The sequence below is a fragment of the Sander vitreus genome, chromosome 11, assembly GCF_031162955.1.
Source record: "Sander vitreus isolate 19-12246 chromosome 11, sanVit1, whole genome shotgun sequence".
Taxonomy (NCBI): domain Eukaryota; kingdom Metazoa; phylum Chordata; class Actinopteri; order Perciformes; family Percidae; genus Sander; species Sander vitreus.
In genome coordinates, this window is record NC_135865.1 from 15,722,133 (window position 1) to 15,967,055 (window position 244,923).

Here is a 244,923-nt window from a genome sequence, read left to right on the forward strand (position 1 = left end):
ATGACTGTGTGAACCTGTAGCAGAGTTTTCCACAAATGCTGCATGTGGGAGGCTGCAAGCTAAAGGTTTTATTTTATTTTAACAACAAAGTATATTTTCTCTCTTATCTACTTGATCTCTGGATTGGTGTTTGATGTTGAAAGCGGAGCCCCTTTGTTTTCACTGTGGTGCAGGGGAACAAATTAGCCCCATTGGCCTTTTCCATGTACAGATAAGTATCTACATGAATAGTACACAGTCCGAGTGAGACTCTGTTAAAGTATGTGTGTGCAGGTCGAGGTGGAGAGTAACTTCTCCCAGACCAGATGAGTAGAGCAGATCAGTCTTTTCCTCTTCCCAGATGCTTCCACCGAGGGTTGCATGCTAACGAGAACGAGGTCTTGATCAAAGGGTTTAAACAATTAGCCTACTTCCACTAAAAGGCAGGTCTGAGAATTGCAGCATCCCCCCATAGGAATCAAGTTCCAGACCTTTGAGGGAGTCCCAGGAGCATGAGTGGCCTGAAAGCTCTGACCACAGCCTGATACAGAGCCGTGTTATCCGGTGGAGGCAGGAACTATTTTGTTCTCCCACATCCACCTTGACTCCCACTCCCCTCCTGCCATTAGCAGACTTTTCTAAAGGCTCCTAAAACTCCTCAAGCCCCACACTGATAAAAGCCTCTTATTAGCGCCTAAGATGTGTGATTCAAGCTCATGTGTATGTGCAGCTATACTGAATAAAAGGGGGAGAGCCTTTCATGGAGAGGTGCAAGGCAACAATCCATTCCTCTTCTATAACTACAGTATAATTGGTGTACTTTTATCTGGGAGTTAAAGTAATGCACTTCACAAGGGAAGAAAAAACATGGGCACTCTGCTAATTCAGCGGTGGAACATTCTCCCTTTTCAGCACCTTTCTGAGAAGGAAGCAGAGAGAGAAGAGGAAAAGGCTTTGATAAAAGGCAGGAGGATGTGAGGTGTATTAGAGGAGTCAATAAGGCTACCTGTCTCTGGACCTCTGCTAGGTGGTATGGCATGGCTCCTTCCTCCAACGGGGCTATCCTCTCGATGTCTGCATGGTTCAGCCGCCTTAATACACAACAGCAGGGGAGGGAGGGAGTTAGGCCATGAAAAAGCAGAGAGTTCTGCATCTCCTTCGAGCAGCAGCCGGTGATGTAACATTTTCCATGGGCTTTTTACTGGCATATAACTTGAAGTTACTGCAACTTTAATTTAAGATTATATAAACAACAGGCAAACAAAGCTGGATGAATTGGGATTAGTGCCCGTGGCCCAACAAGTAAATGAAAGAGTTTTGTTACTAAATGTTTGAGACACAAATATTCCCCACTGGCATGATGCATCATAAAGTCTGTATCCATGTTTTATGTTTGTCTTGTAAATCAGCCAGTGGAGCCACTGTTGTTAAACCGAATGAGCAATAACTTTATCTTTACAGCCTATAAACAGACCTGCAATGTATTTATTCCATTCATGGTGGAATAAAAAAATAACACGGTTTTGTATAAATGTTTTGAATTGAATTTTGTGCCTTTTTCACTGAAAGTCAACGTATGCCTGTAAAATATAAATAATTCAAATTTAAAAAAAATTCCTTTTAAAATATTTTATGGTCTACAGACATATATGAGACACTGTGTAAAAGCCCCACATCAGCACTTTCAACTGGCTCTCTCGGCTTCTTTCTACATGATATATAAATAAAGCTATGTTACTTTAAATAAAACATGTTCAGTGTATTCACAGATAAAGGTACTTGATAAAGGGAGCAGTGGGCAGCCATTTACAGCACCTGGGGACCAACTCCAGATCTGAGCCAGTGCCTTGATGAAGGGCACTGACTGGAGAACCTAGTACATGTTTTTTGATGGTGGGGGAAACCAGAGGAAACCCACGCAAACATGGGGAGAACATACAAACTCCACACAGAAGGGCCTGGAACGACCTGGATTTGAACTCAGAACCCTCTTGCTGTGAGGCTACAGTGCTAACCATTGGGCCACCATGCTGGAGTTTGTCTGAGTAACAGACAAACTCCAGAGGGTTAAAACTTCTGGAGTGAATCAAAATCTTACCCGGAGTGAGAGTGGAGACCAACGAGCTGGTACAGGATGTCAATCTCCATCGGAGTGATTTGACCAAACTTATTTGCAACATGAACAAACTCCTCTACAATTCAATAAAGAGAAGAGAAAATTAAAGGATGCAAACAGGACTTTAGGAAGCAAAATTATATATGTGCCTGGAGTACACTAACTGAGCATGCACTCTCTCAGCAGCATCCTGTGCCACTCTTTTATATGTGCTTTATTTGTGTCTTTACTGTTGCCTGCTGAGAAGCTCCATTACCATCAGGTGGTCTTTCTCAAAGCAAACCTAATGGTAGTTGTTGAAGGAGGGAAAGAGTTAGTTATTCACTTCCCCCACAAAGACCTTCCTGTCAGGTCCAAGGATTGCAACCTTCGGTTACAAGCCTGCTTCTCTGATCTCAACTACTGCAATGATATACTTTTGTGTGACTGACAGATGACGTCATGATGTGAGTTTTTGCTTTACACTCAATCTGATGTTTGGTAATACAAATAACAACAATTATTTGCAAATACTATTTGCCTCAAATCTTTTTTAGAAGGAGGAAAACCACAGGGAGAAAGAAGAGGAACAGTCTACAGTTTACATCTCAATGGGAAACACAATTAGGAGCAGATGTGACTGACAGTACCACTATCAGTTACACAGGTCTACATGTAGGAGGTGATCTGATTACCGGGTTAAAAATGTTAATTTACCTTAGTAATTTAGTTCTACAGTAAATGTTCCCTGGGTGTTCTCTCACACCACTCTGTCAAGAAAGTTAAGACATCTTAGCACAGCTACATTTTATATCACATAGGAACATGACTCATTTCAGTGATGTAGGTCTCAGGTGTACCTTTGGTCACAAGTGTGTCTCTGTGAGTGCCGGCGAGGGTGCTGTAAATCTTGCGGACCAGCTCCATGTTGTTGAGGAGGGAGTTGAAGGCACTGAAGTAGGAGAAGCTCACCATGTGGGATGTGCTGCCTCCTGCAGCCTGGAGAAAGATCCAAAGTATATCAATGCTTCTGTATGGGAAGGCTTCGGCTGGATCGTATTATATTCGCTTTAATCCTCCTTGCTCTGCAAAATGGCTGCAGTACTTGAAAATATAAATTACTAACATCACGGATGTCCAAGCTCACTGTAGACCCACTGGATCCTAATAAAAGCCCCTTAAGGGCAAATTTGTGATTTGCCCTTAATGTTGTGTTTACAAGTTGTAAACACAACATTGTTACGGCGAACTTGTTAGCAAACAGTAACTTATTTATACATCCAGAAATAATGGGGCAACATTCTCTTTCATTCATTTGGAATTGTGTTTCAGGCCATTTGATGAATGTTAGTCCAATATTCACTCTCTTTTAGCTACCCTTTCCTGAGGGAAATATCTGGCTCTTTAGCTGCTAAATGCGCCACTAAGTTCCCCAGATAGCAGCTAACTGTGTCTGTCTGTTGCTGAGCAGATAGTGTACCGTGGGTTTTTAGAGGTTTTTTAGCTGAAAAAAGCTGCCTGATGTGGCCAAAAACAATGTTATGAGAGCGGTGAGAGTGAAACAAAACACTGAAGTTGTGGGCGGGAGAGCTAAACAATGAGCTGAAACTTGCTATAAAGTTCTGTATTAGAAAAAAATGTTGATTTGATTGAGCCACTTCAAATGTTAGGTGTGTAGAATTTTTTCTTAAACTCACTGAAACCAGGTTCTCCTCTACAAATGGAGTCAGCATGTGGTGTCTAATGGTGGCCATGATGTCGCTGAAGTCCAAGGCAGTGATGGTGCCAATTTTCTTCTTGTCTTTTTGTGCAAACGCCTGGCGGGCATGCTCCAACTGCAGCTCCTGCAGCAACACACACAAAGAGAGTAGGGCAAGCTGTTAGCTGAAAAAAGAGGCAACAAATGTGTTTCTGTGATGAGGAGCATTGCATTACAAGGGAACCGAGAAATAGAACTTTCGAGGATGAAATTGTAATAATGTCAGTGTTGGACAGATGTGAAAGTCATCAGATGTGACAGTGTTAGACACTGGGTTTTGTAATCACCACCGTCTCTCTGGAGACTAATGGAAACCATGTCCCGAGAAGTCTGATCCCGGAGCCGAGCCGGGTTGTTGGTGAGGCAGCAGGCAGGTGTGTCCGCAGGAAGATGATTTAATATGACAAGCATGCAATCAGATGGGGATGTGGGGGAAGGCTGACCTCGGGTCAATGTCTGCTGTCAAAGCTCATCACATACAACCAGAGGATCACAGAGCAACGTCACTGCAATATTCAGCTGATACTTAATTTTTACACTCTGGTTCTGATAACTTAATCAGTGGATTGTTGCTGGAGATTCATTCCCACAATGTTTGCCGATTATATTGTTGAAATTCAAGCTCATGATGATTTGTCTTACAAACATTATAGTTTTCAAGCATACAAATGCTCTACCTTGTCTGCACTCACTGAAGTTTCATGTCCAGCCAAATACTGCAACAACCACAAGGTGGCAGAGCCAAGACTGAAAATCTAAAATCTAATCTACACATCTGATCTGTACTGTTTTGTATTTTAGTAATGCTCAGTTACAAAAAATGAAATGTGTTTGGACATGACAGAAAAACAAGACAATAATAAAGATTGATGTAAATTTAATCCTGCACACACAAGAGTCCTTGGTGTAACAGTGGGAAGCCCTAGTCAAGTATGATAAACCACAAAGTGCTCTGAGGGATCCCACACTGCAAAGCAGCCTGTCTAACTCTCAGACCACCCAGCTTCTGCCTAAGACCACAGCCCTCGACTCCAAACCAGGTTCCTCCCCAAACGTACTGCTGCTGCTCATTTAACAGCACAGAGGTCTCAGTGAGATAAAGCAAAACAAGAACGTTAAGTGTTTTAATGGCACACTGGGCTACTGCAAACCACTAGAACAGCTGAGGAGATGAAACACTAAAGATGCAAAACCACAACTCTGTTTATCTTAAGAAATCATATATGGCATGTAGTTCAAGTTACGTCATTTCCATTTGTCCCTCAGCAGGATGAAAATGCCTCACCACGGGATGAAGGTGATCATTATGAGTGGTTTCACATTGCTTGTCTGTGACAATTGGCACAAGTTTGTCAAGCAGCTAAAACCGATGATTGTATAAATCAAATATATACCTGCAGAAACTGGGTGAACTCTGTGTAGCTGAGGTTCTTGTTTCTTTCATGGCCGAAGTGTAGCCTGATGAACTCACAGTCCCAGTTGAAGGGAATGTGGTGATGAACTGTGGTCTGGCTGAAGATGTCACGTACATTCTCTGGAAGAGTGAGACATGAGTGTGCAATAACATGACACAGAGGGAAAAACATGCAAGATGCAATTGTAACATCCATCTCACGTCATCATTCCATGTGTAGAGAACCTTGTTAATAGTCCATTTGGACTGCTAAGTGAATAGGCTGTTTGACAGTCCCACTCCTTGTACATTTCGAGGGTTTTGAGTCCATCCAGGGAATTTTCTTTATAAGCACTGCCCTCAATTTCAGTCTCCTTTATGGAGGCCCATTGCACAGACAGAGTATAGCAGCAGCTTCTTTGTGATACTCTGCATCTCTTGGTTTATGACATGCTGGATTTGAATCATTTCTGCTTGTCAGATGGAGCTGGTTATGATGTGATGTTCCTCACAGCTTGCTTGCTGTCCTGTTTCGAGATGAGACTTGCTGCTAGCATTTGAACCCACAACGTTCGTACATTTGAACTACAACAAAAAACTCCTTAAATATCTATTATATCTACATGAAGTACAACATCCTTAGTCAAATCATTCTAATATTATGGTGTTTAAACTACAATATTTGTATATAACATGATGCTTAGTCCCCTGTAGTTGAGCATGACATACAACCCCCACACCAGTGTGCATCTCCATGTACAATACATACCAAATGAGATGTTCCCTGTGCCAGTCTTGTCAAACAACTGAAAGGCTACTATGAACAGGGCGTCCGGGGCACATAGGACTGACTCAAAGGCCTGAAACTCCTGGAAAGAGATCAGTCTGTTTGGACAAGAAAAAAGAGTGCTATAAGAACAAAGTATCTTTGACACAATTACCAAAAACTAATTCTGAAAAAAAACATAATTGATTAAAACACTGACTGACAAAAGGACAGCAAGCAAATGCAGTAATGTGACCATTCACCTTTTTTTTCAGCTAAGCTTAAAAATTCATTATTGATCTTGGAAACAGCATTGGACATATTAATTTCACCAACACCAACAAGGTCCATTTAGCAGCTCTTCTGGAACTTTCAATCATATGATCTTCATCGGCATCACTGGATTTTAAATTGATCATCTGTAGGTGTAAAACTGATAAAGATACCTATCTACTCTAATCATTTAAATAAATAAATCTATTTGGCACCTACTACACATGTTGGTGGCACACTGTTTCAGTTAATCTGAAGAATATTTAATCAATAGAGCACAACACGTGGGCACTGGGAAGAACACTGATTATATACAGATTATAAGTACAAGTGGGTGTCAAAGTGGCCTTAAAGGTTAATTGCTGCTTGATCATGTGATATCCAGATGGCTTGTTCACTTGAAAGTACCTTAAGAACTTGGTGAAACAGGAATACATGGTTTGCTTTGTAGTAAATACCCACAAAAGCTAAATTCACCTGGTTCTAAATGGATGGAAGCCAAAGGGCGCAAATTAGTTGCAAGTTTATTGGTGCAATAAATGTACAGGAATTTATGACACAAGTACAGGAAACAACATAACCTATAATGACATAATGTACATACATTACACACAACATAATCCTCACATAACAGCAAAAAGACACTCCTGTGCACTTCCGTTAGTAAAGATTGACAAGCTTTTCGTCTTGTGTAATAATGCCCATTCATGTACTGTAGTATTGTGCTGACAGCATGTAATCTGCAAATTCCAGTTTTGCTTGGTTCTTACATTGCTCTCAAGACAACAAAATATGACGTGTAATATTTACTTTTATATACATTTAAATAGCAGCTGCTACGAAACTGTCGCCACTGCTGGTGAAATGCCAAGATCATGTTGTTTACCAAAGGAGATGAAAAAATATGATGGTCAATGTACAAAGAAATATTAAGAGGCTGTTTTTGACCAAAACAATTTATTACAGCTGACATTGGGAATTTAAGTGTGAGGAAACCTACACCCCAAAAATTCAAAACAAGGTCTACAAAACATTCTTTGAGGAAATACAGACATAAACAGGAATAATCTACATGTATTAACATACCTCTGCATCAACAGAGGAATTCCACGGCAACTTCCCTTACATCACTGTAGGCACTCACCCATCTTTAGTCGTGTCAGCCACTCCAGCTATCAGCTCCACAGTTTTGGGATTATGCTGAGGCTGTGCATGCAGACCCAGGTAACTCTGTACAAAGTCCCTGGGGGTCATGTAATGCTCTCCATCCTCCACCACTCTGGCATACTGCAGAGGAGACACAGACAGAGCTATAAACAATGTGGATGTCTTGTAACATATGTGAGTTTGGATTAGCAATCTGTAGGGTAGAACATCCATTGTGTGCATAGAGAATGATGTGGAATGATGAATGCAAAGAGAGATGAATCAACAAGTCTGTTTTTATGGCAGGTCTCTCGATTGGTATCTCTTTTCTTTGTTGCAAATAAAGTATTGTATTCAGTTTTCTATGTCATTGCATATAGGTCTCAGTTTACTGGGGCTACACAGTATTTTAAATGTATACAATGCTTTCCTGTATCCAATCATGATAGAATGTATTAAAAAGTATCAGTCTCTTTCAAATCATTGTCATCCTTTGACTTCATGTAGGGCAGAGATACATGTTTCCTTGCACTAAATACGACCATATCTATGTCATTAACAGATGAAGGAGATTCACTATTACACTTAAAAAGACAAATATCAGATACACAACTTGATATACAATATAGATAGTGCATGCTGTGCCCTGCACCTTTATAAATATATCCTGCAATATATAACATGATTAGTGTTTTGATGATAGGGGAACAGTGTATAACTGCTACTCAGAGCCAGGCTTCCTTTTCCAGGAACAACTTGTTCACACTCACACAGTTACACACATTTACACCTGGAAGCTGTCCAGTACAATCTAATGGCTCCACTGGAGCATTTTGGGGTTCAGGGTCTTGCTGGAGGGCACCTGTGGGATGAGCAAGTGTTGCTCTTTCAGTTTCTTCACTCAAATTGTATCCTGAACCGGGACCCTCCGATCACAAGACCACTTATCTAACCTTTAGGCCCCCACTACCAAACTATTTAAAATCAATATATATCATAATGCCATATGATATATATTGTGATACATTTTCAAAAAATTAGCTCATTACCCATTTGTGGATGCAGTCAGCAGATGAGAATGATTTTATTTAGCTAGTCTAGTGATTTAAATGTCTGAAAAATCAAGATGCTTCATCGCATTAATGTAAAGATTCTGTAGCTCCTGTCGTGAAAAGATACTTATGTATAAACGGTACAGAAACATTTCGGACAGTTAACAAATTTCAGTTGTCTCACAGTATATGATATCGTCATAACACCTGAACCAAATTTGAAATGATAAAGTGCATAACACACAGTAACAATAACTTAATCAATAAACATCAACTTGCAAGCTTTGTGTTGCGACTCTGTTTCACTTGACTGGAGCAAAAACATGCACAGCCAAGACAGCGCTGTACTAAACCTGAGATCTCAGTCAGGCTTTAAGACATAAGGGCATTTATAGAGCCTGGGTTGGGTTTCAAGTTGGGAACAGAGATAGCTCTGGAAACACATGGGCCACATGAACTGGCAACAGAAAGGCCACGCTCATGGGTGTGTGAACTTAGATTGAGAGAGCATGAGATAAACAGAGAAAGGGTGTGGGAGGAGACCTTCATGTGTGTCTTCAAGTGTTTCCAGGGCTACAATTCAATGCACTCTGCTGAATTAATGTTTTAAGTGAAAATATTAATTCCAAGCAATTTATTGCCACATTACTCCATCACATGATTTTGTGTATCCATTTACCCTCACAGTAGGCATCAAGTAGTTCTTAATCAGATTATACAGGCAGTCAGAATGAGCTTACAGTAATTAACTCTTCCACCTGAATATGCATTACAAATTAAGCAGTCCTCTTATAGTGGAGTCAAGAGATGTGGAGGGACCATAAGCCGACTTGTACCTAAAACAAAGTTCCTACTTTCAGGAACAAGTTTATACTCCAAACAAGAGATTCTGAAGGGTAGCGGATGAGACGTGATGAGAAATCCAATGACATGCTGAAGATCAAAACACACATGAAGTCAAAGCGAGGGCGAGATTCTCTCTTGAAGCAGATCCAAAATTAGTAAAAGCATCTGTGTGACCTTTACTGAACTGTATCCCAATGGACACCACACAGAAACTACTCACTGACTGCAACATGTTAGTAGACTTGTAACACAGAGTTTCTGTATGTTTTGTGTTATCGGTTAATGCTCCAAATGTTTCGGTTTTTGTGAGTAACAGTATTACCTTCAGAAAAATAGTCTTCAAGTCATGGGGGTCGGCTCTTTTTGTTGCTTGCACCTATAACACACAAATTAGAATTTGCTGTAAAGAAAATTCAGAGTCAGATGATGCCTACAATTAAGGATAGCTTCTATACCATATGTTCAATCTGTTAATCAATAAACTGAAGTTCAGACTGTCACTGATTAGTTGTAAGCAAACGATCGCAGACGACTGTAACAACAACAACAGCAACGACACCATGCATGTGAAAATAACCGTAAATAAAACCGCTTCAAGTCTCTCTCATTTACTAATGCAACAGAGGAAATAAATTACAGTTGTCTCTGCGAGGCCGGCAGTGATGCGCCTACGTAAACATGCAGAAATACAAGAACGGGGGACTCCGCTGCATAAGCCAAGAGCTTAAGGCTACACCCACGCGTCCGCACAGACATGCTGTCCTCCATAGCCGACGGTCACATTACTCCCTTTAAAATTAATATCTGATAAGAAATATTGACGGAGTCACCTTGACCGCCATGCTGGGTGTGACGTCAGCTGCCGCGGACTAGCGCAGGCGCTGGGCAGGAGGATGACAGCGAGCATGACAGGACGGCCGAGGTCTGAGACACCAAATATATATTTAGCCAAGTATTGTCCTTTTCTGTCAGGGCGGTGTTTCAGACGAAGAGCTGCCGAGACACAGGCTCCGGACAGAGACTTGGTCATCAGATGTGCGTTACAGCGTTTCCTGTCTGCTCGGGTCACACGAGGACACGGTTCACTGATGCGTTCACTAAATGTGTTCCGAGTGATGTAACCTTATTGGTAAAAAAAAAGAAAAAGGATTTAACTTTTAAAAAACTACGAATATTTAGCTTCAGAAAAATGAATTGTGTAGGACTGTGACTTATATTTCCATTAGGCTATCCATATCTGATTTTTTTTATGTCGATCGTTGTTTCGTCCATAAAATGTCCAAAAAATAATTTGCCATAGGCTAGTGACGTTTTCACTTGTAGCCTATTGTTTAACCAACAGTTCAACCGCCTAATAATTCGGTTTACGATAAAAGAGAGAACATTAACTACTAGCCTTATTGTTTCAACTCTAGTAGCAAATTTGTGTGATTAATACATTCAGGCAGGCTGTTCGATCGACACTATAACCAAAATATTTACGTCATGACTTAAAATACATTGATTTAATCGATTTGTTCCTTGTTATTTTGTTGTGAGCAGAAATATGTTGGACATCAGTTTTGCTGAATCAGGCCAGGAATAGGCTATTTGAAATTCAAAATATTTTAAATTGTAGTCCTACTTAAAGTCATAATTGTGTGTGTGTGTGTGTGTGTGTGTGTGTGTGTGTGTGTGTGTGTGTGTGTGTGTGTTTCTTTTCTCTTTTTTTAGATTTTCCTGAACTCAATTTTTATACTATTTATAGTGGACATTTTTTCAGCAACAAGTAACCAGTAATATGTGTCATTTTAGTGTGTCATTGCCTTCACATGTACAGGGGGTTCACGGGACCATGCAGCATGTAATGCAGCATGTAATCCAGCATTACCGTTTTTATCAGGCTATCAGCTGACTGAATCATAATTCACAGGCAAATTTTTGGAAGTAAAACAATGGCTAATCTGTTTATAACAGATATCTGATAAATATAATGGAGTATAATGCACCATATTTCTGTTTGATATAGTCTCACAATGTAAAATACAAAATGGGCAGCATGTGTTGAGTATGTTTGTTACTTTCCACCTCTGCTTACAAATTTTGGCTGTTACATTTAACCCCACTTACGGCATTCCACCACATCATATGCTCACTTGTGAAATGTGGAAGTGACAGTGTGTGTCTTTTCTTCTCTCACTACACAATATAACATTCATAACCACCAACCATATGATAAATGGCCAAACCACTCTACCACCTGAGCTACTGCAGCTGACCAGCATGTAGGGCTGGGTAACGGTACTCAATACCTTTTAAGGTACCTTTAATTTATTAAGTACCTAATAACCCAGTACCAAATAGTATTGAATCTTCTCCAGTCAAACAACCTGCATGTGATCCTTTTTGTACCCGGATCTGGAAAAAAATTACTATTTGTATGGTTTCGCCCTCAGCCTATCACCACCAGCGTTCTTCTAGTTAATGCGACATGTGATTGGCCCACTACTGCACCAGCTACAACCCATACAGTCTGTGGTGTGGTGATGTTGAGCACGGTGTAGCCTATTTGATGGAGTTGCCAGTTCAGCTTGCATAGATGCCACCAAAACGTTCGAAAGTATAGCTGGGGAGGAGTGGTGGTGGCATTGTACGCAACTGCTTACATTCACATGATGGGTATTGAACGAAGTAGAAAAATAAGGTATCAAATTAAGTACTCTATTGGTATTGGTATCGGTATCACTTTAAGGGTACAGATATTGGTACTGGTATCGGTACTGGTATTGTGATTAAAAAAAAAATGGAACGATATCCAGCCCCTACCTGCATGTAACACATCCATGCGTCTGATCAAGCCAATTCAGACAAACAGCTCAAATTTATAGAAAAGTCTACCAGAGGATTGACTGCACCAAAACGGTTTTACACTACAACATTGTTTATTTACTTCCTCTTTTGTGTAATCTTCTAATTTCCTGCATTTGCAGAGAAAAAAAATCCAAACAGCTGTAGTTTAAAGTTCAGAGATCAAGCAGCATGTATTGCCTCCATGCAGACACAATTTGTTGCCTAAGGATTGTAAAATGTATGGTATTGTTCAGGAAAGGGATAATCTAGTGCTGTCAGTGTAGTAGAGGTGAAATTACAGTGGCTTAGACATGACTGGGTAGGTCATTCACTGGTGCACCTGGAGGACCAAATAGCTGATGATAGCAAAGCATTACCCAGGCTCAAAGGGATGTTCACTATTTCACTTTCCCCCAAAGAGTCAATTTCTGTTTATTTTATTAAGATATCACTGTAGTCTAATCAAACTAGTTTCTGAATGAAGAGTTTCTTTATTCTCACTAACTTTTTCAAATGAGGTGTGATTGTATCTAAATGTGTTGTTTATTGTACATTTGTATAACAATAGAAACTATATTGTAATTTCACTTGGTTTTTTAATTGCTATAAGGAAGAAAACACAACAAATCACTGCCCTGACTCAGCAAAAACAGATTTTCGCTATAGCTGTTGTCTGCTGCATCAAACCAACACAAAAAATGTAATTCTGTATTTTAAGCACCAAACTTAACTGTATCTTAACTATACATTTTTTTAAATGACTTGTCTTTCTATGACCACAATGTCCCTAGCCTAAAGGTTTATTTGTTGCCTAAACACGATAGCAAATTAATTATGGATTTTTGAGGCTGATACAGATATTTGAGAACTTTGAAGTATCCCTTAAATTTGGTTATAAAAGAATTTTGACCAAGATATCTAGGCTACTGAGTGACATTTTATAGTAATAAATAAATAAATAAATAAACTTATCAGTGCTCTCAAAACTTGAATCATGCTTTGTCTGGTCAGAGCAAAACTGGTTGGGCTCTAGAGCATCACCATAAAATCCTTTATGTTTGTATAATTTTCTATTTTATAATTGTATTTTGGTCTATTACATAGAGTAATGTAATTAGCTTTAACTATACCAATAATTTGCCTGAGTAATGACACTAAATGTAAGCTAGGCTTACATTTGTAAGGATGTATAACACAACTATTTAACAAACAACACAATATTTTTTATTTTGTTTTAATGAATGGGGGTAATTAGTGTATAAGGGGGCTATAATTTGACGTGTTGGTGTTAGCCTACCATTCTTTCTTTGTCTGAATCATGTTAGCAAATCAATTAAAGAATTCCAAGATACCCCTGTTTAATCTATTTAAAAATGTTTACATTTCAGTGTGTATTTCAGAAAACAAAGTGGGTTGATGACTAATTGCTAACAGTGGTGATAACCTAATCGATTACTAATGTTAAGTCATATATTAAGCCAAAATACCAAAACATTCAATTTGCTACTTCTCCATGTTATGTAGCTCTAGGCCTAATAGTTTTTGGCATGTCTACTGCGGTTTATTGTAAATTATCGGCCAACATGTAGGCCTTGCAAGACAATATATTTGCAGTGAGTACATTTTGGCTTGTAGGCCTATATCGGCCTGGACGCGTTGTCAGTCTGAGGCTAGCTCTAGAAGATATCACTTTGGGCTGAATTGTTTTTCTGGTCTTAAAGACAAAACAGCTAGCTAAGCTAATTGATTAAGCTAGTCAAAAAGAACAGCTAACTTATGTTAACTCAATTTGTTTGTTGCTCTGTTTGTCAATATTTCAAAGCTTTTATTCTTATTCTTTTTCCTCACTTCTATCATCATCACACATCGAAATCTCCAGTCCACAGCGCCACACCGTAGCACACTCCTTCCACTACAAATCTTCGACGTCAATACATTTTTAAATTTGTTGACATAGATGTTAAATACACTTTTTGTGGAGCTGAGACGGAAACTGTCACTTCCCGCTTCATGTGTTTTGGAGAGACATAGAGAAATGTGTTTATAAGTAGCCTAGACTGGACACTATAACAATTATGCCTAATTAATACTTATTTGAATGAAGTACCTTTGAGTTACATGACAAATCGTATACTTGTAGTTGGTAAATTGGACATTTAAGTCCTTCACTACAGTCATCGGTCCTTCCCAAATTTGTACATCGATACATTAACCCTTATGACACAAAAAGTGAATACAACGCAAACTGTTATATTTTAAAGAATTACTTTCTGTAGCCCCTAAGTAAGTTATATTGACTTATTTATGTCTTTGTTTATTTATTATGTTTAGATATGTTCATAGATGATTTATATTTACTTTTTCATACATCATTTGATTGATATGTAGTTTTTTACACACTGGAATATTTAGACCTTTAGTAGGATAAGAATGTCCATGACCTGCTGAATGTCTGTCTGTTCACAAAGTTTAATAAATATCAAAAAAGGCTGCAGCCCTCATTTCTGTTTGTAAAATGGTAGTTTTAACGTATTTAATACTTCTTTGTTCAAAAGTACCAGTTTTGTTCACGTTTTGTGTAGCAAAGTCACAATTATAACCACTACAGTCGTTTGAGCGCGTTTGAGCCGTTAACAAAAAAAACTACATCCTGTTTCCACGGAAACACAAGGACCCGGAAGTCGCCCTGATTCCGCGCGTCTTTTGGGACAACACAGCTCCGCACAACAGTGTGTAGAAATGGCGGGTAAGTGGCTAAACGTTTTCATGCTTTAATACTGCTGTCTTCGTTTTAGCGTTGACCCCGCTTAACGCTCGCTGGAGTTGTAAACTGGCTTGTCATCAGTTCATAACATAGCTAGCTTAGCTAACGTTACATTGCAAAGCAGCAGTGGGGGCCTGCCTGCTAACGTTGCTAGCATGCTATCAGGCTGTCAAAGCATAGTGTTTGTGTGTTTATAGAACGTCAGTGTATGGATGGATAGATGCTGGCATTACGTTACTTACGTTCGCTTTGATGCCTTTTCTCACATAACTTACTCCTTAATTTTAAAAGGATCACTGGTAGTCCATCCTTGTAACGTAGAGTAGCTAAAATTGGCAGAACACAGGATCTAGCTAACGTTATACTTTTGCACGCCATTATGACCGCAACACCTTATGTTAAGTTACTCCATGCATGGAGTAACTTAACCTAGAGTGCACAGATGAAGTGTAACTACAACTTGGGGTTACTGTCTATGGGTTAAGGGGGTTAAAGAGTCCACAAGTACTGTGACTGGTCAGCATGGGCTGCTTGTGTTTTCTCCTGCATATTTCCGATGACAGAATAATGTGTTGATAACATCAGGCATGAGTATCTCAGTCTTCTCCAGCAAAGACATTTCTAATATTGTTAAAATCAGTTTGAATCTACACACTCACATAATAATAATTTCCTATACCAGAGTAGCCTATTTATGGCACACGTGTCATCAAATGTCAACTGTGTCTTCCTCACTGTGTTTTATATTAATTATATCAGAATCTAAGTACAGTTGCATTTTCTGATAACATTTGTTGCAGAATGATCTCCTGCTAACTAAATGTTTGTGATGTCTTAAGCTGCTGCTTTAATTTGCTTTTCCTTTTAAGAAACCTGCACCACTGTTATTGTGCAGCAAGAAACACATTAATTCATTAAACTCTCAAGATGTAATGGAGAAGTACAGAATGGTTCTTTCGAAACAACTAATGTTTAAAAACTGACAAAAAAAACTATAATTATAACATTTGTGTTTGTGTGTTTCCTCAGGAGTAAATACTATGGAGAAGAAACTGGCTGAATACAAGTGTGACACAAATGAAGCTATATGCTTAAAGCTGGGTATGTTTATTTTTGCTTTTTTATGTTTTGTAAATTAATATTATAATATGTAGAGTGACAATGTTTTGTGGAATTAGCTTCTAATTTTTCACTTAAATTGGTTGAACCCTGTCTCCTCTCAGTTCGCTTTCCAGAGGATGTTGAAGATGATGGTACTACATTCCACCCTGAGTACAGCCACCAAAGTTATGGGGACGAGTGAGTATTTGTTGTCAAAACGTTTTTCGATTTGTCCTTTTTTTTTAATGATCACATAGCTTTCCCTGTGCAAAGAAGGAAATGCCTCATTTTACATTCATCCAAATATTATATTCACACATGTGAGCTGCTAGGTACATCCAGTTTAATTATTGGACTTTTAGCACACACCAGGAAGCAAAGTAGCTAATGTGCTTTGCCCAAGCCCACCTTCATGGTAGTTTTTGAAACTGTTTAAATTTGGCTGAAAAGAGTCGTGTAAAATGTGATAGCGGTGTAATGTCAGTTTACAATTCAGTTAAATACGTGATACATGACTCATAGTTCAATTCACACACAATACATACTTAAAAAGTTTGAATGAAAATAAGCTTTGACAGTAGAATAATTCATTCCTTAGGCGTAAAATATGAAATGGAAACAAAAGTTTTAATTTCAACTAATAAATAAACAATAGCAGATTTATTTAAGGTGCTGCATACTGAGCTGGTGAGGACGGTAGAGATGTTCCGATACTGCCTAAAAAACGCAGGTATCTTTATCGGGAAGTACTGGATTTTATGCACCGATCCGATACCACGTAATAAAGCCCTAAAGAAAATCTACGTTAAAGTAGTTTATTTATGTTCTTTTTCTGTTATAACTGACTGTCAATCTGGATAATAAAAGAAAGTTCTGTGGCATTCATTGTTCATGTTTCACAAAGAGTTTAACCTGAGCCAGACTGATAACAAAGATAGAAATAATATCACATCCATACAGGGATAGTAGTATACAGTTGTTAAAACATGATAAAATATATGACACACTGGTATCGGATCGGTACTCGGTGTCGGTCGATACGCAAGTTCAGGTATCAGAATCGGTATCGGGAAGCAAAAAATGGTATCGGACCATCTGTAGTGGACGGTGATATTACGCAACTGCAGCCCGGACGACTGTGTGCTGAGGGTCTGAGTGCCAAGCTGTACGCCTCCCAAGATTTTGTAACAACGCGAACACCATGTTGTAATGATTGGATACAGAAGAGAAGTCTGCTCTTGGAGCAGCTCTGACTGCAATCAGTATGAACGACCAGACGGTTCGCTGCGACCATGATACGCGCCAGAAGCATGACACCCGTTTAAGTGTGACCCGAATACTTAGAGTGAGAGTCAGACGCAGTCAGTCCACATAAAACACCCCGGGGCTACATTCACTTCCAGCTAACTTCATGGTCAACAATAAGGGCAATATAAATATAATTTTTTTGGGCTTTTCCGCCTTTAATGGACAGGACAGCTAGGTGAGAAAGGGGGGATAGAGGGGAAGACATGCAGGAAATCGTCACAGGTCAAACTCGAACCCTGGACCTCTGCGTCGAGGTATAAACCTCTATGTATATGTGCGCCTGCTCTGCCAACCTGGCCACTTACCTATCTATTTCAACCGAATATTCTCAGCAAAAAACACCGGATCTTGGTGAAGCAGGGGATTTCATTCAGTAACGTTACGGCTAGAAACCAGCTTCTCTGACCTTTTTTAAGCACCTTTCTTTCTCTGTAACCTGCTGAACCCATAGAGTATGTGCCATCATGTTTGTAATCCTCAGAGCAAGCCTGCCAACACTACAGATTTACAGAACTCATGTTTCACATATGCTTCAGCCTACTCGTGATTTTTTTCAGATGTGTTTTCTCAGCCCAGTTAAACCTGCCAATATCAGTTTCATAGTTAGTTTTGTAGAGGATGCAGGGAAGTTTAGTGTCAGGTATGGTAAAAACGTGTGAACATTAACAAAGGTCTGTCTTGCATGTTATTTTTGTCCCACAAAAACTGTAAAAAGAGTTGCATTATAACCCTAATGTGATGCACAAAGAGGCTTTGGTACTTACGACATTATTGGCAGTGACACCTGTGTCTGTGTGTAGGCTTACAGTAGCGTGTCGTTATGCTCTAAATTGCATTCCCAAATTAGTCAAAACTAGGATTGGTTATTTTTGCACTTGCTGCAATCAGCTCAAAGGGAACTCAGTAATTGGGGCATTAATTATTTCAGCAAGCGTAATTGCAAGTAAAGCTCAATCACACAGTTGCATAATGATGAAATCTATTTTGCCGTAAACTGCCAGTGATGTAGTGGTGAAAGAAACAATGCAACACGGTGAAAAAAGTGGCCAGACCTTCAGTAAGCATGTAAAACATTTTATTAAATAGGAATACTCAGATGTTTGTTATTGTCGCCCTAATATGAATATATCCTAGACTGCACACTAGATAAAAAGCTGTTCTGTTTACAAGTTAGTGTCCTATTCATAAAAAGTAACCTTGCTGATTTTTAATGATTCAATTCACTTTGTCTGCAGTGAGGTCGCTTTTGGATACAAAGGTCTTCAGATACAGCTTTTCTACACTGCTGGAAACCTGAGCACCCTCTTCAAAGTGAAATATTCCTCAAAAGTCACAGAGGCGTTTGATTGTGTGGAGGTAGGACATGCATTTCTAGCACCCTTAAATGTGACTATTAGTGCTGTGGCGGGATCACTGCTTACTATACAGCCATTTTCTTATTTAATGTTATTGTAATGAAGATGGTTAACCTTGTGGTGCTAACTGTCTACCACTAGGCCAACTAGTCTGGCAACTCGGGTGTTAAAATGGGCAGTTGGCAACAACACACAGGCCAAAACAAATACAGACATTCCGTCCTGGGGCCTGTTTCACAAAACCAAGATAAGGGATTAAGCCGGGATTTCCCCGTTATCCTGGATGAATTTAGCCTTGACTCGGTTTCACGAAAGTGGAGGCACATAAATCACCATGGAGATTTATTCTGTGCAGCTAGCCTGCTCCTGACCAGGCTAACAGCCAGGATGTATTTAAACCTGGAGCCTTTTCTGATCACCCAGCAGTGGTTTTACCCTATTGTTATCAGCCTGGATTACAATACAACAGGTGCATATTGCTGTTCCTTTAAGTACTGTTATTATTTAAAGTTGTGACCATTATTTTTTTTATTTTTTATAATTATTATTCATGTGACAGTCATTGTTACTGTTATATTGCTGTATGAAGACTGCTGTTCATATTGTTGTTAGAAGTTTGATGAATATATTATGGCGGCAGTTGAGATAATTAGAAAAGGCTGATACAATTTCAAATGTGTTTTAAATGAAGTCTGTTACTTGGGGCAATACATACAATGTTGTACATTTCTATAGTTGACCAATGCACCTTTAAATTATTTTAGTTGGGTCATTTTTTTAAAATTCTTTAACAATAACGATCATGTTTGTTCCGCTTCCATGTGCATTGTATTTGGCATTCTTAGCACACAATTTGTTTTGTCCAGTAAACTGGGACTATAATTTGGGAGGACTGTACAATTTAAAGAACATATCCTAATTGTACAATCCTCTCAAATTATAGTCTTAGTTTATTGGACCAGTAACTATCTAGTGATGTAGGCTACTGTACATTCATGTAACAACAGGGGGAGGACACCCCAATGGTTTTTGACCTTATATTTTGCTGGGGGGGAAATAACTGGTGAATATACTCTGTTCCATTCATGTTTACAGTGTGCATGGGATTTATCACTTAATTATCTTTATAGTTTCTAGATTTTAGAGTCCAATTACTTCAGTGGCTTTATTTTCTATGTCCATATATACAAGGGAGCAAGGCATATAATATGTAGAGAAGGAAACTCGTCCCCATAAAAAACAAATGCGAGAAAACGCGTGGCAGATAATAGCGGACAGACTGAATGATAGTCTAAAAATATACATTTATGTATAACTGTATAACTACTGCTCTTAACTGAAACCATTCAATGAGTCACTATCATTTGCAAAAACACACAGTTGTACACTTTGCATTAAAAGCGAGCAGTGGAAGTTAATATGACTTAGGAAATGTATGTTTTAGCCCATGAGAGAGAGGGAGAAACAGAGTGAAAGAGATATTTACGCATCATACTCTAGCGTTGTAGAAAATTGATCTTCATGGTAAATTTCCTGAGTAACATTATCTTCTGCTTACTTTTAAGGCAAAGAGTACAACTGTTAATTTGTGCAAATGATTAGTAGCCTAATCCTTGAATGGTATGATTATGACGGTTTCAATTCAGAGCAGTGCTCAGTTAATGTATATATTTAGGCTACTTACGCATTCAGTCGGTCCGTGATCGTCCGCTACGCTTTCTCTCGCTTTTTCTTTTTATACAAATAATGTGTTTCACGTCATCATACTTCCACAAGAAGCTGCTGCTCACTCTGTATAAAGTATGTACAATGCGTATTCTCCATTTTGGTATCAGTAAATCTGTGATCAACCTCGCGGTCTTTTGAGGAAAGCCGTGGACACGCATCTATCTGAATTACTTCATCCTGGCTCAACCTAGTCGCTCCTCCTCAGCCTGGCTTGGCCTTCGTGAAATGCACCAAGCCAGGATGCACAGATTAGACTAGGTCAAGCCTCGCCTTATCAGTTATCCTGGATTTATATATTCTGCTTTTGTGAAACAGGCCCCTGGAATGGAAATTTCAAAGGAGAAAATACTGGCTTTAGCATTGTTGTCAGACAAGATAGTATTTCAACTTAGCATGTTTCCTTAATATCTGATGACATATTGTGGTCATTTTTTATTAAATACAGTAAATATATTACATATTGGACCTTTAAACATGCACAATAGGGTTGGATGATTGTTTCTATTTTAATATTGTCCAATCTTGGTTATTGGAGATCACTGATAGGCTATTCGACAGCCAGGGAGCGGCGGCATGACTCAGTGTCTGACTGAGCTTTGTAGTAATCAAAGCTGCAAGCAATACAGTTAAAATTACGTGAATAAACATTTATACATTTAAAATATATATATATATATATAAATAATAGCAATGTATTCTCTTTTCACACAAGCGCTCCCTTTCATAAGTCTGTGCTTGGTGCGACAATATCACAGCATCATGTTCCATTTAACATTAACTTATCTTTTAATATCATAATCCAAATCATATCCATAACGTTAACTACTCTTATGGAGCACAAAGCAAAGTTTTGGTGAGCATGCATATGAAGAACGGAGATGTGGGAGGTCAGAAACGAATGGAAAAGCGACAAATTCACTTGTCACTTGTACTGATTAACGGGGCTCTGCAGGTGGATATGCCGCTCCACCAGAAGCCATTTTCTCAAATAAACTCCAGACCATGTCCAGAGAATCGGGTCCGCACATTGTCCAGAGTTGCCCTTTCACACATGTAGTCTCGCTTAGGATTTAAAGTTCACTCGTCACGCTTGCTTTGTTAAAATGCCTTAATATCAGCGTAAAAAAACAATCGTCGATATATATGATCTGATCGCCAAGTGCTGTTAAATCATGAAGCTGGTACCAACTCAGTCTTTGTCAGGTGGTGATTGTGTGATATCACAAACTGGAAAACAAATTATTTTTTAGTTAAAGCCACATGACATGATGATGTGGTGCTGTTGAATTGTACTGCATTTAGGGCTGCACGATATTGGGAAAAAACTGACATTGATATTAATAATGCATGCATGTTGCTTCCTCTAAATTTCAGGTTGTGGTCGACTAGCAGAGCCTGCTTTGGTTGTTTGATGAATTGATCAATATTGATTGTGATTGGTGGTTGGCTGTGCATGCAGAGCCTGCATGTTACGCACTAGCAACAAACTGTGTATCCAAGAACACTTAAATTACGTTATATCAGACTGCTGTTGTAGATTAGTGTTACGTTTCCAGCGTCGCGGCTCCGAACCGTAATGTTAGTTGGGACAGAGCCATTGTTTCTTTAGGGTAACTGTATTAGCTTTAGTCTGGCTTGTAGCAGCTTTCTGCGGTGAAAAATGGCCGTGAGATGTCGTGATTACGTTGCATTAATCAGGTGATTTAGTTTGTCTTTGCAGCGAACATAAAAAAAACTGACTACTGTAGCTTCACTACCCATGGAAAAGCATGTGCATCACTTTGTCAGCTGCCGCTTACGGTACTTTTCTACTCACGGAGAGCCTCACTTCCCTTAACAAACCCCATTGGACTAACGTTATGTCACATACACATGTAGCCCACATGGCCACCTGTCTCAAAGGAGAAGGGTCGGCCGGTAAGCGATATTACGAATCCCACTATAGCCACGCCATGTCAATAGCATTTATTGGCCAGGCGTCCATGCTTACGCAAGGTAACGTAACCACATTTGTACAAGTCCTATCCCCTGACCAATCGCCTATCCTAACCTTAACCACTCGAGGTCAAATGCCTAACCCCAACCAATTGAGCTGCTTCGTAGGGCAGGTCTTGGCGTGGCCATAGTGGGATTCGTAAATTTGCGGCCAGTAACAATTGTGTAAAAGGAGAACGGTGAAAGTTTACTTTTTTATCAAGCAGCAAAGAAGTTGTAGCATCAACTTCGCAACGTCCTGCGATGTGACTATCGAATGAATGAAACAAAATATCGTGCAGTCCTAACTGCATTATAATGAATGTTTATAATATTTACATTTATTTCATTTATACATGTATTAACATTTATATCTATATGAATAGACAAAGTATTAGAATATTAATGTAAAGATTTGTTTTTACTTTGAAAAAGTAAAATCTTTTTCTGATGACCACTATGATTCAGCATTGTGAATCAGTAAAAAATGGAAACGAAATCTTTTGAGTGTAGTTGTGAAAATGCTAGTTTTAATATCCAGTGTCACATATGTGTGTTTTTGGTAAACTGACAGCGGGTGACGACCACAGTGAAAATGGAACAGGATTTTATTTTTATTTGTCAAAATGATTTGAAAAAACTCAACAGCGCATGAAAGTACAGCAATAGACGTCCTTTATAATCTGAAGTTTAGTAAATCAAACTGTAACTTTGACAGACCAATACAAACCTAACCTACCCCTATTGTGTGACCGCAGGATTGTGCGATCAATTATTCTTTACAGGGAGTAGATGAACCCATGGTAGTCTTTTTTTTTTTTCTTTTTTGTCTGCAGTTTTTGGTACCAGGATGTTGTTTCTTCACATACTAAAGTAACTTAGAGCCTCTGTGGGTGGTGACATTATTCTTGTAAGAGATCGCCTGTTTTGTTAGACTACATCTCAGCCCACTATAGCCCCCTGTGCCATTACACTAATCCTACTCCTCCCTGTCGGAGGAGAAGGGCTTTAAAAAGATTTTGTACGTGGGGTCTAACGTGAGGCATTGATTTTTAGAGGTTTGTGTGATTGAATCAGCAGGAGGAGTAATGTGACACGGTTGGATATCTTGTACATATATTTCCAGGAGCAAATTGTTGCTCAAGTCTTCAACAATTGAAATCGTTGAGGTTGAATATCTGTATACGGATCTTCAGTAGGTTTATGTGAGATTTTATATGTAATGATGAATGCATTAACTTTATTACTCTGCTAATGACTTGACAATGAGTTGTTATGTTCTTGTGAAAGTTAAACCGCTTAGTATGTAAAACATTCTGCCTTTTTTTTTTTAATTGCCGCACATAATAATTTACATATCAATAGCCGGTATTTGGACAAAATGGACAGTAAAGCGAAATGCTTTAATGTCCTGGTAGCTCCTTCTAGAAGACTTCACAAAAGGCCGCTGCCAGCTTTGAATATTTCCTGAAGCTGTCAATGCGCACCAAACACGCAAAACGAATACAAGAATTAGCCAGGGCCCCTATTGAGGTCAGATGATTCAACTCTGGGACATCTGTCCTGTCTGGAAACAGCAGGGGCTCCCCCACTGGACAATGTGGCCTTTAACTGGTGGTAGTGGGATCAACTTATAAACTCGCCTGGATTTGTTGTTTTCTGTGGATGCACTCAAATTATAAATAACCCCATGCAACAGCAATGGTTCCTTCCGACAGGCATTCAACATAACTTTCATCTCTGGTATCTCCCAAATAACTGCCATGGCAACCAATTGACTGTTTATAAACCGTAAAGAGAGCCATTAGACTTTTTGGGAACATAGTTTGAAGCTGATATTCAAACTAAAATATGATGGCTGGCTTTACTGTGTGCCACTACTTTAGTGTTCAGCGTTGACCCCTGAGTGTTCACCTTGCTAAGGGTTTGAGTGCAGCTGGTGTAGAGGTAGAGAGTGAGGGGAGCAGCAGAGTTCAGGCTGCATCTGAAGAGCGTTTGTCTCTGAGTGCATGTGGACGGTCGGAGTGCGGTGCAGCTGGTGAGAGAAGAGAGCGGGAGGCAGAGATGGAGTTTATGCAGCTGCCACGTTGATACAAGACTCTCATCATCACATCACCTTGTCCCCTTTAAATCAGCCAAAAACACTGTACCGCTGGACCTCTCACAGAAAACACTGATTTTTAGTGCCAGGCCTTTTGTGCACATGGGCTGGAAACTGCTGAATGCTCGTAGTAGTTCTATGCCATTATTTCTATTACATTCTTAATCAATGTGGATGTCTAAATATGCTTTAACTTGAAAATTACAAAATACTTTACTTTACAAATAATTCTAAACTAGACTGCATATTTTGAATGTAGTATGGTCTTTGGAGTAGATTAAAGAGATGAAATAACACCAACACTACAAATTAGATAGTTTGTACTCCCTTTGTGATTATTGTTAGAAATCAAAGACATTAACAAAATGTTCTAAAGGTACTTTGTTAAGTTATATTCATGCCAAACTAAGGCATTTATTCTGGAAAGCTCTGCAATTTAGTGTCTAGTATGTAGGAGAGTGCTCGGGACAAAGGGACTTGTTTGTCCATGGCCTTTTAAGTATGGTCCTTTTCCTTAGAAATGTGGCTGAACAATTACAATGGTTAAGAGGCATTCAGCTGCAGGTGCATTACTTCCAGTTAGATATTAGCTGATGTCTGGGGGTGGGGGGAATTAGCAGTATGTTGTATTAGCCTTTTGTAGTGCATTTTGCTCAGACCTTCTTCATTTCCCAGTTTTCAATGCTGAGCAGCAAGGGTCTCTGTGCTGAAATAATGCCCATCACACATGTAAATGGTGTGAAAGGGCTGCTTAGCAAAGTGTTCTCATGTCAATCCTTGTGGAAATGGATACAATGCAAACATTACAGCTGAACTAACCACAGGTTGCACTGAGTAAAAAGTCCAAGGGTAGGGCCCCTTTGTCTCTGAGGCTCTTTGAAAAACGCAGGGGCAAATTCATTTGATTGGGTTCATTTGGCAGGATTAGAGGAGAGGCCTCTATTATGGATGCCCCAAAGGTTTGTTAAGTTGAGATCAATTCATACGATTTTATTTCCCAGTGAGAAGCAGAAATGCGTTTTATTGTGGCAACTTCATCACATATTCATGGTTTAACATAAGTAGTAAATGTACTGATTTAAGTGGTCTTTTCACCGGGGAGGGAGGGAGGGAGAGCGCCGCTGTCGTATCTGCTCAGCTGACAGTTTTAATTGCCTAATGGTTTTCTTTTTATTGGTACAAAATGTATGCCTCCAGTTTTATTGTATAGGATGTTTTGCACTTTTTCACCTCTTGCCCAATATTATATTTTTTCCCAAAAAAACTTTTTTTATGAACATACAATCTGTATACAAAACAAAAAGCATCTTTTTACATTTAAATACAATACCTCACATACCATACGTCTTTACGTATTTATGGAAATAAGTCTTAATAAGTCAACCCGTGCTAGATTTTCCTTTTTATCATCATGATCTGTTTGTTGCACAACTAAATTCATGCACATTGTGTCATCCAGCCGGATGATATCGAAGGGAAGATCCGGGAAATCGTTCCCGCTGGGTTCACCTGCAACACTGACGACTTCATCTCACTGCTGGAGAAGGAGGCCAATTTCAAGCCCTTCGGCACCCTGCTTCACACATACACAGTCCACAGCGAGGAGGCAGGAGAACTCACCTACCAGATTCACAAGGTACAGACATCACACTTACTGTCTCACCAAAGATTTTAATATCAGTTTCTAACTTTTTATAGTTGCTGTTGCATGATTTAATGGCAGGGAAGAGGTTTAACGCTCAGCCATATCAGACGTTTGTTTTTGCCTTTTTTGCCCCAGGCTGATATTACCTGCCCAGGATTCCATGAGTACCACGAGCGCCTGCAGACCTTCCTCATGTGGTTCATAGAGACTGCCAGTTTCATAGATGCAGACGACGATCGTTGGGACTTCTTTCTTGTGTGAGTGCCCTCCTTAATTGACATCATACCCCCCTGCACCCTCCTCTACGCCCACCCCTAGCCTAAAGCCTTTATTGTGTCATTGAAAAACAAAGCCCCCCTTTGTGGCGCTTGTGACCAATTACCAGGCCAGTTTGATTATATTTCCTCCATAGGAGAATTGTTGATCAGGCAAGAGCTTCCTTTGTGCCGAAAGCCCTTTTCAAATTTTTCAGGGGCAAGAGCTGAATTGAATACTGTTGTCTTTTGAAACACTGAACAATGTCTTAACAGTAAAAAGAGCCTCTGCCAGTGTTTTCTTTACCCTGGCAACTATTAATACCGACAATGGGGAAAATGGACTGAAGTGATTTTGAGGAGCTCAGTCCCTCCTCCAACCCCTTCTCTTCCTCTAAGTTGCAGTACTCCAATTAAGTGCATAATGTATTCAGGTTGTAGCAGGTGTACCAATCGGGGCCTGGCTGCTCTAACATGCTGACGTCTGTGGGGTGAAGGGTGGGCACGAGAACAGAGGGGCTAAAATGGACACTGCATGGGAGTGTGCCTGTAATTGACCTGTTTGCCTTTGTGTTTCATCTGCAGATTTGAAAAGTACAATAAAGATGGGGAGACTCTCTATGCAACTGTTGGCTACATGACAGTTTATAATTACTACGTGTACCCAGACAAAACCCGACCACGTGTAAGGTAATTGCTGGGGCAGCACGTGCCTTCCCATTCTTTTGTATGAAAAAGGAGTGGAAAATTATACATTTCTTTATCCTCTTCCCAAAGAACCCAAATTACTGGCTTATATAGCCAACCATTCAACCAGATTTTGTTTCATTACCAAACCGGGGTGATTTGTATCTGAAAACAACTTTATAGATAAGCTTTTGATGTGATTTGATTTGTTGCATTGATGGATCAGGATAACAATCTATTATATCTTGCTTTGACTCAGAATTACCACTCAGATGCCACATAAATTTGTTTTGTGACTAATTTTGAACAAGCCTGTTTCCTCACTGGCTCTATGTTTGCATGTATGTCTGCCCTTTAACTAAACAGCCAAATGTTGATCCTGCCTCCGTTCCAAGGAGAAGGCCATGGAGCTCAGCTTCTGGAAGCAGTTCACAGATTTTACTGCAGCCTGCCCAAAGTGCAAGACATCACAGGTGAGCATCTTGGTTTTAGTTTTTTTTAAACAGCATGTATGTTCATTATACTGTGTTGAAGAAGGCGTGGGTAAACATTTAATCTGAGTGAGAACCTTAATGTCTCCCACAAACAGTTTAAATGATTTTTCTCTGCACTTGGTGGATCCAGGGGTTGAGTTAATTTAGAGGGCTGGAATGTATACCAGAATGTGCTACAGCTTTATTCAAACTAGTTGGATTGAAATAGTTTCTTTGCATGGACCCAGAGGATGAATACTAAAGAGGCATCCTTTGAGAGAGGAATCCCTTTCAAGAAAGAACTTAACATTTAGCAGTTGAATAGGCAGTACGTTCCTGCCTGTTTGTTTGGCCTCAAGTAATATTTATTCATTGTTGTTTGTAAGTAGCTTCTTGAAAATGTTTTTAAAAGATTTGAAATATTTCAGTTTTTGCCTTTTTTGTGTCGACTCAAAAATCCTTCACCTGCTCCTCCAATTTAATACGCTGACCTCAATATTAACAGTGTTGAATCAAGCTATGTTTGTCAGGTTTATTGCAAACTGTTAACTGATTTTAATTGTGTGATGGTGTTTGTTATCAGCTGAAGATCCCTCTGAGAGCTACGTGAAGCTGAGAGACTATGTGCTGGTCAAGCTTTGTCAAGGCCTGCCGTCCTTCGCTGTGGACAAGCTGCCCCTCGGCTTCTCAGCTGACATGGCCAAAGAGGCACAAGACAAGTTGAAAATTAACAAGGTGTTGTATGAGGCTGCAACCAATGATTATTTTTTTTCTGTGTTCAATAAATAGTTTTTTTTCTAAAATGTTAAAAAAAGTAGAAAAACGCCATCACAATTTTGTAAAACCCCAAGGCGACACCTTCATATTTTGTGTTTTCCCCGGACAGCAGTCCAAAAGCCCAAAATATTCATTGTACAGTGATTATAAAACAGAAAAGCAGAAAATCGTCACATTTAAGATGTTGGAAGCAGATTATGTTTGGCATGCTTGATAAATGACTCAAACAATTATGGATTATCAAAATTGTTGCCAGTCAACTAATCCATTAATTGACCATTAATCCAAATCGTGCTCTATAAAGTATGTATGCGCAGCAATAAGACCCTAGCTTTAATCTTCAGTACGGGTGATGTTTGTGTAACTCAGTTTTACCAAAAAGTCAAGATTCATTTTAAGGTCACAATTTATAAAAGAACACATATTCCTTGTTCCAACTTGTATTGTCTCTTCCACATTATTAAACCTTATCTTTAATACTGTAAACAGTGCATTTGATTCTATATTGGTTCATGTCACTGGTCATCATAGTGTGGAATCTGTGATGTAAATGCACTAACTGGTGGCTTTGCTTGAGAAGACTTTTTACTCTCCTTGGAATAGATAACTAGAGGCCTGATTTATCATAAGCCCTGAATAGCTTATGACTTCCTGTAGCCATTGTGCTGCAAAGTGTGTTAGGCTCCCGATGAGGCACACTGGTGCTTTGTACGTTTTAAGAATAATTAAATCATTTTAATTATTGACTTTTTCTACAGAAACATGCCAGGCGAGTGTATGAAATTCTGCGCCTGAGAGCAACAGACATGAGTGATGAAGACAAAGCAAGAGAGTATCGTTTGGAGGTGAAGAAGAGGCTATTTGGACCATACAGGGTGAGGTTTTAATCATCACAGCTTCAGAGTGGTTTACATGCCAGTGTGGAGAGGGTCAACAAAAGTGCGTGCAGATGATGTTCTGATGAAGTGATTTCCTGATTTATTCAGAAATCAATCTGAATGTCTACTCTGTAACTTTCAAACAAGAATCCAGTGTGCAGTCTTCTACCTTTTGTTAGCATACCATTACAGCTGGTAAGTGTAGGAAGCAAAGTGGCCCATGTGTGGCATACACTTGATTGGTTTACAGCTCCGTATTGTCGCTGTTTATTGTATCACCTTTTAAAACAGTAGAAAAATTGATCTTCAGCCCCCTTTTCTGATAAGTGATAGATTACTAGTGCCTTATTGTTACAGCCACAATAGGGCGCACCAGGCGTCTGTGGTTTTGCTGCTGCTGGAGCTTTATTCTATTCAGGCACATGCCATTAGTCAGGATTTACATTTCTTTGGGATCAATTTTTTTTTTTTTTTTTTTTTTTTTTTTATCAAAGTGAGTTTGAAGCACTTTGTCAAAAAACTGGCTCTATTCACAGTTCTGTAGCTTTACTATTGCAGCGCTTTTAGAACCTCACCAGGAAACCAGCAATTTTGTAAAATCGCTTTTGTTATTTTCTTATGTTATTCTGGGCAAGTTTTATTTGAGTTTCAGAGATTTAGTGTAACACACTTAAGCCTGGTGAAGAGAATATCCTAAGCTTCTCTGATTATGTTTCACCAGACTTGACAGTGTGAAATACTGAGTAGATCTGTGTGCACCAACATTTGACACCCTACATCCTGTTTTCTTGTGACATTTTATGTTTGAGCTGCTCACTGAGACTTTGCATACCAGCCATTATAGAGTTTGCTGTCAGCAAGGTAACCACGTTTAAAAAGCAAGGCTGAATCTGACGTGGAAATGACTTATGTGGTGAAGCGGGAAGTAGGAATTCCTTAGGAGAGTGGCAAGGAAAGATCTGGTGGCCAGATGCACAGCGTTTTTCCTTCCCTGAGGAGATTTAGCATGTAGTTAGTTGAATGGCAGAAGCGGCTGCTCTGTGAATGTGAGGGGGATTATACATTTCTGCTCTTACCCTCAGCAACCACGTCTGCATGCATGTGCGTGCAGGATTTGTCAAGCAGCTGATTGCACTCAACTAAGTGAATGTGTAATTTGTCTGTCCATGTCCAGAACACCTTTCAGCATTCTGATTTCAATACAAATGTTAACACCACTGTCTAATAATGCCCTTTTCCAAGGGTACATAAACTGTTACCAATGGATTCATTAATTGTTAATAAATAAGTTATTAATGCTTTAAAGATCAGTAATTAGCCATTAATAACATTTAGTTGGCCTGGTACATTGCCTGGTCTATATCCTTATCTTGCATAACATATTTTGTCTTGTTTAATAAGGTCTTTAATTTAATATGCAGAAATTCCTTGAATCAGTCCTTCCAGAAAAATGCGGAGTTTTTTTGTGATTGTTGCGGGCAAAAATCCTTGATTATGCGGCACGTTTTCTTAAAAAATGCGATGGAATATGCGGGATATTTATGCAATTTTATGCGATGAAATTGCGGGAACTTGCAAAAACTGCGGTTTCATCATGGCTTCATCGCGGGGTTTGCAGCTTTTCGATGATGTTCTCGTCGCGTAATTACGTCACTTCATAACGTTCCCATGGCAACAGGGGAAAATGGCTGCTCTTGTGTGAAGTAAACGCAACATTTTTCTGCTATATATGTGACTTTTTTGCAACGAAAATGCAGGGATTATGAAATCATGCAAGCCCCGCATATTTTGCACGGAAATCAGCAATTTATGCGGCGAAAGCGCGGCGTATTTGAAAAAATGCGTCCCCCGCATAAATATGTGGACTTTGGCTGATTATGCATTGAATTATGCGATCGCATAATCACGTTTTTCTGGAGGGACTGCTTAATGGAATCTTTTTTATAGAAGGATAACACTGGTGATATTTCAATTTTCCCATAACCAGCTGCTTAAATAAAACTGGGTGACATATTCCTTCATTACAGTGAACATGTGTGAACTGCAGTCAATCCCACATACGCCCAATCTGCTTCTGAAAATACACTCCAACCACATAACGGTGTCGCTTAACAATGTAAACAATGGTAATACCACATAACCAGATATTATAACATGACAGACTTGTATCCATGATAAACACAAATCAAGTAAAACAACCCATTCTGTAATGATTTGAGACTTCATATTGTCCATTTGTAACTGGTGATCTGTCCTGTTAGATAATCAAAACACCTAAACAAGGTGTTCACATGCTGGCTGTTATCTATCCAGCCAAATAAGATCCAAAAGCAGAAGTTAGAGATCAGATCAGATACAAAATCCATTGGGAATGATGATTATTCCCACCATAAGCAAGCACTATGAACATGGTACAATATACATCAATCTCAGTTCTGACATTGTTTATTGTTAAAAAGATCCCCATTAGCTGTCACCAAAGTGGGACGAGCTAATCTTCCTGGGGTCCAACAAAAAGAAGAAGAAGAAGAAGAAGAAAAAAAAAATCATTTAACAATGATAATCTAAAAACAGTAAAACATTGTAGACGTCATTATAAAAATCATCAGAAATTATTCAGAATAAGTTATTACAGTATTATGTTCATTATTACATTCATACAGTAAATATGTCCATTCCCTATTCACAATTTTAAATGGTGCATTCTCAGATGGTACTTGAAAGAGACTTTGCTATTCATTTTACGTATATTCAGTGGGCAATTATTCCAGTGATTGATAGCACGATAAATAACTGTTCTCTTTAAAGCATTTGATTTTGGGTGCGGTAACATCATCTGGCCATCATCAGCTGACCTAGTCAAATGAGAATAAACCTGATCACACCTAGCGATTTGGTTATATAAGAAAACGGGTTGAGAGAAAAAGACAGTGTTTCTGAAAAATGTAGTTGTATTGAAAACCAGCCTGTTCTCTACCGTTAACCATGAGAGTCGACGGTGCATGCTGATAGTGTTTGTTCTTAAGGGCCAATGTAATACTAACCTGGCAGCTCTGTTTTGAGCAGTTTGTAATGTCTTTAGTTGACCTTTTAGATATAGATGACCATACAGGTGCACAATAATCCAGGTGACATAAAATTAAAGATTTAGCCACATGTCCCACGATGTGTGTAGGGGCATAAGAAAGACATTTCCTCACCATAGACATCTTACCTAAATGCTATGATTTACTGAATTACTAAGCAGGTTTGTGTCTTTTTAGAGGAAGTGGGTGAACTGATTTAACACCGTGTGTGTGTGTGTGTGTGTGTGTGTGTTTTTTATTAATTTTGTGCAGAAAAATCAGAGGGAGCTGACAAAGATGAGGAAGTGCCTGCGGCCGGAGGAGCTGGTGTCCCACATGGATCAGATGGACACTCAGACGCAGCACGAGGAGCTGGAGAAGAGTTATCAGGTTGTTGTGGAAGACTACAGGAGAATTATTGAGAGGATTGCGGCACAGGCCTGATCAGACTCTGAGATGCTGCTGGCCTGGAGCCCATCCATCTCAAAAATACAGGTGGTCTGCCCTGTCTGTACAAAGCCCACACCACCACAGACTTTAGCTGCAACCAAGAACAAACAAAATCACTGTTTTAATTAAAGAGTGTTACAGATGTATTGTGGCTGAGCCAGTGGATAGATTTCAGTGGAGAAGACCTGTCTGTTTCCCAGCTGATGTTGATGTTGATACAGTAGAGGAGAATGGTGCAGCTGGAGGGTTGAGACTTCCTGTTTGTCCCATGAGTTTAATCACAATTAAACAATTGTGTGAGATTAACTGAAGTAATATTTCACAGGTGATAGGAGGTCCACTACCCTGCAGAAAAACCCTGCTTCTTCTCCATAGTAGACATTTTCTAAAGATCTTTTGTCAAAACAATTCCATGTGTGTTTTGAAGCACTTCATACTGAAAATAAAAAAAAAACGTTTTGTATATTGCTCAAATGGTGTGGTTCTTATTGTAGATAAAAGCATACAAATGAGCAATTTGTGCCTTTTTTTTCATTTATGTTTTTTATTTGAACATTTTGACACTGTACAACCTAGCATTTTATAAAGTAATGTTAAAGCATGGATTTAATTTACGGAGGTATTTTGCTGGCGGTAACATAAGTTACAATTTGAGTTGCAAGGCAGAGTGGTGATCCTGACCTGCGGGATAGCCCTCATGCTTGTTGAGGTAAATGTAGAAAAGTTCAGTCGTAAGGTTAGTAGGCTATATCCACCAGTCAGAAACACACATGTATTAATTTCCAAATAGGCATATTAATCGCCGGCAGCCCTCTGCAAAGACATGCTTGACTTGATGAGAGCCGAAGCCCCGTCCCCACAGATGCACACAAGCCGCTGTTTTTTTCTCTCAACCTTTATTGAGCGGCCGCTTAGTTTCATTCATATTTACTAATAGTCAACGCTGTCCAAACTGCTCCAGATTCCAAACGCCAAGTTCATTGGGTACCCAGCAATACACCTGCCAAGTATGAGATGGATTGGACCAAAAGTTCTCGAGATATTTAAAAGACAACACACACACACACACACACACACACACACACACACACACACACACACACACACACACACACAGGGGGTCCTTGCTTTATAGTTAGTTAGATGTATTATTTAATAATAGATGAAATCAACTTGTATTCATAGTAGTAGAAATCGCATCATGCCATAACTCTTCCTCAATCTCACTTTTATTAATTGCCTTATTAATCTCAGGCATAACCTTGTGTGAGTATTACATATTTCTTTCATAAAATACAGATGCAGAATGCAATAAACTAGGAGAGTTTCATGTAAGTTCTCCTCTTCCCTGTTAAGCCCAACGACAGACTAAACTGGGCTCCTTAGCTGTAAATATTTCCACGTCCCCTTAATCAGTTGAATTATTCTTTCCCTTCCTCAAGCGCTTCAGTATATTTGAATTACTGCTATATATTACTGCTGTATTATTTTTTTAAATATATTTTCTTTGACATTCGTGGGTATTCTTATGTCCTCCCAGATCTTAAACTGATAAATAACGTGAAATTGCAAAGAAAACGTCATCGCCTCTTAATGAGGCCTAGTATATCAAGGAGAGAATGTATAGATATTCATATAGGATTTGGAATATTGTTAGTGCATAATCCAATGCTTTACATCCTAGCTGGTCTGAGATGTATTTAAACCGTTTTAGGGATGTAATTTTGTCCTCTCACGGCTAATGCAACTTCTGATTGCCGCTGATGTTGAGTGTTACACTAATGAGTATTTTGGTTTTCAATTGAAAACCTTTGTGCCACTGTATTGCCCTCGCTTGTGCAGATCACTTTGATGAATACCCATCATACCTTATGATACTTTAGCACATTGTCACTAAATGAAGGCTGCCAGGTCAATTTTCATTTTGTTCTCCCTCTTCACATGAAACAAGACAAAACCTTGGAACCCTTCACATCTCTAATTCAGATTGATTGAATCCACTCGTGGCCACAAGGGGCCTCATCTCACTGTAGTTTTCGCTGCTTTTTCTGCTGTGAGTGCACATTTCACATTGCACTGCACAAGCTCAGCCGACTGACCTGCTAGTGGGAAGTGGCATTATTGTTTAGTAGGCACATGTGCTGTCTCATTAATTCCACATGCAGGACACAACTATTTAATAGAGCCATCGTCACGTTTTTATGCAGGATGTTGATGCACCCACTCCAGTCCTCACATATCTGGTGCAGTAGGAGAACAGACTAGTGTGGAAGTGGATTGTTTGGAGGATCTGCAGGCCTCTGTGCAGTTGTCAGAAGGTTGTGAAACCCCTTTTGCTCCTTCAGACCACACAGTTGAGTTTACAGAAGCTTAATTATTCCCCCCACCGTTCACACTAAGTCTATCCTCATGTCCCATTGCAATATTTAAAAGTATAAAGGAGATTGTTTTATTTAAAGGAAACACTTGACATTTGGGAAAATATACACACTCGCTTTCTTTGCACAGAGTTAGACCAGTGGCCCAGCAACCAACAAAGTCCCAGAGACCTTCAGAATAAACGGTAATTGCATGATTGTGATTTTACCTGAAACACTGTTACTATGCTTGCTATTTCTTACTTTATAAGCAAAGCCCCTTGTTCAGTACGGTGTATGCACTTCTGATTATAGCTTAAACGATTAGTCGATTAATCAATTGGCCAAAAATGTTTTGTAGTTTGCAGCTATTTAGATAAATGATTCATCGTTTCAGATAATTTTTCAAGCAAAAATTGTAAACAGGCTGAAGTTAGTTCCAGCTTGTCATATGTGAGTGTGTTTTTGCTGCTTTTCTTTGTCATTACATTGGGGTAAATTGAATATCTTGGGTTTTGGACTGTTGGACCAATAGTCGATTGGCAGATGAATTGATAATTAAATTAACAGTTTCTTGCAGCACTACTTCTGGTATAATGCACTTCACTAATTGTGTTTGTGAAAATTACTATTTTAGTAAACAAAAGTTTACTCTCTGTTAACTCTGTAGGCTTTTTTTGTCTTTCCTTTATTTTCAGGCCAAAGTGAATATATACAAACAAAAGCAAAAGCACAGACTTTGAAGCTGTTGCATCATCTGTCTTGATCATGAAGTACATTTCGGTGTTAAGATTGGTCTCTTCTAGTGTTTAAGATGCCATAGAATATGTAAAGGTTTTCTAAAAAAACAAAGCTACATCCAGGCTGAAAAGTGCAATATTCAACACTTCTATTTCAGCTTATTCCCCCTCTGCAGTCAATCAGACATTCAGGTGCAGTGGATTGAAATCTAAAGAAGGCAGTCCCCTTTCTTCTGGAGACGAGGCTATTACAGTGGATCCAGCAGTGGGCCCTCAGTCATTGCGCTTTTGTAAGGGGGGCACAGTCTGTCTATTATGTTGTGTCAGAGTGGAGATGTGGGAGGTTGATTTATGTCTGAAACTCATGGGTTTCAATCTACCCTCTCTCACTTTTATTATTTCACAAGAAAAAAAGGGAAGGAACATCCATTAATGCTTGCATTTCCTCACTTTTCCCTATCATGTTTAAGAGAGTTTAATCATGCAAATAATTCCATGTAACTTACATTAAAGCAGATAGAAAGGCCTGATTCCATTATTTTGTGAAATGACAACAACAGTATCAAGCTTGACTTGAATATTTGGTTTCACCTGTTGGCATTTCTGCTACTGTTACCTCATGGCGCCTCCACATCTCTCCACTGAGACAGACAGTGAGGGAGTTTTGGACCGGAGCCCAGCTGTACTGAGGGACCTGCTGAATATGATACCTGTGTGGAGGAGCTCCAGCGTCTTAGCCTCCAGGTTCCCAGGAGAGAGCCGGGCAGGAAAGTTTGAGTCACCCCCACCACCCCACCCCTTCCACCATCACTGCTTTTCTTATCATGTTCACATTTCTTTTGTGCTCCTTGGTTACCCACATACCCCGAGGCTACTGAGCCCCCTCTTCACCGTCAGTGAACCTGGCTGGTCCCTTTTCTCTGCTAAATGAGTCCTCTTTAAGATAATGTTTGATGCGCTGACAGCCAGTACCAAAACAGTGTAAAAGAAACCGAGTTTGACATCTTTTAATTGTACGTCAGAAAGCAGAGATTGTGGTTTCTTGGACTGCTTTCAGATCAAGCTGCTGATATGGTAATTTGCTCAAGTGAAGAATGTGATGAAAGTGGTGGTGTTGATAGTTTAGTAGTAGAAGTCCCTGGAGTCCAGTCTGCTGGTTCCCCTCTCCATAAACATGACATGATTCCTCTGGCAGTGCATATCTAAACAGTATTTGTTTGAACACATTTTAGTGTCAGCAGATCTAAAAATAGCAGCAACAATTGTAGGTTCATTTTTCAACAAAATGTTTTTTACATTTTTAATCTCCTGTAATAAACAGACACAGGTATTCATCATGATTAAAAAAAAATGACAGATGTGCATTAAATGATTAAGTCCCGAACATGCCAGTGTTTTGTGTGTGTGTGTGTGTGTTTATGTGTTTTGCAATATTCACAGTAATTAATTTCCATCTGTGTACGACCAGAGCTTGTGGTTGTGATTGCGTCTGTCATCGGAATGATTTGGGATCATGGTGCACTTCAAATTGAGCGTGTACTAAGCCAGATTTCTATTTAGATGGCATAAAATAGATCAGTTAGTGTACATAAAGCACTGGATTGTGTTATCATGATTGACAGTAAGCGAACAGCCGCGTGACAATTGATGCATGGTTGTAGAAACAATCCTGTCTCTCATTACAGCCCGAAAAAGATGATGTAGCTTATTGAAACCTATTTACGTTTTCCTCTTTCTTTCTGTTGTGCTTTTTTAATTGACTTGAACAAATGAAAATGGCCTCATAAGTTCTGAGTCATTATTCTACATATAACCATCAATGACTGGAACCTGCTGTGATATTTAGTTTTCATTTACTCCATGTGCAGTATTCAATTTGACATAACATCTACCAGGAAGTTTGTTGAAAAAATTAGGAATCATTTTTAATGTGTGCTTTAAAAGAAAAATGAGTTGTCAGTTATTATCAGGCTAGTTGGAAGAACGGGAAGCATTCATGTGTCTGTGTGCTGCACAGCATGGAGAATTTAATTGTGAAGCTATTTCTGTAAGAAAATATTAAGAGTGGGCTTTTTGTTTTGATCTGCACATGAATGACCTCCTTGAGTAGCTGTTTTTCTCAAAACTGACTTTTCTTGTACTGCATGTACTGCCTGCGTATTAATGTCTTAAATGAGCCATGCTGTGGATTTGGATGAACATGTGCTTTCCTAGATGTAGTTTTCTAATTAAAACTGTCCCATTAGGGTGTAATTGGTGCTATCTGAGGCTGGGACGGAGCCACATGGGAGGGGAGCGAGCAGTCAGACTGAGATGGTATCGGGGCCGAGGAGACAGGAAGCCTCTGTGTAATCTTGTCAGGTTGGAGATCGAGGCTGCGATCAAGCCAACTGAACTGAACTGTACTTGTCTGCTGCAGCTCTGTAGCTTCAGAGCGAGTGTACTGAACTGCTGTGAACTCTTATCTTTGTTGTTTCCACAGGAGCCTGCAATTCACCTGGGTGTTTACATGTTGGAATATTTTCAACTTTGTATTTAAGGAGAGTAGACCGTTATGGTTTTGATCAATGTGTACAATCTGAAGGGATATGTGGTTAGTTTATGTCAAAACCCGGGATAGAATAACACCAGTAGAAGGTAAACGTGAAAACAGGTTGTTTCTCTGCCGAGTTTGTGGGAACCAAAGTCCCATCAGATTATGTGCAGTTTTAAACTTTCCTCTTCATATGTGATATGCTCAGTTTCAAATCAGATCAAATTTAGTAGTGAAGGCCATTCAGAAGAATTAAACAACTTCACAAAGATGATTTTTTTACTAAGCTAACACAGCAGTGGATATGTTGGTGAAGGTGTATGTGACCAAATGCTCTGTAAACCTTAACCGTACACTAGAATCAGGGAATAGTGAGAAGACTGCTATTATATTACACATATGCCACTTACAATACGATAACAAAACACTCCCAGGACCCCAGTCTAAAACGCTGTGACGCTCTCACCGTTTTTTTTCTTCCAGCAAGCTTACTAAGTAAATAGGAATGCTGCACACAGACACACACTGACATTTGCCAGATGCTCGGTACTAATTAGGGCCAAGTATTCCCCCTCGTATGGAGTGTGTGAGAAACCACAAGTGCACCGCTGGCCGACCTGTAAGACCTGACTGTGGCGGAGATCTGTGTTTGTACTCTGAATGCTTGAACATAACAGACTCAAGATTGTTATTCAGAGCAGGAATTTGTTGTTTCAGTTTTAATACAAGGAATAGCACATGGGTTCCAGTTTTCTTTGATCTAAGTTACAATTTTTGACTAAGATTTATGTTAATTTGGAATCCAAATAGACAATTTACAATATATGTTGCTTATAAAAGTACTAAATCCAGCAAAGCCCAGGATCTCCCTGAAGCTCCAGTCAGATGCATGAACAGATATTGCTCTGCCTCTCGACTCTGTCATTTAAGATACTTACATTCTTGCAGTACAGTGCTGCCTGTGGGTGAGCCTACACGCTTCCAAATATAATCTACCCATATCCAAAGACCCGTCCCACCCTCCTGCATAATGACCTACTCTGCAAACCCTCCTCCACCCCCAAAATGGTGGTGGTGGGGCTCTAAGCAGGAAGTGAAAGGAAACCTGAAAGCTCCAGCCACCCACAGACCCACCCCTCACCCTCCTCTCCCAGGCTGCAGCGTGGCTCTGTGTCCTGGCTCTTGTCCAGGTTCTGGTGCTGTGATGGGGAGGGTCACGCTTTGCGTCTGACCCCTAGCCTGCATGTTGGATGTTGTTATTATTAGTGCTCCATGCCCCCCGGGCGGGCGGTCCCCAAAGCAGGAGGAACTCTGGAGAGGCTCTGAACCTGGAGAACAGCTGTGCAGGTTAGAGGCTGCTGGGGCCCCCACAGTCCACTGAGAGCACCGCTGCACCGGCTCGCCAGGAGGTACAACTGTTTTTTTATACAGACTCCCTGCACAACCTCATCATACACTGCTGAATAGCAGGACCAAGCCAGGTTACTGGATACACTGTCTGATGTACAGGGGATGTGCATGGTGACAAGCTTACAATATAACACAATACATGCAGTAAATGTCACTATAGACAATATATACTATGAGAAAAAGACATTTTACAATGGTATCGTCCCGTAATTATCTTTGGGTGTTTTAGACCATTGTCTCCCAACCGTTGCCTGTGACCCATTAAAATGAAGCAATGTGTACTTGGGTGCACTGATCTCAAGTTATTCCACAGAGTGATATTTGCTTTTCATATTGTTTTATTTGATGGACTTGTAGATGCCTGAGGAGCTGAAAGTATCCTGTATGTAAATGAAAAAAAAAAGAATTATGTAGCTGATTGTTTTTTCATCTTGTGATGCTCTGATGTATTTTAGGACTGATTGGGGCATTGGACCCCCAGGTTGGGAACTACTGTGTTAGACCATTGTGAGCAATGTTGAAAAGCATCAGGATGGTTTTATGGCAACATTGGATTGTTTTGTATGAGTGTGATAAAGTACTTTAATTTGCTCAATTGGCCAAAAATGAACATCCTATCTGTCTTCTTTTAATCTATTATATAATACATCCATAAAATACATAAAAATGTCTCTGTTGTAACAGGTGCTCCTGTCAGTGTGGGAATTTATAAATGTGTTTTTTAATCTACTTCTGTATTCCTTATATACTGCATGACACACATCGCAGACATATTCTTTTATTTGCGTAAGCCATCAGTTTCATTGTGAATGAATTGCAGCTATATAAGGGCAAAGTGTATATAAAATAGGGCTGTCAAAATAATAAAAAAAATTAACGCAGATTAATCTATCATATCAAATATAAAATCTAACTATAAAATCTGGTTCCACTGATATGTCTGCGCTTCTCTCTGATGCTCTGAAACAGACGTTACAGGAAACACAAACCCCGCTGCATGTGACGCTAGTTAACACTATACTCAACAGCAGCTAACGTTAGCCTACCGCTAGCTAGTAGCTGGATTAAACACGGTTAAAATGCTGACAGCTAATGCTAAACGGTGTAAAGTTTGACTGTGTTTTACTGTAGAGGATTCAACACCGGTATGTAACAATCTGCAGCTGCCGTCGGAGAAACAACACAGCCGGTGCGTTCAATGAAACTGGTAAACTACAGCCTCGTGGTGCATTTGAAGTTTTTGTAAATGTCCTTTTCCTATCTGGTTGTTGTTTTTGTCGTTCAACAGCAATTTACTAGTGAAATAAGTTATTGTTATTGTTATACATTATTATTAAATCATTTAATTTTGACCATATGGCCTTAGCAATAAACAAGCCGTTCTTTAATGTCACCAACTGTTGTTTAGTACCCTTTTTTTTTCTTTTCTTTTTTTACTTTCTTAAAAAGTATCGGTTCAGGCACCGTTAATTATGTATGCGATTAATTTTGATTAATTAATCACAGAGTATGTAATTAATTAGATTAAATTTTTTAATCGATTGACAGCCCTAATATAAAAGCCTACCTTACCTCTCTGCCATCTTAATTCTGCCTATTCTTGGCAGTTCTGGAGGGGGGGGGGCTTCTAACTGTGTAAATAGCTCTGGAAATTGCGTGTGGCCTTTGACTGTCTCTGTAATTGCGAGACTCTTGCAGTATTTTGCTTGGCAGTCTGAGAGGTTAACCCCTGAGGGCTGGAGGCCTGGAGCTCTCTGTCTGACTGGCAGAGGGCTCCTCAAAGCCCCACTTGTTCACCTTCTAGCCCGGGCAGCTCTAAGCCGCCGCTGATCCTCTTCTGGACGAGAGGGAGAGTGGGAGGCTGTTGCATTCAGACGTGGCTGAGGCTCTGCAGGGTGAAGCCTGGAGTGTCACAGTGCCTCACCCAGCTCCCCCTGGTTGCACCTGGGTAGTCAGTAGCGCTCGTAGCCTTGTCACCATCACTAAACTCGGGTTTTAGCTGTAATCAGATTATATGGATTCCGCTGCTGCAGTAAGTGGTTGATCAGTTTCACCCACAAACCTTTTTCCCATATTCCCATGAAACTGTAAATGTGGACTGTTCCTGTAGTTAATGATGTGCAGATGGATGCATTTACTTGGTTATATAGAATGAGTGTTTGATGCAATTGTGCACTTAAATGTCAATTCAGCTATTTATCACTGTTCATTTACAAAAATGCTCATTACAAAGCCACAAAATGCACTTGGCAGCACTGAAAATAATAAAGAGAGAGTCAGTTTAGGAAAATAAATGTTGAGTGTAACATGTCCAAAAACAATGTCATGTTAAACTGCACATTAATCCTGTATTTTGAAGGGTTTCACTTCCATGGCACTGTTGTTTTTGAATGTCTTCATCTCAGAATAATTCAGGGGTCAAGATGGGGACTTGTGCAGAAGGTGCAGTCAAATCTGTCTGCAGTGATGGATGATGTTGCCGTATGAAATGGTCTGTAAAGATGCAGCCTCTTTTGGAGTCACAGCAGAAACTGTAGAGAAAAGACAACATGTGCAGTTTCCTCCTTGGATTCCCACATTGTTCTCTCCAGCTCTGCTCCCCCTGGGCCTTGAGAACGACTCTGTACACCCCAGACAAAAGTACACAGCCAGAAAAGAAATATCAAGGCACAAAAGCTCTTTTTGTAATGCTGACAAGTTGCATTGATTTCTTTTCCCGTATATTTGACAGACAACATAAAATCGTTGCTTCATGTCATGTCAAGCTGGGCCTCGGAGATCGCATCTGCTCTGCCAGTATCACTCAATTCTTTTGGTAGTGTTTCTTGGACGAGACATTGTGGAGAGACGTTGACTGTGAGTAATTAATTTGTGTGAACTCTGAACATGTTGCTTTTCCACAGCAACACAAAAAACAAACCGTTCTAAAAAGAGTCAACCTGAGTTTTGTGACTAAACTTTGTATCCCAGACCACGAGGCAGTGTGGGGTCGGGTGAAACACTGTTTCATCAGTGTGATAGTGGATGGACTGGGGTGCTGGTTTGTCTCTGGGTTTTTGTGGAGGACCAGCAGCTGTGTAATCAGACCTGGCTCTGACCCTACCTGTCCGGATGTTCCTCCAAACCCTCCATCATGTCCATGTGTCACACACACACACACACACACACACACACACACACACACACACTGATGAACCGCTGGTCGCGTGCAGCCTCTGAGCTGGCTTGACCTCTAGTCTGATTTAGTGTGGATATGCCACAACTACTACAGTACTGTAGGAACTACTGCTACAGTACATTATTCTTTTTCCTTAACATTAATCAGGGCTTTATTCAAACTCCCAGTGATTTACTGTTGACTTGTTATCACCTGAGCTGTGCCATAAATGGACAGATAAGAGGAACATCATGAAAAAACACAATACAAATTTGAGCTACTTGTAGTTACCAGCTGCGACAGCTACGCTGGTATTGATTTCACCTTGCGAGTTGGCGAGTTTGGCTGAATCTCACTTCCCTGAAATTGCATCCACGGTTCCTCCACTTGCTTCCCTTCCTCACATCTTAGTCCGTCCCAGCGCGGAAGCATAGGAGAGACGGAGGAAATCATGCTAGAGAGGAAACAAGGAAATGTGTTTTTAGAGGAATGAGACGTCCTTTTCTCAGAAACGTCACGTGAGTTCGTCAACTGGATGGGCGGAGTTAGCAGCGGCTTTCAGCTGCACGGCTTCCGGGAAGGCTGCTCTTGTGAATCCTTGCTCATAGCTCCTCAATTTCCTCCTCGATCCTCGATCCTCGATCCTCGCTTCTCGGGGCAGGAATAACAGCTTTGAGACGGCCTTCAAAAGGAGCGTCAGAACAACTTCCGGTTCAACCGAGGAGCGAGGAGCTATCAAATAACCGAAGTGAGATTCAGCCTGTATGTGTATGTGTCCTGGAGACACCTACTGTAGCGGGAACTACCACAGAAGAGGATTTGAGTACTTTGCCAGGTGTTTATATTTCTGTCTACAGACAGATGTTGTCACTGTGATAACATCACAACAGTGCAAGATGCAGTCACAAAACTTTACAGGTGTGTAGCATGGATGTGGTGTGTAGTTCAAAATGAAGGCAGAGTTTGAAGATGGGTGTGGTCCGAGCAGGTGCACCGTAAGTAAATATTAAAGATACGGAAAAAAAGCCATTTATCAGGATAACCTTGGGCTTGTGGCATCTATTTCTTCTGCTTTTCGGTGCACAACATCTGTATTTTTATTTGAAAATGTTCACATAAACATATGTTACGTTAAATGATATAATACAACTCAAAATGTTAACACATCTCCACCACAAGCAGCTAAATTCTGCAGTTTTTCATTCTGCGTCCCCCCTGAAAAGCGTAAAATAAATCTGCAGATTCCGTTTGGGTCTGCTGATAAAGAATTCATGTTATAATTGAGGGGTTTTGTTTTTGTTTTTATATACAGCACGTGTTACCTAAAGGTGTATTTTGGATGTTTGATTTACAGCGGTGTCTTGTATTTGCATGCAGGATGGGCCAACTGTTAGTTAGGTAGTTACTTTTTAGTTCCGTATCATGTTTTTATTGCTGTATGGTATTACACGGAAACTAACTTTAGTGATATAACATTAGTAAAATTAAGACTTTAACTTGTATTTTTACATTGTAATATAGCAACTTTCACTTAGTAAGTAGGTCTTCCACCCCTGCTGTCTGATAAAGAACCACATTATCTGCTGACATTGTTGGAGTTGAATGTGACACAATAGAGGAAGCAGCCAGTGTCAGACATGTGGATGCTCTGTGGTCCCTGTGGAGAACACTAAGCTTTGTATTTGCACTCCTCTTGCTGAGGATAACAGCCTCTCCAGCCCAGGTTAGGAGTGGGGCTCCCTGCAGCTGCTGTCTCTGAGGCTGATTAGTGCGGTGATGAGCGAATGAGGGCCAGGGGAGCCGCGCACACACACTCTGAAAGGGTTAAGCAGCCGGTTAGGGAGGAGACCTGCTCTGTGTCCAGGATGTTGAGTGCTGCAGCGCGATGGTGTGCTGTTACACTGCATGAGGCCTCAACTCCACTTGGGTTCTGATTGGGCCTGTAAGATCACAGCCACCCCCCCCCCACACACACACACACACACACACACACACACACACACACACCTCAACCCCCTCCTCCCTGAGGGTTTCTCTCTCCACATCCTCCCTGCTGATTATCACCACTGCCAGAGCTGACTCTTGCACTCCAGCTGCTGTCCACACTCTGGCTCTGGGGCTAATTTAACCAGGCTGCATGGAGTGAGAAAACTTTCTCACAGCCTGAAGAAGCAGAGCTGCTGCACAGTAAAGCTCCTCCCAGGCTTTAGCTTGTTGCCCTTCATCAAGCTGCTGGTGCTCACTACAAAAAGAGCCGCTCTGCTAATACTACATGCCTCTCCGCCAGGCTTTCCCTGGTGGTGCTTTTCAACAATATCCAGAGCTACAAATAATCACAACAAGGTCACAGTCCTCATAGGAATATTTCATCAGTGAAAAATAGACAGCGGAGGTTTCACTGCAGACCAACATGTGTTGCTCTCTGCAGGTGTTTCCTCTGTGCAAAGTCAGGGCAGAGTGCTGCCTTCACTGTCCTAAAGGTGACTCTCAACAGTCATCTTCAATGTGAAACTCAACCCTTGAGCTCTTGATATAAAACATACATATAATATCTCACTAACTACTGTATATCAAAGCATTGTATGCTTCCATCACAATACAACCGTGAATAACACAGGTGAATGATGTTTGAGTTGGGAAGATTGATGCCTTCTTTTTCCAAGAAAGATGATTAAGGCTGGAAAGTGAGTTTGAGTTGTGTCCCTGAATTGCTACTTTTGCATCAGGGTATTTCAAGTTATTTGTTTAAAGAAAAGGGTGAATAATTCACACAATAAGACGGAGCTGCGAAAACATCTATTTGACTTTGTGGGGCTGTGAGGAAGAAAAACATAGTAATTGACAGAGCAGGACAAAAGAGGTGGATCTCAAAGAAGACAGAAATCATAATCAAGTGTTGCCTTAAGATTTCTGACAAAAAAATTTAATTTGAAATGTAGCTTGCAAAGATTGTTTACTCATATTGAAACTGGCTTGTCAAATCCACAATTAATATATTAATTACAGATTTTCACCCCAAAAATACAGTATTTAATGCTGCGTGGCAGTTAACAATTCAAACAATATGCACACTATAAATATTAGGTGGATCCTCTGCCCTGGCAAATATCTATAAGCCACTTGGACTTGTGCCAGCAGCTCTCAAGCAGAGTCTTACTTGCGAGTGTGTGCCAAAGCAGCATTATGTGAGTGTTGATGGGAAAAGACCTCTGTCAGCCTGTGGGGCTCCGGTGTCTTCTGCCGGGCCGTCCTGGGTCGCACAATTGGGCTCAGAGGGCAAGACGCTGCTCCCCAATCCCAGTCCCCCCCCCCGCCATGTTAAATGGAAGCATTGTGACTGCAGACCTGCTCTCATCTTCATGTACACTTTCTTTTTTTCTACTTCTCCCAGTACATAATGACCCCAGACTATGTGACGACAGGCATTGTATCTGACTGGGCCGACCACATAGAAATTAAAGATGAGGATCTGATTCAGAGGCAGCTGCAGGTCTTTTTCTGCTGTATGATATCAATGGGTCCAGCGATATTTAAGGTGTGTGGGTATACGTCTGTTTATTAAATCACTTTTTACATTCTGATGCTGTGGGTGGTCTCCCTGATGTTGCAAACATTGAGGCAGGTGGTAACAATTGATAAAATCAAATTTCTGCCCAGAGCAAGAATTCAATTACGACATTAGACCTGTAATCTGATGCATTCGTGCTTTCACGTGTAGACTGTGTAAATTGTCATTATGATGTATTTATTGTATGAATCCCTGTAATTTAACTTGTTTATGTCATTTTAGACCCGTTAGGGGGAGATGCACAGGTTTAACATGTGAGAGATCACTCAGATGTGTTCAAGGTGCATGGTTTGAATATAAATGTATATTTTCTAAACAGGTGATCACACACATCACACACACATAATGTAGACAAGTAGAAAAGAACCTACATATTTTATTAAGATTGAAATCATTCAGAAAAAAGAAAATCACACATTGTTATGTTTCCTCTCAACAGAAATGTCCCTCCATCAGACTTTACAGTGAACAATGCAGTCACACTACACCTGACAGGTATTTAATCTCTTTTTATCTGGGAATTCCCCTCTCTCGCAGTTATGAAGTGCAATTTAGAAATCAAACCCAGGACCAGTGTTCGCTGGCAGTGTTCCCCCCCCATTACGCTTTGAGAAGTCACACAGCGAACACACAATCTTTTGTGCACAAAAAAGTCCTGAAACATTTCCATGACGATATAGATGATGTTTTCTTTTCAAAAAGATAATTGTGTCATGATGAAAAACAATACAAATGACAGAGTGGCAGGTTATACATGGGTTTGTATTACAGAAATAGTATTGTATAATTTTGTCACTATTGTTAAAAGGTAGTCTTAACATGTGAATGTAGAGGTAGAGATAGATATTGTTAAACTTGTATTTATATTTTGGAAAATGGTTTACACATTTGAATGAATGAATTCAACACTGTGTACCAGCTTTGGTGGTTATTTTGCAAAGTAAAACTGACCACAGAGATAGCATCTTAGGTCTCAGAAGGCAATTAAAAAGAAATGAACTCTAATTTGGTGTTGTCAGTGAATTTTCCGTGTTTATTTTGAGGTTTCTTGGAAACTCCCACCTTTTAATTACACCAAATTCTCATTTGAGTTGTTTTTTTCACCAATTTCCACTGGTCTACAAAATGCTGTAGATGCTATCAACAATGATGTCAGTGTGGTTATTTCTGACACGCACGCACACGCGCATGCACGCGCATGCATGCACGCACACACACACACACACACGCACACACACACACACACACACACACACACACACACACACACACACACACACATCTGGTGTATAAATAATTCACATAAGGTCAAGCTTTGATCCTCTGATACAGCCTCTTGGATTGCCAGTAGTGGCAGGAAAACCAGTAGATTGAAAACGAGGAATGCATCAAGGGGTGTGCTGTTTACTTGTAGCGCGGGCAGCTGGTTAGCCACCCCTCTGTCGTTTACACCCCCCTCCCTCGCTTTTCAATTCCAGCCAGACCCCAGGCTCGGTCACTAACTGGGGGCTGGAATATTGTGCACTGGGGATCAATGCGGCCCTGAGTGAAATGTCAACTGTGGCCCTGCGATGTGTCAGGCTGTGAGGGAGTTGTAATGGCTATTGATCCACTGTGCGCTTAATGCAGAGCTGCCCCGCCACGACGCGAGCCAGCTGCAGCAGAAAGATATATGTATGAGATGAGCTAAAACTGAGAAAATAGAAAAGAAAGAGCCCACAGTTTTGTCCCCCTCCTCACATCCCTCCCTCTCTGGCTGCAGATTGATCTTCCTCTTCCTGCTGATTCTAACTGGGGTCTGTCATTATCTTACTCTGTCATTAGGGGCTCCATTGACAGCCTTGGCCTGTCTGTGTCACTCTATTGAGACAGCAACACTTTTCCCATGCAGTGTTCCCTACATTTATTAAAATCTCTGACAGCCTTGTCTTAGCTTTCTCCATAGATGGCTGAGCTTCAGGCAGCGGTGCAGCGGTGTAATTGGAAGACAAGGCTCTCTGTTCCTGGCTAGTAATATCAGTGAGGTACAGCTGTAGGTCAGACTGGTTTATATCAGACTGCTGGCGATGAACAAAATCAGACCCCCTTTGTCTGAGGGTCAGTGTCTGTGCAACAGTATAGACCCTACATTTAGGCCTATACCTGTGAATCACATGTGTGTGAGTTTTCATGCTGCCACTGTTGGAGAAAAAATAATATTTCCAAACTGTGAGGTAATGGAAAGTATAAAAATGATGGGGCAATTTTTGCTGAATGGTGGGTACTCTCAGATTTGGGGAGAATGGGAGGACCCTTTGTTTTTTTTCCTCATCCCAGACTTTTTTATTTTCCTCATCAAAATCAACTAGAAGCTAACAGGATGAATATGTCAGAAACAGAATAGGTGTGAATCTTTGTTATTAGTGATTGGGCTCTATGGTGTTTTAAGCCCCCAACGTCTCCTTCCAAGCAGCCCTGTGACCGTTGACTTCAAGGCACCTAACCCTAACCCTAACCATTGCCTAATCGACTTCAAGGCAGAAGATGTTGAGGGCTTAAAACACAGATAAACCTTCACTTTATTCTGCATCTTAGCAGAAAGCAGACCTACAGTAAAGGTGTGAAAACATGTTAAAAGTGTCATGTAAGGTGAGAGTGACAACTCTTGGGTAAAAAATAAGGAATGGCTGAAATATAAGGTCAAGGGGCAGGATCAAAAGAAAATGTTAACTATGATGGAGAAGTGAGCAACATGGTGCAGTCCCCTCTCCCCACCCTAATCATTTTTGTAGAGTTTTTTAAAGGAAAGCAGCCCCCTTTCACTTTTGGCTTGACCAACATTTTGGGTTTAACTGAAAGTTTTTAAAAAGGTTTCATCAGGCCAGAGCTCACAGAATTTTCCAAACCCATAGTTTCAAGTCCATTTTCCATCCATCCATCTTCATCTGCTTATCCGTCAAGTCAATTTTATTTATATATATATATATATATATAAATTGCATATTTTCCTCAAAGGCCTTTAAAGTTTGTACAACATATGACACACTCTATCTTTATATCTTCAACTGAAAAGCATATAAAGATGAAATAATACAGTTTTGGAAAATATAGTTAGACCACAGCAACATATTTTAGTGCTATTTTTTTTGCATTATGCACAGCAACACATGCTTCGGTGATCAGAGACTGTACAAAACATATTGGTGTGGTGAGGTGAGCTGAAGATTGCGTGTCAGATTTAGTAAAGGAGTTAAACCCTTCCTGCTGTTTTTCATATTTTCTTTGAACCACCTTCTTGCCTTGAAAAAAGATATTCTAAAAATCCTCCCTCCACTATCTTAAAATAACAGAACGTTACTGAGTTGGAAATATTTATTTTACCATTTACAATTAGTAACTAAACATGCATAGATAATTCAGGATGCTGCTGCTATTTAAACCTCAATATGCAATAACTTTCACTACCAAGTAGAATAATGGCAAACATTTTTCTTAAACTGAAAGCTTTTCAATGAACCGTTATTATCACAGTTGTTGAAAGGTTTATCAGATGATGTTGTAGCCTGATGTGTGTGAGAATAAACAAATTAAAATATTAATCTGAGATGAGAAAGCACTGGAAGACTCTCCCCTACTCTTCCAAAAACATCAGATTTCCCTGCCTACAAAACACATTAACCTCCTCTCTCCCTAATAATTTTTCATACAGTCCCTTACTGCTGTCGAGCTAAATAAACATGTTTGTAAAAATGAATCTGTGCTCAAATATCTGCTGCTGCAACTCAAAGAATTACATTTAAGGAGCCAATTTGGTTCAGTGTCAAAGTGACTAAATAGTAAAAACATTATGCCAGATTCCAATGTGAAACAAAGTGAAAACAGCAAATGAAATAGCCTGTAAAAAACAACCCAAACTGTTTTATTCTGGCAGTCTTTACATAACCTAAATTTCTGATCATATTATTATTGTTTTGTTGTATTCTCAGCAACCCAAACTATTATTGTAGAGACTTGACAACTTGAAAACATTTCTGGAGGCTGTCAGGAAGTGCACAGTGGGGTGCACTGAATTGAGATTGGTGGTTTATGTGTGTGTGTGTGTGTGTGTGTGTGTGTGTGTGTGTGTGTGTAAAAGTGATGCTTAGTATAGGCTGGTGTTGGGACCAAGCTGCTTGTCCGTGTTGCAGGAGGCACAATCAGGTAGGACCAGGGGGTCTCTGGCTGTCTTGGCCCCGTAACACACGAGGCTGCTCAATGGGACGGAAGTTATTGGAGGGTTGGGGTGAAACAGATGACATGGTGTGTGACAGAGACTCGTCATTTGAGTGTGATACAAGTATTTGAGCTGCAAGGCTGTAATGTTGCTCGGCTTGTCTGGAAAGATTTATTCCAGATTGCAGGGCCTGAGGGGTCAGTGAGTGACCGTACATGTGGGAGGTTTCTCTGGGAAGAAGGGGGAAGAAGTTGTGGACATAATGAAACAAAATGCTGGAGAAAAACAATTATCTACGTATGTATCTAACTATCATATCTATAGACCAGTGCTGAACATTTTAATAGTAGATTTCCCAGAACACAGAGACAAAGTATAGAGCTCTCTTACAAAACATGGTGGAGAGTTAGTTTAGTATTTGCTTTCATGCAGATGCACATATGTGGCATTAAATACAATGAATTTCTTTCTGCACAAAAGTTGAATTTATGGCCTCGCTCCTGTCTGATTGAAAGAAGCTTTTATAGATTTTTTTCCAGCATAAAGGGGAAATGTTTAATCCAATACCCACTGTGAAATGAAAAAGTAATGCATATCTCACTATCTTGCCTGTCTCCCGGCAAGATGAAATTGAAATTTTAATGCATTTCAGAGTTTTTCCCCCGAATGGAGAAGCTGATAGACACAGGGATGTCATATTTACAGTATGAACACATGTGGTTTAATGCACTCTACAATACTGCCATCTCCAAGTTCTCCTGAACAAAACATGCTCTTGAACATAAAGGAAAGGCACAGAAGAAAATTATTCCTCAAGCTTTCTATCAAGCTTCTGCATTCATGGCAAAGTCTAAAGGGCATGTCAGTCCTCCCGCCTCTGAGAGAGGTAATTATCCTTTTCCTGTCAGAGAACAACAAATGATAGCCAACTATGGGGGTGCATTTTCAGGAGCTGAAATTTGTCAATTGGAAGGAGAAGGAGGTTTAATTTTCTGGCAGCTGCATATCTACTTTTATAATGGTTTTTTCAGTGGTCATTTGTTGCATGTTTCTTTTCTATTCACATGAGCCCGCACAGGGTAGTGCTGTGAGCTTCTAAGGGTGTGTTTATGAGCCCTGCATTAACATACCTATTTATAGTCCTACACTTTCTTACAGTCATCTTTTTTTTCTGTTGTGACCATTTCACAGATTATATATTGTCCAAGTAATTTCCCTTTCAGCATCTGTGTTTTTTACCTTTCAGAGAAAGCAGTGAATGGAGGGGAAATTATCACAATTACTCATATAATTGAGCCGTCTTTGTAGCAAGTGCAGCTTCAGAAGCCCTTTTTTCCATCAGCCAAAATGGTTTCATTATATGGGTTTTTCATATTCCCTGACACAGGGCTCTGCTGAGGGCCTGGCGCGTGGATGAGATGCAGGATGAACAGAGCGAATCATTAAGGTCACAGTAGGAATAATTATCCCAGCTATGGAAAGAGCATCTACAGCCTTTTTTCTCCCCCGGCACAAATGCAGTGTCCACGGTTTTGTTACGAATGGAGCTTCTACTTATACAAAGAAGAGAGGGGTAGAGCAAGACTTGTATCAACATGACAATTTTCCATCATTAAGACTAATGACAGGCACAGACTGTGGGGATCAAGGAGAGCACAAAAAAGAGAGGCGCATTCAGGTGTTGGCTGAGTGCTGACCTCCTTCCTGTCTTTGTTGGAGACTTAACTCTTAACAAAAACTAAAAAGGGGTTTCAGACTAAAGGCGCAGTGGCAGCTGAACGTCAAGCAGCCCAGCTCTCCATGGGCAAATGACTTAATTGGCAAATTTGCATGTTTTCCATTTGCAGGGAAATTAATTCAATAAGACCTACATGTAAAGATGTTTAATCAATCATTGTTTTAGTGTTGCTGAAATAATTCCCCAGTTTATAGCTATGTTATATGGATTCTATTCCTGAAATCCAGCTCTTTTACATCACTACAAGACTAAGAGTTTGTTAAATTTCAATTATCCTTAAAATTGATTTTCTGATTGGTTGATGATTTGATGCCCAGATCTTCACTTAACAGGTGGGGATAGTGTAACATGTAGCAAGTATGAAGCATCAATGTGACACTAGTTTCTTTTACAGTTTAGCTGAATTAAGTAAAAGCCATATTTTCCCAAGTCCTTTCTCCCCCAGCCTTCACTCAGGTAATTGGTCATTTTGCAGCCAATTTCAGGTAGGTTGGATGCTTGCTGCCATGGCCTGACCCCTGCTGCTGCTGTAATGGGGACAGCATTTCTACCAGTTCGTTGGGGCCTTTTCCATACTGTGACCCCCAGCTTTTGGAGGAGAGAGCTGCTCTGGACACTGAATGGTGGTGTGTGTGTGTGTGTGTGTGTGTGTGTGTGTGTGTGTGGGGGGCCTTTAAGTCCAATTACACACATGTTGATTATAGAGTCATTCTTTTCGTCCTCAGAAAAAGGTTTTGCTGTTAGAGATTTCATTCACTGTCTGCAAATAAAAGAGTCACTTATGTTCAAAATTAGCTATTTATGATCTGCGTTTCATAAGGAACAAAATGTATGAAGGAGGAACAAATGTGGAGAAAAAAAAATACATATTAGTATTTAATTTAATGCCACATTCTCTGGCTCCTTATTTCTATTATCACCAGGCTTCAATAATCAACAATGGTGTAAGTCCTTACTAGAGCAATAGGTCCAGTTTGCAGCATTTGGTCAGTACGTCCCGACCTGATGTGATGCAGATTCCTCGCAGGCATCAATGCCTAAAACAAACAAAATTATTATTATTATCCTTCACACCATTTATTTTTTAAATCAACACATTCTCATGGTTTAATTATTTAATTACTGTCAATAAAGGACATTATTCTATTCTATTATTATTTATTGTTTATTAAAGGCATAATATGTGATCCAAATATAAAATAGTAGCCACCAACAGCAACATTTGAAGAAGTTGAACCTGCTATGACTCAAACTGACTGACAGATATTTTTAATTAAATGACTAACAAGTTATTAATATTTCCTGGTGTTTATAAATACTCAATTATTGTCAAATGAGAAAAATGTTTTTAATTTAGAAGTCAAAATGTCTGAATAAATAATTTTATATGGAGAATTTAAAAAACATGCCCTTTAAAAAAAAAAAAACAGTCATTCTTAGTGTCATTTAATTTCAGAACCAGAGTGTGACCTCATCACTTGCAGGTTATTTAATAAAGTATTAAAATCTGATTATCACACAAAAGTAAAGTATCCAATAATGTTTCTTAAGCCCATTAAATTAAATTATTATATAGAGACAGTAAATTAAATTGATGTGATTCATTTTTTGTTTACGTATAACTCTGTAAACAAAATCCATTCACATTTTTGATGCCACATTGAACATGAAAATAGACACTGAATCGAGTTAATTGAAGTGCATCTAGTTTGCGTTCATTGACGCTGCTGCAAATTACAGGATGGCAGCCAGCAGCAAAGCCAGACAGGAAGCAGAACAAAAGGCTATTTCACTTGTTTGATCCTCTGCCTTTCAAACGTGAAATAAACCTTCATATAGTGTGACAATTCTGCTGGAAGTCACTCACTGAATTACATTTGCAGCTGAGGTCATGTGGTAATAATGTCCATGATGGGCATTTTCAGACATGTTACTATATGTGAAAGCATGGAAGTTTTGTTATGAATTAGTATATGTAAGATGGACATGTATGACTCATGATGTTGAGTTCATGCATCTAAGAGATAGCATGTAAAAGTTGTGGGAAATTATTGAAATTGAAATTGAAATAAAAAAGGTTTCATTTGCAGACAGAAAATCATCAGAAGTAATCAAATGTCATCAGAAACCTAAAGCTGGAAAAACACATTTAAATCCATCAACAACAAAAAAACATATAGGTTACACATGCGTTCTGTCTCCTCTATAAGGAAGGGGGGGAAAAAAAGAAAAGAAAAAAAAAACTCCCTGCATCTCCAATGACAATAATGAATCCCTGTTCGCATGCAGAGTCTGCAGGGTGCACGTGGAGCTGTGCCTTCACACAGCATGGACACACAGTTTACCAATGCACCGCGGTCGGGATAATATTTGGTGGCTGTAAAAATGTGGGTTGGCATGGCAGTTGAGGAGGGCTTTCGATCACCGGACTGAAATGAAGTCTGTAACATATTGGCCCGTTTACCCCTCCATCTCCCCCTCCTCTGTCTGTCTCTCCACCTCTGCACTAACCCTCAGGTGAAGAGCAGCAGGTGTTAAAACACCCTCAGCCACAGAGCTACTCACTCCTAATGAGTCCTGCCTCTGCGGCCCATCCATGCATGGAGGACTTTATTTTTAGTGTGGCTAGTTAGAGCCCTGCTGCCATGCTGCCATGCTGCAGGACGGAGCGCTGTGGCCTGCGCTGCTCTCCTGCCAGCGAGAGTCAAAATTATAAATTAAAGTGGTAATTTTATCACATGCCTGCTCATCCTAATGACACTGAGGATGGCTTTGATAAAAGCCATAAAAAAGCCATAAAATAAATAGTTAATCATTTAGGTTCCAAGCAAATAAACACTTTGTAAATGACTGATGTTGCATATATCAATAAAATGAATATGATTTACGCAGCATATATTTCGTGAGTCCGCTCAACTCTACATTTCAATTATTATTGCTATTATTAGTAGTACTCGTGGTGTTATTTTTTGTGCAAACTCTGCCTCTATTCTGTTAATGGTTTGCTCACAGCCGCGTGTCAATTTGCAGATACTATAATCGTGGGAAAATAATGACAGTTATCAGTCGCACCCACCAAGTACCCATAAAAATCTGTCCTCTGTTCTGGAAGATGATAATTATTGGTTGTACTACCATTATCATTGTCGTTGTTGATAGCGGAAATCTTGAAGCATTTTTCGAAAGTAATTCCAGAGAAATCACTTCAAATTGGCCTATTTTAGGGGACAAGGGACCAGCTTTCGTTATAGCCTAATATTGCACAGAAATCTTTAAATCCAGGCATCCACAGCCGCCTGGCACACTGTGGCACACGTGCCGTGATGTCAGCGCCTGCATTTTGATAACACATTTTGCAACTTGCTAGTTCTGTTTTGAGTTCAATTATGCAATTAGGCTACACTGATAATCACAGTGACGGAATTTAACTGCCTTTAATTTGTTAGTCAGGTGGAGATGGAGGGACTGCGGATGGAGCAGCCAGGCTGTGTTTCTGCTCTGCAGACACCAGAACAAGAGCTGCAGCCTACAAATGAATCCTAATAAAATGAAGAGCTGCTGGATACTTTCTTCTTCTTCTTCTTTCACCAAGTGCGTCCTGCGGAGGCTCTCTGACCCCGGATGTCGCGGATTTATCTGCTTCTTTTCCATCACATGAATTTTTAAAGTAAGTTGCTGATTGAAACTAAGATCTTATTTTCAATATAGCCTGGTCAAACTCTACTTACAGCTGCAGCAGTGATCCCGTTTGAGCTTTTGAGTTGTGGAGGTCTAAATCTGCAGCTCAAGAAGAAATATCTCCTGTTAAGTCAGTCGTCAGTTCAATTAAATCAAATGTCCATGGATAATTATTCTTGTAAAGCTGTGGGAGGCTGGCCGCACCCCCCATCCTCACTTAGATCCATGCTAATCAAAGGTGCCAGCGTTTAACAAAACTGTGACCATTAATTGATTGCGATGGAAGGCGCGTAAAGTCGTTTGGAAAGCATTTCAATGTGATTAGAAAGTAGGCCTGCCGTGCATTCATGGCTGTGTTATAAAACAGGGAATAGTTCGGGGGGAATATAGCCAACAATTTCCCACGACTATAGGGATCATATAGGGATCATATTGTTATAAAAGAATGCATGATTAAAACAGCTGCCCTTATAACATTGTTTAAAATATAGGCATAGTTAGGCTACACATCGGCCTGTAAATCAGAAATTATTGTTTAACTATAATTATATGCTATTTTGTATGTGATGTCGTTACATGTTTTCAGGTGTTATAAAACATCATTAGGCATAACACCTGAACCAACAAACCTCATTTGACATTAGAGCAGAACGTGCTGCAGGTGTAACTGAGACCTCCAGCCAATGTAAGTGTTAAACTCATGACTAATTACAGACCTACTTATGAAAATTGAACACTAGTGTTATGCTAATACACCTTACTCCAGATAGAGCTTTAATCAAAAAAGCTTTAATCAAACTGGCCGGCAGAAAGAGCAGCTTTAACAGGGCTGGGAATATTATGCAACATTAGGCTAATAAATTACGCTTACTACGCTGACAACCGCCATTTTTAATACAACGTGACAAACGCTCCACCGAAATGGGCTATGACAATATTTTCTTAATTTCAAAATGTTTGGATAGTGCGAGACAAAAGTGAATCAGTTGTTATCGCCGTATAGTAGGCTATGCAATATTATCAAAAATGTGGTGCCTAAAATATATATGTTAGCCTACTTGACGAATTGTAGGCCTAAATAATAGCCTAATAATAATAATAATAATAATAAATGTTAACATGTCAAGAAGAAATCTAAGGTTTTTGTGGTTTTTCTTGACTTTATCAGGTTCTTCGGACCCAGCCCCAGCGTCGCCAATCGGCTTCCCTCTTGGAAAGAGTGGACCAATCAGCGACAGTCTTTGATGAATATTCATGAGTCCGAGATTCAAACCTTTGAGCGAGTTTGTCTTGGTCCACAGCATCATACCTAGGACTTTTCACAGGCTACAACTACATTTTCTTATGAATGGAAAGAGAAAAAATCAGTTCGCCTTAAATTGGGACCCATCCTTCACTGAGATCATAGAAGGAAAACAACAAAAGCAAGACAAGGGGAACCGCCAGAAGAGATGACAATGACTACAATTCCAGAAAGTCTTAATAGCCCTGCCTCAGGAAAAACCGTTTTCATGGAGTTTGGACCCCCGAGTCAACAAATGTCGCCTTCCTCCATGTCTCACGGACACTATCCAATGCACTGTTTACATTCTGCAGGTCATACCCAGCACGATAGCTACAGTCCAGCCTCGTCGTTCCCCAGATCTTTGGGTTATCCATACGTAAACTCCGTCGGCAGCCATTCTACCAGTCCATATCTCAGCACAGTACAGACCTACCAAAACAGCTCGGCACTCCCACAGACACGGTTAGAGGAGACAGGTAAGTGTTCAACAGCATCTTTGGATCTTAATTATGAACTTTCTGTGATGGCACGTCTTTCATATGTAGCTATACAATCCTCGCTGCAGCGAAAAGACGACCCAGATGTTGGAATTAGCCTTGGTAATTATTTATTGCGTAACGCTATGAACAATGTATCCAATTAAAGGTAATTATACCTAAAGTACAGCCTGTAAAACTTGCGCTGGAGTATTCATAGCTGCGCAGCACTGTTGGCTACAACTGCCTCCTCATTTGTTTTCTTCTCTTTGCTCTTTTCTGTCTCTCAGCGCCAGAAGCAGAGAAAAACACAGTGGTGGAAGGCGGAGAGGTTCGATTCAACGGGAAAGGGAAAAAGATTAGAAAACCAAGGACTATCTATTCCAGTTTACAACTTCAAGCCCTGAACAGGAGGTTTCAACAAACTCAATATTTGGCGTTACCGGAGAGAGCTGAGCTCGCAGCGTCGCTGGGTCTCACTCAGACACAGGCAAGTCCATGAAAGTCACTCAAATAGCTCCACTTTGCTGCAGCACCGTTACACCTTTTAAATGTATTTTCTTTTTTCACAACATGCATTACTATTATTATTATTTTCATTATTATTATTAATGGAACACCATTCATCAAAAGTAACATACTACTCAACGTTTGATAGCAAATTAAGGATTTTTTTCCTCGGAGTATTACCATTGATGTGTTGTTAGTATCAATGACATCTTAATACAGTAATAATCAAGGGCAAAATTTTAATAATAAAAATGTTTTGCTCTTGATGTTGTACTAAGAAACCTGCTGCGTGCGTAAAACGTGCCTAAAATTGACTAAACTGCCGTTTAGTCAATTGTCTAAACTGCCGTTTAGTCAATTGTCTAATAATTTCCTTTGTCTCTCCAGGTGAAGATTTGGTTTCAAAATAAACGTTCTAAATTCAAGAAATTGATGAAGCAAGGCGGTGGCACAATTGACACCAACGCTTTAGCCACCGGCCGCGTACTGTCGAGCGGCTCTCCCTCGGTGACACCTGTCTGGAGCTCGCCGACCGCCACGAAGACTTCGGTGGGGACAACCGGATCTTACATTCCCAGCTACACCTCATGGTATCCAACCACACACCAAGAGTCTATGCAACAGTCACAGCTCATGTGAACAGGGAGCTCAGCCCTCGACTCCGCCATGGCTCGTGTATCAGGATGGTGAAGTGGCCTCAGCGCGGCCCAGCACTGATAATACTCAACAACAACCCCGGAGTTTGCTGCCGCATGCCGCCAGTTGCTGACACAGTGGCCTCCTCATACCGGATGACTGCAAGCAGCGTAGAAGAAAAAGAAGAAGTGAGCTGAGAGACTCAAACGGCACGCAATGGGCCCAAGGGCAACGAGTCTGACAGTCAGCGGAAACCGTCGACAAATTGGTCCTTTTTTGGCTGCTGTTGATCACTTTTGTGTCAGTTTCCATTTCATTTTTTAAAATCACATTTGTGTGAGTTATTCTGTTTATAAGAAAACAGGTGTTTGTTTACACCAGATGTTGGGCCCAAAGTAATGATGACCTAAAACCAATCTGCATTCATTAACAGTTAAAGGTCTATTAGGCCATAGGAGTGTTTCTTTAACCAAATAATGACACTTAATTAATTCCACCATCACCATCATGCTTACAGCACAGTCTACCACAGGGCATATTGTGCAAAGCCTCAAATCGCTACTATGTTGTTTATATGTGTTTGTTATTTAAGTTAAATTATTCAAACTAGTTTTTTCTGTTTAGGTCAGTCTGTGTTCATTTTGTAAGTGTGTTTTGAAATAACAACAATGTGTTGTTAATGCTGCACTAATGCAAGCAAAGCTTTTCTATGCCGTGCCCCGATGTTATGTGAAAAATGTAAAGGGTCTGACAATTTGCTGCTTAAGAAAAAAAAAAAAATATCTTGAGGGTGAGCAGCTTATTTGTCCCTGTATTTTGTACATAATTTTCAGATTTGTTTTTTGTGCTGTACTGGATACGCTGTGAAACAGGGTTTTAGGCTTTCTGTATTCGTCGAGATGTGTTTAGTCAACATAGAAAATATTTAGTTTTGTATTGATTACTTTAATTTATTTATCTGTTTCTGAAGTTTATGTGCATAATGTGCAAAGTTTCAAAAGCAGTAAAATAATGATTTAAATTATGTCAAGAAAGGTGTTTGATTCAACCCCCCCACCACCCCCCACACACTCTCCTCTCATGTGAAAAGAAAGGCTTCAGCATGGTGCAGGTTTAATGTGAGCTGACACAAAGCAGTATTATGTTGGTTATTGTAGCAGACATCGTGTGAGTGCGTTTGTGTGAGCAAAAGGCTCGTCGTTCAGATGTTTGGTCGTGTTTAGCATTTAGCCTTACATGGGTTCCTGCTGCTGCTGCTGCTGCTCCTCACTGGTTGCAGATGTTGTCAAACCTCTGGAGTGACCACAATGAGAAGTCTGACGTTGCATCTAAAAAATGACTGCAGCTACACGAATATATCTTCACGGCTTTATTTTACATAGCATATTAAATGGAAAATACAAAAAAGAAGAAGAAAAAAAGACAGAAAGCACTGGGTATGCTGCCTATAGGATATAAGCTGCATCATTTCTATTATCGTAATTTAATCGCGGTGCGGGAGACCTGAATTCATTCAACAACACCGCTTATTTCTTTTCATCTTTTCTTAAAGATAATCTTTCTATTTGTCTTCCGACAATCCCCATTTTCTGTGATGAATAGGAGAGATCAACTGGGTGTGTTAAGTGAATAATCGCGCAAGAGGCAGGTGCTGCAAAAAGCCTGGATAAGCACGCGGGACACAGGGCGGATAAGATGGAGATCAGTGAAAGTGAAAAGTTCAAAGGCCTTCTTGTTTGGGCTTCACACTTTATTCTTTTACTCTAGATGCGCAATCTTGCAGTAAGCCTTTTAGGGATTTTTAATCAAAATTTGTTAGAATGCCACTGGATATGATATCCTACAGGCTACTTTTTTATTTTATTTTTTTAAATGTGCTTGCATTGTATTTATTATGATTTCTTAGGAAATGCCCTGCCCAGGTGGAATTACCTGTCTATTTAAACACCATACTGAATTGGCATAAATAATAATAATAATAATAATAAAAAACAAATGAAAAAGCATTTGTCTATTATAATGAGGCAAATATTTGAGAAAACAATACAATGTGTCTGAATCTGAAAGGTTATGTTTGTGCCTGAGAAGAAACAAAGAATGAAAGAAAGAAATTCATTGTAAATGACTTGTAGCCATACTCGCTCACCTCCAGCTGCATTATCTACATGGATATATACACTAGTTTTGCAATTGTAATGACACATTTGATGACATTTGTGCGGTCTGCACAGCATCCCTTTAAGAGGCCAACAGAGTCCAGACAGGTAGGCTATAGACTATATCACATCATAACCGAGCACTTCATTCTTTTCTCATTGGTTTCATTTATTCATTGTTAAAATTGTAAATCAGACCATTATAATGATTTAGCATTATGCTTATTATAATTATTAGGCTATATGAATGCTGGCGCAGTTTTGTTCTTATACAGCAACACCATCAGTTTAACTAATCAGCTTCAAGGGGACTGAAAAGAAATAAACTCTGGCCTAGTTTATATATTTGTCTGCTCCTTGTGTAACATCCCTGTAACAACCCTGTCTCTATTGTTATTTTAATACAAAGCTCAGAACATATACAGTCCTTTGTGCACAAGCCAGAAGTAGAATAGGCCTATGTATATTTCGATACCATTAAGAAAGAATATGAATTGTGCTGCTGCTGCTGTAGTGAACATAAATCTGCCTATAGCCCCAGAAAGACGCAGCTGCACATCCAAGAGGGTCAGCGTTATTTCGCGGTATTCTCCCCTTGATTATACGAGCTGAGCCCATCAAACCCAGCATAATTACAGTAATTTCGCCCTTATTTATTCTAATGCAGTTTCCCATCTCTGAGGTAGCCTAATTATGAGCATTTTTTTTCTTCGCATGGAGGATCTTTCTGCGTTGACAAAGGAGATCTGAAAGAAATGTGCTGCTGCAATAGAAAAAAAAGCGAAATAGGTGAGGTGCCGTTTCATCACTGTTCCCTTATACTTAGCTATGAGTAAGGCTGGCAAATTGCTTGCAGGTGTAGGCTACATCACGGAGTTGTCAATGCGAAGAGGCTTCAAAATTAGCAAAGCACAATGTAAGAGTAATGATAGCAGCGACTAGATTAGAGAACAACTTCTGTGTCTCCCCTTTCTTAGCTACATTTCCTCTCGGTGTGAACCGCTTTCTTTGCTAAATGACTTTTTTTTCACAAAAGCAACACATTAAATACACAAAAGACGTTTTAAAAAAAATGTTACAGAATACAATAACCCTAACATTTTACTCGAAAGGAACCAGTCTTTGAAATAGTTTCATATCATGACAGAATCGTCAAGATTCACAGATTTGACTAAGAATTAAAATAAATAAATGTTGTAGGAATGAACTAAAAATGATAGATTATGCCTGTAAAGACTATAAGCCTGTTTCCTGTTTTTGCTTATATCAAATGCAATTCAATCCTGGCGCTACTTTCAATGAGTATTTAAGAAGTAAACATTTAATACACACCTTTCAGCTTAAAAATAAAGAGCTCCCTCTGGATTTTGCAGAAATCAGCATGGAGGCAGATGAGCAGCAGCATCCTACAGCACAGACACAAGATAAGCGCTTACATCCCACACAATGTGTCCCATGTGTTGGTCTAAGCTATAGCAGCAGAGTTCAGAATATGACTGAAAATGTCTGCTTTATTTCCCCTCTTTATAGCTGATGGAAAAAAAATGTAGATTATTAGCATAAATGTTTACTCCTCATTACGCTGATGACATTGTGCACTCGAGATCTTGGTAATCTTTGGGGGAAATTATGAGTAATTTCTTAAAATTTAAAGCAGCAGTTACCATGCAATTCAGGATAATTCTACGTAGGCTCCACACTGATATAATTATCGTTGAGTCAAGATGTTAGGCTAAAAACTATGCATTGATATTCCCATTTATTATGTACATACAACTTTGACAATGTTGATGCTTGAAATAGCGGGAAATTGTCTTGTGTAAAAATAACACCCCATATTAGGACATCTAAAATTGCGAAGAATTATATAGTAATTGCAGGCTTTCAGATTTGAAAGCCAGAATGCTCAAACCAGAGCAAATGTGGATGAAATTACAGATCACGGTATAAATTAGGATAGGGGGTATGGCATTTACAAGTTTCCTGGAGAAATGCAAAAGTATAAACCACATAGCTCGAATCCCTGAAGGAAGTCATGGAGCAACAGAAAACATCCAGAAATAATAATAATAATTATTATTAGGCCTATTATTATTATTATTATTAATATTATTATTAATAATAATAATAATAATAATAATAATAATTGTAGTAGTAGTAGCCTAGTAGTATTGTTATTAGGACGAAATCGATAGCTTGTATTATTTATAGCCTACATCTGTGCGGATTACTTCACTGACGTGGCTAAGTAAAGCCAAACATTTACAACAAGGAGAAAACCAGCTAGGCTAAGTGTTATTCCAGTCCACGGTGCAGTGATCATACAGGCCTGTCATGATGCATATTATCTGTACAAGAAATAACAGTATCCTTCAAAGGTCCACACAAAGGTAGGCTATATACGGGCCTATATAGCATATAGGCTATTTAATGTGTTGGCGCACAGCACAGACCTGCTGCATGCCTGGGATCTGATCCTGTCAGCTCCAGGAAGGAGGCTCGGCTCCATCATGAAGATATAGCAACTGCTGACAAGCTACAGTCCTAATTATGTACAAGGAAACGATCCCACTTGATGGCCCGTGGTTGTTGGAAGGGAAGCGTGTGGGGTGGACAGTGATGATCATGAATGAGAACTAAGTGATGGGTATGTGTATTAATAATAAGCCCCCCTACTAGGCCTATATATATCTATCAGGGCCAATATAACAAAATAGTTAGGCCTATAAAAAAAAAGCTTTTTGGACGTGTGCCTCTGTTTACCATAGCCTACAGGCCCTACATGAGCCACGTAAATAATGTAGGTCAATGTGCTCGTCTTCAGAGATCAGAGGCTTTACTTGTGAGACGTGAGAAATGTTTCCATGATGTTGTAGCTCCAGGCTGTCTTGGACCTAGTTCCTCTCTTTTTCTCTTGTTAGGCTGAGTTCATAAAACGTCTGGAAAGCGACTCACTGACTCCACAGAGTCTGAGGAGCTTGTGCTCATTCATACCCACCCTCATCTTCCCCTCTCGCATGCCAAGGCGTGTTGTTCTGTTGTCTCCTCCACTGAGCCTGCGCCCCGGGCCCAACCTCTGCCTGCCTGAATGAGCCACCGGTTCGGTTAATCATCTGCTGAAAGAACCGGCTAAAATAACCCCAAACAGCTGAGGAATTATCTTACGCTTGTCCACGCTTGTGATAGCATCCTAACACGCTCTTCTTATTACAAACAACCTATAGCCTATTACTTAAGAAATAGTTTGAATTAATCTAACGTTAGCTTTAAAAAAATAAACGGCCGGCTAGTTTAAGCCTTAAAGTCCAACCGTACTTATATGGTCCTGACTAACTGACAGCTAACCGCTCTACTAACATGGTTACCAGGCAATACAACTAGAAGTTAGCAAGGCTATTCATTTTGTCAGCTACATGTGTTAGTTTATCGGGAAATTGTCGACGAGTTTCAGCCTATCACAACCACAATATAGCCTTTAGTTTAAATAAATCACTGACATATTTGTGGCAGCCTGCATGGTTCCATTAAGATAGGGGAGTTTTCCTTTACAAGGTTCAATGTGTAGCTCTTTTCTGAAATAAAACCAATTGACGTGTGAAAAAGCATGCAACACTCACCGAGCATTAATTGTATGCTTTTAAAATAAATCAGTCTAAATTGCTATAAAAAATAATAAAAATAAAAAACAGTCCCAGACATAGGATATATTTGTTATTATGCTCATTGCTAAACGAATGAGGCATCACAAATCTCTCAAGAAAATGTGTGTGCAGAGAAAACATTTTTGAGAAAAAAGGAGGTATGCATATATTCACAGAAAACATTTTTATTTAAATAACGTCTGGTCATATATGGAACAATGCTAAAATAAATAAGACAAAAATACAAATAAGTGTGATACAAGTAAATCAGAGGGTAGGACAATCAGTAGCTTACGGTGGTTAATGGTGGTTAATTTGCACCAATAGCCTAAAAAAAAGAGTAACATGGGCTATCAAAAAGCTGTGGTAAAATATTTACAAACGTAGATTCAGACACTTAGGCCTATATTCAAATCAACTAACCTAATGGCATAAGGAATGAATAAAGGTAGCCTACGCTGTTTTATCGCACAACAAAATGAGGTCATATTGAAAAAGGCACGATACCGTTAACTTGTGCTACATTTGTGACAGGTTGTCCTGCGATGAATGTTTTGTTTTTGCAGAAATAGCAAAAAAAGTGACGTCCGCGTAAAAGTAGGCATGCGCCCAGGCTGTGATTGCTTTGGGTAATAGTGGTTCATTCACCCCTCGACATAAACAAAATAAATAAATACAAAAATAACTGTAGAAATCTGTGACTACCATTTGCCAGCGCGAAAACTGGCAAGGCCCATGAGCCTGTCTGGCTCCATTAACTTCTATATGCTTGCAACTTCGCATGGCGCACAAACGAGGTCTTTAACATGAAGGTATTGGCATTTTTCTTTTTTTCACCAGTATTTTCCGATTTAAACCCGATGTTTTGTTGTTGTTTGTTTCAGAATATCGTCCCAGCGCTTATGGCGGAGTTGTGGTGGTGCTGGATCAGAGGCTGCAGATGCGTCGTAGAGTTCGTGGTAGAGTACCAGGAGTAGTTTCCCAAAAACGCAGTCGTGTTGGGAGGGCTGCTGCTCTGAGGTAAACTGGAGTTGACACTGTTCATTCTTTGAGTCTGTGGAAAGTCCCAGGAAATAGTTGGTGGAGACGTGCAGGGGGGAGATTCACTGGAAGCAACATGTTGCTCTGGGGGGATTTCTCCACTTTTCCACAGCTTCTTGAACTTGGAGCGGCGGTTTTGGAACCATATTTTGACCTGAGAAAGAAACGGATACAAACATAAAATTGATTTACCATATATTTCTCAACCCCCCCACCATCGTTTATTTTCCCATTAGACATATAATAGATATTTGACAGCGTATGAGTCCACGTCTTAGATGCACCCACCTGTGTTTGCGTAAGGCCCATCGAGGCTGCCAACTCGGCCCGTTCTGGTAGAGCCAAATACTGCGTCTTTTGAAACCTCCGTTGAAGTGCGGCCAGTTGAAAGCTGGAATAAATGGTTCGAGGTTTCCTGACCTTCTTTGGTTTTCCATTAACCATCCGGATTTCTGGCTCGCGCTCTTCTTTCTCTGAGGGAACATTCAAAAACAAGTCATGTTATGCATAAAGGATACTGCAGTTTTTCGGTTGCATATAACTTTTAGGCATTTTGCACGGCCTTACGTGTTAAGTAGATAATATGTTAACCTCATAATTGGTTTCATCAGATTTGTATACTATAATGCCAAGGAAAACATATCAGTTTAACAATACATTAATTAACCATTCACTATCAGTGTTCTGTGCGCATCTGTAGCCTACAAGACGAGTAGGCTGTGTGCTAATAATTTCTGACCACATAATTATCTTGTCAATTATGTTATGCATGATTCAACTTCCCCTCATACATTTCATGCCATAAGCAAGTTTTAAAGTTCGATCTCAAACAAAAAGATGAATTTTAATGTATTTTTAAAAGAATATAAGAGCATCCTTACCTGTATCGGCTGGAGTAGGAGAGGAGTTGGAGCCGTAGGAGCTGTATGCACCATAAGATGAGTTGAAACCAAGGTCGTATGACTTTGCGTTATATGGCACAGTGCTCGTGGCGTTGCCGTGGTACTGGTAAGAGCCGAGTTGGCCAAATGGAGACCCTGCGCAATGGCCAGGCTGTTGGCTGTTGTAATAGCTGCTGTCCGTCGCCGTGGACACTGGCAGAGTCGGAGACTCCTGCGATTTGTGCAAGCTGTGGTAACTGCTTGAGGTAATCTGGTTTGAATGCATATCAGTATTTAAGTTCTCAAAAACCCCAGTCATCTTTGAGTTGGAGTGGAGCACCCTCGTAACCTATGCGCAAAAAAAGCTAAAAACACGACTCAAAATCTTGGACTGATGACACCTTTTCGTGAATCGAAACGCATCCCCGTGTAAACTGTGGGCAAAATCAGCAGAGGTGTGTCCCTCTCACAGTGGCCTGTGATTATCTGCTTCGGTCGGTGGTGGGAGAGCATTTATGGGAGAGGGAGAGGGAGAGCTACTGTGTCTGAGGCAACCAATGAGTAGGCTGCCCGACTGACTACTCCCCACCGCGTCCACCCTCCATTATTTGTTCATGTCTGTCTGTGCTGGTTGCCTGCAGAGAGTTTTCATTAAAGCATCTCAACAGAACCAGAGAAAGGTACGGTGACCAAGGCCCAACACGTCTGGTCCTATGCGCAATCGGCCATATAGGCTACAGAAGATAAAATGTGACTTCAACATATGGATAACATGTAGGCTACCATCAGAAAAGCACCATTAAGTTGGTGCCGCAAATTAGTTTTCACTGGCATTGCGGTTATCCCTCTTCATTTGAATTTTACGCTTGTCAGTGTACAGATTTATGTCCGTTTTTCAGTAGCCTATACACTGTACGTTTATGGTAGAACCAGACCTTTTTATGGAGGCCTACTTCTTGTTTACATGTTGGCCTTAAAAACCCTCAGAAAACTAAGTGACAAGTACAAAACAAATTGGAACCACACAGAGAAAGGAGGGACACTGAAAGTAGGTTAAAGAGGGATCTAAATGTCTTGATACAAAATTAAGGCGAGTACAGTAAATAGCTACAGCGCCCCCAGGTGTTGGAAATCTGTCTTACAGACCTTTTTTTCTTTTGTATTTCCTTTTGTCTGCATTGAGCTACACAACAGAAACGCGAACCGCCTTTTAAACAAACTCCCTTCTGTGTGAAGAGGTTCACAGAATGGTTCACCAATACAACTTTCACACGGAGTCCAAAGTGTTGGTGATGCGTTTAGTTCTCCTGAAGTACAGAAGTTCATGTGACCGAGTTGTTGAGGCGTCTGTGTTCACCGCCACAAGATGGCAGCATAGTTCCTTTTATTAAAACAACTGGGGTACATTAAGTCAGTTTTCTGTAATGCCACTGCATACTTGATCAGACTAAGCTGCGAATTGTTAACTTGCTTTTTCAAGTTCTGTGGGCCAGAGCGTCACTAAGCACTACAGACAGAGTCATGGACATACACAGCTGACAAAATAACACTTTTACAATCTAATGCAAACCAAAACAATAGCCCAATATTATCTTTATGATGCTTTTCAGTTAGTTGAACTATAGTAACTTTGAGGTTTTGAATTTGTTGAATATTTAAAACACCACCAATTACAAAACAACACCACAGCGTCTCTACAAAAAATGTACATTATAACTCACAGAGAGAATGGCCCATATCAAAGCAGCAAAGGCAGAGATACCCTTGTCCATTTGGTCAAGCTCGAGAAATGCTGGATCCTACAATTACCATATTGCAACTCGATAGTGTCTGTGACTCTCCCTGCCTGGTAAACGCCAACACCTTTCAAACTCAATGCACCCAGTTTGTAACGCAGGCTTTCGGTTATAAATTATATTCCTGGATGAGGTATCTTTAGTAATTTTCTCCGACTTAAGAAATCTCCCCCAGAGCCACAGAAAACATTATACAACAGTCACAGTCTGACTAGCCCTCCCTATGACAGGTAAACTAATCTTCATGTGTAAAATTGGTGTCATGCCCCTTTACATTTCTTTAGTCTGTGAAAAGCCTTATGCTTGCTGTTGTATGTTTTGTAAATAACTGCTCTTTTTGATTCATTTCATTACCCATTGTTGTTATTTTCCTCTATTCTGCCCATTTGTCAGCGAGTGCATGATGATACCCCTATATCCAGTCCAGGGAGGCTTCGATCTGCCCATTGTTTTTCTGAAAGCAAGCAATCCTCTCCCACCTTCGGCCAGTGGGGCTGCATGTCACTGCCAGAATGAGCAACAATTCTAGAACAAGACATTCAAAGACCAGCCATTTAAGCAATTACCTTCTCTGTTCAGGATTATTTTCATCAAGGTTCGGCTGATGAGGTGGTTTTCTAGATTAAAAAAATATCCAAACTTTTAGATTTTAACACCGTTTCATATTTCTCTATACTGTTTGCAGAGGTGAGCTTTCTCTCTTTGGAAAAAAAAAAAAAAGGGACTCTTCCTGAAACCTACGTTTATGTAACTTATGCCACACACAGTAACTGTGTTTCTGTATGTGTAACCGCATGAGTAACTGTGTTGCTTTATATTTACATGTAAGTGTAAAATCTTGAGATATTTCACAAGGAAAAACAGCTTCAAAGTTGATTGAAACAAAAAGGAGGATCCTCTGGAGAAAGCACAAGTCTTTTTCAGACTTTTAGATAGCGGTCAGGGAGGATTTTCACAACATAGTTCCCCAATCTCAGAGTTCACAGTCAACATCAATATGTGCCAAAACATTCAGAACAACAACATAGTTCTTATCATACCTTTTCTTTCAGCCTTTCATGAAATAGAGTGTTGTTTTTGCTACTTAAGTTCTTGACGCCACTCACACCCAGTTTGTTGATTATAATTTTGATCAATCGGCTGCAGAGCAGCTGGCGTAGTGGATCTTCCCAGTGTTCAATGACATGAAAATGATGCCAAATGACAGGACACAGATGTAAGGAGCTTTTATCATGCATTTCAAATTCCCATTTAAACAGGAGCTTCTTTTGACTTGGCACCATCAGACAGCTTGTATTTTTCTTTTTTATTCCAGTTCAAAAAAAGGAAAAAACAACAACACTGAACATAATGTGTTTTTGCTCTGCTATCAAAAATGTAACCTAATTCTTATTAAAATGGCCATCCACGATTTAATATATTTTGACTACTAGAGAAAGTTGGCAAGTTGCCACACATGATCAGAGATGACCTAAAAATGATCAGTGCATGTTGTCAGTTTGGTTTTAATTACTCAGAGTTCAACATGCTTGACAAAGACAACACTTGCGGATTCTAGAACATCTATTGTGAGTATAATGAACAGAACACACCATGTATTGAATCAAAAGTTTGCAAACAAGTGGAAAAAAGATCTCATACTCATACTGGAGACATTCTTGCTATATAGGCTACTGTAGAGTATGTAGTGCAATCCATATGATTATAATGTGTGCTGTTTCAATCACCATTGGATTACAAAATTGTTATCATTTCAACCGTGTTTAAAAAGCTGTGAAGAGAAAACATGCTCATAAAAAGGCAACACTGGCTGATATTGACATTTTGTCTTGAGGAATCAAAGTGCACAGGAAGTCATTGTGAAAGATAACAACCCTAACATTCTGAGGAGTTATTGATCTTGAGCATCTGTTATCTTGTTTTTTGTGTTGCAGAAGCTCAAAAAGGCAAACAAAAGCTGAGATCTTTTCAATGACACACCATTTGCACACCAGGAGTTGAAGTTACAGAAATAGTAACAGAAGTCAGAGCTCAATAATGGAGTAGCATACAGTAAATCACCATATCACTGCATGAACACACAGTGTGTACTGTGTTTACAATAGTAATGGCAATGTCCAGTAGGGAATGATTACAGTACAATTGGCAATACATGACCCAGAAGGGTAGGAAAACTATTCCCACCTAGAACGGATGTTACAATAAATATTAACCTATTTATTTTATTAATTTAAATATAAACGTTTATTGATTTCAGGACAAAGTGGAAAATCTGAAATCCTAAATAAACCTGAAGAGATGTTTGTGTTCTGTATAATCCATCATTTGCAGAACAATGATAATAATGATAAGGCTTTAATGATCTTTATGGAAAACAACACTTCACATCTCGCAAAGATTTACTGCAACGACTGTCCTGCTACTTTTAGGTTTCGATACGTCCCGTTTGCTCTTGTTGTGTATGGTGGGAGTCTCTACCTCTGGCCAGACAGATAGTGTTCACTGTTTTTGATTAGTGTAATGCATCAGATTCTCAAAAATAAAGCCCAGGTGCTGACTAGATGGCTGGCTTTTGGTGCCCCATATATTGACTAATTTTGAAATGTTTTGCTTTGTGAGAATGAGCGAACCAGACATTAGACTAGACCCCTTAAAATCTCTGGTTTTCACAAAGCTAAAAGACAAATATTTTGATACCTAAAGTATACTAAAGCATATAAAGTGTGTTGGATGTACTTACATATTTCTTCTAATTCAATTTTAATTAGACCAAGTTGAATGTTACCCCATATTTCGAGCGAGTCTAATTTAATTAGCATCTAACCTAAGCTGTTCTAGTATACCTATTAAAAAAGTGCATTCATTTTGGTAAGTTGAAGTATGCAAAAATATAATGTTATTATTTAAGCAAAAGATTATTTTTTGGGCATTTTAGGCCTTTATTTCCGACAGAACAGCTTAGACTTGAAAGGGGGAATGACATGCAGCAAAGGGCTGCAGGTCGGAGTTGAACCTGCGGCTGCTGCGTCGAGGACTAAGCCCCTTTATATGTGCGCGCGCTCAACCAGTTTTAATAAACTAAGTATAACTCAAGTTGGTTCAATTTAGCACAGCTTAAGGCATATACTTATTTTCTTAATACAAAATAACACATTAATATAAATGTTTTTTAAACTTGGCCCATATATAGAGGTTTACTCCTCCACGCAGCGGCCCCGGGTTCGACTCCGACCTGCAGCTCTTTGCTGCATGTCATTCCCCCTCTCTCTCCCCTTTCATGGCTTCAGCTGCCCTTTAAAAAATAAAGGCATAAAATGCCCAAAAAATCATCTTAAAAAAAACAAACTTTGGTATGATAAATAGATGTAGTTTTTTTATTATTATTATACTGTCCTTAGGGTCAACAGGGGTAGTAATTGTGTTTAATGCGGGCAGGTTTCTAGTTCTGCAGAGTGATTTGGCTGTTGGTAGATTCTCTTCGCTGATCTCCTGCTGGGTCTATTGGAGCATTCATCACCTTGGCAACTCACCCTTTTAGTCAAATCACATTACTGCAAGTTTTTCAGCTTTGGCTTAAAAGTTTAAATACTTCAATTACAATGCGCCTAAACAAACCAAAGGAACAGTAGGAGGATTATCCATGGTTTCCAAAATGTTTTTAAGCATTAGCCCAAGACACAGGGTCAGCAAAGATGATGTTATTACATTCATCTGCTGCTTGCAAACATGGAAATGATTTACCATGTGCATCTTGACCTCTCCGTCTGAGAGGTTGAGCCTGTACTGCATGGCTGCGGACATGAGTGTTAAGTTGGAAACCCTCAGCATGGTGTTCATGATTGAGCATGTGCTTCCTAAGAATTAGTCATGGAGCCTTTTCCTGTGAGGAGAAGTTATTTTTAACAACAAAGGCTTTAATGATGAACACAGGCAGGGCAAAACATTTGTAAGGAAGTGTACGGTTTTGAGCCAATAACAGATGTACGGTTAATGTTTGATGCTCCACACCAAGACAATCTGTTAATGTTTGATTAAGCTACAGCCCACCAACAAAGTATATTTTACACTACAATCTTTATACTCAGAAAAAGAAAGGCAGAACATAACTGATTCATTGCTGAGGTTGAATAAAAAAAACCTAACCTAATCTTTCTGCTTTATTTTTATTTGAATGATCAAAACCACTGAAATAATATAAAAAAAACTGCTTGGTGCCTGATGTGCCTGATGTGAAAACAATCCTTGGTTCTCAGGAAAATCTGATTATTTTTGAAAGATTAGTGATGATGGTTTTCACAAAATAAGATTGTCCCAACTCAAGTTGATTCCCTGCTTGCTGTATGATTGTCATGACATAATGAAAATACACCCTATAGAGTGAATTCCATCACACAAACGCAAAAATGGGTTTGCACTTTGCATGGATAACAAAGGAATCCCCAGAATTCACTGTGTCATCGGCACGGCCCGCCTGAGAAAGAATTCAGAGAGGTCTGTAAGGTCCCACTCCCTTCATTGTTGATTCAGCGGAACACCCCCCACCCAGGACCCATAAATGGAAGCAATCCTTTGTGCAAGGGGAGTGGAGCAGATATACTGCGGATGGTCTCCCTACAATAGGACCATGGCACTGTCACAACAGGACCAGGATCAGCTGCTCCCTCTTTCACACAGTGTGATTTAACGTCGTGCTTCACACAGCCACTGATGCAGACACAACTTCTGCAGTCACTCATCCATGTACCTCAAGAGCAGAACAATTAGGGGGCTCTCTTCCCTATTTCTAGATACAGACACCACTAAGATACTTCAGTTGTACTTACTCACTACTTACTATTGCTTACATTGCATTATTCCAATCTTACTATCGTGCGGTAGGTCCAGAAGTCCAACATTTAAATCCTTATCTCTTAATTTCCCTCACTGGTCATGCCCTCATATTTTAGACCATGTCATCGCAGATTTATGTATAGAGTTAGATAAGTAATACTCTAGCCTAAGATGTAGATTAATCAACATAATAATCCATTTTACATGCCTCTGTGGTGCTAAATGTCATTATCAGCAGAGAGCAGAGAGAAGTCAGTCCTTTATTTAAAGCAACAACAGCCATCTGTTTTAACTTTGCATTGTGTTCATTAGTATGGTTTCTTGGAACACCAAGCAAAACAAATATGCCTAGCATTTTGGGCATGCTCCCTTGTCTCTCCAATAACTTTTGGGTTTGGTTTCCTCCACCCATCTCTGTTATGTTGACTTCATTACTGTGAAACAGAAGGAGCTGGCCCTTCTGTCTTACCAGGGTTTAAGTTTCAGAGCTTTTAAAACATAATCATTTCAGCATGAAGGTGGCAAATCAGTGGAATCCAACCATTAACACTGGTACCACTTTTAGCAGCTCTACCAAGGATGACGCGAGTCGTCCAGACTGCAACCAAGATGTAAAATCCTCAAAGGATTGCTAAATCAGCATGAAATATAATCAATTTTACATGCCTCCGTGTGTTGTATAAATGCCATTATCAATAAGACTGGGACTAAATGTAAGTATTACTGTTTAAAGTAAGAAAATCTGTTTGTATTGCATTGTAGTCATCACTACCCAATGCCAACTGTGCATTTTGGGCATGTTTCCTTGCCTCTCTGATAACTTTGGGGTTTGGTTTCCTCCACCAATGTCTGTTATGTTGACTTCATCACTGTGAAACCCGAGGAGCTGACCCTTCTGTCTCAGAACAGAGGGAGTTTCAGAGCTTCTAAAATCTAATCATTTTAGCATGAAGGTGGCAAATCTGTGAAATCCAACCAAATCCATCTGAACAAACCTGTGTACACATGACATTAAAAGATCAGACATTTAATTACAGTACTTTGTCCAGCAATGTTCAGAAGAACAGACTCCCCAGACTGTAGCTAGTGAGTGTAAATGCTTACAAGTATAATATTAGTTTAAAGTTGAAATCATACTGAAAATGAGGAAGCCACTTTTGTTTACCTGATTAAGACGTAGATAGGGTGAGCAATATTTAAATTTAACTGGCTAACTTCTGCCAATAATCAAACCTGTGGAATACGCATGTAGGTAGCATTACAAAAGGACTGATCCCCCCAGTGATTTGACCAGGGGGCCACACAGACTTTCTCAAGTCAGTGTTCATTTTGATCGTACAAAAGTGCAGCTAATATGTGAAGAAAGGCCTCATCAGCTGCAGGGGTCCACCTGTTCAACCTGCACCATCTCTCCGGTTTCTCTATTCCCACTGACCTGAGACAATAACACAGCTTGTGTTACACAACCACCCAGGGCAAAATTGGACATGAAAGTGCTGTTTGTGTGGTTGGGTGAAACCAGGTAAAGGCAGCTACAGATCTTTTTGCTCACAGGGACAAACACAGACCATCAGCAAGCAATTTAAGCAACAGATTGTTCTTTTGATCAATAGAAAATCATAGCGCCGGTAGGGATTTACAGTTTTGCAAGTATGCACAAATGAACTTTGTCTTTTCTCCATACTGCACCTCATCTGTTCCTATAAAAATAAAAATTATATTGCAAATTTCAGCTATATATTTCATAACATGCATGATATGTGTATCTGTCCACATAAAAGCTTTAAATTGTTTTTTATTGGCTCATTAAGATTACCGAGAACTATCAAGAATAATGATGCAATTAGTGTTAATCAGTGTCTAATTAATATTTAATTCAATTGAGGGATTTTATTTTGACAGGTCATTTTTTATTATTGCATAATCGTTAATTATACTGGGTAATATGGAGCATTACAAATGTCTCACACTGATTGTATAGTTGACTTTGAAGTGAAATGTGATGATTTAGGATAGAAAGCAACAGGTGAAAGATTCACAAAAATCATACATCATTACACAGCAGATTTAGAGACTGAAAAGGATTATAACAACTGCCCTTAAAGTTAAGTCTGTTATCTCCTACTGAGACAGGAGTTGTATGAATAAGGGGCTGTATCTATCAATGAAACAATTATTTGTAATTAATGAGAGGCCAGTAGAAGAGGTCACCGGACTGGTTACATCAGTGAAGAGGCTTGTGATGTGTCAAGATCTGATGCATCTGTTACCAAACCCACAGCAACAGAGATGCCATTCACATAGCTTAACACACACACACACACACACACACACACACACACACACACACACACACACACACACACACACACACACACACACACAACAATGCCCACATTGTGTTCTAAGGGATTGTGGCCCAGGCTGGTTCAAACTTCACACCAGCATCAAACACTGGCAGATACATTGATAAATGTGAGCGGGCCATACAATGAAGCTGTTTTATATTTCCTGCAGGTTTGGACGATAACAAAGCTGCCACTCAGAATATAAATACTGCTGCTGGTGGGTGGAAACCTCTTAAATGCCAGGTCTTCAGGAACTATGAAGGTGATCCTTGTGGAGCTGAATTTCTTAAACCTGGATGATCATAAAACACAACTACAAAGATACGCTTTTGGCATTTCCTGAGGTGACTGAAGATCTCTCACGCGTTACATGAACACAGAACCACAAAACCTTTTCTGTAGAGTTCTTACTTATTTATGAACATGGTCTTTAGCAGGTGTTATTGATGAATGTGCATTCATATTTTATGATGACCAACCCCCAAACCAGAATATATTTTCCATGTCCAAGTAGTCACACATGTAAATCAGGGTTTTCCAATAAATCCTGATAGTGACTGAAATTCCAACCCTTCCAAAGATAGTTCAGCCTTTTAGTGACCTACAGCAGCTTGTCCCCATGTCTCGCTGAATCTGGGAGGGTTATTTGTCCAGCTGACTGAAACACCTGCTGTTTATCTGCTTCCATCCAACTGAAATAGCAAAACAAACCTAATTAGGGTCATTTATTTTCTTATATTACCTGCAAGATAGCTGTATGAAATATCATAGCCCTTTCTTATGTATAGACCCACACAAGCTACTCAATGTTAAAATACACTTAGTTTGGTTCTAATGGAATTACCATTGTGTTTTTGACTCTTTAAATAAGGCATTTGGAAGGAAAAGGAGAACAACTGTCAAGTTTTTTAAATTGTCATATGTCAGGTGGATAAGATTCGATTTTGGTGATATTCATTTTGTCAAAAGCTGCTGCAGTGTTTCTCAACCATCTCTGACGAGGAAAAAACTGACTGTCCTCTACCAGGCGGCTCCCCTCAGCAGTAGGCTACTGTTCGCCCTGGTAACCGGAGGGGGAGCTGTGGAGCCGGAGCGCAGAGCCCGGCAGGGGAACACAAGCAGCGGCAGCCTTCAGTCAAACGGCACCGGGCTGAGCGGAGTGGAGCAGCGGGCTAACTTTGGACTACTGGACACATCTGGACAGCGCTGCAATGCTGCAGGGAGGACCCTCTGCCGTTTATGTATCACTTTTATTTTATTCTTATTTCCTGGAGCCAACTTTGGTTCTCGCCTTCAACCTTGACACCAGTCATGTCATCAGAAAAGACGGAGAGCCGGGGAGTCTGTTCGGGTTTTCTCTCGCCATGCACAGGCAACTCAACCCGGATGAAAGAATGTGAGTTTTGTGTTTAACTGTACATCTCTACTGCTCCGTTTCCTTTCATCTGCCTGTGATTGTTGTTTAAAAGCGCACCTGATGGGACAGGTTCAGTTTAAATAGGCTACTGACAGAAGTCAATCTTAACTTTTCTTTTATCTACAATAAGCTTATCCTGGGCAGGAAACATCTTGTTAATTTAGGGATTCTGCCTTTGCAAGACTAATAAACTGATTTGTATCACTGGTCGTGATGTCAGGCATTGCTTCAACCTATAAACGTTACTGTAGAAACTATACCAAAGCCCTTCTTGTCGTGTTTTTGTTCTAATTTTCAAGAGAAGTCTCCCTGTGGTGCTTTGAATATGAAATGGGAAGGAGCTTAAAGACAACAAGTGAATAAACAATGGTTTTAACTGTGATGCAAATGTGCCTGTAGGTCAGCTGAAGGAGCACTGAGAGGAGAGCTGTAACTGTTGGTCGATTAATCAGTTATTTTATGTAGCCTACTATTTTGATCAATTGATCTTTTAGGCAAGTTGTCAAGACAAAAAAAAAAAAAAAATTCTCTGGATAGCTTGTGAGGATTTGCTGCTTTGCTTATTTTAAATTGAACATCTTTGGACTATTGGCGAGACTTGTTAGTTTGAACCATGGGCTCACTATTTTCTGACATGTTATTGAAATGAAAATGATGGTTAGGTTTAGCCCGAGAGGGTTAAACTTGTTTTCGTAGTCAGAGCCTTTTCAAAGTATTCTGTGCAAGTGTTGCATACTGTTCCTGTTAATATCAGTAATTTCCTACTAATGGTGTTCGCACATTTCATGTCGGCATTAATATATGCACAAATGAAGCTTGTGGGAAAATAAGAGTAGGCCTAAACAACGGTTAAATTGTAAAGCAGCATTTCAAGGATTCCTGGTTATGCTATACAGTAAATAATTTCCTTTGGCCAGCCCTGAGGGGGCAGAAAAGACATCAGTGTAGTGTAGTGAGCCTGGTCTACCTGCCACCAGTGTAACGGGGGTAAAGTGAGGAGAGGCGGTGGCATGTCCAAGCCTGCAACCAGCGTGAGGCTGCATGCAAGAGAGCTACTTTGTCATACGCTGGTTAGCGGGCACAGGGCCCTGCAGCAGCACAAAGCATGGCTAAGAAGCCCTGATAACAGGAATTATATTTCCCAAAGATCACATAGATTAGGCTTAACTTGTGGAATGTTATCCAACTAGTGTTTTGACTATTGTGCAAAGGCAGCTCATTGTGTAGTGAATGTATGGTCATGCAAAACTGGAAGCGGTCTTTAAAATGTAGGTTTTTTTCCACAAGGATTCTTTTGTGCACAAAGAAGTTTGCATCTTAAAAAGAGTCACTTTTACATTCGTCAGAGTTGACAAGTGTAAAGAGACTGAAAGTCATATTTGTTAGGCAAACAGAGGCTCGAAATGTGACACTGGCCTGATAGTTGGCTTTCAGCCAGTAAAAGTAAGAGCGAAGATTCACCTTGCTTACATGCTTATTTATGGAGGAAGCTGCTCCAGTTTTAGCAAACATACTACACTAAATTCTGCCAACGCGTACAAAAGCTGCTTCTTGAGAACAGAAATGCTATTGCATCAGTTAGTTATTTTTGGTATTTGCCTGGGTTAGCTTAAGATTTAAAAGTGATTGAAGGCACCAGTACTTATTCGATTAAAAGAAATTCATCTGCAACAGACTTGCTAATAGTTTTTCAAGGAAAAGGCCAAAAAAATAGCTGGTTCTGACCTTTCACCTGTGAAGATTTACTGGTTTGTTTTGGTCATTTATCATAGTAAATGATTCTCTGTCTAACAAATAATTAATTGCTTCAGCTTTTCTGACAATTAATTGCTTAAACAGAATTAAATCTTTAGTTACAGCCTAGTTATATTCTCCACATTGTTTTTCTCTCACATCCTGATTCAAAGTCTGTTACTGTATAGAAACACTCTACGCTGCATGCTATTGCAACTGACAGCAGATCCCCCTGCTCGGCCATATTAGCTCCAAATGCTCAAGTGACCCTGAGATTATCAACCAGACGAGTCATGTGAAAGCTCAGTAGAGCACACAGAAGTAGGTAATGAACAGCCCTGTCTAACTTAAAGCTGTGAGGCACATTGAAACCAGCAATGTGTCACACACTCTGCCTCCGTCTCTTTTGTTCTTAAACAGACAACTTTCTGATGATCACTAGCAGCTGTAAAACTCAACTGGCTGTCACTGCATACATTAATGCGATTATAATAACTCATATGTGAAGAAAGAAAGAGTCCTTTTTAATCGCTGAATATGTTTGGTGAGTAACATGTGTGACTAGTTAGATTCAATTCCTCTAATGTCAAACCCCAACTGGCCTTTCAGCCTTTCAGAGCTGAAAGCCAAATCTTCCCCACTTTACTGTATTAAAAAAACAAATCTTCTGGTGATTAAAGTGATTGGTTATTCATATTGCTTACAACTCATGTTGTTCCTCTAATGGGTTCATTCATTGAAAGCATAACTTGGCTTCTCACATTGTTAATTTTGTTATGTCTTCCTTCTTACATTGGTTTGTGATGAGAGGAAGAAACAAGGAGATCCATGTTTCAACATGAGAATATGAGAATAATGTGGCTTCTTGCAAAGAGGCAACTGGGTGTCTCTTCCATGAATAATGTGTTGGGTTAATGATGTGGATACAACATCCTCTGGATGAAACCAGAGAAAAAGGCCATTTGACTGGACGTGCACGGCCATCTGTGCACATGTAACTCGATAGATTGACCACATCAGTGAATCATCAGTCGAGACATTCCAGTCAAACTTCACACTTAAGTTTGAAAGAGATTGTGCAGCTTAAAATATGGTTAACAGTTAAGATGGGACGTAGTCTTTGTTTTAAACTTTATTCTTTACTTAAAGTTGATCTGTGGTGAATATTCATAATTTCTTCTGTGATATGTACCCAGCCAATCAAAGGTCAGCACCATCAAAGTGTATGTGTGCAGGGTTCAAAATTAACTCTTTTGTTCACCAGCCAAATGGCTAGTGAATGTTCAAATTTTACGAGCCACTCAATACATTACCATTGTTTTTTAGGCTAGTGAGTGAAGCAAATCTACCAGCCAGTTTCATATTTTACTTTGTGTGTGTGTAAACTGTAAGAGTTTGAACAGCTGCAGCCGTTCTTGTGGCTTTGAGTGCCCAGCTGTAAGAGCACTGGACCACATCTGTTAACAAAGACCAGTGAGATCACTATGTAAACTCACACTGCACTGAAAGACACGCTGCATGATGGAACGTGGTTTCACACTGTATCCTGGCTGATACTGGATTCAGGCTCTGTAGCAGTTGTAGTGTAAAGAATACAGCCTGCAGCCTTAATTGTATCTTGCTCTTGGCAAGACGGTTTGATTTGTTTCGAGTATGATGTTCCTGACTAATCTATAGCTACATTCTAGGAGTCTATATAAGCATCTCTAGCAAACATTGTATTAATTTCTGTTGCAGAAAGTGAGAAGAAATACAGGAATTTAGCCTTTTCCCAAACTTAAAAAATAGTGTCAGCTAGATGGGCGTGTTGCATGTTAATGTCAATGTTATCCCTCAGTTACTTGCTAAATTCTACAACGGTCACTTTCCAGAGTAGCTCGGCTGTTATGTTGTAGGTGTTTTTTCTTCACCTGTCTCTTCATGAATGTAGTGTGTTCCTGCATAAATACCTGTGAAGTCTAAATAAGTCTGCAGTTAACAATTATTTTCATTAAAGATGGTGATTGGTCCTGTTGAAGTTCCCCACGGTCGAAGGTGATCTATTTTGACAGCTTGTTGTACATGACAAACAGTCGAAATCCAAAGATATTCTGTTAATCATCGTATATGACAAAGAAAAGCATCACATCCTGACATTTGAAAAGCTGGAACCAGCAAATGTTTGGCATTCTTGCATGTAAACCTACAATTGATAATCCAAATAGTTGCTGATTCATTGTCTGTTGATCCACTAATCAATTAATCATTGCTGCTCTAAATCTAAAGCAATCCTATGTAATGTATTTGTTCAACTCTGAGGTTGTTTCTCTGGCTGTAGTTTGCAGTGATGTGTTGGAAAATATTATAAGATTAAAAGACGTCGTCAATGTGTCTAATGTTCTGCAGTTCTCGTAGCACTAAACTAAACTACCATACCTCAGAAGCTGAAATGTCAAACTGAATTGAACTTTGTAAAGACTCCTGTTTGTATTTGCATTTCACTGGGCTTTGTTTGAGGAGAGGGTTTGCAGTTTGGTCTTCAGTCTAACATCAGACCTCCTCAGGAGAGTCCTTGTTTAACAAATGAAGAGCCACAGGGCCGTCCCACAGATCAATAGGTTACCGAGGGAACTGCAGAGTCACAGGGAAGAGAAAAAGGGTGGAGAGGATTTCCTCTCTGTCCTTTGAAAAATTTACTACACAATAAGAAGGCTGGTCAACGCGCACATGATAGTGCAGCTTACCCATTCTGACACAAATCATATTAAATTATATTTCATACAAAGATAAAAACTCTTATTTCAGTAGTTTTGGCAATCATACAAATTATATTATACTTTTGTATGACAAATCATACTGAAAACATGAAAAAGTCGTCCAGAGAGTGTTTTAAACCAACTCAGAGCTAAATTACTTAAAAGGTGCAGTAGGTAAGACTTATAAAACTAACTTTCGGTCATATTTGCTGGAACTGACCCTATGTTCGAGTTGAACTACATAAAGCAGGTAATTGACCCTTCGCTAAGCCCCGCCCTCCTTAGTTACTGTTGCTACACCTGACAAGCTTTCGTGCCTGGCACGTCTGTTACAATATGTATGCACCGGTGTCAGATATTCCCAAGGAGATAATTAGTCATTTTTGGTGAACAGGTGAAATATCTGAGAGAGCAAGACAAAAGGGACTGCAGTATGCATTCGAGGGATATATCCACGACGTGATATGCAACCGATTAGAGAATAATAAAATTGAAGCTAAAGCCTATAGGTCATGCCATAATGTGAGCCGCCTCATACGCTGACCATTCAAATGGGAAACACACAAATTGAGGAACAGCTATGTTCATGCACAGCAGTGTAAGTCGCATTTGAAAATAATCTCATAATTATAAATCAAACAGCTTATCCATAAGTCTTATGGAATAAACACAAGACGTTAGCCTGACCACTTTGCAGTGATAACATTCTCCTAACCCATATTTTTAGCGATTAACAAAATGCTGAAATATATTTTAAAGTATGTCAGTGAGTGTCCGTCTTGCCTTTAATCATCTTAAGGACAATTCCGGCACAAAACGAACCTTAGTAACAGATGTGTACCCACTTCGTCGTTCTCTGGGACATGTTTTCATGCTAATCGAAATGTGTTTGTAGCTTGAAACAAGCTAGTGCGGACTGCTGATCGGCCTCCCACACTGCTTGATACACGCCCGGCATTTCTCCCCTTGGGTTTTAGGTTTCGGGAAGGAAAAAAATTCCACCACCCCGTCCAAACTTTTAGGATACCGGGTATCGGATTTGCACAATCCATACGCACAACGCTTCGCAGTGTTTCACTCGCTCGAAAGCTTGACAGACCTCCCGCGCCTAGTTATGGTTGCTAAGCCACGATTGGCCTGTGGCGGTTTTTAGCAAAGGGTCAATTACTTATTACTGGTACCACCTACAGCCTGTAGTGCGATTTGCAAAAATCTACTGCTCTCTGTTCAGATGCTCCAATCATGGCCAGAGGGGGGTGTCTGCGTATCAATCACTGCTCATGCAAATGCATTCATTCTCCCTTGTGGGGGGAGGGGCTTAGGAGACCGTTTGGGCTTTAGCAGAAAGGGGTTGAGGGACTGAGAAGTTGTCGATGTTCAAATTCTTTGGCTAAGTCCTGGATCTTCACAGTCCTACCTACAGCACCTTTATTAGCTACAGCTAATGTAGCCGACAAAATTGGAGGCCGCCAGCTAAACATTGGAAGTATGACCACTTTTCTCTCTTCGCCTCACAATCTGTACAGCTTGCAAGTTGTTTGACAGTATGTACAAGCTTACAAATGCTGTCAACAAGTTGACACCACATTTCAGAGATGCAACGCTTATTTTGAAACTTACAAATCTGTGGGTACCAGTCTCATTAATGTCCCAGTTGTCCCCAATTATGTTCATTTGCAGTAACAAATGCATGTGGTAGACAAAGCACAACTGTGATATTTCTTTGATTTGTGTTTGTCTAGTACTGTCGATATGTAAAAGAAAAGGGTTTACCATCCCAGTAGCTGCTGTCACCCTTGAAACACATTATCGAGACTGTGGGTTTAGCAGGAAATGATGTGGTCAATGACCTATGATTGCACTAAACATGCTCCAAATTGTCTGCTTCACTGCTCCTTTGCTCTCTGCAGAATGACAGGACAATAGTCTACTGTCCTGTACTGAAGTTTTGTTTTTTACCACACAATACAACAGCTCTTTGTACACAACCAACTTTCCAAAGGCTGAACATGCTAAATCATCATTCCTATGAAATATGCAATATGTGCATTAACCAAAGACATATAGAGAAACAGCTTTATGTCATTAAGTAATAGTAGCAGAGGTGACAGAGCCTTTGCAGTCAGGCCCTGAGGCTCTGCAAGGATGCCAAAAAGCCAGAATCATTTTAAAAATCTTTTCTGAAAACATACTTTTGTCCAGGACATTATCCTGTTTAGCATACTAACACACTAAAATAAAATGGTAAATGTTATACCTAAACATGAGCCTGTTAGCATTGTCATAATGAGCCTGACGTTAGCATTTAGCTGCACAGAGCCAGTGTGACTCTTTTTATTCTAAATATTATATATGAATATTATAATTTATTCTACAAACTACATACTGTATACTTTCATACTGGTTTAGCAGATATTATTTGCAAAAATCATCTGGAAATGAACAAAAATCATCTGGAAATCATGCAATACGTGCAACATGCAGCGTCCATCAAACCTGTCTGGTTTGAGTATACCTCATTTAGTCACAATTACACCGTGAACACTACTATACTAAAAACTTAGAATTAGTATGTAGTATGGATTTGTGGCAGGTAATTCTGTTAACCAACTGTTTCAAAACGTTTTACAGTACCGAATCTGACCTCCTGTCTTTGGGCTTATCCTTTTGCTTTCAGACTCAAGCATGGTCTTTGACAGATTGGACCATGCAATTCACTTGAAATACTGGGCGGGGGTCTCCTGTTCTGTCCTAAACTGTTTTTTTGTTTGTTTTTTTTTAATCATATTTGCCCAACAGATCTTTCACTTTCTCACATAGGAACTATTTGAGACTGCAACTCCTCTCCATCCTCTATTAAGATCCATGTTTTTCCTTTTAATTTGTCACGCCTGTCATTTTGCCTTTCTTTGATAATGACAGCATATCTTCAGAAAAGGAAACCGAGACAGAGGAGTATGACATGACCTTAACCACTTAACTTGTTGATACTGACAATTATAGTTTTAGAGATATTTGCAGTACAACTACATGCAATTTAAGGAGAGAATGTTCATCTGGAACAAATGTTAGCTTATACTGTCAATGGTTTTCTAGACTTTTTTGACAGTTTTTTTTCAACTTGACAGTCAAACTGAGAAATGAAGAAAGTTGAACCAATTTCCTTTCCAATAGTAACCACAATATCAGTTTTGCAACAGCCGCCACAAGACATGTTTAATTATTTTTTTAGACAGGAAACGTCACCAATGTCACAGTCACTGTTGATCTTCTCACATACATGTACGAAATCCAACAAGCTGCTGCTCTACAGCTTAGAAATGTAGAAAATGTCTTACTGAAGGTGTAGCTGGTGAAGGCGATGACAGGTAGCTAGGTCAAAAAGTAAATTTCAGTACTTCTAAACTAAATTTAAACTACTAAATCTTGGAATGCTTCAGAAAATAATAGTTTGATTATATTTTTTTTCTTTTCTTTTTCCTTCAGGCTGTTGATCGGTGCACCCAGAGCCAGAGCTTTGGGAAAACAGACAGCTAACATTACAGGAGGCCTTTATAAGTGTGAAATCACACAGTCCAATGATTGTGAGCGCATTGAGTTTGATAGTAAAGGTGAGTTATCCGTCTGCATTTACTGTACTGTGTCCAAAAGTCAAGAATGAATATAAATGCTCACATCTTTGTCTTGTGTTGCTAAATTCTGAAAGAGGACGTACTTGTTGAGAACAAGGAGAATCAGTGGATGGGGGTGACGGTTCAGAGCCAGGGACCTGGGGGCAAGATTGTGGTGAGTCAAACTGAGCGTCTGAACCATCGTTCCCAGTAACCTCCAGTCCTAGTGTGGTCTTATCTGTTATTAAGGTATGAGCTTATACTCAGCTGTGTTGTGCAATTCCAGACTTGTGCTCATCGCTATCAGAGGCGCTTGTTTGTGAACACCCCTCAAGAGTCCCGGGACATTATTGGGCGCTGTTATGTCCTGAGTCAGGACCTGACCATTGACTTGTCCTCTGATGAGGATGGAGGTAACTGGAAATTCTGCGAGGGCAGATCCAGAGGCCACGAGATGTTTGGATCTTGCCAGCAGGGTTTGGCTGCCACCTTCACCAAGGACTACCATTACGTGGTGTTTGGAGCACCGGGAGCTTACAACTGGAAAGGTCACACACACACACACACACACACACACACACACACACACACACACACACACACACACACACACACACACACACACACACACACACACACACACACACCTCATTCTGTTGAAATAAGTAATGCAGTGTTTTATATTCTAAAATAAACATTTCTGCAGGCATTGTACGAGTGGAGCAAAAGAACAACACTTTGCTAGAGATGGGAGTGTATGATGACGGCCCATATGAAGTTAGAGACGACCATCTCTTGAACCCCGAGTTCGTGCCTATACCTGCCAACAGCTACCTGGGTGGGTGTCTACCCACAAAACACATATTTGTGGATCACTTGTATCCTGTTGGTACAGAGATGTACTGTAGTTACTTCTTCTGGAGGTCATAGCATTGCTTACAAATTTGAGCATGAGTGTTTTACTAATATATTTTCTACCTCAAGATTAGTCGGATTTGTTGCATATCACTCCTCTCTTTCTAACTTGTTTGTTGTTATCTCTCTACTGTCCGTCTAAAAAAAGGCATAAAATACAGGCATGACACAAAACGTTTTGGAAACACTGCAGTAAACATAATATGCAGTGTTTGTAGAAGCTGAGCAAGATCTTGTCCTGGTTGCTGCACTAGCAGCTCCTACTGGTTGGTCAGGGCAACTGCATGGAGATGGGAGGACACTGGGAATCTGTGCAGGTGTTGAAGCCGCCTCACTGGCAGGTGTAAAGAAAGGGATGAGCGGAGACATAAGGTTACAAGGTCTACACCCTCACCAGTCCAACAATGGGAGGTAGCACTGGGGACAGCAAAACAGGGGCACACTCACTATTCAAAATGAGTGGAGAAAAACAAGAGTAAAAAGAAACCTGTTCTTCAGTGTAACATAAAAGTATTTACATCCTACAACATCTCTAGGATTCTCCCTCGATTCGGGACACAGCATCACCAGGAGTCGTGGCCTGACGGTGGTGGCTGGAGCACCCAGAGCCAATCACAGTGGAGCCGTGGTCCTGCTGAAGAAAGAGAACGAGTCCTCCGCCAGACTTTTGGTGGAACACACTCTATACGGGCCAGGACTCGCCTCCTCCTTTGGATACGATCTGGCTGTGGTTGACCTGAACGGTGATGGGTAGGAAACTTTTTCACCATGTTTATTTTGCTTTAGTATACAGATGTTTTTCAACCTTCCATTCATAGTGGACTTTCTCTATCCGTTTCATATTCTGTACGATATTAAATATTCACCTCTGCTCTAGATGGCAAGACATAGTTGTAGGAGCCCCTCAGTTCTACATGAAGGACAGGGACATTGGAGGAGCGGTTTACGTCTACATTAACCAGGCAGGAAGGTGGGAAAGAATCACTCCTGTCCGTCTAAACGGGACCAAGGACTCCATGTTTGGACTGGCAGTCGAGAACATTGGAGACATCAATCAAGACACATATGAAGGTCATTTAGCTGTCATTTTGTAGCTTTATATACATTTTTCTCTATCAGTCTCTGTAACGTAAACTTGTTTCTTTCTCAAACAGACATTGCTATCGGAGCTCCTTATGATGACGGCGGTGCAGGAAAAGTCTACATTTATCACGGCTCTGCACAAGGAATCAAAACCAGCCCTGCACAGGTCGGTTTTGTGAACATTTTTTTTTTAAGTGGCTGTAATCGATATTTTCTAGGGCTGTCCTCGACTAAAGAAATTCTTAGTCGACTAACACATATGATTTTGTCGACTAATCGATTAGTTGCTTTAATCGACAGAGCTGTGCGCTTTGAGAGGTGGTTAAGACTAGAAAAGCGTAATGTAAATGTAGTTAATTAACCATCTGTAAAACTGAGTTTCTCCACAATTAATCCTGCAAAAGCACCACTTTAAATCTTGTGTTCACCAGAAATGTGCTCATAAGTTTCTTGGAAATGAGTAATTAAGCATGAATAAGCATAAAAAATGACTTATCAACTAAAGAAATCTTAGTCGACTAAGGCCGGCTGCGTGGCGTTTCTGTTGCGTGTCAGTTTCGTGGAGTTTTCTATGTCTTTGCACACCAGAAACGTGTCTGACGCTGCGCTGCTGCTAGCCTTGTCTGTACACATGTATGTTTCCCATTGATAAAATGAAATACCATGTTAAACATGAATTGCTTTGACTGATTAACTGATTTGATTACAGCAAAGACAACGTCGGCAGCATTGACGGCAAAATAGGCTAAAGAATATTTCGTTTTATATTGACAGGTGCAATATTTGAAAATTGATAATTATTATTTATTTTTTTAAATTACATTTATATCTGCATTTATGTCAAAACCTAGAGACTTTCAAACATCAAAATGTCATTTACAAAATGACATATAAACATCTTTTCCTATTCTATTTTGCCTGGAAACGCTTCCAACACGCTTGCTTGTCGCGTGAAAAATAGGCGTCGGTCCTATTTCTAGTATGCATGTGTTTTTGGAGCAGCTTGAGCCGCGCCTGAGACGTGCGTGTCACGCAGGCAGTGTGCAAGCTCTAACCTGTTAACATGGGAGCCAAAATAAAAAACGGACACGCCACGCAGCTGACACGCTCACGCCACGCAGCCAGTGTGCAGCCGGCCTAAGACCAAAACCACCGATTAGTCGACTAAGAGGGGGCAGCCCTAATATTTTCATATTAACAACGGATCACATGCGGATAGTAAATCACTGAGGTGCCCCTTTTGAAATCTGAGAATTTGTCAGTGCCGGTTCTTGAATTATTCCTCCTTCATTACAGATCCTTTCAGGAAAAGAGCACAACATGCGACTCTTTGGATATTCTCTGGCAGGGAACATGGACTTGGACAGTAACTCTTATCCAGACGTGGCTGTTGGCTCTCTGTCAGACACAGCTCTGATCTACAGGTAATTATTACACATTATAAGTACATTTAAACTAAATTTTACTGATTAAATTTCATTTAACAACCTTTCTTTCAGGGCACGGCCAGTCATTAGCATCAGGAAAGATATCAAAATATCTCCACAGGAAATTAACCTTACAATTAAAACCTGTGGTAACAGCATTTGGTAGGTTTCCTAATATTCTTACATTTCAACACACCTCATGATCAAAACTTCCTCTGTTAGAATTAGAATTAAAAAAATAAATAATCCATGTCCTATCCATAGCTTTGCAGTGTACGCGTGCTTCACCTACAAAGCAAACCCTGAATCTTACAACCCAAGACTAAGTAAGTGAAATGGTTAAAAAAAAAAAAAGAAGAAGATTTGTTCAGTTGTTTTTACACATGCTTCCCTCTTCACTGCAGCAATCGGCTACTCTGTCGAGGCGGATGGAGATCGCAGGAAACAGGGGCTTCCTGCCAGAGTGACGTTCCTGAACAAATCCCACTCTGAAACAGACTACCAGTTTAACGGCACCTTGGACCTCCGTGGCCAAAACCAAAAAACATGCATCAAGATAACAGCCAAACTGAAGGTAAAACATGTCTGCCACATAGTTAAATCACATTTGCAGGATATAATCCACTCAGAGAGCAACAGTCAACAATATGAGTTAGTCTGCGCTTGTTGGAGGAACTTACTGAAAGATATAATCACAATGAGCCAATACTGCTTGCAAAATATGTTGGTGCTGGTCAAACTGAAAAGTACCATTTATCAATACATTTGATGTCACAGAGAGCTTTATTTCTTGCATACCAAACAATTCCTTGATCCCAGTTACCCAGAACATAAATAGCAAGTCCTTCTTTACACAATTAGTTGATCAAGAGAAAATTAATCATCCACTATTTTGATAATCGATAAATAATCTCAGATATTTTATTTAAGTACATTTAAGTAAAAATCCCAAACATTATCTGATTTCATAGTTGTGAGGATTTGTTGTTTTTCTTTATGTGATCGTGAATTAAATATCTTTGAGTTTTGACTGTTGATTTAATTCTTTAGAAAAAAACGTGTTCTTGCATTATTTTCTGACAAAGGATTAATCAATTAATGAATCAATAATAAAAAAATAATCATTGCAGCCTTAAATACATTACATCTAAAATTGTGCAATTCACACACATTTTTGCTACATTTGCTGCAGTGAATGTGGGCTAGTCAGTAGGTGCTTTCCAACCGGATAGTACTTGTACTTTTTAGAGGAAAAGTACCTTCTAAGCAGTTCTAAGAACTACTCTCCCCCAAAATCCTTTTTTTCGGTTGGCATTCCCACTGGCCAAGTGGCCATAGGGACTGGTAGGAGGGGTAAGAGAGTGACGCAAGCACAGCAACGGTCTTTATAGCATCGTCACTAGACCTTAGCGCCACATATAACAACAACAAAGCAGCATTCCGTCCATTCTCGTAGTAATTCACATAATGTTTTGCTCAACACAGACGGGGCTTTATTATACTTGTAACAGACCCCGCCTCTGCCTGCTGTGCTGTGGATGTGTGTGTGTGTGTGTGTGTGTGTGTGTGTGTGTGTGTGTGTGTGTGACGGCCGGCGAGCCGTAGGACACGCTTGTGGAGTTTAACTCCGAAAAGACAGTTAACCACAGGTTCCCGTTAATCTTATGATGGACATGTTGTGATATTTAAACAAACGAACCGTCAACGGCGAAATAAAAGCCTCTTATTTATGAGAGCGGTCTGAGAGACCTCCAGCTCACAGCGAGGTGTCTGAACATGACTGGCCGAGCGATGAGCTAGAGGCCAGGGCAGGCGCTTGCTGGCTGTCGCTTGCTTGCGCTGGCTGTCGCCTCACTTCATCGAGCTTCTGAACTCTGAAAACTTTGAAGCAAATTGTCAATTCGGCATCAATTTTCGCAAGACTGCCTATATTCGAAATCTAAACAGTTAATTTCTCGCCTAAAACGTTGTCAGGAGTGAATTTAACGATGAATAAGATGGTGAAAATTGTTAAAAATGTCCCGTTGTTGGTTGTTGCTCTGTCTGCAAGTTCCGAGTTGGCAGTGGGCGTGACTTATAAGTTCGACCAATCAAGTACACCTAGGAAAAGGGAAAAGACCCTGCTCTGAAGTAGGAGCTAAAAAAGTATGCTACTGAGGCCAGAGGAACTTAAAAATCCCCAAATTTTTCCTGTTGGAACACGATGAAAAAAGTGTTCTAGGAACGTTTAGTTCTAAGAACTGCAAAAATCCCTCCAGTCGGAAAGCCCCTAGTATGTATGCAGGGACGGTAAAAGCCACAGAATATATTCTCAAATTGTATTATTTATTATATTTGATATTCTCCATAACAGTCTCAAGATAGTAGTTATGACTACTGTATCATAAAACCCATGTAGAAGTAGATATTATGCTTCATACTATGGTGGCTGTTTCTGAACAGGACAATATTAAGGACAAGATGCGCAGCATTCCCATCGAGGTGTCTGCAGAAATTGCGGGTACTAAGCGACAGAAGACGAGGAACGGCCTCCCTCAACTCATGCCCATATTAGACTCCTCTCAACCGAGCAAAGACGTCATTGAGGTAAATATTCAACACTTATTATTAAGGTAAGGACAAAAGGTTCACAGTGGAGTAAAGTTTGTATATGGATTTGTTATTTGATGTTGCTGCAGGTGAACTTTGTAAAAGAGGGATGTGGAAGTGATCATATTTGCCGGAGTAACCTGAAGATGGAGTATAAATTATACTACAAACAAAGCAACCTAGATGAGTACTCCCCATTACCCATGTGAGTAAAATGTGATACTAAAAAGTCTTAAAATGGGGTAAAATACATTAATTGCATTAATTAAATCTGCATTAAAAAACATCTTTAATTTTAACATTCAATCAAATCACTTTGTGTAAAGTTAAAAAAAAACAAAAAAAAACTGCTTGTTCTTGTACAGCCAGCTTTGCCACCATTTTAGGGCCGCACATTCTGTAGGCTGTATGGTGGAGTCTCACTGCTCAACAACAACCCACTGATATGAAAACACAGCAAGAAAACAAGCTCAGAAGGTCGACGGAACGAAACCTGCCCAGCACATTACATCAAAAAAGCCGAGTTTACAAACCAGAGCTAAACTATATTACTTGCTACATTCACCAGAAACATGACTCTGCTGCTCTACCTACAGTACATGTATGCTTATTTGCTCTGTGTCAGCTGGCTGTAGCCCACAAGTGAGTAATGGTACCATACTATAATGGCTGGTGGGATGGTTATGTTTGTGTATTTGCAGCAAGAACAACGTCCCTGTGTTTCATCTAAATTACGAGAGGAAGGACTTAACTCTGCGTGTGACAGTCAACAACATGAATGAAGATGATGCTTACGAAGCAAAGCTGGTGGGGACTTTCCCAGATACGCTCTCATATTCTGGAGTCCGCTCACATCAAACAACGGTAAACAAGACCAGGGGAAAAATGTATATGATGATGATTCTGATGATGTTATATGGTAGACCTATTAAATTAAACAGACAAAGTCATCACCTAAAAACTGCATTAACCTCTCATCACACCACTCTAAAAATATTAATAGAAAATAGAGAAAGCACTAAAATCCAATATGAAGATCTGTGTCCTGTGTGTCCCGTTAAGTGATAGGCAGGCCTTCATGTTGGTATTAAAGTGAGTCACAATATATATGGAAGTTAAGAAAAACAATATGCATCTTCCATGAAAAATATTAAGACAAAATAGAATAAGCACTAAAATCTCATATGAAGATGTGTGTCCTGTTTGATTGATGATCCCTAAACCAGGCCCCAGCAGTTAGATTAAATGTGAAGGCTGAGAGATGAGCTAACTGTCCTACTAATGCCAACCCAACATCGGCTTCAACTGCAGTACAACGCTGGGTCCGTCTGTCGAAGATCCAACTTAAAGCTAACTTCACCGCGGTCCAACACTCACATTCAAGCAAAAGCAGAGCTGCAGGTTTTGCACATCGCGTAACGTTAGCACAAACACTTTTAAACACAACACTACGTTACCTAGCAAGTCTAGCAAGTAAGTTTGCTGTTGCTTACCTGTCAGTCTGTCCGTCATTTGTGAGTCCTGGCACGGCGTAGTCCTTCTCAATCTGCCTGGTTCAACTTCTCTGCTCGTTCATTTTCAAAACAATATTACACTGAGCTCTCTGTCCCAGTAACTAGTCCACTCAGCATGTCTGGTCCTATGGTCTGGTCCCACTGCGCTCCTCAAAATGTTCACTTTGAGCTAAATGAGGCTTTGCACTCACAAACAGCAGAAAGTCCTCACACACCTCACTGAAGGTAAAAATTCCTAAGCAGAAATCACCGCTGGCTCATTAGCATTTCAGCCTATTAGCATATTCGCAAGTAGCATGTTAGACACACCCAGAACGCACCTGTTGGTGACGCAACATCTAGGTGTGTTCAATTTCGGTTACTTAGCGTGCTGGCCGGGTGGTGCATTAAAATAAAAAAATGGACATCCTACAATATTTAAGATAAAACCATGGAAATAAAATGGATAAAACATAGGCCAAATTTTCCTGAACAAGAATGTTCAGACACACAAGTGGCCCCATGTGGGTGTAATAGGACTACCATTGACTGTAAATAATTTACAGTCAATGTGTAATACCTACCTCTTACATGTCACGTGAGATAAACTGTTGCATGGAAGACAAATGGAGACAACTTTGCTACCACTAGTAGAGTCTAAGCATTGGGCCTGGGTATTTGTTATACTAGTGCCAATATGGTAGCCTAACCAAGTGTATACTAGGGCTGTCAGCATTAATAACAGCATAATTTTTTTTTAATCACATTAATTTCATGCCACCATTTATTAATTTATTTTACACTTCACTCGGCTTCGCGTCGTGCCTAACAACGTCCCTTAGCTGTTCTGAAATCACTAGAATCTACGGCCTCTTGGGGCTAGGCTACTATTTTGACCCTTTGCCGCACCTTTACTTATCATCAAGCTGCCATACTTCCTCGTAACACATCCTGCTGCTGCAGGCATGATGGAGAAAGACAGCAGCAGCACAATTCTGAACGGCGCTTTTTATTTTCCAAAACTCCCGGACGGCTCAGTAGACAAGTGGAAAGCACATTGTGTAAAGCTGAATTAAAATATCACCGAAGCATGTCAAGCTTGAGCTACCACCTACGAGCTAATTACCGTGACTCAGGTTGATGCTAGCGGGCTCAGGCAAAGCACTATTTTGGAGAGTGCTAGTTGCCGACCTGTTGATGAAACCAAATCCCCAAAAATTACTACAGCTCTTGTGAAATGGGTGAAATAATAAACAAATACAAATCTTAAAGTCAAGTTCATAAAGTAACTTTCTTTGCATTCATTTGATTCCCAATCAAGATACACTGGTACAAATTGCTTTCCATTGTTAATATGTAGGCCCACTTAAAAACAGTTCTGAAATGCAATTTAAAATTTCAATGTAAAGTGGGGAAAAGTTTTGGTTCAAATCAGGAACTATCTGACAAAGTATTTACGAATCTGTCAATGACAACCTTCAGTACTTAATTGTTTTCAATACTCACTGCTGTTACAATATTAACATGTGGACAGGTTGCATGTTAAAATGCTACTGTTGGCATATAAGTCAGTGCATGTAGGAAATATGATTTCTGTGATGCATGTTAGCAGTTTTAGCAAAAACCACTAATTTGGTCTGAAGTTTTAGTATCTTGTCATTAACTATATTGTTGGACCAATGAACATTTTGACCTCATGGTAGTGAAAAGTTAGTGGGTCACCAAAGTCTTTAGGATTCATCCTCTGGGGATCATACATATTTGCTTCCAATAGATTAACAGCCATTGCCATTGTCAGAAAGTTTTAAAACAATATGCCAAAACTGTAGTCTAATTACTTTCTGATGTATTAATTTAATTTAAGATTTGTTTTTAATATCCAGCTGTTCAAAATGTACAATATGTTCTTTTTCAGATGGAAAAGCCAATCATCTGTACAGCTAATCAGAACGGCTCTCAAGCAGACTGTGAGCTGGGGAATCCTTTTAAGAGAGACTCAAAGGTACGGACTTGTTTCACATGTTCATCCTGCCACTTAGCTGTTGTACTTCAAATGTGAGAGATGTTTTTTTTTCTGTTTCCTTTTTTCGCACTAGGCTACATTTTACATCATCCTGAGCACTGTGGGTATGGCTCTCGACACCACAGAGATTGATATCGACCTGCAGCTCCAAACGTAAGAACTGCTGCTACACGCTTTTTTTCTGTATATTCAGGTTTCCATTAACATAAATAAAACTATTGTACCATATTGGTGTATTTTTTTCTTCTTTTAGAACAAGTGTGCAAGAAAATATTGCCCCCGTTAAAGTGAAGGCTAAAGTAATTATTGAATTGCCGTTGTCGGTCAGTGGGTAAGTGTGTTAAACTATAGTTTGACTACAGTTAAATATAAAGTGACTACAACAGTATGTGCATATTGATGTTTTCTTGTTTTCATCAGGGAAGCCAGCCCTAATCAGGTTTCCTTTGGAGGTGTTGTGAAAGGTGAAAGTGCCATGAAGACAGAAGAAGAGATTGGAAGTTTGATTACTTACACATTCAGAGTAAGTGTATTCATCTGACCTGCCTCTATATATGATTTTTAAATCACTGCTGTCATATAATTTGATAGTCTTAGTATATGAAATTGTGAGATATTGATTTCTCCTTCAGATAAACAACTTGTGGAAGTCTTCTGTCAGGGCCTCACTTTACATTCAGTGGCCCAAATGGAACAAAGACGGTAAATGGCTTCTGTACCTGGTAAAGGTCACTGCAACAGGACCGGAGGACATCCTTTGCTCTCCCGAGTCTGAAATCAACTCTCTCAAACACATCCAGGTAGTATTTTTTTCCACCTTTATTTTCATGCACTTAAAGTGAAATGAGCATTGACCAGAAGTCTGCTTACTTCCACTTTGAGTTAATGAATTAAGAAATGTGCTTTCAGGAGACTTCTGCGTCCAGGACAAAGCGTGAAATTGGAGAAAGAAAAACTGTTGGCACAATGTCCTCCCTGTCAGGCAAAAAAAAAGTTTTGGTGAGTCTTTATGAATGCATTCACATTTGTTTAGAAACAAAAGTACATCTACTCAAGTACTGTACACATTTTAGATACATATTCATAAGTATTTTCTTTTAATGCCACTTTCTACTTCTACTAGTTACTTTAAAAAATCATATTTTTGCACACAAAACATATAAGGAGCTTATAAGATATGATGTTTTCTAATAAATTAGATTACACAAGTAGCTGAAATGATTAGTCAATTAACTAATTAGTCGATTTACAGAAAATGTATTGTCAACTATTTCGATTTTTATTCTTAAAACATTTCCTGGTTCCAGCTTCTCAAATGTGAAGATTTGCTGCTTTTCCTTTTTAACTATTTATATTTATTTCTAACAAGTTTAAGGTTTGGACTATTGGGCTGTGGGTTATCACAGCATGTATTACTATTTTCAGAATTTTTACAAGTCAAACAATCAATCAAGTATTTTAACAGTGTGGTGTTAGGATCTGGATACTTCATCTATCACTGTTTATAAAAGTATAGATTGCTTTGATGTGTAATGGGCTCTCTCCTTCCCAGACATGTGACAGTGAGACCAAATGTGTGATGCTCAAGTGCCCCCTACAGGGCATGGACGGTACAGCAGTTAAACTGAGGTCTCGCCTCTGGAACTCGACCTTTATTGAGGTGACACATTGTATTTTAATTGTTTGTCTGGTCTGTGATTTGGTATGACTGTCTTACCTGAGCAGCTGTTTTTGTTTTCATGCAGGATTACGCCTCTATTTCAAACTTACACATCGTTGTGAAGGCCTCGCTCGTCCTTCATGCTCAGGCTAAAAACATGATCCTGAGAACTCCTCACACTGATGTAAGCACCTAAACAGCTATCAACAAATTATTAACTGTTTGCTATCTTGATCCTATCTCATCTCTTGGTTTTCCTGGCTTTGGCGTTTTATTGCAGGTCACAGTGGCAGTGTCCCCTGAAGGTGCAGTAGCACAGCTAAGTGGAGTTCCCTGGTGGATCATACTGGTGGCTGTTCTTGCAGGCATCTTGATTTTGGCTTTGTTGGTGTTTCTGCTCTGGAAGGTGAGATTCAGGGACGTTACACCTTCATGACACCCATATTTGGTAATACAGGATGAAAATAGGAGATAAAACATAAACTTCATTAAGCCCTATAGGGACATTAGATCAGAAAAGGTGTAGTCTGTGAAGAGTAAAATATACTGTATGAGAAAGACGACTTGAAAAAGCAATTTGTTCACCTTGTTTGCTAGTTTTTATTTGCTGGTTACAGGTTTAAAAATAATAGGATTTTCAGTTTTCTTTGGTTTCATATTATTGTGAATACCTTTATATACTGTATATCTTTGGGCTGTCAAAATAAGGTTTTTGAAGGCCCCACTTTGGGCTGTGGTAACCATACTTTTTGACATTTCTAGACTAAAAACTAATGTGATTGAAGATTGGAAATCAAAAAATTGTGATTTTACATTATATTCTCTATAATACCAAATACATTTAGAACAAATATAAATAGTAGAGTAACTGAACAGATGCTTTGTTCATAACGCGTACTGTCTATAGCCTATAAAAAGAATGAATAGTTAATTCAGCTGGTTAGTTTAGGGGGTTACAATATTCTGTAGTGTAATGTTCTGTAACATTTAGTTTTTTTGTCAGGTGAAATTTCAGCAAACCACACTGGACTCTCCAGATAAAGTATTATGTTCATAAAAAGTATTTTCCCTGGTGTTTTGATGGAAGAAATCATAACGGCTATTGACTATTATAACTGATTCAGTTTGTCACTCTTAACACTTCATCACCCTTGCTCCCCCTCAGTGTGGTTTCTTCAAGAGAGCATCAAAAGACCAATACGATGCTGCATATCACAAGGCAGAGATCCATGTTCAGCCCTCTGACAAGGACAAACTCTCTGCTGAGGCCTGATTTATACTCTGAACAGGGGTAAAAACAAGCTGTCAGCATGAAGTGTGACTACTGCAGTGACTAATGAACTCACTTTCCAGCCAAATCAGCCGACTTCATGCAGAAAAATTCAATCAGACGCATATTGTACTAAGCTGATGGAACAGGAAAATTAACATTACACAAAAACCTTTTAGTCTAAATGCAACATAAAAATAAATATTGAATTGACACAATGTTAAAGTTTCTGATATTTATACAATATGTGTCTCTGAATTTTGCCAAGAAATCAATGCATATTTTTTTACCAACAGGCTTAATATTTTCCTTTTTTTGGGGTATTTGTTCAGCCCTGCAGGTGCTTTCGCTGACATCACCGCTTTCACTGCTTGGCAGTTTGAAACATCCTAAAAACGGCAAAGCATGCTTAACATTCCTGAACATCTCTCCTCTTGTCTACAGCATGCATGAATATTTCTGACATTTATCCGTTTTTAATAATGCATGTGTGTGAAATCTCTCTTCCCAGTGTGGATTCTTCAAACGCTCCAAACAAGAGGACAGCGTCCCTCGTTACCACGCAGTGAGGATAAGAAAAGAAACGCCTGAGTACAAAGATGGAAAAGTCATGCTTGATTCTTTTGAAAAAAAGCAGTGGATGACGACTTGGGTTGATGATGAAAGTTACTCGTAACTCATTTCTTTCTGTTCAAAATGATTTTTGCAGACAGGTATAACCTGATTTGTTTTAAACAATCTCAAGACACAAACACACTGAACTTTGTTTTTCTTTTTATTTGTTGAACATCAGTAATCTTTTCTTTTCAGGAATTAGTTGGGTTCATGTATTTGAATTTTTACACTGTATAGATGAAATGTCGTAAGTTTTGTATATATTTAAATACTTCTGCACACTTTACTGTATATTTATTTTTTGATAAAAAAATAATTTCATGCAGCCAAAGAGTTTTTTTTAGTCTTATGTGTCCTGGAGCAGATCGACGGACAAGTTTACTACTGTTTCTATGAAGTTGTACTGTCTTACTTTAAGCCGAAAGTCTATGCAAGGAAGGCACAGGTAGCTCAGTGTCATATGAATGTAAATCAGTAAATTTTTTCCATTGTGTATAATTATGTCTAGTTTTAGTACTTTCCATCAAAATGCTTCTGTCCTTTTTCGAATGACATTTAGGTACATTATCATTTCACAATAATTAAGGTGCACAAATGACTGTTCAATTGATTCTTCACCTCTCTCACTGTTGTGGCATTCAGGTAGCATCCACTGTACGGTCTATAAGTCATCACTGAAGTAAGACTTTTTGTTCCATGTGTAGAATCCAAAGGGAAGATGGTGAAAAGAAACTGAAATGTATGTTTTATAGATTGAATTCAAAGTGAATGTCTTTAAATTGTCAAGTATAATAAAATGCTTAAAAAAAACAGATTCCTACTGTGGTCTTTTCTTACCAATACAAGTATAATCCTATACAAAAGGGCTGCAACTAATCCTTTTTGATCTCCATTAATCTGCCGATTAGGTTTTCAATTGTTTGGTCTATAAGCTTTGGAAAATCGTGATAAATGCCCATCACAATTTCCTAAAGCCCAATGCGACATCTTCAAATTGCTTGTTTTGTTTGACAAACAGTCAAAACCCAAAAATATTCAGTTTGCTATTACATAAGAAAAAGAAAACCAGCAAATCCTCACAACTGAGAAGCTGGAATTTGGTAGTGTTTGGCATTTGACTAATTCCATCCACACATCTTTTGAAAATATGAGATTTCAAATGTTACAGGGAAATTGGATGTGTGCACAAACATCTACATCTAAAACAAATGACAGTAATGCTTATTTGGTAACCAATAAAACAGAGCCTTTATCCAAATATTTATTTAATCACACTATTCAGAACAACCATAGCATTTACATGTGAACAGACTTATTATTTACTACTCTATATAAAAGCTATTACAATGAAAATATTGATCTTTATGCAACCAAATGATTCAAAACAGCAGAAGGAAAAAGCAAGTTAACAGGAGTTGTGATGAATGTTTTGGTTTTGCATCCAAAACATCACAACCCCCAAAAAGACATCCCTCTTTAGAATAACTGAAGAAAAAAAAAGATAATTATGTCAATATACAGGTCAACATATGTATTCCCGATTAGTCAAATGTTAAACGAAAGGTTTTCTCCTGCTCCTTGCGCTGGTTGTCACACAGTTTGGACACTTCCTCCACTCTTCTCTGCAGAAGAACAGAGTTCTGATCGATCCACTGAAGTGAATCCATGTGGGTGTTGAGAATTTTACAGATCTGCTGAAGCTGAGGAGGAGAAGAAAAAGAAAAAAAACAGAGGCAGAAGTTAATTTAATGTGCAACAATAAATGCCAAAGCACCAGAAATTTGTCAAGGAAGGTTTCATTGAATTAGGTCTCATCTTACTGGGTCACTGGTATCTGCTGGGCCACTGGATGTGTTCAGGTGCTCGATGATCTCCTTCAGGTCCTGCGACATCCTCTTCAGCTGTGCGTCCACGTTCTCGGCAAGCTTGTACGTTCTCTCACGTTCCTCGTCAGCATTCTGCATGTAGATGGTTCCACTTTGCTCTTTCACCGACTCCTCGAGTGGGCACAGCAAGTCCTCCAGCTCCTTCTGTTGGGACAGGATGAAATCCAGCTCCTGGTTTAGCCTCCTCTGGTCCAGCTTCACCTTCTCCATCTCCTTATGCAGGGCTGTGATCTTCTCACCGTTCTCCACCAGCATGCGGTCCCAGGCATTCACCTGAGTAGCCTGCTGTAAGAAATGTCTCTCTTGGTCCTCAAGCTCAAGACTCCACTTGTTAATGAGACCCTCTAGCTGGGCATAGGTCATCACTGGAGGAGCAATGCTTGTAGGGATGGTTGTTGCTGTAGTAGTTGATATGATACTTGTGCTGGATGGCGGTTTGAGCCCCAGTGTAAAGCCTGTAGCAGCACCTGTTGTGGCAGCTGCAACAGTGGAAGACGGGACGGAGGCAGAGGTGGAGGTGATGGTCGCTGCCCCCAGAGGTTTCATCATAAACGACAGACCTGTTGCTGCAGTTGTTGCAGCAGCAGTGCTTGCTGCTAAAGTTGAAACTCCACCCAAAGTAAAGCCTATACCTGTTGAAGCGGCAGTTGCAGCAGCAGTAGCAGCAGCAGTGGCAGCGGCAGCTGTAGAGATGGGTGCAGCAAAGAGAGACGGGCCTGGAGCTGGGGCTGTCTGGGCCGCTGCAGGAGGAGCTGGGGTTGATGAAGGTTTAATCCCAAAGGGAAATCCTCCACCCTGACCTGCTGTGGTTGCAGCAGTGTGGGCTGGCTGGGGCTGGACGCCCAAGGTGAGGTTGGATGGAGCACTGGTGCCAAAGCTGAAGCCCCCTCCTGGGGTAGCAGTAGGGGCTGCAAAAGGGGCTGCAGCTGTGGTCGCCTGGACCTTGGTTGCTCCAAAGCTAAATCCTCCGAATGTGAGGCCACCTGCTCCTGTAGTCGCCGTTACTGTGGCTGTTGGTGGTGGTGCTGCAAGTTGGGGTTGGGGTTGAGCTTGAGAAGGAGTCGCAAAGGTGAAACCCCCTCCTGCGGGGGCAGCAGCGGTGGTCTGTGCAGACAAACCCGAGCCCATGGTGAACCCTGACCCCGCAGTTGGAGCTGCTGAGCCTAAAGTCATTCCTGCGGGTGCTGCTGCTGTGGTTTGAGGAGCGCCCATTCCAAATGAGGCGGTGGGGGTCCCAAAAGAGAAGCCTCCTCCGCCGGCTGCTGTGCTCTTCGCTGGGGTGCCAAAGCTGAAAGAGCCGGCAGGGTTGGGGGTGGCCTGAGCGGAAGTGCCAAATGCGAAGCCCCCTCCGGGGGCTGCAAGTGTGGAGCTTGTCATCCCAAAGCCCGTGCCAGGGGCTGCGGCTGTGGTGGGCTTCTGAGCTCCGAAAGCGAAGCCCGTGGAGGCTTGCCCAAAACTGAATCCGCCACTCATTTTCGTTAGCAGGAGGCTGACTTAATTATAACGTTATCGGAAACAGCCAACTCACAAAATGGTCACTTCCTCGCTGAACTTCTCTGAGGCTTTTGGCGGGGCACAAATACGAGTTGGTTATACCGATGTAACCGAGGAAACAGTTTCTCTCCTACGATATCTTTCCAGACATTAGCGGTTAATAAAGTCAATCACAGGTTTGTTAACGTTACCTTGAGCCAGACGCCGACCAAAAACTAACAAAACATTCTTCACAAAAACGTGGCCCGCTGCCTCGTACTTCTTCAAGCAGGCATTTCTGTAGTTAACTAAAGGAAATGACGGCAGTTAGGAACAAAATCTAGTTACATTATTCTAGCCCTGAGTCTTGTCTGCGAGCGCACAAACCCCGCCTCCCTGGGTAGATTGACTGGTCCAATGCCCAATCACGGCCCCGACCAGACCCCAACTAAAATTTGATTTGTACAGCTTACTGCCTGACAGACAAACCTCAGGGAGCCATACCTACATTGTCCAAAGAGTACTGAGTCCACGTCAAGAAAACAAAATGTATGTGGCTGAACACGAGCTGTGTGACAACTACAAAAATGACGTTGTTCAATGTTGTCTCATAAAAATGGGCAATGTAATGGCCAAATAAAACGGTCTGTAACCGTGACAAGTAAATGTAATAGACAAGATGCTTTCGAAATGATCGAAAGCATCTTGTCTATTACATTTAGATTAATTTGTTTTACGCGAGTCTCTTACTTGCCACGGTTACAGACCGTTTTATTTGGCCATTACATTGCCCATTTTTATCAGATAACTATTGAACAACGTCTTTGTTGACGTATACATATACATAAACAGAAGCAAATTGCACATTTTGAACTATAACGTTTAAAAAAAAAGGAAAAAAGCATCTTAACAAAGTCGAAAGGTAACGTTACTCACATTTCTTCTCTTGACATCGTTATGACTCTCTGGTTTAGCTGGCTGCAGTGCACACTAGTACACGGTTGCTACATTCATGACTGTTACCGCATGTAGCCTCCTTGCCATGTTGGTATCTTTGGCACTCAGCTATGAGCAATTAAAGGCGATTTAGAAATATGTTACGGTGACTTTACACACATTTTACCAAATCACTCAATAACGTAACGTTAACATTTGAATGTGTTCTGCTGAAGTTGAGGCGTAAAAGCTAATGTTAACAGATTAGCTAACTAACTGCGTGTCTGTGCTGTGGATGCCACCTATAAACTTAATAAGCACCATCTGTGACACCACCTGAATAGCATTGTCCGCCAAGTGACCTAACACAGGAGCTGTCACAATGAGGATTTTAAGGTTTCTGAGGAACAGCGTGTCCATAGGAAAGGACATTGACTATTACTCCAAATTTTCACCCTCTCCTCTGTCAATGAAGCAGTTTCTGGATTTTGGTAAGGATTGGTAACGTTACCATAGACTGTATGGTCTGTATGTATATGTATACTTGAGTCTTTGTGTTTACATTCCCAACTTCTTTTGCTTGTGATCTCCTAATGCAAAGTACACGTTACCTTTCCTCACAGGTTGCATATTTACGAGTTGTGAGCAGTTCAATTAAATAATGAATTTCCTTCCTCACATGTTTCTGAGAAAATGAAAACATGCACTATTTTACAAGACACATGCAACGATTAGAGAGAAGTGGTTGTTGTAATCCTACCCTGGTAATTATCTGGCAACACTTTATATGCAACTTGTAACCCCTTTGAGAAGTCCAGGGTCCCAGGTTGGGAACTACTGAATTCAAGATCAGGTAGAAAATACAGGAACCACCTTAAGGCCCTTGTCTTGTCAGTTTATATTATGCTTAGTGGTGCATTTCACTAAACAAATGTGCTACCACAGGCTAATTGCTACAAAGAAACATGGAGGCCTGAGTGTCTGGGACTGTTGTGATGTAGCCTTGGTGGAGGATTAGAAAATCTTTGATCAAGGTACAGGTATTTTATAACACAAGATTGCTATATTGTATATCATGATGTAATACATTTAATGTGAAAACATGATTTAGAAGTTTAGTTTATTAGCACATTGTTAAAAAAGAACGAACAACAATAAGGCTTGATACAAAGTAAAAACATTGTGCAGGGAAGGTTAGAAGCCAAGAAAAGGCTTATAAAGAGACCACCCCTTTAAGTAACACAGCAGTGAAAATTAAATAAAATATACACAATGGGATGAATTACAATAAGATCTTAAAAGTTGAGAAACAGCTTCTAATTAAAATAACCACACAAGAATGTCTGTTTTTGACTAATCCAGCAAATGAAATACCTGACAAATCAATGAAGTGCTTAACCTAAAAATCCAATATCTCTTTAAATTGCTCACAATGGCCTCTTGATAGCTACAACAGTATTTAAACTGTATGGCAAAATTACAGTAGACAAATTTATATTGTACATTGTCATATCAACCAACCCAAGTGACAGCACACACTGAAAACACAAAAAATCATTTGCTTCCCATACTATTTAAAAAAGAAAAAAAGATGTTCCTGTTTCTGTTTACACCCTTCAGGCTCAGAAAATGCATGTGAGAAAACATCATTTGCCTTCCTCAGACATGAATTACCTGTGAGGTTGGCAAACATCATGAAAGAGATCAACTTGTTGCCAGACAACTTGCTGAGTACTCCATCAGTGCGTTTGGTCCAGGGCTGGTACGCTGGTTTTGTTTTGCTTTTTCTTAGTTATCTTTCAAATTACGCTGATGCCAAGTGCCTGCAAATAGTGATGTATGTTTCATGTGCAGGTACATGCAAAGTTTTCAGGAAATTCTTGAGTTCAAAGACAAAAATGCAGATGATGAGAAAGTCACATATGAGTAAGTAAATTGAAACAAACACTACGCAGTTTAGTTTTATCTCTTTATTTATGATGATTTAATTCTGTGGTTTTATTTTTCACGCCTTACCGTGATTGTTATGTCTTTATTCAGTTTCACAGATGCAGTAATAAAGATCAGAAATCGGCACAATGATGTCATTCCGACCATGGCTCAGGGAGTTGTGGAGTACAAGGAGACCTACGGCACAGACCCAGTCGTCAGTCAAAATCTTCAGTATTTTCTAGATCGTTTCTACATGAGCAGAATATCCATCAGGATGTTGCTCAACCAGCACAGTGAGTAGAGTCTCTTCTGCTTAATAAAAGATGATCTCTTGTTGTCAGTCATGAATAATATCACGTGTGAACAGTAGCTGTGCTTGTGTGTAGATTTGTCACAAAGAGCCAGGTCGCTCCAATAACAGGACACCAGAGGCTTATTTATTCTGATCACAGTCCGCTGGTAGCCATCTTGATTTTGTAGCAGTTTGGGGCACGTCCTTTCTGCAACCTTTTAACATCACCGCCACAGTGAACCAAGAAACATCCACAGACCACACCCAGAGACATTTTTGAAATGAACTTGAAAGGACTTGTACCCTATCTACACCTTTTGAATGAGTTAATTGTTTATTCAAGTGTGAGACATACTGTAAAGGGCAAAGAGACAGTAAACCTGCACAGACCTGCTGGATGTTAGTATTATTAAGGTACACAGTTCCTGCTGTGTGCCTGACAAAAACACAATGAGGACAAAGGAGCAATATGAGGACATACTGATAAAGGCAAACAAAACATGATTAGATTATGAGAACAAAAGAACATTTAGGGATATTATATTAGTTGGAATACTTGGTAAGCCTCTGTCAACTTCACTTTTTAAAATTTAATTTCACACTTTTCTTTTTGCTGTCCGTAATTTATAGTGTTTATATAGTGGATTTTGTGTTGTCTGGTAACAGTATTGTTACTGACATAAAAACAAGGTTTTGTAATCAAATGTATGTAAAAAAACAAACAATCATTCATAACGGGGCTAATGTATTTTATTAGAAAATTAACCGGATGTTTTATTTTGTTTCTGTGCTCGACTTCCTGTCCCGCACAATCTGAATTGTGCTGAATTGCTGCGGAGCTCTCCAGCGTCCGGCAAAAATGGAAGCTCTGCGTATCTGTTCCGGAGTGCTGCGGCCGCCGGAGCTCGGACGGAGTCGGAACGCAGCCGTTCCGCAGTCAGTAGAAATACACACATTGACTTTAATGGAAACCTATTGAGTCCGCCGCCGTTCCGGAGCAGATACGCAGCCGTTCCGCGACCGGTGGAAATTGGGGAATCATTTCAATAATTCACACTTTTTATACTGTAGTGTAGCGCGTGGTTATATCCCTGTGTGTTTTATTCCAGCTCTCCTCTTTGGTGGGAAGGTGAAGGTGAACCCAGCTCATCCCAAACAGATTGGCAGTATTGATCCAAACTGTCGTGTCAGCGAGGTTATCAGAGGTAAGGAGCGCAAACGTTTAATGACGGTGACATGAGTGCTCAGATATGTCACTTTTCAAGTATTTAAGCGTCGTGTTGTTCCCTGAAAACAAACCTCTTCCTCGTAGATGCCTATGAAAATGCACGAACCCTTTGTGACCGGTACTACATGAACTCTCCTGAGCTGGTGCTGGAGGAATTCACCGGTACTTTTAATTATGTACAGTACATTACACACACATTTGTTTATCTGAAGCACTTTAAATTGCATTATGAATGAATAAATAAATAAGGGACTGTTCGTTATTTATTTAAGGGCCCACCAAGGAGTTTTGGGACCTTTAGGCTAAAAAGACTGGACCCTCCCCTCGCCAGTAATAATTTTTCTATGACCCTCCAAAATGATTTGGAGAAAGTGGCATGACTTTCCCCTTATGTGTTAGTTTGCGCTTAGCAAAGACGTACAGATGCCGTTTAATATTTTACAGCCTTAACATACATGACTTAACCTCTGCATTCTCATCTTACGCATCACACTCCTCTGTTATGGTGTGGTGGCCATTTCAGTAGATTTACTCACTAACATGGAAACTAAATGCACACTTCCTGCATTACTTCAAATACTAAGTTACTCCTCTAGTAAACTAGTATTCACATGAAATAAAACAATAAAACATTGAGACCATTCAGCAAAGGACACTGGGAAATAACCAATTCAACACTGGTTGCTATGGACTCGTCACTAGGCTTCCTCAGTCATTGTATATTTTAGCACATAAGTAAAGCTGCCGAAGCTGAACGTTATATTCCAAAACATATATGTTTATTTTTAAAGCAGATTTTAAATTACATTGTAACAATTTAACAACTCGCCCTTATGAAATCCAATCGCGGCACGGCTGTTTTGGAACGCAATAGACAGACGGTGGTGGAATGCCCCAACACTTAAATTCAACTAAAACGTAACAGTGAACACTCAGTGTTGGACCTCCAGTCTGTTGAGATGCCTCTCCAAACACATAAACGAAGCACAGTCACACCATAAAACGTTAAGACACGTTGAGAAAAAAGATCCGTATTTTGCCGTAATCCAATTACACGAACAAAAAGTAATCCACAGCGATCAGTAGATCCACAAAAAGGGTCACGGTGTATCCAGCAAGGCCTACGCGCGTCACATTCACCAACCAGCTCCGAACAGGTGAACGAGGCCTCTCCACTTCGCCGTTTAAACAAAGTGGAATAAATGTGTAAAAGTCCAAATCTACACAAAACCCGCAATCAGTTAGTAAGCTGACATCACATTATATACATGGCATTTAGGAAACCGTTATTGCAACGTTGGCACGGCAAGATGTCCAGACATAGTGCAACAGTAACTTTCGTTTTTTGCATCCTGCTGCTCCCATCGTCAGCCAGGGATTTTTTTTTTTTTTTACTAAAGCAGTATATGAAATCTGATGTATTACCTACCACCATTTAGTTGTTTTGTGTTATTTAAGATATTTATAAAATATCTGGTCATGCCAGATATAATTAATTATTCCACTCATTTTTTAAACAATGCATTTACCCATTTCAGCCACCAGGGGAGCAGTGCTCCCTCTGGCCCCCCCCAGCAAACTCATGGCTCAGACCCATCTGGTAGCAAAGGCGGGCAGAGACTAAGAGCTACATGAAAAAATATGCACCAAACAAGCCACTTTGAAATGTTGCTTTTTTCATGAATACAAAAGTTGGGTGACCCTCCCTCCTAGACTAAGACCTAAGAATGGTTTGATTCAAACATGTCTGATGAAATTTAGTCTAATCTTTGATCCTCTGTCCCGACAGTCAACCCCACCGCTGTGGTCTATGTCCCATCTCATTTGTATCATATGGTGTTTGAACTTTTTAAGGTAGGTATGGATTTGCTTTTTGAACTGAATAATTGGGACAGCTGGTTCACATGATTCAGTTTTACATCTTCACATGTTGCCTTGTTGCAGAACGCCATGCGGGCCACCATGGAGTTATACGGTGATGCCATGGAGTATCCTGCTATCCATGCTCAGGTCGCCCTGGGAACTGAAGATCTGACAGTCAAGGTAAAGCTGTGCTGCTGCACATGAGTCTTTTTGCCAAAACATGCCGGTGTAAACTCCTGTACAGATTGAAAATGGAGGCGTTGGATGAGGATACCGTTCAGACCATATGTTCTTCTTCAGGTGAGTGATCGCGGAGGAGGCGTGCCGCTGCGCAAGATTGACCGCTTGTTTACCTACACGTACTCCACAGCTCCTCGACCGAGCATGGACGGGGCCCGTGCTGCTCCTCTGGTCAGTAGTCCTGATGTGTGATCAATAATGTGTGGATTCATGCGGATGGATGTGAGCTCAGTCTTCTGACTTTGCGGTCGACTACTCCATTTGTACTCAGCACCATGAAAATCTTAAACAATCACTTTATGACAGTTATAGACCTTGTCACACATGAAAATTTCGTTTCTGGGCAGTTGAACTTAGTGAAAAAAAGTGCAGTCTTAGTACATCTTGACTTATGTTTTTAACTGGGTGATAATTATTTATTGTTTTGTATTGTGATGATATTATCATGTTGTGTTATTATTTTACTAAATTCTGTTCCAAATGGATCTCAACCAAAGTGAATTTTGTGTTGTTGTTGTAATTAAAAATGAATCTTTTTAATATGTTTACACATGCGATTTCGCATACATCCCTATATCATGATCTATGTTAATAACAGACCAGCTTCTTTTGACCTTTTGAAATAGTAGATGACAAAGAAAATAATCACTTTTGACCCACTTACTTTTTTCTGGAGCTTTCAGTTGTATTACATGATGTTCTTATTGTAACATTGCTTCAAAGAGAGAGGAAAAATACATGAAAGCATTTCTGTAATTTCCCCTCCTGTTCATGTAATGTGTATACAGCAAACAATCTATGTATTATCAGTTTGTTCCAGTGCCAGACTTACTTTACAGTCTAAGCTCTAACACACACAACTCTTGTTTTATTTGCTCTCTGCTGTGAAACTGCTAACTGCTCTGTTTTATTTTTGTCCAGGCTGGTTACGGGTATGGCCTGCCCATCTCTCGACTGTACGCCCGGTACTTTCAAGGGGACCTGAAGCTGTACTCTCTGGAGGGTTATGGAACTGATGCTGTGGTCTACATTCGGGTAATTGAGTTTTACTTGTGTGTGTGTGTGTGTGTGTGTTTGTGTGTGTGTGTGCGCATGCATTATTTACATTGTGTTTTAACTTATTTTCTTAATCTTCTTGTTAGGCACTCTCCACAGAGTCCATTGAGAGGCTCCCTGTGTACAACAAGTCGGCCTGGAAACATTACAAGACAATTCATGAGGCCGACGACTGGTGCATCCCCAGCAAAGAGCCGAAGGACATGACAACGTTTCGCAGTTTCTAGATCCAAATAAATGGCTGTGTGTGTGTGTGTGTGTGTGTGTGTGTGTGTGTGTGTGTGTGTGTGTGTGTGTGTGTGTGTGTGTGTGTGTGTGTGTGTGTGTGTGTGTGTGTGTGTGTGTGTGTTTTTAAAGCTGTGGTAGGCACTTCATTTTTGACCTCGTTGGGGGAAAAATTCCTTAATAATCTTTCAGCATATTGTATTTCGTAATTGGTTTGAGAGAGAACTAGACTTCTGCATCTCCTCTTGGCTCTGTTCCATCACAGGAGACTTTGGCCAATCACAGGTCATTTCAGAGAGCGAGAGCGTTCCAATTGGCTGTTCTGTGCATGCATTGCTCATGCGACAAAGAGGGGAGACGGAGAGCTGTAAGAAGAGGTTTCACTCTACTTCAAATTCTGGCATTTTTTGCATTCTACCCACTGCAACTAAAAGGGCTTTTCACACCGGGGGCGACACTTCGCCTGCGTAGTCGCGTGGATCCGTGAGCTCCTCATGTGAACAGACACAGCGGACAACGCCAGGCGATCAATGTGTGGTAACCATGGAGATTCTGTGCAAAATAGAAATTCTGCCGGATTTCACTCATTTAGGCCAGATAACCGTTGCCTTGGACTTTCTTTGTGTTGGCATTTTAAACTCCGGTCAATTGATGAGGACTATGGTTAATTGCTCCTCAGATCTCTGCGAGGTAAATCCAGACAGCTAGCTAGACTACCTGTCCAATCTGAGTTTTCTGTTGCACGAATGAAACAACTTTTGAACGTACACGTTCCACCAAAACAAGTTCCTTCCAGAGGCTGTTTTGCAGCGGCGCAGTTGCTCCGTACGGTGTTTAGCGCCACCCATGACGATTGTGATTGGTTTAAAGAAATGCCAACAAACCAGAGTATGTTTTTCTCCCATCCCGGAATACTGTGTGGACTCGCCAGACCCTCCTCCGCAGCACCGCGGTAGAGGAAGGTCTGGCAAAACCAGACTAGGTAAGAAAATGGAAAACTTGTTTCACAATAAGTTGCTGCTTGATTTTTAATCTGTGCGTGTGATTGGTTCGAATGTTTTCATTTGGGGCATTTCTTCTTTAGTTGGATGATGTATACAAGCAACGTGATCAAAAACGTATTGATTTGCCATCTCTATAGTTACATTTTGCACCTGTTTTACTTAACGTAACAAGAAAAATGAATCTGAAATTCAACAAAGCTGAAGGAAAATGTGTAGGCTGATATGACTAATTGGGTTTGCAACATATTTAGTTTTCTTCTGAAACTCCGTTAATTTGAAACAAGGTGCTTATCTTTTCTCAGGAGTTGTAACACTTGCAGTACAAGAGCAAAATATTTGGGCTGCTGTGGTTGTATTTTAAAGACTCGTCCTGGTAAATTATCTATAATCAATACCTCCCATGTTACACTGAAGCAGTTGTATGGATCATGTTTAGTGAAAAATAAACATTTCAAACAGGGAGATGATTCGTATTTGTGTCAAATCTCCTGTAAGTGAAGTAAAGATGGATGTCACTGGTTATCATGCTACTTATGATCAGATTTCTGCCTTGTTCTTGTTTAAATGGTGCAACATCAATACAGTGAACTCTACAGGGACACTGTATGGCTGTGCAATCTAATTTTCACTAACTACAGTGAATGCAATGTTGAATACCAACATTATTTACTCGAGGGCTTTTAAATAAAATGATTGTTACTGTGGGAATGTTACAGTATGTTTTCCAGAGTGATGCCATTGGATGAAATGCTGGAATACATTATTGCAAATGATTAAGGGTCTTCCATATCAGCTTCAGACCCCCTGCCCACTGATTTGCACCTGACAAATGTTCTGATGATTTAACAGTGTCAAGGGTATAATTTATTTTTGAAAGTGAATATTACGTTTAATCTAAAGAATCCTGTGAGACTTTGTGTAAAAGCAGCAAAAATAGTTTCACTGCTTATCTGGCAAATTAAGTGACTGAACACAAAGTAAATGCTTCCTGACAGAAGCCTTGCATAATCCATTAATGATTACTGAGGGACAAGACAATCATACAATGTTAACAGAACAAGAGAACAGCCCTGCAATCAAAACAACCTCACTTAATGCCCAGTTTCTTTAGTTGTTGGTCTGTTGACTCAGGTCTTTGGTGAGACTACATACAGTACGTTATATGGACAAGTAAAACGTATGAGAAAAGCCTGGCAGTATAATGCAGTCCAAAACACCAAAAAATCAAGTGTTAAACAATTAAAATTAAGTAGTTTAATAAAACTAATATTTATTGCAGGACTACTTTATAGGAATGTGTTGTTTCATTTCATTTTCCATTTCTCTGGTGTAGTTTTCTTGTCAATATACACAAACGTACCGGTTTGCAGTATCTGGTGCTCACTGTAAATGCAAACTAACTGAAGGAGGGAGGAAGCACACAATACAAACACACCACATAAGGCGAAAATTAGTTTATTGATGCTGTATGTACCAAGAAATGTTTCTCCGATTCAGAAAACATGATTTTCTTGCAGTCCAACATGTCATATTGTATATAGAACATGGAGTCATGCGTGAGAAGAAGAAAGGAAGCACTTGGGTTTGGCTGTGAAAAACTCATCGTTCAGCTTCACATTCATAAACGACGCTGTGCTCCCGACTCACACAAGTCCTTGTCATAGACACATGTGACCGTCTAATAGAGCAGTGAGGTGTACGTGTAGCAGACCTGCATGCTGTGTGTATTTACATGGAGCATCATTGTACCATCTCAGCGACACAGCCAGAGTCAGGGACAGCAGAAGCAGCATTCACCTCGTCCTTACTTGATTTGTTTGTTGCTTTTCATTCAGCAAAAACGACGATCTAGCTATTCTACTTAGTAGAAAAATTTAGATAGTATAAAATGAACAATGGTATTTAAGTAAAAAAAAGAAAAAAAAAAGAAAAGATATGCAGTTAATAAGCACATGTATAAAACAATTATACATTTAAACCTTGTCACCCATTGAAGCTTAAAAGACAAATATAGTGCTTTTATCTGAACTGTACAATAACCGTTCGTGCAGAAGAGTTGTACATAGAAACAGGCAGGTTAGCAAAAATATAAAATGCTGAAAAAGCAGAATACATTTAACTTCCAGGTAAATGTGTGCATGATCTGCAACAACTACATTAAATCTGAAAACAGACTTTAATGTAATTATAGCTTTTAGTGGTAAAACAATGATTCCTTTTTGGTCACATACCCAAAAATAATTTGACATTCCCCATCTTTCCGTTAAAATGATTTGAGCTGAAGTTTGTTAGAACAGTGATGAGAAAATAATCAGGAGCTACAGTATAAACATAAATCACAACTGCCACCTCAGTCGGCACAGGTTATGATCCTGGCAGCCATGTTCGGTGGTTGTTGGTGGTAAAACCATGTGACATGAACGTCATGGCACCAAAAGTATAAAAAAAAAAAAAAGAAAAAAAAAAGAGGGTTGCTCAGGGTTCTGCCAGTGATGAACTTTATGAGCTGCATGAAATCAGAGAACAGAGCTGCTACCTCAGCAGACAGAGTCAGTACTGACTGGAAGTCTCCCGCTGCGTCGGACCTCCTTCTCTCTTTTCTCTCTCTGTTTCTCCAGCTTCTCCTGGGCCTTACGCATTTCCTTCAGCTTTTTCTTGATAGTTGAACGGTCGCTCTGACTTGACACACCGAGTGCCTGATGGAAAAAGGGCACAGATTTAGGGCAAACTAATAATGCTACCATATTCTGGCCACAAGGTGGCAGTAAAAGGCTGACATGGCTTGACTAAATAATGGCTTACTTTGCAACGAAAGAGTCCTTGTATAATAAAAAAAAGAAAGTAAGAGTAAACAACATAATTATACCATCAATCTTAAACCATCATTCCATTAATATACAGGTAATTCTAAGTTAATTATCATCATCACGCTGATTTTTCTTTTTTACCTTCAACTTGTCACTGTCCAAGTACAAGAGCTGCGGGCCGTCCACTCCCTTAGCTGTGAATTCAGGTGTGTATTGGTCCATATTCATGCCCATCAACCAGTGACAGACTTGTTGATTGGTCCATTCAGAGACAGGCCGGTTCTGCCAATGATACTCTTTTCCTGTAGCTGGTTCATCATCCAAAGTCTACACAAGACACAGATTATACAAATACGTACATTTATTATTTCTATAGGTGGAGAGATTGCAGAATAGCAGTTCCACTTAGTGAGGGTGTGAGGCGAAGGGACCAAAATAAAAAAAGTAAAGCCAATGACATATATTCAACAAACAAAAACATGTAGTGAAAGTTCTGTTGAACAAAACTGTGCTCAGTGCACACATTTCCCAAGATAGCACCAAGAACACAAGTGGGCAATGACAGCAAAATACCACATTCTCACAAGCAGATCTATGTGCGTCTTCATACTGTATGTTTTACTGAGAGACTGAGACACTGGAAACCGTAACATCAGAGAATGAGGCTGCTGAAACACCACTGAGCAGGCAGCAGAGCAGTCAAACAGTTTACAAAGCTTGTAATGAACATTAAGCACTGGTTGACGGTTTAACAGAGGCAAAAGTGCAAACAAACTATTAACATCACAGCTGACTTAAGAAAAGCTAAGCCACAAGACTTGTTTTAACACAAAACAAAATAGCTTAACATACATGCATCTCTATTCTATTTCCTCTGCATTCACGATTTAATCTCAGCTATGAAAGGGGGGAGGCACAAAGAGCATGCTTGAGAATGTCCCCTTTCAGCTGCATCAAGGCGTCCCACACAGCTTTTGTGACTGTGCAACAAGGAGAGCACTCACCTCGCTGGAAGAGAAGATTAAAGTGCGTGAGCGCCCAGACAGATTGGGTTCAGCAACTAACCCAGAGATGTCTGAACTGGGACTGGCAGGGCTAGAATCATCTATGACTGAAAAACTCTGGAACAAGTGGAAACAAGGAACGCATTTACTAAAGCAACACATCACCAAACAACAGTTCTTCACTTGGAGAAGCAAACAAATACAACACTACAGGTGTGAGGGAGGGGTAAGCGCAGTGCTGTTTCCATAATGACAGAAATTATTATGGTTAATCATTGAAACTACGATTACAGTGGCAGCAATCCAGGTTATTGATTTGAGCAATGAGTGACTGATCTTCAACATGTGAAAGGAAGGGAGAAGATCAAGGATCTACTATGTAGCACAAAAAATAATCAAGGTGATCAAAACTAATCCACCACCAAAACTACATCAACAACCTCTAAACTACAACTAGCCATACTACTTCTAATGAAAAACACAAACAAATTCAGGTATGGGGTAATGTTTTTCATTTAGTTGAGTAGGTGCTATGAGTTTAACTATTTGATTCATCAAGTGATCTTTTTTTAATGCAGTCTAAAAGTTAAACTGGGGCTTCTTTTCAGACACAAATGTGGGTTCAATTTGGAATCAGGGAAATATTACCCAGACTAGCGGGCTATTGCACCAGCTATGTGCAAGTTCATATGCAGTTTAATTTTTATTGTAGCATAAGAATAACACTCTAAAAAAACAGGTTGCACAATACCAGTTACGTTCAAACGTAGCAGTTAGTGTTGACGTTACACACAAATCTCCAATCAAACTTCTGATTAGCTGGTGCAACAAGTCCTAGAAACTATTTTTGGCTTCATCCATTTCCTGTAATACACGCTACGAGGCTTTCTATATGTGGATAAAAGGAAAATTAGATCACATTAGTTTACCACATACCCAGAAATTATTCATAGGATGTGTTGAGGTGAGAAACTACAAATCGCAGAACTCAATATGTTAGTAATGCTCTACTGTGGCATTTAAAATCAAAAGGTAAAACAAAGATGCGTATACTGTACCAAATCTAATGAGCGACTGAATAAAGAGGACCAGGAGAGATTTGTCTGTTTAAAGGAAACATGGTTCAGTGAGATAAATGTCCAGGCAGCAAAGCACTGACAAAAAGTACCATAATGCCAAAACCAAAACTTTTCCTTTAGTAATCATTTTCTTCAGCCCCGTGTCTTCAAGTCATTAAACAGCATCGTGGGAACACCAGCCCGACGCCTGTGTGACAGTTAGCCATGCGTTTCACTGGGTTCATTTGATGTGTCACTATTTGCAAACTCATTGGAAAGCCACCAAGTCCTTCCCTGCTAGCTCTCTCTAATGGCCAACATATGGATCCAGTTACTGTAGCTTTTGCATCGCGTAGCTTATTTGGAGAACTGGTCAATGACGGCACATGTCTGAAAACTGCCTGCCATTAGGTTTTTACTAGTTTTACTCTTTCAACGAAGATAGAAATATATTATGAGAAGACAGACTAGGACTGTTCTGCAGCTGGCCAAGGGGATCAAGTTTGTGACCCCTGCTGATGGCATATCTCAATACTATATAACTAAATATCTTATCAACGTTGTGCTGGATGCTAATACTCTCTCTGTTCAATATTTATGTTCACGTAAAGTGACAAACCTTATTCTTGCGGTCCTGGCTTTGCTCACTGCTGGTCTCAGTTGCTGCGTATGGCAGACTGCTGCTGGAAGAGGAGGGCTCTCTGTCTCTGTCCCTGTCTTTGTCTCCAAACCAGGAGAAGGGCATACAGGTGGGGATGGAAGTCATTGATTCTGCAGGAGACAGGTTCCCTCCAGACTCCTCCAGTAACTCTGCTGATCCCCTGGGCATTGGAGGAATAGGAAGTTATCTACACTCAGGCTTACACATGTGACCGCTTAATGCATGACGTGTTGCATTTAAAATGAGCCAATAAGTAATGACCGGCAGATTTAAGAGGAAAAACTATCTATATTAAGATTTGGCAATAAGAAAGTAAAAAACTGGTCTTGTGTAGCTCAATATTTACACCCACAGAGTAACACATTCAGTAATATTGCAGTTAAGGTCTCTATGGAGTTCAGCCATTTACTGTACCCAAGCCTTTGTTTGTTTGAGTAACGTGTGTTTCCATTAACATTCCAACTTAAAAAAAATAATTTTGCCAACTATCTGTAGTTGTAACACTAACAGCAACATGGGTAGCAATGAATAACCCAAAAACTGTTTTACAAAACATGAAAAAGAACCACAACAGATCTTTGGAATATTTCCTACCTTTGAATTGATTTAAATACAGTTGAACGTACCTGCTGTCCAAAGATGATCTCATCGCCTCCTTGTCGTGTTTTTTTCCTTTGCCACCTGACTTCCGGAGGCCTCTGTTGATGACCAGTGACATTTTTTTCATTAGTGCAAAAATTATGGTAATTTGGAGACGAATGACAGTGATCACTATGGAGACTTACCCAAAGTCTGGAAATCGTCTTTTAGGTTTTCCTGCTGATGAGACCTCATTTAGCTCCTCTGAAATGAAACGATAAGCAGGCTCAATGCCTGAAGACAATGCAACAGAAAGTATTGCTATTGCAGCCATCACATTTTGGTCTTGCATACCTTTGCTCTTTCCTTTTGATTCCCTCTTCTTGACATTGTGCATGAATCCAGAGGGGGAATGTGGCGACGAGGTGTCTTTTGGAAGGGAAAAAGAAGGACTTCCGCTGCTTTCAACACTGTCTCCCTGTGATAGTGACAAAGACGGGCTGCTGGAGAGCTCTGCCTGACTCCTGGATCCATCTTTAGTCTCTCCTGGATCATCTTTCTGTCCATTCCCAGGATAGCAGACAGGCACTGGGAGGGACAGGCTCTCCTGGATCGACCTCCTCCTCCTGGGAGATTCCTGCTCCTCCTGCTCCTCCTCTTCTTCAGTTTCCTGAGGGGACAAAGCTTATTATTTAAAAGGACAATGCAAGGAAGAGGGGATAAAAGCTTATTATAACAGAAAACTCCGCTCTTCAGTTTGGATTGGCCGAGTCATGTACAAACACATTATAAAAAGGTGCATTACTGTTTTGTAAAAGCAAAAAGACACTCAATGAGGTTCCCTACTGTATTTTAGAACGCTTCTGTTTTTGTAGGGAAAGTGCTACACAGCAGTGAAGTTTTTCTACAACATAGCAAGAAGACAGATTAGCCACAGAATAAATGGCACTAAAATTGTCAGCTACTGCCCCTGCATAAAATCCCACATTTTTAACTGTGATGGGTCAGCTCATATACACAAAGTTAAATATTACTCTAGTTAAAGCGTAACTCTCACCAAAATGCAACCTAGGGTCTTTTTGTGAATATACCAGAGTCAAACTTTCATTTAAAAGCATAATTTGGATGGAAACGGACACTTTTAAGATTTACCGTATTCTCGTTTTCGGTCAAATGGCCTTTTGAATGGGAGTGCTAGGGGCACTACTATGATCGCATCAAAATAGCTATTTTTAAAACACTAAGAAGGCTCGACACAACATGAAACTTTGCTCGAAGTATCACCAGGGGCTCTACACATGAACTCGAGCATTGAGAACATTGTTTGTGTACACCGAGTTTACTAAAAAGCAAGGTTTTGAGCAACTCACTTGTAGTTGTTGTTTACGCTATCCGCCATCTTGTCAGTCAAAAATAGTCGATCTCCAAATGCGATGTAACAGGGAGGAGAGTAAAGATGGAAAGCTCCTAAAGCTTAGCTCCATATAAATTCATGGATAATTTGTTGTTTTGTCGTTAGTGAAAAACAACATTGACCTTGTGGTTGAAAAAGGAGCCTCATATAAGAATGACATTTCCTCCTATGGAGTCCGTTAATTCGCATTCGAAGATCGACTCTTTTTGACTGACAAGATGGCGGATAGCGTAAACAACAACTGCTAAAGTGAGTCGTTCAAAACCTTTTTTTAGTAAACTCTGTGTACACAATGTTCTCAATGCTCGAGTTCATGTGTAGAGCCCCTGGTGATACTTCAAGCCAAGTTTCATGTTGTGTCGAGCCTTCTTCGTGTTTTAAAAATAGTGATTTTGATGCGATCATAGTAGTGCCCCTAGCACTCCCATTCAAAAGGCCATTTGACCAAAAATTAAATGAAAGTTTGACTCGGGTACATTCACAAAAAGACCCTAGGTTGCATTTTGGCGAGAGTTACGCTTTAATAAGTGCTCTGCTTCTTCTATAAAAGGGAGACCCAGGCTGTTTTGTCACCATTATTTTTACATCCAAGATAGCATTTTGAGCATAACATGCCTTGATGGGGTTCCAGGTTTCATGTCATACCTTACATCTAGCGTCAGGTGGCTGTTCAATCCAATTATATGCTCATACAACATAGCAAGGTATCACTATCAGCTGTTCCTGGCTGACCTGAGAGTGACTTGAAGCCACAGCAAGGCTCTCCTTCAGTTTGTTCCGAGATGGAGGCTGACGTTTGGCCTTCTGAGCCAGCAGGCCTTTTGCTCTGTGTGCACTGGTGTCCAAACGCTCAGTCTCAGGGACCAACTCACTCCAGCCTCGTTCTATACAGTAGAAAAAAACAAATACCAAATAAGTCATAAGACACTGTGCACAGTTTAAATTATTTACCACGCTCACAGAGTTTATGATGTGTGCTTGTCAATGTTTTACGGATCACACGTTAAAAGTGTGACGTGTGTACTTCCATTTTAAATACAATTAAATTCTTATAACCCTTTGTACCCAGTAGCGAGTCAACAGATTGTGTGTTGGTGATTGGGTCTTGGCCAATTAATCTCTTATCTGCTGCTGAGTCCAGACCACTCTGACACTCCACATCTGAGGCCCCTCTGGACTCCAGGACAGCTATCTGTGGACAAAACAACATTTGGGCTTGTTTCAGTGTCTCTAGCAAGTCTGCTGTGGTGTACTGTATAAGCATTTCTTTTTCAAGCTGGGGTCTTACCCTGTTCTGCAAGCTCTCCAGCTGCTCCCTGTAACACTTGTCTTTTTCATCTAGAATTTTTTTCAGCTCCTCCTCTTTCTTCACAAAGTCTATCTCTCTGGGGAGGAAACATGAAATGTGGTTTCCCATCAGTACTTTAGCTTGTAAACATGTTCTATTTTTCTTGATTATCACTAAACCACTTATTTTAAAAATTACAAAATGGAAAATCAGAGCTTATACCTTGGTTTAACAATATTTAATATCGATGTAAAGTATTTCATTTGGTCAACATTTGTTGTTTTCAAATGTGTTGTATGAATACATTTACTTGAGTAAACCATTGAATCTAACAGCATTGAGCCCTCCAACGGTGTGCATGGTTGTGTAACTCCAGACAAACTCACTTCTGCTGGTAGTCCTTGAGCAGTTTTTTGGCCTTGTTGTACTTCTTGTCCAGGGTCTCATGCTGGGCCTGAGACTCCGCTAATTGTTCATTCACAGTCTTACACAGACCCTGGGCTTCCAGCCAGTAACTCTCTAACTTAAGGATTTTGTCGTTGCTGTCCACAATCTTTTGCTCCAGTGCAGACTCCCTGGCTTCCCACAATGACCTGTCCTCCTCAGATGCCCTTAACTGTACAGAGATGGTGACATGTTAATTAGGTGGGCTAAATTGAATTTGCAGGTGGGCCACTGGCCTTGGACAGTCTTGTGGTGTTACTTGTAGTATTAAATAGTAATTTAAAAGAACTAGGTCTCACATTTTGTCTGGCCCTGATTTCTTCAACAACCTACTGTAAATGCATCAATATTTCACATCCTACAACAGAATTTAAGTGTACAGCCTAACAAGCTAATTTTCAATAAGGATCCTAGAAATAATCATCACTGTTCAGAAGCAAAAAGGCTGCTAAGAAACAACAATTTTCAAAAAACAAGCGGTCCCATATATACAGTATAATTACTGATGGAAGAATTAAAAAAATAATAAAGTTTATGAAAATCTAGTTTCTGTTTACAATGGTAAAATAATTAATTAATTCAAGTGAATGAAAAAACGTGACCAAACTTTTGACTGGTACTGTATGTATTTCTCTTGTGTTTTATGTGAATATGTTGAATATCTTAAAAAAAAAAAAAAAAAAAGTGAATTTCATCTTCATCATACCTTTTCCTTTAGTTGATTTATTTCAGCTGCAGCAATGCTGTGCTTGAGCTGCAACTAAGGAACAAAAACAAGAAAACAAAAGATTTGGTTACATCCATTACTGTATGTTATTAATAATCGTTTGTTGTATACATAAAATACTGAAACTTAGATATATATTTTAAATCACACAAGACTGAAAGTCATGGTGATGGTGATACCTCTTTGAACTTGAAGACCATCTGAGAGCTGTCCATGTTGCTCGGCATAAATAAAGCCTCTGAATCAGGCAGCTGAAACAGCTCTACGTTCTGTCCTGGAGAGAAATTAGAGCATAGAATCCTCTCATCCACTCCATCCTCCTCCTCATAGCGCTCCTCCTGAAATATGACATCACACATGGCATCACATACTGCAAACACTGACACACCCTGTATGCCCAGGAAAATGCTCAGCGTGTGTCAACAACACTCCCAGTGGCATAGTTCACCATAGTCTGAAGGGAACATTGTAATCAATGCATCATAACCAAACATTGGTGGGCTGTTCATGGGGAGACACTGCAGGAGTTTGGCTACACATGTCTGTATCATGGAACACATTAACATGAACAATATTCTCAGTGGATAACAAGACTACTAACACACCAACACACAATTTGCATAACTACACAGCCACTCAAAATGGTGTCCACTTCCTCACTAAAAGTTATGCAACATTCTTTTTAAATCTTTGTCTGCTCCAGTGAATCCCTCAAATATCCTCTGTCCAGTCTCCCTATGTAAAAAAACAGGAGCTTGGGGCTGCTTGAATTTCAGAAAGCAAACATTTCACAACTCTGGCAGACAGGCGGCGGTTGACTGAACACATTCCAACACAGCAGACTGGTGACACATGGCTCTCTCACAGCCAGCTGCTCATTTCCTGGTTGAGCTGAGCGGGATTGGACTAGGTGTGGCAAAGGGGCTAATGCCGTGTTCATGTTATGTCGGAGTAATCGCAGTTACGAGTATCCGACTTGTAAATAGCATTCACATCAACATCCAAATTGTAATTATGACTGGGAAACTCAGATTTCTCTCGAATCTCGGGTATTAGACGGGCACTTAATCATAAGTACCTGAAAACCACACTACATATACATACATACAAACAAACATGCATACAAACATGCATACATACATACATAGTTTAGTTTCAGTTTTTCAGAATTATTTAGTTTTTATATATTTAGTTTTGGTTTGTTTTTCAGGGCCAGATATAATGTCTCAGAAGCTTGTAGCTACATATACAAAACACACTGTTGGAGAACTGTACAGAAATGGCCATAATGTTTAAACTTTGCACTACTTTAGTGTCCGATGTGAAGCAATTACAGCACAGCGCCATCTCCTGGAATGCCAAGTCCAAACCTGAAATGATTTATGTTTATTTGGTATAAGTCCTGACTCACCTCCTCTGTAGAGTGTTCATAGGGGTCATCCAGGTGTTGTTGCTCTTGCTGTTGGTTCTTCTCCTGCTCTAGTGTCTCGCTTATGAGGCGAGCTACCTCACTTTGCGTACCTGGCTTCTCCCGTCCAATCAGGAAGCTGTTTTTTAGAATGCAATGTGTTATTGGCCCATATAATGGAATAGTTTGCATGTTGCCTGAATATACCTCACTGCAGCTTCTGTTCTGTCTTACTTGCTATAGGTAAATGCAAATTTTGAGATGCAGTTTTGGCCCGACCACATCATGTGTGGGTGTTTCATTCAAAATCATTAATATGCCACAATACTTTGCCTATTTCCCTTAAACAAAAAAAAACCAATACTCATTCATGGCCTCTGGAGTCTCAGGAGATTGAAAGACTGTTGACCACTTATTTCTAATTGTGAAAACGCTATCCACCAACAAGAGAAGAAGTTGAGGAGATGGGCTTTGAGCTGACCTCACTGTGCCTTTGGTGTTCTTCAGGACTGTTGCAGCAAACAGTTGGGTGACACCCACCAGACTGATACCATCCACCTCCACTATCTGGTCATTCACCTGTATGCTAGAGACAAAAGAGACAGTAGCCTCAATGCAGCTGGCAATAAAGCAAATCTAAAAATGCCTGGGAAACAGAAGTATCAACCACTTTTTTAGCTTCCTTGTCCAGTTATAAATACATCTGGTTGTTGGTGTCTTGTGTGTCACTGGGCTGTGAGGGATATGAGCAATTCCTAGAGGGTGACATTAAAAACTGTTGTGGTGGTGCAGTGTAGAGTGAGTGTGTACCATGCTTCTGTTGTATACAAAACATTATCAGGGATTTTTGTAACAAGACTTTAATGTGGGGTTGTGCAAAAAGCAGGTTTCAGTGCTCTAACTCACCGTCCATCGTTCTCAGCTGCTCCTCGCTCTGTTATGGTTTTCACAAAAATTCCCAGCTTCTCAAGACCCTGGTCAGCTCCCACTCCCATTCCTATAATACTGATGCCAAGTCCATTGTCTCCTGAATGCAAAAAAAAAATGTTAAAGGATGGGTAGATGGAACTACAAACAAATAGGCTCAATTCCACATGCTTATGCCGTTGACACTCAGACATATAAAGATTACATAGAAGGATTAAGAACAGTAACTGTGTAGATTATACAATTTAAAAGCATTTGTCACAGCCCTTAATTCTTTAAATACACAAAGTAATTAGTTTGCCTTTGTAGGGCTGTGCTTTATGTGCAGCTAGGTGAAAACAGGTTTCCCCTTTATGAAATGTTTCTCACTGGTTGCTTAGGACATGTAGGAATGCACCTTCAGTGTTTACTAAACTCACCTTTCTCAATCTCCACAGGGAACACATCCATCTTCTCCACTCTCTTCTCCAGCTCATACTCTGCAGACGCTGCGACTGGATCCACATCATCGTTGCGCCGATCATATTCCTCATTCGAGAAGGTACTGAAGACCTGTGTTGGTCAAAATATCAAGTGCATGGCTTTAGTATACCACCTTCTACTGTATGTCTTTACCAAGTAGTTAAGCATCAGACAGACTTATGTTGAGGGTTATCTACAGGATCTGCGCAGACAGAGGCAAATTATTTTCACTTTTGAGTTCTTCATTATCTTCACAGGCAGAACAAGGACACATTTTTCATTTGAGAGAAATAGCATTGGGGAGGGAGAATTACACTCCATACTTTGGAACATTACTAGGGAAATTAAAGTGTAAGCATTACCGAGTGATCTTTAGTTATCTAACTGTAATGACTGCACGGTCAACTCTTGGGTGATCTTTTGCGTCTTTAATGAAAGATTCATCAATTAAATTTTTGAACAGATGTAAATCAAGTGTCAATGACACTAAAGCAGAAGATGCATTCCCAAGACATACTCATGAGAATTTTATCAGAGTTTTAAGAAGTTGTTAACTTTGCAGGCAGAACCCACAACGCTGTTGGTTGTGTCCCAGAGGCCGTTTCTGGTTGGAATTATAAAGCACATACACACAGTACAGCAGAACATGAGCAGCGTGGAAAGTAGGGCACAGCTGGGGAGAGTTGAGCAGTGGATGTAGCAAAGATCAATGTTCGGAGGCGAGTTGTCAGCAGCACAGTAAAAAGAAATCTAATAAAGAGCAATACAAAGAAAAACGTACTCCCTTACCTTTCAATCACCGGGCATTACCCAGTACTCAACACCAGCCTTAAGGGTTATTACATACAACAACACTAAGTGTTATTAACCTTGAATAGCACAGATACTACCAAACAGAAATGGTATTTGTAATCCACTCAGAAAAACACTCCCGGGGTCAAGCTAAAGTGAGAATTACAATTTATCAAACAATTATTTTAATTACTGATTATTCTGCCGATTCAACAAAAATACAGAAAATAGTGAAAAAATGTCAATCGCAGACTCACTGTTTCCCAAAGGTCAAGGTGGCAAATCACAAAGATTGTTAACTTAAAGTGCTCATATTATGCTTTTTGCCTTTTCCCCTTTCCTTTATTGTGTTATATATCTTTTTGTGCACGTTATAGGTGTACAAAGTGAAAAAGCCCAAAGTCCACCCCAAAGGAACTTACCATCTCCAACAGAAAACACTGTTCACAAACTGCTCCAAACAGATCTGTTGTAGTCCAGCCTTTACTTCCGTGACAAACGTGCGTCACTTTGTAACACACGTTATAATGCTCACCTAGCTGCTAGCGTGGCACGCCCTCATCCTCTGCTTCTGACTGGCTAGTTGTCCTTAGCTAGCTACTGCACATGTGTGACTTCCAACAAAGACTGAATAGAAGTGAGATGCCTCACTCTGTAGCTAAAACAGAGAGCTCAACACACAGGGTGAAAAGAGGAGCTGCAGCAATGTGTAGTACAACAACAATATGTTTTTTGAAAATGAAACCATGTAAACCATGTATATCTGGTATAACCTCTAAATACAATTATAAACCTGAAAACGAGCATAATTTGAGCACTTTAACAACATAAAGGAATAAGAAAACCAACAAATCAAACCACTGTGAATTCTTTTTGCTTAAAAACTAATTAAAAGGTCCTATGACATGCTGCTTTTGGGATGCTTTTATATAGGCCTTAGTGGTCCCCTAATACTGTATCTGAAGTCTCTTTCCCGAAATTCAGCCTTGGTGCAGAATTACAGCTACTAGAGCCAGTCCCACAATGAGCTTTCCTTAGGATGTGCCATTTCTGTGTCTGTAGCTTTGAATGCTATGGAGGAGGAGAGAGGGGGGCAAGGTGGAGGTGCTTTGCATGTTGCATGGCTAGGGGAACTCACATTAATGTTAAAAAACCTCATAAAGTGAAATTTTCATCCCATGGGACCTTTAAAAACGATTATTTGTTAGCATTACTAGTTGTAGCTCTAGTTAGGCTCTTGTTCATTGGATCTAACATTGTCCTAATAGAACAGGGAGAGAGGAACCAGAGAGCTCAATTATGAGGGACTAGTTTATAGATATAAAGCATTGTTAAAAAGTAAATTGGAGTTTGGCAGACACCATCACGGGCTAATGCCTCATTATGGGGATGAACCCAACAGTGTAACATAAACCCCCTGCTTGGTCATCATTAGTTAGGTTGCGGCAGGATGCTGGCATCAGTGTCCAGGTGGTGCAGACTGAGTTAATAACTAAAATAGAAGAGTTACCTTTTGGAAATTAAACAGAGGAAAGTGGGAAGACATAGGAAAGGATATGAGCCGCAGATAGAACATGAATAAAAGGAAATAATTAGTAGTCTTCCTATTGAACTCTTGCTAAGCTTCATTCCATTGCATCTTTTTTATGAATGGCCTAAAAGAGAAATATATTAAAAAGATTTAAGCCTCAAGCGTCACCCTCTCCTGCTCCATCCGGCTCTGGTAATGGTCAAATCACAAGTTCAAAGCATGCCCAAGCCCAACCCAGAATGCATCTTGAATTTGCACAAATGATTCACTAAGCATGTTATTTAGAGCTGATTGAGACATTTGCCTTGAGTATGTACAGTATGTCATAATCACAATTCCAATCTGGGCAACAGAGTCTGAGGTCTTGATCCTGCAGCGTGTCAAGACTTGGGGAATCAACCACAAACAATCTCCATTTCCCTCTGTCTTTGTCTCCTCACTATGTAGCCTTTGTACATCAGCCCAAAAGAGTGCAGAATGCCTCACTGAGCACTCCGTTCAATTTGTTAGTGAATTACTACAACTATTTCCGTTCTACAACATCCTGATTTTTGAACACATTTATCCAAGTGGAATCATATTGTGTTATCCTGGAAACAAGACGTGCATGTACTGATTTGGTACACCTGCAGGTACCTCTCTCATGTTGCCTCCCAAACCAAGTGAAACAAGATTCGAAACTTGAGGATTATGCGCACTACTGCAGCTCTGTGGTACAGGCAGGAATGCTATTCATGGGGCCTCGACCCTCCATCAACTCAAGGGAGTCCTCCTCTGTCTGAATCCTCGTCCTTCCTCACTTATTGCCATAGGTTTATAATCTATGATCCATATATTGTGGTAGATATGCGTTATCTTTATCACACAAAGGCGAGGCCAGTGCACATAGCACTAAAGAACACTGAAAACGTTTTTAAATATCCAACAAGCTACTTGAGAATTTTTTTTCCTGCTTGCATCTTGAGACTTATTTTGCATGTCTCTGAACAACAAGCTTGAAAGCACTTCTATAAATAGGACTGACAAAGCTTATCAACTTCTAATTTAGACAGTTAAAAATGGATTTACAGAACAGAGCAGACCGAAATTTCATTAAGGATGAAAGATGCTTTTTAGTTTAGACTTTGGAGACTTTCGTAATTAAGGGTTGAGAATGTAGGCTAATAGAATATAGGGAGCATCACTGCATCCTTAGCCCCGGCATTAGCTGAGGAGCAGCAGTCAGCTTGGCTTACACCCCCCCGCCCTTCATCCCCACGACTCCAAAGTCTGACTTTCCTGTTGCCATGGACTACCAGGCCTTCTTTGAATAATGTTCGGCTCTTTGCTGAAACCTAATCACTCAACCACTGTTTTCGCTGCAAGAAAGACAGAAATCAATCTCTTTATTTGCCTCTCCCTCACAAACAAGCCTTACACACAGCTCACTATTATCACTGTCTCTAGTTATCAGACAAAACCAGTGCCATTTTCCTTTACTGTTAAGCACATGCCCAGTCCACCATCAGCTTAAACCAAAACACTCAACTACTGACCCCAACAAGAATGAGAGACCAAAGAAGAACTAACAATATATCCTCAAGTTTATACAGAACAAGGTATTTAACATGTTCTTTTAATGGCAATTTCTCCCCCTAAAGTATTACTGCGGTCACTGAGGTTTTGATGTGGGTCAACTGACAGCTAGACCAACTTCATATTTTCATTTTCTCCAACACTCTAGCTCCCAGCAGTATGTGTGGGCTTTTCATCCATCTTCAACAACTGCAGTGGTCTGTCCTCTCTACGTGTGCTCACATGCACAGATGTGCCACATGCCCACACCCAAACTGAAACCCTTCCCATCTTTCCCTTATTCCCCTCTCCAAAACAGAATACCAATGTGGGAAATGAGTCAGCAGCTGCGAGGAAAGGCAATTCAGAGAAATCTCTTGCCAGTGCACGAGGGCTGACCACTGGATTGGGGAGCTCCTAATGTAAGCAGTGTGCGGGCCTACAAAAAGACAACAAATCAAAACATGCTGTGCGAGCGAGCTGGGGCAGGGGTGGCGGTCTGGCACAGATCATAGAGTAATTAGGGAAGAAGGCATGGGGCTCAATTTTTAGATACTGTGTCAATGTATGTGGTGTAGTACTTCCTGTAAGCATGCTCTTGGAATCATTAACACTTTGTTAAGTTCAAAATCATAAACTGTAACTGAATGTTTTATGTGTTAATGTATGACCTACAGCAGGAGGAGGAGTCCAGGAAGAGCAGTAGTACCATAATGGAATCATATCGTTTTTTTATATATATATATATATATATATATATATATATATATATATATATATATATGGCCCATAAAAGCTACTCTCGTCTTGCAAGTGTTGCTGAAAACTTTAACACACAATTACTGTTAACTTTCAGTGAAAACGCACAGCATCTGCTAATGTGTATGTCTGTAATCATGAAAGAGTTTAAGGCAATCACAATCAGCCCAAGACTCATCCCATGCCAAGTTGTTTAATGAACAGTATTGAGCTGACTGCATTAGTATTCCACCCTGTTTCGTTGGATAGTCACCCACTTGCCCAGGTGGCTGGGGGGAACTCACAATCCCACAAGGGGAGGGCCTGTCTGCTGGTTGGATGAGGGTGGAGTCTTGTCAGACACATTCCTCTGGCCAGCAGAAGACCTATCACAGATAGGAAATGGAAAGCATAACACTATGGGATGGGTTGGCAACAGAGGCCAGAGTCCAAATGTGGAGTATGTCCTTTTTTGCTTTTCACTAATCACATGAAACACAGATAGAAGAGTAGAGGATTCTGTCCTGCTGTAATTAAATTTTCCAAACTTTCCAGCAATTTGTAAAGAATAGGGGTGGGGGAAAATATTAGTCTACATAATCATCGTGATTCTTACCCTCCATGATTCTCAATTGATTCACAAGTGCCAAAAATAGATTTTTGTACGTTGTTCTAAGCTTCAGTGCGTAACTTTCTGATATTAATGAATGTCCGTTACATTCAAGCCATTGCCAAATTAGTTGTTACAAAGCTAATTAAGACTATCAGCTCCACAAAACTCTCTCTGTATTTCTCAGTATGGCTATGTTCAGAAGATTGTGGCGTCCGGTGACTTTCCCGCGCAGAAACTCGAGCGAAGATAATGACCTCTTCTGAAGAGTCCATCATGTTTTTTTAATCCTCTGTGTCCTCCTCGGCTACTAGCAACTGGGTGGGGGAGAGGTGGGGGCGGTGCGCGGTCACAGAAGGCTTGTATCATGTGGACGTGCCGACAGTGGTGTTGTCATTACTTAGAATTCCTCATGGGGGCGACAGAAACTACGCACTCCTGTTCCAATGTGCAACATGACACAAAACCCAAGACAGCCTCTCGAGTTCCCACATAACTACACTGAAAATGACTGTGCAGTCTTTGTCCCTAAGCAGATAAAACGACTACAGCGGGGAGAGTTAATCATTCAAAAACTCTGGGCTTTTCCCCAAACTATAGGGTTTAGAGTTAAAGTGAATTCCAGTATATGCCAACCTGTAAAATGCTAAAAAAGGTGATCAAAGGTTTAAAAGTCTCACTGGCTAAGGACATGCCTAGAGACTAATATTACAGGCCTGGTTTTTATTTGCAGTTATGGAGGAAACAACCTCCTCACTAGTAACACCAAATATTTATACTGCTCATACAGCCAGAGGGTAGCGCAAACTTCTATACTGACACAGCAGCAATGGGATTGCAGCATTTCTATGCCCTAATAAAGTGGGAGTCTGTTACCATCTATGAAGAAGAATCATTTCACAAAGCATCATGTATAAAATAATTGCAGTAATTTCAGCTATTTTCTTTCTAACATTGCACATTTTGAATATTTTTTATCACAATGCAAATACATACCAAGTACTTTCAATGCATTTAGCCACCATAAACATCCAATATTTGGCTTGACACAAGACTTTGACTGTTAGGAATTATTGAAACTGTGTGCACTAATCCTGACTGCCTTAGAAAGTCCTCTTCAACCACGTTTGTTTTTCAACCCTGATAAGGGTGATATATGTTGAAACTGCACGTCTCCTTTACTTCACAAAGAGGACCTTTCTTCCACACAGGACACCTCCTCTGTCAAGAAGACTCGAGTTACGTAGGGACCTAATCCCGTTGTGAGCCAGAAGCACAAAGCACTTCCTCTCTCCTTGTTAGCTACAACTCAAGTGTGCTCGATCCCAGTGCCAGCTATGACTAGCAGACTGTGGAGAATGATGCAGTGCTAGTGGGAGGCCTTTGTTAGCCAGGCCACAGGTAGAAAGGTTGACTGATCTACATTGGTGTGACTTAACTGGCTAACAGCACGCATACCGCATACCAACGTAACCCTGACCCCATAGTTTTAATCCAAGTGCAGGTCATTGTTTTGACAAATCTGTTATTTCCAGCCTGTCCATTGCATGCACTTATTCATGCAATTGTATAAAAAGCTAATTGGAAACCTAAAAGAATGCCTGGACATTTTTGGACTTGCTACTTATCTTTACCTTACACTTGTTCATTTGTTGTTGCATACTGATACATCCTTTGCTTTACCCTGGGGATCATTATAGGCGCTCTCACAGTCTGGAGGTTAAAATAGGGACTGGGGAAAAAAGCTGTCTGAGTTCTTTGAACATAGTGCATACCTAAGCCTGTCACGATAGTCAATAAATCGCACGATAAAAAAAAATGAGCTCGATTTTTCCGGCTGCGATGATAATACTCTCTCTCTCTCTCTCTCTCTCTCTCTCTCTCTCTCTCTCTCTCTCTAGGTGCCATTTAAAAGTATATGAGCGATATCCACCGTGTTACTCAGCGTCCTGTTTTCCCCCTTTCATTCCAAAGCACACAGCACAATTTCACACACGCTGCTGTGGACTTGTCAGTCTCGCAAGTTTCAGGAAAGTGGCTGCATGTGTCCGACAATGCACAGAACATTAACCGGTACAAGCCTACAGCTGTCCGCGGATACGAAGTGCAGAAAGTGTGTCAGAGGCTCCCAGACGGTGAACTGAGACTCTGTTACCTGCTTGTCGGTCAACGGTTAATGATCGATTGTGCTTTCTTTTGGAAGGCTGCCTGCTAGAAATCGCCACTTACTAGCTAATTAATTAGCCTGAGGTAAACGATAGCTATCAGTAAACAGAAGTGACGTGGTGGCTGGCGTCTGATGTGTGCACCAGTTTTTGTGTGTGCGCCAGTGTTTGTGTATTTGTGTAGGTGTGTGTGTGTGGGGGTATGGGTGTGTGTGTGTGGGCGTGTGTGGGTGTCGGCCCGTCCCCGCGAAGCTCCAACTTGCAGACAGCAGAGGAGCAGAAGAAAGTAGCTGCACCTTCGCCAAAATGAAGACTGAAAAACAGAACTATTTTGATACACACATTTACTCGCCATGTGGCTCTGGGACAATTTATTGTCCAGCAAAATTTGTTATCGTGACAGGCCTATGCATACCAACTAATATTTAGTATTAACGGCTTACTACATACTATTAGTCCATCTACTAAGCAGGTTTTTGTAATGGGAATGGCGAGGTACAAGGATCATGGACAGTTTGATCATTCCAGTAGATCTTAAACAAGTAGATAAATCACTTAATCAATAGAAAATTTATCTGCAACTACTTTAATAATCAATTAATCATTGAAGTTATTTTTTAAGCATGAATGTTGAACATTACCTAGTTCTAGCTTCATAGCTATGACAATGTGCTGCTTTTCTGTGTTATGCAATAGCAAACTGAATATCTTTGGGTTTTGCATTGTTGGTTGGACAAAATAAATGATTTAAAGACATTACCTTGGCCTTTAATGTTAATGCAATTTTCTGACATTTTATAGCCCAAATGATAAATTGAGAAAAGAAAATTGGCAGATTAATTGATTTTGAAAATAATAATGTTGGTTGCAGCCCTACATTCCCATACTTGCACTGCACACATTATTCAGATACGTTATGAAAAACTGGTACACAGTGTCTTTCATTCAGTCCTGGGGATGTTAATTGATACTAGCTCACATATCAACCATGTGTCAGTTATTTCTGTTTTGCATAAAGTCTCCCTCTCACGGTTATGAGCAGTGTGTGAACTGCAACAGAGAGGTGACACAGTCTAGTATATTGTTGTGAACTATAAAGCTGTTTATCTCTGTCATAGCTCCATTTTGGGTGGAGGAGGCGTACTGTTGTTTGTGTCCACTTCAGGTCAGCTTCTGGTCCCCTCTCCCAGGACCCCCTGCCAGGATGGCTGGGATGGGGGGGGGAGGGAGGGGGTCCACACCCTGAGATAACAGTGCATTTTAAGGCCTGGATAAACACTGAGCTATGTGGAATGCACTGGAGTGATTTGTTTTCCCCTGATTTAGCAAAATGTTAGATATGGTGATTGTTGTAATATATATTGTAAAATATATTCCCTCCACTTCCATCACAACGCTTGAACAAACACTGGCACTGTTTACAAAACATGATATGTTGCAATACAAAAAGAGATTACACCAGCTGGAGTACAAAACTGTTAAGCTTGAAGATATATCAAATACGTACTATGGATACCATGATATGAGACTACAGGGAATTTTGTACTGAAAAATTACAGTATGATCCTGTCTGTTTCTCCAAATGCATTTGTTTAAGGGAGAATAAAACAAATCATTTATTGGTGATGCTACCTGTACACACACCATTCGTAAAATCCCTAGCCAAGATTAGATAGTAGCACCAGCAGTCATTTTCAAAAACTGTCAAAGTCAAAAATTGTTGACCAATTGTAAATTAGTAGTAGCCCATATAGTAACATAATACATAATAACCCAACTCTACAAACCCAGCTATAGGACTTATATCCTCAATGAAGAGATATTAAACCTCTCACTAATAGCCACTATCAACATAAGGGAATTCAGAGAAAATAAACAGAATGTCCCTTTCTGCTTTTCCAAAGAGTCATTACATGTTTTTTTCCAAAATACTTACAGTTGGATGCACGCCTCTGGGGCAACTATGGGTTAAGTGTCTTGCTCAGGAACACATCAGTTGATGTATCGCAGTGGGAATTGAACCTAGATCTCCCACACCAAAGGTATGCGTCATATCCACTGCGCCATCACCACCCACAGAGTCATATCCTTACAAATTAATGGACAGTAAAAATCAGGAATTCCCCAACTGTAATAAGATAACATAGCCTGTTCTGTAAAAGACATCATATGGGTGAATAAAATCCCTGAATTCCTCAAATCCATGTTGGCGAGAAAGTCCCTCATGAGTGCAACACATGATTTACTAAGAGAGAGGAACCACTCTAAATCAGTAAAAAAATAGCCATGCAGTGCAGTAACTCAGGGGTGGCAATGACTTTTTACTGTACAGTCTAAAGTTTTACATGTATCTACCTCACTGCTGCCATCTTTTAGTTGTATTCTGTATTCCTTTTCTCCCTCCTGATCTCTTTGCAGGGTTAATGCACCAGGTGATGAGGTTATCAAACTACCTGCCTCCCTGGTCATTAGGATTAAATAAACCATAGTTTACATTTTCTGAACTGGGATGATGATACACAGTGCAGTGCAGCAGCAGTGACGTCAACATGCCCAACAAAATCGTTAATTCTCAGCCTCCGCTAATTTGTCTCGTGTCTGCGGGAAAACACCTAGGTCAGGTTGCTGAATCAGTAAGACGGTGGTTTATAATGAGGGTGCTGTGCAATGTGTTTTTAGGTTCTTGAGTTGAGCAGCAACATCGCAGTCAGATGTAAACAAAACTAAAATACTAACCTGAATGGGGTCTGTGGAGAACTTGATTTTCCTCTTTGGGGGAGGCTCCTCCTCATCCGACAGACCAGTGGTCTCGTAACAGTCGTCATAATCCATATACATTTGATCTTCCTCCTCTTCTTCCTCCTCCTCCTCCTCCCTGAGGATCTGGTCTACATCTCTGTCATCCACAAATGCTGCATTCTCAATACCGTACACTACTGGTGAGGCTCTATGCAGGATGCTATGGCCCACCTGCTCCTCCAGCTCACTCTCCTCCTCTGCTACCTCATCATCTTCCTCACGATTATCACCACCATCTTGATTCACAACTGATCTGTCCTCCTGTCTCTCCCTTTTCAACCCAAATCGCTCTTTGTCCTCCAAGACTCTACCTTCATCCACAGTCTCTGCTATCCTTTGTGTATCTTTTGAGGCATCTCTCGCTAAGACATGATGAGCAGGGTTGCAGTTGTGTTTTTCTGGTGGAGAGGTTCTTTTCAGGTCTGTTAGTAGGTCGTCTTTGGGGCTTTGCACCTTCTGTTCCTCAAACACATTATCTTCAACGTTCTCATCATCATTCTCCTCACTCTCTGAGGACTCATTCTGAACCACTACCAGTTCTGCCCGTACCACGCCCACCCCTCTGGAGTCCAGTGAGGAGGTCTGGCTGGATGGTTTGTCCCTGGTAGACCTATGTACCACGCTGTCATTACTCCTAGCTTTTTCCGGGTATTTAGCCCTATTGGTGTTTTGAAACCCACCAGCTGATGGAGGAGGCTGCTTCACATCCCCTGGGGGCGGACTATGTGGCTTGCCTTCATCCCCACCAACAGATGTCCTACTAAATCCATCACTGGATGATGAGGAGTGTTTGTAGCCTTGGCTAACTGGGGTTGTTTGCTCTGACGAGAGGAGTTTGTGAGTGGCATCAGTTGTTGGAGAATTAGATTTGTATGCTGCATTGGTAACTGGAAATGTTGGTTTAACATTCGACCCCAAAAATGTAGGTTTGTTAATGACACACGCCGTCTGGAATGTATTTTTGTTAGTGGCATCAATCACAGTGGTAGAGTTAGTGGCAACTTCAACAGGAGAAGTAGATGTTTGTAAGTTGTCACTTGTTGGGGAGGAAGGCAGTAAGGGTTCAGTGGTACTTCGTTGTTTAGCAGACACAGTTCCTCCTATTCCAGCAGCTGTGTTGTTGTCTTCCGAGTCATTCTCTGCCATGTAATTCTCCAACCTTTTGGACATGGGTCCTGAATTCAATGACACTTTAGACACATGCTTTTTCTCACTATCAGCCTTCTCATCCAGTTGACATTTAACTGTTGATGTAGGAATTTGCTCTGATTTGACAGTGGTCTCAGAGGATCCTGATACTCTTCTTGAGCTTTTCCCCTCATCAGAGGAACTTCCGAGGGACAAACGATTTACTACTCTGTTTGGAGACTGTTTTTCAGCTGCAGGCTGCTCTTTGATGCCCCTTTCAAAGAGTTTTCTGGTCACAGAAAACTTCTCTGCCAAAGCCACTTTGTCAATCTCAACATCTTCCCCCTTGGGTGTTTTATCTAAATTGTGTGATTCTGGGCTTGTGGCACTGCTGAGGTTAACTCTGTGAGTGTTGACTGGAAATTGCAGCTTTGGTGGGGACACTGGGGACACATCAGGCTTTAAAGTCACTTTGCCCTCTTGGCACTCCTGCTGCTGACCATCCATCTGTAGGAATATGTTCTTTATCTTGTTCACTCTGGTCCCAAAAGGCCTACCCCTGGAGTCCTCCCGGGTGTCACTGGAACCATTTGCATATGAGTCGCCGTCGGATTTTGACCCATCAAAAGAGCACTTAATGGCGTGGAAGTCAGACTTGTATGCATTTCTATGAGGGGATGCGCTCCTCAGGGTCCTCTCGCCTCCTTTGCTTTCCGCTTTGATCATTTTTGCTTTTGTTTGCGATTGCAGCCCTATTACAAATGCCGGCGAGGCTTATTTGGAGCACAGTTGTCTCTACTAAACACTCACAGCGAAGTCATCTAATGAGAGAAATGGATAGTAAAATCAGTTAATACAGAGATCAGATACCACTATCTTACCATGGCTTACGTAAGTTATTTAAAATTAGTTAATACATAATTATATCTTTCTGTATGCAAACCGCCTTACAAAAGTAAGTTAGAACATGAAACTTAACGTGAACTGTTAGTAGTAAGTTAGAAGGTAGCGTTTGTATGCATTCGATGGTTGTATGCCGTTAACGTTAGCTGACGTTAAACCAAAATTGTTTTTAATTGAAAGTAACTTTAGCCAGCTATGTACTTTAATTCTACTAAGTTCAACCGGTTAAACGTTGTTAGTAACGCTAGATCCCAGATAAAAAGGCGAAACAAAGTTGAACTTACTGGGCCAACAGTTCAACACAGCCCCGACGTTACTGCCTTAGTCTGAACAATTCATTGTGGCATTTCAAGTACGAGCCGTTGAAAATGTTAACTCCGGCTCTGCACACAACACAGCACAAAAGTAAACAACTTACCTCCTACTTGCTTCATCGTGTTAGGCGCCGAAAGATGACCCACAATGTCCCAGTTTTACAGTATCAAACTTGTCCCTTCTTCTTACTCACCGCCATCATTGCCCGCTCCAGCAGCGTTTTCCTGCCTCCTCCTTGTTGCACTTCCAGACCTGTCGCGGGCTGCGCGCGCACACGAGTCTGTCTGTGCCGCGCGCCCCGCTGCCGACGAGAACACAGAGAATCGGGGGCGCGCGCACATTCCAGGACTGTAACCTATGACTGTAACCCACCACCTCGCTCCACCCTCCCTCCCCTTTTCCTCCACAGCACAGAGACACGAGGAGTTGTAGGAGAGAGACGTGGGAAAGAGCGTAGAGCTCACCTAGGCTTCACTCTGCACGGGCAACAGTCAACAACTAGACTACAAAAACAACTAGAGTTCATTTACATTGCGCATGTATTACAATCAGGTCTGTAAAAGGTGCACAGTAGACATGGAAAAGGGGCCTTTCCTAAAAACGTCCCCCCCTAGTCTATGCACTGTTTTGACTAAGATATTGATCTTATAATATATTAGCATTAAAGGGACATCGATCTTACAAGTCACAAGGAGTACTACTCTCATTATACAACATGCTTGCTGAAACAACAGTTTGTAATGGTGAAACCTTGAAGTAGGCAACTAAGCCTGTGGGGTCCACTGGAGCCCAACAGCAAATGTTAACATGGCCCCAGAGGCCCCCTGACAGGTAAACCCGGCCATGACTTGGCACACTGGTGCAGGTACTTGTGATAGGCTGATTATGAGGCTCCATGTTTCAGGAAGTGGATCCTTTTTTGGCTAAAATGAGACAATGCATTTGTTACCTCTCATAGGTTATGACCTTATCGGTTACACGTATACTGTATACCAAAGAGTGATTTCTCCTTCTCAGATTGTTTCATTTGAGGGATTTTGGGGGGCACTGGCGGGATAAAGTATATTTCACAAGAAAAAACTAAAATCTGAAAGAATCTGTAGTACACTTTTCCCCACTGAATACAAAAGCAACATGTTAGTGGGTGTAATGTTTTTTTTGACCAGTGGGAAAGGGGTATAAGAGTACCTCTAAGTGACCGTAAGGTGTAACTAACAAGGAAAAGCAAGTTTATTAGCATAGTACATACCCAAAAGCATGTCAAAGTGCTTTATATAATATATCAAAAGCATTAGAAATGCAGCATAAAACACCTAGACACAAATTAATGGATAAATATATACATGTAAAAATAATAATTTGGGGGGGGGGGATTAAAGATAAATATGAAAGTGCAAAGCAGATAATGATGAGTTCGCAATGCTTGGTCGACGGCAGTGGAAAACAAAGACTTTGTCTAAAATTCAGTCTGTATCTTCTGAAAGTTTGTTCCAGCTCTGTCGTGCATACTAACTAAACAAGCAATTGTCTTCACATTATGAATGCCTAGCATTACTCCTGTTGTTACTCCAGGTTATAATGTGGGTGTAGTCTCACTTCTAAAGTCACAGGAGAATGTGCCATGTGTGTCATGTGGCTCAGTACTCTTTCGTATTATATACAGTAGGTTTGGTTTAACACTAAATTTGGCCTCAATTAAAATAGGTTATCAACAGAGATCCTATATCCTGCATACATTTGCTCTGGCTGTGAAAAATGTTATGGGACATTTTCTATTTATATATTTTTAATTTCAAATGTATCTGAACATATCTGTTGAAGTTATTTCACAGAACAGAAGTATGGAAAAAAGCCTCTCAAAGCGTAATTTAGTTTTTACTTGTCATATTTAAAATCAGGTCCCCTCCCCAGAGAGCAAGTGCAAGTTAGCTCTTATTTTGCAGAAACGACATGTCCTATACAATATGCACCTGCTTAAATCATAAAACAAAGATACTGAATGAAAGTCAGATTTCCTCTGTGGCTGAGAACCTACATTCTCAACATGCAAAAATATCATCCAATCAAAAGGACCTAGGAAAGAAAAGCCAGATCAAGTTGGAGAAGATATATTTTTTTTTATCTCAACTGAATATTTGAATATTTTTTTACAAGATGATTAATTTGCATCGCTTTTAAATCCAAATTGTAATAACAATTTTTTCACGTCATTATTGAAATACATCTTTTTATTTTAGGTGTATATTGTTATGTTTGATCAAATCTTTATACATTTTGAACATAAACCCTTCAGTGACCAATGAAACTAAACATGAGAAAAATTATGTAACAAAATGCAAACAGGGATGTGATAAATATGAACCAGACTGCAGCAAGACGCCTAAGCAGATGGTGATCTATTTAGAAGGCATGACCATTTTTTCAGTTGCCTAAAGTGTAATCACATTTAAATTTTTAATTCCACAAAACATGAAATATTGAACCCTCAACACTGAGTTCTTTCTTACAGCGAGCATTACCTTTTACCCTCAATTATTAGAGTCTCTTGAAAGCATATTATGAAAAGGTGCCTCATTTTGGGCTCCTTCAGACCATAATATCTACGTTGTAAATTAGTGTTTTAAAACATTCAGAAAGACGTCTCTGGAAAAGGTCCAGACCTAAGGCATTTCCTCTGGGGTTATCTGCCCTCACATTCCATTTGAGGCTTGGTTATCTGATGTAAGAGGTTATATTTAGCTTTGTATAGCCACTTACATGTACATAAGTTATATGTCTGTTTGTTTACACTGTACATTATGGCTTTCTAATGTGTTCTGTATTTATTTGGTCAATGTAAATCCATTGACATTTGGCTCTGTGTGGGCTTGTGAGCTCTTAGACTGGGAGTGAAACATTTGAACAGTGTCAATTATGGAGCACACTGTTTTTAACATCATTTCCTTTGACTCTGGAATTTGTACTTTGCTCTTTTAAAAAATATTAATTTCTGCTAAAATCTCAAAGATTCCATCTGACAAATATAAATAAATATTAGACATTTGACCGTGAACATTCAGTATTTTATACAAACTTATAATAGTTCTACATAACAGCAGTAACAAACATCTTTCCAAATGCTCATCAGAATTTAAATTGATGCTGACTGTGCACATAAGGGTTGCATGTGTCCGTGTGTTTGCCATTTCCAGCTTGCAGGATCATCTCTTAGCAACTGTGGGTCTGAAAAGCCATATACAGTATACACAGTCAATGGGCTTTCCCTTAGGGGTAACTCGCCACAGCCCAGCCAGTGGTCCCTATAGCAACCTTTCAAACAACATCAAATGAACAAGTCAAACCAAATGGAAACAGGAGCAGGTGAAGAGCAAGTCAGAGTAGCCAGTGGAACCTTTGAGACAATGTCTCAAACTCAATCCAGCCACGCACAGCTAACAGAAGAAAACTGTCTCTGCCTGGCCTTGTTCCTTCTTGCAGAAGAGGATGTGATGTTTAAATATTGCCACTGTTTGTAGGGGTCTCAGTATAAATAGCAACTTTATAGCCTTTTCAGGATACAGGATTGTTTGCACACTTACTTGCAATGGATACCTACTTCTACAGTAGGCCTACATGCAGACATGTGTAATATAATGGTTTCTCTGAGAGAACAGTAAGATGCAGTGGTTTGTGAGCTGGTAATTTACAATAAGTAATAACAAAGGTGTAGTGGCAAAGTACTGCAGTGCATATTGACATCTTCACACATTGTTATGTGTTGGTCTGGTGCTGCTGTGAATTGGTGGTATGCAGCGTTACAGGAATGTGTGTTTTGTGTTGTACATGCCATGGCCTGAGCTCAGTCTCACATCCTCAATGTTTATCTTAGCAAGAACCGTAATTTGACAAATAATCTTATTAGCTCCACTTACTAAAAATAAAAAGCTAGTAAGTTGACTTTTATTGATATTTTATCAAAACCCCTTTGCAGGTACAGGACAGATAGGCTACTCATGCAGACAATACATATGTATAAAATGTCGGCAACACTGTGAATCTTATTTTATTTTTTAAATTAAGATGCCAAACATTTCTGTGAAACCACACAGTGTTGTGGACATTTTTGCTCATGCTAATGGACCCTAAATATTTCAGTGTCAGACTAAGGCCTTGGTTACATTCCCAAACAATCTTTTAAATAAATGTCAAGGCAGAATGATAGTCCTTTTTCACTCTGAATGGGGAGTTGAATCACCTTCTGCCCTGATATGCTCACCTTCTTAGCGTTTACTGAGAGGATGCTGCCATCTAGTGGCAAATAGAAGGACATGATTTTAAATATTGGTCCCAAAAATGTGATAAACATCAAAAGCAGTGATAACTAGCATGCACACTCTGTCCAAATCATGGAAAGCAGAAATGCATAATAATTTCCCACGAAACATAATATTTTGAATGTACTTTGCTGATTCTTTTGTGGTTTAAAAACATCTGCCTCTAAACCATCAGTGTTTACTACTTGTAAATTTTTTTTAAGACACAAAAGGCACAATCTGTGCCTCCCCACACGCTGTCACTCTCACAGGTAATATCAGGTCTTTAAATAGAGAATTGACACTACACAGTGACTAAGTCACTAGTCACTAAAATGTACTTGTAATTCAGAAAACAAAAAACTACGGATTGGGCCCTCAGTAAATCAACCTTTCAAAAAGAATAACCTCTTTGTTTTTACTTTGGTCATCTTAGGTGTTGTGGTTACATGATACATTTTTTTTAAAAGTTCTTTTATATTTAGTTATTTTCTTTTGCTTTGTGATGTTTCAGTGTAGTAGCCTATATAATAATGGAAAATGAGAGGAAAAAACTCTTAATAGTAACCCATAACTAGCTCTCAGTTTAAAGTAATTAGAAAGAAAGAAGCACACAAACACAATTTTGTCTGCACAGAAGGCATTATGGAGCTGCGCCACTGAGTCTCGTTACTTCTGTCTCTGTGGCAGTTTGTTGCCAAGGTAACTGTGAGAGACCAATGACCCTTTCATTATGTGGCCTCTTATTACAAAGCATCATTTTGCAGGGCCATTATGAACATGCTCCCACTTTGATAGAAGGCAAGCCGCCAATCCCTATAAAGAGTGCTGCATGAGGCAGTTGCAGAACCTGTATATTCCTGATGAGCTATATCATGTGGCTGCTCATGATGATAATCTGGATGTTATTCTATAGGCTAACCATAAGGTCACTCCTTTGCAACATATGCTAATATCCTGCAGTAGAGAAGTCACTCATTGTGCTGACTGGCCACTTTATTCAAGGCACATGTACCCATGTCCTCCACATGCAGACAGCTGCCAATTGCTTCACGGTCAATGTCATGTACATGGCAACCTGATATTTCTCCTATAATCACAAGGCTGCTTCAATAAGAAAATCACTTCACACAGTCACGTTTTTAACATTAGTAAGCTGTGGGAGGGAGATTGGGACACATGCAGAGTGAAGACAATAGTTGGGATGAGCAGCTATTCAATGTGTGCTACATTTCACACTTTTAAAAACTGTTAAAAATCATTATCAGGGTCCGACACTTTAACTTACAAATAACATCACACCCACTATTCAAACATATTCTTGAAACACTTAGATTTTCACTCAGTTGTCTGTTTATTAGGAAACAGCTAAAGCTAATAGAATACTACAGCAGCCCTGTAATAAATGCTAACTTCATGAAGGTTTGTTGAATTGTATTGAGTTGTACTGTGTTTTTAATATTTACTCTAGCCTCTGATATACAGTCATGTGAACAAATTAGGACACCCATGCTAAATTTGACTAAAAAGAGGAATAAAAAAATCATCTTTAGGAAATTGATCTTAATGCCTTAATTAAAAAAATGAGGAAAAATCCATTCTTTAAGGACACAACAATTTTCTTTGTGAATGAATAATGTATTGTAAATAAATACATGTTCTTCCTTAAAATACAGGGGGTGTAAGTGAGTACACCTCTATGTTAAATTCCCATAGAGCCAGGCAGATGTTTTATTTTTAAAGGCCATTTATTTCATGGATCCAGGATACTATGCATCCTGATAAAGTTCCCTTGGCCTTTGGAATTAAAATAGCCCCACATCATCACATCCCCTTCACCATACCTAGAGATTGGCATGGTTTTATTTCAGTTAGCCTAATAGCTGGTTTGATTTGCATTGAGAGATGATCTTATGGAAAGTACCCCATGCTCAACTTTAGCATGGGTGTCCTAATTTTTTGACATGGCTGTAAATAGGGTGGGAAAAGTATAAGAAACACCTCACAGTGTTACAATACATTTCAACAACACTACAAATAAGCCTCCAAAACGACCATGATGTTGAATAAACACCTCTCTAAAGAAAAACGGAACGATGAAGGAGGATTTATTGTATTAAAAGCTGGCAACTGAGTGTAGCCTATGTAAAATTGCATTAACTGTGAAAAAAACCCCTCCAAAGATGATACTCACTTGGCGTGCAGTTGGCACAGTGCTGTAGGGTATCAATGCCCTATTCAAACACTCCTTCTAAGATTCATGTGATGTTTCAATGGAACATAATACTATTGAGAGGCTGGATACACTGAGCAATGTTGAAAACTGTTTCCTCTTTTTTTTTTGCGTTGCAAAGCGTGTCACGTTTTCTCCTCAAAAACAAACTGAGCATCGTTACTTTTGCTGGCTTCACGTTCATTTCAGCAGCAGCAGCAGCAGCAGGAGGGACAGTATATCGGCTGTCAGCAGTGAATGAGTGAAGGCAGATCAAGTGTTGTTGTGGTCCAGCTCTCTCCACCTCCGCAGCAGCAGCAGCAGCTGCAGCAGGATCTCAAGATGGTAACAGCGCACACTTCTTCAGATTCATCGGAATCTGCCGAGTGGATTATTTGTCTGGATAAGAGGTATTATCATGTCACTGCAACTCATTTTAGGCCACTTTGTGAGCGACGATTGACGGAATATTAACGCGATTTTGATTTTCTACCAGCACTTGGGCGTTGTGTTTCAGTAACTGAATTAAAACACTGTCGGCTCTGTAGTTTTAATTTTCCGAACGGAATTAAGACTTAATGCTTCAGAGCTTGAATTAGGGTATCCTTGAAAGCGCCATGCGTAGCATACGGCTACCTTCCAGCTGTTTCATATAGCCTACTCACTGTATTATTGTTAATGTCTAGGACAAATACTGGGATGGTTCATACTGTTTGAGCACAGAAGCCTACATGCACAATATGGATTAACGAGAGCAAAGTTTCAAAAAGGTCACTTGGCATCATGCTCTCTCTAAAGAGCACAAAAGCAGCCAAACTGATGCTGGATAATGCACATATAGAGCTACCAGATTATTTGGCACATAATGTATAATATTATACAATTCAGCATAACAGCCCTGCAGATGTCTGTGTTTTAATATACCACCAGATTACTGGAGAGACCAAAGTTATAATAATAATCAATAAGCCATTAAAATATTTAACATGCGGAGTGGTAGCTCTGATCATAAAGCCTTCTACATTCTGCCCTAAATCACTGCAGAATACTTGCCCAGCAGGTGACACCACTGCATGAACACCTGCCAGAGGAGGTAAACCACCAAGCAGTTGCCATGGACTGCTTTTAAAAGTCATCTAATAACAACACCTTTTGAAATCTTTAAAAAACGGAACGGTCTTTCAGATATTTATGAATCATCATCATTTTGCATCACCACAGGTGCAGTGTTGCATAAATTACATCTCTATAATCTACAGCAAAGAATTGCAATGTGTGTGCACGTGTACATGATATGCACATTAATTGAATAATTCCACCTCCATTGTGAGGGATTTGTGATAGGACACTTAGACTCAAAATAGTGGAAAGTGGACATTAGTGCTTTAGAGTCAAACAGGCACGGATGTTGGACACAGCTCAGGTGTAAATGGAGAAGAAAGAGGGTCCAAAGTGCATCAGCTATAAACAGAAAAGTGACGCTGTGTGCCAGCATGTTTACACAGTAATAACCTCTGGTTAGTCCCAGAAGCAACCTGTGGCGCAAATCAAACAGTTCTTGTATGACTCACCTTTTCCAAGAAAATACTTGTACCATGTATGCTTCACTTTATTGGCCTGTTGCTAATATTACAATGAAATGCAAGTCAGGTGACGAACATGTATGTTTCCATGTGTATTCTCACTGTGAAAACTCAATGGACTTCTTTTCAGTATTTGATACAAAATATAAGTGAGCACAAGAAACACAAGTGTCGTTTATATTGTCACAGTTTAATACAGAGCTTTGAGGATCTCACTCTTTACACGTTTTGTCACACTCTGTAACTGGATTGTAATTTAGAAACAGTTACATTAGGTTCACCGTCTGTAGTCTTCATACTGCAACAAGCTGTCTCGTGATGAAAACATTCTGTCGTCACTTAGACTCAGAATCAGTACTTTTTTCAAATCTTTTTTTGATGACTTGGTTGGTTTCCAAATAAACACATTGGCTTTGAAACTCAGGCTCCTACACATCTCTCTGATGCCTTGTTGTCCTCACTGTGTAGCGTGTTTAATAAAGTATACAGTGCTGAAATAATGCATGGTAGGCTTCTTCAGTAAATGATATTGGAGTGGACCAGTGGCTCTCAGGTGTGATTATACAGTCCAATCACGATTTGCATATATACTTTAATGGGACTACTGTGAGTTGAAAGATTGCCAGGGAATACATAATGAGTCTTATAGTGAACATACTTTTATTGTACTGTGACATATAATTTAGTACAATAAGTCATTTTCAGAGCTACATTAAGTCAGAGAATTATTGCAATGGTGAAGCAAGCAATTGTTTCCATTTCTGAATTATTGATACTGTTTGGTTTCATTTTTTTAAAGGATGGATATGGATTCAAAGGTGATGTAAGCTACAGTACAACCACCCACATGTTACATCAGAGGCTCCAGATTCAGTGGAACACATTTTCGGGCAGTGTAATACAGGCAAAAGAGGAGTGAGAGGGATAAAACACACCGACACATCTGTGATGACGTGATCAGCATTTTCTGCCCTAGTTTAGGTCACACACATTGTTAGAGACCAATGTGATAAACAACAATCTATAGAGTTGCTTTAAGCAATTCTACCCTTATGTAAACTCTTTTTGCATGATACACCTGAAACAAATTACCAGTGAGCCACTTGGTGAGCAGGAGCCAAAACTGTGTGAATTTTCTTGATTACAATACAGACTAAATGAGATAAGTTTCACAAACATTTTCAATTCACGCTGTGACTTTTAATAGTAAAAACCTGACTTTTATTGTAAAGGACTCCTAAACATTGAAACAAGGCTTTTATCTCATCTTAAGACCCTTCAGGATGACTTATTCTGATCTAGGATGTTATTTGACATGGTGTGTGTAGGACGATGTGGCATTGAGTCTTTGACGATTAGACACATTTTGTCACATTATTATTTCACATTTGACAGCAACGAGATTGGCTCACAGAGGTTGTGACGAAATCTGATTGGTTGAAGTGAAAAGTGTGAGCGCCCTCAGTCAGCTGAGCGGAAAAGGAAAGATACTCTTCCTGACTGAACTTTTTCTTAACATCATTAGACTGACATGAATAGAAATTCCATGTGTTTCTAGATCCACTGTGGTCTGCTTGTTGCACAGGGCACTGCCAATGTGCAACTCTAAGTTTAAGTTATGGCATAAGAACTGTAACATGAAACCAGAGGACAATGTTCCTCAGGAATAAATTGGTGTCACAGAGCTTCAGATGTTTTCAGAATCCAGGCCAAGATGCATTTATGCTGACTCAAGCTCTGCAGCCTACTTACAGTAGGTACCTTATGCACATTTATGTTCACAGTTACCTGTACATTGACCCTTTTCTTTTTATTTCTCCAGACCAGCAGATCGCTCTGGAGAAGATGTTGACATAATCCTGGCACGTCTGAAAAATGTGAAGGCCTTCGAGAGATTCCACCCCAGTTTGCTGCAGCAGATTTGCATGTGTGGATTCTATGAGTGCTTGGAGAAAGGCATCACCTGTAGGTCAAAATACAGGCTCTGAAAGAGTCATATAGTATATCTGGAACCAACATGTTTCTTGCTGATGCTTTCCTTTAACTGTGCTGTATTTTTTAGTGTATCGCCAAGGAGACATTGGCACCAGCTGGTATGCCGTCCTGTCTGGTTCACTGGATGTCAAAGTTTCAGAGACAGCAAGTTATCAGGTACGACTGATTAAATTAATGGTCATTTGATGTGTTAATTTACAAAATGTGGGCCTAAATCTGCATCATATTCTAAATTTGACAATCTTTATGTTAAGATTTGAATGATTTTGTCAATTAAGGTGCACTCGAAATTCATCACGAATGCCAAAGAATCCACATCTAACCTCCAGCTTATTTGGTGTGTGGGCTGTAAAGAGCATTTTGCTTATTACATTAGGGGACATTACTGGTTAGTTTTTAATACTGCAGCTTCATAGCCTGACAAGCCAGACCAACATCAAGATGTTGGGTCTTGGAACTCACCATTGTAGGGCTCAATCCGAGGGGTGGGATAAACCGTTGTCTTTCAAATTCCCTCTGCACTCATAGCCAACCAGAGCAACGCTAGTTGATAGATTCAACTTTTGCCGTATCCGGTCGGCAAAACTCCGAACACGTCTTCCTTTTTTTTTAGAATGACTTCAGTGCTTAAATCTAAGTCTTCCAGAGTCGCGGCCAAAGCCGATTCGAAAGACTGCTGTTCGCCAGCAGCAGCAACCATCTTCTTTGTTTTCAAGTAGCAGGGAATTCAGGCGGAACCATCGCAACTCTGCTGTCCTCATGTTAAGCCTGCCCACCGACTCTATACACAATGTGATTGGCCTGACCAGAATTTGTTTTTTCCAGCTGGCAAGCCAACGGAGAGTTGCTAGACTGACCCTGGCGGCAAATTACATTTGCGGCCGCTAGGGTGCATCTAGATTTCTAGGCTAGCTTCATGCACCTCCTCAGACAATTTGTCTGGGTACTGATTGGAGTGATTTCTTTGCAGATTGAAGTGTATCCATCTACAGTATCTAACACAAGTGTTCAGGTGATTGCCTGTAGCCTTTAAAAGTGATCTGATCAGTGCTCCTCAAGTGCATCACACAAATGCCTTTTTTCCCAGCAGAATAAGGACATTACATTAGCATTTTACAGGTTCCTTATCTAGCTGAATTTTTTATCTTTATGGAGGAATGATCCATGTGGAGCAACATCTCTGTTTCTGTTACAGCATGCTATTAGTATATGCACGCTGGGCAATGGCACAGCATTTGGGGAGTCAGTCCTGGATAACACCCCCCGGCATGCCACCATTGTCACGCGGGAATTCTGTGAGCTCCTACGCATTGAGCAGAGGGAGTTCAGGTCTCTGTGGGAGGTGAGTACTTCTATCTGCTCCATCTGTACTTGTATCATCCTACAGACATTCTCTGGCTCCATTGCAGTTTGTGACACATACACAGAATAACTCAAGGTAAGTGCTTGTATCAAGTGATCTGAAAGGGCTGCTAGCAAAATATGTCTAAACATATTTTTTTGTCATTTTCTCTAGTTTGACTTTGTTATCTTTTAGTCACAGGACTAAGATTAGAGACATTACATAAAGTACACACATTTCTTAAAACAAAAATACAGAAGATGCATTTAACTACATTTTCAGATCTCTGAATCTCTGCTGACACCCCTCTTTTTTAGCAATTCAAATTATGAGGAGGTGAAAACAAAATTCTGCCTGATTATGAGGCTGTAATGAAACAGGAATCCTATTTGTAGAATCACCCACAGTAACAGGTGAAATAATGCTATTTAAAGTAAAAATATGATTCTTTTTATTATTGTTTAAGTCATTGATTGCACACATAAAGCAGATCTTTAACAGCTGAGTGGATGCCTGAATGCAGCATGCATCTCTGACCATTCATACTTTAATTTCTGACCTACTGCGGGGGCTGCTGTGAGCCAGGGAACAGCCACCTGTTTTAGTTTGTTCTTGTTGGAATTGAAATGTTGAATGTGATAACTGTGACAAATTGAGCTAAGCACAAGCCAAAGCGTAGGTGGCATATAGGCACAATGTCTTGTGAATTAGTGGAGGTTTGATTGTGAATATGTTGTTGGCCCCCCTGCAGGAATAAAGTGAGCTGCCCACTTATTATACTGTAACCTTCTGCTCCCAAGTTTGTGTGTAAGCATTCCACAAAATAAGGGTTTTATCCAAGGAGGTTAAAGACTTACAACTTTCAGACAGGTTGCTCACGTCACATTTACGTCGTCTCTCGCAGTTGGAGGCTGCGCATTAACGCTCAGCCATCACCGGAAAAGTGCTTCTAATATCCTTCACTGGTCTCTGTCCAGAGCAACGGGATCTGTTGGTCCATTATATATATATATATCCATCCATCCATCCATCTTCATCCGCTTATCCGGGGTCGGGTCGCGGGGGTAGCAGCTCCAGCAGGGGACCCCAAACTTCCCTTTCCCGGGCCACATTAACCAGCTCCGACTGGGGGATCCCGAGGCGTTCCCAGGCCAGGTTAGAGATATAATCCCTCCACCTAGTCCTGGGTCTCCCCCGAGGCCTCCTCCCAGCTGGACGTGCCTGGAACACCTCCCTAGGGAGGCGCCCAGGGGGCATCCTTACCAGATGCCCGAACCACCTCAACTGGCTCCTTTCGACGCAAAGGAGCAGCGGCTTTACTCCGAGCTCCTCACGGATAACTGAGCTTCTCACCCTATCTCTAAGGGAGACGCCAGCTACCCTCCTGAGGAAACCCATTTCGGCCGCTTGTACCCTGGATCTTGTTCTTTCCTTCATGTTCTTTCCTTCATGACCATAGGTGAGGGTAGGAACAAAAACTGACCAGTAGATTGAGAGCTTTGCCTTCTGGCTCAGCTCTCTTTTTCGTCACAACGGTGCGATAAATTGAATGTAATACCGCACCTGCTGTGCCGATTCTCCGACCAATCTCCCGCTCCATTGTCCCCTCACTCGCGAACAAGACCCCAAGGTACTTGAACTACTTCACTTGGGGTAAGGACTCATTCCCTACCTGGAGAAGGCACTCCATCGGTTTCCTGCTGAGAACCATGGCCTCCGATTTAGAGGTGCTGATCCTCATCCCAGCCGCTTCACACTCGGCTGCGAACCGATCCAGTGAGTGCTGAAGGTCACAGGCCGATGATGCCATCAGGACCACATCATCTGCAAAAAGCAGCGATGAGATCCCCAGCCCACCGAACTGCAGCCCCTCTCCACCCCCGACTACGCCTCGATATCCTGTCCATAAATACTACAAACAGGATTGGTGACAAAGCGCAGCCCTGGCGGAGGCCAACTCTCACCTGAAACGAGTCCGACTTACTGCCGAGAACCCGGACACAGCTCTCGCTTTGGTCGTACAGAGATTGGATGGCCCTGAGAAGGGACCAGCTCACCCCGTACTCCCGCAGCACCTCCCACAGTATCTCCCGGGGCACCCGGTCATACGCCTTCTCCAGATCCACAAAACACATGTAGACTAGTTGGGCATACTCCCAGGCTCCCTCCAGGATCCTTGCGAGTAAAGATCTGGTCCGTTGTTCCACGACCAGGACGGAATCCGCATTGTTCCTCTTCAACCTGAGATTCGACTATCGACCGAACCCCTCCTTTCCAGCACCTTGGAGTAGACTTTACCGGGGAGGCTGAGAAGTGTGATACCCTGTAATTGGCACACACCCTCTGGTCCCCCCTTTTAAAAAAGGGGAACCACCACCCCGGTCTGCCACTCCTTAGGCACCGTCCCAGACTTCCACGCAATGTTGAAGAGGCGTGTCAACCAAGACAACCCCTCCACACCCAGAGCTTTAAGCATTTCTGGACGGATCTCATCAATTCCTGGGGCTTTGCCACTGTGGAGTTGTTTAACTACCTCAGCAACCTCCACCAGGGAAATTGATGCCAATCCCCCTCATCCTCCAGCTCTGCCTCTACCATAGAGGGCGTATTAGTCGGATTTAGGAGTTCCTCAAAGTGCTCCTTCCACCGCCCCTATTACCTCCTCAGTTGAGGTCAACAGCGTCCCCATCCTTACTGTACACAGCTTGGATGGTTCCCCCGCTCCCCCTCCTGAGGTGGCGAACGGTTTTCCAGAAGTACCTTGGTGCCGACCGAAAGTCCTTCTCCATGTCTTCTCCGAACTTCTCCCACACACGCTGCTTTGCCTCTTTCACGGCAGAGGCTGCAGCCCTTCGGGCCCTTCGGTACCTTGCAACTGCCTCCGGAGTCGTCTGGGATAACATATCCCGGAAAGACTCCTTCTTCAGTCGGACGGCTTCCCTGACCACCGGTGTCCACCACGGTGTTCGTGGGTTACCGCCCCTTGAGGCACCTAAGACCCTAAGACCACAGCTCCTCACCGCAGCTTCAGCAATGGAAACTTTGAACATTGTCCACTCGGGTTCAATGCCCCCAGCCTCCACAGTGATGCACAAAAAGCTCCACCGGAGGTGTGAGTTGAAAGTCTGTCGGACAGGGGCCTCCTCCAGACGTTCCCAATTTACCCGCACTACCCGTTTGGGCTTACCAGGTCTGTCCAGAGTCTTCCCCCACCCCTGACCCAACTCACCACCAGATGGTGATCGGTTGACAGCTCCGCCCCTCTCTTCACCCGAGTGTCCAAAACATACGGCCTCAGATCAGATGAAATGATTATAAAATCGATCATTGACCTTTGGCCTAGGGTGCTCTGGTACCAAGTACACTTATGAGCATCCCTATGTTTGAACATGGTGTTTGTTATAGACAATCCATGACTAGCACAGAAGTCCAACAACAAACAACCACTCTGGTTTAGATCAGGGAGGCCGTTCCTCCCAATCACGCTCTCCATGTGTCTCCATCATTACCCACGTGCGCGTTGAAGTCCCCCCAGCAGAACTATGGAGTCCCCGACTGGAGCCCCATGCAGGACTCCACTCAAGGTCTCCAAGAAGGCCGACATCTCCGAACTCTTGTTCGGTGCATATGCACAAACAACAGTCAGAGTTTTTCCCCCCATAACCCGCAGGCGTAGGGAGGCGACCCTCTCGTCCCACCGGGTTAAACTCCAACGTAGCGGCGCTCAGCCCGGGGGGCTTGTGAGTATCCCCACACCCGCCCGGCGCCTCACACCCTGGGCAACTCCGGAGAAGAAAAGAGTCCAACCCCTATCCAGGAGTATGGTTCCAGAACCAAGACTGTGCGTAGAGGTAAGCCCCACCAGATCTAACCGGTAGCGCTCCACCTCCCGCATAGTTCCGGCTCCTTCCCCCACAGAGAGGTGACATTCCACGTCCCCCAGAGCCAGCCTCTGCTGCCCGGGTCTGGTCCGTCAAGGCCCCTGACCTTCACTGCCACCCATGTGGCAGCGCACCCGACCCCCAGCGGTTCCTCCCACAGGTGGTGGGCCCATGGGATGGAGAGATGTCCATATATATATATATATATGTCAATGGTTTTATCAGGGTGTAAAAGGTTTACGCTGTTTGACCACTAGATGGAAGTGCAGTGCTGAGGAGAAACACATTCTTTCTGGTTCTGTGTGTTAACTGGTGTCTTTATTGCATGCTCTAATTCAATCACTCAGCAAAATGATAACACAGACCAACTATTCAGATAACATAACATGATACAATAGAAGTATAGCTCACTGTGTCAGGACAAACATGAAATTCAACATACTGTAAATATTTGTAAGATTGATTGTGTCACAATCAATCTTACAAATATGTACTCTTTAGTAGCTCGTCACAATGTGACAAGATACTAAAGAGAAACAGTATTGTTTATGGTTGGTCACCATGTAACACTCATCCCTCCATCTCCTGCATGTTAGCTGTTAGGTGTTATGCTGTGTCGAGGCCCCTCTCCTCTCTAAGCTCTGCTGGAGCCACTGCAATGGGCTGGTTTACAGAGAGAGGCAGCCCATTTCCTCTGGGACCGAAGGGCATAAGGGACTGTTAAATTATGGGCTGTGTGTCTGTGTCAGTGTACTGTCCAGCAGCAGTGTGACCGGATACTTAACACTGTTTGGATGTGTGCTGAGGATCACGTGGAAATACTACTACGCTACACATTTCACCTCTGCCCTCAGGCAACCTCTTCAGCAAGGTGTGTTTCAGATGAGATGTTATGGCTTTTTCTATGCCCACATTGTCGTATCTTGTCCTTAGATCTCTCTGGTCTAGCTTGTTTTGTAATGTGATAACATATTGTGAAGTAACTGTGTTAAGCTGTAGTTTAAGCACAGAATGTTTAACAGATATAATGGGACTAATTGTTTTTGGAAAATATCTGGTGTGGTTGTAATTTTATTAACCTAGGTATGAAGAAAATGTGTGATTACTTAGCTGTGCAAAATAATGTAGGTGCAGAGTTTGACACAAAGTTTTCACATTAATTTGCAGGAGGTGGAAAGTTTCTTTGTGCTCACCTTAAATTTGAGACATGTACAAATGAGCAGGTTTTTGTGAGATTACAACTAGTTTGTGAGCTAATCATGGTCATCAATCATGATATGCATCTTATAGAAGTATCACATGGAAACCAGAAACCTCCAGTGCACATACACTGAGAACGGACCTTTCAGCTAAGTAGCAGACATCCTTTGTCCAGCAGTTAAACATGTAAACAATTTACATACTTATATACTTTTCAATAAGGGAGAAGGAGTAGATGTAATTTAAAGATTTTTTTAACAAGGTAATGTAACTTTGTGGTGGAAAAAAACATGATTCTAAGCAGAGTATGATAACATGTGCTTCCTTTTTAAATCAGTTTCATCACTCCTGCAGTCCAGGTATTTCAAATGAGATATTCACTCTATGCCGTTTCCAGATGTACTTCACCCAAAAACCATGACAACTATTTACAGCATCAGCATCAATACATGGATCTTCTGTTGTTAGATGTGCACTGCTGGCTTTGCCTTGCAAGTCGGCCAAGCTGTAACTGTACGGCTATCGAGTCAACATTTACATTATCAGCTTGTTGACAGATAATCATAATACTATGTATAATAATAATGCGTTGTTAGTGCAACAGTTTCAGAAAATTATTCTGCCTAGCACTGTGCTTATTTATTCCCTCAGTATTGCCGCAATGCAGACATTCTTATGTAGTATCTTGTTACTGGTGGCATCAGACTTCTTCTTCTGATACACTGTGGCGATAAACTGCCTCCAACTTCCCTTACAGGCTTTATTAAAGCTTAAATTCATTTTGTTGTGCATTAAAAAACCGTAAGCTGCATGAGATCAGTGGTCTTATTGCTTACAGCCCTGAAAACCAAGGTGAACAGAGAAATACTCCATTGATTGATGCCAGCTGATGTGGGGAAATAGCAAAGGAGTGATGTTAAGGGAAAAGTACCACCTACCCTGCTTTAAGCTGAGAAGGAAGCCCTGAAACAAAGTAACACACCTCCTCCTCTTCCTCCCACACAGATCTGTCCTCCTGTGGCCGAGCACTCTTACAAAACTGTGCCGGAGTGAGCAGAGCATTGCCCTATAATGAACCAATAGATAATATTATGTATTCATGATAGTCCATGTCAGTTATTCAGTGTATATCTCCAGTTTTCTCTTAATATATTTATGGAATTGTTCATTACATTTGAGGATATGTATTTAGGTTTGTTTCAATGGTTCTTGCATGTGACTATAGTGTATGACAAGTACACATGGCAAAGTCACTTCATGTATTAGTGTCTATGGGTACTCATGCATGCAACTTGAACATTTATTTTCTTATGCTGCTGACTGCTACAACCACTGGGAGCGAGCAGCCGCGTGCTGTTTGTTTAACAGAGCAGACATGAGCCGAGCTCAGCACACACGGCTCCGCTGACCGAAGCTTAGATGGCCTGATCATCAATTTTCTCTTTGTATCCTGCTTCCGATGGGCACTGTGATTGAAACAACACAATTGTGATTTTTGTTCAAAGGGTCATAAGACAGCTGTCGTACAGTCATGTCAGCCTGCATGTGGCCTGAATAGACCTGCTTTCATTATCTGGAAGCGTTAATATTTTGGATCTGATGTGAAAAATTACACATGTTAGAAAGGTATGTATACATACTGTACCTATACATAGATACATGTATATATGTGTGTATTTCTGCGTGCATGTTGGGTGCTGAGCATAGGAAGTGGGTGGGTGGGTGGGATTGGTGTGTCATCAGTCCATAGAAGAAGCCTGGTTGGCAGCCAGTGGAGAAGGCTGATGAACAGGAAGTGGCAGGGACGCAGCGTGCCCTCTAGTGTCTGAGGATTGGATGGAGGGGGGTTGGAAAAAGGAGGCCACATGGATCCTCTCGTTGTTCAGCATCCAAGTAGAATGCCACATCCAGGGCTGGAGTCCCTCCAAGTGCACAGCAGATATGTGCATGGAAAGAGCAGGAAGATTATATCAAAACATTTCTATTTTATTCCCTTATCTCTGCTCACAGAGTTGTTACATCATTAAAAGCCCCAAATCTGAACTCCAACCTGGAAAATAAAACATGTGCAACTGCAACTGGCCATGCAGATTTTTATTATCAGCTCAATTTCTGTAGTGCAGAATACTGTGTCCGCTGTAGAAAGAACAATGCTAAACTAAAATCATTCAGCTGGCACACAAACTAGATTTCTCTCAGCTTTCATCTTCCATATCATTGCCTTGTATATGCATTTGTACATCAAGTTAAACCACAGCATGGAGCAGCTGACTAAACTGAATTCCAACCAAAACAAACAGTAAATCAATTTCAAATGTCAAATCAAATTTGTTACTGGCATGGGAAGATATTTTCTGCCTCAGTCCATTATATTGACGTTCAAAATACATTTTGTAAAATTGCCTTGTCTTAAAGTTGTGCCTGTTCAATACAAGCCTTTATTTCATGAAATTCAGGATGACCATTGTCAGATCTAAAATAAGACATTATTTCCCATCACATGCGATTTTACGGAAATTACAGCTAAGCTGCTTACTGTCAGTTGGGAGTGTAAAGTGACATATTTGACATGGTGATTCAGTGACACACGCCTACACCTGCTCAGCCCCACCTCTCTGTTTATTAGTTACAGTACATCCATTCCCCTTCTTTATGTTTTGACTCAAAATCAGTGAGACGGCAATTTACTCATATGTCACTTTTTTTATGTTTTCACCTTTTTTTCATGTGATAAATGGAGATATACTGTATATGAAGAAATAACAAAGAAAGTTAAATAGAAGTGAACACCAAATGCCATGTACAATTTACATTTGTTATTTTCTTCATGACTGATAAAACCCATTAAAATGTGCAGATTTTGGTCAAATATACTTAATAAGCATTTCATGAGCCTTCCTTAACTATTTTCTATTATTAAATTCACTGTTACAACCTTTATCAGCACTGCCATTCACAAACACGCAGCAATGACATGAGCTGATGAAGCTGCTTGTGCGATTTATTTGTGTGAGTGTGATTTGTAATCCTTTTATTCTCTAGGAATGTTGACATATTTTTACTTTAAAATAAAGGATTAAATTCCTTCACACTCCATTTTATTAGAGATTCAACATTTCAATATGGACGTTCGTCAGGCATCAAATTGACAATATAAAAACAACAACATCTTTATACTAAAGCCACACGGTAGCAACAACCAATAAAAGGCAAATCTCAAACACCTGAGACAATAACCACATCAATTATTAATTAAAGCATCCTTAAAATCAGACAAATAATATATCACATTGAAAACTTAATCTTGGGTATTCATAAATATTATAAGGGGTTGGTGTGATTTATTTCTTGCTGGAAAACACTCAGGGAGTTCAATGCAGCTGTCTTGGGACTTTGATAAGTAACAAGGTCAGAGATAAGACGCCATCTGGCATGTGTCCTTAGAGGAAGGAGCTCAGTGATAGGAACAGGATACTGGATGGGACTGTCTGTACATCTTAGAGTTGGATTGGATGCACAAAGAAAATTACACACGTTAAACTGAATTCTACCGGTATGGCCAAGGAGTAAAAATGTCTTCCTGAGGGGTTATAAGTTATATATATATATGTAAGCAGAGACATTTTTGCAATACTTGTTTTGATATTTCAGATTTTAACTCTTGTAACAACTTGTGACGGTGGTCAAGCTGAAAATGAGCATCTATTGTGATCATAAATGAGAGAGAGAGAGAGAGAGAGAGAGAGAGAGAGAGAGAGAGAGAGAGAGATCCCCTGCGTGCTCAGTGGCTGGAGTTGAGTTATCACCTAGCAACTGCTGCTCAGAAGAAGTCAGCAGCTGACTGGCACTCTGCTGGGCTGACACAGTCTGCTGCTGTGGTGACGGAGCTGCTGGATCATGCTGGACCACGCTCCATCTGACCCATGACTCTTAAAAACTGGATTTATATGCTTGGGGTGTTGTGGAGGACCTTCCAGTCATTAACAACAATAATAGGCTGCATGGGACGCTAGTAGCATTCTTTAGGTAATCTATGCCAAACTTTTTAACAATTCAATGCATTTGCTGCATGAGAAACACTGTATAATATATGGGGAAAGTGAAACAATGCTGGATAGAAATGTGTACAGAATTGTTCTTGCTGGTGTTGCACACTATCTGGAAATTCAGAATTTGTAATCCAAATGTCAAATTAAAATTCAGAATTTACATTCCTACTAAAAGCATGACATTTTAGAATTTATATTGGAACTGTTTGGGAGGAAATCTAACAGAGCAGAAGAGAAGTGAAACTCTTAGGAAGGGTTTTCCTCCCAATTGTTTCCCCCAAGTGGCCTGAAGTGTGCCTGTGAGAGTTCCGAATAAGTGACTGCTTTGAGAACAGTTTACCTATGTAGGTTATGTAATCGGGGGTGAATTATTCAAAATACAGCAGTGCATTCATGCACATTGATGCTCACAATGCAATCACGTGCTCAAGCGTGAAAGACAGAGGAGGAGCTTGAACTGCACTGAGATGACTTCATTGATATGTTGTTATGACATAGATAAGACTCAATTTATTTGTGGACTCTTTAAAACATAGTTATTCCATCAGATAGAGATATGGACTCACTCCATTGTGACAATCTTTACACTGTTTTATACACAAGGTGTATAGGGAAAAAATGAACCATTAGTAGAAGTCAGTGTTAAGGGATATGTAAGAGCTCTCCTGCTGCTGTGAACAGTGAAGTCAGTATATGAGACCAGATGAACAAAAACAGTTGACCAAGCTTCACTGGAGGCAGTACAGAATGGCACATCTGTTACTGCAGACATTTGTAAACCTCCTTTTCATGTAAGGATGAAAGCTGTGTAGTGATGAATGCAGGATCGTATGCTCAAATGACTCTGATATGTCTTTACGCTGCATTTACCTGAATATTAGTCAAGTACATCAAATATTACTTATTTAAACAGTGTGAAAAAGTTTATAAAATAGCATTTTCTCCGATTTTAAATGAATATCATACCAGAATCACCGCTTTGCAGTTGTGTGCCTCTGACAACCAGTATAGTTGCAGTTTACATCCATGTCTGTCCAGACTCATATAATATATAAATGGTGTATTAAGTGTATTTTTTGGTGAAACATGGACGCTTGGCGCACATCTTCAACCTGGCAGCACAGAAGATCTTTACAATCACCAAAGTGGGCACGCAAAATTAGTGTTACCAATTCAGTATCCGACCAAATGTCTCCCCTTCTCTTATAGCATTGAATAATGGCCAGAAAAGTGTGTTTGCAGAACATTATGATGTCACAGTAAAGACACTTTGACCTTTTGTCTATATAATATCATCACTTCATCATTTTGTCCTGTTAGACATGTGTGTGAAATGTTGTCATAATAAGGTGTAGGAATTCTTAAGTTATGGCCAAAATTGTGTTTTGTGAGTTCACACAGTGACCTTGACCTTTGACCGTTGACCTCCAAAATCTTATCAATTCATCCTTGAGTCCAAGTGGGCGCCAAATTTGAAGAGATTCCGTCAAGGCGTTCCTGAGATATCCCGGTCACAAAGACAAGCATACAGTACGTACCTACTTTTATAAACGTAATGCATTTATAAAAGCTGGGTCCTAAAACATTAAGAAAGAGCTTGTGCACTTGCTAATAGTTGATCATATTTAACATAATTTTTTTGTTATTGTGTATCTGATCGTTTTAAGATATTTTTATGTCCAAATGTTCTTGTATCACTGTCTGTCAGTGATATTCTTTGAGCTACGCGAGTCACTAAATATATAAAAGATGTTTGGCTTTCTAACTTAGGAGATCTACTACAAATGAGGAAAATATAAGTTGATGTTTCTGCTGTCTGTTAGTGATGGATTTCATTTCAAAAGGGCCTTTTAAGCTTCCTTTGTGGAAGTCATGGATGTGATGAAATTTAGACTCCTTATTGTTGAAGTGTTCGTAAACCTCTCAGTTTTTCAGAGTAAACCCGCTTGAAGGAACAGATCATAATCTTCTCTAATGTAATGGAATCAGTTTCTAGAAATAACAAAATATTTCATAAGAGACTGAATCAGACGCTGTAAGCTGTCTGACTATACCATTGTGCTTGCTGTCTGGATGTCAGTTCGTGACAGATTTTTTGACCCAGTCCAACACGCCTAAAGGTGTATCTGTGCTGCAGTCAGAAACATTTGTACCACTTAAACAAAAGTGGACGTTCTGTTTAGAGCTGTCTGTGAGTCCCAGTTGAGTTTGTTTGTCCCTTATGACTATTGACTGTCCATTTGTCAGTAAATGCTGATGTGAAGCAACAACTTAGTGATCCAATATAGCATTTAGCAACAGGTCTGCCTTTCCTCTACTACTGGAGACAATAGCTGAGAAGGACATCTCTGTCAGTATTATGGTTATACGTTATAAGGGGAAGTAAAATGACTTATAAGATAAATCGATCATCAAAATTGTTGAAAATTCTATTGATCGATTAATAGATTAAACGACTAATGGCTTCAGTTCAGATAAAATACACTAATAAAATGAAAAGTAAAATCACACTTGAAAAGTCAGTGAGTCAATGACAAGCTGGGGGTTTTAAAAGAAACAAATGCAAAGTGTGTCATTAGAGTCAGAGACATCTTTACTAACAAAATAGAAACAGAGTGCTTTTTTGCACACCTGACAATGGTCTTAAAGCCTCCTCTAAAACAACACCCACCCTGCATATTTTATTTAACCCCTCAGGGAGCATGGCTTTATTGGCTCAGAGGGGTTAAGTTCATTTGTTCATGTGCTGCTCAGTTTAAGTGCTCCTCCCTAATCCTAAATCCTTTAATTGTCAACAAAGATACACAGATAGGCTTGTTGAAGTGACTCTGGAGGCTTCAGTTCTGTATATATATATATATATATATATTGTATGTGTACAAACACCACTTCACAAAAGACACATTTTAATAATGAGTGTGGCGTTAGTGCGACATTAATCAATATCTGTTATTGTCTTAATGAGCAGCAGGTCAATCCTCATGTTGGAGTAGATATGTGTTTAAAAACTGAGGTCACTGAGATGTTTCTAAACTGCTTCTTAATTGAGCTAAAAAGCCGTGTGCCCCTAAAGGGTTGCTAAAGTGATTAACTGACCTAAGGGGGTAGAATTGAATTTAAAACATGACCTCTGAGAGTACATTACACATCCAGGAACAAATGGCTCTATAGTTCTAGCTTTTGTTCAATCTCCTCTGACCAGATGATGGGAAGGTAGAGAGAACTGATCGGTCACTAAGTGGTCCTCAATCAGCTTTTTATCGACTCAGAACATAGTTGCTTCGGCACATAATCAGTTTTTGTTTGTCTTTTACCAAAAATTAATCTTGAACCATGAGTCTACTTGACAAATTGTTTATAAATCAGATAGAAAATACAATTTTAAGAATCAGCTCCTATTAGAGTAGATGCTAAATGTAGTGGGGATACTTATTTTTTTTTTTTTAGAGATGCAGAGTTAAGTACTTTCTGTAAGAGAAAAAGCATTCAAATCAGAATAGAAATCCCTATTAGTTGATAATAACTTAATGGCTAACCTCAGTTTGAAAAATTCAAATATTTTCCATATATTTTGTTTACTAATGAATGCTAATACAGCTTTTTGAAATGCTGCCAGGGGTCTGTCAATGTTAGTGTATAAGGCCATATATTTTTTACGTCTCTTCAGCTACGGTTAAATTGACCTCTGTACACTAACGAACAAAAACATGACATTTACACAAAAGTAAATGATCTGAGTATGTCTTCACTGATGGCGATCCTGCCCTGTAGAGCTGTTTGTGAGCGGTTTAATGAAAAAGTATAAAAAAGAGTAAAGAGTATAAACTGTGAAGGTCAGCTGTTGAGTTACAGCACGTTACCACACACACTTGGCGATGGGACATTACCTTGGCCTCCCACGGACAAGTTGATAAAGTGATGAGACACAAGGACAAAGCTTTCTTTTCCCAGTTATAAAACTGCTGCTGTTTATGAGGTTACAATCTTCTTCTTATTGACACATAATGCGCTGCAATCATATTACACATTTCTGTAAAATTGATAATTTATTGCAAGCTATTGACTGTTATGACTGATTTGTCCTTGTATTTTCCAATTTTCATAGAAATATCATCAGTGCATGGCTGGCCTGTTCGCCCCACCATATGGTGTGATGGACAGCGGATGTAGTGGTGACAGTAAGTAGCTCTTAATTACTGTTTACATTTCTGAGTGGTTTAGGCTCAGCAATCACACATTTTATTCCTAAATTTGTCACTGTTTTTTTTAGTTGTCATATTCACCTTCACACAGTACGGCCCGTGAGAGATTCAAAAGCATTATTTGAACTTTGAATTAAATTTAATTGTAACAGGATCTTCAAGACAACATTTCACTGTAAATTATCACAGTGCAGGAGCTCCTAAATGTTCAAAGGTTGCAGTTGGTGCACACGGAAGGACGTTCTGTGACAGTGTTACATAATTAGAAACAGGTACAGCGGTGCATTTGGTTTACTTTCAGCTGCTTTCATATCAGTTACTCAAGATTTAAAGGTACAAATAAGAAAAAAAAGAGTATGCAGATTGTATGCAGATGGTCTTCGATATATTTATCAAGATGTAGAACACTGTTCACAGTAAAATGGCGTCATTTTACTTTCGAAATATTCCCTAAAGTAACTTTGATTTTGTTTTTATAATGAGATTTTACAATCTTTAGGTAGTGTAATATAACATAGATCATCTTATTTGTACAATATGTAATACTTTTGTCCTAATTCCATTACTGTCCAACTGTCCATCTTCTTGCATTGTGATAAAGGCTGATACTTTTATCTATGCTTTTCTGTTGCAAGTTAACTCAATATTGACGTTGCTTAAACAGACCACTTACCTTCTTCAAAGTCATGTACCATAGAAATGATGAACAGCAGTGAGAAAATCCAGAGAGTCTGTTGGCTAACTGGCAGTGGGTTCACTACTATGTTGTAATGTATCTTTTAAGAGTTCATAAATGAATGACACATTTTAAAGAAACTGTAACTCTGGTTTATGTTCTAATCAAAGAGGATTTGATTGACTACTTTTAAAAGTTGATGTGTCTATAATGTCTGTAATATTCATTGCTGTTAACATGCTGTGGAGCAGCACTGTAAAAGCAGGGCTCTGAGTATTTATTTTGCAGTATACAGTGGAGTACTTAGGGGATATACAGTATGTACTCTATGCATGAATAAACCAAGACAGAAATCACACGAGCATCAAGCAGCTGGAGGCTGATGCACTCTCCTGTAGAATACATCTGCGGCAGCTTAGTGGTTCTGTAACTGTACTGGCAAAGTCAAATGAATTAAACATATTTTAAATAGATTTCTTTGTTAAAACAACGCTTGCTTTTACAGCACTTTGGTGCAAACAGGTAGAGCTTTTAAAGTCAGCATTGTTTCATTCAGTCATGCATTCAGTACCACTCTAACTGAGCACATTTTAAAGCACAACTTATTCCACTATTGTTCAATAAAACGAAACACTTTGCTCTCGACATACTCCATCTAGATTTGATCTTTTACCAACAAATTCAATTTTAGATTTTTATAACTTACATCTTATCTTATCTTCATCTCTTACATACATACTGTATTTCTTTTAATGTGATTTAATTGATGTGACATTTAAATAAATGGTGTGATGTCACATGGATCAGCGTGGCAGCATCATAAATAAAATGATGGACAGCTGTGTTAACTTCTAAAAAAAAAGTGATAAACAAGTACAGATTCTGTACAAAGACAATTAGCTACAAGCTGATTAATATAGTGGAGCATTTAGCAACTAAAGTGACTGATATTTCCCTCAGGAGTCGGTGGAGACCAAAAATGGAACAAAAAATAGGGTGAATATTGGACTTACATTCATCAGGTGGACAAAAACATGACTCCAAACAGATGATAATGTTGCTCTGTAACTGCTGTAAATAAGCAACACAAGTGACCAAAAATGTGTTATTGCAGGTTTAACGTCATCATACGTAAATGACAAAATGCAATGTTTGTCATTGCTTTCTAAAATGACCAGTATAACTGTGATTCAAATCAGTAATTTATTTAACTAAAGCTAGTATTTAAGGTTCGGGAAAGACTGTACTTGTTACTGTGGTTTGTACATCCAGTTTTACTTGTTTCTGATATAAGCAAGCCTTTACCAGCAAAAGTTGCTGTTGCTGACTGTGTTGGTCCTTGTACTAACTTTTTTTTTTTTTTACATTTGTATCACGGATTGTATTTTTCCCTGGGCAGTGTTTGCTCAGTGGTTAGTTGGTCTACATGCTAACAAATATTATGCAACATGAAGGTAACAATAGAAAAAAACTTTTACATACTTTTACAAGAATGATCAGGAATTTAAAGTAGCCAGGAATTACACAAAGCACTGTGAACAAAGTTGCTCGAGTTTTATTCCTGGATGTATAGCCAGAAGCATAATATTACACTTCTGTTCCACTTTCTATGTATTGTGTGGATTCTGTGTCTGTTTTTGCAGTATCAACAATCTGAGAGGCACGTCTAAGAATAGCTGAGTTTTCCCCTGCAGATACAGTTGTGACTGAGCAGCTCTGACTGATTATGCTATTTGTCCCGGAGGGGAACTGTACAAGCTTAAAGCTCCTAACACTGAGAAATAACTACACCTTACAAACCATCTGCAGGACTGTCACATTTCCTCATTTATATCACTTTGCTGACCTTACAGTAACAATTAGAGTAATAAAGTCTAATGGCATGTTTATATAAGAAGAAATGTTAATTAAAAAAATATTCCGTATAGATTTGTTAAAAAAGTCAATTTTCTCCAAAATGTAAGCACATGGAAGCCTAAATTATTTATAATGTCAGAACAGTTATTGAAGGGTGCCTGGGTAGCTCAGTTGGTAGAGCGCACCCATATATAGAGGTTTACTCCTCGACACAGCGGCCGCGGGTTCACACCAGAAACAATTGATCTGAAGTTCCAAACAGTGGATCTAGAAGAAGAATCTGATTACTTTGCATAAAAATATAACAGGAAAATGAGGATCCTCTAGTTTTCAGCCACAACAACTTAATATGCAAAAATCACATTAAGCATAAAGATTGTAAAGTATTTTAGACTTTTTTATAAGTTCATTTGTGGTATTTTGCATGTATTTCATTGTTTTAAAGTCATACTAAGTATAACTATATGCTTATATATACAGTGCTTTGTTGTTCTATGTTTACTTCGCCTACTTTTAAATCCCTTTTCAAGGATTAAGTGGGTTTACACTTTTTTACAACACGTGGACCTGCAGAGTCTCTGTACTGTACATTTCCTCTATGGTTGGAGAATAGGACTTTCTTCTCAGTGATCTTTGTTTGTCACACATCTTAATTCACTTCATTAATATAGTCTCTGTTTTCTCCCACAAGGAATGCCGGACAAAGAGAACATAAGCAACAACTCATTTGTTTCAATCTCCAAACATCAGAATAAGGTAGTTTAACTGACACACATGAAATATTTGTATGACTTATTGTTACGTGATGGTGAGAGACAGAAAGTGAGATGATACTGGTTCTTTGGCCTTGTTCCTGTCTAGGGAAGTGTCACTATAAGTGGACAGTTTGACATTTAAACCTATATGCTAAAAACTCATTCTATGCTTTTATTTTGCCTGATGTAATGGTATCCTTTACCGTTACTCGCCTCTCTAACAGAGGATGGAAACGAGCGTGGAATGTGAAGTTTGTTTAAAGTTGGTCTAAATATAAACAATAAGAATGGAGTTTTTGTCTCCATCTATAACAGTTCCTGTCCCACCTTTCTCCTGTTGTCATTTCCTGACCACTGGCTTGATAACGTTGCACTACAGCTGATTTATGGTGACATGTGCTTTTTTCCTACATAGAGTTAGTCACAACTAGAGTTAGTTCCTACATAGAGTTAGTCACAACATGGCCACAAGATTATTTAAAAATAGTTTTTGTGCTTTATTTTTATGTAACACACAAACAGCTCTAATTTACTTTAACATATATTATAAATAATAAGTATGAAAGCCTGGCTTTGGGTACTGAGTGGACAAATTTTCTTGTAACTAAATCATGAACTTTAAAGCCTCCACATAAATGCACGAGTTACGCTGCTCTCCAAAGCATGCAGAGTGCACTTTAAATGTCACAGCCCTGCAGCCCACCCCATGGCCCTAGTGGGAAAAACCTAAACAAAAACACATGTCCATACAGTAATTGACAATATATGTGTCCAATTTAAGCAATTGAATGAATCAGTCAAGAGTCTGGTAACAGACTATTATTATTACAGGGAAGCAATATAGAAAGAAATACGTTCAATTAAAGTTGACAGCTAAAGTCAGTGAGGAAGACATCCTGTGAGAGGAAAAACACTTGACTTGTCTGGCATGTTGTTGTTTTCCTGATGTCTTTTATTAGCAATTACAGGACTGTTGTTTCCCACAACAGCTTTACATCTCATCCGATTCCTGTGATGTTGAGCCTCAGTTTGACTGCCATCCATGGTGTGTTTTATTTCAATTGCTCTTATATTTTGTTTCATTTTATTTTGCAGAAGTCATTCATTGAAAGTCCAGCCAAATCTCACCTTAAATGCATTTCTCAGGTATTAAACACAATCAACCTACTGAATGTAGGGACCGATCATTACCTGTTTATGTGGTTGGTACTCAATGGGACTCTACTGTGCTGAGATTTAACTTGAGTTCTACTGTGCAGGTCCCGTCTGAGAAGATCCTACGGGCGGGGAAGATTCTCCGTAACGCCATCCTCTCCAGGGCACCTCACATGATCAGAGACAGGAAGTACCATTTGAAGACGTACAGGTTAGTTGGCATCTTAATTCTTCATTATTTGTGGGAGATTGCAACATTCAATTCAATTAGATTCAAAATACTGTATTAGTCCCTCAAGGGGCAATGTGAGGCAAACAAAAATACAAACAATTCATTCACGCACATGAAAAGAATCTGAAAATACAAATATGAGAGTGTAAAGTTTAAAGAAAGGTAGAAAAAAATGAAAACCACCAATAGAATGTAACACCTTATTTATTTTATTTAACCTCCTTACTGTTTAGTAAAACAACAGAAACAAAAAAACAAAGAACAGGGAGATTCAATTAATAAAATCCGACAAAACATATTATATATTATATAACTGCTGCTCAGCCTTGTATACGATCTTATATAGTCTTTTCCTGTCTTTCTCAGGCAGTGTTGCGTGGGGACAGAGTTGGTTGACTGGCAAATGCAGCAGAGCTCATGCATCCACTCTCGTATTCAGGCTGTGGGCATGTGGCAGGTGCTGCTGGAAGAAGGTGTTCTCAACCATGGTGAGACTCTGTGTGATGTCTGTGTCTGCACCACATGTACATGCAAAGCAGTGATTTCTAAATACATTTAAATCCTGCTGTCTTTGTTGTTGTGACACAGTGGACCAAGAGCTGAGCTTCCAGGACAAGTACCTTTTCTACCGTTTTCTGGATGACGAGCAGGAGGATGCTAGTTTACCCGGCGAGGAGGAGAGGAAGGAAAGCCAAGAGGAGCTGCAGGACACCCTGCTTCTCCTCTCACAGATTGGACCTGACGCCCACATGAGGATGATTCTGAGGAAACAGTATGGCTATAAAGCAATGATCTCTTAAGCAATATTAAGTAAAGTGAATCAATGCAGTGATGGTGTTATGATTTTCTTTACATATTTCCTGTTTTTCAGTCCCTCTGAAAGAACAGCAGATGATTTGGAGATCATTTATGAAGAGCTGCTCCATATAAAGGCCTTATCTCACCTATCCACCACTGTGAGTTTTCTGTCTTATGTGGTCATATGACCCCCTGTTGCCACTGTGCAGACATTAATCTTACTTTTCCTACGTTTCCTGTGGCAAAAAAAACACTTGTCACATTTAAGAGCAGACTGAAGGAAAAGATGCAAGCATGCAAACTGCACACACCTACTGTACTTAGTGTGTAGCCACCTCATTACTGATCATCATATATTTATAAACAGTTTAATACATGTTCAGCAAGTAAAATCATTGATTTGCATTGCTGCTAGGACTCGCTAAAACTTGAAAAACAAGTTATGTGAGAATTGCTGAAAATTGCATGGCTTTTTATGGATTTTGACTTGCATTCAATTTTAGGAAACTCTGTTTTACACTGGCAGTATTGACTAGTGGGAGAGCAAAACTTTGCATGGCTGTACTCTTTCTGGTTGCTTCCTGTTGCACTAAAGATAATTTGTGTTCATATTGATCTTCCTGAGTTATACATCTTTCTCCTCTGCAGGTAAAGAGAGAACTGGCAGGAGTGCTGATCTTTGAGTCTCATGCAAAGGCAGGAACAGTGTGTAAGTAATGTGATAAAATAAGTGACCTTTTCAAACAGCCGATACCAAACAATTTAATTAATAAATGCATTAAAGAGTCAGAATTAATCCAACAGGATTTATCAGACTGCCTAAAATCTTCTTTGCTCTCTCAGTGTTCAGTCAGGGGGAGGAGGGCACATCATGGTACATTATTTTGAAGGGCTCAGTCAACGTTGTCATCTATGGAAAAGTAGGCATTTTAGTTCACACTATTTCTAAAAACAATAAAATGATCATGTTGCTCTGACCAGTGCATTGATTCATTGGTCAGTAACTGATCAGTACGCTGTGTCTCGCAGGGTGTTGTTTGCACTCTTCATGAGGGAGACGACTTTGGAAAGCTCGCTCTAGTAAACGATGCCCCCCGAGCTGCCTCCATTGTCCTGCGAGAGGACAACTGTCACTTCCTGAGAGTCGACAAGGAGGACTTCAACAGGATTTTGAGGGTGAGTTTCTGTACATCTTTTGATGCTTTTACAGTAACATTTAAAAAAGCTCTATTGCCCTCTGTTGGCAAAACCTTAGCAATGCAGCTATAAAAGATATTTAATGTATCCTTTGAGATAGTACTCCAGACCTCTGCACCCTTTAGCTTAGTCATCTAAATATGAAATATGTTGGTAATGACTTGTGTTACTATCTTTCAAGCTAGAGATAAAATGCAGATTTGGGGTTAATTAACTGTGGATGAAAACTTGTTGTGTGGACAACTGGAAATACAGCAGCAGAGATTTGACAGTATGAACTGGCAGAAATTAGGAAGCTAGTAACAATGAACTTAAAAAGATATTCACTCTTAATGGCTTGAATATGTAAAATAAATATGTTAACTAATAACCAATAAACCCCTTAACATACAACATTTGTTTCCCCTTAAATAGCTTCAAGGTTGTTAAAATAATCTTATTTCACTCTGTCTGACCCCATCACATTCCTATTCTCTATTGGCTCTTCATTGAAGCTATATGATGTTTACACTGACTGAACTATTTAAACCCAAGACTCCTAATCTTTATGGTCGCACCATTTCACCAAATAAAAATATTGCAGGTAGGTGCATTATTTTATACACTACCCCAAAATTCAGGCTGATTAATTTCTTATCTTTGGAATCTTTGGAAACTTGAACAATGTTTTGCTGCACAGAAGACTGACCCCTCCAGCAGGCCGCTGCTTGTTCAGGGACAACCTGCTACCTCATGAGTGGTGTAATACTGGATGTTTGCCACAATAACACTGATAAATAATCTAAATAAAAATATAAAAATCTATTGTGTTTTTTTAATCTATATTTTTAAATTAATTCACTTGGGAAGTACCAACACTACACTAGATACTAGACTGTGTTATGACTCACAAAATATTATTTGGCGTCATTGCATTGTCAGGAACTTTGTTGAAGCCTCCTGCTTGCTGCGGTGTTGTGTGTGCTGACTGTATACTGGACAAGCCAACTAATCCTCTCTGCTCAGTGACCAGAGCCCAGTGTCATGCCAGTCTCTCTGCAGCAGGGGAAATGAATCAAACTCTCTGCATTTTTGAGATGATTGTATGATGATGTAAACATTGTGTTCAGTTTATGACATGCTATTCTCAGGTAGTTATGGAAGAGACAGCTCATATTCACTAAAACAAAATAAGGCTCAGATAAAACTACACACAACCTTCCAGCTCACACAGCTTCTTGCTCATAGTGTACAGTTTAAAATGCATAACTTATATGCACTGTGTGTGTGTATTTGTGTGAAGGACGTGGAGGCCAACACGGTGCGTCTGAAGGAACACGGTCAGGATGTTCTGGTGTTAGAGAAAAGTCTCGGCAGCAGTCGAACCTCCAGCCATGGAGCCTCGTCCTCCCATTACAAGTAAATGCACCCACAATCCACTGTACTGGACTTCACACAGGAATGATTAAAATGCAGTGTGTGTGTGTGTGTGTGTGTGTGTGTGTGTGTGTGTGTGTGTGTGTGTGTGTGTGTGTGTCTGTCTGTCTGTCTGTCTGTTGTAGATCTTTACAGAACAATTTATGATCCATGGAAATACTAATTTAAAACTGAAACTGTCTGGCAGGTGTTTGTTAAAATGACAACACTTTTAGTTCCCCTATTTACTATTTATAAGCAATATATAAACATTGAATACATGTAAAATATCGCACTACAAAACCCATAAGTGGAGGCTGACAATGAATGACCACATGGGAAAACATTGTTATGTGTGGTGTTATTTTATATATTTTTCTTTTTGTCAACAAATCTCACTTAAATACTAAAACCAACAATGTGTTACAGTATCTCTCAAAACCTTTTGTCTGTGGCTCTCAGCGCAGAGCCCATTCATTCCTACTGAAGACTTTAATCTTTAAAAACGGGTCACTAATATACAGTTTAATTTTTTGTTTTTTTTTAAAGCTGAATGATTTCCTAAAGCAGCGGTACTGTAGTTTTTAGTACACGTCACCCAAAAAGGATAAATTATGTGTTTATTGGGGACTATTTTCAGCTGTGGATTAATACACATTTGGGGCAGTGGTGATATTTTAAGGCAGCACTAATGTATTTGGGATTGACTCAGAATTAGATTTAGATTATATTTAGATTCATTGCCCCAGAAGGATATTTGTTTTCACAGCCAGTACACAACACATAGCAATATAGATATATACACATAGCCATATAGAGACAATACACAACATCTCCATACATGCATTCATCATGCCAGCTTACAACAGTGTCAACGAGGCAGATTGTTCAAGGCTGCTATTACTGAGGGTACAAAACTCCTGCATTAACTACAGTGCCCATGTTCATCATAATGAAGGAATATGTCACGCAGGGAAACTATTATAGAGATATGAGATATATCAATCTTCGGCCACACAAGATTACTTTGTTACTTTATTGTTGGTTTCATGAGGTTTGTTGACAATAAGAAAAATATAGAATATTACCAATATTATTATTAATATTATCCTTAAAATAATTGAAAGGAACTCCATCAGTCAGTATGACCAACAGATGAAAATGCTTCCCGGCCGTGCCGGCAGCACAAGCACAGAGCAATCCTGTGCACTGCAGCCAACGAGTGTAATCTTAATAGAGGCATCTGTCACTGCACTACGGCCGCTGTAATACAGAGAGACACATTAATGGTAACGATAGCACAAGCTCCTAGGGGAAAAGGAAGGCCTGGCAAGTCACCATTACTTGTTCGGGGTCGCCCTCTAATCAATTTGGCTCCTCACACATGAGAGTGTCAAGACTGTGGGGAAGACACAACATGTGCAGCTCCCTCTTGTGATGCTGTTATCAAGTAATGAAAACAACCGAGACTGGATCGTGTTGATTCTCCTTCACAGAGAAGATGCCCCTACATTTTTATTTTGGCTCCTCTGACAGCTCTAAGTCCAGACTCCCCTTAATCTTCAGCCTGGCCGAGAACCTGATGATTGTAATTAGGACTGTTATCAAATAAAGCAATCACAGACACATGTTCAAGTAAGACGAATCAGTCAAGGACCATGGAGGTGTCAAAGAGCATTATGAGCCAGTGTTTCTTGATTAGTGAATGGTGTTTTTTATCCTGTTTCTTCAGATACAAGGTAATGTCAGGGACTCCGGAGAAGATTTTGGAGCACCTCCTTGAAATGATGCGATTGGATTCTCAATTCACAGAGTCAGGTACTGCTCAGCATGCAACATTCAGCATGTCAGATTAGTACATTAGTATCTAATACAGTCTATCAGCATGATGATGATTTACTGTGAAGGGTTTTCTCCTGTGCAGTATATTTATTCTCTGTGGCTCAGCGTTTCTCTCCTCTGTCCTCAGCCTGCTGCTCTGCACTGACCTGTTTGTTCTCATCTATGATTAGCCACACATCACAGAGCTGATCTAATTACTCTCGCTTGTGTGGATACATATGGTTTTCATTTGCCTGCAGAGGTGACAGAGACAGCGCCATGTAGGATCAAGGCCTGATGGCTCTGGGCGCTCTTTGATCTGTTCTTACACAGGTGTTTGACATAACCTTCTCTCTCTTTTTTTGTGACAGACTCAGCCTTAGATGACTATGTGCTCATGCATTGTGTCTTCATCCCAAACAGTCAACTATGTCCAGTATTGATGGCCCAATATCCTTTCAGCACTATGTTACTTAATGTGGTTAAATGTGAAACCCTTCCTACTCTGCTCTTCTGACATTGTTTTGATCTTTAACTGCTGTGCACCTACCATGCCCAGGCCTCACAGGGCTCTGAACAGGAGAAGCTGGACTATACACTTAACAACAAGCGCAGGGTGATCCGCCTGGTGATGCAGTGGGCTGCTGTACATGGAAGTCACCTGCAGGAGGAGGATGTCTCTGTGGCTTTCCTAGAGGTCAGCATATAGATATGAGTAACATTAAGACCACTGTTATAACCAGGGGTCAACTGTGTTTTAATTGATTCATTTTTTATATTGGTGACACAAATAACACTGACTCCAAGCTCTTTAGCTCAATCTCACTGTTGCTGTCTTTACCTTGAGTTTACTACTTTGAACTTACAACTGCAAACAAACACCTGCGTCAGAGGTGTCCGGTTATAAATAGACACCTGATAACCACTCAGAGTAGAGAATTTTTCAGTGATAAAACAGATTTATGTCAAGATTGGTTTGGGGATTCAGAATATGAATGACTCTTGTTAAATGTTAACAACATGATATAGTGCATGCACAGTGAGTTATCGGCTGCCCTGAGCAATAAGGATATTGACTGCATTTTACATGTTTGTTCTTCGATTTGTGTCTATTATATGACTCCGGACGCTATATCAAATGAAGTTACCTTTTGTTTACTAAATACTTCTTTTAATTTAGAGCTTGTTGTGTTTTGCAGGAGTTTCTCATGGCGGTATCTAATGATGCCAAAGCAATTCCAGCCCTCAGGGATCAACTAACAGAACTGGAGAGAAGTGTAAAGCAAAAGTAAGTGAATGAATAAATCTTAATCCTAAATCTAAATCTGTATTTATCATTTTTTCATTTTTTACCGTGATCCTCTTGTATGCGCACATAATTCTAAGCAAATAGGCAGGTTTTCTGGGTTAGATCAAACAACACAAATCCAACATACAGAACTTTAGCTTGATTGCTGCTTATGTTTTCACGCTTTAGCACTGAAGATGCCAGAGTCTCACAGAAAAAGGTAAGATACCGATTGTTTTTCTTTCAAATTAAAGCTTACGTGTAGATTTCATTGTATTGTGCGAAAATGTCACGATGCCTGAATCTGTTAAACTTTGTCACAGCACAAAGTCCTACTGCGGCAGTTCAGTATGGGGGATGAGAAGCTTCAGAAACGTCAGCCCATCAAGAGTAATGACGAAAGTGAGTAATGGACATGCCTCCACATGTTTGGGTGTATGATACAAAATTTGTCCGAGACTCTGGATCGTAAACAGTAAATTTTTGCTGCACACTGCTGTCCGTCACTGTTACATTATATCTGCTATTTGAAACTTTTATTTAGCAATGTCTTTACGTCATCAGGTCTTCATTAGACAAACATTCACGCCTGTTTGTTTTAAGTTTGGTTGCTTCCTGCCCTTTACCTGCTAATGCTGATTACCATGTAAAACTACACACCCACTTCTTTAAGCAAAAAGGATTTACTTGTTTAATTTGGGAAATTAAGAGGAAATGCTTCATTGGTGTGTTTTTTTTCTTTTGCCTGCCTAGTGAATCCTAACCTTTTTGGCTTATGACCTCTTAAAAAAAGCAATGTGTGTGGAAAAACTATCCATGGTTTCACAAGAAAAGCAAAACTAGAAACACATTTATAAACATGTGTTTTTTCCCCTTGTGAATCAATCCACAACCCCTCAGATGTACCCAGTGACCCCTCAGATTTGCATTAATCCAACTGCCTCCAACTTTCCAGTACAGCTTCACCACTCCTTTCCATCTTGCTGACAGTCCCATATTTGCTCTGATTCATGCCTCCAGTTCTGCTCAAAGTCTACTGCTGTGACCACACCTACACAACAATCCGTGTCCCTGTGGCCGCCTCAGTCAGGGAGGTCATCGGTGCTGTGGCCGACAAGCTGGGGTCGGCGGAGGACCTGCTCCTGGTCAACCTCAGTTCGACAGGAGGTGAGAGCGGCGGCAGCTACATGTTAATCAAATGATTGGAGACGGCACCAGCAGGGAGAGCCCAAGCAGGGTGATATACTAATAAATTCCCGACTGATTTAGTGAGAAATTAGCTCCCTTTTGTGGACTGTAAATGGGTGTTACAGTAGGTGCTAAAGAATGGCCTTTAAAGCAGCTTGGGAAAAACCTGAGCTCAGTTTCTTTCATGACATTCAGCATGATGCTGTTGGTGTTAGTGGCTGCTCCTTACTGTAGTGATGTTCCACTGTCTCTGCCAGAAGGCTCTCATGCAGTTCTTACTCGTCCACACTTGACCTTGCACTTTCCTTATCGAAGGCAAGTAAACAGAGACAGAGCTGTAGCTGCTCTCTTGCTTGGAGTTTATTATCATACAGCTCATATACTGTATCTCTCACCAGTGAACTTTAGCTTTGCAAAGAAAAATCAAGGCTGCCACTAGCTTTCTCATACAATGTAGTATGAGAGAGCTCTTGAAGGACATATAGTACAATATTATAACATAATGGAATAAATTGTTGTCCTATACCATTACCATCTCTCAGTGTGAAAGTCTGAGACTTCACAACTACCTCAACCACATTGTTTAATAATTTTAGAAATTGAAAAAGGCAGTTGCACACAAGGAATGTCAATGTTTTGCAAAGTTTTTGTACAAATAAAAAGTGGAAACTTTTTGACCTGATGATGAAGCTATATGGAATGTTAATGGATCATCAACATTAGTACAATTCATCGTGAAGGGAACATGAATGTATGTACCAAATGTCATGGTAATCCATTAAATAGTTGTTGAGACATTTCACTAAAAAACAGAAACGTCAACCTGCTGGTGGCGTTGGAGAAAAAGTTATCGGTTCGCCAAAGTCTGTAGAATTCATCCTCTGGGAACCATGAATGTCTGTACAAAATTATTTATCCATCTAATAGTTATTGAGATATTTCAATCTGAGTGTTGGACAGACCATAAGTCCGCTATGTTAGCATGGTTAAAAAAGGTGTTAGAGAGTTGTAGATCCTCTTGTTTTATAGATAATAATAATAATAATAATAATAATAATAATAATAATAATAATAATAATTATAATAATAATTATATATAAATGTTTTTTTTAACCCTCTGTGTCATGTTTTTTTGTTCTACAGAGAAAGTCATCTTCAAGCCCAATGATGTTTCAGTGTTCTCCACTCTCAGCATAAATGGACGGCTGTTTGCCTGCCGGAGGGATCAGTTGGATTCTTTGGTGGGTTAATCTCTAATTACACAGCACATTGTCATCATATAAAAGAGGGCTCACTGAAACCCTATGCATAGCTGTACATCTCTGAAATCCTTTGCTTTTTTGCTTTTTTTTCATATATACTGTAAATTTCCATGCTTTTAGCTTTTAAGCAACCTAGTGAATGTGCAGATTTGTTATATAGATGTGAATGTTTTCATTGTAAAGTGCAGTATTTACTTTTATATGCAGCTCAGCTGCCTTCTTCTCATTTCATTTTTAACATTTTAATGTATTTTGGCTTATGTCACAAGAAGATGGTCTTTGCATTGTTGTTTTTAATATTGCAAAACAAGAATTCCTGAAACAGTAGATTACATGATTATCAAATAAAAAAGGCTGTTATTTCTTGTTTACTAGACCCCTCTACCTGAGCAGGAGGGTTCCTCCACAGGGCTGTTGGCTGGTTTTGAGTTAATGAGCTCTAAGGATGTGGCTTACCACATGACTTCCTATGACTGGGAGCTCTTTCACTGTGTACATGAGGTATGACTGTGAGACCAGACTTGGTGGCATAACTTAAAGTTAATTTGGTTTACTTTCAGTTGATCCACTATTTTGTTCACAAAAGTGTTTTTCTTTGGTGTCCAACAGCTTGAACTCATCTACCACACATTTGGGAGGCAAAACGTCAAGAAAACCACAGTGAACCTGGACCTGTTCCTGAGGAGGTTTAATGAAATTCAGTTTTGGGTGATCACAGAGATGTGTCTGTGTTCTCAGCTTAGCAAGAGGGTGCAGCTTCTAAAGAAGTTCATCAAGATTGCGGCCCAGTAAGTGGACTTTGTTTTACTGTCTATTCTGCTTTTCTTTGATTCAGCTTACAGTTTTGTTCATTCACTACTCTACTTTTTCATGTTTTCTGTCAAAGCTGCAAAGAGTACAGGAATCTGAACGCCTTCTTTGCTATCATTATGGGACTGAGTAACCCAGCAGTGTGCAGATTGAGGCAGACCTGGGAGGTGGGTACCTGCCTGTATCAAAATAATTCTTATCCTAAATGCAAGTTAACCTTTAGTGGCATCTGTTTTCACAGAAACTTCCCAACAAATTCAAGAAGTTTTATTCGGAATTTGAAAACTTCATGGTAAGTTGAAACAACTCATTTTATACTTCAAAGGGTCTCCATCTTTGAGCAAAATCAGCATATCTTCCACTGTCAGCTGGTCAAGTGTGGGTTTAGCAGCATCATCCTCGGACGGCACTGTGAAGGATCTGTTTAACACGGCGACGACAGATCTCAGAACAGTGTGATTGTTTCCACAGGACCCGTCCAGGAACCACCGGGCGTATCGACTGACAGTTGCCAAGCTGGAGCCTCCCATCATTCCCTTCATGCCACTGCTGATCAAAGGTCAGAGTTTTATTTGATGACCATTTATTTTGAATTCAACATCATTTTAACCTTTGTGACACGGTTGTTCTGTTGTTGAATTGCTTCTTCAACAACTTTAACCATCTAAACAATTGGTCTTTTCCAGACATGACATTCACTCATGAGGGCAACAAGACGTTTATCGACTATTTGGTCAATTTTGAGAAAATGGTGAGTCTCTGAAGGTGCAGATTATTGTCTAACAGTTGGTGTAAATCTTTTTTTTTCTGCTATTCAATTAATTGTTGATATCTGTTGCTGATCATTGCTCTTTGGTTTTCAGCGGATGATTGCTAACACGGTGAAGATAGTGAGATACTGTAGGAGCCAACCATTCAGTGAGTGTGCATCCCAAAAGTTTATTTCATAGCGAGGAAAATTGGGATAATGTATAAAAATGGTTTGAATAACAAATAATGCATTTCAATTAGACTCCAGTTCTCTGTTGTAGATTTTTCAGGGAATTCATTTCAATTTAACATTTTTACTTATCCATCACTCATTTAACCAGGTCCAGATTCACCTCTGGCCAGCAAGAACCCAGAAGTTCGGACTTACGTACGTCAACTCAACGTGATCGACAACCAAAGGACGCTATCTCAGCTTTCTCATGGACTTGAGCCGCGCAGGTCTTAAACCACTCAGGGACAGAAATGTTACACTCTGATGATGCTTCACTTCATTACATGCGCTTGCATTGGGATGAATTTACTCCAACACAGGCAATCACATGGAGGGCCTAATGACGTATCTGATAATGAGATATTGTTTCAGATGCATGACTTGTTAAGCCTTTTATTACAGTAATTTGTGATACTTTAACAGCAGTAATTGTTGGTGGGTGAAGTACCTCTCATATCTCTGTGCTGCACCATCATCTCCAAGTCAAACAAGAGCGACAATTTAAGGAATTAACAATTTTTGGGCGGTATCTCATTTATCAGATTAACAATTCAGATGTAAACACTATGTGATGCTGATGCTTTAAAAATGCAAAGTCTTGATATTCCTGATATTCAGTTGTTTCTTATCTTTTGTATCAAACAATATTTATACATATTTAAGTTTGTGAAAATCTTATGTGTTGTAAACTGTATACAAATATTTATTTTGACATCAGCATGCAAAGAGTTGTTATGATTGTTTGCCTTTTCTTCATGTGAGCATTTTTCTCTTTGGAGATACAGTAAATGTCTGAAAACCTTTTGTGTGCTGAAAATATTAAATATTTTAGATGTATTTGTGCATCGTATTGTCATTATTGTTTTGTTTTGACATTTCATTAATACATTGTTTACAATCATGCCATGTTAAAATAGTATAACTTTTGTAGTTTTTTTGTCGATTTTCCATACAATAACAGTTCCTAAACATTTCAGACTGACTTGTTTATTCAGGAGCCCAGTTTCATACAGGTCTGTTCAAGATATCGTCATCTGAGAGGATTAAAGCGGAGAGGAGCACAATATTTGGGCACAAGAAGGAGAGTCAGTATCAGAAGTCAGTATTACCCATTTACTGCATTCAGTAAGTCTAACTTACTCTCATCCTAAATTTAGACTCATTGATTCAGTGCATTTAATCTTAGCAATACCACAGTGTAAACATACTCTGAAATATGTCCTGCATTCAAAATCTTACTTAAGTAAAAGTACATTGAAGTATTAGCATGCATACACTTAAAGAAAATACTTATATACTGCTGGGTAGCTTAATCTTTAATAATACATCATACTTTAACAGTTGATTTATATTTTGTATTAATAATCTTAATCTGCAAAGTAGCTAGTAATTTATGTTGAATGTAATGAAGTAAAAAGTATAAGATTGCTTCTAATATGTAGCAGAGTGTTAAGTATCATAAAATGGAAATACTCAAGTAAAGTACAAGTACATCAAATTTGTACTTAAGAACAGTACAATCCACCACTTTTAAAGTGTATAGGTGTGTCTAACAAAATGGCCAGGGGTTGTATTTTGTATTATATAAAATCTAAACCTGTAAATTAAACATTAAGTATGGCTGTCAAATAAATGTAGTGGAGTAAAAAGTGCAATATCCTCTTAAATATAATGGAGTAAAATAATAGATTCTATCTTTACTCAAGTAAAAAACAAGTACCTCAAAAGAATACCTAAGTGCAGTACTTGAGTAAATGGAATTCATTACTTTCCACCAATAAACAAAGCATCAAACATACAATGTTTAAAACGAGGGGGACATTAAAACAAAAAATGGACCCAATAACATTTGACAGAAGAATAAAAGCTATCGTGCAGGTCCAATGCTGTTCCACATTTAAGGGACCTATAGCATTTTAGTGTGGACCTCGACCTCGACACATGGAGCACCACCGTCCCAGGACGGTGTAGGAAAACAACAACATTGGAGGACCTTGGAGTCTGTTCCACTTTGGTCCGGCGGGGGGAGCTGTTGTCATCAGGATCGTGAGTGTGAAAGAGTCCATTCCAGTCAGTGTTGGCTGCTGGAAGTTGTGCAACCAGTAAAACCACCGCGGAGTGAGTGGAGACAGAAAAAACGTCACATGAGATTTACCGGAACTCTGAACTTCTCCGGGTGTCTTACTAAACGTTTGTAACGTGCAGCGACGACGAGCTGCTGTGAAGACGAAAACTTCGCACTTAATGTCGGTATGTATGTACACTGTCAGAAAGTTAAAGTAAAAGTTAGATACAGTATAGGCTATTCACATGGTAGCCTATTGGCATCCATGTGATTATGAACAGTCTTATGCTGATTCATAATGTACAATCCACATGCTATGTGTACAGGTTTGTTTTGGGGCTGTGACATAACAGAGTTTATTAAGGGCTTCTGTTAAAGTGAGATGATAACATGTACAGTCATAATACTGATAGTAATAGTAATGCAGGTTATTGTCAACTCTCTTAATTGTTGATACAGTAAACTATGTCCTTGTTCATGTTTGAATGTTGTGAAATGTTTGCAGTGCATCATGTCTTTATAAAGCCATGTAACGTTAGTCATTCAAATTACCCCAATAACCTAAGCCACACAGAGCATCATCAATAGGCTATCTAACCATGCACTGTAAGATCACTGGTTACTATTTAAGATTGTAATATCAACATCTGGATGTGTCTGTGCTCGGATATCACCACGCTGCTGACAGTTTTGATGTTAAATAGAAGCTGACAGGTCAACCTACTATCCGCTAGCTTTGTGTGATTTATTTTTCATTTGGTTTTGATTACAGTAACTACTTGTGGTTTGACATATGGCTATCTGGCCGTTATTGTTGCAGTGTTTGCTATTAAGTGAGAACTAGCAGGAAGGAGCGCAGGAGTGCTACCATATCCCAGTAACCCAGGCTTCTTGAGTGGACAGAAAATACTGTGGGCTGGTCTACTGAGCAGATTGCTGTGAGGCTAAGTATAGCACACATACAAGTAAATCAGCAGAACGCAATGGCCCCCCTTTGTGACAATGAAGGCATTTCCTGCTGGGCTGAATAGCAATCCCAATGAAGACCCAGGTAACAGCCTTTTAACAGCCGTAATTGCTCTGCTTGAAATGGAAAACCTATGAACAATAACAGAGCTACAATTTCCGGTAATGATGGAATTATGTCCATTATAAGATGCTTTTTATGCTCTTACGGACAAACAAAATGATGTGATAATCAATCTGTGGGGACTCTAGTTTGGTAGCATTACATGTCTAACCCTTGTTTACACAAATACTCCATGGCCTTAGAGAATATGAGGTTTTCTCTATGTTTTTGTCTTGAAACAGTAGGAGACAGTCCATTTTTTTGCACTCTCTGTCTGTGGCCTTACTTGTACCGGACACTGTAGACCATGCTGGAATAGTGTGTGACTTTGGCTGCATGATCACAGCATACCAGGCATGCCATCATCCTTATACAAGCAGAGCCTGGACCCTGAGCTCATTGCTTACTGGTGCTGATGATGATGAGGGTGTGGAGCATAGAAAAGAGATGGTCAGTAAATGACATGCAGAATCAGCCTCAGTGGCCCCTTTTTGGATCATGTTGGAGTCTCGTCTAACCTGCAGTCACACTCTCAAAGGTGGTGTTTTAGAGTAAAGCTATTCTTTGAAGCGTCTTGCACAGCAGTAGTACGTTTGTTTTACCTTACAAGACTTAGTTGAACCAGACTTTCTTCCTTCCCTCAGAGTTGGTGCTGAGTGTCATTATGAGATGTCGTCTCCAAGCGCCTCCTTCGTGCAAATCAGGTTTGATGACATCCACTTCTACGAGAACTGTGGCGGCGGCAGCTTTGGGAGTGTGTACCGAGCCAGGTGGATCTCCCAGGACAAAGAGGTGGCGGTGAAGAAACTGCTCAAGATTGAAAACGAGGTAGGAGTCATAATTGCCTGGGCTTTTCATATACTTTTTAATTGTCAGTATAGTAATCATTTTAATTGCTACCCCATTTAGCTCGATGTGGTGACTTCTGTACCCATCACTCATGGTCATTATACACCCCCTCTTTTAGAAATATGCCATGAAAGAAACAGTATTGCCAAATGAAGGAATGTATTTGGCCCCAATTACAGCAGGGACTGTTCCTGATATTTCTTTAAAAGCTCAGGCTCATTGTCTTACAGACAAAAAACTTTTCACAGAAATTGTGTTAGGATAGGATGTTCAGAAAGTGATTCATGGTTTCTTTTATGAAATTGTAAAAGATCGCAGATATCCATTGAACTTCACTCAAGTGTTGGAGAGATGATTGTTCAGTGAAAATAATAATGTAATCCTTTCACATTGAACCATTTGTTCTATTAATTACAGTGTTTGGCTACAATTAAATGGATTTGTTTTGTCAGGTTTCTGTTCATTCTAGGAATGGTTTCACATTAATCTTTCTGGGCCAGAGTATGTTATATTCATTTATTACACAGCTTTGCTGAATTCTCAATTCTGATTGGTCAATTACGGCTTTCTACCGTCTCTTATTTTTGAATAGCAGACCGCTTCCGTGAATAACAGACTGTTGCTATAGACGCAGTTCTGATCATCATCTGGAGGACAATTTTTAAGTCAATAAAATAATTTTTAAAATCAGTATTTTAATTATTGATTTCTTTAGGTAATTGCTAGGGCTGCACAATATATCTTTTTTTTTTTATCGTTATCGCGATATCAACTTGTGCAATAAACACATCGTGAAAGGCTGCTACATATCCTGAAAGACAAAGAGATTTTTTAAGTTAGTTGAAAGAGAGTATTAGTAGAAAACTAGCCTTCACTTGAATTCTTTTTGTTAAGGGTTCTTTTGTATGTTAAATTCAATGTTCAATTTGATCAAAAAAAGAATGTTGGAAATTACTTTTTTCCGGGGTTTTTTTCAAATTCAACAAGCAATTTTTTTGCAGAATACTGAAAGCAGCAGCAAGGCAGAACTAAATACATAATTTAATATCTGTTTATCGCAAATAATATTGTTATTGTTATATTCAACAACGTAGACATTGCCTTTTAACTGGTACAAGAAACAGGGAACGGGAACATATAACACCTGTCTTGGCCTCTCTTCATTGGCTTCTTGTACGATTCAGGATCGATTTAAGATCTCATTGCTTGATTTTAATTTAAATGGTTAGGCCCCTTTGTATCTGGCTGAATTTTTACATTGCTATACACCAGTCAGAACACTGAGGTCAACCAACCACTTGCTTTTGGATGTTTCAAAAGCTAGGCTAAAAAGTAGAGGGGATCGAGCTTTTGCGGTGGGTGCTCCCATCCTCTGGAATAACCTTCCATTGTATATTCCATTGTGAGAGGCGCAGACTATATATACTTTTAAGTTCTTGCTAAAGACACACCTTTTTACTCTGGCCTTTGGTCCTAGCTGAGTGAGCGTCAAATGTCTTTTAATGTGTTTTGTTATTTCATGTTATTTGTAACTATGTATTTTTATGTAATCATTTTGTATTTGATATTCTGTCTTGTTCAGCACTTTGGTCAACCACAGTTGTTTATTCGTGCTATATAAATAAATTTGACATTGACATTGAAATAACGTTATCGCATATCGCATTTTCCTCATATAGTACAGCCCTATTAGTTGCCGTGTAATAAGCAGGGTTAATGTAAAGCGAGCAGGTCATTATTGCAAAGGAAATCCATTCAGAGTGATTTAAGACCCCTGCATCACCCTGTCGGAGTTCAATTCACAATAATGACCCGCTATGCAGAAATAACAGTCTGTAAAATGCTGTAATTCATCAATCAGAATCTAGTATTCAACAAAGATGTGTAATAAATCAATATAACATACTGGACCATATATTTGTATATACGCTTTGCCCCATACTAGCGACATGGATCTGTCGGATGGTCCACTACTTTGGTCCATGAAATATCTCATCAAGTATTTCATGGATTTTCATCATGGAAATTTTATACAGACATTTATAGTCCCAAGTGGATGCATATTACTGACTTTGGTGATCCCTTGACTTTTTCTCTACCGTCATCATGAAGTTGACATTTGTGTTTTTTAGTGAAATGTCTCAGCAACTATTAGATTAATTGCCATGTAATTTGGTAAAACATTAATTTCCCGCATGTTATGTCAATCCCTAAACTTTTCATCCAGTGGCATCATCATGTTCGAATTTCAGCAAGTCCAAGTCCAGCACTTTGGTACAAAACTAATGCCATTTCCATCAGCCTCAGCTGTACTTTGTGTACCAAACGCTAACATGCTAAACTAAGACGGTAAACGTGGTAAACATTACACCTCCTTAGCATTAAGCTTAAAGAGCTGCAGACTCTTGTTTCTTTAGACACTGATATAATGATGTTCATACATTTGCATAGCAACCTCCATCATCGTGAAAAAGTTATGTTTGTATGTGTGTGCCTGTTGTTTAGGCTGAAATCCTCAGTGTCCTCAGCCACCGTAACATCATCCAATTTTATGGCGCGATTGTTGAGGCTCCCAACTATGGAATCGTCACCGGTAAGATTTTTTAAATCTAAAGCCTTCATATTGACCATATCATAAATACAATATGTCTCAAATGATAATCAGTGTACAACAGAGTTGCCGGGCTACATCAAAACGCAGCAGCTGAATCTGTTTGCATCAGTTGCAGTTTGCTCAACACTGAATGGTGCAGAGGTTTCTATGGAAGCATCAGTGAATGCCAGAGGGTTCAGGAAGCGCACACATTGATACAGTAGTTGTGTGCCCCTTTTTTGTGTGTTCAGGTTAGAGGCTGAGAAGAATAAAGCTCATGTAGCAAGGGGCCCTTGATGCCTCTGCACAAACTTTCACAAGTTTTTTCTGCTGGTGTTTTGTTTGTCTAATTGTTATAGCATTGATCTCCCCTTGTTCTTCTGCATTAATAAACCTCCACATTTGGATTTAAGACCATCAACTGGATTCTTTTGTCATCCTGCACTCTTGTTTTGGGCAGAGTTTCTTAATTTGCCCTTTTTTTGCAGTTTGGTTTATCTGAGTGTTGTTATGCTGTTTGCTATACTGATGATGATGCCCCATATAATAATAATAATAATAATAATAATAATAATATTACTATTAATTATTATTATTAGTATATAATAATAATAATAATAATAATGTATTCAATATAGCACCTTTTACAGAACAAAGTCACAAAGTGCTTCACAAGAGTAAAATTGTTAAAAATAAGACCAAAAAACTATAAAAACAACAAGCAATAAAAAAAGAAAATACGTCAATAAAATTAAAAATAAAATAATAATAATAATAATAATAAGGGCTGCAACTACTGACTACTTTTCTGATTACGATTAATCGGTCGATTATTTTTTTTTAGATTTTCAAAATGATCAAAAATCAATTAATCAACTAATTATTTAAGCACTGTATGTAATTGAGATTTAATTTGCAGTTGCACAAATGTCCAAAGTCCATTCCCTTTCTAAGAAAAACTAAACTCTTTTCATTGAAACATCAGAGCACCAACAGCCTAAAGTCCAGCAGGCAGCAGCTGAGCCTATATGTAGATAAGAAGCTGTGTTATAGACTCTTAAAATGTTTACTGACTCTACATCAAAGGCTGAACTTCTGAGCCTCTTGGGATATGATGAAGAAGTACCATTTCTGTTTGACAGTGCCATTATTGAAATGTCTGTGACATGCAGGGGTTACTGCATGTTTGGGAAACCTTGTGATTCTAGAGAGTCATATCATTTCAATGTCTTGTCCACAAACATCGCTCTCCTTCCAGGAAAAAGTTTAACACACTGTCAGTGAAAGTCGTAGCAGCCCTTACTCACATCCTGAACAGGGAGTATCACCTCCTTCCATCATGAGGACAATACACAACATCCCACAGCGCAGCTCAAACACATGAAAGATGTTCTTTGTTCTTGTGGTCAATGAAACCCATAGTTCACAATTTTCCTGAATAAATCAAGTGTGTTCATTGTGTGTTATCTAATACAGTAAACTGAGATGTGTTTCTTTCCCAGCCAGGGGTGTTGTTACAAACATTACATGTATTGACAGAATCTTTAGCTAAAACACCTTATACTAAATGCATTCAAAATCCATAAGAACAAGAGCTAGAAGTCATCAAAAACACTAACAGCAACCTGAACAAGCAAGCTTGTATGGTGATACAGTACAAATGGTACAAAGTATCTTGTGGTAAAACATGACTTGATCTGTTCGATGTGTGCTATTTGAAGGGTGAAAGGTGAATGATAAACACGGAGAGATTGTGGTTCTGCCTTTCTTTCTTTACCTTTGTAAATATGTTATAGAAGGAGCCCTGCATTTGTTTGTTAAAAATGCCAATATCTCTCTACTATAGTCCATTGTTTGGATAAATTGTTAGAAACAAAATGCCAGGTTTTGGGAAGAGGTGACAAAAACAACAAAACTGTGTTGCCGTTATCAAAACAGCCAATGCTCCAAGTTGTGTTGTCTTCATTCAATTAACAAAATCAGCATTGAAAAAGAAAATGCTTTAACAAAACACTCCTCAGTCAAGACAAAAAAAAAAGTTCTTTAAACACATATTATTTTCAGTTTTTAGATAACCGTCATGTCATTTACATCAAGATATATATTCTTCTACACATCACACCCACTAAAATGTTTTCCCAGTGTGACACACCCATCGATGGCATGACTACAGTCATCTCAGGTCAAACCATAATCTCCATATTGAGATTTGTGTTCCATCACCATGCTGAAATAATTTTATTGAGAATGTTTGGGTGGTAGAAGACTCTGCTAAAATTCTGCATACAGTATTATGGAACCTCATCTTCTACAAAACGACACTGTAACAAAGTTGGGCAACTGCTGCCTCTACAGAGTTTCCCATCTTACATTCACAAAGCTGCATGTCGTGCAGGTGTATATCCTCGTTCACCAGGTAACTTACCGGATGGCGCTTTACATGTGACTTGACACCGATCATGTATTCAAAGGTTTTTATTTCTTCAGTAGGAAGAAGATTAAGGTTATTGTGAGCAGAACACTCTCATGTGAAACTTGCGTTAAACGTTAGGCAAACCATGCTTTCTATGTGATAACTGTGTGTGAGAGTAATCGTTAACAGTTAGGTGAAAGCATTTGCAGTTGTGACCACTAACATATGTAAACCTCATGCCACCTTAGCAGCCGCTGTGGTATTTTGCAGCTGTGAAAGAGGAAGGTTTCGTTGTCAAGGGGCTGGTTGGTGTCTCTATTTATCAAAGCAGAATCTAATTAGCACCAGATACAGGAAAAATGTTTATGGCCATCCTGACCATGCCATGTCCACATTCATCAGCTCTGTTATAAATTGCCTCAGTCTGTTGACATACAGCATCAGGCTAGGCAGTTCCCTCTTTCTACAGCCAATATCTACAACCCATTTTCAGAATCCCGTTCTGTCTGTTAACCTGCATGGGTTTACAATATCTGCTGTCACTCAGCCACCTCATAAACCTAATGAATTAGTTGTTGTTTTGGGGTAAAGGTACATTTACCTGTGGAATACACTGCATAGGTTTGCTGTTTCACACAAGCTGATTTAAACTATTTTATGACATAAGAATAATTCTCTTTGAATAGGTAGATGATACTAAAACCAAAGAGAAGTTTACAACAGAGCCGCAGGATATTATCCGTGGAATGTGGCTAAACGTATTAAAAGTGCAGAAGCAGACAAGTGTTTACTTGCCCACACAGGTGAAGTGAGGTGATCTTATTTGTAGGTCTGCTGTTAGTCAGCTTTTGCTACAACATAAATAAAAAAGCCATGCAAAATCCAGATTCATAATAAAAGACATTGGTGTGTTTTATGATTGTTAATTAAAATCCTGTCTTGGTGCCGCTGCATGTTTACATTAATGTGTTGGACCATGATTGGGTTATTATGCACAAACAGAATTTTCCTGCTCTTTTAGCGGGTATGATAGTGCTTGTTTATCTTTATACAAGCACTTTACCTCACAAGATCAAAAAATGTTGATTTGCCTGTTCTGCATATGCTTCGTGTTAAACGAAAGCTTTATCTGTATGTCTTTGGACAGTTTTGTGAGGGGGATTTTGCAAAAGGCTACATGGTTGTCAATACCCATAAAAAGTGCCCCATTTGAAGTGTTTACAACTTTAGAAAACAGAGTAGAAAGACTTATTATTTTGTGTTTTAGATAGAGTTCTTAAATGTGTGGGCTCCTGAGGTAACAGGGTGGCTCATTGTGTTCAGTTAGTGATAAATTGAGCTCATCCACAGCAACAGGTCAGTGGCAGGAGCAATTTGTAAACAAGACACTGTCAGCTGGCTTCCAGGAGTCATCTGGCAGAATTTCAATTTTCAATTGTTTTCACATAATGCTCTCACATACTACACTCATATGTACAATGTAACGACTCCAGAGAACGGTTTTGTCACTGTAAGTCATTTTACACATCATAAAACATAATCACATTTTTTCTGTTTTTACAGAGTACGCGAGTGGTGGATCATTGTATGATTACCTGTCCAGCGATGAGAGTGAGGAAATGGACATGGGGCAGATCATGACATGGGCTGCAGAGATGGCCAGAGGTAAATGTGACAACTATTTTATCTCCATGATTATATTAGTGAAAGACAGCTTGCTATCTATCCAAAATGCAAGATCTGTTGCAATATTATAAAAATGTAATGGAAATATGTGGAAAAAAGATTTTAAGAAAAGATAAAAAACTATTTAAATATTATATATTCATTTTATACAATATTTAGATAGATTTTTGGATGCAATAAAAAACTGAACTGCAAATCATTAAGCACAAGATCAAGTTTGGCTACATTTGTCCATCATGTAGTGTCATTTGGAAACAAATAGAAAAAAACTATAATTAACTGATACAACCCAAGGTTATTAATCTAGACGGAGATTGAACCCAGAGGAACACCTGCATTGATGTCAAGAGTTTCAGAGTTCACATCTTTAGCTCACCTTGAAAACTGTTTGGCACGTCATATCTCTATACTAGTCAATTTCTTTAAGAATCTTGACATAAGTATTATAATATAAGACTTAGAGAGGTCTGAAAAACAGATTGCCAGCAGGTTAAATCAGAAGTTTTGGTAAGAAACAGCCATAGCTTGGAAAGTATTCAAACGTTTTACAAGGCAAGACAAAATGTTTGACTTTGCTCCTCGCTTAAGCCCTAATTTGTTGCAGTCATTAATGTCTACACCAGCGTGTATGTGCTTTCGTGTTTGCAGGGACTGTAGGTGTACTTTTACATGGAAATATAAATAAACAAGAGTCAATGAGCCTTGGTTTTTTACTCAAAGCAGCCCTAGGTCTCTCTCATTGCAACTCTACATACAGTATTTCAAACCAAGATGCATTATTTTCCTGTGTGATTGATCAGCGCCAGCAGTGTGTATATAAGAGTTTCCAGTGATCTCCTTCTGAAAAAAAATGTCTCTTTATTTTTATTTTTTGCTTTAGGAATGCATTATTTACATTCAGAGGCCCCCGTTAAGGTGATCCACAGAGACCTAAAGTCCAGGAATGGTAAAGGATTTGAGTTCTAGAATATTCTTTTGTTTCCAAAACTATACTACCTATACTTTCAAGTGAATACATACTTTTATTTTATTTTGCAGTTGTTGTGGCAGCAGACAAGGTTCTCAAGGTAGGATTTCATTATGACTTATACCCTGTAGAGTTTCATCTGAGATACATTTTGCTGCACAATAAGCCGGCTCTGATGAGGTGATATTGTCTGGTTAGCTGAAGGTTTCAACTTTTATCTCAGAATTTGAAAGGAATATGAGCATAAAATACTGGTATATTATTTACCTACAGTATGCGGACACAAGAGGGCAGTGACTAACTTAGCTTGTTCGAGAAACCACTGAGCTTCACTATAGGTGCTTTGGTGGATGAGACTAGTAGAAAGGAGATTTAACAAAAACTCATGGCAATATATTGTACCTTTTATTTGCAAGAGAGTTAGTATAATATGTAAAACTATTAAGTAATTTCAAAAGTATTTTTGAATACTTATTGTTATTATTCCCCTGTATGTAGCTGATGTATCATAGAGCTAAAAGCCAAGAACATAGTGTGGCAAATTGCAGTGACGAAAATAGCAGTTGATTGCAGTACAGTAGATACCCACATTTGTAGCATTTACTAACACCAGCATCACCACCAGATGCACACTTACGAGTTACAGCCACTGTTTTTTTTCAGTTCACTTTTTCAGTAGCTAAAGAAAATCTGCATTGCTGGTTTGATTAGCGCACAATAAGGACATTGTTCTATGGATGGTGGCTATGGATTGCAAAATACACATTTTGACTTAACTGCAATGGTTATTTCTATTCTGTTTTTGTCACTTCAGATCTGTGATTTTGGGGCATCCAAGTTCCTGACTCACACAACACACATGTCCTTGGTGGGCACATTTCCCTGGATGGCTCCGGAGGTGATTCAGAGCCTGCCTGTGTCTGAGACTTGTGACACCTTCTCCTATGGTGTGGTGAGTGACAAGAAGGAGGGGAAAGCAGCATTCTTTGTAGATCACTGTTTTGGCACATCTTGCCTAATTTAGGGTAAGAGCCAGCAATCATCTGAGTGATAGTGTCTTGGACAGTTGTCCTTATTCTTATAATGAAGAATAACTTCTGCGCACAAATGTTCCTCAGTGTTACGACTTGGTCTCAGCTACCAAATTAGAGCCCCTTAAGACTTACTTCCAGCTTCTTTATACAAAGTTTCCACGTTTTTACTAAGATTCTTTGACTCATGAGTCAAAGTTTAGGACTGTTTTTAAGACCATTTCTTTCAAAGATCACACAATGAATGATTGACAAGAACGGTGAGACTCACAGCCTGACCCATTTATAGAATGCTTTTTGGTTTTCAAGGAAAGATTTAAGAGAATAATGCTTTTGATTTATATCCTAAAAACAAACCTATTCAAATTGAATCAAATATGTTCAATAATATATTTGTAAAAATTGCACTGAAGTCACCCAGGGCTTAAAAAACAACTGTCAGTCAACCAGTCTCTCTGACTTTTTCATTTCTGTATTTCTTTTTCTGCGTAAGTAGACAATAAAAGTTGTTTTGACCTTTTCATAAGTATAGCCTCTTAGAAACTGTCTGGCTTTCTTATTCTTGAAACTCTTATGAAGTTTCTGTCTAAAATCCAAACTTTTGGAAGTAGTTTCAAAATGGAAACAGCTTACAAATTGCAGTTCCTATATTACAAGAGTAAATTACTGATTAAAAAGCCCAATCAATTAACAAAAAATATGTTTCCCCAGATTTTACAAGCTAAGCATGCTTATGATTTTATGATAAGTGTTTTCTATGTCAGGGATACTGCAAAATTGATGCAGATTTACAGTACGTATGCAGTTTTCCCCCCTCAAACATTTCTGAGGAGCTGTTTTCTATAGTAAAATACATACATGTAATATGAGGCAGCTGGCAAGTGCAGAAATATGGTACACATATACAGTAGAGCCCTTGGCTCTGGATTTTGCATGGCTCTCCTCCACCTTTTCATGATCTAATTTGATGCCGACGCAGGTTGTTATTTCTGATTCCTGATTTATGTTACTGCTGAATACCAACTGAAAAGCACCTAAATTATCAAGGGAGTACTGTTAGTGTACTTCAGAAATCATGGCAGCCTTTAATCGTTGTTGAAAATCTAAAATTAATCTTTTTGTCTATTTTGTATGTTGCATTTGGCCTCTAAGAAAGGCAGAAAGGTGTTTTTAATGATTATCCATATATGAATATGCACACTTTAGAAACAGATACAAGCTACTCATTCCCTCAACAATATTTATTCTGTGAAAGCCAACCCAGTGTGGCAAAACAGAAGATTCATAGATGTATATGTTGACAGAGCATACATATACAGTATATGCATGCGTATAATTTGACAGTATTATCACTTTGTTTGTTTACTGACCTTGGCTCTTGACTTCTGTGACAGGTGCTTTGGGAAATGCTCACCCGTGAGATACCTTTCAAAGGCCTGGAAGGTTTACAAGTGGCCTGGCTCGTGGTGGAGAAAAACGAGGTGCTCTAGTGTGTGATTACGTGTACATACCATATACATTTATTGACCCTTGGAACTGGGGCATCATTCTTGTCCAGTTAAAAAACCTTCCTTCACACTGAATCAATATTTGTTTTGTGATACACAGTATATTGCATGTCCCTGCTTGGGATCATAGGTGTAAAATATCTTGTTGAGGAAATTGTTTGACATTTTGGGAATTACTCTTATTAGCTTTCTTGAGTTAGATGACAAGATTGATACCACACTCATGTCCGTAGGTAAATATGAAGCTACAGCCAGCAGATTAGATTTTTATTTATTTATTATTTAAACTTTTATTTTAAACTTTTTAAAATTTTCCAAAACAAAAAGGATACAAAAAGAAAAAGAAAACAATAATGACAATAACAACAACATAATTCATAAGATACCTTAAAGACATACATTGAAGACACAGTCAACTTGTTGCTTTATTGTTCATATATTCTCTAATAAGAGTCCAAGGGGCGCCAAGACCATGATCATAGTCTGCAAGGGTTGATGTTGCATTCTTCATAGAAAGCAAATCCAGAAACTCCTTCAACCAGCTATATTTGTTATAGCAGTCTAATTTGCTTTTTTTACCAATTCATTAGTATAGTCCTCTTTACGGAGAGAAAAGCTAGTGAGATTATACGTTCTGTACTGTACGTACAGGTCTTGCTTGTATATTTTCCAGTCTGCTTCCCAATTTACATACAATAGGGCATTTAGGAATATGAACATTCAGAAATGGAACTGATCAGCAGATTAGATTATCTTAGCTTTAACTCTCAGCAAGAACGTAAATATGCGTATATTCCAAAAACTATTCTTTTAAATCAGCACCCCTTCAGCTCATCCTACATCTGACTGTGTGTGTTTCAGAGGTTAACTATCCCAAGTGGCTGTCCTTCCAGCTTTGCTGAGCTCATGAGGAACTGCTGGGCAACAGAGCCAAAAGTGAGTGATCCGCTAGTCACATTAGCTTGCAAATTAACAACATATGTATGGTTCCGTTTGAATCACAGACAAATGTTTGTGTGTTGATTTAGGAAAGGCCAGTGTTCAAGCAGATCCTCTCTACTTTGGAGTCCATGTCTAATGACAGCCAACTTCCTCAACAGTGCAACTCTTTCCTTCACAACAAGGCTGAATGGAGGTAATGTGCTCAGCCATTCTCCCAGGCCCAGTAAATGTATTTATAACTCCTTTTTTCACCAATATACTGCCTCAGCCTAAGGAAATGTGCAACTGTTTTCAAAGAATGATGTGGAAATGTAGCTGACGGGGGCCATGAAGTACAAAAAAAGACTTGAGATTGTGCATATAGATCTTTAATAATTACACTGATAGCTACATAAAGGCATGAAAACCTCCAGAGAATCATCCATCTGGATATACTTCCTCTCTTTACCCATAAGGCCCTAAAAATAATCACCATCTTTTTCAAGTAGAAGTGTTTAATTGGGTTGTATGAGCAGCTGGAGGTTTGGTGAGTCTCAGCTGTTACTTTATTCTCTTTCTGCCTCTCTGCGGGGCTTGTCTGTGCTCTGAGGTTTTTCCTCAGAAGTTGTGCTTGTGGCATCATGTCCAGGCAGCCATCTGCAGGTGGAGCAGGTTGGAGTGAAGCTTACTGCTGGAAAACAGAAACTGAGAATGTGTGATACAGAAAGACAAATTTGTTATAGCTCAAGAGGTTTGATACTATAAGCCTAGCTGGCTGAAAGTGGAAGGACAGGCTTGATGGTGATAAGAGCAGGTGGTAGCTTCACCAGAAAGGGTGGAGAGATATTGTGTTGACCTCAGAGCAGTTAGATCTGTTGGGCTTGTTACTATTGTTCTCAGTTAGCTGATTTGCATTACCCAGAAATTACTAAGGAATAGGTAGAGCATATAATGCAGACTTATAAGTTTATGGTTAAAGTGCTAACTTTCAGCTTGAAGGATGTTTGAGAATATACATGTTTGGTGCACAGTATAGGAATATAGTACTTGGGGGTATGTACGGTATAACAAACCTAACAAGTCTACAGCAATGCTAGCAGCACTGCACACTGAGCTAAATGCTAACATCAGCATGCTTACATGCTCACAATGATAATGCTAACATCCTGTTTGGCAAATATAATGTTTACCATGTTCGCCATATAAGTTTAGTGTGTTAACATGCCAACATTTGCTAATTAGCACTAAACACAAAGTACAGCTGAGTGAGGCTGATGGGTGTGTCAATAGTTTTGCAAGTATTTTGTCATAAATCAAAGTATTGAAGAAATTAAAGTTTTGACCTGATGATGCTAGAAGAAAAGTCAGGGAAGTTATTACAATTCCCCCTGAGGGGACCATGAATGAACACAAAAAAGACAGCCAACATGTATTCAGCAGTGCTTCAGACGGTTAAACCTCAGTTCAATGTCCTCCTGCTCTTCTGCATCATCACTGTTTAGCTGCTCTCAATGCGGATTCAAACAACTTCAAATTAAAGGGGCGAGTCACAACTTGACTGACAGTCATTGTTTCATGTCAAATCCAGTACTTACAGACTGCACTGTACATTGTTTGTACAGACAAAGATCAAATGTCAAGCACTGAGAGTATAATAGTCAAAAGCAGCTGATATAATTTAATGGTTGCTATGTCTTACAACCACTAAATTAATATCCGGTATTGTGCAATCTAATTATTTGTCCTAAAAGCAAATATAGACTGAGTCACATTAGTTATATATCATGTCATATCAAACTAAACAAACGCCTCCTGTTATACTCTTTATCAGACCATTTTGGCCAGACTTGTCATTTCCTTGCTCATCTAAACTCTTTAAAAAAAGAGAATTCTGCAAAGTACAGGGCGATGTGAAGTGCCAAAACATTTGTCGGGAAAATGGGAGGCAAGAGGACAAATTATTTGGGAAGTTGCGCAAGAATGGAAATTGTTTAAAGTGGGAAGCGTGGGTTTAAAAACTATTGAAAACTGGCTACTGAAACACTGGCCCACTGTAGGTTGTCCGGTAAGAACTTGAACCAGAGATATCTGACTTTGAGATCCAGGAAGATTTATTTACAACTCGAACATGAAGTTAACTATGAAGTTGTATTTGATGTTACATGTGAAGTTGGATGTGGTTCTGACTTACTATGAACATTATTTACCAAAACTAAATGTTATAGCCACCAGCATATAACAAGAAACAATACTAAGAATTACATTAATTTCTCTGTAATAACTAACATAAATGTAACATATTGCTCAGTAACACAAACTGAGAATAAGCCACATCTATTACAGCACACATCCATAACGGAGCAATAGTTAATTTCTAGTGCTTAATAGTTAAGCACGTTGCTAGCAAATTGCCTTAATACAACCTGAATATCAACACTTGGCTGCACAAGTAATATTAAACTGGAGTGACGATGCTGGGGGGCATCATATCCTCCTAGCTGGTATCTGTACTCAGGAGAGGTGGCGTGATGTCTCTCTGGCCTCCCGCTGTACTCATAAGGGTGAGCATAACGTCTTTCCGATGAGCAGCAAGTCACTGGGGAGCGGGCACAATGTCTCTCTGGCGTACGGCTATACTCGTAGGAGCGAGCGTGACGTCGATCCGGTGAGTCGTGGCGTACGGTGGAGCGAATGTGGTATCTCTCCGGTGTACTGCTATACTCATACTCATAGGAGCAAACGAGCAGTATGTCTCTCTTGTGGGTCATGGGGTGCTGGAGAGTAGACACAATGTCTCTGAGCTGGCGGATGATAATCCTTTCCTGATGTGGATTCACGTGGATGAGGGCTACGACCGCATGGTGGGTCAAAGTTATCCAAGGAGTTATCACTAGGGTGACGAGTGAATCTGTGAGGAGTGGGCATTTCAACAGCCTCTGGACGAATGAGGTTCATCTGGTTGTCCTCCCGGTGTATGGCCGACGGAGATGGGTTGGGCTGAAGCTGCTGAACTGCTTCTCACAGGTGTTTTATCTGTGCACGGAGCTGGTCAGTCTCCATCGTACTCTATTGCGTGAGTTGTTCCAGCCTGTATACATTCTGCCGGGTCTTGAGGTTGAGATCGTAGTTGCGCAACTTCAGGTCGTCCATAGCAGTTTGGAGGGATTCATGGTTTTGCTTCAGGTCCTTGTTCTGCTGTAGAAACTCCTCCGTTTCGTCATGCGGCTGTACCACCTGACTTCTAAAGGAAGGGAAGAGCAGGTCTTTTAAGCTGTCCTGGCCATCATCATCTGAAAAAAACATGCTGCTGTCTTTGATGATGATCTCCATCCACTGAGGACGTAGTCCTGAAGGTGTGCGGGAAGGGTTGTCTGCCTCTTGGATCGCACAGCTGAGTCTGGCTGTCTTCTCTGGGGGTCTGATGTCTTGCACTACAGTAGACCCTTTATCCGGGTCGAAGGACCATGTAAAAACTATTGAAAACTGGCTACTTAAACACTGGCCTGCTGTAGGGTGTCCAGTAAGAACTTGAACCAGAGATGTCTGACTTTGAGATCCAGGAAGATTTATTTACAACTCGAACATGAAGTTAACTATGAAATTGTATTTGACGTTACATGTGAAGTTGGATGTGGTTCTGAAATATAAGCAAATAATAATGCACATTAATAAGCATCTTACTTACTATGAACATTATTTACCAAAACTAAATGTTATAGCCACCAGCATATAACAAGAAACAATACTAAGAATTACATTCATTTCTCTGTAATAATTAACATAAATGTAACATATTGCTCAGTAACACAAACTGAGAATAAGGCACATCTATTACAGCACACATATCCATAACGGAGCAAACAGGGTAATACACCTTTAATAGCTAAGCATATGGCTCCACAGTGCTAGTCTGTTTACTGGCGATTGCATGTTGCTAGCAAATTGCCCTAACACAACCTGAATATCAACACATGGCTGCACAAGTAATATTAAACAATCTGTACATCTATCAGCTATGCAATAAGAAACACAGCAACAGCAATATTATCAAGGCGATAATATATCTCTCTCTCTTCAAATAAATGTCACGTCGTAACACAGGCTAAACATATCCACATCGTATCAGAACACTTATTGAAATATGAATAAACGTAGCTTTAATGTTTACACAGATAACGAGTCAGTAAAACCCATGACAGTTTAGCAAGTTACAGAATAGTTTTAACTTACGTTCTGGGCTACACACATCACTTCAACAAGTCTGAAAACGGGAAAGGAATGATAAAGAAAAAGTGTGTTTACAGCTGCTGCATTCTGTCCCCTTCTCCTGTCTGAGCGTGAGTGATTGGCAGGAGATCAAAGCATTGACTCTCGTCACTGATTGGTCGATCATCTCAGGAGAGAGAGCGTGTTATTATGGCCTTTTTTACAGCCGCCCCCAGATTTGCCTTGGAAATCTGAACAATCCGGAAAGGCCACATAAGTCTCTAGTCTGGCAGGGCAGGGAGGCGAATGATACGGGCCACCGGGCGCCGGTAGGTGCGATCCCCTACCTTTACTTCAACAGTCATGACTTTATCATCTGGACCAGGACTGATTTGGGAGATCTGTCCAACTGGCCACAATGCTTGAGGTAGTTGACAGTGACACCAACCTGTAGGTCGGCAGTTTCTGAGGTCCATTTCTGGCACGCTTGTAGACCAGGAAGGTAATACTTCATGAAATGTTTCCAAAAGTGGTCAGCCAGTAGTTGACTGTGCCTTCACCTGCGTCAACTGAGTATTTCCGACTCCGGGTACACAACCTGGGGCAGTGATGCATCTGGCTGCCCCATCAGCAGAGAGTTGGGGGTGACTGGGTCCGGATCTGCTATGTTGGACGAGACATAGCAAGGGGCTTAGAATTGAGGATCCCCCTCAATTTCAGCCAAAACAGTCCTGAGTACTTCTTCGGTCACCAACTGGGCACCTAAGGTTGCCTGTAGCGCTTGCTTCAGTCAACGGATCTCTCTCTCCCAACATCCACCAAAATGTGGGGCACTTGGTGGGTTGAAACGAAAGTGGATCTGCTCCTTGGCCAGTTGAACTTGGAGGTCAGGCCGCAATGTAGTGAAGGCCTCCTGCAACTCATGCTCTCCACCCTGAAAGTTAGTTCCCTGGTCTGATAGGAGCTTGAAAGGTTTCCCCCAACGAGATGAGAACCTCCGAAAAGCCATAAGGAAGGAATCAGTGTCCATTGTAGAAAGGAGGTCGAGATACACTGCTCAGGTTGTCATACATATAAATATGATCCCCCACCTCTTTTCCTTTCTTCTTCCTATGGTGACCTGGTAGGGCCCAAAGCAATCTACTCCAGTAGAGTAAAAGGCAGGTTGATGCAGTCGTAGTCTTGATTTGGGAAGATCCGCCATACGTGGCACTTCTGGTTTACCGCGCCATTTGCGGCAGTCAGTGCACTCTCACTGGTAGCGACGAATGGCCTCTCTCCCACGCAGAATCCAGTACTTTCTGTGAGTCTCAGCGAAGAACCATTCCGGTCCTGGATGGTGCAGTTTCTCATCTAGATCTTTGATGATTAGCTGAGTTAGTGGGTGCTGATGGGCGAGCACAATTGGATGGATCGTATAAGTGTCAAGATGTAAACTGCGTCGTAAGCGCCCTCCCTCCATCAGCTGAGTTGTGGTGTCTAGTCGGGAGCAAGGGTGAGCAAATGGCTACCTTTAGGGAGTGGCCTCCCCTCCTTAAGAAGTGAGAGTTCTGAGATGAAGCAATCTTGCTGTGCCTGCTGGACGAGGTGGCTCTCAGCTTCTTTGTAGTCACTGGCTGATGGGATGAAGTCAGCCGCCCCGTGCAGGGTCTGGATGGTGGCTTCAATAAGGTCTGCCAATGAGGTGAATGAGTTGGCATCAGGTACTCTGGAACCAGAGTTTAAGGTGATGCGGTTGCAGAGGGTTGCCTTCCTGAGTTCTTCACTGTCGAGGTAAGTAGCTTGTGGAGTCTCTGGCTCTGGTTCCTCACAAAGAAAGGGTGGTCCCTGGTACCAGCGGCTCTGTGCTCCAAGCTCAGCTAATTTCTTTCCCCTAGTTATATCATCTCCCCGGATTGTTGGTTGTGTTCATGTAGCGCCAGGTTCTGCCTTCAGTCAATTCCTGTATTTCAGCCACACGAGTACCCGCAAAGACTTTGAATCAGCAGGAATCCGAAAGAAGCCAAGTGAGCACACTGGTCGAGTCAGTCCACAGGATGACATGACGGATGGGCAGGGTAAGCTCGGTGGTGAGAACTGAGGCTAGCTGGGCACCTGTCAGAGCGGCACAAAGCTCCAGGCGAGGGATGGTCTGCTTCTTTGGAGCCACACATGACCTTGCTGTGAGAAAGGCCACTTCGACCTTACCTCTGAGGTCCTCAGTTTTGAGGTAAGCTACAGAACCATAAGCCTTCTCCGAAGCATCAAAGAACACGTGAATGTCCCTCAGGCTGTTTGGGTTGTATAGCTTGGGGCTACTGTAGCATCTGGGAAGAGTAATGTGCTCAGGCAGTTCCCTTTCCCACTCCTTCCAGGTTTGGAGCAGGTCATCAGGTAGATCAGGATCATCCCACTCTCTATGTTTTGTCCAAAGCTGTTACACCACCACCTTAGCTCTTGTGGTGAAGGGCACCAGATAACCAATGGGGTCATATTGGCTTGCTAATACCTTGTAGATGATGTGTAAAGTAGTCTGTGGGTAGGTCTGGGTTCTGAGCTTGTAAGATAGGGTGCCAGTGCCAGTGAAGGCCGAGAGCTGACTCCTGGCCATCTGGCTGACCCTGCGCTATCCACAGCTCAGAACTGTCCGACCTGGCATCTAAGGGAAGGTGGCTGATGACTGCTGATTGGTTGCTTGGCGACTGGCGCAGCTCAAAACCCTCTTCTGCCAGGAGCATCTCAGGAGAGAGAGCAAGTGTTATTATGGCCTTTTTTACAGTGGGACTGGAAGAGTAAGGATGGGCTTTCCTGCCTGGGCTACATGTGTTTATGAACAGAAAGTATGAGAACTAGCTTTTTGTTGGGCTGTTGCTCAGCATGGATTTCCACGACACACTGTGCAGCCCCACCTGCTGGACAAAACAACTTCCCCCAATGTGAAGTGAAAATTGTCCTGTCCTTGCCATTCAAAGCATCAGACACAAACTAATCACATTCTGACTGCAGGGAATCACTAGTATTGTTTACAGTTTAATTTGATTTTGTTTTAGTATGTGTCACTGCTTACTGCCCTAGTACTCTAACTGTGATTACTTTCACTAACTTTTACTTCTTTACACTGGGTTGTTTAAAGGATAAGGCTGGTGATATTTAATATTTTGTTATTGTCAACAAATTCAATTAAAGAACTAAACTTAAGCTAAGAGCTCCTTAAAACCTCTAAACCCAGCTGACCTGCCAGTGAGTTACTCATTACAAACAATTGCTGTGCAGCCAAACATTGTTCAAACCCACATAACTTCATTTCAGATTCTAGTGGAAATCCCAAAGTTTCCAAAGATGCCAAATGTTTATATTTAATGAAATGACGTAGCCACAAAAAACATGGACTAATACAAATCTGATATGTCAGTTAACATTAAAGCTAATACATAAAAATATTACAAAGAGGAAACTGGATTTTTTAGGGTTAAAACACATGAGCACACAATGTTGCACTGGATGACACGCTTCTTCATTTCAACAAACACAAGCACTGTGGTTTACTGAGTCAACCCTACAGACACCGTCCTACTGCAAGAAAAGCCTCTAGGGCACCAAATGCGTATTAATCTGCAGCTGAGAATTGTCCCTAACAAATGCACTATGTAGTCCTGTTTGAGGATATAAGACAGCCTTTTTAATATACATATATTAATAGAAATGGGCTTTGAGCTGAGTGCCACAGACAGGGAAGTATTGAGAGATGGACTGATAAATTGTTGGTTTTGGTCTTTTCATGGGAGTTGTTGAAAAATATTGACTCATGCCAGCCTTTAACATAATTGAATGTGGCGATATTTGGTGAATTGTTGACAGTGTTCCATTGCTGTATACTGCAGGTGTGAGATTGAAGCTACACTTGAGAGACTTAAGAAGCTGGAGAGAGACCTGAGTACCAAAGAGCAGGAGCTGAAGGAGCGAGAGCGCCGTCTAAAGATGTGGGAGCGCAAACTCATCGAACAGTCCAACAGCCCGGTGAGTTCCTCTCTATCTCCTCTCCACCTTGATCCACCTTCACGCTCAGGACAGCTGCCATTAACTGTCAGGCGGTCCCAGCAGCAGCACCTCACTTTTACACTGCTGTTCACATGTGTGTTTCCTCAATCACATTGGGAGAGTGAGAGAATTCTTTCTCTGGCGTTATGTGGAAATAGCAAAGTAGTGAAATGAAAATAAAAAGTGTGCAATGAGAAGTAAAGGAAAAAGCATATTATGGGCAGAGTATATTATTGGCAATACTTCACTTACAGTATGTGCAGTGTATTGCATGGTTGCCCAACAAGTACATTTGCATCATGATGAAGAGTGAATGCTGCATTTCTCACTAGAATTCATATTGAATTGTGAGCGTTGCAGAACTTTAGTTTAAGCTTTGCTGTTTGCTCTTGTTCCCAGCATTGTATTATTTGCATGCAAAAGACACAACAGATTATATTCTGGTTTGCACTTTGTGTGTTTCTGTGAACAAAACGTGGTTGCTTTCTCAAAACTGTGTGACCAAATGCCACAGTATTGTACAGTAGAGATAACTTAAACACCTTTGAATTAAGTACACTGAAATTTCACTTTCTTTTCCTATTCTCCCCTTATTGTTCTGTTCTGTTAACTTCCCTTTACCATCTAGTTTTCTTCTTGGGTTGGGATTAAAATTGTCCACTTTACTTATTTATACTTATTTTGTGGTTTGTCTGATTACTTACTTACTTTTCTTTTCTTTTCTTTTCTATCCTCTCTTCTTTTCTTTCACCCCTATGTCCCTTCTCTCTCCCTCTCAGCTATTCTTACCTGTGGCAAAAAAGATAAGCACTCAGTCGTTCTATCAGTCTAAGACGGAGGAATCAAACAGTTCACAGATGTCATGTCAGATCACAACCTCCAGTAACGAGGAGGTGAATCTGCAGTCCATGATGAAAGGCTTTGAGGACATGTTTTCCTTGGACTTTGGCCGGCCTGTCCTGCACTCTGGCATGCAGGTCAACATGCAGGCCAGGCAGAACTCCTCCATGTCGAGCAGTGTCAGAGAAGGACACAAAATCAACATGACTCTGGGGATGGGATGCTTCACTTGGTCTGACGACAGTGAATAAAGCTCTCTGACGCTCTGTGTTGCCACAGCTGCTTTGTCAAATACTGTTATCTCACTTAATGCATTATTGGTGTTATGGAAGCACTATTTGGTAATTAATTGCTTGTTAAGTCATGATTATTTCAATCATTTCAATAATCATGAGAAACACCAGGAATGGCTTACTATTTCTTCTGTTTTGTTCAAGTTGTATTCAGAAATCATAAAGATATTATAGAATATATTTGTAGCCCTCCACCTATGGATATTATGGATGGCATTTAGCATATGCCTAATGTACTGGATGTATAGTGCCATGCTGTGAAGAAAGAGCCACGTGAGCCAGTTGCTTAGAGAAGGCCAGGCTTTTATGATGAAGTGACATTTTGCTGACATTAAGATTGGCCAATTTGTTCTGGATGTGGTGGAGTGCAGTTGTTGAGACGCAGTCTCTTACCAGGATGAAAGTACATGTTTTTTCCACTGACTGACCCAGGTTCAAAACAGCAGGAGAGGGACTTTGCTGTGTGACTGTCAGCTTCATTCTCAAATTTTACATTTTAGTTTTTAAGACAGGCTTGTTTCTTAGGCCTGAAAAGATTATTAAAATTAAGAAAAAAATAATTAATAATAACAAGATTAAAATGCCTTAATCAGATGTCACAGATTTGACCAAATATAGATTTTAATAGAATAATTTCCTTCTGTACACATGTTTTACATACGGTATCACACCATATGGTCTAACTGAATATTAGCCTCAAGACCTGCACTTTATAGTAGAGAAAATCATATTAGCATTAGTGTTCAGTTAGGTATTAGGCTTCATCTGGGGGAAGGACATGCTTCCTTGAGCATAGCCCATTAAATTGTCCCCTTCGCTTGTTATCATCAGTCAGTCTCATGAGGATGTAATCCTCTGTATTCCTGTGTTGTTGCTTGTTAGCATCCTGCCATGAGCTAATATTCCTATTCAAACATCGCCTGTACTCCTGTGCCATCAAGCCCTATACACACTAGACAAGACATAACAATGAACACAGACTCCTACCATTATTTACATTTCCCTGTGTGAAATCCAGACACTTCAGAAACATTCAGCCATCACACTTGTTAGTCATCTCCTCAATCTTTTGCCAATATCATACGACCTTCTTGATGTGACTTATTTCCCTTCACTGTTTTGTCAATAAATCAGTTTCTTTCAACTATCTGCCGATCTGTTTTATGAGAATTATGTCATATTACTACTATTATTGCCAAACCTTTTATGATAGAAGACAGAACAGAGCAAAGAGACTGATATCATTTTAATAAGATTGTAAAATATATTGCTTCACTAGGCATTTACTGTATGTTGAGCTGTTTCTTCTGATATTAACTTTATGCCACTTTGTAACTCCCAGTATTCATGGTCTGGTTATCCATCATCCACTTAGTCCACATGGGGGCAGAATTGTGTGAACTAAACCCAAGTCTTTTCCCCCCAGCAGATTCCACACACACGTATCATAAGCACAAAAATTGTGCTCCTCATTTTGAATTTAAGATAGTGCTTTGAGAAAGAAGCACGGCAGCACATTTGTGAAATTCAATATGCTGCTTGAAAAGTGATGTTAAGTCACTCCAATGAGACTTTGACAGCGGAAGAGTGTTTCTGAATCTGTTTACTTCCGAACTGCAGCACTGGAGGAGGCGGAAAACGCTGCAGGGCTGAGTGGCTTTATGGGGCGGCGGGCTGCACTGAAATGTATGGCAGCGACGGTCTATTGAGACCGGCATTCAGTTCATAATCTGAGCTGTTATCACATGTCGTGGGAAGAAGACAGTGAATGGGGGATTACTCATTCATTTAGTCATCTTTCCTCCAATTTTCCATTGCATTATTTCTGTCATTACACACCAGTCTCATGATCACAATGATGAAATCTTTATTTTGGCTGGCAAGTTTCTGCCTGATTACATTTAATGAGCAATAAATGATTTATCTTTCAAACAGATCACGTTAGTTAGATCAGTCAGATGGACATTTCTGTTTGATATACACCATTAGAGGAAAGTCGTCTTAATCGCACAGCACAATAACCGGAAAAGTAATGTCTTTTGGAAAACATGGAAAACATGGCTATTTTCCATTTTAATAACATTTACTTAAGTCACATCTACATCATTTACTTGTGATTTTTACTTTAAAATCTGTCGGTCATGAATGCACACATTTCATACTGTGTGTATTCATCCATATTCTATTGCTGTTGCTTTTACTTGTCTTGTTTTTATGCAGTTGCTGCCCACCCTTGACATCTATACATGGACAGAGGAGCATGTGGTCAGTATCATTGTATTTACCTCATAACTAGTATATTAATTTAGACTCTCACATACTATTACAATAAAACTAATATATTTCCATTTTATTCCTTCAGTATTTCTGGATGCAGCAAATATTTGGCGCAGGTTTGTTCATTTACTTTATCTTTAATCCGACTTTAGTATCTTCAGACTCTTTATTTGTGATCTGTTGTTTAAAAACTGAGCGTATCCTTTTTTTGTCTCAGGAGAGGGTCCATGTGGCATGCAGCTGTATGCTGACCTGTTTAAAGAAAATCACATCACTGGAAAGAGGTTGCTATTGCTCACAGAAAACGACATGCGGGACATGGGGGTCAAATCCAAAGGTCACGTCATGCACCTCAAGGCAAGGCACAGTTATCCATTAACCACAACTGTCTTATTTCTTTTAATCCATACATATTTTACAGGATGAGATCAATGCTCTTTGATATGTGGAATAACAATCAATCTCACATTTTCTCTTTGGCAGGGAGAAATTGAAAAGCTAACGAATGAGTACCTCGGGTTTGTCCACTTCCCACCTCTGTTGAAGGTATAAACGTTTCTTCTTTATCTTCAGGTAGAGTTGTTTTTTTTTTTGTTTTGCTGTGCATCTTTGGTGCCTAAACTCCCCTTTCTTCCCAGGATGAGCTGGAAAAGGAGGTGCAGAAGAGTAAAACTGTCAATCTGGAGCTGGTGTTTGGGTACCACTGGAAACCAGGAACTGGGAAATCTGTAAGTTTGTAGTCGCACACACGCACGCACACACCGGACACACACACACACACACACACACACACACACACACACACACTGACTGCATCAGCATATTCTGCAGCTGTGAGCATCATATGTAGTTCATAATTTGCTCTGTAAAGGGCAACCAAAAAATTTAGGACAATCACAAATAAATGTTGTATCTTCTTTGATTATTAATTGTTAACATCTTTTATAAGTTTGGTAATAATTGTTCCTTTGTAAATAGATGTACAGAATCATGTTTTTGCCATGATTGAATAAGCCTCCTTGCACTGAAGCTTTGTTCTGAGAATTCATGATGATGGCTGTTATACTGACCATTGAAGGCATCACTAGACATGCATAAAACCAGATAAATAAACATTTCATTCTCAGCCATGTACCACATCCACCTCGACTTGCTCACAGCCCTTTGTTAGGATCTCAAACTGTGGAGAAAGGGTGGCTCTTCACTTGCTGTTTCAATTTAATCAAAAATAGCCCATTAAGCCAGAAGTCATTTTCTTTTTAAAAGGCAAACGTTATTTAATCTTTCAGCTGTTCATTGTCCCATCATAAATAGTCCTCTTTCAGTGTGTTCGGCAGGGCTGAAACGAGCCTGCTAATTGCCTCCCATTTCTTCTGACATGTGGTGGTTTAGTGGGTAGAAAACACAGCAGGGAGAAGGAAACAGGAGGCTGAGAAAATGAGAGCTAATTATTTTCCCCTGCCTGGTGTCAGGTTCCGTGTCAGCCTTGTTTTTACAAACTGGAAGGTTTTTTGCACTAAATAAAACAAACCCGCACTGCATTTTTTTCTTTGCCCGTCTTTGCTGGCGATGTCATGGAAGCAGCTGCACTTCTCAAAGACAAAATGAGGGCCTGCGATTGTGCGGCCACCATCTGACAGCCACTGAGGGTCCCCTACTAATGAGGATATCACCGTGCAGCCAAGTGAAAGGTGCTGAATTATGTATGAGTTGTCATTAGACGCACTCGGGTCCAAGGCATCATTACCAGACATTGTTTCTGCTGGAGTGATTAGACTAGCATGGACGTGGGAGCCCCGGTGCGACCGTCCAGTGCCGACACCAGGCCAGCGCAGGGCCACGGTGTGTTTCTGAGCCAGAGGCTTGCTGAAGCTTCCCCTTTGAGCTGTTTCCAGTCCCTGTGGACAATGCAGGAGAGGGCGAAGGCTTCTCAGATGAGTATGTTAGTGCCATTCCTCTGATGTCTTTCTCTGTGATCACTACACAATGAATTGGCCTGTGCCATCAACCCTGTGTGGTTAAGCGGTGACCTGTGGCTTCAGGGCCAGCTTTTGGGGATTGGCAGAATCATTACTGCTTCGTCAGCATTCAGTATGCAGGAGAAGAGAGCTGGGGAATTGAGATTTGTGCCTCCTAGTGAGGATTTGTGTGCCGGATGCAGCAAGTCATGAGGAAAAACCTTCAGCCTTATCACCTTAAATCGACCAGATTCCTACTCCAAGGAATTAATCCTGGATCCCACAGAGAATAATAACATCAAGTGTTTGACAAGGAATTTACAATGTCTACATAACAATATTAGCTACTGTTGTCATTTGTTTCTCTCTCTGTTATAGTATTGTATGAAATATGACTACTCTCACTGCCATGTTGAGGCATTAGTATAGTACTGATTTCCATCAAGCTCTGTTCTCTAAATAAGGTGTTACACAATGCTTTAGATATTGCACACAAATTGCATTTTATATAATTTCTTGTTTTTCGTGCCCTTGCAATTTATTCATAATATTTTTATGTTATAATTTCTGTCCTCCCCCCACAATAAGAGGCGTTGTGGCCAATAGCTTCCCACTACCGTTAAACTACCTCTAGGTTGTGCTGTTGGTTTATATACAAGAGTGACCAAGTTCTCCACACAGAATAATGCAATTATAAACTTTTCCATGCAATCAGGTGTTGTTTCTGAGTGCACTAGACCAGACCTACATTATCTCACCATTATCTTTTTTCCTTTCAAGGACTGCAAATGGAAAATGTACATGGAACTTGATGGAGATGACGTTGCAGTAACCTACATCAAAGACGTCATCTTCAATGCCAACCGACAGGACGTGGAAATCCTGCGGATGACTAAGGTGTCGTTATAAACACACATGACCACTCATGTTTTAATCAATTCTAAATGTTGTCTATGTTTCTGACCTAACTGGTTGCATTTTAACTATTAGATTGTTGTATTGTTGTTGCCATAGTCAGATTTATTCATGAACTAATGTCATTTTAATGCAGCCACCTTTTGTGATGGACAAATGGATCGTTGGATTACTGCAGGACCAGAAAGTGGACTACACAGTCAATTATGAGGTGAGTCATTTCAGCAGCTGTGGGAGGCACCTCACAAAACAAAGAAAAATATACACGTCAGCTATTTGAAAATGCATCGACTGAAATCACAGAACCCTGTGCGACAAGTATACATATTTTTGACACTAAATATTCTTATATTCTCCTTTGACTTCACACTTCAGAATGATGTCAAGTCACCAAAGTCTACCAGACACAGCTGTCCAGTGATGTGGAGTCACAGTGGTGGCCAAGACGAGATCAAGACTGTGGGGCTAGTCATCGAAACTACACCAGCTAACATCGACTGGAGCCCCATGGACAAGTCTAATGCTGGTAATCGTTTTATTTATAGTTTTGTTGAACCAAAGAGTGCCAAAGCAACAGTCTTCACTGCTGGACAATTAAAGATTGTTGCTGTTGAATTTCCTCATTTCAACATATCACAAAAATATTTAACAATATTGAATACAAAACGACAAAATTGAACAGACTATGCTCCTATTTTTTTCAATGCATATCTTCCTTTTTAGATATTGATCCCACATGGATGTGGAATGTAAGGAGGAGGCAGTTGATGAACCAGAAATCCCTGCAGACGACTGCTGCTCTGACTGCCTTCACTAGCTCTGATGCCTGCACTCTGCCTCAGTTCCTGTCTGCACATGAAAGCCATGGGTTTTCTTATGCTGCAGCTGTGCGTCGCTCTCCAAACCGTGCCCATGGAACTCCTTGGATTGACTCACGCAGCTCCTCGCCAACTACCAGCCTGTCGGCCAAACTCTCCTCGCTTCATCTTGGGTCAAAGGGCAGCAGCCCTTCCAGCACCACGTCAGAGAGCGCCTCAGAGAGGGAGCGAGAGCGCCCACTCAGTGCTAGAGCAGCGCATGACCACCACAGAAACCGCTACTTCGGCAACACATTAGCTGTGGGAGGGGGACAGGGTAGGGGGCATGCATGGACCAATACTAGAGGTAACTATATTAATAATAAAACCAGCAAAACCTCACGACAGCCAGCGAAGCCATGGTCCAACAGTTACAGTTACACACCACAGAACCGCCCCTCCATGATACCAGGTATATTGTCTGTGACAGAAAACCCCAGTGAGGAGAAAGAAGGGGCCAAAGCCAGCGATGGAGGGTGGATCAAAGTGGAGCGACAGAAAAGATTACCACGTCAGGACAATAAACAAGTCAGAGGTCGACAGAGGAAAGGGGGAAGGGGAGGTTGCAGTGCTGGTGGAAGAACTTAATGTGGGCCACACATGAACTGACAGCTTCTTAACATGCACTGAAAAGGTTTTTACATTATGAATTATGTCTGCTTACATGCTCACAAATGAACTGCTTGTTTTAAGAGAATCACACTGATGCCTATGAAGTGTATATGAATGAAAATAAGGTTTTATTTTTTTTAAACTAGCTGCTGTCAGGTTAATATTAATGCTTTATTGTTTTTATTATTATAAAAATGGAAAAATCATCCTTGTTCTTCACTTTCTTCCTTCGATTTAATATCAGGTAGCAACCAGCGTTATGGTTGCATAATTTATTTAATTTTATTTATCAACTCAGTTTCTCTCAAGTAATCAAATAAACTGTTATAACACCCTTACCCAATATACAATGTTCATTTCTTCAAATCCATACTTTCAGAGTTGCCTCTTTGGTATGTATCTTTCTGTGGAGTATTTTTGAAATATAACATGGTCTTCTGATTCCATTGTTTGACAATGGACATATAAGATAAGATACAGTATGCCTTTATTGATCCCCAGTGGCTAGCAGCAGCAGCAGCACAAGGACAAAAGTAGGTCTACAGATAAATATAGAAAGTAAAAAATTACTAATGAGAGGTTTAGCAAACTAAAATAAAAATCTAAATAAAATTTAAAAAAGCTATACAAGAGTAATTAAAAAAAAAATTTACAAGGCAAATGTGACAGTGGTGGGATGTGTTTAGTAGCAGCAAAGTCAGCAAGGTTTAGTGTATAAACAGCATACACCAGACATATATATGATAAGTAATGCTATTTAGTGTTTGTATTAATAAATACTTAATTATATAAATATAATATAGTATATAATGCACTAAAACAGTATAACCAGTAAACATAATGCTATAATATGGGATATAGTATAAGGTAAAAGTAAACCATAAACCCAAAAGTGCAAACTGTTATTAGGTCTGGTGTGCCACATACCAGCCTTGTTATTTTGTTCACGCTTCAATCATATCAACTTCCTTCTGTTTATGTCACCCTGTTTTTGTTGCCAGTCTTTAGAGCTATCTTGTATTATAAGTCCCTTTTATTCAGTTTTAATAAATTCAATGGCCATAACTTCTTCTTCCCTTTTCTATACATCTCCATCATTTAGTCCCATTTTTATTAAGTGTTAACAAAGTGTCATATATTTCTTCACTATGCCCTGTCTACTATAACGTGAAAATGACTGCTGAACTTTAGTCTGAAAATGAAATGACTTTTAAAATGTGGCCTCTTTAGTAGTTGCAAAGTTGGACAGACCTCAACAATTTACCCGCCTTGCATGCAAATTCACAAATAAAGAATTCGCGCCACGGGAAAGTACATGGAAGATACACCGCTCTCATTCCCTAAATGCCTCATACATAAATACGTGTGTGAAGATATCTTATCTAAAGAAATATTGAGCGCATTTTAAAATCTTGATTACGAATTTCGCTTATGACTTTTGCCTCCCATGTCTTACAAAAAGTATATTAAATGTGTTACTACCTGACGACATTTTATATATCTTTCAGGACTTTCCGGTGGCGCGGGAAATGAACAGAGAGGGAACTGCCTGCAGCTGCAGGACCTGATTGTTCTCGGCAGAGCTGCTGCACGGTGTGTTTGTGTCTCTGTTTATGTGCGAAGATTATTAAAAGAAAAATGCCATTCACCCGCTCCAAGGTAAGAAAAGCAGCAAACTATTTCTTAACTTGCACCATTATCAGCAATATCGTGGTTTTTTATCCTCTTGATAATAAACATCATATGATTCCTTTGTAATAGTTAGGTTACCATTTGAATCATACTTTTCCTTCAATGGTTAACGTATTCAACGTTTCAAAGTTCACTGGCTCGAAACATGATCAAATCGAGGATTAAGATTGGGCAAGTAACTCGTATTTAAGTTAAGGAGGTAACGTTAACTTAAATAAATAAAAACTGTTAACTTGAACAGTAGCTAATGCTAGCGTGTTAATATGCACGATCCAGTTAACATGACCTATCTTAACGTTACATTTGGTTAACGTTAGGTTTACAACTGGGCTGTGTCCCATAAACTAAAGTTAGATCTGAACATTAGTGTTACTCTTAACACTTTTATTTGAGTAAAAGTTAAAGCAAAAACAATAACTAACGTTCTGTCTTTTTAAACATTAAAACATTAATATTCGCTGGTTTTTAGCTTATATGATGGAAGCCTTAAACTGAATATTATTTTTGAGTTTTGGACAAAACAAGCAGTGTGGACATGTCATCTTGGGCTTTAGACGTTAAAAAAGTCTTTATTTTGATAGAACAAATGATTACACAAAAAAATAATTGACAGTGAAATTAATCGTTACTAGTAACGTTAGCCTTACCATAAACCATTTCATGTCTAGAGAGCAAGATCACTTGAAGAAACCCAACTGTTGGTTATGTAAATGTTAATTCAGAAGTTGGTGCCTATAATTGTAACACACCCAGATACTCTGGTGTCCACACAGTTCAGAGGTCAGTCACCTGGTATCCTCAGGCAGAAAGTTAACAATCAAGTTTGATAAGCTGTATAGACACAAAAACCTTCCTGTACGCTTTTGTAGCTGGGCTATAAAAATAAAGCTCATGGTTTCATAACTTCTGTTATCATTTACAGAAACTGGCAGCACAGGCTCCATCTACCAGGATGAGTTTAAGGAGCTTCCGCACCATCCCTCTGGTTCCCATGGAAACTTCCTCCTCTTCCTCTGATGATAGCTGTGATAGCTTTGGCTCTGATGGAGGCTTTGCAAATACGGTAACGATAAAATCTCGTTATTTCCTAAAGGAATAGGAATAGTCTTCCTATTCCTGTAAAGTGGTTGTGAATGTGTGGGGTCTTTGCAAAGCCATCTGCAACTAAAGATTGTTTCTGTGTTTAGAGGAACAGCTTAAGACAGACGAGGCAGAGGATGGCAGAGAAACCAAAGATGTTTAAGGCTTCATCAGAGGAGGATACATGCAGCGGGTTTGAGGAGAGTGAGATCAACAGTCAGATGAAAGCCATGGTACGTTCTTAGAAGAAATACAATTGGAACATATTTCAGAACTTCATCAGATGTCACGAAAGTTTCATCTAATCTTTAATTGTACTTTCTTAGAAAGTAGACTCTGAACCTCCGAGACGTGGCCGCAGGTCCACCGTCCTGAAGGTTGCCATGACATTCCCTACCAAGAAGACAGGCAAGAAGAGGCCTGCATCCGAACCATTCCCTCAAATTAAAGTAGAAGACTCCGACTCTGAGGAAGAGGAGAACTTCATGCACAAGAGAGCCCTGAATATTAAGGAGAACAAAGAAATGGTACAACTTGCTCTATTTATTTCACACTAATTACTTACAGCATTTAGTGCTATAAACTGAACTTTGACTAGAACAGCCTCCATTTTAGTTGTGCGTTGTCCATTCATTCATAATTTATTTTTTTAGCTGCAAAAGCTCATGGCAGAGCTGAACAAAGTACCCGGACTCTTCCCAAGACGGATGGCAATGTCTGCATCCACTACGGTAATTTAACCTGACTATTTGTTATTACACATCTCACCATGGAACACAGTGCTTTATCAGTGCTCTGTATTAATTGGTACTATTTGAACTTTAGCCTCGACAAGCACCTCAGCGTGCAATGGGAACTCCAAGAGCTCTTAGGAGAAACCCAGTGCGTTTGTCTCGTCCCCACACACGGTCCCGCTCACTGGTGGACGGACCCCCCAGCCCAACTCCAGAGGAAGAGCCCGAGGACAAGTTTAGTCTGGTTCGCAAAAGCCGCTACAGTGAGGACTATGATGAGCCTGTAAGTCGCATCACAAACAGACTGCATGTCTCGTCACCGTTCACGTTGCATCAAATCTTCCTTATGTAAAGTACAGGCATTAACTACATTTATTTCACTTGCAGCCCCGTCGCCGTTTCTTCAATGGTACCAAGGCCATCCCTCATGTAGTGCGGCCTGTGGATGACATCACGGAGGCGGAGCTGCAGAGCATCTGCCACAATGTGCGGGAAAAAGTCTACAACAGCTCCACTGTAGGTCCCACATTAACTGTAATGCTGAGATGATTTGAGCGGCTGCATCTGCTAGTGGAGCTCTTTGCCTGAAGGTTAACATGTTTCTCTTATATTAAGGGGTCCACTTGCCACCAGTGCCGCCAGAAAACAATTGACACCAAAACCAACTGCCGTAATCCAGAGTGTGTGGGGGTGAGGGGCCAGTTCTGCGGCCCCTGTCTCCGTAACCGCTATGGAGAGGAGGTCCGTGATGCTCTACTGAATCCAGTGAGTACCTAAAACGTACAAGGTTTCACATTTGATCGTGTGTGTGTTGGGCAACCCTGATGGACTTCTTAATCATTGTCCCTGGTAGGAGTGGCAGTGCCCGCCATGCAGAGGGATCTGTAACTGCAGCTTCTGTCGGGCCCGAGACGGTCGCTGTGCTACAGGAGTGTTGGTGTACCTGGCTAAATATCATGGATTTGATAATGTGCACTCCTACCTTAAAAGGTAACTGGAGTATTGCAAAGTACAAGTGTATATGTGTTGTTGTTTTAGACTTAAATGTCAGTTTTTAACACTGAGATTGTCAAATCTTCATTGCAGCTTGAAAAAGGAGATGGAAGAAATCAGCGAGTGAAGTGTGGAGGAAGGAGCTGGACATGACTGACATGCTCTGTGACTAGTTTTACCTACCCACGGTCCAAATATTGTTCATGGTGTCTCAAGCATTATAACACAATGCTTATTGTTCCTGTTTGTGAAATTTCAAAAATATTTAGCATTCGCTGACCTCTGGAAGAGGCACATACAGCTAGTTGCTTTGTTTTTGTTTAACATGTTTTCCTGCTTGTTCTGTTTATTGTGAACTAAAGTGGACAAAAAACATCTTTAGGACAATTTCTCAACCTTAAAGTGTTGACTTGTCCAAACATACCTCTGTGATCTTATGCTTATATTTTTAAGACAATTGCTGTACATATTCCCATAGCATGTAAAAAAGAAATCCCTTTTTATAGCTAAATCATCCTCCCTGCTGCAAAAAGTCAGGCTTGATTAGGTCTACTGTATTTTACATTGTTTTAAATGTACAGATTTTACACTGCCCACTCTGACACGAATTGGCCTCCAAAGGATTCATCATTGTGCCTTTTTTTTCTAGTTGAAAATGTATGCTTGTGTTTTTACAAGTGTAGCCTTTTGTAAATCTGCTGAAAGTGTAAATGTAAAAACAACAAAATGTTTGCTATAGTTGGGGTGTTTTCTAGAAAGGGTCCACTGATCTGCAGGCTGCTGAGGAGGTGCAGGTGGAAAGGGCATAGACTTGGGTCCACTGCCTTTCACTTCTAAACCGAAAGGAACTGTGTGATATACTACAGTGCCTGGTTAAATATCCTTCATTAGATAACTGTCACTAATGGTGTGGAAACAATTAGCACACTCTAATGGGAATCTCATACCTGTAAATCATTTTATTCTGTTAAAGCACATTCTCGCTCTGCTCCAGTCTCTTTGGCTCATTTTCTTCCTTACACTGTTAAGTAGGAATGGTTGAAGGTGCCACTGAAGTGGCAATAGAGTTATGGCCTGCATTTTCTGTTCAGAAGTGCAATACTCTACGCAAAATGACATGAAATTAACCTTTGTGTCGCTCATCTTTGAAATGTACTTCATTCGACCTGCACCAGGACACACTCTGATTATATGATACTGTTTCAAAATAATCATCGGTTGAGACTTATTCTTCAGTGTAATGGCAGGTGGAGGTTATATTACTGCTGCTTGTGTGTATCAGGCACTGCACTCTTGACAGCAAGAGTAATGCTTACCAGTTGATGGGAATATATGTTCTAGTGATGCTTGCTTTGTGTTCATTTGGTTAACTGCACATTTTCATTAAAGCGTTAATCACTGCAAAATCATGTTATCAGTTTCCTTTGACTTGACCATCAGTCGATCCAGACAGTGGCAGCTGTAATTACTGTTATTAAAACGTGGAGGAGAAATCCTAAATGCTGCTGGTGATTGAAGATCTTAAGGAGAGTGAAGAAGTTTATTAACCTTTCCACCACAGTTAGCATGCTACATTCAGTGTTTATAGTGACATTGCATTTTTTAAGAGGGTAAAACTGATATTATCTGGCTAAAAAGTTGACACTTTCCTTGTATGGGCTGTGACTGAACTGTCTGCGCAGGCTTGAATGGGCCAAATAATTACAATTTACAACAGCAACAACAAGCTAAAGGTATTACACAAACAAATTACAAATAACATGTGATAAATTGACCATTTCAAGTTCACAATTGATAAGTTGGAAACTAGTTCATGTTTTTGCATGATAAAAGACTAACACAATAAACAAAGTTGTTCATTATTATTCTATCGATCCGATTGTTTGAAAGTCAAAGCATATTATGTCGACAAAGTCAAAGTATACAACTGGAGAAAAAAAATTATAGTATAGTTTGTCAAAAAAAGTCATGGTATTGTATGTCCAAAAAAAACGTAATTTAAAAGGGCCAGCTGGGATTGGGTATACAACCTGGGTGAGAGTCTGCAGTGACTACTTGTTGGTTTCCTGTTGGCAGCAGTTTTAACCACTGAGCCAGTGTGTCACCAAATAATAAGCTTCATTTATGTTTTTTATACTAAGAAATTAAAAAGTCGTAGTATGGTATGTTGAAAAAGTCAAAGCATATTTTAGTTTAGTTTATTATAGGATCCCAATTAGCTGTGCCCTTAGTCATAGTATAGAATGTTAAAAAATTCATAGTATGGTATATCGGAAAAAGTCATTGTATAGTATGTTGAAAAAAGTCATAGTATTGTATGTCAAAACAGACATCATGGAAAAGAACAGCCAGGACTGGGTATCAAACCTGGATGATAGTCTGCAGTAATTTTTTATTGGTTGCCTGTTGGCTGCAGTTTTAACCTCTGAGCCAGTGTATCCCAATGGAATTTATGTTAAGCTTAATTTATGTTATTTATACTAAGAAATTAAAAAGTCAAAGTGTATTATGTCGAAAAAAGTCAAAGCATAGTTTAGTTTAGTTCAGTTTATTATAGGATCCCCATTAGCTGTGCCCTTAAGCACAGCTACTTTTCCTACATCGTAAAATGTCATAGTATAGTATGTTGAAAAAGTCATAGTATAGTATGTTGAAAAAAGTGATAAAAAAGTCATAGTGTAGTCTATCAAAAAAGTCATTGTATAGTATGTCGAAAAGAGCCATTAAAAAATCAATGTGTAGTATGTCGGAAAAAAGTCATAGTATTGTATGTTGAAAAAAAACAAAGAAAGGACCAGTCTCGACTGGGTATTGAACTTGGGTCAGAGTCTGTAGTGATTAATTGCTGATTTGTTGTTGGAGCAATGCTATCCACTGTGCCACCAAAGTATTCATAAATGTGATGTCGAAAAAAGCTATTCAAAAGTCATAGTACACTATGTTGAAAAAAAGTCATAGTATGGTATGTTGAAAAAAGTGATAAAAAAGTCATAGTATAAAATGTTTTAAAAAAACATAGTATAGTATATTGAAAAAAGTCATTGTATAGTATGTTGAAAAAAAGTCATAGTATAGTATGTTGAAAAGAGCCATTAAAAAGTCATAGTATATAGTATGTCGAAAAAAGTCATAATATAGTATGTCGAAAAAACCTTCATGAAAAAGGCCAGCCAGGACTGGGTATCAAACCTGGGTGAGAGTCTGCAGGGACTACTTGTTGGTGGCTTGCTGGCAGCAGTTGTAACCTATTGTGTCATCAAAGATTTTTTTTTGTGGAAAACAGTAATAGTATAGTATGTTGAAAAAAATTATATAAAAGTCAAAGTATAGAATTTTTAAAAAATCATAGTATAGTATATCGAAAAAAGTCATTGTATAGTATGTTGAAAAAGGTGATAAAAAGTCATAGTATAGTATGTTGAAAAAAGTCAAAGCATAGTATGTCGAAATAAAACGTAATGAAAAGTGCCAGCTGGGACTGGGTATCAAACCTGGGTGGTCTACAGTGATTACTTGTTGGTTGCTTATTGGCTGCAGTTGAAACCACTGAGCCAGCATATCACCGAAGAGTTTATGTCGAAAACAGTAATAACATAGTAAGTCGAAAAAAGGTATGGTATGTCATAAAAAGTCAAAGTATAGTACTGTATGTTGAAAAAAGTTATAGTATAGTATGTTGAAAAAAGTGATAAAAAAGTCATAGCATAGTATATTGAAAAAAGTCATAGTGTAGGATGTCAAAAAAAAGTGATAAAAAAGTCATAGTATAGTCAAAAAGAGTCATTAAAAAGTCAATGTGTAGTATGTCGGAAAAAAAGTCATAGTATTGTATGTTGAAAAAAAAAAAAAAAAGGACCAGTCTGGACTGGGTATTGAACCTGGGTCAGAGTCTGTATTGATATAATTGCAGATTTGTTGTTGGAGCAATGATATCCACTGTGCTACCAAAGTATTCATGTATGCAAGGTTGAAAAAAAGCTATTCAAAAGTCATAGTATACTATGTTGAAAAAAGTCGTAGTATGGTATGTTGAAAAAAGTGATAAAAAAGTCATAGTATAAAATGTTAAAAAAAAAATCATAGTACAGTATATTGAAAAAAGTCATTGTATAGTATGTTGAAAAAAAGTCATAGTACAGTATGTTGAAACGAGCCATTAAAAAGTCATAGTATATAGTATGTTGAAAAAAGTCATAATATAGTATGTCAAAAAAACCTTCATGAAGAAGGTCAGCCAGGACTGGGTTTTGAACCTGGGTGCAGTGATTCCTTATTGATTACTTAATGGCAACAGTTGTAACCACTAAGCCAGTGTGTTTCTGAAAAGCTTGTGTTGAAAACAGTAATAACATAGTAAGTTGAAAAAAGCCATTAGAAAGTCATAGCATGGCATGTCTTAAAAAGTATAAGTATAGTACTGTATGTTGAATAAGGTCATAGTATAGTATGTTGAAAAAAGTTATGAAGTCATATCATAGTCAATTCTTTATAAAAAAAAATTGTCATAGTATAAAGAATTTATGTTGAAAACAGTAATAGCATAGTATGTCGAAAAAAGCCATTAAGAGACACAGAAGTTTATATGTGGATGTGGGGAGCTATTATGATGTTTAGCCATAGATCAAATTAGTATAAAATTATTATATATAGTAATTGTGTTTAGTAGAATATGTCACTGCGGCATGAGTAGGCTGACTTTATGCCCTTGTGGTCTTGGTCTCACAGTGGCTCTGAGAAGCTTTACTCTGTGTAAGAGCAATTTCTGTTTCTAGTTCAGGAGTTACGGTGGCTGTGGTGTGTGTGGGGAGGTTAGTCTGCAGAACATTGACTTTTCCATCTTACACACCCAGGTTGACAAGTGTGCAAAGGGACCTTTAAACCCTCACCATGACTCACCAATCCATTTGTCCTCCGGGTCAGGTCTGCATACATGGTCCAGTACTATGGTGACTTTGAATTCACACAGGATTTTACACACAAAACATAACACACTTCATCAGACTTGATGCATGCTGTGCCATTTATGATGCAGGATAACCACAAACAATGTAATACTACTGTTTCAGCAATGGTAATGGTAATGGTGGCACGCACGCACGCACGCACGCACGCACGCACACACGCACACACACACACACACACACACTTTAATTTACCTGTCATGTTTCTCTTCCTTGATATATGATATGGGTGGTGTTCACAGTCAAAGGTTAGCTAATACGTCCTAGCCCCAATGTGAGCTTCTCATGTATTACAATTACATTAAAGGTGCTATATACGACATTCAGAGTCTGGACCGGGATTGCCTGCACATGACTCTCACTTTGACGTCACAAGCAAACATAGAGGTGGCTGAGCCAAAATGGTGCAGGCTAGCAGTGCTAACAATGGCAACAGTGCTGACAGAGCTAATAGTGTTACTTTAATGGGGGTTAGCTCACACTCACCGGGACGACCTAGTTACGTTCTTGTCACCATGGGCCGCGACAGCGTCATACCGTATGCTGTATGAGCAGTACTGCTGTCCTGGCACGCCCATCCCGGGTAGTGTAGGGCCAACATCCGCTGGTTAGCTTAGCTTAGCATAAAGACTGGAAGCAAGGGGAAAACCATGGATGTATTACAGTAAGGGGGAAACAGCTAGCCAGCAAGCCTTTAAAAAAATGGCGCCTACACAGTGACTTTCAACCGTCATCTAAATCTCGTCAAGAATATGAATTTATTTCCCAAATTGTCAAAGTATTCCTTTGAAGTTTGAATTTGTCATTGACAAATTGATTGATTGAGTAATTTAATTATATTTGTTTAGTTACACTTCTAAGTGACTTTGGGTGTGTGACTAAAGGGACGGTGACCAAACTAGCTCAAGTTTTTTAGTTTTGTAATCAAATAATTGTGTCAATTTACAAATGCAATAAGTTGTCTTCTTCATTGCTGTTTATTCATAATTAAGTCTGTAAATCTAGTGTTTATTAATTACACAACTGTTGACAACAATGAAACAAAACAATAAAATAGAATATTATCAGCAATATTACACAGATATCGACACAATAAACATCATAAAAAGAATGCCTGGTTATATTTTACTAGGCATACAAAAATGAATGGTCATTAGATACATTTGTAGTGTTGTGTTATATTATATCCAGTCCCATTTATATGAGTAGAACATTGTATTTAGGAAACCTTATATAATAAAATTCACCAGAACACTAATTATAGTAAATGGTTAAAAATTACCACCCAGTCTCTGACACAAAAACACAAGTAAATGTAGGATTTACTGCAGTTTTTTTGTATTGTACTGCATTAATACATCAAATCATCAGCACATGATACTAATACTTTGTAACTTCTATTGAACAACTCCTCTTTTTCCCCACCAAAAGGAACATTTCAAAAACTATTATTAGTATAATAAAGATGCACTTGAAAATACTAGTCCTGTATTAAATACCAATGATCATCCACTTTGGGGTGATGAATATTTAGGGAAGTAATTGTTTACAACGCTCAAGCATTGAGCTGATCTGGTAATCAGGCTATGAAATACAATATTTATTCATTAGAGCAGATTTAATGAGGCCTTGCGGCGCTAATTATGAAAACCAGTGTAGCAGTAAATGAGTAGCGCGCGGTGGCGGGCTGCGGGGTACCTGTAAGGAGGTACTGGGGGTTGAAGTGCCCTGAGTGCCATGGCACACTGAGCAGCAACACACAGCCCTGACTGTGGCCGTCCAGCCCACAGCTATACATCACCAGACCTGCAGACAGGTCGCAGATGGGCCCCACATCCCAGCATGCCCTGCTCTCCTACCTCCAGAAATAAAGCCTGGATTTCCCCAAAGCATCTTAATGTCCAGATTATCTGTTTTATCACACGTCAACAAAGTAGAAAATCTCAGGACAGTGGTGCTTCAGGTGGACGTGCTCAGCGCAGCACAGCTTTTAAATATTGTGTCACTGATCTACTGCCAGCCATAAAGCTAAAACAGGTTCAGCACTTATTCTGCAGTTTCTATTTGTATGCAGGTCTGAAGATATGTGGTAGTATTTCACAGCATAATATGGGTTTTGATTGACTGATATTTTCATTATGGCTGCAGGGTAGCGTGAAGACTGTTAATTTGCTTGAGAGTCCTGCAGGTCTACGGTGATTGTAGTAGAGCCAGAAAAAAAGCTGAATAAATGAAACTCACAGGGCACAATCACAATCTGTGGGTCAAAATCAACTGATTAATTATAATTTGGAATCAATCTGTCAGGCCTCTGTAATAAACACCCTTTCAGGCTTGCTGCTTAATAACCAGCTTTACATGGTACAAATGTGACATGGTACACTGTGGTACACCATGTAAAGCTGAGTTATTAGAGGGAATACATACAAGATAATTGGGCTAAATGCTTTTCTGATAGTAAAATGAGCTGTTAAATCAACTGTTCATACTTTTTTGATGCAGCTCAGCAAGACAACTTTCCACAAAAGCATCTCCCTTCTGGCTCTGACCTCTACATCATGGAAAGTGTAGTGAGGAGAGTGCTGTTAAATGCACAGTGAGTGACTCTGGGTGGCAGGAGGCTTATGACATGTTCCTTTCCTCCTGTTCCAGCCTGCAAAGTGATGGAAACAGCAGTTTGGTCCAGGTGTCAGAGACATTATCAAAGAAAAGGGCTGCCTGCAGTTGCTCCATCTTACAGGAAATTGCCAACTCACCCTAACAAAGAAAGGCATAAGTGCACTTGCTGCTGCCTTGAAGGGGAGCGTGATAAGATGACATTATAAATACAGAATTGTTCATGGAGGTGGAGGGGAGGCACATCAGGCAGCTGAACTTGACAATTCTGTTTTTTATGTGTGCGTCTAAAGCCTGTATGGGTTTATCTAAAACAAAATCAGGTTCTTATCCACTTGGGATTCATACATTTCGTAAAGGTGGTAGGCTGTTATTGTGGATGTTTGTTTTTGAAAGTACTTGTGGCTCCACATAGTTTACAACTTCAGCTCCAGGAAGACCAAAAAAATAATAATGATAAAGACCATATGACAATTGTGCAAATAATCTTATGCACATACAGTGAGTGTGCAATAGTAAGTGTACAGTGAGCTGTAAATAGTGAAGATGAATTTTCATGTTTCTGCACATTTTGCAATATCCAACACAGTAAGAAAAATTAGAATGGGGATTTTAATTGCATACTTCATTGGACACAAAATCTTGTCTTTGCCACCAAAATAATTCAGTCCTTGTCAAAAAGATTTAAAAAAGAAAAGAAAATACGTCTACACAATACATGCTCATGATCTATCGATGCTGGTGCTAAATAATGTTGACATACTGTAATGTAATGCTGCCGCTTCTCATCGTGGAGTCTTTTGATACATAGTTCTCCATGGCACCTGAAGGGGGAGCTCTAATACAGGCAACTTGCTACACTTTTTTCTTCCTCAAACTTTCAACAAGTCTTCAGGAAGTGGAGGAAAAAGTGAAAGGGCTATCACATATAATCTCCCACATATCACATACATTTAATCAAATAAAAAGATACTCTGCAAACCAGGAAACATCAAAGAGTCGTAGAACGTATGACAGAAAATCAGTACACTTTGGTACACCTTACACTTTTTAAGAAGAGGTTGTGACGGTTTTTGCACCTGCAGCATCAGAGCTGAGTATTCAGTGATGTGTCAGGAGGACGATGACATTGTCTGTGCACAGTGTTGTGAAACTTCACATTAAATTCTCTTAAGGAGTCCAGCAGCACACTCTGACTGTAGGAGGGGGAGGGTAAATTGGGTGTAATTATGACCAGGGGAACACACGGCTGTAATCTGTAAATCTATTCTTACCCTAAGTGAGAACTGGTACATTGGATTGATTTTATTGAGATCATACATTATAAATGGGGCATGGAGGATCTTACAGCCTTGAGATGGTGGTGCTCACGTGCTTCATTAATTTTTACTTCATTAACTCTCTCCTTCAGACCCTTCAACACACAATTAATTGCCGACCATGAATCCAGGCTATACAGGCAAATGGACAAGCCCGGGAAGACTTTCAGTGGAGTGGATACACTGAAGCAACGCTGTCAAAACAAATCAGTAACACATGAAATATACATAACCTCAGATCAAGCCGTATTCATGCGCGAGGTCACGTCTTTTTTAGAACTTGTGGCTTTACATTAAAAAAAAACATGTTCAAGAATAAAAGTATTCATTCCAGTCACAATAAAATGAAGTGCTGTATCAATTTAGCTGTCAAAAAGTCATTACAGCCACAGAAACAAAAAGCATGGGTACAAAAACACTGAGGAGAAAGAGTTCACTAGAAATTTTATATGTTTCTTGTTAATTCTGCTATTGACAACTGAGCATTTTGGAACAATTATAAGTGTCACAAAATGCACCAGTGATGGGTTTAAAATCCAGCATGATAATTACAGATTACAGACCCTCGTCCTTACTGCATTCCTACATTGTGCTTACTTGCTTCTGTGTTTACCACTTTACAAAGCATAGGTGCTACAGCAGCCACTTTTTGTTGTACAGCAACGTACTTCAAAATCCCCCTGGGCCCTTTAGATAGGACCATTTGTTTAACATTACAGCCTTAAACCCAACAATGTCAATCAGTCATGAAAGCATCTGCACATGCTGCTCTGCCCTGCTTCACCATTAACTCCAGACGTGAAGTGATGGCCTTCACTAGTTTGCAAGGCAAGAGAAGGGAGTGTGTCGGGAGCTAAAGAGGGATGGTGTTGCTTTGTTTTTGACTTTTTCCTTTCTTTTTTTTTTTAGTGATTGACCTATTCAGCAACAATAGGAGTGTGTGTTTGTGTGTTGTTGTGAAAAATCATCAGTGGGTGCAGAACTCTTGAGAAAAGTTGGAGTGAGACTTGGTGACAGCTTGTTTGGTGTTTTCACCAAAGCTGCAGTCTGTGGCTGTGAGCTAACAGCTGGATAGTTTCAGTCTGAAATGACGTGCATAATTTAAGATGACGTAAAGACTAAAGCAAATACTCTTCTTGTAGTTATGATTTGTGATATGTTTTTTTCCTCCATAAAAACACTTATTGATTACTTCATTAAGAATTATTTTTCTTCTTCACTGAAAAATCTGAATCAGAATCTGTGAATATGCAAACATATTTAACTAGTGGATACAAGATGCCTCCTACTCATTCTTGTGTATGTGTGCCGTAATTAGCTGCCAAACTAGTTAGTAAAACAAATCCTTCTCTTCTGTACACGTCTTAAATTCTGATTTAAGTTAAGCAAAGTTCCTCTTTTTGCAGATGAATGTATAAACAGCATTCTACTGTCAAACTCTGCATAGTAAAGGTCAAACATTCAAATGAAGAAACAATAAGCAACACACATCATACACATTTTCTTAGAGGATGACACTTTGAGGATGAAAAGTCCACAAATGCTGAAGCTTTTCAAGACATTTGTATGTAGCTTGAGTGCATCAGTGTTCAGTCTCATGTGGAAGCTGTGAAGTTGTTCATTCTTCAAACCTGTTGTCAGACTTTTCCCCCCTTAGCATGAGAACAACACACATCAGTGAGCAGGCGCTAAGTGCTTTTCCTCTGAGGCAGCATAAACTTCTTAACATTTCAAATCTGTTACGACAGCTGTCCCGGAGAACATTTGTGAGATCAGTTTCACCACACATGTTGAAATGATGATTCCCTCATTACATTTGCCATCAAACAATATCTCCAAAGCTAACAGTTGACAAAATCCAGTTAAAACATTCGAGGGGAAAGCTCTTAAAGAAAAAATTAATGGGAGCAAAAGAAAAACAGCTCTTAGACAATTAGCACCAGAGACCACTCTATAATCTTGAGATTATTTTCACCACTTAAAAAGCAGCACACATGGTTTGTATTGTGGTGGGGCAGAATGAACAACACTTGAGTGGATTTGATTTGGTCTCCCTAATCTGCATTTCCTTTAACATGCCTTTCTTCTGTTCCAAAATGTCAGTGTTGATCAAATCCAGCTGGAATAAGCCAGTGTGTCATCCCCGTTGCAAAATCTTTCACAAGACTTTTCCCAAGAGGAAAGAATAAAGAGTTTGGTCTGAGGGGTGTTTTTAGTTGTCGCCTGAGATTCAATGTTTATTTTATTTTGTGTGCTTTTGAACATAAATCCCCTTGAAATGAAGATGCATCTTATTGGAATCCCTAATATAGTATGCATAAGTGTTGTAAAGATTTAGCCCATTTTAGAAACATTATTATTCAGATCTACAGACACAGAATACGGTTGGAACTACAGATTATCTATAATTTAAAATATTATGGATCTTCACTTATTTTTACAAGAAAATAGAAAATATCTAAGACCTCCACACATCATATAGAGACGTCTCGTTGATGACCCCAAAACAGACAATCTATTCTCCTTGTATGAAATTATGAATTAAAATAGAGTGAAATTAATCTACAATTCATTTTTTTCTAGAGAACCCTCAGGGCACTCCAAAGGGCCCACAGGGGTCCCCAGACCTCACTATGAGAACCACTATATTGGATCTGGTTAACAGAAACATCCCAAAGCTATGTTCATTTAAATAACACATTGTATTTTTGTGGATAAAAAAAAACTGTAATTGCAAAATCTGAAATCTAACCCTGGGGCTGGTTTCTTAACCAAACATGCTTTGGCTGGTTAGGCTTAGTCACAGAGGAAATGTCTGGCACACAGATTGAATTTGTTCTCTCTGAAGTCAAAGACAGGAAAACAATTAAGTGTCTGCCGCACATTTCACTGTGTACCACTTGACACAGTTTTTCACATCACTGGGGCAATTGTCTGCAGAGAGCGACGAGACAAAGCCATACTTTCAATGTCTCAAAAAGATGGCATTGCTATTTGATTTTGAAACATTTCAATTAAGCCACTGATGGAGATTATAAACATAATGGTGGGAGACTTGCACTGTTGTCTTTTGTGCTGTCACGTCCATTTTCAGAATGGTTACTGCTGTTAAAACCAGAGGTGCATCAGTGGGAGCTTTGGTCCCAGAGGAAAATAGTTTGTGTGTGTGTGTGTGTGTGTGTGTGTGTGTGTGTGTGTGTGGGTGTGTGTGCGTGCGTGCGTTCGTGCGTGCGTGCGTGCGTGCGTGTGTGTGTGTGTGTGTGTGTGTCGCTATCCTCCAGAGACCCTTACCCTCCTCAACCTTCGTCTTTCATTCAACGTTGAGTCCTTTCAAAACAAGGTGAAGTTCGGCAAAGTTTCTCTGCAGAGATGATCAAACAGTCACATCACTAATGGCGATGGGTGACAGGGCCAGTGAATACAGATCAGCTTTAATTGTGGTGGGTCTTACTGCCACTGTCTGTCAATCTGAGCCTTTGAATTGGTGAAAATTTGCTCTGTTCATTCTGTTAAATGACGTATCCAATTAAATGCTTTAGAATTCATGATCTTCAGTCAAGGTTAAATGAAAGCAGTTACTCCTGTCAGTAAGGTGATTAAAAGCTGCCTACATCCGGCACATTTTGTGCAAAAATTTAAATTTGGAACTAAAGCATGAATCTTTATTCATTATGTGCAGTCCTGCTATATAAATGTCCAGCACAGTCGCTCTTAATCACCTTGTTCATTTTAAATCTCACTTTAGTCCTTTTTATTAAAAGGCATCCCAGTATTCAAATGACAGTGTTTTACATATTCGGATGAAACTGTGGAGAATTCAAAGAACTTTCTCAGCAGCAAATACATCTTTAAAAAGCACTTTTGTTTTTGTTCTTTTTTTTATACTGCAAATCCACGTTTGTTGTGGAGACCTAGATGGTCAGCCAGTTTAATATAATGTAAAATAATATTTATCCCATAACCTTTTTAAGTTATGATTGAAGGGATGGAGCTATTCCTGCTCGGCAAAACAAAGAAAAAAGGGATATGACAATCGGTTTAAATGAACAAGCGCACCACAGCAAGGAAATTAATTTCCATCCAGCAAGATGAATGTTGTACCAGGTTATTAATGAGCATATAATGTGCTTGTGCAAGTAAGTTTTCTGTGTCGTGATAAATGTGACGGTGGATGTGAAGAGCGTTGACTAATGAGTGTTGTCCAGGGATCTGATCTCGGTGCCCACTGGGGAGAAAGCCACCGTCTGGATTTCACACTCCACATGATGTTAACACCCGGAGATCCACCAGTTAAGCTGCTTGTTAAAGAATCACCTCTGTCATTTCTATGTTCCCTCTGACCTATCCAGATCCAGGTTCAATTTATACTGTATGTAATTGAAAGTTGTGTACTTCTGATATGATCTTATTTGCTTTGAAACAGCATCAACCAGTAGGCCCTAATAGGAAATCAAAATCAAAGTAACATTTTTCATGTTAAGGGTCCCAAAGTTTTTTGCATCTTTAATAATATATATATATATATATATATATATATATATATATATATATATATATATATATATATATATATATATATATATATATATAAAAAGCATTTGGCACACTTTGTCAGTATCATATGAACAGATCTGAACAAGTCAGTAAGCACTGATGTCCAATTAAACTTATTTTTAAAAAATGAAAGCGACTTTTCAAAAAAAATAACTTTACTAAAACTCCAAAGTGTTAACCCACCTGTGAGTATATGTTTGTTTTAATATGGAAACCTGACTATTATTAACCTGAATATTATATTAATATTTGCTGTGTCAGATTTACATTTCTGGATTGCCTTAGCTGAGTGGTTACAACGCATGCCATATAACTGAAACCTCCCAGGTTCCATTCCGGTCTTGGGGCCTTTGTTTATATATATATATATATATATATATATATATATATATATACCCCTCTCGCTCTCCTCCATTTCTACACTGTCCTGTCGAAATCAAAAAATTACATTTCCACTATAGGTTGTTTGCTTGCAGATGAAGGTATGTTTTTACCTGTGAAGCATATATTATCAAATGAGAGATGGAAAAAAAGTTTTACATCTGTAAAAACTGTTGCGCATAGACAATTACAATATGGAAAAAAAAAGCAAAAGGGCACATGTGATTGGAATTCACATTTGTGTTCACATGAAAAAAGAAACAAGATCTATTGTAAAATGGCTGAGAACGAGCTGCAATTGTGAGGTAGCTAACCAACTTTATACTTCATATGTACAGTATAAAGTTGGTGTATGCAAGAGATACAAAATAAACTGATCATATGAACGCTGTCAATTTGTCTCGTGCTAGCAAAGAGAGTAGCGCAACTCGTCGTAAAGGTTACAAGGGAGAAAGAATGCAGCAGCAGCCAAACATTGAAAAGAACTAAATGAAAACTCCATAGGTCTCTCTGCATTGACTTCTTTAGATACATAATGGGACACAGGCCGGAGGGCCAAGATGCACATTTGAATGACATAAACTAGGCTCACTCAGGGGTTCATGGTGAATAAATAAGGCTATGGATTACATCAACTCTCTTCTCAAACCACTATTCCTGCACACCACTCCCAGTGTAGAGACCATTAAAACTCTAGAAGGGGCCAAACATCAGCAGTTGGTCTCCTTTAAACAAGTCTGACTAAAGTAGAAAAATAAATAAAGCCTCCGGCGCTCCTCTTTAATGTATTCAATTAACTGCGGTCCCTCTAGAGAACTCCAGCGCACACTTGGATAAAGAGAGAGCATATTGCCTGGAGATGAATACGCTGAATGCACTCATTCTGAAGACCATGATTGGAAATCTTCCTCAACAGGTTCTTACTTAATTAAACTTCCCTTCATCTGACTTTCTTTCGCTTTCGAGGAAAAATTGGGAGAGGCACACTAAAAGCCAGGGAAACTTTGTTCGCCATTGCATGTTGTTTATAGGGCAATGGGGGAAGTTGTAGGGCCTGTGATAACCTCCACCATCACCGTGGAAAGTCAACTCAGCCTGAAAGAACAGAGAAGTATATAAAATCTCCAATTCAATCATAGACAATTATGTGGTGAAATGAGAGAAATTCAGCACCCGTCAAGTCTGAGTGGGAGGGATAATTATCTGGCAGTCATTACTGCTCCCATAATAGCATTTAACGACATTCATATACTGTATGAACATATTGCACTTGCTGGAAACATGTAAGTTGAAAATAATCAGACCAAGCTTGAAAATATATGAAGTCCTCTGTATGCGGAGAAATGTAACATGTTCATAATGTCCTTGAGTGAATGATGTGTGTAAGTGTGAAATTTATCTAATTATCTCAAATGTGTCTCGTGAGAATCCTTTCAGCATCCCTTTGTACCTTATTTTCCCTCTGCAGCTCCTTTGTGCAGTAAAGCCCCAACAGAGTTTCCTATCTATTAAAATCAATCTCTCATCACATCGCCTACATCCACCATTTGCTGCACTTTTTCCATAACAAATCAACTTAATCAAGCCCATTAAGTGTCATTATTAGCTATTTATTGTTATCTCTCTCTCAATGTAGAGCTGACAGGTCCACCCCGCCCACGTGTGTCCCCTCTGATACCGGGACCTTTGCTTGTCACAACGGCTTCGCACTGCATTCTAATTGGCCTTTATTGTGTAGTTCTCGCAAGAAAGAGGAGAGATGTGGCATCATCTTCATCACATAGAGCATCTTTTTACTGCGCCTTGTTCGTCAGAAGTTGTTAAAAACAAAACCCCTGGGAAAAAAAATGCACTAAAATGAAGTGATGTGGTGCAAGGACATGGAAAATGGGCATGGAGAAGGTGCCCCGGAATCCTTTTGTGTTTGAGTGTGGTGTTAAACACTGTGGACGCTCCTTAATGCAGCATGGCGAATGTATTTCCACAGCTGTCAAGATGATGGACAGAGGGGCGAGTCAGCGGCATGCTTCTACCTGCACACAATAGATCTGCAGGATGGGAGCGTAGACTGATGAGAGAGAGGGAGGGAGGATATATATGTGTGTTGCTGTGGAGAAGGAGGGGGGTTTGAAGGGTGTGGGGAAGTTTGTCCCATCACAGGAGTTATTAAGTTTGTCTCTTGGACACACTTGGTTTCACCAGGGTGCTCGTCCCTCATTCATAATAGATGCTAATCTGTTCAGGGCTGACTGATGACAGAGCTTCCTGCCCTTCATAGAATTAGTCCTCAGCTTTATCAAAGGACCCAAACTGCCTGCTAATTAGACTCATTTCCTCCAGCATGAATTATTTATTTCCATTGTAATTGATCAGAGGCGATTGTGACGCATCATGCTGCCACCAGTTTTCACACAGATGCGCATGCCACCACAAGTTCTCTAACTCTTAGCTCAGTATATGGATTTTAATGGGAGCAGGGACTGGTTCAACTGCTTACTCACTAAATGAAGGGTTTTCATTGAAGTTTAAATGACACAATATGAATGAGCAGTTTCAACATACACATTAGTATTTCAAAGAGGTATACTTCATTATGAAAACAATCGTCATGCAATACTTATTTAAACGTGTTATGTTTTCATCATTCTGTTTTAAAACAATATTTACATGCCTAGTGGTGGAACGTCAGAACATTTACTCAAGCAATGTACTTAAGTACAACTTTGAGGTACTTGTACTTCTCTTGAGCATTCACATTTGTTGCTACCTAATACTTACCTCTACTGTATTTATCTGATAACTTAAGTTAATACTTTGCAGAAGATTCAATAATACAAAATATAATCAACAAATACATTATGATTATCTGCATTATCTACATTGCACCCAGCAGTATATAAAGTAACTAAAATGAGCTCCACCTTTATCCACTGCAACATTAAAGTAAGGTCACTTAATGCATCAATAGGTATAGTCCAATAATATAATTTATTATTATTCTGAAATGGGCCATTCTGTGTAATGAGTACTTTTACCTTTGGTACTTTCTTTTGATGTTAATACTTTTGTACTTTTACTTGTAACCGAGTATTTCTACAATGTGGTATATTGCTACTTTTACTTAAGTAAAATATCATAAAAATGTAGTACTTCTTCTATGGCACTTCTTTTTAAGAGGATTATTTTGGGCTTTTATTGCCTTTTTTTTGGATAGGACAGCTTAAGACAGGTGGAAGAGAGAGGGGAATGACATTCAGTTGCGGGCTGCTGCGGTAAGGACCAAGCCTTGGTACATGGGGCACACGCTCAAGGTGAGCTACCGGGGCGACCCTATTAATACATTTTTAAAACATTTTCTTGCAGCTCAGCAAGAAAACAATGTCAAACTGAAAGAGGAAATTTTGCCCTAAAATGACCAAAACTTTGCAAGATACCCACTTAATCTGATGGATCATATTAGCTTCAGCTGATCTTTAAAATGCATTTTCACACAGAACGAGGACTCAGTAACTTACATTGTAAAGAAGAGGAACAATTACAGTAACCAGACTTTTAATCTATATATGGGCGTGTGAGTATTGTGTCTAAAAATGTAAAGCAATCATTTAAATGAGAGACACTACACAAAGTTATAAATGCACACTTCCTATAGCTACTTTGATGTTGCAGAGTGAAGGTTTATGGATATATTCCATAAGTTCTGTTCTCCTCATCAAAACATTCACTCCCTAATTACATCTACTTAAGCAATTTTGTCGAGGGAAAAAAATGTTGTGCTTAATTGCATTACTATCTGGAAGGCAGAAATATGCAGAGCGAAAAAACGTATAGCAACGTGAGGGAACTGCTAATTAGTTGGATATTTGGTTTGCATTACCAAATAGCACATTACGCCCCACACAGATAGGAGGCTAAAGTGGGTGAGGCTTCTGTTCTTGAAACTGTAATCAAACAAAGACAGATGTACAGATAAACACTAGAGGGAAAGTTTGGAATAATTGTTCATCTGCTCTCTCTGTTTACGTGGATACTTCTTCTGGAAGAAATCAGCTTGTTATAGACGCTTCTCTCTCTATGATTTCACATCTATAGGCGCCAGGTATCAGATAAAGTGCATATATATCTCCAACCACAATAACTACTGATACGGTTAATAAAAACAGTTCAAGTATTACAATTGCATGGAATATGCAACAGCTGAAATAATGACGGAGTATTGTGCTGCATTTCAAAAGCTTATATTTACAAATCAGCCCAATACAATGTGCTGCAGAAGCCTGCCATTTTCTCTCTCAGAGGAGTTCTGTACACAATAAGGCTCAGTTTCACAATTTGAGTTTTTTTTAGACTTTGAGGCGGTCTTTTAAAAGATGCCCTTCTCGCCAAAAAATGCTCTTTTGCCTCCCATTTCCACACGAACAATAGGAAATTATGTTGAGGCAAGAAAAAGAAATCTTTTATAATGAATACCACATTTAGTGATTGCAAATAATTGCTTTAAGTGGCTTATTTGCCTTAGGTCGGGGAGGGTGACTCCTGTATAACTAATATAAGGATCTGAACCCTCACCCTCACTGATGAGGTCTATTCACAACGCGGCTGCCCTGTACCCCCTCCCAGCTCCTTATGCTCCAACCTGATGAGGAGTGTGTTGTTAAAGTTTCAAAGCAATGATTTCATACAACGATATTCATGCCTCTGTTATTGAAGTGACGGACCGGTGCTGGTATGTTCTGTGGGAGCTAAAAGACACACCAGGAACTGTATGACAGCATATTATGCACAAAATGTGATCAGTGTTGAAACACATTACCAGGTAGAAAAAGCTATTAGTGGAAATATCAAATTTTAAGCCCTGGTGTGAAAAGTAAATTTACTCAAATACTGCACCTAAGTATAGACTGTACTTGTTTTTTAATTGGCGGAGCAAATACTTCTTAAATGCAAATTACCACTGTTTCAGAAGAATATATTATAATTTCTACTCCACCACATTTATTCGTCAGCTGTAGTTACATTGCAGATTAAGATTTGATATAAAAAACACACGCCCAGACTCTAAAATATGTCATACTGTAGATAGAGTTACCCAACAGTATGTGAAGTAGTTAAAATCAGCTCTACCTCAACCAGCGACATCATTAAAATGCTGCTGACATTCTGCATCTGCAATAATATCCCAATAATATAATACTAATACTAATACTATAATATGTATAATAATTTAACACTTTGAAATGGGGCGACTCTGCAATATGAGTACTTTTTCTTCTGATACTTTAAGTACTGCTGATAAGTAACAATCTCTTTCCGATGCAGGACTTGTACTTGTAAATGAGTATTTCTACAGTCTTTTGTTAGTGTAAGAACAAACCTGAATAACTTCAAAACAGAATAACATTGCTCTCAAACTGACAGAAAAAACTTTTTTTGTGCAATTCATGTCATTTATCTTTCACTCTGGCCTCCAGCCAACTTTAAAGCAGTGTGGGTTAATACATTCCTTATCCCAACAGCTGTGAAGAGGTGGATGCAATATGTTTTCCAGTTTGTTGTACCTCACACTGAGCTGTGCATCTTTTAGCGAGTGAAATGAAAACGTTGTAACATAAACTTCATTGCAAAAGCAAGGTTTTCCACATCAACATCTGTTTATTTTCTCTGAACACTTTAGCATGGTCTTGAAGCAATCTTTGGAAATACATTGTGCTGTCTATTATTCATGGACACATGCCATGCAACATGAAGCCTACTATAAACACAGTTTCAAAACAAAAAAACTTGCTCTGTTTTGTTTTCAGCGCTGACCCTTCCCATTCGGCTGTGCTCGGTTACAGTTTCCCTTCCAGAAAAAGGCCTTCATGGATTATTAGCAGTATTCTGGCTGATGGTGGAAAACAAAAATATAGAAATGATTATGCACATTGTCCTCCATTTGAAAAGAGATACCCAGGGAAATCATCAAGAGAACAAAAAAAAAAAAAATTTTCAGGATGCTACTAATTACTTTAGGGTATCCAGTACTCTCTCATGGAATATATCTGTGGCCACCATGTCTGAGGTTTGACCCACAGTTGCTGCAGAAAGCTAAAGCAAACAAGGGACAAGAAATGAACCTCCCATTATGGACAGCTAAAACTGTCCCTGGATGAAAAAAAAAGAACCTGGCCTGCACAAACTAACCACCTGGACAATGACCACACAGACTGTCAGCAAGAATCACAGTCTTCTGTTAAAGAATATAAAAAGTATTCAGTGCTGCAAATGTCATTCCATAAACATCAGATGTTTAAATGTATAAATGTTACAGCAGTTACGGGCAGAACTGCATATTCTACGTATATCAGGATGTGTATGTGCCACTGTCTTGGAATAATGAATCCACATTGAAGTGTAGGTTTGGCTTCTTTTCACGGAGATGAAAACGTCTGACATGGCCTCTTACTCTGCAGACAAAGGAGGACAAGGATGATAACCAGATAACAGTAACACTATAGTCTATTTTAGTGAAACCAAGCTGAATCTGTAATCTAACATAGATTTAACCTTTAGCCAATTATCTTAAAGTGTTATGTGAAATATCCTTCGATTTTCATTTAACTTTGGGAATAAATTGATTTTTAGTTTTCAATTAAATTTTATTTATAGTGTCAAATTATAACAGAAGTTATCTCAGAACACTTCACAGGTAGATTAGGTTTAGACCACACACAGACCCAACAATGTTATGTGTGTGTGTTGTAAAAGTTTTACTATTTTGCTGTCAAACACTGTATATTACCATACATACGCTGCTACATTAGCAATGTTCTGTCATCTTTTTTGATAAACACAGTAATTAAAAAGACGTTTTATGGTGATTCGCCACCACCAGCTCTTCTGTTTGATATTAGACTAACTTGTATGGGGGTGGCTGCTAAGAACTTGGATACCGACCTGATTGGATAGACTTTCTTAATTAGTGAAAATGCAAATTAAAAACAACCAATATTTCGTTTTCGTAATGTTTTCATTTCACATTTTTGGTCATGTATGCATAATAAAAAAAAATGAAAGGCCTCTTTAATCCAGGGTTAGAGAGTGTAAAGTCAGATTGTTCAATGTTTGCTAACTAGCTATACCTATTATTTTGTCACCACTACTTTAGTCTTAATACTACCATATTAACTCTCTCATAAAAAGTGGACTTAGATGACATGCTGTATGTCGGGACAATTTTAAATGGTCTGCTCTGTTTAGTCTGTTGGACTATCTAACCCGAACGCTGTTGGAACATTTGGAGGAAACTTTAAAACAAAGCACAACACATTATGACGAGTGCGGTACATTTGAACATGAATGCACTCTGCAGGAACTGAAGCACACATTTTGGCAGTGGTAGAGTCACACTGAGCTCACCAGGACCATAATATACAGTCGAATATTTCCTGGCAATCGTCTTCAAATATACCTGAGTGCATTTCAGCATGAAGTTAAAGCACATTTACTGGAAATACAGCTTGTTTCAAATTTCACAAATGATAAACATGACTTTCAATCATTTATACATTGTGCACAAAGATTTTTAAATTTTAGATTGAACTAAAATTAAATAGTACTGATTCTTTGTGAACCATTTAACAACTCCATAATGGAAATATTTCTGAAGAAGGAATACTTTTATATGGAATTTATGTGTGCAGGAAGTAGGAAAGTTTTGCAGTTCATATACAGTTCTTTTAGTCACTATAGGAGCCAGCACTTAGCCTATTAGGACTAGTTCCTCAGCAGCACGCAATTAAATGTCTCCATGCAAAATGAGCACTCAGGTCATGTTTAATGGGCAGAGAGCTAATAAAGGTTGGGCTAAGCGGGAAGAATCACATCAGCAAGTTGAGATTGTTATACAGAATAAACAGCTCAAATATAATTCCTAAACATGCACTCAAATGATAACCTGATTTTTGTTTCAGCTGTTCTGATGTTATGAATGTGATATTTGCTCTAGCTGACTCATACAGTATTACTGTTGGTGTTGTGCATCGTATTGGAGGTTCATCAGCTGTAGCTTCATAGATCTGTAGCAACGTGGTTCATATGTTCCCAGTAATAGTGTAGACAAAGAGACAACATGACACATAACATAAACCTTTGAGTCGATACCTTGCTTTTAATGGAGAAAGATGAAAATATCAATACCAGCTCATTTACAAATGCGTTTTGTTGCCCAGTTACTTATAGTTAATTGATTTTAACAACCACATGGGAGAAGTAGCAAGAAATCAATTGAAGGGCCAAGTTAAGTGACTGCATGACAGCTCATATCGTGGCCAATTTGACATAGTCTAATCTAAAAAGACAATAATACAAACAGGACAGGCAGGAGGAGTGAATATTACAGCTGAGTTTGACACCCCACCTCCCTTCACAAGAGCAATACCAGGCTGTCTTGTGAGAAAACATGAGATGAAGTGGAATAAATTCTCCTAGTAAATGTTATTACAAACAATATGCCTTCATGAAAAAGAAAGAGGGAAGAGCAATCTGCGCGGACAGACCATTCTGCGAACCGTTTATCAGTTTGAAATGCTATTTCATGCATTAATACTCCACAAACTGCATTCCCCCCAACACTTTCAGTACAAAAGCCCTCCGATTTATGATTACCAGTCAACTAAGCAATAGCCTGTGGCCCCTGCCGACACACCACTTCCTTTTGCTTCCCTCAACGCCAGCACATCTCAGGGCCCCTGCAGGTTCAGAGACAAGGCTGTCAGGGTAATGTGATCAAGTTGGATGCAGGCTGAGAGAAGCTAAATCGTGGCTGGTGGATGACATTCTTTGATTTTTAACCATTACAGAGTTTTCATAGAGCTGCAGTCAATTTATTTTATTTATTCTAATGAAGAGCATTAGGAGTGCCATACTGTGCTGCACTGCACATTGATCGCCTCGTTAATCACACTTTGCAGACACTCGCAAATCAAGTTCTAACAGCAAGCACTGAATCAAGTGCAATGAAGCATGAGCTCCTTCACAATTTATGATCTTTCAAATTGCATCTTTTCAACCATTAAATTGCAAGATACCATAAATTTTTATCCTCTCTTCTTCAGTCCTGGTATTGATTCTGTCGTGTGAAAAATAGAAGAGTAGTAAATTCAGGCAGTTAGACAGAATTTAAGCCTTGTCTCCAGAAAGGAAACTGAATGGCACAAGGAAGGCTGTTAATTTGCCATGGAGAACAAATATCAGGTGTGATAAAAAATTTAAAGTCCAACAGGGGTTTTAAAGACGTGGCTCAGATGGGTTTCAGTCCTCTACAACCTTGAGTTCTTTTACTTCACTACCTCTGAAATGCCAGTGCACCTTCAGGGTCTTTTACCTACCATTTTTTAAGATTAGGTACCTGATGTGCTGCAGAATTAGAATTAAGTCCTCACCATGCAGCTTTAAAGAAGGACAAACCGCAAGAAGTGGTGAGGACAGGAGCATCAGCAGTTCAAATACGATGCTATATCTGCATGCACATGTATACAATGTCTATATTTCACTTTCTTTTTTCGCTCTGAGCACAAGCAGTCAGGTTTCAGTATAAAAAAATCCCCAGAGTGGTCATTACATTTAACCTGTGAAAATGGATCTTACCTGCCCCATACTGTTCTCAGAAAATGGCATAATTGTTCTCAGATTGCATCTCACTAGCACCAAGCTGTAAGGAACACTTGTCAAACAATACAGTCAAATTAGTTCTCTGTGATTCTGCATGTTGAGGATCTATCCAGTGCATTATATATCTAGGAAAAGAAATAGAAGTGCCATGAAAGAGTCTTAATTAATGTGATAAAGTAAAGCAGAGGCAGGAAAACCAGTAAAAGGCTTCCAAAAGTGAAGGGTTAACCTCTTCACATCTGTACGGGGACCAACTCTTAAGCTATGATTGGAAGAGTGCCTGCTGCTACATGTGGCATGAGAATAACAATGCCTGCTGTATAGGACCCCATCTCAGAACTCAGACACAACGTATGTCTGTGTTTTTTACAATCTGATTCATGTTAAAGGAGAACAACAGCTTGATGATTCAGGTACATGGATATCTTAATGTAAGGAGAAACAGCAAAGGTTGATCCCTGCACATTTTAAAAAGCTAAGACAATTCAAATAGTTTAGCAGATGCAAATAACATTTCCAAATGTCGTAATTTTTTTTTTTGGTTACTCCTTAGAACTGTGGAGAAGAAAGCCTTCACTGACCTCTGCCCAGAGGAAAGCAGGGCAGCCTTATTCATATAGCGCTGTGCCAGACAACTGGAAGACAATGCTGCTCCAGTCACTTTCATGGGAGGTGCAGCCTAACTCAGACTGCACACAATGTGACTCCACACCATAAGAGAAGTAACGCTGGTGAGGCAGCAAAAGTGTTTTTGACACAGACCCTCCCCAAGGGAAGGCAAATCAGCAGAGGAAATAGCACGTAAGGAAAACAAACCATAATAAAAGGCATAAAAGCTCACAAACATTGCATTGATCAGACAATTACAACCCATCTGGCTTGTTAAACTCAATCTGCTATCACACACAAGCTGGCAGTTTGGCTTTTTGCAGTTGGATTGTTCCCAGACCTGCTAACAGCTAAAACTTAAAGTCTGGTTTATAATCAATGTTTTTCTTATTATCAAGAAATCCCATGAAAAGATCAAAACAATGAGTTGATTCTGTTATACAAGAAAGGGCAACAAAGACTGTATTTTCTATGGAGCTTAAATGTTTTTAATGTTGACAGCGATGCTGCTGTTATTTTACAGATCCAGCATCTATGCGGGCAGTCTCACTGATTTGTTGGCATGGGAATTGAAATACGAGAAACAGGAATCAACTGGGCCACATTGTCAAGGTGGCGAGTCAAATCGTTTTTAGCCAGCAAATCACAGATAAATCCATCACAACAAATCTGAACCCTCCTCTTTTTCAAGACCTCCTCCCCTCGGATCAGAAAGATGGGTTTCCACAGTGTTCACGTTTTCATATATCTCATATGCAGTAAGTGCTCTAAATTATAATATAGTACATTAGCTTTAACTGACACAGGTTGGTTCTCTTTCTGATCCCTGTTGTTATTGTTGCCGCTTTTCTTTGCTTTTATCAAATTATTATTAACTTATATTATTATTATTAACTATTACTATCTATACAGCGCAAAGAGTATTTAAATTGTTTTGCTTCTTTTTAAAGATTATTTTTAGGGCCTTTATCAGAGCAGCTAAAGAATGACAGGAAATGGGGGAGAAAAAGAGGGGATGACACGCAGCAAGAGCCATAGGTCAGAATCAAACCTGAGCCACTGCCAAGGACTGGGGGCTGGTGGGCACTTACATGGGGCGCACGCTCTACTGGGTGAGCAAGAGATCGCCCAGAGTATTTACACTTTTAATGTATTCATTTGTCTTATTGTGTTTTTATTGTGCTAATGTTTTTATGTTGCCTTACTGCAAAAATGATTTCCTCGTGTGTGGACAATAAAGGTCTGAATTGAACCGAACTGAAGTACCAATTGTAAAGTATTGTCTGTGTAGCTGAAGTCTGATATCTAGTCTGATTTATGTTAGACTATTTCCTCTGTACCATAGACCTCTATTGATGTGCAAAAACTATTAAAAATAAACAGTTTGACATATTGCTTCATCTCCATGAAAGTGAGCACTGTTTATTTATAATTGATTTTCCATACTCTGTCCTGCTGGTGTAAATGCTCACTAGAGCACCAAGTGTGTATCAATCTGCAACTGAAAATAGACCTGCAAAAATACACATAGTGCACCTGTTTGCACTGTTGTGAGTAATGTTTGCTGAGAACTACATTGCCTAGCTGTTTAAGGAAATGATTTAGCCTTTTAAAAATGAAACTATATATTTTTGATGCATTAAAATGTGACATCTTCAGTAGGAACAAATGGGCTTGGGCTAGGTGCCACAGACAGTCTGGAGAAGTCGGTAAGTATTGCTACTTAGACTAAAGCATTGTTGATGTTTTTCATGGGATTTGTTGACAATAACAAAAATATATAGAATATCTACAGCCTAATTGTTTAAATTGCAATAATCCAGAGTGAAAGTTTAAATCTAAACACAAAGGCATGCTGAACATGGCAGCCAAAACGCAACAAATCAAGCATCACGTTTGGATCTTAATTTGATGATCCATGACTAAGAGACCTTCTGGTGCTCTGCACTGATCTATAGTCCCAGCTGAACTCCACACAATATACCACGTTCCTCTTGTGATGACTCAAATGGATAACTGGACCAAAACACAGTCTGACTCTATAGGCAAGCACATATCAACAAGCACAATAGTGCACTCAAAAATACACTTTCACCAGGCCAACAAAGGGAGTGCTACAGGGTATGACAACTTCTTGTGAACGACAAAATGCCGCTAACAAGCTTTCAAGGGATGGTTGAGTTCTGGCAGATTACAGAGATCTTTATCTTTTCATAAAACGGAGTGCAGCATTTAAGTGCCAATGACTGAAAATACAATCTGAATTGTAAAGTGTGTCACAGCCATTACATGGAGATGTAGGGCCAGTAATGGTGAGAGTAATTGTGTGATGACAGTTTCACTGCACAGTGACATTCTCCAGGGCATTGTCATCATCCCTGACAGGTAATACGGGTCCACTGGGAATTGGGTATGTCTTACAGTTGGAGTTTCTTCTTCATAAACACCCACCAACCCCCCAACCCATCTTTACTTACAGCTTTGTCAAACCCCAGAACTCGCAGTGGCTTTTCAATATAGCTGCAGGTCTGAGTGAGGTAATTAGATGTTAATGTGAAATAATGGAATCATGGCGGGTTGTTACATAGGGAGAAATGCAGACCTTGGCGTGATCTCTAAGTGAAAAGCACAATTGCTTAAAAATCAAAACATGCTGTCAGCGGTTCACCTAAGCAGCAGAAAATGCCCTGACTTTGGAATACATTACAATGGTAATTGCTCTGACAAAATTACCTTGTCTAAGATGAGCCCGACCAGACATCTGAGACATGCATGTCGATTGGCTCAATTTCATGATCATTGGGAGGCTGAAATCAAGGCCTTTATGTGAGAGAAAATCAACAAGGAAATTGACATAAACATCTCATCGGAGACATTATGCTGAATGGTAGAACGAACTTCAGTATTGTTACGAATCTATTTAAAGTGAAGCAATACTTTAAAAGAACAATTCTTCAGGTGAAAACCCGGAGTATTTTCTCAACTGCAAGACATTGGTGTGCGTTAAAATGGAAATCATGTGTATAAATGATTAATTCGATACTCTTGATTATAAGTCAGAGCATGTTGCTCCCTCAAGTGGCTAATTCACCTTATGTATTTTTAATAACATTTGTATAATGTAATGCTTACTTTGTACAGCAGGAAGTCAGATGCAGGAGTTAACTGTTGCCTCTCTTTTCACTGCTGCATTAGCTACCAAACCTGTGCTTTTGCATGTTTAAGAGTAACAAAGGAGGTTGAACAACAGCCAAGACTGAATTAAATGACTTAATAAACAAAAACATAGCATCATACACGGACTCCACCTTTGATTGTTAGTTGTGGCTCTATCTTGTCTGTGCTTTTCTTCACATGTATCAGGATGGGGAGAGTTAAAATGTCTCTAGTGTCTGTGATCTGATGAGGATCACCTTCATCCATTTGAAAGGTGATTTCCAAGCAAAATTGTTTTTCCGAACACATGCTGCTTGAGCCGAGAGCACATTTTTCCAGCATGTTAACAAACATGTAATTTCCATAAACACGTCCAGTAATTGACAGCTTGATTTGGGCTCTGCCAGGGAGCTGACAGACAGTTCCTGGCTGCTTTAATGCAGGCAGCACAGGCTTAAGGCCTCACCAGGATGTAATGAGCTTCTCAGGGCTTTGTCTGGATTAGACCACCAAACACAGAAAAAATCTAACACAAATCCAATTCAATATTCTTTATCTTGTTAAATTATACTATGTATTGTAATTCAGAATTACAGTCAATAAAAAAAACAAAAATATTGTGACAAATTTTACATTAATCATAAATCTAAATACACAAAAATATACAAGGTGCCTGCGGACATCGGCGAGTAAAATACTTTAAAAAAAATGTAAGACTAAAAGTAAAAGAAATTAAAATACTGATTTTCAGGTTAATCATGCAGGAATGTTTCATCTGATTTTCCTCTGCAGGATGGGTAAGAACAGGAACCATGTAAAGGTAAACACTAGGTTCATAGGCTTTATAGGCTATAAAAACTGATTTTAATGTGAAAATATCAAACATGTTTGACAAAAAGAAGAATACATAAAAGCAGCTAAAATGGTTGTTGTAATTAAAACCCCATAAGTTCAAATATTTAAATACAATTCAATTATTTTTAATGTCTTCTATTTGTAATTCTGAATTTAGTACATTTTGAGAATTTTAGGAGCTTGCAGCATTAATTTATTAAACTGTAATTCACATAGTACATTTCCTCAATTTTTGAGTACTATGACACACTATGAAATGTTTCAATATGGAAGTTGCTGGGAAACATATTTATGTTCACAAATAAAATAGATTAACTATGGTGGATTTTGCATCCTCTGGGTGCTGTGTTTGCAGTGGACTCTATATTGAACCATGCAGAATCTACAGGCAAAGGTTTGCTGCTACATCAGCAGCACATTCAGGGCTTTTCTCCTTATAAAAAGCTGTCTGGGTCGAGAGCAGCAGAGATGATGGTGGACACAAGAGGAAAAATAGAGTCTGATAAATCTGTATTGAAGTGTGTGAAGGATGTTAATACATATTAATGGTGACAGGAATATTTGCAAGTGAATACACTGGCAAAGGGGATTAAACATAACTCTCCATAGAAGGGGAGGTATCATCACTCCCATTCTGGCGTGGGACTCGGCCGTATCAGATTCATCCCCATGCACATTGCCAGCAAACACTAGGCCCTTATCTCTCCACTGGGCCTCTCTGGAGAGTTTACAATTTCTCGCTTCGCTGGAGCCTGAGCTGAGCTTGTTACTGGCACAAAGGCTGAGAGGTGGCCTGGTTGAGAGCACAAAGCCGCCCTCACCTCTGGACGGACACATTTCCCTTAGATAACGGACGACTTGTTGGACAGCGGCACTAGAGTGTCCCTATACATTAGTATGACAGCCACACATCGTCCGCACACTGGAGTTCACAACAAAGTTAAAGTTCAAAAAAATACATGACACAGTGACATGGCTTCAGTAAAAGATCCTTATTAATGAGTTGCGTTAGAGGTGGTGGAGGGACGTGAACTCAGCAGATGTGATCTGGTCCCTGGGAGACACTTTACCATCCCGCCAAGGGCGCTATTCTCTGAGGGCAAAAGCATCAGAGACAACGTCCCATTTGCTACTCGGCTGATCGCGTTAACTCCCAAGGGGATTAATGATATGAACACAGACATGAAATTTAGGGTAAATGTGCCTTTTAACCACACCAAAATGTATGTTCGGTCATTTGTAGACGAATGAGCCTATTTAGTAGTTAAACGTATCTGGGTAATGTCCATTACATTTTCCAGCCCTCTGAAATCTTCTCTTTATTCAGCTGTAATATGAAAACCACACACACTGCTATAAATATCCGTTAGTTATGAATTTTATAGAAGCAAATGACAAAAACAAAGTAATTATTTTCTGGGGCGACCCTTTTGGCAGTTGAGACAATGCATTTGAAAAATACTTTATGAACAGGCCAGTTATGAACAGCAAATTAATCAACAACTACTACTCTGACTTTGGATTAACACATAAAGTAGTAAATTACAATTTCATTTCATCAGTGGTAAAGACACCATGTAGCCTGATTTTAGTGATGTAAATTAAAGCAATTTAAAGTAAAACAGGCTTGTGAGCATAATCAGGAGATGATTTTACAGAAAATAATGAATTAGATTTAAAGTTAAAACCTAAAGTACCTAAATATGGCTTGCTTTATAAACAATATGCCTGTATTCTTCCTCTGATCATAAGCCATGTTTACAATAACTTCTATGGCAAATTAATAGATGTGAAAATGGTGAATTAATGACGTTTATGTGACCACAGAACATTGCTGAACAGCAACATAAAGGTACACTCTCCAGTTTGTGACCGATTCAAAATAAATCATTCACACTGGAGCATAGATTGTCTAATAAGTAACCTAAAGCAACACTTACTGAAAATATCCCGAGTTGAAATGATTGATACTGAGATTTCCGGAGAGTTTTTTTATGTTGCACTGTCTCAGACTACAGAAAGAGATCAAATCTAGTACTGAGCAACTGTAAATGGATGTGTTTACCCACAACAGGATACACAGAGATCCACAAAAAATGGTCGGTCATAACACAACAGAAACTGCGCAGATAAAGCGCTACGTGCTTTGTTGAATAAAGGTTTGCATGCGGCCTTGCTTTGCTGCAGAGAGGACAATGACAGCATGGAAAATACAAGTTATTTTATAAAAGAAGAGAATGCCAATATGGTTTCAGTAGGTTTTAAGTTGACAAGTAATATTGGATTGCTGCTTGTCTTACAGTAGGTCTCTCAGTCACAGTAATTTCAGCAGACATGTTGCTGAGACAGCTCTGGCATTGTTTTCTGGGACACAGTGAAATTCTATTTTCAGTTTTACTTGGTGCAGTAATTATCTGCATTGTTGGTGAGAATAAAGAAAATAAAGTGCATGAATATGTGCCGGTCAATTGGATTCTGTCAGTTCAAGCAGAATTGGGTACACAAGCGAGCAGCTTGCCAGCTTGTAATAACGATGGTGTTTGCGTGGAACAATTTCCTCTCTAAAACAGCTCATCAACAGCAGAGAGAGTCTGTCACCCAGGGTACGGAGTGACAAGTCTTCTGCATCTCCGTCTGTTATTAACATGTCTCTTACGACAAGCTCAATTATCTGACACTGCCCGTAATTTCCATTCCTTTTTCTGGCACAATGTAAAGTTCCTCTCCTTCATTTTCAAAGCTGTTCGTTTTGGATCCGGCAAATACTGATATAAAACATGTGTGGGAGGAGGAAGTGAAAACTGAGGGAGAAACATCTGCAAGTCAGAGCGAAGTTGCTGCAGGCCTTGATCATTTCTGATATTTGTTGTTTTAAAAGCCTGAATGCTGAACATTGCTATTACAACAATGTGTTGGTTTCCATTTGAGAATGTGTGAGAATTACTTGTGACTAGAGTCAGCATACAGATTTCATTCACAACTTCCTGTATTCTTTGTGACATTAGCTGATATCAAACCTGATCAAGTGCTCAGAAAAAAATATAATTTGAACATCTACATTACTATTAAAACCGGGCAAACTTTCATCTGCTAATGAAAAGCATGTGATATGATGGAAAGCTCCTGAGCAGCTCCTGAATGGACCTTGTCAACAAAACCGGAACTGTTGAAGGAAAGCATACGTGGGAAGTCTCTTCCAATTGAAGTTCTCTTTGTTAACAAAAGCATAAAAAGGTTGTTGAAAGTGTTAATCAGACCACTGGCTTTGTAATCAGAAAGCTGTATGTGTGTGATGTCTGTGACCTCCACTGTATTGATCCCTGTTCTGTATGTAGTGTAGCTGCACTCATTTGAATGTACAATTTCTAAAAGGATTGTACTAATCAAAAGGAAAGATGATGAAAAAATACAAATTAAGTTGAAGGTGCCTCCTAACAGCGAGTCTTGATTAACTAAATATAGAAGCTTTTGATTCATTCTAATGAACCATTCCAACAGCTTAATGATTGTTTTCAGACAATCAATTTTGCAATCATTTTGAATAACTCAACTAAAATAGAGGATAAATGCCATTCAAATGACTGACCTCATATTGTTCATATTCTGACATGGAGAGAATTTGGGTACGAGACACCTTTTACAACCTTTTATCTTCAAGACTTTTTCTTTTTGGCAAGCGTGGTTCTCAATCTGAAAAGTTCAGGTCAGAATCCTAGCTGGTGGATAGGAGCTATTTTGGAAACGTTATGTTTTAGTGCGGACCCCAAAGGCCTGTTAGAGGTTACTGTACTGCTTCAAATCTTACAGCTAGACCACCTTGGCTCGTGTACGGAGGCATGCATGATAAAAAGTGAAAATGTTCCACCAAAGTGAAATATCGCTGTAAGTGGGAGTGTCTGGGTTGCTGTGGGGGAACGTTAGAGGAAGTGATAATGATGACAGCTCTAACTCAGTGCAGGTGCAGTAAAGCATGGCAGGTTGGTCAATTACCCAGAACCCATTACTTCTCCCCCGAGACCAACCTTGTAATGTGCTAGGTAACTTCGGTAAAGGATTGACCTACTGTCAACAGAGAAATCTCTTAGGTTTTACATAAAGACACAAGTGTACCTCACAAGGTTACGCAGGCAGGTTAAGAGCGTGTTGACTGTCTGAGAGTGCTCTTTGCAAACATGATCTATTATGCAAGAAAAAAACCTTTAAATACAGGTTTGCTCTATCATTAAACCAGTGGAACACTTTCTTTGTACAGAGAACAACAGAGTATTAGAGCTATCGGCAACCTAGGCTCTGAGTGCATTTTATGGTTGGTCTTGTTGGACAGGTTTAGCATTGGCCTGTGGTGGGAGACACTTTGTAAGCACAGAGCACAATACCGAGAATGTAAAATGCATGATATTGTTTCTTTCTTTGTGCCTTTACAGGAGCTGGCGATGGGAATAGGATGACCTTGGGTGCCAGATACATCTCTGTTCCTGTGTCATCTTCAGACAGCCACTGTTTGACCACTATCTACCAGATGCATTCCATCCGACACTTGTAACAATAGTGTAAATGGGAAGAAAATTGAGCTCACCTTAAAGGCGGACTTCAGTCCTCTTGAAGGCTGAAAGCACTGGATGAGTCCAGCGCCCAGTGGCAGCTCAGAGTCCTTGTTTTGCTCCCTGAGACGTGTGTAATCAGAGAGAAAGTCCAGCACAGATTACAGTCTTCAATCAGTCAGGGAGGAAAATGATATGTACATCATTGTCTCTACCGCACATCCCAGGCACTGTCAGCCTGCATGCATATTACCTGTGTCAAAGCTGCCAGGGACATGACGAGAGAAACTGAGAGCCATCACCGAGCCGCCACTCAGGGGGGGTGTCGAGTCTTCGAGCGCAGCAGCCAGATTCAGTCTCCATGGGGACTCTACGCTGACCTCCAGGATGTTGTTGACACCATTTCATGTGCATTTTCAGATACAAAACATCTCCTTTCATATCTGAAATTGTTTTTCAATGGGCTGAATAACACTGAAGGCCAGCTCTTGTCACCAAAAGAGAATACTGAGAACATGCTTGCAGTTTATCCTCAACTCGAGTCCGAGTAAGCTCAAGTCACATTTGACCTTAAGGTGCACAATAAAAGTTATTTCGTACAGTGGGAAAACTACATGACTGCTGTGAGGATTGGCTACAAATTATCCCTCCTATTCTTCTCATAGATCTCAACATCATCTCAATTGTCTCCTCACTAAAAACAGACACATGCTGCGTATAAGTACAAAGAACAACACAATGTGGAAAATTTGATGGTGTCTCATTGTTGTCGATTCAATTTTCACAGTTGGATCTGGGAAAAAAAAACTTACATACAGTAAATGCAAACCAGCAGGATAG

The 244,923-nt window shown here is 39.7% G+C and overlaps 11 protein-coding genes and 1 long non-coding RNA gene across 26 annotated transcripts in view; 7 read left to right on the forward strand and 5 right to left on the reverse strand.

Annotated features, from left to right (window-relative positions):
- LOC144525236 (electrogenic aspartate/glutamate antiporter SLC25A12, mitochondrial-like) overlaps positions 1-10,353 on the reverse strand; it is a 21,144-nt gene extending 10,791 nt beyond the window's left edge. Inside the window, exons 1-9 of the mRNA XM_078261869.1 lie at positions 10,140-10,353; positions 9,632-9,685; positions 7,410-7,552; positions 5,996-6,111; positions 5,228-5,367; positions 3,772-3,918; positions 2,935-3,073; positions 2,078-2,171; positions 986-1,070 (exon numbers count right to left, since the gene is read on the reverse strand). Coding sequence (XP_078117995.1) covers positions 986-1,070; positions 2,078-2,171; positions 2,935-3,073; positions 3,772-3,918; positions 5,228-5,367; positions 5,996-6,111; positions 7,410-7,552; positions 9,632-9,685; positions 10,140-10,151 — 930 coding nt within the window. The 5' untranslated portion in view covers positions 10,152-10,353. The remainder of the gene's footprint in view (positions 1-985; positions 1,071-2,077; positions 2,172-2,934; positions 3,074-3,771; positions 3,919-5,227; positions 5,368-5,995; positions 6,112-7,409; positions 7,553-9,631; positions 9,686-10,139) is intronic.
- Positions 10,354-14,802: 4,449 nt separating this feature from the next.
- hat1 (histone acetyltransferase 1) lies at positions 14,803-33,166 on the forward strand. Its single transcript, XM_078261874.1, has 11 exons — positions 14,803-14,884; positions 15,932-16,003; positions 16,126-16,201; positions 18,547-18,667; positions 25,929-26,105; positions 26,250-26,371; positions 26,954-27,058; positions 27,422-27,528; positions 28,112-28,263; positions 29,064-29,180; positions 32,522-33,166. Exons 1-11 carry the CDS (start codon positions 14,878-14,880, stop codon positions 32,690-32,692), a joined length of 1,227 nt encoding a protein of 408 aa, XP_078118000.1. The 5' UTR covers positions 14,803-14,877; the 3' UTR covers positions 32,693-33,166.
- Positions 33,167-49,800: 16,634 nt separating this feature from the next.
- LOC144525240 (uncharacterized) lies at positions 49,801-62,618 on the reverse strand. The gene is made up of 3 exons (XR_013502671.1): positions 62,467-62,618; positions 53,350-53,430; positions 49,801-50,885 (listed from the first exon to the last, which is right to left on the reverse strand). It is a non-coding gene; the product is annotated as an uncharacterized LOC144525240 (long non-coding RNA).
- Positions 55,837-60,002, forward strand: dlx1a (distal-less homeobox 1a). The gene is made up of 4 exons (XM_078261875.1): positions 55,837-56,060; positions 57,240-57,832; positions 58,123-58,322; positions 58,730-60,002. The coding sequence occupies exons 2-4, from the start codon at positions 57,523-57,525 to the stop codon at positions 58,979-58,981; spliced, it is 762 nt and encodes a 253-aa protein (XP_078118001.1). The 5' UTR covers positions 55,837-56,060; positions 57,240-57,522; the 3' UTR covers positions 58,982-60,002.
- Positions 62,619-64,944: 2,326 nt separating the features above from the next.
- On the reverse strand, positions 64,945-67,200 carry dlx2a (distal-less homeobox 2a). The gene is made up of 3 exons (XM_078261876.1): positions 66,698-67,200; positions 66,105-66,289; positions 64,945-65,970 (listed from the first exon to the last, which is right to left on the reverse strand). The coding sequence occupies exons 1-3, from the start codon at positions 67,014-67,016 to the stop codon at positions 65,656-65,658; spliced, it is 819 nt and encodes a 272-aa protein (XP_078118002.1). The 5' UTR covers positions 67,017-67,200; the 3' UTR covers positions 64,945-65,655.
- A 9,650-nt stretch (positions 67,201-76,850) lies between these two features.
- Positions 76,851-98,483, forward strand: itga6a (integrin, alpha 6a). 2 transcript variants are annotated; one of them, XM_078261878.1, is made up of 26 exons: positions 76,851-77,067; positions 85,044-85,168; positions 85,264-85,343; positions 85,455-85,716; positions 85,875-86,006; positions 86,620-86,833; positions 86,961-87,154; positions 87,238-87,332; positions 88,463-88,590; positions 88,666-88,755; positions 88,858-88,919; positions 88,998-89,167; positions 91,036-91,179; positions 91,272-91,387; positions 91,884-92,046; positions 94,591-94,677; positions 94,772-94,851; positions 94,952-95,029; positions 95,119-95,221; positions 95,331-95,498; positions 95,608-95,697; positions 96,251-96,358; positions 96,444-96,542; positions 96,639-96,764; positions 97,524-97,649; positions 98,140-98,231. In XM_078261878.1, exons 1-25 carry the CDS (start codon positions 76,883-76,885, stop codon positions 97,629-97,631), a joined length of 3,207 nt encoding a protein of 1,068 aa, XP_078118004.1. In that variant the 5' UTR covers positions 76,851-76,882; the 3' UTR covers positions 97,632-97,649; positions 98,140-98,231. The 2 variants fall into 2 exon arrangements, with proteins under 2 accessions (XP_078118004.1, XP_078118003.1); XM_078261877.1 differs by lacking the exon at positions 97,524-97,649 and having other exon boundaries at positions 98,140-98,483.
- Positions 98,484-98,488: 5 nt separating this feature from the next.
- Positions 98,489-101,926, reverse strand: nup62l (nucleoporin 62 like). The gene is made up of 2 exons (XM_078261879.1): positions 100,064-101,926; positions 98,489-99,943 (listed from the first exon to the last, which is right to left on the reverse strand). Exons 1-2 carry the CDS (start codon positions 101,600-101,602, stop codon positions 99,785-99,787), a joined length of 1,698 nt encoding a protein of 565 aa, XP_078118005.1. The 5' UTR covers positions 101,603-101,926; the 3' UTR covers positions 98,489-99,784.
- Positions 101,927-102,251: 325 nt separating this feature from the next.
- On the forward strand, positions 102,252-110,838 carry pdk1 (pyruvate dehydrogenase kinase, isozyme 1). Of its 6 annotated transcripts, none has more exons than XM_078261885.1 (12): positions 102,252-102,524; positions 103,484-103,572; positions 104,159-104,300; positions 104,393-104,464; positions 104,579-104,763; positions 105,872-105,967; positions 106,075-106,152; positions 107,780-107,844; positions 107,935-108,033; positions 108,154-108,264; positions 109,015-109,128; positions 109,236-110,838. In XM_078261885.1, exons 3-12 carry the CDS (start codon positions 104,233-104,235, stop codon positions 109,374-109,376), a joined length of 1,029 nt encoding a protein of 342 aa, XP_078118011.1. In that variant the 5' UTR covers positions 102,252-102,524; positions 103,484-103,572; positions 104,159-104,232; the 3' UTR covers positions 109,377-110,838. The 6 variants fall into 6 exon arrangements, with proteins under 6 accessions (XP_078118011.1, XP_078118009.1, XP_078118008.1 ...); XM_078261884.1 differs by lacking the exon at positions 102,252-102,524 and adding an exon at positions 102,967-103,029; XM_078261883.1 differs by lacking the exon at positions 103,484-103,572.
- Positions 110,839-112,298: 1,460 nt separating this feature from the next.
- ppp1r9ala (protein phosphatase 1 regulatory subunit 9A-like A) lies at positions 112,299-135,957 on the reverse strand. Of its 4 annotated transcripts, none has more exons than XM_078261888.1 (19): positions 135,886-135,957; positions 133,284-135,295; positions 123,115-123,247; positions 122,675-122,795; positions 122,250-122,354; positions 121,772-121,907; positions 120,540-120,698; positions 120,340-120,393; positions 119,576-119,805; positions 119,190-119,286; positions 118,967-119,093; positions 118,634-118,785; positions 116,842-117,157; positions 116,694-116,751; positions 116,535-116,606; positions 115,867-116,068; positions 114,190-114,306; positions 113,327-113,512; positions 112,299-113,074 (listed from the first exon to the last, which is right to left on the reverse strand). In XM_078261888.1, exons 2-19 carry the CDS (start codon positions 135,198-135,200, stop codon positions 112,916-112,918), a joined length of 4,341 nt encoding a protein of 1,446 aa, XP_078118014.1. In that variant the 5' UTR covers positions 135,201-135,295; positions 135,886-135,957; the 3' UTR covers positions 112,299-112,915. The 4 variants fall into 4 exon arrangements, with proteins under 4 accessions (XP_078118014.1, XP_078118013.1, XP_078118015.1 ...); XM_078261887.1 differs by having other exon boundaries at positions 135,796-135,956; XM_078261889.1 differs by lacking the exon at positions 114,190-114,306 and having other exon boundaries at positions 135,796-135,956.
- A 6,581-nt stretch (positions 135,958-142,538) lies between these two features.
- On the forward strand, positions 142,539-176,666 carry rapgef4a (Rap guanine nucleotide exchange factor 4a). Its single transcript, XM_078262797.1, has 31 exons — positions 142,539-142,606; positions 145,602-145,744; positions 145,842-145,930; positions 146,970-147,116; positions 160,352-160,424; positions 163,673-163,737; positions 164,832-164,882; positions 164,996-165,102; positions 165,490-165,611; positions 165,712-165,895; positions 165,995-166,079; positions 166,570-166,630; positions 166,765-166,841; positions 166,951-167,097; positions 168,401-168,516; positions 170,246-170,331; positions 170,706-170,784; positions 170,881-171,031; positions 171,534-171,622; positions 171,812-171,842; positions 171,946-172,024; positions 172,643-172,789; positions 173,954-174,051; positions 174,448-174,573; positions 174,682-174,860; positions 174,959-175,049; positions 175,124-175,174; positions 175,354-175,441; positions 175,569-175,633; positions 175,746-175,800; positions 175,974-176,666. The coding sequence occupies exons 1-31, from the start codon at positions 142,539-142,541 to the stop codon at positions 176,096-176,098; spliced, it is 3,075 nt and encodes a 1,024-aa protein (XP_078118923.1). The 3' UTR covers positions 176,099-176,666.
- Positions 176,667-177,986: 1,320 nt separating this feature from the next.
- map3k20a (mitogen-activated protein kinase kinase kinase 20a) lies at positions 177,987-207,279 on the forward strand. Of its 6 annotated transcripts, none has more exons than XM_078261895.1 (21): positions 177,987-178,114; positions 178,702-178,867; positions 179,643-179,826; positions 182,353-182,440; positions 186,417-186,518; positions 187,420-187,485; positions 187,578-187,606; positions 188,321-188,458; positions 189,932-190,018; positions 190,907-190,981; positions 191,074-191,180; positions 199,033-199,168; positions 202,543-202,587; positions 202,685-202,715; positions 202,817-202,956; positions 203,083-203,145; positions 203,238-203,327; positions 205,338-205,454; positions 205,609-205,683; positions 205,848-205,998; positions 206,196-207,279. In XM_078261895.1, the coding sequence occupies exons 3-21, from the start codon at positions 179,668-179,670 to the stop codon at positions 206,915-206,917; spliced, it is 2,421 nt and encodes an 806-aa protein (XP_078118021.1). In that variant the 5' UTR covers positions 177,987-178,114; positions 178,702-178,867; positions 179,643-179,667; the 3' UTR covers positions 206,918-207,279. The 6 variants fall into 6 exon arrangements, with proteins under 6 accessions (XP_078118021.1, XP_078118020.1, XP_078118019.1 ...); XM_078261894.1 differs by having other exon boundaries at positions 178,750-178,867; XM_078261892.1 differs by lacking the exons at positions 177,987-178,114; positions 178,702-178,867 and adding exons at positions 178,874-178,980; positions 179,241-179,536.
- A 1,209-nt stretch (positions 207,280-208,488) lies between these two features.
- Positions 208,489-212,428, forward strand: cdca7a (cell division cycle associated 7a). The gene is made up of 10 exons (XM_078261898.1): positions 208,489-208,600; positions 209,556-209,696; positions 209,821-209,946; positions 210,040-210,240; positions 210,367-210,444; positions 210,539-210,730; positions 210,835-210,963; positions 211,063-211,212; positions 211,301-211,437; positions 211,534-212,428. Exons 1-10 carry the CDS (start codon positions 208,580-208,582, stop codon positions 211,565-211,567), a joined length of 1,209 nt encoding a protein of 402 aa, XP_078118024.1. The 5' UTR covers positions 208,489-208,579; the 3' UTR covers positions 211,568-212,428.
- The last annotated feature ends 32,495 nt before the right edge of the window (positions 212,429-244,923 follow it).

What these genes read in the sequence shown, in the direction of transcription:
- hat1 (XM_078261874.1), top strand. An exon ending in TCACCTACCAGATTCACAAG is followed by an intron (nt 26,106 to 26,249) that starts GTACAGACATCA and finishes TTTTTGCCCCAG; the next exon opens with GCTGATATTACCTGCCCAGG. An exon ending in ACAAGTTGAAAATTAACAAG is followed by an intron (nt 28,264 to 29,063) that starts GTGTTGTATGAG and finishes CTTTTTCTACAG; the next exon opens with AAACATGCCAGGCGAGTGTA.
- dlx1a (XM_078261875.1), top strand. Translation starts at nt 57,523, where the DNA reads ATGACAATGACTACAATTCCAGAAAGTCTTAATAGCCCTGCCTCAGGA. An exon ending in GACACGGTTAGAGGAGACAG is followed by an intron (nt 57,833 to 58,122) that starts GTAAGTGTTCAA and finishes TCTGTCTCTCAG; the next exon opens with CGCCAGAAGCAGAGAAAAAC. An exon ending in TGGGTCTCACTCAGACACAG is followed by an intron (nt 58,323 to 58,729) that starts GCAAGTCCATGA and finishes TTGTCTCTCCAG; the next exon opens with GTGAAGATTTGGTTTCAAAA.
- dlx2a (XM_078261876.1), bottom strand. Translation starts at nt 67,016, where the DNA reads ATGACTGGGGTTTTTGAGAACTTAAATACTGATATGCATTCAAACCAG. An exon ending in TCCTACTCCAGCCGATACAG is followed by an intron (nt 66,290 to 66,697) that starts GTAAGGATGCTC and finishes ATGTTCCCTCAG; the next exon opens with AGAAAGAAGAGCGCGAGCCA. An exon ending in TGGGCCTTACGCAAACACAG is followed by an intron (nt 65,971 to 66,104) that starts GTGGGTGCATCT and finishes TTTCTTTCTCAG; the next exon opens with GTCAAAATATGGTTCCAAAA.
- itga6a (XM_078261877.1), top strand. Translation starts at nt 76,883, where the DNA reads ATGCTGCAGGGAGGACCCTCTGCCGTTTATGTATCACTTTTATTTTAT. An exon ending in GAGTACTCCCCATTACCCAT is followed by an intron (nt 91,388 to 91,883) that starts GTGAGTAAAATG and finishes GTGTATTTGCAG; the next exon opens with CAAGAACAACGTCCCTGTGT. An exon ending in ACTCTCTCAAACACATCCAG is followed by an intron (nt 95,499 to 95,607) that starts GTAGTATTTTTT and finishes ATGTGCTTTCAG; the next exon opens with GAGACTTCTGCGTCCAGGAC.
- nup62l (XM_078261879.1), bottom strand. Translation starts at nt 101,602, where the DNA reads ATGAGTGGCGGATTCAGTTTTGGGCAAGCCTCCACGGGCTTCGCTTTC. An exon ending in CAGCAGATACCAGTGACCCA is followed by an intron (nt 99,944 to 100,063) that starts GTAAGATGAGAC and finishes TCTCCTCCTCAG; the next exon opens with CTTCAGCAGATCTGTAAAAT.
- pdk1 (XM_078261881.1), top strand. Translation starts at nt 102,921, where the DNA reads ATGAGGATTTTAAGGTTTCTGAGGAACAGCGTGTCCATAGGAAAGGAC. An exon ending in GATGTTGCTCAACCAGCACA is followed by an intron (nt 104,764 to 105,871) that starts GTGAGTAGAGTC and finishes GTTTTATTCCAG; the next exon opens with CTCTCCTCTTTGGTGGGAAG. An exon ending in TGGTGTTTGAACTTTTTAAG is followed by an intron (nt 107,845 to 107,934) that starts GTAGGTATGGAT and finishes GCCTTGTTGCAG; the next exon opens with AACGCCATGCGGGCCACCAT.
- ppp1r9ala (XM_078261888.1), bottom strand. Translation starts at nt 135,200, where the DNA reads ATGATCAAAGCGGAAAGCAAAGGAGGCGAGAGGACCCTGAGGAGCGCA. An exon ending in AACACCAAAGGCACAGTGAG is followed by an intron (nt 121,908 to 122,249) that starts GTCAGCTCAAAG and finishes TCTAAAAAACAG; the next exon opens with CTTCCTGATTGGACGGGAGA. An exon ending in CTCAAGGACTACCAGCAGAA is followed by an intron (nt 119,287 to 119,575) that starts GTGAGTTTGTCT and finishes TTTCCTCCCCAG; the next exon opens with AGAGATAGACTTTGTGAAGA.
- rapgef4a (XM_078262797.1), top strand. Translation starts at nt 142,539, where the DNA reads ATGGTAACAGCGCACACTTCTTCAGATTCATCGGAATCTGCCGAGTGG. An exon ending in ACTTCAACAGGATTTTGAGG is followed by an intron (nt 167,098 to 168,400) that starts GTGAGTTTCTGT and finishes ATTTGTGTGAAG; the next exon opens with GACGTGGAGGCCAACACGGT. An exon ending in GCCTCGTCCTCCCATTACAA is followed by an intron (nt 168,517 to 170,245) that starts GTAAATGCACCC and finishes CTGTTTCTTCAG; the next exon opens with ATACAAGGTAATGTCAGGGA.
- map3k20a (XM_078261892.1), top strand. Translation starts at nt 179,457, where the DNA reads ATGACATGCAGAATCAGCCTCAGTGGCCCCTTTTTGGATCATGTTGGA. An exon ending in CTGCAGTCACACTCTCAAAG is followed by an intron (nt 179,537 to 179,642) that starts GTGGTGTTTTAG and finishes TCCTTCCCTCAG; the next exon opens with AGTTGGTGCTGAGTGTCATT. An exon ending in AGACCTAAAGTCCAGGAATG is followed by an intron (nt 187,486 to 187,577) that starts GTAAAGGATTTG and finishes TTTATTTTGCAG; the next exon opens with TTGTTGTGGCAGCAGACAAG.
- cdca7a (XM_078261898.1), top strand. Translation starts at nt 208,580, where the DNA reads ATGCCATTCACCCGCTCCAAG. An exon ending in CAATGTCTGCATCCACTACG is followed by an intron (nt 210,445 to 210,538) that starts GTAATTTAACCT and finishes TTTGAACTTTAG; the next exon opens with CCTCGACAAGCACCTCAGCG. An exon ending in AAGTCTACAACAGCTCCACT is followed by an intron (nt 210,964 to 211,062) that starts GTAGGTCCCACA and finishes TCTTATATTAAG; the next exon opens with GGGTCCACTTGCCACCAGTG.